General features: G+C 38.0%; 9 protein-coding genes across 68 annotated transcripts; 5 read left to right on the forward strand and 4 right to left on the reverse strand.

Moving 5' to 3' along the window:
- The first annotated feature begins 20014 nt into the window (after positions 1 to 20014).
- Positions 20015 to 66495, forward strand: LOC132331178 (hornerin-like). Of its 50 annotated transcripts, none has more exons than XM_059854323.1 (72): positions 20015 to 20155; positions 22864 to 23059; positions 23940 to 24076; positions 24369 to 24460; positions 25486 to 25594; positions 26230 to 26256; positions 26617 to 26652; positions 27425 to 27469; positions 28457 to 28498; positions 28658 to 28699; positions 29209 to 29247; positions 29912 to 29947; positions 30599 to 30637; positions 31278 to 31295; positions 31844 to 31879; positions 33277 to 33318; positions 34254 to 34283; positions 34513 to 34548; positions 34859 to 34900; positions 35203 to 35232; positions 35507 to 35542; positions 36747 to 36785; positions 37088 to 37117; positions 37396 to 37431; positions 37815 to 37859; positions 39115 to 39147; positions 40622 to 40642; positions 40926 to 40964; positions 41093 to 41131; positions 41312 to 41347; positions 41472 to 41507; positions 41832 to 41879; positions 42472 to 42501; positions 43709 to 43741; positions 44377 to 44418; positions 44624 to 44665; positions 45549 to 45587; positions 46094 to 46135; positions 46908 to 46949; positions 47052 to 47090; positions 47477 to 47506; positions 47608 to 47646; positions 47976 to 48017; positions 48120 to 48158; positions 48550 to 48579; positions 48681 to 48719; positions 48844 to 48888; positions 49371 to 49412; positions 50037 to 50075; positions 51085 to 51123; positions 51819 to 51857; positions 52106 to 52144; positions 52421 to 52459; positions 52736 to 52774; positions 53476 to 53505; positions 54896 to 54937; positions 55449 to 55484; positions 56253 to 56291; positions 56553 to 56591; positions 56959 to 56997; positions 57364 to 57402; positions 57968 to 58006; positions 58825 to 58860; positions 59589 to 59618; positions 60529 to 60564; positions 61033 to 61068; positions 62103 to 62141; positions 62562 to 62600; positions 63769 to 63807; positions 64346 to 64384; positions 64643 to 64672; positions 65030 to 66495. In XM_059854323.1, exons 1-72 carry the CDS (start codon positions 20126 to 20128, stop codon positions 65126 to 65128), a joined length of 3117 nt encoding a protein of 1038 aa, XP_059710306.1. In that variant the 5' UTR covers positions 20015 to 20125; the 3' UTR covers positions 65129 to 66495. The 50 variants fall into 50 exon arrangements, with proteins under 50 accessions (XP_059710306.1, XP_059710307.1, XP_059710314.1 ...); XM_059854324.1 differs by having other exon boundaries at positions 37818 to 37859; XM_059854331.1 differs by lacking the exon at positions 63769 to 63807.
- A 226-nt stretch (positions 66496 to 66721) lies between these two features.
- On the forward strand, positions 66722 to 90136 carry SLC35A3 (solute carrier family 35 member A3). 6 transcript variants are annotated; one of them, XR_009487504.1, is made up of 9 exons: positions 70424 to 70783; positions 76673 to 76877; positions 77727 to 77881; positions 77981 to 78103; positions 79225 to 79396; positions 82277 to 82395; positions 82901 to 83034; positions 85089 to 89336; positions 89948 to 90136. XR_009487504.1 is itself a non-coding variant. In XM_059854380.1 (8 exons), the coding sequence occupies exons 2-8, from the start codon at positions 76691 to 76693 to the stop codon at positions 85177 to 85179; spliced, it is 981 nt and encodes a 326-aa protein (XP_059710363.1). In that variant the 5' UTR covers positions 66722 to 66811; positions 76673 to 76690; the 3' UTR covers positions 85180 to 90136. The 6 variants fall into 6 exon arrangements, 5 of the variants coding, with proteins under 5 accessions (XP_059710363.1, XP_059710365.1, XP_059710360.1 ...); XM_059854380.1 differs by lacking the exon at positions 70424 to 70783 and adding an exon at positions 66722 to 66811 and having other exon boundaries at positions 85089 to 90136; XM_059854382.1 differs by lacking the exon at positions 70424 to 70783 and adding an exon at positions 66757 to 66775 and having other exon boundaries at positions 85089 to 90136.
- A 2542-nt stretch (positions 90137 to 92678) lies between these two features.
- Positions 92679 to 106840, forward strand: MFSD14A (major facilitator superfamily domain containing 14A). Its single transcript, XM_059854386.1, has 12 exons — positions 92679 to 92890; positions 98123 to 98218; positions 99245 to 99307; positions 99879 to 100006; positions 101069 to 101183; positions 102292 to 102510; positions 102805 to 102918; positions 103374 to 103445; positions 103900 to 104012; positions 104144 to 104241; positions 104764 to 104927; positions 105504 to 106840. The coding sequence occupies exons 1-12, from the start codon at positions 92804 to 92806 to the stop codon at positions 105708 to 105710; spliced, it is 1476 nt and encodes a 491-aa protein (XP_059710369.1). The 5' UTR covers positions 92679 to 92803; the 3' UTR covers positions 105711 to 106840.
- On the reverse strand, positions 106808 to 119808 carry SASS6 (SAS-6 centriolar assembly protein). 2 transcript variants are annotated; one of them, XM_059854384.1, is made up of 18 exons: positions 119711 to 119808; positions 118705 to 118765; positions 117032 to 117111; positions 115683 to 115787; positions 115211 to 115382; positions 114201 to 114278; positions 113109 to 113228; positions 112829 to 113020; positions 112433 to 112627; positions 111999 to 112088; positions 111728 to 111907; positions 111058 to 111139; positions 110581 to 110690; positions 109633 to 109755; positions 109199 to 109287; positions 108655 to 108746; positions 108463 to 108565; positions 106808 to 107276 (listed from the first exon to the last, which is right to left on the reverse strand). In XM_059854384.1, the coding sequence occupies exons 1-17, from the start codon at positions 119776 to 119778 to the stop codon at positions 108477 to 108479; spliced, it is 1926 nt and encodes a 641-aa protein (XP_059710367.1). In that variant the 5' UTR covers positions 119779 to 119808; the 3' UTR covers positions 106808 to 107276; positions 108463 to 108476. The 2 variants fall into 2 exon arrangements, with proteins under 2 accessions (XP_059710367.1, XP_059710366.1); XM_059854383.1 differs by lacking the exon at positions 106808 to 107276 and having other exon boundaries at positions 107390 to 108565.
- A 1-nt stretch (position 119809) lies between these two features.
- Positions 119810 to 125662, forward strand: TRMT13 (tRNA methyltransferase 13 homolog). 2 transcript variants are annotated; one of them, XM_059854387.1, is made up of 11 exons: positions 119810 to 119959; positions 120347 to 120393; positions 120472 to 120538; positions 121357 to 121419; positions 121543 to 121612; positions 122028 to 122134; positions 122433 to 122600; positions 122868 to 122940; positions 123581 to 123655; positions 124524 to 124938; positions 125251 to 125662. In XM_059854387.1, exons 1-11 carry the CDS (start codon positions 119810 to 119812, stop codon positions 125444 to 125446), a joined length of 1431 nt encoding a protein of 476 aa, XP_059710370.1. In that variant the 3' UTR covers positions 125447 to 125662. The 2 variants fall into 2 exon arrangements, with proteins under 2 accessions (XP_059710370.1, XP_059710371.1); XM_059854388.1 differs by lacking the exon at positions 123581 to 123655.
- LRRC39 (leucine rich repeat containing 39) lies at positions 125490 to 136626 on the reverse strand. Of its 3 annotated transcripts, none has more exons than XM_059854392.1 (11): positions 136489 to 136626; positions 135997 to 136053; positions 135390 to 135435; positions 133071 to 133257; positions 132124 to 132229; positions 130765 to 130921; positions 130056 to 130192; positions 128501 to 128646; positions 127977 to 128129; positions 126809 to 126948; positions 125490 to 125785 (listed from the first exon to the last, which is right to left on the reverse strand). In XM_059854392.1, exons 4-11 carry the CDS (start codon positions 133193 to 133195, stop codon positions 125730 to 125732), a joined length of 1020 nt encoding a protein of 339 aa, XP_059710375.1. In that variant the 5' UTR covers positions 133196 to 133257; positions 135390 to 135435; positions 135997 to 136053; positions 136489 to 136626; the 3' UTR covers positions 125490 to 125729. The 3 variants fall into 3 exon arrangements, with proteins under 3 accessions (XP_059710375.1, XP_059710376.1, XP_059710373.1); XM_059854393.1 differs by having other exon boundaries at positions 130765 to 130882; positions 135390 to 135545; XM_059854390.1 differs by having other exon boundaries at positions 135390 to 135545.
- A 4-nt stretch (positions 136627 to 136630) lies between these two features.
- DBT (dihydrolipoamide branched chain transacylase E2) lies at positions 136631 to 148254 on the reverse strand. The gene is made up of 11 exons (XM_059854385.1): positions 148123 to 148254; positions 143983 to 144106; positions 143731 to 143806; positions 142687 to 142868; positions 142212 to 142339; positions 141635 to 141878; positions 140702 to 140868; positions 140012 to 140089; positions 139383 to 139574; positions 139151 to 139222; positions 136631 to 138303 (listed from the first exon to the last, which is right to left on the reverse strand). Exons 1-11 carry the CDS (start codon positions 148171 to 148173, stop codon positions 138136 to 138138), a joined length of 1482 nt encoding a protein of 493 aa, XP_059710368.1. The 5' UTR covers positions 148174 to 148254; the 3' UTR covers positions 136631 to 138135.
- Positions 148255 to 149148: 894 nt separating this feature from the next.
- On the forward strand, positions 149149 to 156835 carry RTCA (RNA 3'-terminal phosphate cyclase). The gene is made up of 11 exons (XM_059854389.1): positions 149149 to 149341; positions 149448 to 149548; positions 150389 to 150532; positions 151303 to 151426; positions 151923 to 151981; positions 152494 to 152635; positions 153767 to 153891; positions 154020 to 154078; positions 154619 to 154713; positions 155788 to 155892; positions 156248 to 156835. The coding sequence occupies exons 1-11, from the start codon at positions 149297 to 149299 to the stop codon at positions 156350 to 156352; spliced, it is 1104 nt and encodes a 367-aa protein (XP_059710372.1). The 5' UTR covers positions 149149 to 149296; the 3' UTR covers positions 156353 to 156835.
- Positions 156836 to 176027: 19192 nt separating this feature from the next.
- VCAM1 (vascular cell adhesion molecule 1) lies at positions 176028 to 195000 on the reverse strand. 2 transcript variants are annotated; one of them, XM_059854395.1, is made up of 9 exons: positions 194889 to 195000; positions 190385 to 190530; positions 188688 to 188778; positions 182553 to 182831; positions 181576 to 181893; positions 181079 to 181351; positions 180195 to 180458; positions 179506 to 179769; positions 176028 to 177006 (listed from the first exon to the last, which is right to left on the reverse strand). In XM_059854395.1, the coding sequence occupies exons 4-9, from the start codon at positions 182815 to 182817 to the stop codon at positions 176846 to 176848; spliced, it is 1545 nt and encodes a 514-aa protein (XP_059710378.1). In that variant the 5' UTR covers positions 182818 to 182831; positions 188688 to 188778; positions 190385 to 190530; positions 194889 to 195000; the 3' UTR covers positions 176028 to 176845. The 2 variants fall into 2 exon arrangements, with proteins under 2 accessions (XP_059710378.1, XP_059710377.1); XM_059854394.1 differs by lacking the exons at positions 188688 to 188778; positions 190385 to 190530; positions 194889 to 195000 and adding an exon at positions 183534 to 183765.
- Between the last annotated feature and the right edge of the window lie 21537 nt (positions 195001 to 216537).

The following is a 216537-nucleotide window of genomic DNA, read 5'->3' on the forward strand; positions in this document are numbered from 1 at the left end:
ACACTCTTTCAACATGTATCTGTTTGATGTATATATATTTTCAAACATGGGGAAAGCAGTAGAAAGGATACTACATCTTTAGCGTTTTTCACTATGAATGCTTTGTTAAATACCATGTTACATTACATTTCTTTTCAGGAAACTGACATGAGGATGCTCTGAAATAGGATGCTAAATAGTTGTGACAGCGATTAGTACACACCACTCACACTTGTATGTTCCCAGTGCTAAAAATTTGAGGATTGCTCAGAATTAACTGAGGGGGCATTGGAGTAGTATGCAGGTGTCTCTGGCCCTTATCTTGCTTTCTTGGAAAATTGTGATTGCTGCACTCTGAGAACTTTTGGTCGCTTCAGAGCAAGTGGAAAGTGGATGGCAGGTAGTACTACCTGGTGGACATGCTTCTTTTTGGAAAGTTTTGATCTTTGCTTCTTGCTTGGTCATTTTCACTGCCCCTCACAATTAATCAGTAACTATTTTCTGCTAAAAATAAGAATACTGCTAACCCAAATCCTACTTAGCTTAACCTGTCTCCTAAGCTAAGAACCACTGATTTTGCTGCCACTGTTGCATGTGATTTCTAAATGCTGGTTCCATTGCTGGGGGTACTATTAAAAGAAAAAAGGCTCCAATCGTTAACAGATGGATGAGGAGTGACTGGTAATGGGTCATAATTTCAGACACTGGCAAGTTCAGCAGAACACAGACATTTAAACACAGGAATTCCAGAATTAATTTCCCACCTGTACAGTGTTAATCCTGCCTGCTTGGGTCACTCCCACAGAGCCCCAGTAACACTGATGTTTTGTCTGAGCACAGCCCTTCTCAGGAGCTGCTTCTGTCTGCCCTGTTGTCAGGATCCACCTGTACATTCTTGATCTGTAATCCCACTGTATGTGTGCCAGGGATTATGCAGCACTTCACACCATGCCAAATCTCATCATGCTCTGTAGCAGACCTGCAAGTCTGCTGGGGCATGTGCCTTTAAATTGCTCTACCTGTAGTTAAACATTTAGTTTATAAAAAATAAATACTAATCTCCTACAATTTACAGTTCCTTTGTTCTCACATGTGTCACATCACATGTTTAGCCTTCAGGAAACCTCACAGCCTATGCTGATGTCTGACCTAGCTGTACACAACAGCCTTCTGCGTTCTGTTTCAAGCACGGTCTGCAGATTGAGTGCTGAAATGTGTCACAAAAGTTTCTAGAACAGTTCTTTCTTTGGATCATATGATGATGGTTTTATACAATGGAACAGCTAAAATATTCATTGAATGCCTTTAGAGTTGTTATCCACCATGCCACATTCTGCAGAAAATTACATGGCATATAGGAACTAATTCATGAAGGTTGTGTCTATATTTTACTTCTCTGCGGGTTGATTTTTAAAAAAATATTCCATAATTTATATCTTTGGATGTGTAGACCACAGGTTTATCTACTACTCTAAAAAACCTCATTTCTATTACTGTTACTGGAAGCCACACACTCCTACCTTTGTTTTACCTCCACATCAACAGAGAAAGCATTGGAAATATTAAAAAAAAAAATTACCTAAAAAACCCCTCTTGTTTCTGTGAAGCTTATATTTGAAGTTGAAAGTATCTAGCTCCACTGCTTAATACTGTGGACTGATTATCTATGAGATGTATGTCCTTCCTCAGGTACTTCTGACTTGAGATGGGTTTCCATTTTCTTTTTACCCTTTTCCTATGCTGTTTTGCAGCCCCTTCTTCATTCTCAGTTGTATTACTTTGCTTGAAATAATGTTGAGAACTATTTCAAGCACCTTTGTGATGTGGACGTTTAACCCTTTTACAGCAGAGCTGTAAAGGCACATTTGTGCCCCAGCAGTGCACATGGCACTGTGGCTGTGGCTGTAGCACCTGGGATAATGTATTTTCTTGAGTGGCTGTGGAAATTCTCATTCAGGGCTTCGTGAATCACTACAGAGTGGTGAATCACTGCAAAGTGGTCCTTAGACAACTGACCTTGAGTTGACTCTCCCAAATATTTTCACTTACTAAACCTAATTAAAAGATGCATTAAGGATATTTATATTGCTGTATCTCTATAATTACAGTTGCTATAAGGATGCTATTCTTTTGTGAAAGGGTGATAAGATGTTAATAAATAGCCTGTCTTTCATACTGAGGATAGCATCATACTAAGCTTGAAGGTCTTTATAATAATGGATTATAGTAAATTAATACTTCTCTGTAAGGAAGATTATGTATCATAATTGTGTTCAGATGTATCACAACAAAATAATGCAATCTGTAAGGTATTTATTTAGTAGATGGAACATCAGATTGCAGGAATGCAAGAAAACTTATTCTCCAGTCCTCATGAGCAGAAGTCCCCTGATTGTAGTGATCTGATGGCCCTAAGAAGTCAGGGCAGTAGATTCTTATTGCAGAGCAAAAATTAGAGGACTTACAATTTAATCTGTGGGACATGTTACACAGTACCTGATTACCCTGGCTCTCTGTACGCCCAGTCACTAAAGGTCTAGCCCGGCAGGGAGGGACTCTGTACCCTATACAATAGCCTTGATGGTCAGCAGCTTCTCTGTGGAACCATTCTAACAAAAAAATCCCACCGAAGACCAGGAGTGGCCTAGACCTGCACCCTATAGAAACATAAAACATTAGATCAGAAACGTCAAGGAGCTGAATTTCTGGTTTTGTCCGAGTTATTTTATATCTAATGGGTATGACAGGCTTTCACAGTTCATATATTCCATATATTCCCTGTACTGTGAGTTTAACATCTAGTGCATCTTGCCCTTCTGGTAGAAAGCTCTGTGGCTCTGATTGTTCCCTCTGTGAGAGTCACCTCCTTCTCCTCCCTGACCTCTGGCTAAATGGAGGAGTGGTTTACTAGCAGAGGAATGTAACACTTCCAATTTGCCAGGTAGGCGGTAATTGCTGCGTTCCAAAGAGGTTACCACAGCAACCCCCTCAGAGACACACGTAGTGCACTCTGCTTCCTGGGTGCGTTAAAGTTGTAAATCATGTTTAGTGTATACTTGGCATACTTTAACTTAGCTATTTCAACTCCAAGGAAAGCCCAAATAAATAGATATCTGTTTTCTCAGGTGACCAGCTTCTCACATTAGTTTTCCCTACCAGTCCTAGTAGAAAGTAATTATTATGATCTCAGCCGTTTCCTTTTCCTCACCTTCCTATTTTCCATTACACAACTATAATTATTATTGATTATACCTAATTAGGATTCATTGTGCTTCAAAGATTTAATACGTGGTCTTTGCCTCTAAAAGGTGATAATCTTACATTTAGGCTTAACATCATGAGTAATACAAGAGACAAGGGGAAAATCAAGTGCAAGGACAAGAGCGACCACTTCAAAAACACATGATCTTTTCCTTGGTTAATGAGCTAGTTATCTGTAATTTAGTAAAGTGTAAATTCAAAGCATTTTCATGACTAGTGTATGGAAGGAAATAGTGCTAGTGTGATGCTTATTTATTTATTTCAGAAAAATGTGTTGTCTTGAGGGCAGCAGTATTTTTCTATATAGCACACGTGCACTTTACTGGTCTTATAAATTGCTTCGCTTGCTTGCATACCAGGGAGTCCATTTTTCCATTGCACAAAAAGGCACCCAATGAGTCATGTTCCCTGTAAACAGGCGTTTTTTAGATGCTCATCCCTCACCTGTTTGCAGCTCTTTGTTGTTAATTCAGTTAATTTCTGCATTTTCTTCTATGTTCTTGTCTCTGTGTGCACTTTATGTCCAGGGTTATGTGACACTGAAACAATTACAGGACTTTGTATGTTGCATTCCTGTTGTCCTCCAAAACAGATTCTCCTCTTCAAAATACAAGGACTTGAGTGTATTCTCGTGTTTATCTAGGAAGTCACATGTCATTGTTAACATTGTTAACATTTTGCCTTATCTTTAAAAAGGCACGCTAAACAGCCTGATTCTTGACTACCTGAGGGAAAAAAGGGTTTTTGTAGCCTAGTTAAAATTATGGTCTATAGGAATGAAAATTTTCTGGCTTGGTCTGTAGGAATGAAAATTTTGGACTGATAGATCAAGCTTCAGGACTGAATCTTGCCAGAAGAGTATGAAGGTTTACAAATTGACCTTGCCAATAGGAATTTGGTAGAAGCCACAGCTCACACAGGAAGACCATGTTCTGTCCAATGGAAGAGTCAGTGATGTTGTAGGAAACGCATTAGTAATGAATAAAATATATAGGTCAAAAAGCCTCTGTAGACATGCTTGGTCTTCAGCCTCTAGATCCATTGTCTCTTATTCTGCTAACTATAGTGAGCAGTGTTTGCAAACTAGAGTTACTTACACTACTAAAGATGTATTACATTAGTTACTCTGAGTCTTTGTCGGTTACAAATTCTATTACTGTTCTTCTATTAATACTGTCTATTACCATGCAATAGGAATCCCAAACAGAAGACAGGTTCTTTTGTTTTGATGATAATTTGTGGGGATTGTGTTGGGAAGCATTATTAAATTCTATCCCAGTCAAACAATTGCAGAATGGTGAGTAGAGAAGTGCCTGAAAATGTAGATGTTCTAAATATACTGCACTTCTTATTAAGTATTTCAGATATGATTTCAGGAATGTTTACTATTTTGAAATAAAAGGCAGACATGGTTCCACCTGCTAGGAACTATTTATAGAAAGTAAGTTGGCTTTTTTCTTGTAGAAGATTTCAAATTCACCATGAAAAAAATATTATAAATCCTGAACAAAATTTGTTACATTACTATTCCTTACAGTGTTAATTGCTGAAGAAATGGAAATTCACCTCCTTCTGCATTTGAAAGGGAAAACTCTGTGCAACCCAGGTGGCATGAGAACACATCCTGTGGTGACTTCTCACTGCTATGAAGAGTGAAAGGAAGGGCTTGGGAAACAGTCAGGGAATACCTCTGGAACTATCTAGACTCTGATTGACTGACAAGTCCTCAGTGCCAAGAAGCATGTCCCAGTTCTGACACAGCTAGAGGAGCCCTGTAAACACTTAACAATAAGCATCAACTCCTTCTACTGAGAAAGCCCACAGTTAAACAGTTTCTTAGTGGACTTCTCTTGGGCCTTCCAAGTGTCTATAAGAAAATTAATATATTTGTATTAAGGCTTTCTCTGGAAGCCCCAAGAAGGTATTCTTGTGTGGATTATGATGCCATAAGCAAACATAACCCTTGTTTCAGTAGGCTTACTAAATCTTCTTGTAAACATTTTTTTATTTATCTAATAAGTGTATTTTTATTTTTGCAAATTTAAAGAGACAAAGTGATGGAAATGATAATTGATTATCAAATGAAATAAATTAGTCAGTCAAGTAGGAATTTAATCCAATAGATACATGCAGCATCTCCATGTTGCCCACTCACTCTGGCTCATCAGTAGTTGCTGCAAAGAAACACAAGAGAAATCTTTCACTAAGTGTCTTTCTCTAAATCTTTGTGTTCAGGTCATGAAAGTAAGGTATTTTAGATGAATGAGTGAAGGAACTTCCAGACTCTAAAATATTTTAACAGTCATTTGCATTTAGACAAAATGTAAAAGTAGATTGCCACCAAGAATTTATTTAACTTACACATAGAAGAGTCCTTCCTGATACCATATGACAACTATCCCTCAATAGAAGAGTGTGAACAGCTAGTGAGAGATATTGACTTGGCATAATTAAGGACCTGGTGGATCAGGCAGAACTTGGCACAGTGTAGTTATTGCCAAGGCTAGATGCACTAGAACGGCATCTGCAAAGTACCTTAAAAAAAGGGGGAATTAGATAGATTTTGTGAAATTCATGAAGACAAGTGCTTCAGGAATGATGTGAAATGTACTCCTGGTCAGTACTATAGCATTTAGATAGGTGCAGATAGACCTTGCTTAGAATCAGGAGGGCTGCCTGAGATGGAGCTGCCCTAATCAGCCATCTACTCTGGATTACAGTTTAAATTCTCAGATTCCATACTGGATCATTAAAATCTCCTCACTGAATTTTTGTTAGAGGTATTAGTTGACAGTGACACATTTGTTTGGTTTGTTGGACAAAGCATTAAAAATATTTTTGCTCAGCCTTTCATATTTGGACTTTTAATCTACAGACAAATTTACAAAACACATTTCCTACACCCAGTCCAAGGTAGGGAGACTAGGCCATAAGGGACACTATTTCAATTTTAGGTAATTTCTTCACCTTTAGGAAGTTCTCAGGTAGAAGTTCTCATGTGATCGCATTCATGTTTTTCTATTTCAATTATCAATAGCTCTTTACTAAATTCTTATTTATTTAATTTTAAATTAAGATACTGATGCTTTTAGGAGTAGAATAGGTACATCTTTACCAATCTCCTTGATTTATAAGGCTAAATATTCTACTGGTTGGTTTTTATATTTTTTAACCAACAGCAAAGCTAGCATAAGTATTTTATGAGAAATAACCAGATAACAATGACAGTATATTTTCCAATATCTGTAATTGGGAGCAGACCTGTGCTGTCTTTCAAGAACTTATCTTTTCTAATTGTTATATGTTTCTATATTATTTTCTAAAAAGTCATTGTTATTGTGGCAAGAATTAAATGGTTCTCTGAGAAAGGAGGCCATAAAAAAAGAATTTTCTTCAGTTATTCTTTTCTCTGTGGTTCCAATTGCTGCACCTTTATGACAAGATTGGCATTTTGTAGAAAAGATCACTTAAGTGGTCATCTTTTAAAGGTGTTAAGTCAGAGGTTTTAGTCTTATACATAGTTTCAAGTATCAGAAGTTCTAGAAGTAATCCAGTAGTAATTACTATAAATTTTTTTTAAAAGGTTGTATATTTGAGTTATGTTTGGCTTATTTTCATAAGCCAAACATAACTTGCTCGCTGAAGATGCAGATAGAAATTTTAGTTCCTGAATAACCATTTTATACATCAGTTTTGAAAACATGCCAGGTTAGTGTTAGTACAGGATTTGTTGCATAATAATCTGTTGGATAGTCTAGAAGTAGCTCACAAGATGAAGATATAAGGAAATTATTGACCATCAGCTATAGTAAATTGAGCTGTGCTACACAGTGCTCATGTCTAATATATGCAAGTAGTTCACATCCAATAAAGGGCTCTTGTTCCAAGTCATTGAGAAATCTTTGTTTATATAAATTAGCTAGTTGAGCCACCTAAGCAAGTTTGGGTTTTTTTTTTTCTGATGCTTACAAAAAAAGATGAATAAATGGAGACAAAACAGTTATTGTTATTTTCAGTTACCAACTTAACCATGTTCAGATATTGGTATGCATCAGACTTCTCATATGTTATCATTAAAGAATAAGCCTACCAGGAGCAGTGTCACTGATCAGTGCCACCTGCCTCTTCCTGAGCAATTCATGTTCTCCCTTATCATTTTCTGAAAGCACATTTTCTCTCATCCTACTACTATCAAGTGCTTTGGGAATAATCTTTTGGAACTGCGAAAATGGTTTGGATACAAGTAGAAGATGGAGTTCTGATGCAATGCCACCTAATCAAGTCCTGAAATAATTATCACAGGACTGATTTCAGTGCAGTAAGCTATCTGCAGAAATGATAATAGGTGTTGCTCAAGCCTGGCACACCTAACTTGGTGTTTCCCAAGCCATGTAAATAAATAGTCTTCCTTGCGTATCCACACCTCTCCTGTCGCACCATTTCTGAGCAAAGAAGGGTCCTTCATCTAGATTAGCAAACAGATTGAAGCAGACACCCTCCTATTTTCATAACACTAAGTATAATTTTGATATGCTTGCAAGTGGAGAGTATAATTACCATTATCCTCTGGTACTATAAGTGACATTGCTGTTACTGGTTCCCAAGCTTCATTTTTAGGAACCTGTTTTCATCCAAGACTACAAAAAAAAAAGCTACTTTTAACTTCAGCTCAGATAATGATGCATTTTCTCTAACATTAAATTCAACTTTTCATTATTATATACTTTTATTGATTAACACTTTTGTTAGGAAAAATAGTGTAAGAAATAACTTCTGTGATTCTGTGCTTATTAATTTGCCTCTAGCCTTTCCAATACTCTGAACATGCTCTACAGATAGTTTTAGCCTTGTAAATGAAAATTACATTATATGAGTATATATTAGCATATACACTCATATAGTATATGCTATGCTTTTAATTTTCATTTTTCATTAGCACTTCAGTTTTGTATGAGCCACTGGATTTCTGCATGTCAAACAAAAAATTTTTGAAAAATTTGATTTTTTGTAATTCTAAACTATAAAATAATATCAATAAGTCATATTTGATCAAGTAGAAAGAAGATCAGATTACTAAGACGTGCTACAAACTCCCCAACATTTTGAGTCAAGACTTATGAGTCATCTAGAACTTTGGATTGCAGTAAATAATTTGCTTTTCAGACTGTTGATGAACTTGAAAATAGTTTATGGCTTAGAATTATCATCTGTTCAGTGTGAGATTCTGCAGCACAAAGCCAGGAAAGAGCAGATATCCTTAGGGTGCTGCAAGATCTGCTCCAAAAATTAATTGTAGGGTAAGTCTAATGAAACTGTTGAAAACAGGATGTGATGAAATATGAAGCACTCCTTTGGCTCCCTCACAAAACCCTCCCTCCTCTTTCTATATTCTCTCTCAAAATAAATAGCTGTGCTGGGTTGAAATCAGAGTGCACTAATGCTACACTTCCCATTTTATTTTCTGAGTTTCTGTGGTTGTTAAATACTGGAGACTGAACCATAAATAGAAGAAATTTTCAGTGATGTCCCATTTTTTTTCCTTTTATCCCGATTTTGGAGATTATCTCAGTTATCCACCATGTGTGTTTGTTTAGACAGAAATTCAGGGCCTTACTTGACCCCTATTTCTGTAGGACAGTGTGGATTAAACCTTCTCCCATGTTGCAGTAATAAACTCATGGTTGCACTGTTCCAAACTTCATCATAGTAAAAAGAGTCTAGTTTAGTAATGCTGCAGCCTGTGTTTCTCAGTCTTGTATTGCAAAAATTAAAGAAAAAATTTCACAAGGTTTCTAATATACAAGAGGATGGTCAAAATGGACTGACTAAAAGGAACACACCTAGAAGTTTGTGTCTTGATGGCATTTGAACACACATTTCCTGTTCTAGCAATAAGTCTGTGCTCTAATTTATTATTATTCACATTTTTAGAATTCATGAACAGTTCTAGTAAGTTGTTATTTAATGATGTGAAATGTCTCTCTCAACTGCTTACAGGAATTTCAGTTTTCCATTTCCACAAGTGGCATTGCAGATCAATAGCATCAGCTTGGCTGACATCCAAAGCCATGGGAATCCTGGGATTTTGGTCCAATCTCAATGTTGGTGTGAGGGAGTTCTAGAGCAGCAGTCTCCCCTTTAGCTAGAAAAGCAAAAGCACTGAGAATCCAGGATTGCAAATTCAACCATACTAGGAAAAAACATCCAATTTGTTTCAGAGGCTACCTAGGCCACTGATCATTTTTTTTGGTCATCTCTGCTTTGTTCTTGTAACTCTGTATGGGGATTTATGCGGGGAGAAAATGGAAAGCTTATGACTTTTAAAAGACCTCTAATTGCTCTTACAAAAAGTGAATGGGGAAAGAGCTGCATATGAGGGTAATTTCTGGTAGTGCTCTCAGTCCTTTAGAGCTACTTTAGGGTCACTCAGACCTGAAGTTTTGCCAGTGCTGAGGTGGAAATTGCATATGGTTTGCAACTCTTACTTTGGGAACTCAGTCCAGTCCAGTCAAATATTTGACTTTGCTGGCCCTTTTCTCCCCTTTTCCTTTTCTCATTTCAATGTTTATATGCTTCTGCCTTCTTAGCAAGGCACGAGAGTTTGTCCAATTTAAGAGCTCTGCAGTCTTGGTATGGCAGTTTCTGTAGCTGCATGGTAAGGTATGTCCTTCATAATTTCACACAGTTCAAAACAGATGGAAAGATAATCACCAGGGGAGTTTGAGAATGAGCTGGCTGGGCTCAATACACAGTATTATATCTTTCTCCACTCATCTAGCCAAACAGATTTCAAGAGCAAGATTCAGGTGAAAAATAAATAAACTGTAACTTCTTCCTTCAATGTTTTAAATGCTTACCCCCATTTTCTTGTATTTTTTAAAAAGCCTAATTTGCATGAAATTTACATACACCTTCTTCCTAAACTTTTTTTGAAGTGTGGTTTACTTCTGCTGTTTTTTACATATCAACTGTTTGGTAGCTTGTCCCTGTACAATCCTTCTGTGAGCATTTCATTAGAAGAAATAGGCCAAATTTTAATACTCTCGACCTTGCCCATTCCAGTTCATCCACTCCCAGCTGTACATCTTCTAATGCCTACTTTAGTCATGCCAAGCTCACATTTTTCTCCACTGAGTGTTAGGTCCTGCTGGCAGACACTGCTTCTCAGTTAAAAGTAGGGCTCATTCTCAGCTCTAAATCTCTGTGTTGTTCTAAGTGTAGACCTGTCCAGACCTGTCAGCGAGATCATCTTAGACAGAGTAGTTACTGCATTCCTTTTGCTGAAAGCAAATGTTTGGAACTTAGATGCCCTGATGTAATTTTAAAACTAGAGATTCTAGAATATAAACACATGCTAGAAAAGTCTCAGCTTTAGTGGATGATCAGTTTTAGGTGTAGGATAAGCCATGCCCCAGCTCATCTGTTTTTCGGTTATCTGCTAAACAGGTGAATTTTATTGTTTTAAAATTTAGAAGAAATTAACCTGAAAGTTTTCAGAGGTTTAATGCTGTCTCTTGTTGCCTATCTTCTGTCATTTGACTTGCAAGAGTCTGCATTGAGCAGACTTAGTAGAAATCGGTATTGAGATTTTTCTTGTTGCAAAGGGTTTACTGAACACAAACCCTTCCACCCCACAAAACCAGGTGGAAACAAGTAAGAGAAGTGGAGCAGTCTCTTCAGGTATTCCTGCATCTAATTTCTAATCTTAACATAATAGTTCATAATTTGTCATTGATTTAAAGTACTGATACTAACAGCATTAGCATTATTCAGACATTACCAAGCAGAAACATTCACTTTCAATATGTGCTACACATTCTTATTTCATCTCATTTATGATTGATTTTATGAAATTTACTATAGTAGATTATAATTTTTTCTTCCTTTAGGGATATTGACTAATTAGATCATGTGTGTTTCCTAATATACTAAGTGCAGAATGAATATTTTAAACTGCTCGCTCACTGTAAGAACTCTGGACACATATATACCATAATTAGCCTCTGTTTTGCTTGTATTGATGTGAATCAACTCACTTGGTGATAGAACTGAAAAATGCAACTAGCTACAAATCTATTTAAATTACACCTTTTGGCCCTACTCAGAGTTATTCACTTTCCAATGATACAGTAGTTCAGTAGACCCCAGTGCAAGGTTGTGGAATGTCCTGATCTTTAAGATATGACACCATGAAATGTGACAGGTATGAGAGGATCCTTATTCAGCTGTGTTGGTGTGGACAGATTTCAGTAGAACATTGCAAAATGGCGTGCTGAAATCCTAAATGCTGTTTATCTAGCTAGTTGCCCTGTGTTTGACTGAATATGTGAACATCACAATTGTTCTAAGAGCTCATATTTTTTTCTCAACTGTGGCTCTCCTGCTCACAGATAATGCTTCCTAGAGAAAATTCAGTTTGAATTCTAAAGCATTCTGATTTGAATGGACCAGTACTACCATTTGTAGTGCCACTATGATTGGACTTTATTTCTGCTATGATTGTAATACACACCTGTAATCCTGTGAATGCCCTGCTTTACCTTTGAGAATATCTTCTGCAGACAATGATACAAAAATTGCTTTCTCTGTCTCTCACATACTATGTTCTCAATTGTACAATGCTTCTGTTCTTGTTTGATAATTAGTAACACATTTGATGAAAGGGTATGCTTGATTAAGTTTATTTTCCAAGTAAAAAGGTGGCTTGTTATTTCCTGTACTCAAGGACCTTGCTATGGATATCAGCTATTTACAAACAGTGTGTATAAACAGATATATTTCCTTCAGGCAATGTTTTAATTTGAAGGGGGAAACAACATATGGTCACTGATGTTTTACTAACATTAAAACAGCACAGAGAATTTAGGTGACCAGCATAAACTCTTATCACAAATTAAATGAGGATTGCTGTGGTGGAAGTAGAAGCATTAGTTTCAAGTTGCTGCCCAAAAATCTGTTACCAATCATTTTGTCAGCATGAATTGTTTGAGGTTGTAGGAGATAGTCATCACAAATTTCATGGCCAAAAGCAATTTAGAAGCATATTTGATATCCCATCATTTTCTCAGTAAAAAGAATATAAATCTAAAAAATCCAAATCCCAACAAGAAGAGATGAGAAGAAGAGAGACTATGGGACACTGGGGAGAGGTGAAGCTTTGGGAAATTAGAACTGCTGAGTGTGTGTGTCTAACATTAGATACCTACGTCCATAGGGGTGCTCCAAAAAGGTTATGTGGGGCTTTTTAGAGATCCTCCACAGAGTGCTCCCATCTAAGAGTATGTGAATATCAGACACATTAGTTCAAGTTCCTTTGCTTTCTAGAATATCAGAGGGAAAATCAACAAAGAATCAATAGATGTGCTGCTGTCTATGACTGATCTGTCAAATGGTGGGTTGTACTAATCCATAGCAAATTTTAAAGCCCATGGGCATTTTTCTAAATCTTTTTTAGTCTGATACTTGCATTTAGATTCTAACAGTGGAGAAAAGATGTTTAATTTTCTAAAGACAGTATCTCTTTCCACAGACTTACAGAACATTAAAAATTCATCTTGATTTTGGGGTCCAGACAGCATGCACAGATACCACAAATGAAGGAAATCACAAATTTCTCGCTGACTCACTTGCTTAGCCAATCTTGTCTATGTAATGCAGAATTGTGATATTGTTACAAAGTGACTCTCCTATAACCTTCCCAGCAAACATCATCACGCTATTACTGTTTACTCTGACAGCAGCTTCTTTACATCCAAGGAGCTCAGCAAATTTCACAACCATTAAGCCTCCCAATGAAAGAGTTAAATGTCATTATCTCATTTTCTAGATGAGGCATATAGAAATTAATGACTTGTTAGAGTCATACAGGAAATTTGTGACAGAGCAAGGAAGAGATGGCAACTCCTCCAGTTCTCATGCCTATTTTTTCCTTTTCAAAATGAATTCTTTTTTTCTCAAATAATAGGCACTCCTGGTTTTGGAACAGTACTATAAATGAATGAACTGAAAGGCTCAGTTATTGAATAAGTAAAAGAAAAGTAGTAAGAGCAGCTCTGCTACTTTTCTAGCAATATAATGGAACAACTATGCTACTATTGGCATAGGATTGCTTTTAATTAGAAACACACTAGAATGCAAAAATACTAGATCTCAATTTGAAAAAAGTGAGAGAGGGGAAGGAAGACCTCATTGGTTTCATAGAGCACTAGAAACCTGGTATGAACAGCATAGAAGAAATGGTTCTGTTTGATCTGCTATCATGCCTTAAATGTGCTGATTCATCCCTGGGCTTCTTGATTTGGCTGTGGCTGAATCTCAGTATTTCTGTTTAAACTGAGCAAAAAGCACTGTTCACAGTATGGGCCACACATGAGGTTCATTTAAGTTTCTCACACCTAAAGAAATCCCCAATAACTCCACTAAGTGTTCTAATACACAAACACAAGGAAATAAGATGTGAAATTCATCACATTAATGCTTACATATAAAATACATCAAAGACTTTGTTTGGAAAGTTACTGTAAAAATGAAACACCTTAGGATGTGTATTTTATTTTTTTTAGATTATTCTTGCTATTTTTTACTAGATACTTACATATTTCCATCTATAGTGTTATACTGTCTATACAGGAGGCATTATGCTATCTGTATGTGTGTATATATATAGATATATAGCTATATATAGATATATATAGATATATATAGATATATATATAGATATATCCACATTGTATGGCACAAATTTATGAAACTTTGAGCTTATTTATACTGTATAGGAAAGAATGGTGGAAGGTTTTAAATGCAGGAGTAGAAATGGGAAATTTTGTGTCCTAAGAGAAATATATATGAATCTTTGAAAATTATTACTGCATGTATTTATTGTATGGATATTATCCAGCCCACCTACTTAGGTTTAAATTGGAGGAGTCCCTTAGGAGGAATTTTTGGCAGAGGTGAAAATAAAGTATAATCTCATAAAAATCAAGAACCCTAATCAAAGAGTAAGAAAGTCGGGATCATGCTCAGCCTGACTCTGACCTGGGCTGATGAATTTTCGTCTCCCAGTCAAGGTTAGGGTGGAAGATGATACTTATGAAATCTTAAAGATGCTGGCCTATGCAGAGAAAGGGGTTGAGTGAACTTTTCAGGGAGTGTCACTGAGTGCTGACAAGGACTGACGCATACCATGAGTGGCAGCAGACTTTCTATATGACCTTGGCCAAGTCACTTAATCCCTCTGTGACTTGGTTTCCTCATCTGCAGAATGGGGTGTAAACAGCAATAGTTCCCTGCCTCACAGGGAGCTGTGGGGATTACTTCGTTTGCGAGTCATGTTGAGACAAACAGGAAGAATGCAGTGGAAGTGTTACTATTAGTTGCTGGAAACCTGTACAGTATCAAATGCCTTGTTGGTCGTGTTCTGGAAAATATATTATTAACTGGCTGTTTCTTGGGAATTGGATATTATGGGAAACCACGTGAGCCCATCATACCTTCCCTCTTTGCTCTGCATCCTTTCTGCTCTCCAGTAATTGCGCACATGTAGTTAGGCAAAATTAAACAACCTCTCTTCCCATAAAAAGTATGGTTCTTTCTAGGATGACAGATTTTTGGCTTCTGTAAATGATGAAACTGGGACTACCCAAATCTCCAGTCACATTCTCTTACCTAAGAATGACCTGTGTAGATTGACACAAAGATAAGTAATCTACTTAACCTTTAGTCGCACTTTTGAAGGAGTTAATAGCAAAGTTTAAAGTTGATTTTGAACTCCAAAGGAATGTTCACTAGTAAAGACATCTCCCTCTTGGCCTGAGAGATTGAAAGAAACTCTTAGAAGCTGCAGCTCTGTGCTTATTAATACCAGAATCATTCTTTTTTTGATCACACAGTGGTGCAGGTCTCATGGGTATCTGTTACAGACATGCAATGGTGTGTCCCCCCAAATTAGCCAAAATTCAGTTAGCCTAAGCAGCCAACATTTTTCAAGGACTGGGCATACACCAGCAAAAGGAGTTTATACAATCCAGTTTTGTGTCCTATACCTATGCTGCTTTGGACCCAGTACTGTTGGATTGGCAGAAGCTCTAAAGCTGAACTTACATGTCTGAATCCTAGCTGCTCACTCACGAGTGGACCATACAGGCATAGATGTGCACTGCCTTAACCCCACTGTGCAGATTTCTCTAGGCCACAGGGACTTAGAAATAGCCTGTAAACATATTTCAGTGGTACTTGAAATATTCTGGATCTATAAATACAAATTACAGTTAAAGAGAATTTTTCAGTAATACCAGTAGGTAATGCATGTAAGAGAGACCATTTATCTTCTCCATGACTGGGTAAACAGTGAATTTTCATTGATAATATTAAGGCTCCAGTTTTCTCGTGGACTACATATCTTGGTAGCAGGATCCCCCGAGTATAATTTCTTCCATTCCATTAACATGTTTAGGTTTACTTAAATCTGAATGTAGAGTCTTTTAAATCACTAACAAATGGTAGTCACTGTGGCTTATATGAAGTATTGCCTATGTTTGCAGCCACACCCAGGCACTCACCTTAAAAGCACATAGGGACAATAGCACTTGTTAGCTTGCACAATGCATGAGATAACGTGATGCAATGTTCCTATGTCATTGCTTTTGTATGTGCTGTTCATGTCAGGTGCTTCTCCTGAGCAGCACTTAAGTGCACAGCACCCATTGGCCCTGCACAGTCTTGCTCACCCTCATCTCTACTGGGACACAAAAGGTTTGGTAGAAGTAATCCATTTGATCACTCCCATTCTACTCTAATGTCAAGTCAAGGCAAACTTGGTTTTTGCTCACTAATTCTCATGAAAGGCTCCCAGTGACTTCATCTATCTAGGACTTTGAGGCTGTGAACCGTTTTGTTATTTTAGAAAAACTTATTTTTTTACACAGATGTTGGCATGGTTTAAATCAGATAGGAAAAGTGCTAACATGATTGAAGACAAGAAATTAAAGATAACAAGGAGTTGAAATTTTTTAATATGTAGGAAAGGATAATTTTCATATCTTTTTTTCCCTAGAAAAATGTGGCTTTCTGAATTATCAGAGAGTAGAATGTTTATCAAGATATTTAACATATTTCCTTGGGAGAGTGAAATGTACTATGTAAATTTTAGTTGGTTTTACAATTTTTTTAACATAATTTTTTTCAGAAGAATAACACCATATTTATATCCAGAGTTATTTTGAGTAATATGTAATGTTACTGTATGATATATTGGTATCTTTTCAATATGGGAATCTATTTATTGAGCATAGGAAGCAAAACGTTCCTTTATAAATAAAAAATGTGGCAATACTTTAAGTCCTTGGAAACAGGATGTAAATATTGACATGGTAGTATAAGGCAGGAGACATGCTGGTTCTGAAGGAAGACTAAATAAAAGTGTCTTTTCATTTAATCATTATTCACATAGCTTTTAAGAATCCTTGCCACTAAATTTAGACTAGAATGTTTTTGAAAATAACTCCTGTTGAGTACTCTAGAGTTATACACAAAAGTGTACAATTATAACATCCTCTTATCACACTAACCCTGTAAACTGAGAAAGATGCTTTAATTTGGAGATAAAATGTGGAATATTACAGAAACTTCTCAAATGGTCAAAATAGATGTCAGGACAACAAACTTCATTTCTGTCATTTGAAGGGATAATTCTTGACCTTCCCTGTTTAAGCAAGGAGGAAACAAAGAAAAGGACAGGGAGACCTTGGGAAGGCACCTGGCACTTAAGAGGAGTCAAGGGTGTTCAGAAATAGTTGTGATTTTTTTCAGAACTATGAAAAATAGTGCTTGGAAGAAATTAAGTTTCTTCCCTCCCTTCCCACTTACTTTTTCTGTTCCATAGAGTCATTTTGGAGTACTTAACAAAAGACATAGGTTGGTATAAACTCAACTCTTCATATCTATAAGAGCACTTGTTATGTACACTTTCTGTGAAATCATTTTGGAGTGGCTACTGTTGCAAGAAAAATTCATTGTGTCCAGCACATGTGAGGCATCTGAGGAAAGAGTTTGCCAATTCTCCCGCCCAGGCCAAGACTCAGGATTGTATTTATTGCCTATGGGAAACATCAAAGCAGTTTGATAAGGATACCAGACCCTGATAAAAATAACATCACCTATTTCACCATGTTATTTATATAGGTATGTTGGCTTTAGCTGAAGGGTTTTTTAGGCTTTCTAAGATTTCCAGTTGCAACAAAACCGGCCAGATTAAAAATAATCTTTGGCTCAGTTGTGGCAGAGAAAAAGCAGAAAACTGTTGAGGGTCATGAAAGCAGCTGATGTCAGTGAGGAAGAAGGAAGTGGACTGCTTACTCTGATATGTTTTAAACAGCTTTTTGTAGAAACAAGGTAGTACTGGAAACTCTGACAGCCCTTTATTCAAGAAGACAGTCTTTTGCTTATGTGAGTAGCTGGCTTCCCCTGTGTCCATCATGTACCCTTTAAAAATTTCACCTGCTGCCCAGTAGGTATCCCCTTCCTTTCAGTGTTCTTGGCTCTGGCCTCTCTGCCATGGTCCCTGGCTTCTTCCTAAAATGAATTGGCCCACTGTCAGTGGGACAAACCTAAAGTGATTATTTGAAGGAGAGCTAACTCCATATGGGCTGCATACAATCAGAGATCTAAAAAAAGAAGCTAATATTCCCACGGGAATTTGCATTGAAGGCATTCCAAGCACCAGGGAATTCCATGGGCACACAGTGTAGTGTTGTTCTGCACAGGAGTTTCAGTACATAGCAAACTTTGTAATCATGGTTTCACTAGAGTCGGGAGTTTACCACTTGTTCAACTAGTATTTAAATTTTGATCTCCAAATTGTCCTTTCAAGTGTGTAGACCTGAAAAAGACTTTATTTTTTAAACTGGCATTTTAGAGTACAGGTAAATCAATACTGAATCAGTCTCCTGTGTTTGATTTAGAGGGAATAGTGCTCCTTTAAAATAAACTGCCAGCAGAGTGTTGTGTAAGAGGGACGCACGTTTACAACTCTCACATTGTAAACTAATGGCCTGAGTCTTTACCAGCTTATTCACAGTAGTATTTTATTAGTGCTAGAGCCAACAAAAGCATATTGCTTGTGTTATCTATGCTTCTTTATAACCATATTACCAAGATTACAGCAATTCGTTGCCTGACATTTATCTATCTGACTGTCAAATCAAATACTCATGGAGTGCTCACTGCTGCTCAAAGTAGCCTGGAGAAACAGTTCTAATCCTTCTGGTTACCTCTCAATATCTTCTAGCTGGTTGTGAGGGAGGTCTTGCATTATGCATTTGCAAGATCCCATCTCTTTGGTTTTGTGTTTCTGGTGTGAGCACTTGTCATTCCTTTGCTGTGTAATTTATTTGATGGTGTTACTTGGTATGCTATTGCATTTGTGGTGTGCAGCATGATTTTGTATTGCTATTATAACAGTGGTAATAATGGTAAGTTTGGTGGTATAGTAAGAGAAGAAAGATTATGATCTCCTTCCCAGTGGATACCAGGAGATAGGAAATAATGCATTTCATAATGGAGCAATATAAATAAAATACTACTCATTAATTAAAGGTAATTAACAGAAAGAGAATACAGTTAATTAAATGCACTGAATCTTAAAAATAGCAGATTTTCTTAAAATGCTGTGAGAATTTTGATTTCAAATACATTTTAAATGAATGAACATTAAGGAATTGAAGAAGGCTCTTATAAATAGTCTTTGGTTAAAGGATTTCCATTAACCAAAGACTCATAGATTCACAGAATTCCCTGGTTAAACAGGAATGTCTGTCATATTGCTAAGGTCCTTGAAAACATCTAGAGGAGGTCAACAAAGGGCTGAAAGTAATGTCCTGTTAGGAGCACCCAAGAATTTTAGGCTTGTCTAGTTTGGAAAAAAGGAGGCTGAGGGGTGACCTCATTGACCTCCACAACTTCCTGAGAAGGGGAAGTGGAGAGGGAGGTGCTGATGTCCAGTATAGGATGTGTGGGAATGGTTCAAAGCTGCTCTGGGGGAGGTTCAGAGTGGACATCAGGAAGCATTTCTTCACTGAGAGATTGGTCATGCACTGTAACAGGTTTCCTAGGGAGGTGGTCAAAGCCCCAGGTCTGTCAGTATTTTAGAAGCATTTGGACAGGCATGAATTAGACAAATAATTTTAGATCCCATCCAACTGAAAATATTCTATTCTATTTTATGTCATTCAGCTTTTGCACTTCTCCCAGTCTCTAGTAGAGACCTTGTGAAAATCTTCTGAAGAGTAAAATAATTGCTAGTTTTGAGTACAGGTCAGTTGCAATAACTTCAGGCTCTTCCTACAAGGTGCATGAGGAGAAGCAGCCTTATTAACTCTTTGCTCTGAGAAAATGCTTGGAAGTATGGCAATCGTTAGAATTTTCCAGGTCTTTTCCAGCTGTGAAAAAGGAGTAGAAGAATGAAAAAGCAGCAGCAGAATACTCTTTGGTAACAGATGAGTAAGACTAATATAGAACATTTTACTGGAATTGTTTATGAAATATTAGTAAGGGGTTTATGTATAGCATGATTCTTTTGATTTTAGTTGACACACTGGTTTAGGCTACCAGCCTTCAGAAGCCCTGCCTGTGCCAGATGCCTCGATAAAGGTCAGAGGGGCGTGACTCACCTGTGAGGAGGGTGTTGTCACCGCCAGCTCTGGGCAGGACAGTCCCACCTGTGGTGTCCCAATTTCCAGGTAGGATGCACAGCTGGCCCTGATTGGCCGCGCTGGCTCCCGCCTCGGCACGGATTGGCCGAGCCTTCCACCTCCTCTGTCTCATCTTCCTGGGGCACCGGCACTGCCCGGCTGCAGCTCCTCCGCACTGACCACAGAGGGACCGGAGGATGCCCACGCATCAGCACTTGGTCGATAAGGTGTGTTGGTGGGGATGTGGTGGACAGGGTGCACGCTAACTGGGGATGCTTATTCTCAAGGGCTAAGGAATAAATCTGTGGCTCATCAGGAGCATCTAGGAGAAGGAGGAAAATACTCATAAAGAATGGGAATAGAAAGGGGTATACAGGAGCTAGTCTTAAAACTGTTGGCAGGATGGACTTGCAAGTACTGTGGTTTTCAAATTATGGAGAGGTATTTATCATATTCATTAAACGCTCTATATTTAAAAGCTTTTAAAACAACTTTTGTCTCACTTCAGAAGTTTGCCCAAGGCTTTGAGGAGCAAACCACCAAAGTGCCTGCTCCCGAGTCCAGTAGACTTTGACACAGTAGCTAACTAGCAGGGATTTAATTGTTGGCCTGAAGACATATTAGACTAAATATGGAAGAGGACTCTTAAGGTAGCAGTTCAGGTGTTGGAAAGGTGAGGGCCACATAGACTCATAGGGAGAAAGGTCTGAATCTGTGATAAAAAAATAATTATAATTTCTCCATCAGATGAAGGAACTGAGGATATAATTAATTTTTCATCATTATATTCAATTAGAAGTTTGCAAATAACATTTATTAGCCAGAATTCTCTCTGCTTCTATTTTATAAGTATTTAATTTTTGTTTCTTTACATTTTTCATGGAGAAAATGTAAAATATGTAAGCTAGGTAACATGATTCCATGGATTATGTATTGGAACTCAGAGCCTGTGGAAGCTTTCTGCCTCAAGTCTGGACTTGGAATTTTTTAAGATACTAATATCTCTCTTTCTCATCTAAAAGCTAGTTCCAAAAGATGACATTATGAGACTCTCAGAATACCTCTTGAACTATTAAATCAGAGAGCTGATGCAAAGAGAAGGCATTTCTGCCATGTTTCAACTCGTTGTACTTGTGTTTCTGGCTCTTTTCTAACAAGAAAGAGAGGAAAGATTTCATGGCTGAGTGCAGCTCCAGACAATTTTCCAATCCTAGCTAAACTAGGACTTTGCGCTTTGAAATGGAACACCTAATTAGAAACAGACTATTTTTTTCCATCTCTCCATGAGTCAGACAGAGATTTCAACAACACACAGACTGGTTCATATTAAATCACTGTTTACCACATCTGTTGATATAATAGCACCCACATGCTGTATTTAAAACTTAATTAGAGGTGGGCCACGTCAAAATCGTCACAAGAGATTGGATAACCGCACCCAGCATGCTGATACCAAAACATGGTGCTCACCAGGATCCCATTAGAGTGACACTTTGATGAGGCTTTGGAGAGGTGCAGTCTTCATCTGCTTTAAAGACTCAATAACTTGCATCTATCACTTTCCTGGTTGGTGCTCTGAGTAGTTGTGACACCATGCAAACCTTCATCATCCTACTTGGGAATCTTTCAACATTTCACAGTCACCTGTTTTACTATTTGCTGACTCAGTGGCTTTTTAAAAAGTTGTTGAAGTTCAGAGTTAAGTACATGAATGTTCAGAGTTGTGTATTTTTCCCCTGCTTCCAGATGCTTCTGTCTCTTATTTCATTTGCACATACGAAAGCAAATGATCTTACACAGTTATGCATGAATTAAGATACACAGGTAGATGGTACAAATTGAATACATCTCTTACATTGTGTTTGAAATGCTTCAAAAAATCTCAAGTAAATATCTCCATTTTATCTGTTACTGTCTGTTGTGTCACATGAGGCAATCCAGTAGCAGACAGCATGTAAAATAGCATTATCAAATACTTCTAGAGACTGAACAGTTGTATCAGCAATTTTGTAGCTGGAAGAGTGAGTTGTTCATAAGGTGTAATGGCTTTTTAAGTATGTAGTGCTACAGATGAATATTTAGATTTTGAACATGGGCTGAAAAATCTCATATTAAACACCTGAGAATACTTTTGGGAAATGTTTCCTTTCTTTCTTGGAAACAATTTACCGTCATTGCAAGTGAGCTGTAAAGAAAATACATTCTTTCTTCATGGACAGTCCTGGAAAATTGGACTTAAGTCTGGTCTCTTAGTTATTTTTTTGAATTTCTGTACTGGTTATAGGTTCTTTACTGGTTATAGTTAGTCTTTACTAACAGGTAGCCTGCAGTAGTAATTTAGAATTTTTAAACTGTTTAGAAGTTCCAGAGGACTTTGCGGAAATCTTTTGTTAAGTCCTTCAGGAAACAAATACTTTGAAAATCTTAAAGAGTACTCCAGGACATTTAATTAGATTTTTTGACCATCCCTTGGAAGTGAGAGTAGGGAAAGCAGTCAAAGAAGAGCATGCTAATCATGGTTATATCTACAGTTTGAGAGAGCAAGGATTCCCTCTGAGTTCTTGCACAGCCAAGGAGCTGAGCTAAATCTGCCAGTGCAACAATGAGGAACTTTGCTTTAAGGACTTTTCTAGTTCAAAGGTGTAATACAGCAGACATGGCTGTTAATGCATTGCTGACATGTAACTCAAAAATTTAAACTCCCATTAATAATTCTGTATTTTTAAATTATAATATTTGTGTCTCTTATTGCACTTTTCAGCCAGTGTATATAAGTATTTTATTTTAATTTTTTTTCTTCAAAATATATGAATGCAAAGAAAGAGAAGCTTTCTAGGCTTGCTTTTTTCCTGTCCTGGAGAAAAGCAGATATTTGCCAAACATGGCAACTACTTAAAGAATTTACTATGACCTGTATTGTCTTTTTGTTCCACAGATGAAGAGACATTCCTGCTTTGTTTTTTTGTTCTGTGGGATATTTTTGCCTGGAATCCTTGGTTTTCCACAGACAAATACCTCAATTGATTGTGATTCTCTGTTACCAAACTATGAAGCTGAACCACAGACATCTGCACCACCGTATATTATTGCTGTATCTTTTGATAACTTTGAGCCAGGAAATGAAGTCCAAGGTAAACAATCTGAATGACATAAAATCTTTGTCTGTGTCTTCCAGAATTACCAATCTTCTTAACAATCCCCCTATTTCCTTCTCAGTCTAGATAATTTATTTTTTAACTTCAATATTGTTCATATATACCTGAGATATTATATTTTATGTTTTGTATCTGTATGGACATACTTATATAACTGAAAATGCATTCTTTCTTTCTTTTTTCTTTATCTAATAGATATCTCCTAATTTTATGCTAAATTTTTTGTGACAAAATTAAAACTGAGTGGGACAGATAGCCAAACTGGACTAATAATTAGTTGCTCATGAACTTTGAGTATTTGCTGTTGAATCAGGCCTCTGCGATACAAAGGGATCATTAGTTCTTCACATGCTGTCATCCTACAGGACAATAAAAATTCAGGACGCAGTATGAGACTACTTAAGAGTGATACAATTTGAGTCACCCTTCTAAAAGCTGCATCCCACATTTTATCACATTGCAGGAGGTGGAGCTATTGTGGCTTAAACCCCCTTTTATTTTCTTAATCCCAAATTGCTCTCTGGATGGAGCACCTTCACAGCAGGGCCACTGTTCATTTGGTAGAGCAGAATTCCTTTTGAAATTGTCAGTAAATCATAAATTCCATGTTACTTTACAGAGAAGAACCTTTCCAATTTTTTTCCCTTACCTTTATTGTCATTCCCCTTGTAATTAAGAAAGGTGTTTTAAATGTTTTTCTTTTAGAATTGTACAGGGCTTAAAGTAATTTCTGCACTGTGCTGAGTTCTGCACAACGCAATCTTATGCCTTGGAGTGAAGCAAATTGCATGGTGAACATTTAGGCAGTTTTAGTGGTATATGACATTTACATTTCTCAAAATGCCTCTTTTCACAGTAACTCTAGAAGCACTTGGAGATGCTGGATTTAAAGGATTTAATCTACAAGCTCGAGAAATAGATGGAGATGTTCCTGTTGGTACTTTTAAAATTACGGATCCAAACACTAAAGGCTTACAATGTCATAACATGACGGTATGTGTGTAGTCTTTGGAATACTTACTGAAGCTTGGGCTTCTTTAAAATAATGGAAGTAGGGATCATTTTTATACAGCAAAGCTATTTCATCAGTACTGTTTAAAAGGTTAGGTTTTATCAAGAACTTCATCTGTCCTCTGTACGTGATATGAACCTAATGTAGAAATTCCCTGGCTCTTCGTATCAGGACATCAGTGTTACCTGTTGTAGTAGAGACAGTTTCTGTAATAATATAGGTAAAGTCACTCCTACAACTTATATAATTATATGTATTTCTTTTTAATTGCAGAATTCAGCAGTAAGTAATGCCAATTCAGATGTGAAACAGAAGGTTACAACAACATGGATTGCTCCACATGATGTTAGAGAGCTTCAATTTATGTAAATAGTTGATTTTCTTTTTTTTTGCCTTGAAATTTTCTTTCTTTATTGTGATAGACCTGTGTTGCTGTTTGAGATATTCTTGTCCAACATAGTTTTTTTTCATAGTTTGCCATAACCTCACACTCCTTTCATTAAATGTTTTCAATTTCAAGACATAATTGTAAAAGTTAATGTCCTGAAGATCTTAATATATGCAAATTATTCCATTAAGTGTAATGTTAATAATGGATCTTTGAGTAGCCTTTTTTTACACTTTGAATTCTTTAATTACAACAGCAACAAAATACGAATGTAACTCCTTCCCTGAAAAAATGAAATTCAGACCTATTCAGTTATACCTTTCTTGATTTTGAACAGTGGAAGAATAGTAATTTGAAGTAAATTCTTCTAACATAAATTTTAAAATAAGTGCATGACCTATGAGCTAACTTCTGAAAACAGGAGAAGATATATTTACCCTACATTTTATGCTACATTTCTTGCAGATGTGAACCTTGTAAAAACACCACCTACTCTAACAAATACATGCTTGAAGTATATTGGAAAATACATAAATATTTGATAGCTTGTACTGTTTGAAGTGCAGATTTATGATAGGGCCATCTTTGCCTTGCTTCGTTAAATCTTGAGGAATACCAAGAGCAGGCAAAAGGATACAAAACCACAATTGCTTCCACTTGTTATTTCCATAAGAATCAGTTCACCATCATAGATGCAGATTGTCAGAGCATGTGGGACAATTCTTATCGACATTTGAGCCAATGCTCCTCACTGGTGTCAGAGTTTCTTCAAGTGTCTATCCCTCTTCTGCTTGTTCTCAGCATCTGTTTGAGTTATCTTCAAGGCTGTGCTGGATGATAATACAAGCCCCTACAAGAAAAAATATTCTGTGAAACTTGTACTGTATACACTTAAAACCAGAACACAGTGGATAATCTTGGCTGGGGGCAAAGGGGGGCAAGAGTTTGTATTTTATAATTAAATACACTGATAGAAAATAAATTATTTTGTTTTCTCTCTAGTGCAACTGTTGTTCAAAATCTAGAGAACTTTTGGGTTGGAATTCAAAGCAAAACTCTCACACCTACACATTCTCAGTCAGTTAATGCGACAGGAAAAAGTAAAAGGAAGGTATGTTTTAGTGTATTTGAATGATAAAAATTAATACAGTAATTAAAGAATCTTTGGCTTGATACAAGACATACACTTGTTGTCATTTATTCATTAACTAAGGCAAAATCATTAGATGTTTTCAATAATTTTAATTTAACTTCCTAATCCTCTTATAAAAAGGATGAAAAAATAAAGTTAATACTCTTTTTCTCCTACAGAATTAAGGAAAGTAATAATCTATTTATCAAAACAATCCATGTCTTAAAGCAAAAGAAAAAAAAAAGAAGAAAATAGAATTCATTATAGAACTCTACTGTACTTCTGATGTACAGTGCTGTTCTTAAATGCTGCCTCAGCACCTGGGAATTGTAACTGTAGCACCTTCTTGAAAGGAGTTGGTAACATTTTTATGCCAAGAATTATGCTTCTATGAAACATATTAAATGTTGGCAGCTCAAAGAAAATTTCCTCAAATCCATGTATTAGACTGCAGCAGCAGTGATTTATGTGAACTTGTGATGTAACCAAGAGTGAGCACCTGTCTTAAATCTCTCACTTCACAAAATGTATTTTGTTTCCTGTAATAAGTTGTCTTTTTCTTTCCGCAGTGAATAATTTGGTAATGCTTCCTCTTTTATTTTTTTCCCCCACAGATTATGATAGAATTAGAATGTAACAAGGTAAGAGCAATTTTTCTTCAATTTCCCAACTTTCAGCTGCCTCAGTTTAAGAGTTCTTCTCCTGCTGGTCTAGTTGTGTCATGCTGGTAGCTTGGAGATTCTATTGTACCATTCAAATTACTTTCCTAGCAAGATGTCATTTATGCTTTCATTTTTTATTCAGTTTTGAATTTTTTTTTTAATTAGTTAGCATCAGTTGGCAGATGAGATTATTAAAACGTGTAATATATTGTCAGCAATGAAACACTTGATTTCTTCACTCAGACCATTAATGTGAATTCAGCTGATTTACTGTTTAAAGTAATTTGATATTTTTACACCAGTCAATAAATAGTAACTGGAACCTGTATTCTCTTGCAGCGTGGAGGGACTTATTCAACAGGCCGGTGCATCATGGTAAGTATTCCTTCTCCAAAGACATTGACATGCTGCTAACTGCCCAAGATCTCAAGGCCTAGTCAAAAGTTGCTTCTAGACATGTCTTTAACCCCCTTGTAACTCAACTTAATGTTCTTTTTGTTAGTTTATCTTTTTTGATTAAAAATCCAAAACTGTCTAAAGGGTTGTTAGCCTCATTACCGTTTCCTTCTGCAGATTCTCTCTGCTAATCTGTAGTAGCTCTATAATAGAAGTTTTCTTTTTTCTCTTTTCATTCTTTATTCTTAGTGTTTTCTTGCTCTTCAAGATCACTTATTTACTTGCCTTCTGCAAATCAGTATCTAGATATAAAATGTAGCTATTTGATTTTTTTTCCTTCAAAAACTTTCTCTGGCAGCTCAGTGAAGAAACCTCTTTTCCTTCTTTGCTTTTTTACAGCATATATGTTAATGATTACATAGTCATATTAGTAAAAAGCATTCATCTGCTTTTTAATGATTGTGGTGGTATAGATCTCGTCCTCAATGATGGACATCAAGTGTATGAGGTCAAATACAAAAGGATGCAAGCAGCAGAATTATGTAATTTATAACAGCTGGATTGGCGCAGTATTGATTATTTGTCTTGAAAGATCTCTGAAATTATTTTATTAGTATTGGTGGAATGAAGTAATAAAAAACTACTTTGTGGGTTCTTCCTCTTCCGACCAAGTAGAACTTCTTTCCTGAAAATCACTTATTTAAAATAATTTTTCAGCAAGATAATAAATACCAGTCTGGTTTCTTTTCAGGTTGGACCTTCCAGTTCCTCTCAGAGCAGCTACTCAGGCAGTCAGGTATGAGTCCTAAATTCCAGCATTTGTAAGGTTTCTTTCAGTAACCTTGAATGACTAAAATTCTGTAACATGAGGTGATTTACTGTAGTGAAATATCTTCTTTGCTAGTTAACCCAGTATGGCAGAGGTGTTTATCCAGCAAACTGTGTGTTTGTACCTGGGCTAAGTTCAGCTACCTCCACTCTCTTGAACTCAATAGCTTGCTCCAGTTTAACATCTGTATTGCTTTTAATACTGGACTATAATTGCAGTGAAACACTTAGGCCTATCACTGTCTAGTTAGCCTTTTAAAACTTCTGGGGTATGCATGTCTGCTTTGTCACCACTTTCACTTCATTCATCACAGCAATGTATACTTGGTTTTTAGCTGACTATCTCCACTACCAATAATATGCCTATTTTCTCTATAACTCTTAGATACTTTCTGGTGAGTCTCCAGTTCTTTGAATTGAGATTATCAAGGACATATTTCTTACTACTTACTAGTGGTTATATTAATTAGTGAATTATCTGGTAATATTCCATTTCTTCAATATTCACTGCTTGTAATGAATTACCAGATACAGAGAAATACAAATTATGTTGATACATATGCTGAAACCTGGTTTTCTTCCTTGTATTTTTAAAATATATAATATATATTCTTTTCCAAGAGTTGAGTTTCTCATCTTGTCATATAACTACTTGAAGTTATTGATTTTTTTATAAAATACGAGCCATTCAGTAACATTTTGAAAGATTTCATGATCAGTGACAAAGCTGATGAAACTTATGTGAAATACAGATGATGTCTCACACTAAATTAGAATTATTATACAGGCAGTGCCAGTGAACTGGTAACCTCTTTACTTGCTTATCCCTCGGTTGCATATATACATTGTCAGCTGTACAGCTTTTCATGCCACAAACAGCATGGCATTGGGTTTTTTCTCTCTTGTTCATTTCAGTTTTTTATATGGAAATAATTGACTTCTGTTTTTATTTCAGGGTGGAGTAGTCTACACAGTAAGCAAGAGTGGATGTGCCCCTGTAAGCACTATTTTTACATTTTCTTTTTTATCCCCAGCATAACTATATTCATAGTAACTCCTAGCTTTCAATTGCATTATTTAATGAATGTTCATGTGGGAGCCTCTGCTACAAATTGAAAATACTGATGAGAAATACCTGGTTTGTGTTTTGTCTTAGGGAGGTGCTGCTGGTGCATATGGCCTACAAGCCTGCAGAGATGTAAGTTGGTTATATATGTTTTTGTCTCCTACTACATTTCTTAACTCATCTCCTTATTGAAAATTGCATTTGATTCTGTTCTCTAGAGCTATTGAAGTCTTCCTAAACATATTCAGGAAAATACTGTCAGCTTGAGGTGTTATTCTGAAATTAAACCCCCAAATTAAAAGGTGTTATACTGACAGTTCAAAGCCTAATAATTTATCTTTTAAGGTGTATATGTACATATAGGTGATACATAATATCACCAATTAGAATCTCTTAATTTGTTTTTCTGCTAAAATGTCAGAAATCTTACTGCATAATGCTTTTTATCAGGTAAAATTATTGTCTTTGGACAATCTTTTTGAATATTATTAGGGGTTCTTTAAAATCTTTGCATATTAATTCTTTAATTAGAAGAGAAATTTCTATTGTCCATCTCATTTATTTATTTTTTCACGTGAAAACAAATTAATAATTTGCAAATTATTGTATAAATAAATACCTGATTAATATTTTTATTTCAGAGTGCATCCTTATCCACCAGTGGTCTTACTTATGGCCAGGTAACTGTATTTTCCAAAATGTTTTTAGCTTCCTAAGGTATTCAAAAGCTAAGAAGTTATGCCCAAATTTATCAAACAATAATTAAATCTATGGAAGGGGATAAAGGAAAACGCTCTTCAAATGATTTAGTAATGATCATACCTGGAAATAACTTCATCAGATGAATTACATATTTGGTGTTTGTTGCTGTATTCCTACTTTTATTTTCCACCAAATGTCAGTTATACTTATTCGATAAATGGACACCAGTTACTTTTACTCTGCTTTTCCAAAAGTAAGTGTTTTGTTTGATGGTTACTAAGAATCAAAAGATTTTTTTTTTGGGTTAGTTTTTTGGGTGAAGGTAGAAGAGTTTATTTATTTTTTCTACCAATAGATTTTTTCCCTACAAAAAAACTTCCTATTTGATGAAACATTTGCAGCTTTTGTACAGTACTCTGTAAAATCAGCAAAATAATTGGGCTGTAAAAAAAAAAATTAAGCCAATTGATTTATTGCAGTTGTTAATTTATTAACTGCAAATACATTTATTTTCTTCAGACTCTTACTTTGTTTTGTACTTCACGGGTATCACATTAGATTAATATTCTTGTGGAGATTAGTGCTGTAGTTAATTTGCCATGCATTTACCTAAGCAACAAATGAATTCTGTATTTTTTACAGTCTGTCCCTTCAAGCAGTTCAGATTCCAGTAAGAAGGTAAGCATTCCTGTTCAAAGGGAAAAATTCTTACATTCATAACTTGGCAAGTCTCCTGTTATATCAGTCAAGAGTTTTCAAGGCTTTAACCCAGACTGGCTCATATGATTTGATTTGGTTTGGTTCTTAGAGGCTTGGAGAGCTTCTAATGAGAAAACATAAATGCAGAAGAAGATACAATTATTGCATTTGGCTTATTTCAGGTTTTGTTTTTTTTTTTAATGAACTCAATATATAGTATTTTTTATTTTTTTATCATAATACTGAATAAAGACAAAATAAATTGATGTTCTAGTTTAGGGTAAAAAGTTGAGGATTAAAAAAGGGCACACAGTACAGGCATGTAGATATGGTACAGGACAGGAAATCCTGCTTCTGCCTCTACAGCTGTGTCATTATGTGGTTTGGGGAAAATCTTTTATCTGCTTATTCTCTTGTGTAAACTATGTAGAAATAGATATAATTCTTTGTTTGGTGATGTGCATTAATTTTTTTTAATAAAAATGCCATTTTATAAAAGGGACCTTCCATGGCATTATTATCAGAGTTTGTAAATTTACAAATTTTAGCATTCTTCATTTTTCTGACATATTTAGCAATATATAAATAATCCTTATGGTAAGTAAATATCTTCCTCTGGTTTCTCCATAGGTAGTGGTCGTTGCCAACAGCAACCCTTTTCCACCTGTGGTAAGCTGTTTTTCTCTACAATACACATTTTTCCTACAAACAACTTTGACCCAAAAAGCTTTCAAATATCAATATTTTTAATTTTAAGAAATATTCCTGGAGACAATTTTTTGGCAGGCACGATTTACCCTATGTGTATAGCTATCTTCAGGGAAGGTGTGTTACAAGATAGATAGATACAAACCTCATGGTTCTGTGATTGCTGTTAATACTTGCACAGACAATGAATTAGCTGCAGACACCAGGTCTCTCCAAGTATGCAGTCTCCGTGTTCCCACATAGTTTTGATTTTCTGTTTCTATTGCAATTTTCTTCTGTGAGTTTACTTCCATTCTCATTTTCAAATTATTACATTTCCACTCTGCTTACTTGGAGCTAAAACTAAGCCTTCAGGTGCTTGAAGTGAGCTTTTATAATGTAATATTTTATATATATTGAATCTCTAACAGAACATGTTGTTCAAACTTGAATAAAGGTTAAGATGCATTTATTCTATGCCATCCTTTTTATACAGTTCTTTCACATTCCACTATGTATTGCATCTGAAATATAAGGGCCCTTACTCTCTTTCTCTGCTGCAATATTCTGTTTGGGCAAGCCCTTGTGCAAAATAATGAAAGATTTTTCTGCTTCTTTGCAGCGTCACACCTTCCCTCAGGTAAGAATACCTTTTCTTTTGATTCCTATAGGATCCTTATAGTTCTTATGGGATCAAACCAGGTTGATGGTGTGTGCTACTCTTTTATGTTTGTCCCTCATGCCTCAGAATTCAGCAAAAAAATGCCTGGATGAGGAAGTGGATCTGTATGTGTTGATGTATGTGCAGTGCAGGTGACAATGAAACAAGTTGGAGGGCTGATGGTGTCCAGCTTCCTTCCCCACATTTGGAAAACTCAAGCTGACTGCTAGTGCGAAAAGGTGGTGCACATGGCTTGTGCTCTGCTGCCCTCCACAGAAGTTGTAAGAGTAGAAAATGACTTAGTAGGGTCAGCCTTCCTCCCCAAAGCTTCAGAACTGAGAGTGGACTAGCTTAATGCTGGGTGTTAAAAACTGGTACACAGTACAACACACATACAACCTTTCCCTTTATTCTCACAAACTAAATAGTTCAACTTAGTATCTTCTGTTTAAGAGCATTGCAATAAACAAATCAATTAAATGTGCTATATTATGTTTCTTTGTTTCTGGATTTATTTTTTTTTTCAGAGTCTGGGAAGCTCTGCTACAAGGATCATAGTACAGGTAGACATTTTTTTCTCCATTATACTTGAGTTTTAAATTAAGAATTGCCTTAGTAAACTAAGTAATAATTCCTCTCTTAGGAAACAAGTAAGTGTGGATAACTTAGATGTCCACAAACTACAGTGGTGGAGTAGGGCATTTCTGTGACGACAGCAAAGGGGATATCTTAGCTGATTGCTGAATAAAGATTATTGCAGCTTTTTTCCACACATAAGAAATTTTAAAACCTCTGTATGCAAGTTCCATTGGGCTCTCAAAATTGGCAAAATTTGACCGTCTCAGTCTGCTCAGGAAGGAGGATGGAATTCCAGAACTAAAGCTTAAATGTTACTCAGTATCAAATCAAATATAAATTGCTACGTGCACAGTTCCATTTTCAATTAAACAGTCAATTTTTTAATGGAAACACCCAGTTCAGAATTACATTTTTAAAATCCTGCTGTTAATGCCTAGGTGAACTGTTGTATTTGTAATGTTGCTTCTTGATAACCAGGCACTTTGAAAATTGATTGCAGTCTAATCTCATTACGAGCATGACTATAAAGTATTATGAACATCATTCAGACATATTTTTCTGTGTTCTTTGTCATTTTAACATCCATCCCACTATTAATGGCTAGTCAGTCTATTAGATGCCAGTCCATCAGACTACAACAACAAATTCTCACTTTCATTGAAAGATTAGTAGCAGGTTACCCCAGCTGAAATTTGTCTTTCCAAAACCATTGCTTTCAAAATGTATGGAATTATTTTCTTCCATGACTTGTGGTGAATGTTGGCAAAGAAAGGAATAAGATTTCCTTGTTATTTTATTTCTGACTAAAATATACAGTGTTTTGATTACACAGGTTAACTGTTTTCAATGTGTAAATATCAAAAATATTTTATTCCTCTCATAATCTACACATTTTCTGGGAATCAAAATATTTTTTGCAGTGGCTTTTCCTTATGTTAAATTTTAACTGTGTACTTTTAAATTTTTGTTTTGGCAAAGCCTTTGTCAACAGTTTGTTGTGCTTATTAATTAAAAAAATCATTCATAATGTAATACAAATAGATATGGGTTTAAGGCAAACCCATCTGCCCATTTAAAAGGCAGAATTATTTAATTCACTTCAAATACCACAGTATGACACAAAGATGTATTATACAATTAATTTTCATTAAGAAAATCATATCAAGATATTTAAGTCCTTTAAACACTCTATTTGTGTAGGATTTTTATATACATTTTGTAGCACGTGGAGATGGCATAAAGTAAGAAAAAGTGTAATGAACTCTTCATAGCATTCAAACTGTCTAGTAGACAGAAGGACAGAGTTGATCCTTGAAATGGCTTAGTGCATAAGCAATTCTTCTTAAAAATAAATAACCCTTTTTTTTTTGTTCCTGTGTAGAGTGGACAAAAACAGCAAACCAGCAGCAGTACTTATTTTCAGGTAAGTAAACTTAAAAAGTGTTATAAATATTCCTGTAGACTTCCCTAAAACAGGGCCAGCACAACTTACGAATAAATCACTTTCTGCATTTAAAAATGGATTTCACAGGTGCAGGTATTTCTATTCTCCAGGCTTTTGTTCATGAAAATGCCACCTGATATTGGTATTCAAATGATTTTGTTTGTGATGCTCACAAATGCATTTCCATGTGTGATGGGCTGGCATGAAATGAGTGTATTCCACTCAGAGCATAAGGGTCAAGGCCCTGAGAGGAAGCGATTCTAGGCTCATTACCACCAACCCCATACTGATAGATTCCAAGCCCATGCATATTGGACCTCAAATTCCAAAAGTTATAAAGGGTAGTTGCTGAGCCATATCAAGAATGTAGAAAAATCATAATCGTGGAACTATGTGCAATGTCTTCCAGCATTGCTTAGAGCCATGAAGATAAAGCTGCTTGTGTGGGGAAAAAAAAGAAAAAAAGCAAGGGAATCCTAGAAAATACTTACACAATGGCATCATAAATTATTGCAAACTAAAACTTGAGAATATTCATAGTATGAACTCCAGTATGAAGGCTTTTTAAGTCTTCCTCCCCTTGGGGGCTGGGGGTAGGAGGGATGCAAAAGTCCATCAATATTCTCTGTAGCACTACATGCAACCAGAAAACTGTTTCAAAAGTGTAGGTATGAGATTTAGGGATCAGGGCCACAGGGAGGCCACTACTCAAGATCACGGGTATTCAATATGCACAAGATTCCCAGTCATGGCTTCTGATGAGAATAGGACAATTTATTGCAGGGTTGTTAGCATAATGCTCTGTCTTCTTTGTGCTTTTTGAGAAATCCCCACACAGCTGTGTTTCTATAAACATCATGGTCTTTAAAAAAGGCTCCTTTTCCAAGTGATAATTATTTTCTCTTTATTTAAAGGGTTCCCAAGGCAGCCAGTCTTATGCTCAGGTGAGCTGTTTTGCTGAAATGTGTTGAGCTTTTCTGTAGGACCCTCTCTTGTTTTTTTACCTTATTGATGTTTTTGAGTGGTCCATGAGTTTAGCTTGTACCACTGAAATACAATGAACGAAAAAAGAACATAATACAGAGGAGCTTTAAGAGGAAATGGACTTTTCTGTTGCTGCTGTATTAAGACAAAATAGCTTTGTTTACAAATGATTTCTTACCTTCTTTACAGGGCTACAGACCTCAAGGCAGCAGTTCCTATGGCCAGGTAAGCATCAGTCAGAACAGAGCATTTCAGAATTGGCACTATAAAGGCACCCACCAAACCCTCAGAATTTCAACTTTAAAGGACATTTTCTCTGAAAGTGTCTATTTACACTCAACATCTATGCAAGTGCTACTCATTGATCTGGAATCCCAGTGTGTAAAATCACCAAATTCAGCATCCTCAGGAGAGCCAGGAGATGCTTGGTTCTGCACTCTGCCCTGCATGGCTTTAGGATGTAGTTGCTTGCTGTTGCTAATGCAGCCTGGACCCTTACTGAAAGGGAAATAACCAAATGGTGTTCTTGTCTTAGGGTGGACCAAGTTTCTCAGGCAGCAGCAGTTCCTATGGCCAGGTAAGCAAACTAGCTGTCCTGTAGAAAATTCTTCACTGGTCTCTCTGTGACTGGCATGACTGGGAGACTTTTGAGAGTGATGTTTCCCTTGGCAAGTCTGTGCTTCAATTTGGGCCACGGCTTCTGCTGGGAATAAGACAATGTGCTGCACAGATGCACAGCTGTTAGCACACTGCTCTGTGTCCTCTGGCACAGGAAGAACCTTCTAGGGAATCCCACATGCAGCTGTTATTTCCATAGATATCATGCTCTAGAAAGAAGCCTCCTTGTCAAGCTGCTAATTTTCTTCTCTTTATTTAAAGGGTTACCAAGGCAGCCAGTCCTATGGCCAGGTGAGACTTTGTTGCTGAAATGTGTTGAGCTTTTCTGTAGGAGCCTGTCCTGTAAATGGGCTTGGGGGCATGGGTGGTTTTTTCCTTCCTGGTGTTTCTGCGTGCTCCTTGATTTGGTTTGTGCCACTGAAATACCATGAGGGGAAAAGTAACATAGTCGAGAGGAACCTTTAATGGAAATGGGCTTTTCTCTCTGGTATTCTGTGATTCTGCTTCTGCTGTGCTGGGACTACACTTACACAGCTCATTTTATGACTCCATGACTTTCTTACAGGGTTCTCAGCCTCAAGGTGGCAGCTCCTATGGACAGGTAAACGTTAGTTGGAATAGAACATTTGAGAAAGTGAAGTGCCATTGCCCTGAAAAGTTAACAAATTTTAAAATATTCTTTCTTCAATTCAATTCAACATTGAATTCTTAACCAATGTATCTCTGAATCCATTTAAAATGGGGTTTTTTTCGAACATGACTGTTGTGTTTTTTGTAGACATATACAGGAATCCTAGATTTCTGCTGCTATCTTATCTTTTCCACAGATGTGGAACTTTGTAAATTTATGGTAGAAATATTCTATTTGATGCTGTCCTCATTCCAATTGATGGTATAATACAAATTTATTGTCAGTTCTTTGCTGCCTGCTTTGCTGTCAGCAGAGAAGTAACATTGAGAAATTGAAGAACCTTGGGTCAGATTCTCAGATGAATTAAGAATTTATCTTGGAGCCTGCAACTAATGAATGTCTACCTCCCTTCACAGTTTTTACGTACATTAAAGCAGTCCCAAGATACCTATGAGTTTTGTCAGGATCTATATGTCAGATAGCAAAAATAGACGGCATACTTCAAATACTTTTTGGTAGTTCCTGTCTTCATAACCCTGCCAGGCAGCTGTGGCACAGGTCTGCATGTACATGAAACAACTGCACTTTTTTGAGATTATATTAAAGGCAGATTGCAATAGCAAATTATAACCACAGTAATTTTGTATTACTGAGACTTTTTTAAAAAATACAGTCATCCTTGGCTAATTCATTTGACCTGATACCTTGAATTGCATTGTTTTGTTTACATTTTATGAATCTACATTTTTTCTAAGATTGTCTTAATTTTTAGAAATTATTTTTCATCCTAATTTTCTCTCAGACAAAGGAGACAATGGAAAATACAAATATATGAAGTCAATATGCACCTAGTATTCAGCATTAGCCATCCAAGCCCAATGTCTGAAAAAAAGAAGGAAAAGTAAACATTATCAGAAAATGTTGTGCCCCTTCCTGAAAAACTCTCGTAAGATTGGAGTACTGTCTGAGACAGACGTAAATCTACTCTATGATTGTCATTAAATAAACACAGTGTGATCACCTATTTCTCCAGAATAAGAAATATCAAAATTAGTCTAGTTGAGCTGTAGAGTCTGTACATGCTCTTATTGTTTTCTTACCCCAAAAATTGACATTAGAGAGGCAACTGCTTCACAAGTAGACTAACTGTGAATCAATCGTTAATTTCACACAGGGGTACCAGCCTCAAGGTGGCAGCAGTTCCTATGGCCAGGTAAGCAAACTAGCTGTCCTGTAGAAAATTCTTCACTGGTCTCTCTGTGACTGGCATGACTGGGAGACTTTTGAGAGTGATGTTCCCCTTGGCAAGTCTGTGCTTCAATTTGGGCCACGGCTTCTGCTGGGAATAAGACAATGTGCTGCACAGATGCACAGCTGTTAGCACACTGCTCTGTGTCCTCTGGCACAGGAAGAACCTTCTAGGGAATCCCACATGCAGCTGTTATTTCCATAGATACCATGCTCTAGAAAGAAGCCTCCTTGTCAAGCTGCTAATTTTCTTCTCTTTATTTAAAGGGTTACCAAGGCAGCCAGTCCTATGGCCAGGTGAGACTTTGTTGCTGAAATGTGTTGAGCTTTTCTGTAGGAGCCTGTCCTGTAAATGGGCTTGGGGGCATGGGTGGTTTTTTCCTTCCTGGTGTTTCTGCGTGGTCCTTGATTTGGTTTGTGCCACTGAAATACCATGAGGGGAAAAGTAACATAGTCGAGAGGAACCTTTAATGGAAATGGGCTTTTCTCTCTGGTATTCTGTGATTCTGCTTCTGCTGTGCTGGGACTACACTTACACAGCTCAATTTACAACTGACTCCATGCCTTTCTTACAGGGTTCTCGGCCTCAAGGTGGCAGCTCCTATGGACAGGTAAGCATCAGTCAGTCATTAGTCATTATACAGCACGTATGTGATATTCCCATATATGTGTTGAGAATCCAGTGGTTTCTAACTTGAAATAATATAGTATCTCTTTAGAATTAAATCCTATGAGCTCTTTTTCATATGGCTCTGGCAACAACAGGTGGACTGAGTTGCATTTTTCCCTGTAGAAAGGAGTGCATTCAGCTCTCACCTTTCTGATGCACTTTAGTATTTAACATACTCAGTATTTTATCAAATAATTCACAGTTGGATATAGCTGATCTTCTACCTTTCAAGTAGCCTATCAGCTAAAGCCCTTGAAAATGTTTGAAATGAGAAGCGAGAATGAGAGTATTTGGATCATGAGCTGCTCTTTTTCTTTTCCCCAGCAGGGTGGATCTGCAGCTTATTTTGGCAGCAGTGGTTGTGGACAAGTAAGACTTTTTCTCCAAACTATTTGAAAACTAGATCCAGCTTTCTTTGCAATACTTACATGGTTTTAATAATTTTTATAATTTTTGTCATTTGAAATCTATTGTTTTCATTGTTGCATGAACTTATTTATCACAGAGGTCAAGAAGGGCTGATATTTTTGGGCATTGTAACCAATATGAAGTGGCTGCTCCCATTCAGAGTTACACATGGAAAACAAACAAGTGATTAATCTGTCTACTCATTAACTATATGGAGTCTTTGCTTGGGAATTTTTGGGTGTTGCTCCACTTATTTTCTATAGAAAAGAACAGCAATAGAGAGTGGCTTAAATGGAGCAATAATTACATTAGTAGTTTTCATCCTGGCTCCATTTCAACTTTTCTGGGTCTGCAATGGTGTAAAAACAATGTATTTAGTGATGAAATCCCAGGGGAAAGGATCATGCATGAGGCCAATAGTAAATCTAATTTAAATAAATATATTGAGCAAAGCAACCAGAATGAAAGATTATCATAGATACAGTCATTTTAAGCATTATTTAGCAGAAATATTAGGATTAAAGTAAGTTAGGCATGAGTGGAAGTGCCTCTGAAAGCATCATAAGGAGCAGTACAACAAGGACACAGCTACCAGCAATGAAAGTGATAAACACTGCAGAATGTGTTATTTCCACTAAGCTGTGTCACAGGTTGACTTATCAAGAGAAGACCTGTACGGTAATAATGGGAGGGTGACAACCAGGGTAGAACCCTTTCTGTGAACTGTTCCTCATCCTGTTATCACAAAATATACCCAAAACAGGCAAATGAATGGCTCTGAGCAGAAACATTGCCCAAAATCCATGGTGGTGAATCTAGCAAGAGACTGATGGCCACATTTAGATAGATGATCACTCAGCAGTAACAGTTGCTTCCAAAAAAACCCCACCAACAGTTCATCTTTACCAATCAAGGAATCACCCCAATCAAGGGATAATAGAGAGAGACATCAATTACCAACCTACTGCTTTCCATGTGGCTCACAAGTATTCCTTTGATCATCTCTTTGAAAGTGTCCTGATGCTTGTATAAGGGTATGAGAGTGGCAGAGGATAAAGCCACACACTTAAAAGGTTAAGTAAAATTCAACTCACCCTCTGTAAAGTTATATGTTGAATTTTGTTACACTAATTCTCACATAGAAAAATTTTAAGAAAACTAATTACTTTGCAAGAAAAATGGCATTTAATTTTTTTGTCTGGTTGGTTTTTGACAGGGTGTCTCCTATGATAGCAATCCCTGCCACCAGGTAAATGGGCTTTCTTCTCTTATTTTAAGATGCATCTGAAATTAGTTTTGCCACTAACTCAATTAGTCCCAAATTCAGATTCATATTGCACAAATCCATGTAATCTTACAAATTTTGAGATTAGAACTCACTGTCTTCCTATACACAGGAGTATCACAGGGACTTTGGAGCCTTTTCTGCTCCTTTTTTCCTAGCATTATATTTTAAAATGCCTAATTAAAAAGGACACTAAGGCCAGATTCTGGAAAGAAGTCTGCTTCAGAGTTGCTTAACTGACATGACTTAAATCAGGGCTGGAGCTCACCAGCCTCTCTTTTACTATCAAAAGCCAGAAAATATTTTAGGATTTCACTTGAAGTCCCTGAAAAAAAGGTTGTGCAGTGAACTATAGATGTGTATCTACATGTGTTTTTGTTGAAAGTTCGAGTGTTGGAGCTCTACAAACCATTAGCCTAAAAGATGTCCACTATGTTTAAAGAAGTCATCTCTGTGATGTTAAAAATTAGGCAGAAACCAGCAACAGATGATTTCCTTTTTATTCATAATTCTTTTGATTCTTACTGAGTTTTCACAAGAAATAGAAAAATTGGATAGATTGCTTCAACAAATACTGTGTTTTAGCAATATAAATATATACTATTTTTATAAATATGCAAAAAAAATAGATGTTGATATAATGTATTATTATGTGGTACAGGATATACAATGCATTGTAGGTAATATATTATTATTACTTTATAGAATTATATATTTAATAGGTATATATTTTATAATAGCTTTTTCTTAAAAGGACTTATTTCTTTTTAAGACTAAAGAAAATGGTTAAATTTTTTTCTAAAATCTTCTAGAATATTGAAAGATGATACTTTTAATTTCATTTTTCTCTGACTGTTCTGAATGAAGCCTCAGTCCCATTTTAGTGAATGGCAAATATCCCACTTACTTAAATAATTCAGTATTTCACTGTTCTTATTATGCACTTTTGACACTAATACTTCTACAAATGTCTCTTCTGATTTCACTGGAAGGAGTTACATTCTTCTTCTAAAGAGGGCACATTGAAGCATACTGAGTGTTTTATTTAAAACCATTTCCTCAAGGCCACTGTATCTCACAGGTCACAGCTTCCTATATAATAATGCTACTAGGAGAATTTATATAAATTCGTTCCATTTGTATAAATTAGGTTTTCTACAGGAGAAAAAAAAAGATACATTATCTAGAAAGTGTTCAAAATGGAGCTCATCTGTGCACTAGACATTACTTAAAGTTAAATGTTTGAGGTTCCTTGATGTATGTCTCATCTTGTATTTACCATTGCATTACTGGCAATCTGTTCTCATTACATTAGAAATTATATCCATATTGCATATCTGCCTCTGCTTCTTACTCTTCCTAAGCAAGTATCATAGCTTTCATCAAAAATATTCCATGGCCAAACTGAGTGTCTAAAGCCTTTTTATCTGATTTACAGGGTGGATCACAGGGTGGTCAGGTAGGTAGATCTTTATTATACATTGGTAAAAATGTTTAAAACAATTCTAATCCACTGTACAGTTTTCTTACACATGGGGGTATAGACTCTTGCAGAGTCTCTCCATGTCCAGTCTGTAACTCATTCTCTGCAAACATACTTTTTATCAGCCCTGATATTCCACTTACATAAAAGTGCAAGTGACATAGAATTTCCATAGAACTCAGCAACCTAGGACAGCTGTATTCACTCAGATAAAATTCAGCTCTCCAGCATTATGACTGCTGCTGTTTTGTTTTCACAGGATGATTCATACTCCTCACAAAACTATGGTGGTAGCCAAGTAAGTGTTGCCTCCCACCAAGGTTTTATGATGGTTTTAAATTCAATGACAACTGATTAATATCTGATCAGCAGTATGGTGATGTAAATTCTAATTATTTTGTTGGTTTTTTTTTTTTTTTTTTGCAGAGTGGATCATCATCCTCCCAAAATTATGGTGACAACCAGGTAGGCAGACCTTGATTTTCTCCTCGTAAAAATTTTTATAATATATAAAAATTTATCCAAATGTCTTGAAAATTGTATTTGTTCAAAGGAATTCTAGGCAATCGTTTATTCCAGCTTTAAAGCCTCAGAACCAAATCACAATTTCTTCTGAAGTAGAGTTTGTATTTGTTTGTTTTATAGGATGGATCCTACTCACAAAACTACGGTGGTGGCCAAGTAAGTAATACTCTATTTCACTACCTATACATCACTTCATATAAACTTTAGGCTCTGCTCAAAATGAGGTTTTCTATATTGCAGCTTTCCCCAATTTTGATTGAGTTTTTTGTTTGTTTTAAAGGGTGGATCATCCTCAGACACCTATTATGATAATCAAGTAAGTATTTCTTTCTCCTAGTTACATAATATTATAGTCCCTACATCAACTAAAAGATCTAATAAAACATAATTGTTTCTGTGCTCTCTGTGATTTGGATTTGTTTTGTTGGGGTTTTTTCCTTTACTGAGGGTTGGAACATTCCCTGTCAGCCACTACTGCAGCTATGGATTTGGCTCCTTTTTTCTTATAAAGATCCTAATTTAATTTAACTCAGCTTCTTCTTTGCATGAGCATCTCTTCTGTCTTGTAGAGTAAACATGAAAGTTTATTCTTAGCAATTCATTTTTGTGAGGAAATAACTGGTATCTGATGTCCCTCTAGGAGTCACAAGATTCCTCATATGATAGTAATCCCAACGCCTGTGATGATGTGAGTATGCTTTCTCTAATTTATTTTCATCAGAACATTTTTCATAGAGATGAGAAAATATTGCACTGCTAGATGCAGTCTTTGGAGGAGAATGATCCAGAAAGAATGCTGAGTTTCCACACTAACAGCTGTTTCAGCAACTGCCTCCTCTCTTGCTGAAAATTGTCTTATATATGTTTGCAGATACAGTTAATGCTTTTAAATGCATTTAACTGGATGAAATGAAATATTAATAAAAATACTTCAATGGCTTTGCTGTAACAAATATTTTCCTCAAAATCTAAGGGTACATTTTACATTAATTAAAAAAACCTGGAAGAAAATCTTTAAGTACATACAATGAATGCAAGAAGAAGGGACAGATATTCCACTGCTTTTCATGTTGCACTTGTACTAATCTAAAGTTGTTATTACAATGTTTTTCAGACTGCAATGGCAGAATTTCAAACTAGTTTAGACAAAGCTGTAGAGAATGGGAGCAATAAGTGATTTTTGTTATGTCTGTATGCAATACCTGAAACAATTAGTTTTATTTAAGCTTGCTTTATTTAAATAATTCTTTAAAAAAAAGAAATAATGTATTCTTTTCCAGAATGACACTACCTACAGTGCCAATAGTCAGGTAAGTACTTTGTTTGTTCTATAGTGTTCAAATCTTAATGATTAATGACAATGTGAGTAATCAAACACTTCTATATTAGACCTGTAGACCTCTGGTATATGATTGCTTTGTACTACCCTTCAAAAAGTTAATTATTTCTCTGTACTCAAGGCTGCTGCACATTTACTTCAAATGGCACAATACTTCTAAGAATATATACTAATACATGTTCTTCATAATATGTCCACTTTGGATAATTTGGGAATTATTCACCTGTGTACATGAGGCATGTCAAGCTTTTCTCACTCATTCAGATTTAATGTCACTTACATGCTGCTGCTGTTGTAAAGTAACACTTATGCCTGGTATTACCCAATATTACCGTCTATGTCAAGACTTTCCATCTGTCCTACAAGCAGAAACAGTGATTACCATGAATAGATTGTGACCAAGCAAATACACTGTTGTGTAAATAATTTATGTGTAAATAAATTACATTTTCTCTACTTGTTTCTGTTCATAGAAAAGCTTTTTCCATCTGTCGCAGCCTCCTTTTGTTTTACTGCCATCTAGAGTAACTTTCTGTCATCAGCTACTTGCCTCTTCAGTTCTCAGCCATTCACTATTCTGCTTCATTGTTTTCCCTATTTTTCCTCTCCATTCACTATTCTGCTTCATTGTTTTCCCTATTTTTCCTCTTGAATTCATTGCATTAGGTTTAATTCAAAATGTTCTGGAAAAAAAAATCCCTCATCAGCAAGCCCTGTTTAGGAGCCTCCTCACTTCCTCCTTTGTTCATAGAACATGTTAGTATTCCCTTGGTTATCTCTATCCAGTCTGTATGGCTGGACTGCTTTGGAAAAGAGCTGGCATCTAAAGTCTCTCACAAAGAAGGATGGGGAATGCAAAAAAAAAAAAAAAAAAAAAAAAAAAAAAAAAAAAAAAAAAGGAGAGAGAGAAAGAAAGGATCCTTATACAGATTGTGTACTAAACTACAGTGGTTCAGATGAGGGAGAGTCCCCTAAGCAGGAACTTCTGCTGAAAGAAAGAGATAAACTGAAAACAGACAAAGAACATGTTTTTTAAGAATTTAACTGCTAATAAAACAAAATCTCTGGACATCTTCCTTTTCCAAACATCACCCTGACAAGTAGTAGATTTTTGTTAAAGTATTTTGTGTAGGCAACTACAACTATAAACTACTAACAAGCTTGTGGCTCCTTTGCAGCGTTCTGGTTGTGCAAAGAAGAAAGTTGCCCGAGTAAGTAGCACATTTTTTCTTTTACTTTTTGCCTGCTTGTAGGATTTTAGTCTTAACTATACCTAATCTGTCTTAATTATATCTAACTTTTTCCTAATCATGTTTATAGAAGTTAATATCCTCCTACATAAGGGAAAAATAAAATAAAATTACTTGGGTATTTGTTCTTTGGATGAATCTCTTTAAAAAAAAGTATATATATGAAAAAAAAAAAAAGACATGAAAATCATGCTTTGAAGTATAGGGTAGCTCAAATTCCTGTTCTTCATTAAGCACATACAGAGCTGGTCCTAGCTAAAGTTAAAATTAAATAAGTATCATACAAACAAAGGACAGCTAACATTTTAGTTGAAGAAAAATAGAATAATAAGTAAGGAATAATAGCATTTCCTATTTTATAATGCTCATAATAGGAGATACAGATATCTGTACTGTATAGTTGTAAGTCAGACTCAGTAGTAGCCTTATAAATTATGTGCAAATAGCCTTTTATTTTATTAGAATGTATTCATACTCAATGTACACAATAATGGGTCTGGTGCTCTTATGAACAAATAATATGGAAAGAAAAAAAGACCTATCACTGATCAGAGAATTTCTATCTCCTCATTGTAAATGTTATTATTTTTTTACAGGACACAACACATGTTTTAAGCAGAAGGGCCTATGATGCACAGGTAAACCATTCCTGTCCCTTTTCTGAACAACTGCTGGTAGTAGAAAGCTTATAGCTCCTTGTGTATTACTTACAAAAAAAGAAGGATCTAATGTCCACAAAGACCAGCTAATTCTCATTAAGGTTAGGTATTTCTTCCCAAATAGAACTATGTATTTTATTTTATTACCCTTACAGATATGAGTCTTTTTTTTTTTTTTTCACAGAATGCCTCTTCTTCTTCAAATAGCAGCTACTCTGACATGCAGGTAATAATGTAGTGTCAACTGCATGATATCAAGGGGATTTCTGATAAATTAGATATAATTTTGAAAGTTAGGTTCCAATAATTTTCTTGCACTGAAGGATGCTATTTTGATTTGACAGCATTTTCCCAATAATGTTATAATTTTGCACAGTTGTAAATAGTGATATTAGGCTCAGAAAAAACAGTTTCTTCTGTTCCTTCACCCCACTAAGCTGATAAGAATTGCAGGTCTTTCTTTATATAACATTTTGTAAAATTAATTTGAAAAACACAAACTATATATTTTCATATTCTTATTTTAGAAACATTCTTGCATTCTTCATTGTAATGGCCATATCTATAATTTTTTTTGCATTTGGTAAGAAGGTACATTTTAGGGATTCTGTACTTCTGTTACAAAAGTAGGTCCAACTTTCATATTCTGTGGGATATAGAGAATATATGCTGCAGCAGTGTTTGTATTAGAGAATTATGTGAAATTTAACTGATCCAGAGTGGCACTTTGTTCTGTTTTTCTTAATATCTTGGATTGGTACCCATCCCAGGGGTCTGAAATCTTGCTACACCCAGCATTATGTACATTTACCAGTAGAATAGTTCTCTGTCTCAGAGAGTTTGGAGTTTAAGCCAAGGTTGCAGACAAATCTCTGAGCTCTGGAAGGTAAGAGTTTTCTTAATTAGTTTCCCTAATGCCCATTCCCTGTGAATTGTATCAAGTCACTTAATTAGGTTTCTTCCTAATTTATATTTTCGCAAAAAATCAACAGGTTATGTTAATTGGTGCAGGGAAGTAATAGAGTTTGTAGTAGTGTTTCACACTACACAATTTTGTACTTTAAATTCTAATAAAATGCTTTAATAAAATATAATTGTTTTCTTCACAGGGTGGATCATTTATTGCAACCAGTGGATCAAGTAACCAGGTCAGGATTTTCCTTATTTTTAACTAGTCTTGTTCCGATAGCTTCCTATTAATTAAATTAATTAAATTCAGAAATCAGAGTTTAAGTAGTTTTACACGGAAGATTGGTGATGTTATCCATTAATTTGTCAATGAAGTGGCCCTATTCATATCAAATTCATCAGAAATGGGTCTCTGAAATCACTTTTTAGCACTGTTTCAATATAACATGTGTTTTACTGGTGATAGCTCAATGGGATTCTCCTGACTACCCTATACTTCTCTCTTGCTGAAGCATCTGTCATTGGGACATCCCACTGAGAGATGCACTATCAGTCTGACTTCCAAAGCAAATGTTAACAGCACACATCTATGCTGTCCCCTCATTTGTTCTAGGTACAGCAAAGGTCATACCTTCTCTGTAGTACCTCAGACTTTATTGTCCTAAACAGTTTTGCATCTGAAATAAGATTTTATTTTAAATTTCAACAAAGAAATAATTGTTTCCTTTTTTTTTTTAATTTGTAGGGTGGTTGCATTTGTCCTGATGGAAGCAGTGGTCATAGACCGGTAATTATATTTCTGAGTTGATACTTCCTTCTACATAATGGAGTATTTTGAATTTATCTCCTTGTAAATATGGACATTTGGTTAACACTAAACATTAATGATGATTTCCTTAGTATGGTTGGAACTATATACAATTAAATGAAAGAATGAGTTCCACTTAACTGCATAATTACCCTTTGACCACTAATTTTCTGTAACTGTTCTTGGGTTTATGTATGTGGATCCCCGAATTCCTCACACTGCAATTATTCTGCTTTTTCTCCAAGTTTCATTTAAAGACAAGATCTTAGTCTACAAATAGTCTCAGAGGAAGCAGTCAACCATAGAATAATGCTTCCCCTGTTTTTTAAATAAGGGGGAAATGGCAGTTAGAGTGAATGTCAGGAACTCGTAAATAGTCTTTTTTAAGTGATGAGCTGAAAAACATGCTCCTAAACACTCTTTACACTTTGAAAGTCCAGTATTCTGGAAGTTTTTAAAAAGGCCATCAAGGTCATGATCATCTATAAAAACCTGGAGTCTGCAAGGTATGACATAGGATTCTGAGATTAGAAAAGTAAACTAAATGTTAGTACCACTTTAAAATCTTTTAACCTGAACAGGAAATGACAGAACCTGCTACAGGTTTCCTTATCTATAAAAAAAGTACAAACTAGAATTCTCTTTTAGTGGTTGCTGTAAAGTTTTATTTAAAAGAATTGAAATTCACAGTAGACTCATTTATGTAAATGTCCATTTGCAAGCAAATAGCTAGTCTGTGTTCTCATTTCAGGGAGCCCCAGGTTCTTCATACAGCACATATTCTGGTAACCAGGTAAACATTCAGATAAAAAGCCCTATTCAGATATTCCATCTGAAACCTTCCCTGAAAGAGTAGCCAGTTACAAACCAGTAACCCATTCTGTCTTCTGCACAGGGGGGGCCTTACTACTATCCTGGAGGATCCTATGGACAGGTAGTAGTTCTTCCTCCCTCATCAGGATAATACAGACTCCCATCACTCCCAGTATTGTGGGTGCTATGACATATTAAATTTCAGACAGGACTGTTATCCCTTAGAGCTGAAAAATTAAATCAACCCTGATGAAACCTGATGGTGTGAAGCTTGACAGAGAACAGTACAGAATGATCTCTGCAGTTTCTTTGCAGAACTCACTTTTCAGCAGGCCAAGAAAATTGCTGCCCGAAGATTTCTTCCACTTTAAAAACAATGGTCTTGATTTTAACTTAGGCACATAACAATTAGCTGAAAACTGAGAGAAAGGGTATATTGAGAACCAGATGTGCAGGTATTTAAACTGTCATCTGCAAGAAAATAGCTGCTCTGTGTTTTTCTTTCAGGGCGGCCCAGGTTCTTACTCTGGTAGCCAGGTAAATATTCTGGTCACTGTGCCTGCACAGGAGCAGCCTAAAAGTACTCTTTGAGAGAACATTCAACTACAAAGCATTGAATTTCTATGTTTTCTCTGCAGGGAGGGCCTTCCTACTATTCTGGTGGATCTTATGGACAGGTAGGTGTCTTCCTTCTTTGCAGAGATAACAGGCTTTTATCTTCATTCCTATATTTCCCACGTAGTGGCTGCTGTGAAATATAGCAGTTGAGTCTATCATAACTATAATAATTGTATCAGCTGTCTGTACCTTACAACATGAAATCAACCAGAGAAAAAGACTAAATTGTGCTTCCAACTTCCATGGAATGATCTTTCATCCAGCTAAAACATTAGTGATAAGAAGCCCCTTCTTGTTTAAGAATATTGCCCTGGGTTGAGATTTAGATACATTGGTATTTACACCATCCTGTTTGCAAGCAAATAGCTAGTCTGTGTTTTCCTTTCAGGGAGCCCCAGATTCTTCATACAGCACATATTCTGGTAACCAGGTAAACATTCAGATAAAAAGCCCTATTCAGAAATTCCATCTGAAACCTTCCCTGAAAGAGTAGCCAGTTACAAACCAGTAACCCATTCTGTCTTCTGCACAGGGAGGGCCTTACTACTATCCTGGAGGATCCTATGGACAGGTAGTAGTTCTTTCTTCCTCATCAGGATAATACAGACTCCCATCCTCCTGGTTCCTTCACTCCCAGTATTGTGGGTGCTATGACATATTAAATTTCAGACAGGACTGTTATCCCTTAGAGCTGAAAAATTAAATCAACCCTGATGAAACCTGATGGTGTGAAGCTTGACAGAACAGTACAGAATGGTCTCTGCAGTTTCTTTGCAGAATTCAACTTTCAGCAAGTTTTGCTACCAGAAGATTTCTTCCACTTTAAAAACAATGGTCTTGAGTTTTACTTAGGCACATAAAATTTAGCTGAAAACTGAGAGAAAGGGTATATTGAGAACCAGATGTGCAGGTATTTAAACTGTCATCTGCAAGAAAATAGCTGCTCTGTGTTTTTCTTTCAGGGCGGCCCAGGTTCTTACTCTGGTAGCCAGGTAAATATTCTGGTCACTGTGCCTGCACAGGAGCAGCCTAAAAGTATTCTTTGAGAGAACATTCAACTACAAAGCAGTGAATTTCTATGTTTTCTCTGCAGGGAGGGCCTTCCTACTATTCTGGTGGATCTTACGGACAGGTAGGTGTCTTCCTTCTTTTCAGAGATAACAGGCTTTTATTTTCCTCCTGTTCTGTCATGGAAAGATGAAAAACACTTTCTTGGGAGAATCAAATTAATCAGCTTTTTAAAATTTTCTTTGCAGGGAGGGTCTTCTGCTTATGATGGCGGCAGTGAATCCTATGGTCAGGTAAGTACTCTTTTTTTTCTACTTTGTGTAAATGTTGCTAAGGGCCAGTACCCTGGGTGAAGTAAATATACAGCTGTATCTGTATTTCAGCTCTCATTATACAAATGAAAGTGATCTTTTATTTGAGGAATGAGTAAATTTGTATATACTTTTACCTAAGTAGCCTGAAAGTTTACAGGGCAGTAAAAGGTGAGGTGCTTCCAACCTTTAAGGGTTATTCTTCTCAACAATGCTGTCTTTGAGTTACCTGCAAGATGAAGGCCTCTTTAAAAGTGGAATTAGAATTTGAGTTAAAAAGTATGTAACATTAGTATTTTACTGGCACATAACCCTGAGCTGCTTAACAGTTCTGATAACCACGTAAATAATCACATTTTTTTCAATCTGCCAGAAGAAGATCCCTACAGTAAGCAGGAAAAAAAAAAAACAAAAAACAAAAGGGCCTGTTTGCAATATCAAAATTATTTATGTTTTCTGAACAGGGTGGATCCTCTGTATATAGTGGTTCTGAGACTTATGGCCAGGTAAATGTTATTTGTTTCCTACATCAAAAACTTAAGCTTGCTGTGTTGGTTCTTATTTGTACTGGGTTCTATGCTTCAGATTTTTTTTAAGTGACCATGACCATGAAAAAGCCATTTTAACTTTTGTTTCTCTTTACCTTTGTAACAACTCAAAATGTTTCCCTAATGTAGAGAACATACTACACTATGTATGCTGTTTTTAACTGTGACTAGCCCGGTGACTATTCAGTGCTTTAACAATTTTATTGTTCATACATTAGCTCATTCAAAAGGAAAATGCTTCATGCATTTACTTTGCATACCTTACTTATGCAGAAGCTGTCAAAAGTATAAATAATGGAATTTTTTAATATTAAGAATTATAACTTTGCAATTTAACTTCATGGAAAAGTTTTTCCTTATAAAAATGCATGTTTGCAAGGAGGGCTTTTTCTCCAGCCTCTTCTGCTTAAGCAACAGGTAAAGTTAAATATTTTATCTTTTCTTGCACATTCCCTAGTTTTGGTAAAATTTGAGCTTCTAAGCACTTAGCTAGTTTTATTCTTCCATTTTACATTCCCCACAATTAAGAACATGTAAGAGACATTTTTACATGAAAATAAATGTTTTTCCATTATTTTACAGGATTCACCTGCCATGGGAGCCAGTGAAACTGAAGATAATGTAAGCATTTCTTCTCAAAAATATCATTATCTTCATTCACTACATTTTTAAGTATCTAGGTGCTTACATGGACCTTTACCTTGTCTGATTTCACATGATTGTGCTATACATGATAAGGGCTTCACAAATTAAAATTACAGTTACCACAGTTCCAACTTCTAACAATCAAACATTTTTTGAATTTGTTGTTAGAAGTAGCAATTACAAAGAAAGCCTTTTTTATTTCACAATTTCCATCAAAACTCAGTATTTTTATGACTACTTCCCTCTTTCCATCCCAAATTTGCACCACATTTTGTTTGTTTTTCCAATGCCAGACATATGATTCAAGTTCCTTCAATTACATACTGCATAGGAATGGTCTTTTTCATGTAGCGTGGTGAAAACTGCCTGCTTTTCTTAAAAAGATGCCTTTTCTCCTGACTAAAGTATATATTCTATTAACTCTGCTGAAGCCATTTCTAAAACTTTACCATTTTTAAGTCTTTTCCAGGGTCCTGGTTAGTAGGAAATTGCTCTGTGCAAATAATCACAGATTTGGCTGTGGCACTTTAGCCACAAGTGTACTGTGTCAATAGCTTCAATGCAGTTTCTGAACCAAATCTTCTTATGGATATTCAAGAAAGCTAAAATATGATACTACAGAGGGTCCAAGAAGCCCTCTGAAAGAAACAAAAGTGTAACAAGAGATGTGTACCACATCTTGGTCTTTGAAAAACAAGACATCTTTGCAAATGCTGATGTTTTTCCCTGAAACATTTTGGAGGACATAAAATAGATTGAGATGTGACCTCATTCCTTTACTTCACTATATCAGGATTCAGCTTTCAAAAGAAAGAAATGCCATTCTCCAAAAATTAGCAAAGAATTTGCAGACTGCTTATCCTACAGCCTACATCTTCAACCTTCCCACAAGCAGTACCTCCCTTTGCTTCCCACCCTTGCTTAGAAAGAAATAGTAATATAGTAATATTTGCCATGGCAATAACTAGATTCTGATCTTTTTTAGGATTCCTCCTCACCGTCTGGTAGCCGCCAGAGTGAACGGGTAAGCAATCCCTCCTTTATGTAGTGCCAGGTGCCAGCCCAGGGCTTGGCAACTGCAGCACCTAAATTACATCTCCTGTGGAAAGCCTGAGGCATCTCCAGTGTGGGACAGAAAGCCCTCAAGCACAGCAGGAATGAGGATATGGTTAAAGAGTTTAAGTACTGCTAGAAATCCCAGCTGATGCTGAGGTGTGCTCTTGAATCTTAAACTCGAGTTACAAATGTGGTAGCACAATTTAATTGTTCAGGTCCTTGCACTTTTTAAATAATTGATTGACTGCAAAAAGCTTCAATACCATGATTTTCCCAGCACTTATTCTAAATGCAACCCTTTGCTTGTTGTGCTGTATGACTTACTTATGAAGGCTTCCATTTTCCTATCATTTGTACATGGCACATATTGTATTTATTCTAATGACACTGACTGAGAAATTATTTTGTTGGAGATTTAACTCTTTCAACTGTTGTATCCTAGAGAATATCTTCCACCAAAAGAGCAATTATCAATAGTCATGAAGGGCATGTGCTGTTTTCTATACAAAGACAGTAGATTATTTTTGTTTTTCTTGAACAATCCATGACAGAAAATTAAGGCGTGTGGAGAAGCAAGGAGGAGTGTTTTTCTTCCACTCTGATCTTTCCAGTTTTTGGGGTTTCATTTTTCCATGTAATTTCATTTTAAATACATTTTTCCAGGATTTTTATTCCCCAGGAGGCAGCCAGTCAGGTGGACATGTAAGCATCTATTTTATTTATTATTTGCAGTTCTCTTTCAAAATGGCTGTACTATTTAAAAATTATCCCAATGAGTAAATGACACCAAACCATTAATTTCCTAGAATTTCTCATGACATCTGGCATCATGTCTTGTGAGATCAAATTGCAAACTATTTGAATAAAAAAATCAAAAATTGTGTGTGTACAATAGTCTTGTTCTCCAGAAGCCATTTCAAACAAAAATAAATTGGGTCTTCTTTTTGCAGGGGTCATCTTCTCAAAGTGGTAGCTACTCCAGTGGACAGGTAAACACTAAATCTTTGTATTTTTGACCTGAATATCACTCATACAAAAGTTTCAGGCCTCTTATTGTATTACAGCAATTTTAAATCTGTGAATGAAAAAGACTGGTTCATTCTTCCTTACATAGCTCTATGTAAAATTCCAAATGCAAGCAGAATAATCAAAATACAATTCATGTATTAACTGATGTTTTAACAACAGGAAAAATAAAAGTAATAAATATTTGGCATTAATTTATATCTTTTAAATATAAAGTGAGTGATTTTATTTTTTTTCAGGACTCATCCTCATCTGGAAGCAGCCAGTATGGTGGGCAGGTGGGAAATTTTTCTTCTTCATTGTTATTGCGAAGGCTTTTTTCCCCAGTCTACATATTTCAAGAAAATATTACCAGACTGGCAACTCCTAAGTTTCCAGACTGCTCTGTGGTTTATTTTATCCTTGATGGTCTTTCTATAGATAAAATTGTGTTCTCGACCAAATCGATCTTTTCACAGTTAAAAGAGTGAAAGACGATATTTGAAAGACAATATTTGTTTGTTTAAATGCACGTGTCAGAGAAAAATCTTAAAACAAGAATGTAACATTTACAGGGTTCACCTTCCTCAGGAGGCAGCCAGTCTGGTGGACAGGTATGAACTTTCTCCACAGTCTTCAGCTGGGCTAGTGTCAGGCATGCTAATTTATTTCTCTCATCTTTCCTTTACAAGAACTGTTTTCCTTCACCACTGTCCTTTTAGCCCAAAGCCTCAGCAACACATAGTTTTCTTTTGCCATTGGTCAATTGGACATCCTGCAAGCCAGAGTAGCCAGGAGTAACTGTTTGGCACGTGTATCTCAGCTTTTGTACCTGCTTTGGTACTCAACAAAGTTCATGCATACTGAAAGTGTAAAGTGAGACTGAATGGTGAACTCCTGGCCAACTCTCAGCTAATTTTATCAGAGTAAAAATCACCTGTCTTCTGTATCATTTGTAACATGAAACAGTACTGCATGTACTCCAGGTGCTCTGGCATTTTAGAGAAAAAAAAATTGCTTTCGTGGTATTACTCAGAATTTTGTATTCATCCTTTTGCTGAGTATTATTTTTAAGGTAAAAATTGTAGGTAAGAAAATTTGAAGATAAAAAAGTGAGCATTTTATTGTCCCATCTGAGCAATAAGTGCAGGAACAGTTGCATAGGATGAAACAGACTCAGTGCTAGAAGCTGGGCAGTTAAAATGCAGCTTTATGGTTTGCATGCCTGGGATGGTAGAAGTAATTTGAGTTTTAAATAGGACCCATTTCAGTCCTGTGCTCTTGACATCTTAAGCATTTTCTGCTTTCTTTACAGGGTGGATGTGATTGTTCTGAGGCAAATTCTGTGAGTGCTACTTGTTCATTATACATTTTCTTTTACTAAACTGTTTAACTGGAAAATTATGTGAGATTCTATTTGAGTGTACTCTTAATTTTACATTCATTGTTCCTTTGGTGACTTAGATGGTTCTGATATGGTGGGAGGTGTTCCTTATTATGCTAAGATTCAGTGTTACAGAATCATTGAATCATTTAGGTTGGAGAATGCCTCAGGTCCAACCATTAACCCAGCACTGCCAAGGTAACCACTTAGCCATGTCTCTAGGTGCCCCATGTACATGTCTTTTCAATACTTCTGGGGGTGGTGATTCAGCCCCTTCCCCAGCAACCTCTCCAGTGCTTGATAATCCTTTCAGTGAAGAAATTATTTCCTAAAATCCAATGTGAGCCTTCCCCTGGAGCAGCTTGAGGCCATTTCCTCTTGTTCTATTTCTTGTAACTTGAATGAAGGGACCAACCCCCACCTGGCTACAACCTCCTTTCAGGAAGTAATAGAGGGCAATAAGGACCCACCTGAGCCTCCTTTTGTCCAGGCTAAACAACCCCAGCACCTTCAGCTGCTCCTCACAAAGCTTGTGCTCCAGACCCTTCCCCAGCTCCTTTGCCATTTTTGGACACAATCCCACACCTCAAGGTTCTTCTTTTACTGAGGGGCCCAAAAATGAACAAGGATTCAAGATGGCAACTTCATCAGTGCCCAATCAGTGTAGGGGGACAATGACTTCCCTAGCACTGCTTCCTGACCACATTATTTCTGATAAAAGCCAGCAAGCTCCATAGCCAGCATTTCTGAGTAGTAATGTCAGTTGCCATGCAGTATTTAGAGAGATGTGTCTCTCTTCTCAAAAAACCCAAAAAGATTGCATTAAGTAGCAGAATTATTGAAAAAAGACCTATCATGAAAGAAACCTAAAATAATATCCAGTCTATAAAATTGCCAATCATAAAAATTTGTATCAAAAATCAATGTTTACAAAATTTAATACATAAACAAAACAAAAAATGGAGTGACTTCTCACTTGTGCTTTTAAGTCCATATGAAATTATTTAAAGACTATGAAATAGGGTAACCCCTGTTTTCAAAGCAAATCATATGTGGACAATCAACATGTAGCATGTAAAGGACATTCCTGCACCTTGGAAATACTCTTATTTCCTAGGCAATGAATTACAGGTAGATAGATTATGATACTTCATGATTTATGGTCTTCTGGGTCAAAAAAGGACTATTTTCTCTATTGGCAAATTGATAAAAGTAAGTGAAGTACAAGTGTAACTAATTTCAGGCTGTGATATTCTTCCTTTGAAATGCCATGGAATACACATTCTAAGGTGTTGTTTCATGTATAGTTTATGACCAAAGACAAAGGCTAATTTTTTTTTTTCCTTTATAGGGTGGATCCCCTACTTTAGTCAGAAGTGATTCCTCTGCAAATGTAAGAAATGTTCATCAGCTTTTAAGTGTGTCCTCTGTTTGCTTTATCAAAATAATGGCTAGAGAGGATAAAAAGAGTCAGTGCCTAATAGAAGTCATACACTTGTGAAAATAACCTACTTTGGTTACAATTAAAAATACACCCAGGACATTCTTTTTAATTGTAACTAAAAAATGCACACAGAACATTCATGCAGCACTCCCAGTTTCCCTTTCCATTTGAAATAGTTTTCATTCAAAGAGAAGTCTTACAATGAAAAATGCTGTTACAAAAACAGGTAGATAACAGTGCAAATATTTACTTTGGGAGTCAATTCCATTGGCTTCCTTGGAATTATATACAAATATCCCCCAAGGACATAGATTTATGTGATTTTATTGCTCTTAGATAATTTACTGCAAGAAAGTTTAGTATTAGTACTTATGTACTACTATCTTTCAAGAAGTTTTGCTACAAAAGACTTCTTCTAGAGCAAAATAATTGGTGGTTTTGTGTTTGCATTTTTCCCCAGGACTCATCTTCTGGAGGCAGCCGGTACAACAGCCAGGTAAGCATTCATTCCAAAAAGAGAAGCAGTGTGCCACTTCTGAAAATGATTGTTAATTCATTCAGTGAAATTAAATTTTTATATAGGAACTGGGTAGAAAGAACAAAAGCCCAGCAAGTGAAATTCATCAATGAGTTAGATATGTCCTAAAAATTATACCAATGTATTTTTTTAGCAAATAGTGCCCTGGCTTTGTGAAACTTGCAAATTGAAGCTTAAAAAATAAATAAATAAAATAAATAAAAACCCCGAAGTCACATGTGGGGAAAGAATGAATCAAACTGCATCATTCTGTATTCCTATTTGACCTAATTCCATTACGAAGAAAAAAAAAATCCAATCTCCCCTCTTTAAAGAGACCTTTTGTTGTATGAGGTTTCAGTAAATTTTCTTAGTTTGGTTTTCAGAGTCCTGTTAGGTAGCCAATATTTTACTGCTAGCTCTGGCCCAGTATTCAGCTTTCCAAGTAAAAAGAAGTCATTCTCCAGAAGTAAGCAAGGAAAGAACAGGAAAAGAATGTCACTTTAACCTTCTCAACATGTCACACAAGCAATGCACTATGTCTTTGCCTCCCACCCTAAGGATCTAAGGTAGTTTCCCAAATTTACTTGCTCAACTTAAATCCTAGTTATTAAAGCATTCTGAAGGTCCTGCTCACCTGTCTTCCCTCTTACCTTGCTCTCTTGCTCCTGTTGTCCTGGCAGAGTCCTGTTTTTTGCTTAAGGATATCCTACTGCAGGTAATTGACTACTCTGGTATTCTTTACAGGATTCATATTCCTCTGGAGCTAGCCAGTATGGAGGACATGTAAGTTCTTACTTTTAATATTTTATATTATGTTTTTTAATAAATATTTTACTCATATTAAGGACCTCAATTTATTATCTCAAGAAAATTGACAGTAGTCTATAATCTGTAGTAATATTGTGGATTCAAGGAAGACAAAAAAACAGAGTTTATTTTGGGATAATTACACACAAACACTCAAAGAACAAAATATAGGCATCTTTGCCATTTCTTTCCAAGAATTAGATATTCAGAAATAACTAATTATCAATTCTTTTCCAGGAGTCATCTTCTTATGGAGGGAGCCAGTATGGTGGACAAGTAAGCATTAATAGTCCCCATTTTTGTAGTTTATTTAGTGTCCACCTGACTGACTCTATCTTTGCTTTAATTTAATCTAAAATCTTTTCAGTAAATCTTTCTCTGTAGTGTTCTGATGCTACTGTAATTAAACAAAACAAATTCAGATGAAGATCATTATCTAAGACTAAGAAAAAATACAATATGAAATACCTGGTTGACTCAATTGACTCTTGAAATTTGCAGGACTAGATATCATGTCTCTCTGAAATAAATCAGCACTTTGTGAAGCTAACCAGAATTTTTAAAGCCTCATTAAATGATTCTATGAGTTTATGAAATAGGTGTAAAAAGGTTTCAGTTTCCTTTTTTTTTTGTTTATTTTTAGGGTTCAACTTACTCAGGAGGCAGCCAATATGGTGGACAGGTGAATATTCTTCCCTTGTAGCATTTACTACTTTATCAAAGAGATTTGGCAGTTCTCTGGGTAAAAGAACATTATAAGCAGATTGGGGTTTGGTGCGGGGGTGGGTTCTGTCCATTTTTTATCTAATTTGTGCTAAGTATATAATGGTTATAAATGTATGGGATACCAAGCCACAGAAGAGTTTTTAAGATGGAATTTCTGATGCATCATGGTAAATGCAGATGAGCCTCAGCCATTTTGGCAGAGTCTGGTTCAGTCCACTCACAGTTCTGGAGTGAAGGAAACTGGGTACTCCTTCATATGGAGCATGGTTTAAAGGAGTACAATGACATGGATATAGAAATTATTCCATTCTTTTTTGTTCAGGGTTCACCTTCTTCAGGAGGCAGCCACTATGGAGGACAGGTGAGAATCTCTTCCTGTTCTACACCAAAACTTGGTACTTTTAAATTAACTGAAAAAATATTTTGTGAAAACTCTGTTTATCTGATAACAGATAGGTATCTAAAGATATAGGATCTGAAGCAATACAAAAACTATGGAGATCTGCTGCCTCAGTTGTATTAAACGCCATTCTGGCCTTGTTCTACCCTCCAACCTGCCCTGTTGCTTTCAAGGTTTCTTAGCTCAAACAATAAGAAAGCAGATTCATCCCTCCTCTACCTCATTTCCTTCAAAAAAATGCAGGATCAGAGTTGATCTCTGAAAAGCAGTATGGTTTAAAATAGGAAGAGGGGAGAAGGTGAGGAGTTACTAAAACTCCTCATGCCCCTGTGAAATGAAAGATGACAGAGTTCCTAGTGCTGCCTGGAGGTATAGCCTCTAATATGGAGTGACACATAATGCAATAGGCTGAGTGTTTATCTTCCTGACATTTTTCACGGCGCAACAGAGGGAAAAAAGAGTGTTTCTTTAAAAAGCTCTTATAGAAGCTTCTTGATTTGAGAAATAATTGGCACCTTTGCTACAGGGTCCATCTTTCTCAGGGAGCAGACCTTATGGAGGACAGGTGAGAATTGTTTTTCTGTTTATGGGTTGTTTTCTCCATTGATTGCATTTTTGTCTTTTTTTTTTTTTTTGTGAAAATCAGAATATTTTTTAAAGGAGTGTCTTATAGCAAAACAGTGTTTAGGCAGAATAGAAGAATAACTGACTCTGCTGTGTCAGGCCACATAAGCAAAGTATGGAAGGCTACTGTGAGCACACAGTCCAGGGCAACAGCTCTACTCACACCTGCCTGAAGCTTTGATTCAAACTTCATTGTTCTGTTTAAACAGCAGCCACTGTAAAGGCTTTCAGTGGATTTCAGTATGGTTATAAAGTAAATGTTCATGTCTCTGTGGCACTTAAATCTAAGGAAGACAAAAATGTGGTTTTCTGTGACAGGTCATGAGCTAAAGAATGTGCCACAAATACAAATGCTTTTTCATTTCTTTAGGGTATAGCTTCTTTGGGAAGCAGCCAGTATAATGGACAGGTAAAACTTCTACTTTCGTGGTACTTGCAGTTTGAGTACACAGCTCATCAGGAAAACAGACTGGTATTTTTTTTCAAGAAAGGAACATTCTGAGATAGAATAGCTTTAAGCCAGAGTGAAGCAGGATTGCTAAGTATGAGTCTGCCTGGAATATCAGATCATGTTAAGAGCAAATGATACAGGGGCCTGTGACACTGCAGGGAAATGTTTCTTCAACACATCACAGTTTAAGAAGATAATTTTTTGTGTTACATTTAAGTGGAAGCAATTTGAAATTCTGGGAACCACAGAGAACAAGTGAGAATGTTACTCAGTGACACAGAAGTAATAAAGTTACTCATTTCTTCCAGGGCTTTTCTTCAGGGGTCAGGCAGTCTGGTGGACAGGTATGTTTTCTTTCTCTGCACTCTTCGGTTCTGCTAGTGTCATAAACTCACAAATTGCTTTGTGTAACTTTCCTTCACAAAAACTATTTCCAGTCACACATTTCATCCAGATTGAATGTGGAAAGTGAGACACTGAATAGTGAACTCCTGGCCACCTCTAAGTTTTATCAGAGTAGAAATTACCTATTAGGCCTCCACTGGAAGCCATCCAAAGTGCACTGCATGTATCCATAAGATCATAGAGTATGCTGAGTTGGAAGGATCCATTAGGATCATCCAGTCCTGGCCCTGTGCAGGACACCCCAAGAATGACACCATGTCCCTGAGAGCGTTGTCCAAATGCTTCTTGAATTCTAACAGGCTTGGTGCTTTGATCACTTCCTTGGGGAAATTCTAGTTGCTCTGGTATCCTCAAGGGAAAATAAAACATAAGCAGTACTACTATTCAGATTTTTTTACTTATCCTTTTGTGAGTAGGTCTTTACTGTAAATTTTTAATGAGAAGTTAGAAGACTCTATTTAAAAATTTCATCAGTAAGTGCACAACTAGCCTAAAAGGGCAGAGGAGAGATAAACAAACTGCCTTTTTAAATGGAGCTTGATAAGTTGATGAGCAGTGTTTTATAATCCATTTTCTTAGCATAGCAGAATATGAGTTTGATTTACTAATTCAGAGGTCTATTCCAACCACAGTCCCAGGAAAGTAAGTTTGGTTGTGTTTTGTACAGGGTGGGTGTGTGTGCCCCGGTGGAGGTTCAGTAAGTATTATTTGTCTTTATATATTTTTCATAGTATGTATACATAGTGGAAAATTCCCAAGGAACTACACTTCTTGAAATAATTCTGTCTGTTCTATGTATGATGAAATCTTTTTCCACTTTATACTAAAATGAGTAATTTTGACCCTGATAAAGGCAAAAATAATAAGTGACTTTCAACCATAGTATTGTATTCAAAACTAGCTACTCAGTTTGCAAGGGAGGCCTGGGACTCTTCTAAGAATCTGTTTCACAAATTTATCATAGTGTACCTGTTGGGTCTTGGACTTTGCTCCTATGATAGTTATTAACAATATGATTGAACTGGTGAAACTTAGATTAAAATCTTGGCTTCAAATGCTTTCCAAATGGGACAGAGAAACACATTTGGAAAACTTAAAGCTATTTCTATTTTTCTGTCTAATTAGTATATTTCCTATTTCTTTGTAAATTCCTGAAAAAAAGCCGAAAACCCCCAAATATACAAATCCCCCCCCGTTTTGCTGAGATCAAGTTAATTTACTTCTGAAGTAGGGCTCAGTTACCTGTTTTTGTTCAGTGCAGTCAAAAATTGCTTGGATTACTACTTCTCTTTATTCTTCTGTGTAATGAAGCAAAATGACATGCCCAAGTATATAACCCATGGTATATATGCCAATTTTGAGAATCAAAAGTGTTGAAAACAAAATATATATTAAATAGAAATTATGTAATAATAACAATACTCACTTATATACACATTATATATATACACTTATATTCCTTGACAAATAAATCAAGATGAATCAGAATAATAGTAAGCAGTGTAAATGATTTGATCACTGCAATAGGTCAGTTTGTTCTCTTGGATTTCCTCTGTGTGACACTGAAGTTTACACAGAGTAAACATTGCTGTTTCTGTTGAATGCAGGGCTCTTTCGCAGGAACCAACTACCATGGTGGACAGGTAGGCAGTTTGTCTCTAACATTTACACAGATTAGTTCCTCAGAAATAAACATGGCTCAGCTACCATATGGCCAGCAGCCATTAAATATTGAGCTCAGTTTAGTCACAGAGACAGGTACAATAATTCCAGAGAGTGCATGGGGCTTTTATTCAATCACACCTGACATTTCAGTTATATCCTTCTATATACAAGAGCCAAGGTTTTACTTTGTAATTATAGAAGTTTTCTTACCTTAAAAAATTACTGAAGAATCTTTCACAGGGTTCCTCTCACTGCATAAACCAGCAATATGATGTGTGCATAATTAGTCATTTGCCACAGCTTTAGTAACTGTGTAAAGTTCTTCCAGTTAATCAGTGTCATGAGTATTGTTTATATTATATTAGGTCCAGGATCTTTTTTTGCCATTTAAAATTTGTTGATATTAAAAAAAAAATGTTTATAAAAAATTTGCATTCTTTTTATAGGGTTCATATCCTGGAAGTAATCAGTATGGTGGACAGGCAAGCAAATTTTCTTTGTTTTCAAGATCTTACTTCTATTTTCAATTTATCAGCTGAAAAAATATGCAGTTTTTAGGGTCATTTTACTCCTAATAAATATTTGAAAACAGGGACTGTCAGTAGCTGGAGTCTGCTCAAAATGGAGTAGCATGAACAAATTTCCATGCAAAGAAATTCTACAGATCATAATTTTAGTTCTTTTAGCTCAGAATGCCTCTGATCTCAAGTGATTATTTTAATATTTACACTAAATACTTGGAAAATTTGGTACAGAATAAACCATTAGATACTGCTTTAAAAATATAAATTAAGGTGTGTTGCACACAATAGCACTGCTTTCCACTTCAGATCACCTCAGGACTTCCCCTTAAGCATGTACCTTATGCAGACTGTTTGCCACTGATTCAGAAATGTTACTAGTGCAAATAGGTGACAGATTAAATGCATGGCTAACTCAAAAGATGGAGCTTACTTTTCATTAGTATTACTGTGTTTGCAATGTCTCACTCTACCATAGTAAAAAAAATTAATTGCTTTTTCCTCCACTGGCAAGCATTGGTGTTCAGAACCACTCTATTAAAAAGATAATCTCACATAGAATGGAGAGGATTCTTAACACTGCAAATCATTTTTTTTTCCCCCAAACTACCTTTTATGGTAATATTAACAATGTTTCTACAATAATTCACATGGTGCTCTCTAAACATGCCTGACATAGCAGGAAATCACAAATAAAGTCTCTTTTTTTTTTCTCTTCAATAGAGCCATATGTAAGACATTTTTGATCCATTTATTTATGGAACAGAACAGTCTCAGCAGGTGTTTTGTGACTGTTTGCCCAATTTATTACTTTCAGCTGTCTAAGAACTTGGAGGCATTAGATCAGAAGTCTTTTACTGCATCTTTTTAGATTAATATACTTTCCATATTATGACTGAGATCTCCTGTAAGGAGTCCTGTGGTGTTTCATTTTGCGCAGAATAACAAAAAGTAATCACTGTTAATTTTCGACACTGGTTTTTTTTTTTTAATAGGGATCTTATCCCTCAAGAGGCAGCCAATATGGTGGGCAGGTGAGTATTCTCTTTCCATCCCATTACTTCAAACTCTTTCCTAACACACTTTCTAGATCAGGTCAGTTACTTGATGCTGATTGATACATTAATTTGGCCATTTTATTAAGTTTAAACAGTGGAGGTAATATGGATCAAAGTTGTATCAGTAGGCTGAATAAAAAATTTGGTTACAATGAGTTACTGCTCTGAGTAAAATATTCCTTTGAACATATTATAGTTGCCTGGCTGTATTTTATAGCACTGCTTTCTTGATTCTTGTGGTGCGTAGCACAGAGTGTATATCTTAAGCATCCCATTTACCTTTTTTTGTTCAAAGAACACCCAAATAAACTTGTCCTAAGTACTGCAGAAATTTTTTCAAGACAGTGATAGAAGATTTTACATTCAATTAATAGAAGTTTGATTGACTTGTTACAGGGCTCATATCCTTCTGGAGGCAAACAACATGGTAAACCAGTAAGTACAAAACATTCAAATTTACCTTTTTCTTTTCTTATACACCTGCTGGAAAAAAAAAATGTATCAAGTTAGTTATGGACTAGACAGTTAGGGAATTACTTTAATATGCAAAGAGTGGCATATGATTTACTTATCTGGGATACTCTCAAGAAATGCAAACAGGATATTTATTTTCACACAGTTTTGAGACAGCACCTTACTGTGTAGCTGAACTAGTAATCACAGAATGAGACCACTGGATTTTTGTGTTTGTGTGTAAGGAACTTCTGATGTGTTTAAATTCATAATAATAATACACTTTGTGCTCAGAGCTCAATTTTTCATTGATTTTGTATGCATTTGTCTTAAGCATTTCTGTCATGCTTTGAAGAAAACACTTTCTCTTTTCAAAGGAAATAATAGTTGCCTTTAACTATGCATATTTTCAAATTCATTTCAGACTACTCTTTTTACCGTGTAATTTGGACCTCACTCTTGCCATTCAATGGCAGTTGATATAAATGTTTTATCTTATCTCTTATAGAAAGGATGTACTTGTTATTAAAAAGTAATCATAAATGTTACATTTTCTAATACATGTATTCTAAAGGTGAGATACTTTCTGTATGTATTTGATGGCATTTCTTAAAGACTCAATGATTGTAACATTTCCTGTTGGCAATGCCATTCAAATAAGCAGAACCACTTCACCAGAAAACTGAATAAGATGCTTTCAGAACATCTAATTTTTCTGTACCTACTTTTATTTTCAACTACCCTTCTTATTAGAGTTTCCTTTAAGTAGGGGCTGGAGAGTAAAGGCCTCTTATAATTTGCCTTTTTTTGTTGGTGCTGTCTTTTTTTCCTGAAATGTAACCATAGACTGATACCAGGAGAATTATGCTTTAATTGGACATTATTATTTTTTTCTATTCCATATATTAAACACAACTATAAATCAGTTCTTTTTTCTTGAGAATTTTGCATTAAATTGTCCAATACAACATTTGAAAGAACACACATAACAGAAAATGTTAAATATATGTATTTGAGATAAGGTTTTGCCTGGGATTTTTGGATGACTGGATACAAAACAGTGTTCATTCTTCTCTGGTCTTTAATTACAGATAGCAAGACTATTTAAGCATAAATAGACTTAGAGTCAAAACCAGGTATCTTTTTTCAGGGTTCTTCTTCCTCAGGAGGCAGTCATCAAGGAAAGCCAGTAAGGATATTCTTCTTTTAGTATTCTGCAACCAAATTAGAAATGGGGTATTGGGTTTTAAGATAGGTAACAACAATGAGAGTAAAATTTTAAATTATGTTACAATAGTAAATGTACGAGAAAAATTACCAATGAAAATTGAAATATTTTGCTCAAGCTTGAACCTTAGGATGAGGCAGCATTTATTCCTCCCGTAGCAAAGTTTTTTACTCATAGGAACATGGTTGGGTCATTCTAATAAGAATGATGCATTTAAATATCAGGGTTATTGTTTCAGTTTCCAACTCTGTAGTTTGGACAAGACACACTGCTTTGACCCATTCCTCTGAAACTCTTCCTGCAATAAAAAGGACATAGCTGTGCTTATTTGAGACCATTCCATTAAAATAGGGGGAAAAGTGCAGTGAAAATGGTAAAACCAAAATCACTATCAGACCCACTAATATCCAGGGCATTTTCAAGATTGCAGCGTGCTCTTTGGACACTGTCCACTGCAGCCTTGTATGACAAAATTAAATGGTTCATAATTATTTCACAGGGTGGCTCTGGCTCAGGAAGCACTTACTCTGGGAAACCGGTAAGAATACTTTGATCACAGCACTTTAATCTTCATTTCTCAGTACACAAAGAACCTGGGTGGTGGGTAGAGAAATTTTGGGATGGCCTGGTCTGAAGAGAACATTCTCTGTCCATATTAGTTGAACCTTCCTCTTGAACAACTTAAAACCATGCTGTGGGTTAAGCTATTAGAATCTTGTTGATCATGGGAAAAAACTGTGTTCCAAACCATTGGCTGGGAACACCTCTGTAAATTTATCTGTTTGTTTTTTTCCAGCAATCACCTTACTCAGGCGGCAGTCAAGTGGTAAGAACTTTTCCTCTGTAGTTTCTACTGGTTTCTTCCTATAAATGTCATAGAAAATTGAAAGCTGTCAAATTTCCTACATCTGAATAAATGTTTGAGAACACATGTGCAACATAATAAAGGAAATAGTCTTAACAAAAATGAAGAAAAGTGGGACCACATAGGTGCTTTACACTGTCACTGAAAAATACGTGTTGATATAAATGTAGCACACGATCTTTTGACATCAGAAGTGTCTACATAGTAGATGGGGCTAACAGAAAAAGATTTCTCTTAAAATTTCTATGCTTTTATAATAGCAATAAAGAGAACTAATTAGGAATGAGGTTATAAAATTTCTCTCTTTTTTTTTTACAGAGCTCTGCTGGGAAACACTCAACTCCCCAACTCCTGATGTTATTCAGTGTTTTGAGTGCCTTTGCTCTCTCTGCTGCTGTATCCAAATGGTCTATATGAACTTCTGAAGTGTTACTTGACATCCTAAACACAGATTATAATCTGTATTTTTAGATTACTTAATGTAAGAAAAAGAAATACCATTAAGTCAAATTGGCAGATGCTACTTGGCTGTTCTGTTGCATGTCTAGCTGGTATGTCACGTCTCTCATTAGTTTACCTCTGGTTTTAGTCATTAGTAGTTATCATTAGTTGTGTCAGTGTTTTAGGCATTATTTTAAGAGAGCATATGGTACCCTACCTACAGGACATATTTTTATTTCCAATAGGGAATGCAATGAACACCTACATGAAATGATTGGTGTGACAAATGAATACTTAGGGAAATATTTGGTTATTAACCAAAGTGAACAAGGTGAAATAAATTGTTGTATATGCAAACTGAGCACTGTGCCTGGAAATCATGGCATAAGGTAACTTCTGATAAGCAGTTCTCCGTGGGACAGAAGAAAAGATACTGAAGTAGTATCAGAGTATTGGTTTTAGTCTTTTGTAATCAAATGCAAATTCAATATGGAGATTGCAAAGCAAAAAAAAAAAACAAAAAACCAAAAATTCCACAGGACTGAATTTTTTTGGGTTAATAAAAGTTTATTTGTTAGAAAAATGAAACAGATCAGAGAAAAGACATTACGAACTCCATTCAAACCAACTGCAAATACATAGAGCTCTGTAAAGAAGCCTATGAGGCACATGTACTCCAGACTGGGCTGATGAACTAAAACCTGCTGAAAAAGAAAGCCTTTTTCCTTGGAAGGAATAGAAAAATAATTCATAAAACTAATACCATCTTGGCTCCCTTTTTCAAGTATTTCGTTTAACCTGGGATACATCGTGTATCTGAAAGGTTAATTTCAGGAGTGCATGTACAAGCAGGAACATCAGTGTGCTTGCTGAAATACCAGGGCCCATGTTTGAGTTCAGCAGCCATTCCACACCTCGCAGCAAACTCTTCTGGAGCTCTCAGAGCCACCTTGTTTGGTGTTAACAAAGCACATTCACCTAAAGCATACTTCTAATGAATGTGCTATCTATTGAACGTGTGCCTGCTATTACAATTACCATTGTTAGTAGCGTGCTTTTCTGTCACGGTTTACAATTGCAAGTGGTGGGAAAGGTTTCCATTCAGGTTCTCCTACCAACTTCCGCGGGGCCAGGATTTCAGCTGGGTTTGATGTGCAGCACTACCCTTTGCCAACCATGGGTAAATCAACCTGCAATTGACGCACGGAGCTATGCGATCTTCAAAATTCGGTGGACAATTTATTTCTTCGGACAACACAGTAATGTTCTGTTTGAGAGGTCCGTACCTTAATTCGAACCAGCCCTACTATTCTCTAATAAATTTGTGATGGGTTTCATACAAACACTCGTGTCAGTGGCTGCGGAGTTCCCCGCTCACGGTTTGGGCGGATCGCGGCCCGGGCCGCAGGGACTGCGGGCTGCGGGAGCCGCCCGCGCCCCGCGCCGCTGCCCCTCACTCGGCCGGGCCCCGGCCCCGCGCCCGCCCGGCCGCTCCCGGCTCTCGCTGCAGCCGCGGCCCTGGGAACGGAGCGGGCGGGGCTCGGCTGCAGCCGGAGCCTTTGCGGGACGGGACCGCGGCTCCCGGAAGCACCGGGAGCCGGAGCGAGCCGAGCTGGGCCGGCGGTGAGCGGCGAGCGGGGCCGCCGGGCGGGCGCGCAGGTGGGAGCGGAGCCCGGCCGGGGCCGCCCTGCGCGGAGCGGTGCGGGGCTGTGCGTGAGGGGAGAGCCTGGGGAGGGGGGACGCGTTTGGGGTTAGTGGAGGGGGCGGGAAGCAGGGCTGTCGGAGCAAGCTGGGGAGGGAAAGGGTGGGATTGGAGAGACACCGAGAGAAATGTCTGGAAATGGAACGGTTTGGGCAAGAGGGAGGAGAGGGTGAAGTTGAAGTTGCAGTGGGGAAGCGGCCGTGTGTGAAGTTGGGAAGGGGCACGGATCTGCCCAGAGCTGTGTCAGTGCTGCTGAGGTTGTGACTCCCTTGCTCGTGCTCTGCTGAGGAGATGCTCACTATGCGTGATGTGGTGCTGCATGTAAAGTTCACGGAAATGCACATTTTACAAGTATTTGCATGGTTATCATAATTTTATACCAAGTTTTTGAGATGAGAAATGCTCTAGTGGTACAGCAGTTATGGATTAAGAAGAAACTCAGAGGATAGAGGGATAACAAATGTAATAATGGATATTATGGAATAAACTGAAAGATAAAAGATAAATATCAGAAGGTACTCGAAATTGTTTCATTTTATTAAATCCTATAAACTGTTTTAAACCAGAGGGAGGAAGACCTGGATTGCAGATAAAATATTTTAGCGTAATGATTGGGTGAAGAAGACTGACATAGCTTTGAGAATAAGAGGGGTGTGTTACTTGGGATATAAAGAACGTATGCAACAAACCTTTCTAAAACTCAGTGAGCGCCACAGTGGGAAGTTATATTTTTCATGGTGGTCTCTACACAGGAGGATTGGGATCTAAGACAACCTTTGCTTTTTAAAGACCATATGTGCAGAACAACAAAGTGGGTCTTGGAATTAATATTAGGTGATGGACTGCTTTTCTTGAAATCTCTCTCCATAGGCACTGCACTTGACTTACCAGTGTGCTCACCATGTTGAGCTGCAGGCTACAGGGTGAGCTTGAGGGAGGTGAGAGTTGCAGAGAAAGTGATTGACAATAATCTCTCCCTTTGGAAACTGTAGTTCATTATTCCCTTGTACATTGTTAGGCATTGTGAGAAGAACTTGTGGTTGAAAATCACAGTTCTGGGCGATAAGAATCTGTTGGTTTGGGATGCATGATCTTCTAGTTGGTAGAAGCAGTATGTGTAGCAAAACTACTGGTTTGGGGAAAGACTGGTTCTAGCAAGTATAAATTTGCTTTCTTTACAGCAATGTATTGTTAGGAGTAACTCTGCCTCCAACAATCCTACAGGCTGCCTACACAGCCTAATTCCTTATTCAGGTGATGCTGTTGTTTGCCACAACGAGAAAAAGGCAGGGATCATCTGTGCCAATTACCCGTGGAATTCAAGTCACATGTCCCCTTAAGCCAGTTCCAGATTGGGCAGTGTTAAGGGAGCACAACACATACTTATCTTTGGGACAGGCTTGCTAGACACAGGTATTCCTCCCATACTGTTCTGGAATTTCTCTCTGCCTGGGCTTATTCTTCACCGGTTACTTCAGTCCCCACTGTATTTAAGCTGCTTGTGCTGGCTACGTGCCTTTGCTGGAGCTCAGGAGGCTGCACAGCTGGATCACATCAATGGAGGGTGTCTCTGGAGGGGAGGAAAGATTCTTAACACCTCTCCTTCTCAGGATCCGGCGTGATAATGTCAGATGGTTCTGAGTTAGGAGTTCAGGATTTTGCCACTGGATTTCTGAACCTTGTCTTACATTTCTATCTCTTCAGTGCAGTTCAGTTGTCTCATTTTATATGTAATTACTAGCATACTGCAGTGCCTACAGATTGATTTTCCCTCGAGGATCTAGTTTGTGTTATTCTACTCCAAGTAGGTCACCTTGACTGAGGTGTTTGACACACTGTGTTGCCTGGAGCACCCAGACTTGATTTGTAATTCATAAATAGCATAAGTGTAAGCTGCAGCTGAACCCCAGCTGGATTCAATGTTCAGTCTTTCAGCACCTTAAATCAAGCTCCTTCACTGGCTTGATACATCTGCAGGAACTTCATTCCAGCAGTCCTTTGGTTCATGGCATTGCACTCCTGTGTGCTTGAGGAGGGGTGGGCATTTGAACTGAAACTGAGAGCTGAATGGCTCCTTGCTTGCAGAGTGTGAATGAGGCTGCTGGGATCTATCTGTACTGTGATCTATATAATGAGCACAGTGTATGTACTGTGTGATGCAGTTCAGGCAGTTTGTATCAAATTTCTGTGCTGGCAGGCACAGTTTGGCTTAATGACTGTTATGTCAATATAAAACTATTGCACTACTGGGCAGAGTTGAAGTCTTCATCTTACAAAAAATGCTGGTGTTAACATTTAGCTCAATGAGGGCCTGAATTTCCAGAATGCAGAATATTTGTACTCAATATGTGATTTGTGTAATATTCATCCAACCAAATTTTAATCAGTCAAAAAAATATGATCTCTGGATTCTTAGGTTTGGTGTAAAGGATAAGGGTGGTGGGCTTAAAGAGCACTTAGCCACAGATCCCACATTTTAAGATTCACAATGCTTTACTCTTCCTGCCTGATACATAGATTAGAATGCTATTTTTTTCCCTCACAAAAGAAAGAAACAAATGGAAAACCTTTGGGAGCTCATAAAACAACTCACCCACGTTCCCTTTCTGCTCAGTTTTCTGTCATGTAAGATAACCTTGCCTGAGTCCCAAGGAATTTATAGCATTCTCTGAAATGAGACTTTAGTTAATAGTTAATATGGAATTGCATTCCCTTTGTTAAACTTGGTAGTGATGGAATTTCCTGGTCGAGTAATATATATGGCCAGTGAATTACTGATACAGCCTCCACTATCTTTGGCAGAAGCCAAGGTTTTGGAGCAAAGTTGAGAAGAAATCACTGGTTGATCTTTAACAGTTACCATTTAATGTGTAACTGCTCTGAACCTAGGTGCACTTGCCAGTTTTGAAAACCATCTGTATGGTTTTAAAATGGGTTGTGGTTTGACCCCAGCTGGCACCTAGGCATCACATTGGCACTTGCTCACTCCCCCTGGTGCAATGGGGCAGACAATCAGAAAGGTAAAAGTGAGAAAACCTGTGAGTTGAGACATAGACAGTTTAGTAGGTAAAGCAAAAAGCTGCACATGCAAGGAAAGCAAACCAAAGAATTCTTTTACCACATTCCATGGGAAAGCAAGTGTTCAGCCATCTCCAGGAAAGCAGGGCTCCAGCATGTGGAACAGCGACATGGGAAGACAAACACCATATTCTGAACCGAACCCCTCCTTTCTTCTCCCAGCTTTATGTACTGAGCATGACTCCATATGGTCTGGGATATATCCCTGTGGTCTCTTGAGGTCAGCTTTCCTGGCTGTGCTCCTCCAAACTTCTTGTGCATTCCCAGCCTCCTCACTGGTGGGGTGGGAGGCAGAAAAGTGTAATTCCTGCTCAACAATAGTGAAAATGCCTCTGTGTTATCAGCACTGTTCAACACAAATCTCAAGCACATCTCCCTGCCAGCTACTGTGAAGAAAATGAACTCTACCCAGCCAAAATCAGCACACGAGATACGGTTGTGCCTAGGGAGCAAGATGACGTTGCAGGATCAAGGTCCTGCAGTGATCTGCTGTGTTCTGCTTGATCACCTTGTCTTTAAAATACCATTTGAATGGAGTTATGTTTTTAGTTCTTTTCACCAGTTAAGGTTTTTTTTTAATGTTAATTGAGAAATTGGAAATACTGCCTGAAGGAATCTTTCTATGAAAAAAAAAAATCTATATTAAAAAAAATCCTTGTTCCTCAGTTTCTGCTCAAAGAGTAAGGAACAGACTTTGCTAGAAGATTTGCTTTTAACCACACTTCTGAAGAATTGTACAAGCTCCAAGAGAAGTACAGTTTTGCATTTTTTTCATAGTGTACTTAGTCCACTTTATAATGTCTCCAGCAAGAAAAATGAGTAACAAACTGGAAAAGAAAAGAAAGAGCAAGGTAAGTTTTAAAATGATGAAGATATTTGCAGTGATTTAGTTGCAAAGTGCCAGGTATTCGGGGAGGAAGAGCTGACAGTTGTAGATAGCTTGTGGGAGGGAATAAATAAGAAACCTGTTCACAATATGAGGAAAATGGAAAACATAGTAGTGACATCTTAAAGTGAGAAATACAAAATATTTAGGACATGCATTACTACAATTACGGTGACGTGACATTTCATCTTGTGGTGGTGAGGGAAGAAATGTATTGTAAATTTTTAGCAGTCCAAATATGGCAGTTAAATTATTTGTGTGTCTGTAAAATCTACTTCAGAAGGCAGTTCAGCAGCACTTGACTAGATTTGGAGAGGTCTGTGTACCCTCTGTACCATGTGGGATATTTGTCATAAAATCACAGAATGGTTTGGGTTGGAAGGGACCTTAAAGATTATCTGTTTCTGACTCCCTGCCATGAGCAGGGACACCTTGCATAGACCAGGTTGCTCAAAGCCCATCCGACCTGGCCTTGAACACTTACAGTAATGGAGTTTCTCTGTTCTCTGGGCAGCCTGTTCCTGAATTAGCCCAGCCCATGCCCAGGCCCTTGCACTTGGCCTTGCTGAACTTCATGAGGTTCCTTCCTTCCTTCCATTTATTTCTATACTTTGGGTATATGTTGTATTGTATACTACTTCTGATAAATACAAAGCTATATTCACTCAAAAAAAAGGAGAATATTTATGGAATATAACTTTCTCTGAGGAATGTAGTTGTGTTGCAGAAAATGACTTTACTTGTGTGTTATCCGGCACAGGGAAGTGGGCAATGTGTGTAGAAAGTAAGTAAAGCATAGAAAGAAGTTTTATAAAGATAGGTTTTTCAGGTTGAGTTATTTCTTACTCCACCTTCCAGTTGGAGTGGAGCTTTTCCTTTGTTGACAGCTTATTGTATTTGTATAGGTGTGGCATCAGCACTAGGTTCATGTTTCACTGGAGAAATATGAGAACGCCATCCTGTTTCTTTAATCTCTTATCCTGACTTCAAAGCAAATGCTCAGGAAGTGTGTCCATACATGTACCACGGGAATGACACAGAGGCAGACTCAATCCGTGTTTATGTTCCAGCAGATCCCATATGGAGAATTTGGTGTAGTAGCACAGAAAATTTAAACTTTGGCAGTTTTGAGAGGCTGGTTGTCTAGTTCTGTGTTGGGCTTTGCATTTTAACTGATACACAAATGCCTTTTCTTGGTTGAGCTATGTTAAACTGATTAATCATAAAATGGAATAAGACCTAAGAAAAATAACTTCTGTAACTTGGCTTTTCTGCTCTAAAAAGCTGTCAGCAGTGAAAACGTTTCACAGCTAGGCTGGAAGGAATTTAATTCATCTAATGACATCACTGTGAAGATTTGGAGCATTATACTAGTTAGTTTATTTTTCTTTTTTTAAATTAAACTTTACTTGTGACAGAGTATGGAGGAGTAAAGGAATAGTTGCCAGTAGAGGTTATTTTTGTCAAATCTCTTGGTGAATTTAACTTACTTTTTTGTTGTGAGACTTGCTGGAATTTGCTGTTAATTTTTTTCTTGTCTTTCATCTACTTCGTCAGATAATGTCGGGTGCTTGGAGTTTTTCCTATAAGTTTCTCCGATACTCCCTGTAATTCTGATTTTGAGTCTTTCTACAAAGATTTTGAGTCCTTCTACAAAGTTAAGAATCAATTCATAAACTAATCCTTAATTTTGCATAGGATTTTGCAACAGTAGATACTTCTATAGCTGAAAACTTCAGAAGTTTATACCATCAGATCTTTAAAAGACAAAATCTTAAGGTTAAGAAAAGTCCCATAATCTTTTTGCTCTGTAATAAATACTGATTAGCATCAAGGAGTTTTGGTGTGCTGTTCATTAAGTCAAATTGATTATGGCCTAATTTCATCTGTAAATATTAGAATTTACCAGTATTTGAGGAGGGAAGTGTAGAGATGAAATAAAAATAAAATGTAAAGTATTAAGTTTTAGCCTGAGTTGGAAGCATTACAAAGGGAGATGAAAATCTGCAAGTCAGAAATGTATTAATTTTTGAATTAATATTATGAGCTGGAAATAGGTGATTTTCCACTTAAAAAAATCTGCTTCTTTTGAAGAGTTATTCTTCGGACTTTGGACAGTATGATACTTTGAGCTGAAAGTGTTACTTCCTGTATAGATTGCTTTGCTTTGGTTCGTGTTCTGAAAACCTTTCCAGGGTCCTTCTCCTTTTTACTTTCAAGTAGAACAGCTCTTCACATAGAATCCAAATTTTATGCATATGTGTGTACTGAATCCAAATGTTACGTGGCTATAAATGTGTATTAAGTGGCTTCCTGTGTACTGGCTCCTGTGTAGGGCTGCCTTCCTTGTGGCTGCAGGGTGTGTCCCTGGCACACCACAGAAATGACGCAGAAGGAACTGATTTTTTTTAACGAAGACTAACGGAAGAGAAAGTAACCAGCCCAGTCCCTGAGATGAGTTACTTAGTATTGTACTCAGGGAACTGCAGGTCCTTAGCACACCCCTGTGTAAGGGACAGTTCAAAAGACAGAGATCATGTCACCACTCAACTTCCAGTCTTTGAATCAGCAAACCTAAATCTGAGATTTCAAACAGATGAATCCTGCAGAGTACGGAGTAGTGCATCCCAAGCCCAGTAAGAAATCTGACTTGTAACTCTGTACAGGAAATGCAGTGGGAACTTTGATCTCATTGTTAGTTTAAGACAGTCCAGGTGTGGGCTGTTACTGAAGGCAGAGTACTTCATTTGTTCTGTGACTGCACAGGCTGTTGCTGTGAGGGTAGCAGGAGCTCATGGCTACAAGCTCTTAGATCTCTGATAGTCCTGTCAATCTAAAGGTGCTGTGAGACTGCAGTTGAACACAGCCCAACTCTTTAAAGTTCAATATTTTGCTCCTTTTGTGGATTGTTCCCGGTTTGCAGAAGAGGTCTGTGAGCTGATAAGGAGGTCTCTTAGAAGAGAAGGGACCAGGAGAGGTGATGAGGTGTTCTGTGTTCTTAGGAGAGAGTGGTTGTATTATTGGCTTGTGTACATTTCAGAGCTCTAGTTCCTGCTTGGTGCCCCAGCTTGTAAGTACAGCATGAAACTTCATGCACTTGCTGTCTACAAGCCTGTCTTGTTAACCACTGACAGGACAACTTTTAAAAAATACCCTTATTTCAGCTATCATGCTGGACACGTAGGTTCCATTCTGTGTGCACTTTTGGAACTCTGAAATGCATTAGCAGGAAATATTTCCTGCTGGTGGTGCCTTTTTGAGATACGTTGTTTGGGGAAACTTCCCTTTTTCTACCATGACTTCTGAGGAAGAGAAGACAGAAGTTAAAGATCATGATGTGGTATGGATTCTTTATGGCTTTGCTTATGGGCTTATCAAAGTGTTGTGCTTGTTGATTTATTTTCATGCTGATTACTTTGGTACTTGCTCACTATCATACTAGTGATTTATTTTTAAAATTACATTTTTAAGCTGCTTCATAAATAGATGGTTGTATTTTACAAAAAAAAAATAATGTGAACATTATTTTTAATATTATTGCCTGTTTTGAAGGTTACAGAATTGATATCTGATGATTTTTAACATTTGTAAAACCCTTTGTCATTTCACAGGCTGACAGAATGCAGAGATTTGGGTCCAAATCAGGAGGGATATGTGTATTCCCATTATCTCTATTTTGTTCAGAAGCATTTGGAAAACTAAAAACAAACAAACAAGCAAAAAACATAAGCAATTTTAAAAACCTACAACTTAAAATTCTAACGACTTATTTATCTGTAGGTGTGCTTTCATGAAATTCGGTGGGTTTTGTCTTAACAGTATGTTGCTCTTTATTTCCAGTTTTTCAGGTCTGAATACTAAAAATGAGGTAGATGGGAACAGTGAAAGAAATTGTTTGTTCAAGTTGGCTCACATAAGTGTCAGTTTTCTGTAGTATCATAGTCAAGCCTTTTAGTGACATTCAGTTCTGTGTCTTCTCTCAGTAGGTTTTTTTTTTCTTTACCTTTTCCCCCTCTGTCTTTGTCTTGCTGGTACTTCTCCAGAAAGCATGATCTCTGAATGTGCATGTCACTTCTTTATCCCTTTGCAGGAACTGTTCTTTTTCTCCTACTTGTTCTCAGCTGTAGCAAATTTATTCATCAAAGTTGTTGTTCTTCAACCTACAGATTGTCTCAGTTTTGTTATTTAGGATGCACAATTCCACAGTTAACACCCTCGTGTAATGGATTATTTCACCAGAACCAGTGGAAAACAGCAAATCTTGAGTATTGTTGGCAGCTTTCTTCTCCTTCATAGTTTATATTTCTGTCTGATTTGTGATGCTCCCATGCACTTGCATCTTTAGCATTTGTTTCTTCTGAAGTTAAATGAGATTATAGTTCATACAAAAGTATCTCCTATTAAGATTCCTTAATGAAACCTTGTGTGTTTCTTCCTTAGTTTTGGCATCCTGGCGTCTTTTTCTTCCTTATTTGCCAGTATGCTTTTACAAATATTTTTACCAAGGCATGATTTTTGAGATGAATTTATTGCGTAGGATACAAGTGTGTACTTCTTATCTTTGTGGCTGTTGATAATTCACTCCTGTTTGAAGGTTACTGCAATGTCTTTTAAGTGTCAGCGTCGTACAGGTAATAATTTGACTTTGAATATTTGACTGGTGAAAATCTATAAATGCTTAGAGACAAGATAAGGACAGATCAGAAATATGTGAAGAGTGTAGCTCTCCGAATGTCTACAAAACCAGCAGTGAAATGCATCTTGAGCTAGAGAAATGCATTTAGCAAGAAACTGCTTCAGTTCTAGCCACAAATACTTAGAGGTACCAGCACAGCCTTGAGCAGTGTGGACAAAGCTGCGTAGTTAATGAGTCAGAAGTTGTGTGCCTGCAGGTATAAAACACAAGGACAGCTCTGCCATATGCACCCAGCAAGTGGGCTGTGTCTTGACTTCTGAAATTGAGAACCACATGCATTGTCTTGGCTTGTTACTCTTCTTTTGCTTGTAAACATAATTGTAAACTTCTAGTTTTTGATTTGATTTAACTTAGACATAAAAAATAATTCTGTTTTTGAGTAAGTGGGCAATGAAGGGAGTAGAAGATAATCTTTTATAGAAAGCATTAGTTTCTGTGTATGAAAGTTCTTTATATGAAGCATAGCAAAAATTATGTGATAGTCTGAGTAGCAGCAAGCTTTTTTTAAATCTTCTTGTCGTATATTGTGCTTGCAAAATGAAAATTACTGTCTCTATTAGTCTTCTGCAATAAGTTAATCCTTTAAACTGGTGACAAATTGCAAAGGAAACTGCACCAACGTGGTGAAAGTTCCTGGTAGAGATGAGGGTGGCACAACTGTACTAATATGAAGTTTGTGGTAGTCAGTGCAGCCTGAGAAGGCGGTTGCAATCACCTAGTCATCTATATTCAATGAATTTTTTTTCTGGGCAGGATAATCAGCAGGACAGGTTTAGTGCTGCCTCCCCTAAAGCTTCCTTATCCCATATCTTCCTCTCCAACTCTGCTTTCCCACAACTCTCCTTTCCCTTCATTGCCAGGCATACCTCTCATTCTCATTTAAAGCAGCCCAACCCTCACCCTACTTTTACTGGCACGGTGCCACCTGGCAAGGCAGAGACTGCAACCTGACAGCCTTGGGAGAGGTGGAGGAGTGGGAAGATTTCTTCAGTCTGGGAACAGCTCACTGCAGCAGGAGTGCTGGGCATTCTGCTGTACCCCAGCAGAAAACACCTTCACCTTCAAAATACCTTCTGAGCCTTTACCTACATAAAGAAACCAGTGATTCCCAAAATCTGCAATATTACCTTTGGGTTTGTTTCTTTTTTTCTGTTTCAGAAAGGAAAAGGTCAAGAAATGTCTGCCAATTTAAAGTACCTTTCCTTGGGCATCCTGGTTTTTCAGACCACAAGTTTAGTGTTGACCATGCGCTATTCTCGGACACTGAAAGAAGAAGGACCTCGTTACTTATCCTCTACTGCAGTAGTTATTGCTGAACTTCTGAAGATTTTGGCCTGTGTTCTATTAGTCTACAAAGACAGCAGTATGTGTCAAATTTTGCACCAAGTAATTTTCCTAATCAATATGCTGTATTGTAGTGGCAACTGCAAGGCAGCCATGTGAGTACAGGCATACAACAAAGCGTTTCCCTTCTCCTTGTGTAAGAAATATTCTTGGAAAGAAATAATTATACTGCATATTTGCTTAGGAGAATGGATATTGAGGAGGGCAGAAATGAATTTTATGCTAACATCTCAAAGTTTGGGTTTGCTCAGGCATTTTAAGAAATCTGTGTGTAGAAGTAGGAAAAAAATGAAAATATTTAAGTGTGTCCAAAGGATGAATGATAATTTAGAAACTAGTGATAAACAGCAGATGCCGAAAGGAAGAAGCAATTTTGTTGTTACAGGAAGAATCATAGTGTAAAGCTCAAAGAAAAGAAAACTATATTCACATTTACTCTAGTTCTTATTTTGTATATTTAAAACTGAATTTATCTGGTTTCTGATTTTCAACAACTTAAAAATGTTATTGTCTATTCATAAATATTGATGACTCCGTAGGATTCTAAATATGCACTTTTTAGGTGGTATTCTTTGATATATTACCTTAAATTATTGATACGGTTTCAATAAGTTTAACGCAAAGTATTTTGAATAATTGTTTTCATTCTGATATTCCAGGCTGCAGGAAGACACTTGCAGCCATATTTCCAAAAGGAAATATCCAAGGCCTGTGAAAGTGAAACAAACATAGATGGTATTTCCAGGTCTTGGTGTAGTGATAGCTATAAAAAGGGGCAACAGTTTAAGAACAGAACATTGCTGTTTCTCTTTTTTCCACTCCTTTCCTTTTAGTCAATGTCTATTTCTTTTACTGTTTCTTTGGGTAGAGTGCAATTTACGGACTCTGAACAGAGTGCTACGTGATGAAATCATTAACAAACCCATGGAAACCCTTAAACTTGCTATTCCTTCAGGAATTTACACTCTTCAGAACAACTTGCTATATGTAGCATTGTCAAACCTAGATGCAGCCACATACCAGGTATTGCATATTTGGAATTCTCTGTAAGTTTCAAAAAAAAAAAAAAAAACAACCCATGAATTGTGGCATAGTAGTAGTAACTGTTCCTGGTTCTTCTAGGTTACATATCAACTGAAAATTCTCACCACAGCATTGTTTTCTGTGTCCATGTTGAGCAAGAAACTGGGTGTATACCAGTGGCTGTCACTAGTAATATTGATGACAGGAGTGGCATTTGTGCAGGTAAATATTAGCAGGTGATCTGTGGGGTTTTAATGTGTTTATTCAAGAAACATGGATTTTTATACTGATTATCCAGCTTTCTGATTCTACCAGCTGCACACGAGCTTCAGAGTATAGTCAGGAGCTACGAATCACAGCTGGCCAGGTCTGGAGGACACCAGAAATGGTTCAAAGGCAGAAGATAACACCTCTTTTGCAACACAGTGCTCTACTATAGAATGTGACAGGGCCTCTGGAGCAACCTGCAAGTAATAATGGTAGCAATTTTATTAGCACATTTCTTCAGGCATTAGGAATTCAGAGATCTTCTCTGCCAGTACAGGCTCTGTTCACTTTGTCATATGGATTCAGCATGGCAAATTTACTTTGGGCTAATTTCAAAATCCTAAATTGGCCTCAGTTCTCAATAGTGCAGTTATCAGAGTTATCAGAGGGCATGATCATAGGACAAGAGACTATTTGAAGAATTTTTAGCAGATTTTAGTAAACCTGGAAATCTTTATTTTAAAATTTAAGGATTTGGAAAAAGATATGGTGATTAAATTCAATAATGAAAAATGAGAACAAAATACTCTAACGGTATTTAACAGGCGCCTCAGAAAGTTTTTGTCCATGGCATTGCATTTTATTCAGTTAGCCTTAGACACATTGCAAGATTTAACTGTTCTGCACAATCACCAAAGAGGAGGACATGAAAGAGACAATTCATCCTACCTTAAAGACAGCTGGTGTAAGTAGTTTTCTAACTGTGCTTATGTTTGTAAGGTAAACAACTGTTGGGTGGCACCAGTTGGTGGCAGAGAATGACCATGATAAGTCACACTGGGATTTAAAAAACAGTCCTTGCTTTTAAAATATAAATCCTGCAGCTGTTTAAATTCATGAGTATTCTCTCAGTTCAGGCACGATTTTACTCCTTACAAATACATAGGAAAATTATTGCAGCCTTGTAGCTTTGCAGTCCTTTAAAAGTATTTATGGTGCAAAATACACAACTTTTCAAGTATGTGATTGTCTGTATTTAGTAACTGTTACTGTTGGTGGAAAAAAAAATTTGCATTTTGTAGATGCTCATGACTTGATTTCATCAGTGAATTTTGTGTAATTGTTTTTACATCCAGTGGCCTTCAGACTCTCAAGGAACACCTGCTAAGGAGCACTCAGCAGGATCACAGTTTGTAGGCCTGATTGCAGTTCTCATAGCGTGCTTTTCTAGTGGATTTGCTGGAGTTTATTTTGAGAAAATTTTAAAGGAAACTAAGCAGTCTGTGTGGATCAGAAACATTCAGCTAGGTAAGTTTAATTTTAATCATCTGTTAGAGATATTGCATTCTGGAGCATTAAGACAATTGTGCTAAATAAATGTATAAATAAAAAATAGCACCAACATTTTAGTATACTGCATATATGTTATTTTAAAACCAAAAGTCAAAGTCTGATAGAGGGACTTAAAGCAGTTACTTTCTGATTTCAGTCTAGTTCTTGATTTACTTTTTAAATAGAGTAACTGTACATTTGAGCAGAAGCTGTTAATTGAAATTTTTTTTAATCTATTGTAGAGAATATAGGAATATTAAAACAAAATTCATTTCCAAGTCAGTGTTTTGAGATGTTTTAAAATTAACGTATTTTTCTTCTCTTGTACCTGGTGAGGCAGCTTTTTCTATTAAAAGTGCAAGCTATAAAATCTGCTTTGTTTGTGAACAAAGAGGAGGTAATTATTTGCTGTTATTTCAATACCAAAGGTCAGTTTCTTTTGTGTGCATAATCACTGAGGAGAGTTCATCTTAGCTATTTGTACAGCTATACCTACAGTGCACCTATCAGTGTGCATCACTTTATATCAACATCACCTATATTAACATATATTAACTGATCTAGTCTTCACCTGTAGGCAAAAACTATTTATGGCATATTTGAATGAGTGCACTGAGCAGAATTTGACCTTCCCAGCACCTTGGATGGACTAGGGATGAAATCCATAGTGTAAAGTTAAGTCATGAAATGATTTAGTGGATCAGAGCTGTGTGGTGAGTCTGGTAGAATGTAGGGCAGTACTATAAGAACAGGAGATGGTGTGGCTTCTTTTGTAATTAGTTAGTTGGTCAATTAGCCATCTTTTTTTCCTTTATTTTTCTACTACTGTATTTTAATTATAAATGGTTTCAGTTAAAAAAGCAGAAGTTAATTTTTAATACATTAAAACATTTTTATGTGACCATAAGTGTTTTGAAACCTGAGTATAGTGGAAGGAATCAAAACCTCTCCTTACTATCTGCTTGTATTTATGGAAACTGTGTCTATTCAAAATAAGTTTCCTGAACAGAGTGTAGGGAATACATCAGGAAATGTTATATTAGGGAATTTTGGGGGCAGAGAAGGGTTGCTAGCTGAGGGTTGGTCCAGGATTTAAGGTAAGATCTGGTGTTTTGGGTGGAAGTGCAATGTATAATCCATTGCCAAGGAAAGCTGATTATTATTGTTATTCTAGTTTAGATGCTAGAAGTGCTTTCATGGGCAATGGATATCTGAAATAATTTCCAGTAAGAATTCATAATTGTTAAAAAATCAATAATCTCTTGTAAAACACTGTACATTTTTTTCCACAGCTCACAGAGGTATGTACACTTAGTTTGATAGTTGACCTGGTCATATATTGAATGTTCCAATAATTCTTTGTGAAACAAGGAGGTCACAACAGATTGTGTCTGAATGCTGACTTTTCAAGGTTATGAATGACTAGGACAGTGATATATGAAGACATAAATGGCTGATTGTAGTGAGAATCAGATCACCTGAGTTTTGTATTTACTTTTGTAGTGAGCTTAATATTCCTCAATAGGAAGTTCAGTAGAATATGTTTATTATTGAGGTTGTTCTGAGTACAAAAACAATGTTTCATATTTCATTAAGTTTTTAGAAACTATTTAAATACATAAATGCAGTTAAACAATACATATTAAATACATATAAAAATAAACACAGCTTTTACAGTACAGCTTTCACAAAATATGTAAAATGTGAAATCATATTTTCAAAAATGCATTGGTGGCTTCTTTCTGCAAGTGCAGGGTAGTGGGCCACTTCAGACACTGTATTATTCAGGAGCCAGGCATTCATAAGCAAGAGCTCTGAAATAGAGCTTTTCTTAAAACACAAACAAAAAACCTGTATGTCCAACTAGGTTTTCATTTTCATATCCATAGAGAATTATTAAAACTGTAGAAAATAATGGGAAAATAAATTAGAATTGTTTTAAAAAGCAGTTTTTAATGCATACCAATACCATAATAAGGGTGTATGAGTTGGTTATTGTATTTCTTTAACTTAGCAGATCATTGGAAAATACTAGTAAATGGTTTAATCTGAATGATAACTACATTTTTCATTCTGCCTACAAAAAGAATTATTTCTTGTCAAACAGAAGGTGTTATTTTGTTCAAAACAATTCTGGCTTTTTCATATGCTGAGAAATGTGATGAAAATCACCTTTTCACAGTGAAGGAATAGAAAAAAGTGTTGCCCCTTTTCTGCTCAGGACTAGAGCAGACATCAGTCACAGAGTAGCTGCTTACAAGCTTGAGAAAATAGGAAAAGCTTCTCATTTGATAGAAGAACAATGGACTCACCAAATTAAAAACTCCACAGTCTCACTTAAGATTCAGCTTTTGGCATTAAGTCTCTACTAGTAAAAATTCATTGTGTTTGAGACTGGCTCAGGAGAATCCCATTTCAAAGATCCTTGTCCGAATTGGCAAACTGCTTACTGCTGCTCCTGCTGTGCCAGAGACCTTCTCTTCCACTGAGTGTTTTCCCTGTTTTTCTCTCCAGGTTATAGGGTGACTTCAGCCTTCAGTCATGACTAGTTTCAGGAAAACTGAAATTGCATTTCATTGAATTTTGCTATATGCCATAAACAAAAATCACTCCATTCCAGTAGAAAGCAATGGAAGATAAGTATATAAGGATGTCTTAATGGAAACAATCAAAACTTGTTTCAAGTGTGGAGAATAGCTTTTAAAAGAGAACAGCAAACTGATTGCATTTGCATGTGATGGTATTGCAAGTGACAGTCCAGATTTAAAATCAGAAATGCATGAGCAGCCTTTAAGGACAAGGAACCCATTTGCATGTTTTCCACCTGAAGCTTTTAAACCAATCTTGTACTTTCAGGATTTTTTGGTAGCATATTTGGACTGATGGGTGTTTACATTTATGATGGAGAACAACTGTCAAAGAATGGATTTTTTCAAGGATACAATAAACTTACTTGGGTGGTGGTTGTTCTACAGGTGAGACCTTGTGTTGCATGTTTCTGTGAAGGCACTGAGATTTACTCTTCTATAAATAACTGGGGAAACTAATGGGTGTCATTGAAGGTGCTGAGAATTCTACAGTTGAAAGTCTGATCTATGATTATTATCATACTCTAAATGAAAATCTGGAAAATATACAGCAAGTATGTGATTAAGTATTATGCAAATTAAAAGCATGTAAGCATTATTTATTTTTTTATGTTTAAAATTATCTCTCTATATGCCCTTCCTCATGAGGCTAAGAATGTACAGTACGAGCATTTCCACTCATTTAATTGTGGTAATGTGATCAACAGTTTCTTTAATGGGGAAAGAACTACTCCTCCAATATTTATTTTCAACAGTATGTATTCCTAATATAACATAAATGTATTGCTCCTCAGCATAGACAAAAGCTTTTCCTAAAGTAGGTGCATGGTGTCAAAACAGATGCTCTCAGTCAAATTATCAGTTTTGAATCCAAACCTCGCTATTTTTCCAGGCACTTGGAGGGCTGGTGATTGCTGCTGTTATAAAATATGCGGACAACATTTTAAAGGGATTTGCAACTTCTCTCTCCATTATACTGTCAACATTAATCTCCTATTTCTGGCTGCAAGATTTTGTCCCTACAAGGTAAGAATTATTTTCCACGTATACTAAAAAAAAATAGTTGAAAACTTTCTGCTTACCAGATATAACTGCGAAAATAAATAAAAACTGAATCCCATCCAAGCCACACTTTGCGAACGTCTAGGTCCAGCTTGCACATCAAAGTTTAGCCTCATGCCGTAGCTAACAGCCTCGGGCGGCCGCGGAGCCGCTGGCTCGGGCGCTCCCTGCGGCTGCTGCCGCTGTCCGGGCCGGGCGCGCCCCCTGCGGCCCCGCGCGGGCACCGCACCCCTGGCGCTGCGGGGCCCGGGGCCAGGGGCTGCCGCTGCTCCGTGTCCCGCCCTGCGGGGCGGCACAGGGACATCGCCTCTGTGCTGCCTTTCATCGCCCGCACCACAGGCTCTAACACTGGTGACTGCAGTCACGCGGCCATGGGAGTGACGCTGCAGCGCTGAGTTGCCCAAGGGGCACTCAGAAGCCCAAAGGCAGAGCTGTTTCTAAAGGCAATGCCACATTTAGTAGTGAGAACAGCTGAGAAAGAAAAAGAAGTGCTAGCTCCGTTCTTCTAGGCCCTGTACAGTGTCCTGATGCTTTGGGGATCAGACTGAGGTGGCTCTGTGTGCCACGGGTTTTGTACATGGGTAGGTTGAGAGCGCTGCTTCTCTTGGTAGTGCATGTTCCTGTATGGAGTGTAGAATTAATAATCCTGCTTCCAGGTGATGGACTAGGATTTTACTTATGACTGACCAACACTCCTTGCATATGTTACATGTATTCATAACAAAAATATTTTGAATAATATTTACGAATTTTGTATCTGGTACAAAGAGACATCTTTTTATCTAAAAAGATACATTTGCAATACTGTGGTCCCTTCTGTCCCTACCTATTCTGTGATTCTGTATGATCAGGGTTTAAGCATTCAAAAAAGGAAATGGAATAGCTGTTTAGTCTTAAAAGTATAAGACATTGAACTTAAATTATAACTGGATTATATTTGTCCCATTAAAACAAATGTAGAAAGTGTTTTAAGAATTTCTGTGTGCTCAAATGGAAAATTAATAAGTAACTGAACAGCTTCTGCAAACATGATGAAAATTAAATACACCCACGTAGCAGTATGTAGAACTTGAAGTGATCCCATTTAATAAAACTTGACTAACTTGACTTAATCAAACTTAATCTTTAGTACCTTGCTTATGCTAACAATGCCTTTGGACTAAAACTGTGTAATTGTTTCTGTCACATCAACAAACAGTTTTGATAGGGGTAATAGATGTAAAGTACTTAAGTGCTTTAGTGTGTTGCAAGGGACCATGTCCCAAAATAGGCTAAATGTATTCTCTGAAGGATTATCATATCATGTGCCACAGTTTTTTTAGCATTTGGTTCAGAAGATGAAATTTTTGATGTTCTCATGTCTGTGAGGAGATTCTTTTCTAAAATGTGTACTGATTATTGGCTGGCTTCAGTTATTTTGTATCAGACTTTAACTATCAAAACAACTTGAAAGACCAAAATGTCACAATAGAAAAGATGCCCTTATTGTCTCGTCTGAGACAGATCTTTCTGTATCTGACAAAAAATAGATTATACTGACTTGCAAACTTGTTCTTGGACAGCAGTAATTTGTTTTGACATAAGCTTTGGACTTCAAAGCAAACACAGCTCCAACAACATGATGTATGTAGTATAAGAATGGGTGGGTAACCACTGAAGCTGCTTTTCTTCGGCTCCTGAGTCCATTTTGCACACATCTCACATCTTTAGGTAAAAGTTTAAGAAAAAAAGGATTGATCTGATTGCTTTTGGAAATTTCATGAAAGTGTAATTTTAATTTTCAGAATATGTTAGTATAATGATGCATTAATTTGTAGTTACAAGTTTCTTACCTCAACAACTTTCTGCATTCCTCTAAAATAAATACATACTAATTATTTTGCTTTTTATCAATTGGACAAATATAATTTATCTTTCTGTTTTCCTCATGGAAAAATGTCCTTTCTTTTGATTGTATTGCATAAATAAATTTGCATCAACTAAAACAAACTTTTTTTTCTCATCCCTATTCTATTCAGTGTCTTTTTCCTCGGAGCCATCCTTGTAATAGCAGCTACTTTTCTATATGGTTATGATCCCAAACCTGCAGGAAATCCCATTAAGGCATAGCAGACTTCCTCATCAACCTGCTTCTCGAGATCATGCACTAAGGGCCTTGCTAGCACTGGCATATGGGAAGTGTCACTGTGCACTGCAAGGGAAGGATGACTGCCCTGCATATATTGAAGAAATGCTGAAGAGTAGTTCTGAACAGCCAGAGGGCTTACAGGTGGAGGGTGATGCTGTCTGCAACCGATGGGGGGGAATGTCAGGGGAATGCCCAGTGCAACTTGCTAATAAAAACTTGAAAGGAACCAAAAGTTTCCAAGAAACTACAATTAGGAATGTTTACAGCTTTGACTGAGATTGCATCAAAATAATTACTGTATTGACTGCTGCAGAAATATGTCCTATGCACTCTTTGAAAGAGCACATGACAACATTGTCAGATTGTATGTTTTTTGCTATTCAATTCTATTTAATCTTAGTAAATATGTTTTTAACTGTTTGTCTATTTACGTAAAATGAGCAGAAAGTCATAGTTCTAAAGTGATGGTTCTAATTAGGTACTCCTTATTAAAACTGAAAATTGAAGTATGATTGAAAGACACTTTCACAATATCAAATATTTTTATATTTTTAGAAGGCTGATTTAATAACAGGAATCTGTTATTAAATGATAATATTATAATTCTGTTGCTTCTATAAAACTGTTGTAAGAATGTTAACATTCTCACTGAACTACAAAGGGAGGAATACTCCAGCCTTCATCAGCCTGTAGTGTTGGAGCAGATGGAATAACTCTGGGAACACGGGCTGGAGGTTACTGCGCTAACCTGGGAGCAGCAGAAGGCTTGTGATGGCTGCTTGCTCAGATCTGATGTTCAGTCTTTTTTTTTTTTTACTGATTAGAAATCACCTTTTTGGTAGAACCTTAAAAGTAGTTTTTGTGCTTTAAGTAGCCTCTGAAGATTTTTTTAAACCATGATTTCAAAAAACGAAGAGCTCCTAGTAAGCATTTTCAAGGCATTATCATTGTAACAGCTCCACCTGGAGATATTATGGTATGGCGTCTGTATACTGTACTGTACTTCATTACAGAAGTGTTTTTTAAACAAGTGTTGTTTACTCATGAACTCTTCAAGGCTTTTTCTGTATATTTCTATGTAATGGCTTAATTAGAATTTTGGTGGGGTTTTTTAAATTATTATTATTTTGTTCTGAGAGTCCTTGAGCCAACAGACCAAAATGGGTTCTCTGGACATATTTGCTCTAGTAGTGGAATTACTTTAATAGGAAATGTAATTAAAAAGCAATTAATTGTGCAATAGGTAAATATAATAGCATGCTGTTATTCTGTTTAAAACAAACAAAAAAAATTCACAAAGAAACCTTGCTGCAATTAGATCAATTGGACTGTTATGAACACTTCACTTGAAGTATTTGCATATAGTCAGAAACACTAAAAAAATCTGGAACTAATAAACAAAAGAAACTGTCTTAAAAATCATTGGTTTTCAGGTTCACAATGGATGTTAATGTTGGGTGACTCGTGTGACACCTGTGATGGTGCATTTATATAAAAGCATATTAGGAGTCCCTTACCAGTAGAATGGCAAGTGGTAAAAATGTCTTTATTCCTTTGTTCCCTGCCACCACCCCCTCCATGCTCTTTATCACATCTGTCTCGTACTAAAGAAAATGTGTAATAGAAAGGTGTTTTAAAATGTTTACCGAAGTACCTCATGTGATTGACAAGGAGATTCTGTAGGAGTGCTCTGAGATTTCTTAGTGAAGTATTGTAAATGGGAAAGGAAGAATTCCACTTATGTCAGTCAAGTAAAAACAGTTTCTTTCTTCTGTTGGCAATTACATGTTTTATCAACATTTTGTTTGTTTGTCTTATCAGAGCAAGACATTAAAGAAATATCAGAGCTCTGCCTAGGGCTTGTTAAGCTTTGTGAACTGTGAATCTGTCCCAGCTTGTTGTAACTGCAGTAGCTTTGCTACTTGGTGGTCAAGAGTATCTAAATGGGCATTCTATGTTAATATTAAATCTTTTACATGTAACATTCCATGTGGCACAATCTTTGAAAAGTCACATTGAGCCATTTCCCCTGCAGTGCAGCCTGAGGTAAGATGTGTGCGTAGAGCAGCGGCTGACGGCGGTGCCAGGTGCAGCATGGGACCTGCACGGCTCTGAAATGAGGTGGGAAGTGGTGGTAGTAGTCTCTCAACTGGAGTTTGGCCCTACACTGTAATACTTTTGATATCATGAATCACAGTAGTGGGAATGTTCAAGTGATATAATCAGTTACTTTCTTAAGAAAAGTCTCCAAAAAACATGAAAAGCAGATTGAGAACACTTTAAAGCTGGTTATACAGGCAGAGACCAAAAAAAACCAAAAAATTACCACGTGGCTGGAACTCTGTGACATGTAGCCTGGTTTTAATGTTTCAGGTGCACCTGTCAATATTTGCCAGGATGTTTAAAGGAAAGACCAGGTGTATGTCCTGATCTTTGCTTTGGAATAGGATGCCATGCAGCTTTGGAATAGGATGCCTGCTGCACTAAGGAGGAGTAGCTCCTTTCTGTAAAGGAACAGAAACTCCTGTCTGTATCAATGACTTCCATGCTTTCACTTGACAGCCCAATTCTGTTTTCCAGCAGAAGGATAGATCTCGTCACAGACTTGTTGCTGGAAAGGAAAAATGAATTTGCATTTTTAGCTGTGTTTCCTCACAGAGAGGAAAGGCTCTTCTCTGAGGTATGACTGGACAAGGGAAGGCAGCAGGTGTTTTGTGGGAACAGAAAGGATTTGAGAAGGGCTTACTGATTTCTGTAACCTTTGCATTGGGGAGCATGTGCACATTTTCTCACTGAGATACTTTTGTATTTGGGTTTTTATTTTTTTTTAAGTAGCTTTAAGTCTATAATTCATTAACTAACCAAAGAGGAATAGCTAGCACAGAGTTTTGGGAGGTGTTTTTTTTTTTTTTGAGTTTGCCCTAAAAGCAAATGCTGTAGGAGTCTAACTTCCCAAAAATAAACTTGTCTTTCTGAACTTGTCTTTACTGATTTTTAGACAATGGTTTTGTTAGTTTAGTTGTATATTTAGGAGGCTAACCTATACTTAGCAGAATTTTGTTTAAATATTTATAAAGTTATAGAGGTTATAGCTAGGTTTTTATTTTCAATAACTTAAATCATGTGATTTTTCTTTCTAGACATATATTGGGTGTATTAGTATTTATTGACTACTTGGATATTTGGTAGTTTTATTTGAGAATCTCTGGGATATGTGGTAAATGGTCAAATAACGATAAACTTAGGACTATTTTCAAAGCAAAATAGATCAGTGGTATAAAAACTTTGAGTCTAATAAAGTAAGATTAACTTTTATTTCAACATTGTATTTCTCAGCAATCCACAAGTGCCCAAAAATGTATTTTCTCAAAGAATTCAGATAATTGTAGTTTTATTCAACTTCATTGTTTTAGACATACTTTAAGACAACCTCCCTTTTTATTTGTTTCAGTAAAGGGTAGACTAATGTTCTAGATTAAACTTCTATAGTGTAAAACCTTTGGGTTTTTACTACAATGTTTTAGTAACTATTGTTTTATTTTTCCTCAAAATACAAAACAATCTCATTTTCCTCGTTTCATGCACATACAGGCCTCTCACAGACTCTTAGTAGTACATAACTCTTTTGTGTGTGTTTCTAACTTATTTTTGTGGCTGTAATTCAAAATACTGTAATAGATTTTGTTCTTTTTTTTTTAATTGATAAATGAAATATTGCATTTCTTCTGGTTTTTGTTGTCAGTAACTTTCATATTTGAATGTATTTCCTGATCAGCCCTGCATGTTCTGTTGTATTTAAGCAATTGTCATTTTCCAAATTTGAATTTGTTGCTCGTTTTCCTCCTGCTGACAGTGTTTCTTTCTGGAAGTTGTGTTGAGGAGGATTATTCATTCCTTTCATATCTGAAATCTATGTTTGTGAAAATGAGTTATTAAAAAATGGGGGGGTTGTGTGTATTAGAAAGGTAACAGTTATGTATAACATGGTATTATACCATATATGTGTAATGTGTCATTCCCTGAGATTGTGCATTACTGTGAGAAAGTCCAAATAGTGTTTCCTTGCCTTTGTTGTAATTGTTCTTTTCATTTTTAATGCTGATTATTTTCCACAGGAAGAGAGTCCTGCTCTTTCCAGGTAAGCTCATTGTATGTTTTTAGGTATCTAGAATTAAGACATTTTACTAAAGAAAAATTTGGGGCAAGATGCAACAAAATACATGGAATTGATTAGATCATATCTTCTGCTTCAGTTACTGTCCAAAGTTCTGTTCAGTTGAATTCTTAGCTTTTTATAAGTATTTCTCAGCTGAACTTATAACTCTCTAGAAGAAAAAATAGTGTCCTGACTTGCCATTCAGTGCTTGTTCTTGTTCTTGAATGTCTGCTGCACATTTGCATCCAAGAGCAGACATGGCACATTAACTTGTCTGCAATCTCCCGTCATCATTCTGACTGTAATTAGCCATATTCATTTAATTAGTGATTTATAGCTCAGTAAGAATTGCTTATACGCTAAGCATATGTTTGTATTTGCTGCCATCAGTATGATTTTTTTAGATTTTTTTAAACTTTGTCCTTATTGTCAATATATGAGCCCAAATATATTATTCAAACATTGTAGCAAAAATTTTAAAGTAGTCTTAGTTTTTTATATGTTGATATTTGTGTGTGATTACACTGAACACAAGTTCAAATATATGGTGTTTCCAGGCAGTTTGGAAAAGATTATTTTTTTTGGTCTAACAGTGCTGAACCCTGGAATGCATCTTACATGACCTAACCCAGTCCTTCTTTTAATCCATGTTGAGGTAAAATACTGTATTTTTTTTTCTTCTATATGAGTAGATAATGCCGCTGTAGTAATAAACTGGTTGAAATTAAGCATTGGCTTTATTAAGAATATGATTAAAAACTCTGAGAGCTTTGTTAAAAGGAGAGTCTTGCCTTATGCGTATTTTTGCAGAAATAAAACAACATTTTAGGTAATGCTTATTATTTCACAACATGATTTTAGCATAATTTTCTATAAATTCTAGAAGGCTATCAGATGTCTTTTTAATGGTATCTTTTAACATACATCTTACTGAATATTCCCAGCAATTTAATTTTGACTGAGACATGCTTCTTTTTTACTATTGTGTCATGACTTCTTACAGTGTTCTTGTGATGCTCTTCTGGTCTGAAACCCAGATGTGCCCTGAACCAGGGGTGGTAGGGAGCACCTGAGTATCTATACCAAGTTATAGTGTGGGGTGTGCCTGTAAAACACTGTAACACTGTAAGAGCTATGAATAGCTGTCATTTACAATATATCAAAGACCTGAACGGAGTTCACAAGCAATTTCTACAGATGATGGATAACATGTTTCTCTGCCCATTCTGCAGATTCATATAAAAAAACTGGGTCGTTTCACCAGCAGTTTTCAGGACACTTCATTTCTATCCGTTTCTGTTGTCAATTTTGCCCTGCTCTGAATGTTAACACGCAACATGATTTAAACTGAAAATTTTATGCTATTAGGTAACAAATTAATGATTCCTTATCTAGGAATATTGTTCTTCAAGACCGCTGTAAAGGCACTCCCTGAGGAATCTTACATGAAACTAGTGAAACCATCATCTGCCTGTGCCTTGGAATACCCCTAGGGAGATAACTACTCTGTCCTTTTTCATCCCTCTTCCAAAATGATGGTAATGTGTCTATGGCTAGCAGGTAGTAGTATTTACTTAGTATAGAGGGTTGAACACTGTGGGTGGTTAGATGTTACAGACAATTCTTGTTTCTCTTCCTCAGGAGTTTGTGTTAAATAATGTTAAATATTAATGTTAATGTTATGTTAATATGTTAAATTAAATAATGTTAACATTAAATTAATGTTAGAGCAGATTATGTCGGGACTTGTGTAAGTGAGTGGAGTTTAATATTTGAAAAGATGTAGCTGGCTGAATTTCATGACAGCAACAGCAAATTTATTCTACATTCTCATTTGAGTTTATTCTACATTCTCATTATTTGAATCATCTGCTCTGTCTACATGAGTAAACTTGATACTTAAATGCATTTTGAGATAATGTCATCAATAACAGGTGTTGGTCTAATATGAAGGTGTGGATAGAAAACCATCTTGTCAGCCTAGTTACCAAATGACTTTGCTGATGTTGTAGTTGTGTTGACTTTTTACGTGGATCCCTTACATGTCACCTACATGTCTGTGTATGACTTACCCACCAAAATCTAACAGCCTTCTGAGGAATAGACTGGAAACTATGCCAGCATTTTAGAACCCCTCTCCTTTTCAAGTAGAAGTGGGACAGAATTGTCAAATACTTCATGTGACACCCTGATACTTGTAACAAATGACTGATGATAGCAAACATCCCAGACCCGCTAGACGCACTCTTGGTTTCATGGGCTGGAATCGGCTTGTCTTTGTCTAGATCCATGGGTCTGAGCAGGGCTGTGCATCGGTAAGTTCTAAATTCCTTAAAAGGTGCATTATGGTGAGATAAGAGGTGCTTGATCTTAAGGCTAAGGGTTAAACCTAAGCCCACACGATCCTAAGTGGTGAGCGATTGACACCCGTTTGGGAACGCGGTGGGAGCTGCGGTGCCAGCCTGTACCGCAGGGATTAGTTCCACTGTTGGTAGAGGCAAAAAGCTGTTGCTGTCTAGCTGAGGTTTTGGGGGAAACGGGGATGTCACAGGAGCTGGAGATAAGCAGCAAGAGGGCTGAAAGACGGAGGACTAAGAGCATAGAGAACAGACTGATACATGGATACAGCCATGGAGACTTGTGTCTGTATCGTGAATGCAGTGGTATAGCATGGACAGTTGTTGCTCTTTAGTGATGCCAGACTTCAGCAGAGAATGAATTTATAAGCCACAGAAAATCTAATAATGCCAGCAAACATGTTTCTAAAAGATTTTCTCTGCCAATTGGCATGCAGAGGGGAAGCTGATCCCTGTTATCTTGTTACTTGCAGGCGCTGTGATAAATCAGAACCTGGGATGACCTGCCCCTTTGAAGGTGTTAGAGCTTTCATAAGCTAAGTTTAAAGCTTGATAGTAAGATAGAAGAATATCTGTCTCCAAGCTGAATCACTAGGGTGGATTATATCTGTTTGTGTACTCTGGCTCTAGAAATGTCGGGTATATGCCGTACTAACTGCCTTCCTTTGGTCCGTTTTCCCGGGCGCCTGAGGAGCCCCAGGATGGAGGAAGCGCGGCCGGGTGTTTCGATTCGGGAGGGACGGGTGATGCCTGGGGGGACCGGAGGAGAACCTGCTTTAGCCCGTGGCGTTGTCAGGCTGGGGGTGCCGAGCGGCGGAGGCTGTGGGGGCCGCCCAGCGGCGCCGCTGTCCGGCCTCGGCCCGCACTTCCCGGCCCGGGCAGGGCGGGGGGGCGCCCCGCACACGTGAGCGGCTCGCGGCCAATGGCGCGATCGCCTGATGCGCAGGGCCGGGTGCGCGCGCGGTGGAGCTGCGCAAGATGGCGGCGGGCGCGTGAGGGGTGGTGGCGGCCGCGCCGGAGGGACGGAGGGAGCCGAGGCCCGAAGGGAGCCGGGAGGGGCCGCTGGTGCCGCCCCCGGGGTGCGATGGTAAAATGACCCAGGCGGGGAAGAAGAAGAAGCGCGCCGTGAACCGCAGCATCATGCTGGCCAAGAAGATCATCATTAAGGACGGCGGGACGGTAAGGCCGGGGGCGCGGACGGCCCGGGGAACAGCTGGCGGCGGCGGCGGCGGGCCCCGGGCTGCGTGGCCGTACGGGGGCTGGCCCCGGACGGGCAGGGCCCGGTCCGGCGAGGGTGGGTGGGCCCGCGGGTCTTGGGCGGCCGCGGCTGTGTCGATCGCGGTGCCCTCACGGCCGCCGCAGCCCCGATGGCCGCGCTCGGCAGCCCGGGCCGGTGTCCGCGGGGCGGCTGCCCGAAAACACCTGTGAGGGTGTCAGGCTGCTTTGCTTCGCTCGTCAGCGCAGTTTGTTCCTCGTGTGGCCCGGGTTTTGGGTCGCGGGAGCGAGTGCGGCCTCAGACGCCGGGCCTGGGGCACGGCGGGTCGTTACGGCTGCCCCAGGTGAGCGGGGCATGTCCGAGCCCACCCTCGCCGAGCGTGGCTCCCGTGAGCGGCGCCTGCGGGGGCAGCGCAGGGTGCGGGGCTGCCGGCGGGGGCAGCGAGCGCTGTCCCCGCGGTGCCCGTGGTCAGACAGAATGGGCCCGAGAGGGGGACAGTCGCCAGCGCCTGAGCAGTTCCGCAAAGAACGCCTGCGAGAAAGGGTTTGCGGTTCTTCCCACTGTTTTGCTTCCTCGTAAATACATAAATTCGAAAAAGAAAGGAAGCTGTTAAGTGTTTTGGCTGCTGGAGCTTGGAGTTGGTTTGGGTGGGTTTTTTTGTGGTTTTTTTTTTTTTTTTTTTTATTGATGGGGTGCCATTACTTCCAATGTATCATTGCCCCTGGATTTTTTCCGCTGTGTAACACTATGTAGCTTCGATGTGCCCTGTTCTAAATACAGTGCCTTTTTTTCAAATAAGGAGACATCTTGACAGACTAAATTGCTGATGGCACTTCAGTTTGTCATTTTGGAGCAATAATGGAGAAGAGACAGGTGTGAGAGTCACTATACTTGTTCATCGAAGTGGCAACTGGCTGGATTACTGAAGCGTTAGGAAGCAAAATGAATTCTGGTATTGGTTGTTGGTGTTTTCCAGGATGTGTTTCTGCTGTTTTTAAAGAAATAAATATATGAGATTACCTTGTACAGATGTTAAATGCAAATATTTTAGATCGAGTAGTACAAGCAGAGTAAATGTTGTTACGCAGGGGACATGGTGCTCCATAATTACTCTCTGGAGTATCATTGATTAAGATACAGTGTGATTCCAAGCATCCCTAATCTCTCAACTTTAACTTCCTTCTGCCAAGAGAGGAGAAAGTATGTTACAATTAACTGCATTCTGTGATACTTTTAGTACATCATTCAGTGCCACCAGTTTCAAAAGTTGAGTGCCAACTCCCTTGAGTTTTGTATTAATCTAATTTTTGGAAATCACTTAAAAATGGAAATCATGTAAAAAGAAACATTAGTTGAAAATATGTAGATTGTTATTAGGCAACAAAAACTTCCACTTGTGGTACTTTCTGCCTTCAAATAAATGTTTGGGAAATTATTTGTTTTAAATACATCTTTTAAGTTATGAAGTTTGATGTAAGAATATTCTTTACAGCAACAGCAGAAACTTTGTGCATGGAATTTTTAATATTTGCTGGAATGTTAAGTTGGCCTTCAGTGCTCAGTGTCCTCAGCTGCTTCATTCATTACCCAGAGTGGTGTGTGACATGGTGGGAAACAGGTACCTGAAAATGGCCCCCATGGCTTCAGTGTTTCCCACTGGCAAGGCAGTAATTAATCAAGCATCTTTGCAAACTTTCCAGCCTGATAGGTTTATTTTGGAACTGTTTGACACCAGAAAAAATTGTGTGAGCCAGAATGGGTAATGTACATATGGTTAATGAGGCAATGGCACCAGCAGAAAGAGTTTCTGATTGAAAACCAAAAAAAACAAACAAACCCCAAACAAGCAAAAAGGAAAACCCACCCATTGTTTCTGCAAAGCCTCTCTTCCCACTGCAGTTTCTGCTGGGTCTCCGTGACAAGGCAGTGGGTGGTGCAGGAGCTTGGGTTGGTGCTTGGTGGTATTTTTGTGTTTTTCTATTTGCAGCTTTAGTAGCTGTATCACAGAAAGAATGTGTAATGGTGTGTTGTACTCAAGTGTGTGTTGTCAGATTTCACCAAAGGAGAGGCAGTTACACCAGTGATGTGGTTTCATAGAATCACAAATGGTTTGGGTTGGAAGAGACTTTAAAGATCATCTATTTCCAAACCCCCTGCCATGGACAAGGACTCCTTCCATAAACCAGGTTGCTCAAAATCCCATCTAGCCTGCTGCTGAGCACTTCCAGGGGTGGGGCAGCCACAACTTCTGTTTCAACACTTCTTTTTTCCCCAACAACTTTAATTTTTCCTTCCTTTATGTATTCATCTTATGTATGACGATGCATTTTTGAAGCGGTCAGGAAATGAACTAGAGATTAGAATTTCTTTTGGTACTTTTTTCCTTTCCAGCAGAGGAGCAGCAGCTGTGGTCTTACACACGATACCTTTATTGCTTTGATAGCTATTCTCTTGTTGTCAGATGTGTGTTCTTAGGCTTGCCTGACATGTACACTTTTTATCACTGGCATGACTGACAGTACAAAGTGTTTGATTAAAGGCATCTTCTCTATAACCAGAGGAAAAGGCATCCTTGGAGCCCTATTTGTGCAGTGGGTTTAGCCAGGCACAAATGCACTCTGCTCTGGCTGCTGGTAACAGAGGAGGGTTGCTGTTACTGTGATTGGAGCATCTCAGGTCTGAGGCCTTCTGCTTCAGTTGCACTTGGTCCATTGCATTACACTGTGTTGGCCCGTTAGGAAAGCACAGGGGACAGGTTTGTAGGGTACAGCAGGGCTGGACACCCAGCACCTGCACTGCACCTGTGGGCTCCGAGAGTGCGTCAGGCTGGCACTGAAACCTTGTGGACTGAATGCTTGTAATGTGTTTTGGTACACTGCAGTGTAACTGCTTATCCTCCCCTTGCTCTCTCACCTCAGAAGCATCCTTGCTACTTGATAGTTGCCACCACCTTTAAAAATTACTATAGAGGTGATGATCTAAATGTGAGTAAATAACTTCTTTTTTTTATAGGTAGGAAGAAATAACGGTACCCGTGATAAGCGAGCACTAGCAACACGAAAGCAGGGAAGTTGCACTGTAGTGATCTAAATGTCACTTCTGCTTGTTTTTGTCAGCGTGTTGGAAAGCTCTGGTGTTGCTTGCAGCTGGGTGACATGGCAGAGGGCAGCAGTGACCTGAGGCCTCTAAAGGCGGCAGCAGTTCCCCCGTGCAGAACAGCCACAGCTTTCATGCTGCTGTTTCGTTTTGTGCTGGTGATCTTGGAGATGCCCGGAGCTGGACGAAGGCAGCAGGGGCACAGATGGCCTTGATGGCACTCTGTTTGCTATGAATGGAGGTGGTCTTGACCCCCATGCTGGGAGGGGTGGGATGGTTTGTGACACCTCTCTCACTGTCTGTCAGGCCTTGGGGGGTTAAGAGCCAGCAACATGACAGGAATCTGGGGGCTGTCAGAGTGAACCTGACTTCATGAGACTGAGCCAAACCAGCTAACATTGATACTTGCAGTTTGTGCAGAGCTGGATAAATTTTTAACACAAAGCTAAAATAAGGATTGTGGGTGGAAAGGGAAAGGAATTGTGGGAAGAGAGGATAATTATAGCTACGCTCTGTACCTACAAAGACTGTTAATTTACATCTTTGGGAGAGTGGGCAGAAAAAATAGCAGAAATATCGGTATTTACTGAAGAGGACTTGGGAAAGAAAAATAGCACAGTGCTGAGGTACTTTGTATTTCACCTTTTACAGACTGTTAGGTTACTTTTGAAAATTATGATCTTATTTAGCAATAGGAGTGAGTAGGCAGTGAGGTTTTCTGTATTTATTTCCTGCATTTGTTCAGTAAGCTAGGTACGGCTTGCATAAATCTCCTACTAAAAGAATGGCTCCAGTATTACCTAACTGCAGCTTAAAATTGTGTCATATTTGAGGCTGGAAGGCACCTCCAACATCACTAATCCAACTACCCCAGTCTCTTACCCCAGAGAGGGTCAGCTGGAGCAGTTTGTTCAGGGCTGTGTCTAGTGGGGTTTGGAGGTTGGCAACTCCACGCTTCACTAAGCAGCCTTTTTCAGGAAGGGTTGCTTTTCTGAGGTTCAACTATAATTTCTTGTATTTCAGTATGTGTGCCTGCAGTCCTGTCACTGACACCTCTGAGAAGAGTCTGGCTCTTGTATTTACTCCTCCATCAGCTACTTACACACATTGATAAAATCCCAGTGAGCCTTCTTGGGAAGCAGCTGAGGTCCTTAGCTCAGTGCAAATGCCAGGTGTGATCACATCAGGGCCACTCTGTTAGTCACTCACCTTAGCACAAAACCAGCAAAATAGGTGTTAACGCAGCGCTTCTGAGTTGAAAGAGCACAGACGAAATTTCTGAGGAGTTATTCATACTGCTTTCATATGAGAATAATTAGTGAAGCCTATCCTTAATTTGCAAATGTTGAACTGTGGCATGTTGTTTGACAGCATTTACAGAGTCTACGAGATGAGCAGGTTTTCCCGCCCATTCTCTTTTTGTTCTCTTCAAAAGCTGCTCCTGATTCTACCAAATCACTGCGAATTTCAAGTTCTTTTTGTCAAATCTTTTATCTCCATCTCTTCCTGCATTTGAAGCACATATTGAACTGATAGGCCTGCACTCAGTATTTGGGAAGTGTTCGGTGCTGTTCCTGAGATTTGCTTCTGGTGTTCATTATTTTAGTTTCTTGCCTGGTTTAGAGCTATGTTTTCTATGCAGCAATGGTGCCTTTTAGTAACAGAAGAGCTGTTTGATAGGTTGGATAGTGAGACTTGGGGATAGCTGAGTGTGAGCACTGCGTGGAAACTTGATTGCATGTGGCTTTGTGTCCATGTGTACACTTCAGCACTTTTCTCAAGGAAAATGAACTAGTTTTCCTGAAGAAGAGTCTCTTTTCCTTGTAACAACCTTGTTTCCCAGACTGGCAGAGTAAGTGGTTTATATTTTTGAGATGGCAGTGAAGGATTCTGCAGAGTAAGAGTAGTACACTTCAGGACATTAGCATCAAAGGGTTAAAAAAAGGAGGTTCATTCCATACGAGTTAGTTGGGTAACTATTCCCAAGTTTTGAATCCTGTTTCATTGTCAGTTGTTCTGTTTATAGTGTTCAGATGCATTTCTCATGACCCTAATAGATGATCAGATGTTTTAATCACTTGTCTTTTCTCCTATTTCAGCCTCAAGGAATAGGTTCACCCAGTGTCTACCATGCTGTTATCGTGATCTTCTTGGAGTTTTTTGCTTGGGGACTCCTGACAGCTCCCACTTTAGTGGTAGGTGATCCTCAGGAGCTTTTGCTCGCTGTATGGGAGGTGGGACAATTACTGCAAAGGCACTGAGCATCTTCTAAAGTGCATGAAATGAAAATTACATATGACTGGGCTGCTCTGTTGTGCAAGTGAAAAGTTCTATATTTTTAGATGGTATCAGAAATTTCATTTATTTCATTATAGCAGTGTAATGGTGTAGCACAGCTGTTTACATGCAAGTCGACTAACACTCAAGCTTTCATGTAAATAGTTTCTGATTGAAACCAGTAAGGTGGTAATGAAATTACCTTTCCTTTCAAGATGCCATAAAACATTGGCATATTACAAATGTAAGGACAAAAATATACTTGAAATGTGGTAACCAGTTACACCACTCTGTTAGACCAGTCAAAGCATCCCCATGATTAGTGAAACAGCCATACCCATGTGTTTGTATCAAGGTGGCTTTCTCATGTAGTTGGTTGCTTTTAATTTGGATTTAATTTGTGAGTGATACATGATGACAAATTGAAAGGAGTGAAGGTTTAAAAGTCTCCCAAGCCAACTCCATTTCAAAGCAGTCTTGGTGCTGCTCTGAAAGCTGATGTTACCCATCAGCAGTGTCTTGGATGTGAACTGCACATCGTCACTGAGTGGAATCCCTCTCATCCAAACACAAATCAAACGGAGACAGCTGCATTTCTGGATTCTGCTCACCAAACTGAGAGCCACTTCAGCATGGTGACATCTCTCCTCTGTCTCTCCCCAGTCCCCAGCAGATGACACAGTAGTATTTGGAGAATCTGGTCAGAAATACTTTTCTAGGTTCTCTGTGGTTTATTTATACTTCAGGCACTGAAATCTCAAAATGCCTTCCATGCAAATTAAGACTAGTCACATTATTTGTGGTTTGCCCTTTTTTCTTCTATTTTTTTCTTCTGTATTCTATGAAAAATAAAAAAACTGCTGTGCATCCTAAAGTTGGATGTATCATGAGCAGTATTTGTAGTTCATATTGTGTAAATGACTGTATTCGTATTTCCTCTCCAGGTTTTGCATGAAACCTTCCCAAAACATACATTTCTAATGAATGGTCTAATCCAAGGAGTAAAGGTAAGTTGACAGAAGTTAATCATAAGTACAATTTAAAGTGAATGGTGGGAGGAATGTAGAAATAACTGCCAACTGAGAGAAACAGTCAAGAGGTTTTTCAATATGGCTTTCACAGTATGAATAAAATGGAAATAAATTACTGCTGAAAGTGCAAATGTGCCTCTTTTTACTTTTAGTAAGGTATTGCGTGGTCTATATCTACTGTTTGGGTTCAGCAAATTAAAAGGTAGTTCCTTAATCCCAAATGATGCATATGGTGCTGAAAGTGGATAATTTTTCACTTGGTGTTTGTTGCTCCAGTAGTCTACAAAGCACAGTTCATGACACTGCTTGTATGACTGAATCATCTGCATTTTGAATTTTGTGTAGCTCTCAGATCACAGATCTCAAGTTTTATGTAGTCAGACATGGGATAGAAGATCAGTGATGCTTAGCCTCGTTGCCTGTGGTGCATTGCACTGTAGCTGTTGGCTTGAATGGAACCAGAGCCCGGGGTGCTCTCAGACTGTGCTGTGGTCAGCTACCACGAGTCTGACCTCTTAGTTCTAACTCCCATGTTTTGTTTCATTAGGGCTTACTGTCGTTCCTCAGTGCCCCACTCATAGGTGCCCTGTCTGATGTGTGGGGACGAAAGTCCTTCTTGCTGCTAACAGTATTTTTCACCTGTGCACCAATACCACTAATGAAGATCAGCCCATGGTTAGTAAATTGTTTCATGCCACATTGGCTGTTGTTTTTCAAGGTTGCTAATGCTTGTGTGTGTAGCATTGTGATAAAATGTTCGTTTGTGCTTCTTGGAAAGTTGAGGCTTTTGTATTATTTCTGTGCTGGGGGTACAGTCAACCTGAAGCAGCTGCCATACGGCCAAAGGCCTTGGTCGGAATTTCAGTAGCTGCTGATTTTGATCTGTGTGCTGTAAGCCCTACGTCCAGCACATCTGCCAAAGGAGAACTGTCCAGTGAACTGTGGAGGTCTGGATCATGGCCACAGTTCTCACGCAGCTACCAGCCAGGGACACTAAAATCAAAACCTTACCTAATGTGGGTGCATGAGGTAACCGTTTGTAAGGTACAATGTTGCAGCACTTCTACACTTTTGTTTCTCAAGTTCTAAAATCGACCAGCTTTCATGCTGTGTGCACCCTACTGACCTGTGAACTGGCTGGAACATTGCCCAGGTAGGGCGGGAGTCAGAGCTCTGGGCTTGCTCCTGACCTATGCTGTTCCTGAGGGTGGAGAGGCAGTGGCACAGCCTGCACTGACACAGGCCAGTGCCAGCTGCTCAGGCACCTCCGTCAGCCTTTCCCGTTTCCTCTCTGGTCACACAGGCTGCTCATCTCTCTTCAGAAGGAACTTGTTTTCTCAGTGTACATTAAGGTTTCAAGTGCCAAGTGCTAGTGTCTATTGCATACAGATATGGCTAATGTGGAGGCCTTTTAATGACCAAGTTCTCAAAATACTGAGGTTCCTAATTTGCTTTGGGTCATAGACCAGTTAAGTTTATTAGCTGAGCACCTTGTTTCTCAGTAGTACTTAATCACAGCAGCTTTTTGTAGATGTTACAAAATCGTGCTGCTTGTACTTGGTGCACATATGTGTTACACAATTCTATCAAGACACAGTGACATTGGCTTTATCCAAGATTATCTCAATAAATTGTCAAGATAAGTTGGACAATGTGATTTACTGTTTAACTGCACTTGGATTGAATAGACTTTTTGTTTCTGTTTAGTTGTTCTAATCTTTTTTATCATGTTCTTAGGTGGTACTTTGCTGTAATCTCCGTGTCTGGAGTTTTTGCAGTGACATTTTCTGTAGTTTTTGCATATGTAGCAGACATAACCCAAGAACATGAGAGGAGCATGGCCTATGGTTTGGTAGGTATTGTTTGGGCTCTTTTCCTGTGGTATTCAGTACTAAGCCTTTCAGTTTGTAATGCTTTTAAAAGCTGTGGTTTTGTTTCTTTTGTGGCAAGTTGATTTTAATTTGGAGTCAGTTTTTTCTGTTTAGTTGTTCCTGTCATCCAGTCTTGTATCTCTTTGATATTCTGCTTCTAAATGAAACAAAACATGGCCTTGTTAAAAGCTGTCATGCCTGTCTTAAGGGCTGTTATCAGTCTTAAAAGTGTAATTTGAGGAGCTTTAGTTATTCCTGTATTGTTGCCCACACTGGTACTACTCTGTCATTGTTTCAGAAATCTCACCTTTTGTTCTGGAACTGCCACTGTGTGATACTTGACTGCCCCTGCCTGTGTCTCCAGTCACTTTTCTGAGCTGCAGTTCAGACAAACATAGCTGAGTTACTTGTCTGTTTGAAGTTCTTACAACTCACCTCTGTTTCTTTGTTGTCTCCTGATAACCTGCCGGCTCCCAGGAGCCTTGACATCCTCATGTTATTATGGATTAGCAAAATCATTTGTTATGTTTAAGTTACAGAATCCATTACCATTCATCAGGAAGAGCTGAAAGCAGTGGATATAGAACTAAATAATTTCTTTGTGCCTGTACACATCAGGGATATGTTGAGAAAGTTCTTTCAGTTTTTAAGTTAATATCTTTCACAAGGCCAGCTGATTAACTGACAACTACTGAGTTGGATTAACCAGCATATTACATTTAATATACTCTTTATACATGTGCCTTTTTTTTAACAGACATTGCCTATTTCACTAATATGAAGATTAAATACAGCTCATTGCTTCCCAGAGGTATCAGCAGAATCTACAGTTAATTAAACCTAATTATGTCAGTCTGTGCAAGAGTGCTATGAGCCTCACATTGCTGTCCAGTTATCAGAAAAAGAAAATCTTTCTTAAAAAATTGTGGTTGTCTAAAATACACAGCTGCTACCACATAGGCATAGGAGAAAGGTTACTTTTAATCATTGTGTGATTATAATGGTTAGGTTTCTGGAAAGGAGGAAATGTGGGTAATAGCACTACTGACTCGTCTCACTGAAAATCTTACCAGCTGTTATTTATTTCAGGTTTCAGCAACTTTTGCAGCAAGTTTGGTCACCAGCCCCGCTATCGGTGCCTACCTTGGCCGAGCGTACGGCGACAGCCTGGTGGTGGTGCTGGCTACAGCAATCGCCTTGTTGGACATTTGTTTTATCCTTGTTGCTGTACCGGAATCGCTGCCAGAGAAGATGAGGCCAGCGTCCTGGGGAGCACCCATTTCATGGGAACAGGCTGACCCCTTTGCAGTAAGCTACCTAAATTGGGAAGATTTTGTTATTTGTAGATTCTGAGCTTTGGACACAGGGAAGAGGCTGAATTTACAATAGTTCAGGCTTGCAAAACAAAGCCTTCAATTTCTTCAAGCTTGACCTTGCTTCACTGGTGATCCTTTTGGCGACAATCTTGCTAAACATACTGAGAATTCTTTAGTGGTGCTGCATAACAACTTTATTGATTGTCAGGCTTTTCAGAGCCCAGCTAGGGATGGGTTTTGGAAATGAAGGTGGAATGTTTTGTAATTCTTTTTTTTCTTGCCGTAGTCCCTGAAGAAAGTCGGCCAAGACTCCATTGTGCTGCTAATCTGCATAACAGTCTTTCTTTCCTACCTCCCAGAGGCAGGCCAATATTCCAGCTTCTTCCTATACCTCAGACAGGTAATGTGGTATTTTGGTATGAATTTGAACAAAAGTAAATTTACAGGGCTTAAGAAAGTTTTCAGTATTACTGAACTAATATGGAAAACAGATAACTCATGTAAGAAGCTCCCAACAACTGATGTAAGTTCCCTTGTTGTGTTTCTCTTTTAGACAGGCAAAAAGAGAGGAAAGTGATGAATGAGTTATAAAACAATTTCTTGTATTTTGTAACTATTTGCATTATTCTTGGACTAAGAGGTTCAATATGTTAAACTGCTGTTATTTTTTGAGGGAACAATTTAATTGTTTTTTATTTATGCCCCTTTATTTTCATTTATTTGTTTGATGTAATGCAAAAAAAGACAAGGAACTGAATAATACTGGTCTTCTGCATTGTGTGTTCTCACTGGGGTTTGTGACATCATGATACATGGTTTATGGTTAATAATCAAATTGCCTTTTTTTTAATATAGATAATGGGATTTTCATCTGAAAGTGTTGCAGCATTTATAGCAGTTCTTGGGATTCTTTCCATTATTGCACAGGTGAGTTATTACTCTGTGTGTCATTGATTTGGCAAGCTGAAAAGAAGAAAGCACTGTGGAGAATGGAAAGCACTGTGCTTCCATAAATGTAACTCAGCTTTTCCGTGTCTGTTTTTTTCTAGATCTCTAGAAATTGGTTAAGACTCTTAACTTAGATGAAAACACTTGACAACAAGTGCTTGGTTCATTAAGGGAAAACTAAATCCTTTGTGCATCAAAGAAGGGATGATGGTTTAATCACATAACTTGCTAAATGCTATTTTTATTTTAGTAGAGGCAAATACTGCTTTTGAAGAACACTACTTTAAAGTAATATTTTTGCATGTATTTGACTTTGAGAATTAAATATTTTCAGGTGTTGTTGTTTTTTTAATTCATTAACTCATCAGCTTACTTGTGTTTAACCTTTAAGAATGTTATTTTTCTGACATTTGACTTTTGCCCTCTCTGTTAGACAATAGTGTTGAGTTTACTGATGCGGTCCATTGGGAATAAGAACACCATCCTGCTGGGCCTGGGGTTCCAAATACTGCAGCTGGCCTGGTACGGCTTTGGGTCAGAGCCATGGTATGCACACTCACTTTGCTTTGACTGATGCGGGGTTGGTGTGCACTGTATCCCTTCTCCAAGGGTGCGAGTGCAGGAGAGCCAATCCTTTGTCCAGCCCCAGAGCAGTCACTGCAGGGTGTGTTTTGCAGGATGATGTGGGCAGCCGGCGCTGTGGCTGCCATGTCCAGCATCACTTTCCCAGCTGTCAGCGCCCTGGTCTCACGAACTGCTGACGCCGACCAGCAGGGTAGGTTTGCTCCTGGTTCTTGGAATTCTAGTTGAGCAATACTGTGCAAACAGGCATACTGGGATCTGGGCTTAGTGCTCATCAGTCAGGCTGAGTCTTGGCAGGGCAGCCCAGATACCTGAGCTTAGGGCACCACATGAAATCCAGCCTGCCTGGACGTTGCACTGTGTCTGTACCATGTACTTCTGCTGCAGAGGGAAAATTCAACAAGGCCTTACAGTTGCAAAACATTCAGCAGACTCAATGCACTGTTCCTCACTGTTGCATGCAGCGCTCTCTCCTCCGTGAGACAGTGTGCATATCCTGGCCTCTGAACTAGCTTTGCATGGCAGGCACTGCCTCTCAAATATATCATACTGACAGGCTCTTTGTGCCCTTGTTTACTGCTACCCATAGTGCAACACCATTTAGAGCTTTCCCGCTTGCCTTAGTTTCAAGTCAAATGAGGCATTAGAAATAGTTAATTATATATATATATATAAAACTATAGATAGAAGAGAACACGTATTTTACTTTTCCCAGGTGTTGTTCAAGGGATGATTACAGGAATTCGAGGACTGTGTAATGGTTTGGGACCAGCGCTTTATGGTTTTATATTCTATATATTTCACGTTGAATTGAATGAACTGCCCATGCCCGAATCATCGTCAGGAGGTAGTGTGGTTGCACAATACCATTTACAACAGGTACGTTTCTTTTGCACCTACTGCTTCCAAAAGAAGCAGTTAGAAAGGGCTCCTGTGCTCATCAGTTCTCCAGTTTGATGCTGTGGTACTTTTTGTTACACTGACTGTAAAGGTAGGGTGTAGAACAAGGTTTTTAAGTCCCTCTAGGGGAGGGTTGTTTAACTGATCTGTTTAATTGCATGCACTAGTTTAGTTTAATTTTCAAATAGCTACAGCTGACAAGTCATAGACAACTGTGACCCTTGTGAGGAAAATACCCTGAGGGAAGGATGGACAGATAGCAGTGGTGAATGTTTCTGTTTTGTTGTCCTCCTGCTGAGCTTTTTTTTTAATTAAGTTTTTGGGGAAACTCAGCAGGAAGAACTTGCACTAGAAAAGGAAGTTGGCAGGCATTAATAAGAAGCATGTGTTCCCTTGTCCTAAATCTTAGGATGTAATGTTCTTTCACCTTCCTTCTCAAAGTCTGCACTGCATTCACTACTGTGTCAGGCAACAGCTCTTGAAAGTAGGTAATTAGCAATTGTAAGCTGTTAAGGTGTGTTGAAAGGCTTGTTAACACTTCCTTGTTGTTTTCAGAACTCCATAATTCCTGGACCCCCATTCTTATTTGGAGCCTGCTCTGTGCTGTTGGCACTACTTGTTGCCTTGTTTATTCCTGAACATACAAATCTAAACGTAAGATCCAGCAACTGGAAGAAACACTGTGGCAGCCACGGCCATCCCCACAGCCCACAAGCTCCTGGTGAAGCTAAAGAACCATTACTGCAAGACACAAATGTATGACAAAAATCCAGGCAGACCGTTTGGACTCTTCCTTCATCAGCAGTCTGGGATACACATTCCAACTCCATCAAAATGTAATTTCTTAAGGTAATCTTAAGAAGCATCTCTCTGCATGAAATCTGTAGGAATTGAAACAGGAGCTTTCTCCAAAGATGTTGCCATTGAACTAAAAACTTACTTGCTTTTATAAACAAACTGTTACATACTTGTCTCTTGCCATGAAATACTGTTACTGCTAAACTTTACATTCTTAGTTCAGAGACAAACAATAGAGTCAAGGCATGAGCATGTGTCCTTCTGTTTCCTTACGGTGGTGAGCTTTAATTCGAGTCATGCTACGTCTCAATGAGACAGACTGGCATCCATGTGGACCCATTCGTTTTAATGTTGTAAAATCTTGGGTCAGCTGATTCAAAGCCTTAATGTAAATGTACTTAAGTAGGGAGGTGAATTGGTATCATTTCTTTTAAAAGTCACATGGCAGGTTTTTTTTAAGTTTGTACTAATATAAAAATCACAAGAGCACGCTTGCTGAACAGTAAAAGTTATTTTTATGTAAGTGCATTTACTCTTTCTATTTTTGAAGAAACGGTCGTATCAAACACTTGTTGAAATACAAAGTGGGTGTTTTGGGCCTACAAATTTTAATACTGGCTCCAAACCTCTGCTTTCCTCTGTACCGTTTATTAAACCACTCTATTTCTGATGTTTGCGTAATCATCAAGGACCTCAAAACTTGAATACACAGACTGAACTCTCTAAGCTGATAGCCTTGAATCTGTCGTGTGCTATTTAGTGGCCTTTGAGGACTGTCACAAGAACCCTTTTGCATTACAGAGCTAAAGTTTTAGTCCTAAATTTTCAGGACCCTTAGTACAGAAGAGAGCTTTATACAATTACTGATGTGAATTTCTCTAAAAGTGTATATTTTTGTGTCCAGTTGTATTATTTAAGTGTTCCTTTGTATAAATTTGTGTATAAAGTATTGTATAGGTTTAAAATGTTTTCATCTTGTGGTTATTGCTTAATGCTTTTTTACCTTTGAACATTCACCATGGTTGACCAAGAGCAGGAAAAAAATGTAAATATACTGTTAATAAAGTTGAATATTTTAATGAATTTTTAAAAAATTGCGAATGTCTCTTCAAACCTTAAGTGAAGTTCAGTAGTTGCATGTGTGTTATGCTTTAGCAGGTGGAAAAAGTCATCTGGAGTAGTGATCCAGCCTGGAGCTTTATGTATTAGCTAAAGCAGCCCTGAGCACAGTGGAAGGGTCCGGGCTGTCCAGCAGCACAGGCTGCCTGCAGCTGCTCCTTGTTTCCTGGGGATCCAGTGGAACAGGATGACCACAGATCCAGGCTCCAAGGAACGAGTCAGTTACACACAGCCAGCCTGCCCAGGGCTCCCTTTGGATTGCAGTGGCCTGGGAGGTGCTGCCACACTCCTGTGACAGCAGCTCCTCTGCACGGCGTGAGATGAACACAGGCCCAGGCACTGGCACCTAAGGACAGCAGGAGAGACGAGCTCTGCAGGGCTGGGCCTGGGGAACAACGAGCACACGGAAAACTGCAGGAAAAGGTAAATAAAATAGAGCTGTTCTGGTGCTTACCTCAGCTGGGAGTTCCAGTACAGTGGAGATGTTGGTTAGTACTACTCCTGAAACAGTTACTAATCAGAGCTTTTGATAAAAACCATTTAATATTTCTATTAAAATGTACATGTGACAAAACCAGACACTATACATTAAAACATGGTGCTAATTTATAAACAAATGTACACATTTCACACAGCAAAACAAACCACTGAAATGTACAGTTCTCTGGGTGCACCTGAGGTAAAAGGAATGAAGTATCTTTACCAAAAGTAAGGAATGGTCATTGTAAGGGTACTTTGCAGGGGACAGACACCAAGTTCCAAGGCTTATCCTAGCATTTGAACCCAGACAGTAGAACAAGCTGCACAGATGGAAGACTATCTAAAATTTCTGTATAGTCTTACAAGTTGTAAAGTATGATTTATAAGAACTAAGTAACTAAGATGTTGACACTTGTCAACAGTTAACTATTCAGCTACTTCACCTTTTAATGTTTTATGCATGGGGGCCTGTGGAATGTAATACTGAGAGATTAACAGGGGAACCAAAACTGAGAATTTTAGGTTTTAATTTCCTATCTTCAGTGAAATAATTTAGCATTTTTAGTATGAGATTTTTTGTAAGTCTGTAAGCCATTCAACTAAGCTGGTTCCAAAATTAAGCAAGTTCTAAAAACTAAACTGTAAGGGAGGGTTAGTGAGGCAGTCATGCCCCCATAAGAGCTTGACCATTACTAAAATGGACAGCATAGCACAGTTCTCCTGTGTTTTCCCCTCGCCTCATCTGTTCTCTGAAAGGAGTCAAGAAATAGATATTCAGGTAATTGTTCTCACTCAGGGAATGTACATTTCAGCTGTTTTTTTTATAAAAAAGTCACAGCACTTTGGTGAGTTTTTAGGAGGATTTACAGGGTCAACAATATAGGAAGAAAATTCTGCACAGCCCTGGTGATTTCAGTGTTGTTCCCACTCAGTCTCCTTAAGGCTCTATATTCTTCTCCTTAGGCTCTAGCACCCTGAAGCATCACCCAAGTCAGTCAAGATCCCTTCCTCAAAGAAAACTGGCTCATAAAATTATGTCAGTTCACACTGACACTTTACTAACACACTATTGCAGGACATTTGAAAATCCCCCCACTGGTTAAAAGAGGACTCTTACTGTAAGAACCCTGTCTATGATCCAGGAAAATAGGCCGAGGCTGGTGTCCCAGCAGCTTTTGGCGATGGCTGTGCTTTGGCTGGCAAGTACGGCCTCAGGTACTCTGTAAAACAGCACAGGACACTGCATTGAGCCATGGCTGTCACTGCCCTTCAGGTGCATTTCAAATAAAACCTTCTGTTTCGTACTTACCCGAGTTAAGTGTGTTTTGACTAAGCCCCCGTAAAGGAATGCTGTCATCTTTTTTCTTGAAATACTTTGATTCCAGCCCCAGCTGATCACCACTAGAAATAGAAAGGCAAATTAAAATTTAAAGCAAATGCAGTTTGCCATCAGTGCATTATAACGAGGGCAGCTACAGACTTGGTCAGGAAAACCTTCACTAGAAGCGCAACTAATGTGTTTCATGACCTTTACCATGTAAGGTTAAACCATCACTGAGTAGGTTAAGAACAGCCTAGAACTAATGTTTTTCACTGACCCAGCACCTGACAGCTTAGATCTGTCAGCAGGAGCAACACTGAACTGTTGTTCCCTGGGGTCCACTCCTGCAAGCAGAACTCTTCTTTGGTTTCAACAAACCAACACAAAATCAGTTAGCATGGTAATGAAGAAAGGCAGATCACAGAACCAGGCTAATACTAGAACCTTTAGTCAGTTCCAAACACGCCAAGCTGACAAAAGGCTTTATAAACTGAAATAACAAAAATACTAAAGTGCAGTAGCTGACACTCACTTCTCCTTGTTTGCTGCGTGACCAGCTGCAGGCACTGTGTGAGCATCCGCACACCGGCTGGGTTTCAAAAGCTGTGAGTTCAGCTGAACCTGCAGAGACAAAGAGCCGCAGGTTAAGAGTTACTCCAGATCTGAGAGTCCGCTCCCCCCAGGGCATTCACAGAGCCAAATTCCCAGAGATTCCTGTTTCTACACCTCTCTGGCCCTGCTGGGCAGCAAAGCCTGTGAGAAACAGCCTAAAGACAAGCATTAGCTATGAGTAACAGTCATAATGCTCAAGGCAGAGAGCCTAAGAGTAAATACAGTAAATACGCACTTTGAGAAACAGTCAAAATGTTGTGCTTTGCTGTTTTATACAATTCAAATAAAATTTTATACAATAAATAAATACAATTTTATACATTCTTAAGCAAACAAAAAAGTTGAAGTGCCTGCCTTTGATACTGGACATTGGGAATTTCCATTTTTGCTGTGTATCGGTTCCAGAAAGTTCTGGAAGGCATAGAGAGGCGAAATGGGATGACTGATTCCTGAGCTATGAAAGGATGGTCGGTCAGGCTGTAAAACAAATAGAAACTCATCCATAAAGGAGAAACATAATTTTACAAGTAACTGTAGAGATTAAAAATTCCAAAATTAACAAAATAACTGCCATTACAAAGCCAACACTTAGGTGAGTTTTCCTAATGGGAAGAAAACATTTTTCCAAGATTTGCACACTTAAGGGAAACTTAACTTTAAAAAAGTTAGATGAGGTGAGCACTGTCAGTTAGTAATAAGCTACACACCCTGCCATTGATTAAAGCAAGTAATGCATCCAGCTACAAATCCAGAGTCCTCTTTGTATGAACGGCCCTTCCACTGTGAGCAAGCAGCTCATCAATTCCTGCTGTCGCTGTGACAGCAGGGCTCTGTACAACACAAGGTGAGAAGCAGCAAGTCACACTATTCAACAGTGACTGCAGGCAGCATTCCTTAGCCCCTGACTCTGCTGTTTCTAAAAATCATTAGTTAGAGTATTGAAATAGTACACTTTGGGGTTTAACCTTTACAAAGAGAAGTAGTAAGTTAACTTCTCAACACAAAAAAGCCTTTTTTTGCCTTCACTCTGCACTTCATCTTTTCCAAACTAATTCTGTTATTGCTTAGTGTATTTTATGTAAACAAGAGCTTAGAAGATTCTCACCTACAAGGCCCAGGGCATCAAGCACCCAATAGTTTTATATTGTTGAAAAGCAAACAAACAAACAAAGCCAAACCACACCCACCCAAAACTGTAAGGCCAGAAGAAGATGAAAGCACTTTATTTTTCCTCTTTGAAGGCCCTGCATTTTAGCAACTGATGCCCACCTCACCAGCCTGTTATTTACAGCTCTGCCTTACCATGCTGAGAGGTGAAACAGCAGGTCTCCCACCAGCATGGGCACTGGCAGGACTGTCCAGCTTCTTCGCCATCTGAACTTCACTCAGCTGTCTGTTCAGCCACGTGATAACTGCAAAGAGGAAGAAAAATTCCATTTGCTCCCTCTAACAAGCTGTTGGAAATGGCCACTAGGCCTTCCTCACAAAAAGTGACAGCTCACTGGGTGTTTTTCCTCCCCAGTACCAAGCAAAGCCATTTGTTGAAGGTCCCCCTCCCCCTCCAGGCCCCTGAGCACGCACCCCACAGCCCCAAGCACAGGCTTCCCTACGTGCAGCTCTTGGCTACTGCATGCCCACAAAGCCAGAGGCTTGTTTTCCACACATGACAATAACGGCAGCTCTCCACAAAAACCCCAAAAACTGCTTCTATCAATTTCAATAGTACTGAGATCAGTGGGTCATTTTTACAGAGGGAGAAATCAAGCTGTACAAACCTACCATTTTCATTCGTTTTCAGTAACTGCTTACTTTCTTCAAGTTTTTGTATTGTACTTTCTAGCTGCTCTTGTAGCTTGCAAACCTGCAATTGCCATAATAATTGTAACACTATCAGGAGTGTTATACTACTAACTACAAACAACAACAAAAAAAGCATTGTGAAGTTATTCTAAAATTAAAGAAGTTTGAACTCAGTTTGTCACAAAAGCAACATAGTAATTCTTTTAACAGAAGCCCTACTTTCAGCTAGGATTTCGACAAGGTGACAGAATCCTTTTTGACCTTTATTTTTCTATGATTAAATAGTGCAAGGACGTTAGAATGTCCTGTTTAAGGGAATGGAAGAAAAAGGTTCACTCTGTTCTTGTTCTTATTCCCTTCACCAACTTACACATGAATGTGCCTTCTAAAGGGTGCTGGTTCATCCATTACATTGCTTTGTTCTCCTCAAACAGTTTTGGCTGCCTTCCGTGTAAATGGATGGCTTCTACAAATCAGCTTAACATTAAAAAATCTGAAAGTTGCTGACACATTTAAATAAATATATTAATAAGCAGAAGAGCATATTCTATTGCATGGAAAGATTTAAGACCTTATTTCTGTAACTAAGTTAAACCCAACAAAGTCCACACAATAGCATTTCCAGCACACAAGGTTAACCCATCAATACCTCCTGCTCTTTCATGCGAAGAGATTGTCCCATCTCCTGCGATTCCCTCTGCTCTTTTTGAAGTTTCTCTTCTTTTTCTGCCAATAGTTTTTCTTGCTGAATTGTTACTGTATTTTTCAATTTTAATTTACTCATTAGAGTTTTCAAATCTCCTTGTAACTTCTTGATAATTTCATTAGCCTATTAAAAAAAACCCAAGTCATATATTACAAAATAAGCACCTAAGAATAAGGGAGATGTTGTACAAGGGAAGTGCCATGTTCAAACAAACCTTAAGGAGTTCAGCTGACAGCGACTTAATTGTTGTCTCCAGTTTTTCAATATGCCTTTGTTTTTCCTCTGTACTCTCTTCCAGTATCACCTTGAAAAGAATGTTACAAAATATAAGGCTGTGATACATATTGTTTATGATTTCAAGTAGAATGTTCATAATTCTTAAAGTACTACCCTTACAAGGAACCAGCCAGTGCTTTTCAGTCAAAATTTATAGGGACTGGATTAATCCTTTTTTTTTCCTACCAAAAGTACCATAAACTATTACTCCAGTACCACAGGATTAAATCTGAACCCAGTATACTTATGATGCCATAATCTAGAATCTTAACTGCATTTGAAAGCTGACCGGCAGTATTCATAAAAACTAGTCAGCATCTACTCTATGGAAACCACAACTAGGAAGGTTAAAAAAAAAATTAACGAAGAAACCTTCTGCTCCTGTGTCGCATCTAAGACTTCTTTTGTTCTGGTGATGAGCTGATCTTTGTCTTTGATCTCTTGTTCCAAGACAGCAACTCGTGTCTGCAGCTGATTAACGAGTTTCTCTTTTTCATGACATTCAGCATCCAGAGTTGTGTTCTCCCGGCGCAGAGACAGCACCTCCTGCTTTGCTCTCTGACATTCCTAAATGTTGGGAAGGAAGTGAATTTTATTCTGCAAGAAAACCTGTAACAGTAATTTAAACAGACATATTTAAATAGTAAGCATATTATGGAATAAAGAGGAAATAAATGAACTTAATATGCTGTATTTCCTATGACGTGCCCAGGCAGGCACTGTTAATGCTCTAGCAGTAGTAAGCTTAATTTTGGATATTGCCCGTACATCTTCTAATCCAGAGAGCTTTGCTTTCAGTTCTCTGACTGTGGAGTCTCCTTTGTATCTCCTCTCTGTTAGGTCTTTATTGATGACCTCGAGTTCTGAGAGCCTGTTCTGCAACTGCTGAATACTTTTCTGATGCAAATTTTCCAGTTCTTTTTTCTGTTGTTCATGCTGTTGTTGGTACTGAGTTTGTGCCTGTGAGAAGCAAAGAAATGAAGCAGTTATTCAATGACTCTGACTATTCCCATCCAAGAATCTTGTTCATTCTTTCCAACCATTGCACCTGGAGAGCTCTTTCCTTCTCACTTGTCAGCTCCTGTGAGTGTTTGTTGCTCAGAGCTGTAGTATAGGATGTCCATTCATTCTTCAGTTTGTCAAGTTCCCGGCTCTTCTCTGACAAGCTCTGTATTAAGTTTGACAAAGCACATAAAGTTTAAAAATGTAAGCATTTCAGCCAATACTGAGTGACTCTTTACTGATACTTACTAAAAGGACATGGAATTATTAAAAGAAGTCTAAACTTCGGCACCAGATGCTGAAATATGTTAATTTTGTAATCAGAAAAAGTAAGGCACTGAGAAGCTGAAGAGCACTGTTCTAATGCTGTGGATAAAATAATCTTTAATTTCCAGTTGCGTTTTTTTCCCAACCACTATTAAAGAGTGAGAAAACTGCCTGCTGATGCTCTCTACCCTTGTAACACAGAATACTCTATTAGGAGAAAAAAATAAATAAAGTTCTTCAGCAGCATCTTTTTCTTTTTTTGATTTGTAATTCTGCACTCCAATTCAGCAAACACATTCCAGTAACTCAAATTGAAGCTGCAGACATGAGGCAAACAAATATTCCATTCCAAAAATAATTCTTAATGGTTTTAACAGAATTGTTCTGTTTCATTATGGTCAAAAAAGTCACCTTGATAATTGCAGAATCTGACCCAAATCATTCTCTTGGAATACAGAATTACTATGCTGACTGCAAAAACCAAAATGGAAGTAATTAAAGTCCAAGACTTCCAATTTATTTACCACAGTTTCACAATTTTTCCAAATAAAACAATTTTCAATGATTCATGGAATATATGAAGTATATTTTATCTTCACATGACCATATATTTAGTATTCAATTTGTGTGTGCACACACAGACCTCTGCACAAAATAAAGTAAAATTTTGCTTGAGTACTGCAAGAGCTCAATTTAATTCTCCAGCTGCTGGCTTTATTCACTCTAGAAAAGCTACAGTAGACTATTCCCTTCACTCAGTCTCAAGTCAATTATCTTGCCTAGGTAGTGGCTAACCAACCAGCTTACAAAAAGGGACATTTTTCATAAATCAAAAAAACTGCAACACACAAAAGTTAAAAATTTATGTTACCTGTTGAGTGTAGCTCAGTTGCCTGGTAAGATCCTCTTCAGTTTTTTTAAGCTTTTCTTCCAACATCATTTTATCCTCCTATGTACAAATTGACCTCAAGTCAAATCCTTGGCTCCCCACACACAAGTAGCATTTGGCTCCCATTTAATCAGCACAGCCTGCCCAAGCACCCATTTACTCACTGTATTTGTGAAAAGATCCCCTTGTTAAATAAGTGTCATACCGAATAAGATATAATTAGTAAATTCAAAAGAAAAGGTATTAGCCCACAATGTAAAAACCCCAAATTAACTTCTTACCAAATTTCTACCAGGAAAAGTTATCTTATTTACAAGATATGTTTACAAAAGAGTTACCTAAAGAAGAGACCAACTGAAATGCTGTAAATCTATGTTATTAAAATGACTTATTAGGTGCCTAGAAACATAACAGCACAATAGGAGAGACAAATCCCAGGCTGTGAAACTGAAGCAGACAACAGTCAAACTATGAGACCTTTAATTTCTCACAAAATCAAACCCAGCATGCTACCAAACTGCATCAACATTCCAATTTTAATTGCCTTTTTATAGCTGTTAGTCCTGTGAAGCCTCACAATTACCAGCAGCCTGTGCTCTCCTACAGCCAAGGGCAGAACAGAGACTGAAGGTTCCAGTAAGTGCTGCAGCTGCTCTGGCCACCAGCACAGGCTGTGAGCAGGGGAGTGCAGCCAGAGCATGCAGCAGCTGCACACATTGTGCCCTGCGTGTAAAACACCTCCCTTCCTGCCACTTCAAATGGCAGGAAGAAAATGCCTGAAAATGCATTTTCATTGCCAGGGGGATGGCAGCAATTCAGATTTCACAGCATGCACCCAAGCAGCTGCATGCAATTACATATTTGAGCTAAAAGGAAAAAGAAACCAGAGCATACAACTTGATACATCCTTCTGAATTACTCAGAATGAAAAAAATGCTTAAGTACATACAGCATTGAGGTTTAGTTGCAGTTACAATAAACTTTCATTTTACCTTAAGGCATTTCAAACAGTTGGCTAAAAACTTCTTTATTTCTGCATCAGTTCCTGGCAGGAATTTTAGAGAAAGATGGGTAAGGTGTTTGAAAGGGTTGGTCTCCACTACATTTAAAGAGACAGGTGTGTGATCTAGAGCAGGTGCTGAAGAAACTAACTGCAGCAAAAACCTAGGGAAAAAACAAGATAATCAAATGTTTAGCATTTTTCCCCTGAAACTACCTGTAGATCCTAATCTATTTCCCAATAAAATATATTTTTATATGTGCAGTAAAAGGCTACCCAGTTTTTGCTCAAGAAAGAATAGAATTCTCCAGAGACTCAGGTTTATCCACATCCACCAATATATTGAGGTCAGGGCAGGTCAGATTATCCTTTTCCACTGACTCTTCTCAGTCTGAGTGACTGACAAGCATTTTAAGAACTCAACAGGTACACACAGAGTAACGTGGCACACACTTGTGACCTACCTTGGGATATCTTTGTTCTGCTCCTGAATGCATTGCTGAAGCAGATCTATAAATTTTTGCGGGAAAGCAGAGAAGTCTACCAAGAGACCTTGCTGGGATTTCAAACTATATGAACAGACAGGGAAAAAAAAATGTTAATGATGTAGAGAACTGTAATTTATTTCCTATAAAATATTTTTGTTTTAGATCTTGGAAAGAACCAGCTCTGATCATTAAAGTTTACTAGCATGTTATTTTCAACCAGAAGTGTGTCCACATATCACAAAATCATGAAAGTGGTCAGGCTGGAAGGGACCAAGACCACAGTGGGTCAGCTGGTCCAACCTCCCTGCTTGAGCAAGGTCGTCCTAGAGCACATCTTGGATAATAATCCCCAGAGGATACTTCTGATCACAAGAGTTCTTGCAAATGGGCTGCACTAATTAAAAACCAGGAGCTGCTGTGGTGTAACAAACGTGTTCCTTTGAGTAGGCATCACCCTCACAGCACGGCATGGAGCAGTGATGGGACAGGCACAGGACACAGGCACAGGACACGGAGGGGAGCCTCAGCCATCACCTCGATCCCCCACTCGCCCATCTCTGCCCCCCTTCTGCACAGACACAGCAAACTCAGACAAACATCCTGCAGTGCACACACACAGCTGTGCCCCCGTGCAACAAAACACTCCTGCACATCTCTCCTGCAAACACTACTCTGCTTTTGCCTTTTAACCCACACACTGATCACACCTCCCTTTTTGAAAACAACACCAAAGCCACCCCGCCGGCCAAAACCTCTAACAAACAAAAAAAAAAAAAAAAAACCACACCAAAAAACACACCAAAAAAACCAAAATAAATAAATACCCAAAGAAAGCAGAAAACTGAACTGTTCATCGTGCCTGGAATCCAAATTTGATGATTTGCTCAAATTCTGAGCAAGTAAATGAGACCCAACAGTAAATTATGCAAGAAACCCCTAAGATACAGGCACAGGTCTGTAAAACCACATCCATGCAAACAGACTTTCTTCTCATAATCATTTCCTGAACTAGTTCACACACACACACACACACACACACACACACACACACACACACACACATATACAATAGTCTGTAAGAAGCAGTTAGGATAAACAGAAGATACCAGGAAGTATTCTCTGTGTAACCTGAGCTGGTCACCCTCCTGAGCCTGGCTGTTTCACCCACTGGTCAGAGAACATTGAAAAAACACTGACAAAACCCCACAAGTGAAAACTGCCAAAACCTGAACTCTAACACAGACCACTATAAGCTAAAAACATTCCCTTTTTCTTTTTTGCCATTTAGAAATGTTTCACAGAGAAAATACTGTGACTTCACTTACCTTTGAAAATCTTCCTCTGATATGACAAGGTTATAAAGGAAAAAAGGATCAGTATCATCAGTCAATCGAACAGCTAAGTCCTGAAAAGATGTACATTTAAATAAGATTAAAATACTATAAATATTTTAAACCAGCAGTGCAAACAGTATTGAATGCTTTCATTGTTTAGTCAAAAATACAAGAGAATTGCGGCAACTGATTCAGAACGTGTAAAACACTACCATTTAACACAACTTAAATATTACAGCAGGAAAACAAGGAAAACTCTTTCACAAAAACAAACCAAGTCAAAACCTTAAATTCTGAGCAGTAAAGGTTTTGAAATTCAGTGTGTATCCATACTTTTTCAGAGAAAAAGCCATTTGCTCCTTTTTTCCCCTCATGAAATAAGTGTAGCTCTAGCAGTCCGCTGTCATGGTTTACTAATACATCACTCCCATAACTGGAAGCCTTTCAGAGCACACTGCTCCTGAAGTTTATGAAACCACCAGCTGCTTTTATACACTAGAATCCAGAGCTCTGCAGATTGGATACAGGTGAATCCAGGAATCCCATATGGCAAACTGCAGAATTATGCTGCTTAGCTTTGAAACAGACACTCATTTGTTCACTGGAGGCCTACACAGTGTTTTGGAAAACCTGCCCTCTCCATAAGCATTAAGCCTTGAATTCCAGGGATGGGGGATGCAGTACATGAGGCTCAGGCAGCTGCTCCCTAGAACAAGGCTCACCCCTGTGGCAAGGATATTCCCTGGCAGAGGTACTAAAGTAAAGCAGAAATGTGTCAGCTGCTCCAACATAATGAAGTGTGACACAGCAATGTACATACACATAAATGAAACTTCTTGCAGTAATTCTTTCAGTAACACCAACAAAACTCTCAGCTGGAGATGCATAAACAAACTCAGGGATTTACACACACAGACAATTAAAATTAATGCTACCCCAAGCCAGCTGGGGTGGATTGATGGGTGGGATAAAATGCCTGCTTGGTCTGATGCCCCATTAGCTGATTAGGCATTGGAAGTTCCCCTTAAGACTGATCACTCCCTGATGGACTCCAATGCATTTCCAGTTTCCAGGCTGCAGCTCAGCACACACTCCTAACTGAACTGCTTCTGCTCAGAGGGAAGCACCATTATCACAGCCACCAGCAGCAGAAACTGACCAAAACCTGCTGTACTCCTATACAAACAAATCTTCACCCAACAACACCAATGTTAACATCATGCTGGGGGGATGAACCCTTTGGTGACAAATCAGACCTACAACAGAAGAGATGACAAAGTCTCCAGTAGTGGTCTCATTGTGATTTTCCCTGAGAAAGATTATTTTTTTTACTCTCAATTTAGAACCCTAAACTAAAGGTACTCCTAAGCTCTAACTCATGTTCCCCTGAGCATCTCCAAATACTTTTAATATGCAAGCTTGCTAAGACCCATCAACAGCCAACTAAAATAGAAGGCTAAAAAGGCTGGGGGGATGGGGGGAAAGGGTGGAAAAACACAGTAACAAACCGACTAAGTTACTCAAGAAAATGATAAAAAAATAAAGTAAGATCAAATGGCAAACACTAAAATCCCATTTTGATTTTCCTTTTTCTAATTATACTTCCATAAAATGAAATTCAGATAATACCTAATGAATGACAGGAATATGATTCAATTACAAACCTTTTTATGAACAGGATTAGAAATTGACAGTAGTTCAATATTCACTCGAACATTTAATCTCCTGTGTACAAAAAGATGAAACTCAGTCATAAATCAAGAAAACATTCTCCAAATAACATGTGTTCACAGCTGCATTACAGGATATCTCAAAAATAAAACTCTAGAAAGAAAGTTCGCACCGATGACTACACTTAAAATATAAGAGTTTCAGTCACTGCAACTCCTCAGTCAGAGCTGTTTTATTTTGCTGCTTGCAACAGACTTGAAATAGCAATACAGAAGTTTTAAAACTTTGTCCAGAAACGAGAACTTTTGTAAAAGTCTCTGTTGAAATTTATTAACGATGACTCAAACTCCTGATAATCATTTATACAGTGCTACCTTCAATGATTTCTTATCGAGTACTAAGTCACTTATATTACAACGCGCACCACAGACATCAGCCTTTCCGCACCTTCTCGCACTGTCTAACCCAAACAGGACCCATAGTGCCGAAATTCCTCCTATTTTGAAGAGACGCTTCACGTACGGAATGTCTGGGCTTTCCCGGGCACCACCGCCGTGCGCACCTCGCACAGGAGGCTCAAAGCCGCGGGTCCCAGGGCTGCGGGCGCTGAGGAGGAGCCGCGCCTCAGGAGGCCGCGGCGGGGGAGAGGCGGGAGGGCCCGCGGGCAACGCTGAGCCCCGGGAGACGCCAACGGCCCCGGCCCTCGGGTCTCCTCAGCCCCGGGCACAGCGGCGCTTCCGCCGAGCCACTGAGACTTCGCTCCGCTGCAGGCGCCCCGCCGGCTTCACTCCCTTGGCGAGGCACCCACGGCGACCGACCGGCCCTTGCCGGCTGCCCCAGGCCTCGCCAGAGCGGTCCCGCCCTCACCCGGACGGTGCCCGCAGCAACCCCAAAGCGCAGCACCGCAGAGCGCGGCCCAGCGGCGCTCAGAGCAGGCAGGAGAAAAGCGCCTGTGGCTCGCAGCCCCTCTGAGGAGCACAGAGAGGTTCCCGCACTCACCGCTCCTCGCAGCCGCAGCCCCGCACTCGCATCGACACTGCCCGGTCGAAGATCCGCTCCGCCGCCATCTTGCTCCCGCCCGAGGGGAGGGGCCGCAAGATGGCGGCGCGGGGGCCGCCGGGAGCGGCGATGGCGGCGCCGGAGCCGGAGCCGGGGCGCTGCGCTCACTTCGTGCTGAGGAAGAAGCGCTTCTGCAGGATGATCCCGGCGCCCGGCAGGCGCTTCTGTGGGGAGCACGGGCACGAGGAGGTGCAGGGACCCTTCTCGGGCCGGGAGGGCGGGCGGGCTCGGGGTGGCCCCGCTCTCGTGGCACGGCTGGCAGAGGCAGCGCCTTCCCTTAAGCCTCTGTGTGCCGGGCACTCGCTTCAGCCCGGCAGTAGCCCTCACCTTGCATTAGGGGTTTATTCTTTTAGGATCCAGTCAAGTATTAAGTTCTCGTCTCCGTTTCTCCCTTCCGGTTAACTCACTTATTCTAAATAGATGTTTTATGAAACTGATGTCCCTCAACAGCTTCTTTAAAACACAACACTCACTTATTCTAAATAGATGTTTTATGAAACTGATGTCCCTCAACAGCTTCTTTAAAACACAGCACTGAATGCATGCTGAAGTGTTTTCTAAAACTTTTCTAACTAGGAGCAAAATGACAGAAAAAGAATTCCGTGCCCTCTTGATCCGAAACAGTGAGTATATGTAAATGCTTTTCCCGTTCTTTGTCAGTATTCGCATGATACTTACTTTTCTCTCCATTTGGCTTTTAGCACTGTATACGAAGACCAACTACAAAAGCATTTAAAAAAATGTAACTCCAGAGAGAAGCCAAAGCCTGTAAGTGCAGTGTAATTTCAGCACTTCCTACCGGATTTAAGAGCCTTAAACATTACAGTTCTGCAGAGAATTTTCTGTGCTGACAGCAGCTGTGAGCTGCAGGGCAGCCGGTCTAGCAAAGCATTACTGTGAGGCAGGATGGAAGGTCTATAAGCACTTGCTGAAATGCAACTCACATTCCAGTCCCCTCATATTCTCTGCCCCTTCTCACTGTAATTTGGTACACTTTTTCAGATCTTGGTTACAAATAAAAATGTTGAATTCATTTTACTCAGAAACGCACGCAGGGAAGAGGCTCTCACAATGCCATTCATTTCAGAGGCTGGGTGAGAGGTTGTCCTGGGAAAGTAGAACCTGCAGAGAAGCTCTGGGTATCCCAGCCAGCTGCCCACTCCAGCCAGGCTGGCAGTGAGCCACGCAAAGCTTGGCTGACAGCTGCTGAGGGAAGCAACAGGGCATGTTTTAAACAGCTCTTTCAAGAAAGCAGAGGATGGCTTCTTTATTGCCTGCCTTCTGCCTTATTAGAATTGCACCTTTAGTATTCCCTCGGAAACCTGAAAATGGTTTCTGGAATCTGTCTAGTAAGCCCTGACTGCTTAACTTGTATGAACATGTTCAATCTTGTGAAACTGTGTCAGAAGAGTCACTTCTGGCTGGGATTCAGGATCAGACTATAGGAAAGAAATTTACTTGGAAAATCTTACTTTGCAGTGGGTTTCTATTGCTGCATACCTTACCATAAGAACACTGAAAAATTTAGCTATTTGCTTCCTGGTAATTAACTGAATCAAATTTCTTTTCTTTTTTTTTTTTTAAAGGTCTACTTTGTTCAAGATATTAATGCTGGTTTAAAAGATGTAGCAGAAATACCAGAAAAACAGGTGACTACATTATTTGGTTTTAGGTTCAGTCCTTACATTACATGTTGCAATTTATGACTACAAAGATAGAGAAAATTTCAAAGGTTTCATATTTATTGATGTCACTTTTTTTTCCCTAAAAAGGTTCCTCTATCTTCTCTATCTATCGAAGAGCTGCAGAATTTAATTACCAGGTTGAAAAAAGCAACTAATGGTGAGCTTAATACTAAATATAAGACATTTTAAATTGAATTGATTAAATATTTCATTGTTATTTTTGTTGTTGGATACCTGTAAAAATATGAGATAGCTGCCATAAAACGCATCAGAAATAATTATCAGGCAGACCTCCAATAGCTAAGTTTTACTCCAAAAAGTAAACTAGATTAAAAGAATTATAAAACTCCAATCCTATGTTCCCTTCCTTTTGTTGTTTTTTTTTTCTCACTCAGATGTCACTACATAAAACAATACAGCTTTGTTATATGACAGATTTACAGTCCCAGCAGACTGTTTTAGTACTACAAACTGAGTTCATGTCACAATTGTCATAATGTGTGTTACAAACTAGGAACCCTTGTTCCTAGTAACCCAAAAGCTATAACTAAAAGTTTTTCATTTGCCTCCAGGCCTGGAACTTCATCTTAAGGAACAAATACTGTCCCACCAGGCTTTACAAGAAGCCTTAAGCGACCCAAAGAATGGGGAATCTGCTTTCAAACACCTGAAACAACAGGTTTGGTCTGATTTACTAATAACTGTAGAGGAGTTTGGACATGGAATTGTGCTGCTGTAAATTTGAGTGACTGGGTGCATAATTCCAGTTGCTTCCCACAGAGGAAATGTGATATGGTAAAACAGAAGATATAATCCCTTTCCTCCATACACACATCATCTTTTCCCTTATCCCTTACTGAAAGCAAGGCTTAAAAAAGTCTTCTGCAGTTTGGTAAAGGAATAATTTTTCTATAAGGCATTACAAAACACAGGGTATATATTTTCTTGGTTCACAAATAATCTTTTGATGTTTGTAGGCTTCTATTTTAGGTAACATGGAAAAATTGCATTTACTTGGTCCAGGAAGGTGTTTTGTTGAGTTTGGAGCTGGGCGAGGAAAGCTGTCTCATTGGGTTGATATTGCCTTAGAGAACGTTGAGGGTGTTCAGTTTTTGCTTGTGGAAAGAGCAACCACAAGATTCAAGGTAAGAGGATATTGTTACATTAGTAAAGTATAATTTTTAAACCATTGCTATTGAAACTGTTAGTATTTCTTTTTTTATCCTCAATACATTTAAATTTTACAAGTTATACATTCCATACTTCATCAATAGTAAATTGGTAAAAAATCCTGATGTTTAATGTTGGAAATTCATAGATGTCAACTTGAAAAAAGTCTGACATTAATACCTGGAGCAAAATTATAGTTGTTAGTGGCCAGCCCTATGCAATCTCTTGTTCTGTTTAAACAGGTGGATGGAAAACACAAAAGGAGAGATTCTATATTTGAGAGGCTTCAAGTAGACATTCAGCACTTATGTTTAAGTAAGTTCCTTCTTGGCCTGTGTCATTCTGAAGTAGAGGCTTATTTTTAAATTTTGAATTGGGGTTCCAGTCAGTTTGTGTGTAACATGCTTAAATGTTGGTTCTGAAGATTATTCTCAGTGGTTGCTTGAACATGTTGATGCTGAATATACATGTTATGTATATTCACACATGCTCGTATATATATATATATATATATATATATATATATATATATATACGTAATGAATACACATATACACATATTTTAAATGGAGATTTAAATATGTTTTGAAGGTTTTTTAGTACTTGCAGAATTAAATATGTTTTCATTGGTTGTTTTATGTGTAGAATTAAGCAAGTGATGCACTATCAATGCTACAGAATTTGCAGGAGCACCTGTCAGCAGGAGACGCATTAATGTCATATTTACCTTTCATAGGCAGTATAGAAAGGCTGAAATGGTTAAATGTGCTTCCCAGCCACTGCATCCTATTCTTTTAATTTGTCTTAACAAAATGTGCCAATCAATGTATTTTTAGTAGTGGCAGACATTTATTTCTAAGTGTGCTGAAATTATATTGTTCAGGAAAACCAGAGGTGCTGGGGTAGTTGTGGATTGGATGGGGGTTTGTTGGTTGTTTTTATTTTTTCCCTCCAGATAAGGTACCTATTTTGGAGAAGAAAAAACTACCAGTGGTAGGAATTGGGAAGCATTTGTGTGGTGCTGCGACAGGTATGAATTACAGATGTGTGAACTGCAGAAAGTCAGGATATAAGCCTTACACTCTGAATAGACTGATCTTCCAAATTGTTCTTGCCCTCTAAACCTTTTCTGGTTTAGACAGTAATTATATTCTAAATATCTCTTGACTCCAGTGGAATAGTAAAAGGATAATAGATGTAAGGATGCTTTAGGCAGAAGTGAAGCCCTTCTTGGCTTTAATAGATTACAACAGAGAACAGTGTGTGGTGGCATGGGTAATGTCTTTGAGAGTACTTTTTTAGCACAGTTGCCTCTTCTTTGAAACAATTTTCTTTCTAAAATTTTATTGACGGTCTGAATATGTATCCCAAACAGAAATAAGATTGTGTTTCTCTCCTGATAACTTTAACCTAATACAGTTTTTCTAATGTTATATGGCTACTATATAGTGAAAGACATCTCAAATATGACACCTTTATAGGTAGCATGATAAAGATGACACAGTTAAGCATTTAAGAAGTAGATGTGCATATTTAATAGACTGTGTCCTAGATATCAAACTTTTAGAGCAAATACTCATGTGTTTTACAGGGAGGAGATTCTCCTACAATATGCCAATTTTTTAACCAAACTATTTTAAATTCACTTTTGCAGAACAAATATTTCAGAGGATAAGCTCTTAGATGCTCCAGAGAAACCACATTTAGGGTTTTCATGTTTTCAAAGCATGTTTGTAATTTTTAGTTATTATTGAACTTGCTTTTTGACTTAGTTTGTGATGTGTAATTTTATTTTTCTTTGTGGAAAGCACATTCCTGACCACGATACAGCCTGTATAAATAATGACATGGTGTTTATGGATATTTTTTGCTGGGGGGATATATTTGTTCATTCTCAGATCTTGCTTTGAGATGCTTGGTTGAAAGTTACACCACTTGCTGTGATGGAAAAGATGAAGAGCCTGCACCAAAACGCTACAGGGCTGCTCAGACAGAGGTGGCTCCTCACAAATCTGCTGGCAATGAAAGCACCACAGAAGACCATAAGCCTGTAGCTGGAATTGTTATTGCTCTGTGTTGCCATCACAAGTGTGACTGGACACATTATGTAGGCAGAGAGTTCTTCAAATCAGTAGGACTTGGACCAGTAGAATTCCATTATTTTCAGAGAATGAGTAGTTGGGCCACTTGTGGCATGCAAGAAACCACAAGCAAAGCTTCTACAAGTGAAGACAGTGGAGATCAAACTAATGACACAAAAGAACATGAGCACACGCTCAGCAGGACAGCAAGTGGTTCTGATACTTTACAAGGGTATGTACTTTTTTTTTCCTAGCAAATGGATACCAGCAGAAAAGCTATGTATAGTGGCACATTAAATTGTTTTGGGTCCTCAAAAGGACTGATTTTGCAGAAACATGTAATTACTAAACTTATAGACATATCTTACTTGAAAAATATTATTTTCATGGAGGGACATTTCAAAATATTTCAACAGTCATGCTTACCTGACCAAAATGAACTTACAATGATTTCAGTAGTTTTTCTAAGCTTAACTACTAATGTTAATTACCAAAGCTATTTTCTGACAGCTGTTGATTCCTTCCTTCCTCTATCTGCAAGCAGGATACTGAGTGTTGAGGAGCGGAAGGAGATCGGTTGCCTCTGCAAACGGCTGATTGATCACGGGCGGATTGAGTATTTACAACAGCAAGGATACAAGGCTGCACTGCAGTATTATACAGAGTCTGCTGTGTCCTTGGAGAATGTCCTGTTGACAGCTGTCCCAAGTCCTTCTGTGATACCAGAGCCAACTATATAACAGGAGATAGATTTGGAATTGGTAGGGAAAAAAAACCAAACCCTTTTAAAGTCATCTAGGTTTTTATAAAAACTACTTCATTTCTTCCAAAAAAAAACCCTTTCTCATCTTTGCTGTACCCAAGAAAAGGTCTTATATTTTCCAGTTTCACTGGAATTACAAATATGCAAACCAATTCTCATCAGTGGAAAAATAAAATCCCTAGGAATACTTGAACCCTGTTGTAGCCTCTTTGCTGTGAAGAAGTGTACTTGATCTTTTCTTCCATTCACAGTTACATTCTTTATTCATTAGGATTCATGACAGGAGGAGAACCAGAAGTACAACTTTCCACATTTCCTGAAAGACAATTGATTAAAATAAGATAAGTTGACATACTTTATTCTCACTTTGAAGTTCAGAACAGCTTTGTATTTCCTCTTAAAATATTTAAGTAGGCCTAAGTACTTTGATCAGCCTGTGCTGCTAGAGAATCTATTCAGAAAGAAAATTAATGTCTAAAGTGTCATCTTGGTATATTTTTGCTAATTTGATAACCCATTCATGAAATATTGATAAGAAAAAAGCTGGCTTAGTTTTCTAAAACAAGAGCATTACATTCATTTTTTAAGCCTTCACAGAACACAGAATGAAGATCAGAGAGATCATTTTATATCTGCAGTGAAGTGTCTGCTGCAAGTAACAGCTGCAAACTGAACATCTGTTCCAAAGTGGTTATTTGGGTCTCTAACTGCAACATTAAAGCTGTTACCCCCGAGACAATGAACAGCACATTTTAATCATGTTTTAGAAATGGGATGAAACTGGGGGTGTTTTGTTTAAGTGACTGTATTTTGTGTCAGGGAAAGCAAGTTGTGAGAAACATCTGTTTATCAGGTGTTGATAGTTCATTGCTAAAAGATGTATCTTGGGAATATACTCATTTCTCATCTTCTTCTGGAAGTACCATCTGGACAACATCCAAAAGTAGGAAAAGTTGAGCTTCATGAATCAAAGGATGCTAGAAGACCTTCACTATGTAACCTGATTAAATTGCAGATATGAAAGACAGTCATCAGCTCCTTTTTATCCATGGTGTAGGTAACTCAGGCACTTTTATTACAGTGCTCCATGGTTCCAGTATGTTCCTGCCAGAATCTGTGCTGTATGTTGGAGACCTACTGTGCCAACTCCTGTTAAAAGTGCCCCTGTCCTCAGTAAAAGCCTGTTTACAGATTGGGGTTTTTTTTAAATGTTACTAATTTATTAAGGTTATTCATGTTTCATTTTTATACATATCCTAGGTTTTATTTATCCAGTTTATCCCTCTCTTCCTCACTGTATGGTGGAGAGATCAGAATTAATAAAAAAGCCATGCCATACCTGTTTTCTTGAGTGATTCCTGGATATACAAGTGCATGAAGTCAATGCCAAACATTTCCTGCTGCTCCTCCTCGTCTGTGTTCTCACATGGAGGGAGTGTTACCTCTAGCTCCAGTGGGTTGTCTCTGAAGTTGACAAATCTAGGAATTCACCAGAATAGGTTAATCTTGCAGTAAGTTTTGTCCAGAGAAAATATTTCTTTTGAAACTGAATTAAGATTTCTCAAACACTATTTTAAGCAAAAGGAAATTAGGTCCTTGTTATACTACACTCACCACTCTATCAGCAGTATTAAGTAAGCTAAGAAGATGCTTTATAACAGTAACTGATTGTGGGGGGAAAAAACATTGTGGTCCTCAGCATTTTGTCTTCAGTTTCTGACCCCACTGTCAGATGTATTGAGCTTTCACAAACAGGTGAGTGAATGAGAACAGTGCAAGTGGCTCCTCCCAGCTTTGCAATGCATGAGCCAGTCCTGTCTCTTTATTCTTGTTCCATCCTTGGGCCTATGCTTGTATATATTTAGTTAAGGAGGTTCTTCCAAAAGAGCTGAGAACAGGAATTGTCTTCCTGAGTTAGGCATGGTTTATGCAGGCCAGCATTCTTTCTCTAAAACAGCCAGCATCCAATAATCCAACTGAAAATGCTAATAACAGGACAGGAGTAGTTCAAATTCTACCAATTAAGAATTTATATTATTTTTAATTTTTCATATCAAGTACATGGAAGTTTCATCCATGTCCTTAAACCTAATAAATTTTGTTTAATTCTGAATGCTTGAATTCTCAATGGCAAAGTTCTACTTTTTGTCACTTTAATGCCTGCCACATTTTTCTGCAAGCTCTTGCTTTTAAAGAGTAATATCAAAGGGCAATTATAGTGGGAGGGCTATGAAATGAGAAAATGTATTATAGTCTACTTTTCATGTGAGACTGTAACTATCAGAATTTACTTCTTTAACTAAGTACTTCACTACACAAAGCTTACTTCACCAGATCCTTAATTGTTGTGAATCTGTGTAATTATGCTGATTTCTTGTATCCATCTGTACAACTGTGGTAATGCCTTTTCCTCTCCCTTAGTATCACTCTATGATCTACAACTCAAGGAGGGCTTTAAAAAATATTTTCTAATTATTTTCATTTATATTACTGGTGCTTTTTCTTACCTCAGATTTGTCATGTCCTTCATACAAGCTGGAATATCTTTAAGTTTGTTGTTGCTAAGAACAAGAGTACTAAGATTTTTCATATTACCAATGGTTTCTGGCAAAGAGTTTATTTCATTCCTTTGGAGCCATAAAGTGTGGAGGTTCTCCATTCTGAAAAATAGGTATTTGGGCAATAAATCAAGATTCATAGAATTAATCCTCTCAGTCATTACTATAAAATTATTTTTTCAGCCACATAAAGGACTCATAATGCAACAAGTCTCAAAGGAAAACCCATATCCAAGATAATCACCTCTGTTAAGAAATGTGATTGACAATAATTATTTAACCTTTTAGTTGATACTGAATTTATTGTTAATTGAATGGATTATCCCAGCTTATCCAAAACATCACATTAGGGCTGATAAAATCTTGACTTTGGAGTGAGGTTAACATAAAAATTATCTTTTGAAGTAGTGTTTATTAATTAGAATTTCAGTACAGTGGAATTGAGACTAAGATGAGCTTTGAGCTGTATTTACCTGTCAATTGCATCAGGAAGCTCCTGGAGTTTGTTTCCCCCCATATCTAACCATTCTAGATTTGGCATGTTGAGGAGAGCTGAAGGGATGGCAGTAAACTGATTCATGCACAAATCTATGTGTGACAGCTTCTTTAAATCACTGAGCTGAAAAGAAGGGGAGATTTAATGGAACTTGATGTAGCTGCTGCAGTTGTACAGCAGTAATCTGGTAATGTTAAGAAACATAACAACACAGAATGGTTTTGAGTTCCAATAGCTGATAGAACCTGACAATAACAGTTTGGCCTGGAAGGTAGACAGGTTGGGAACTGATAAGGCAGCAGAACTTTACCTCCCGCCCAGTAGTGAGTGCCATAATTGCTGACTACAATGCAGTTAAGCCTCAAGGAAGAGAATATTAAAGACAGCACCATCCTTAGAATTTCATACTCCATGCAATATGCCATTTTTCAGTAGTCAAATATTTAGATTTTTATGTATCAAAATGCATGGACTGTATTTTAGAGTGAACCATGACACTTTCCATGCTGTGAAGTCTACTACCCTGGCAAGACACTCTAAAAATGCAACATAGTATCACAGCACCTAATCCTTTGGGGACTGATGCCTTCAGGTGCTTTTGCAACGTTCAAGTGGTACAAAGATGTTTTCTGGCAGACCTGGTGCAATTGCCTCAACACTGAATGCCTCTCAAGTGTACATAACCAAAGCTTCCCAGTGCTCACATCGCTGCAGTCTCCATCAGAGCTATGGATTTTCTACATCACACCCTACCACCTGTATCCACATAGATTTTGTAAATTCTGGATTTTGGTTAATAGTGTATATTTCCATTTGAAGATTCTATGCTATTGCTATTTGGACTCACTCAATTTTGCAAGGCACTGACTGCTGTCAACTACTGGCATGACTGGTTTTTTAAAATAAATTAAAACAAGTAAATATGGTTACATACTTGTCATCTCTATCTAAGAGACTAATAGTTACAAATGCAGGTCTCTCACATTTTGGTCTGTTCAAATTAAAGTTCAATAGTAGGTGAGTAGATGTTTTCATTCTCTCATAATTGTTTTCAACGTTTGAGAACAAAAATTGTTCACCTCTGCACAGGCAGCTGGAAAAATCACACAACCCCTTTTCAGATCTAGCTGTCCTGGTAAAGATGCTTACAGCTGTCTCCTGGCACGTGGTATGAATTTGTACTCCAAACCATACAAGAGAAGTTCACTGTGCTAAGACATCAGATTCTTAGTGGGGTAAATCAGTGACAATATCCAACCTAAACAAATTGATACGTAGTGTGTCACTGCTCTCTCTGCACTGCCAAGTCATTTATCTGGCCAAAATAAAAACTGGCTCCTTCAGCTGCTCAGGTGTTTGTATGTGCTTCTCATGGGGCTTCAGTTTCACCAGTCATGGAAAGGTTGTTCACATCAGTGTGGAGTACTGTGAAATCACAGCAAATCCAAAAACAGAAATGCAACACATAATGATAATTGGTTTTGGATAAATTCAAATTATGCATCAAACAAAACTAAACAGTCTGTCAAAACCTGAGGAGGAAGATCACAGATACTTCTGTTGACAGCCAGTTCCAGTCTTTCCAGACTGATGCAGTTACTTATTTCCTTAGGAACAGATTTTATTCTGTTGTAACTGAGAAGCAGCTCTTGGAGGCTGGTCAGCTGGCCTGCATAGAGTACAAATGAGAAATGTTAATCTTTATTCTATTTGAAGCACAATTATCATTTGTTTTGCCTTATCCTTTTACTGTTGTAAAAATGCTCTGTGTTCTCATGAAACAAAACAAACAAACAAACAAACAAAAAAAATCACCCAACTGCAAATAGCAGCACCTCAGGACTCTTTAGTACAGGACCGCAATCTAGTGGAGTGCTTCAAGGAAAAGCCCAAAACCAAATAAATGTGACTAGGCTATTCCTGCCATGTACTCAGAGCATGAAGTCTGTTTTTCAGTATCACTTTGCTAGCTGCATTCTGATGTCTAGTCCCTGCTGTGCAAACAGGTCCTTTTTTTGTCATGGGGAGCTTTCATAGTGATATGTCTCTTTCATCCAGCCCCATTTTTAGTTTATAGGGAATTTATGGTTTGGAGATCTCTATCTCACTGTCAGATTTAAATAATGTGTTTTCTTGCTACGCAATAGGATTATTAGACAAGCAAAGGCATAAAAATGGTACATTTGTGTGAGACCAAATTTCTTAGAAGAGCAGCTTAAAATAAAAGAAAGCACAGCTCACCAATTTCTTTAGGTACACTTTCAATTGAGTTCCGGGATAGATCCAGAACAACAAGGCTGTGAAATCTTCCAATAAACTGAGGAATTTTCTGCAAACTAGTTCTGTGAAGCTGCCATTCCTGGAGATGGATTAATTTCAATAAGCACGAAGGTAATGTCTACAACATGAAATACAAACCAGAAGAAATTCAGCTTAGCATATAAGCTTGAGGCAGAAGTTTTATTTGAAACACTAACAGCCTGTCCTTTTTCTTAAGCTATACTGTAACATGTAGGTTACAAAATGAATCCTGATAACTGTTTTCTAAAATATGCTAGAAATAGCAAGCATAACCCATATGATTTTACTATCATACATATTAGGAAAAGGTTTACATTTTATAAAGGTTTACATCAATAGATTAGGAAAGGGTTCTTCCCCCAGGGAGTGGTTGGGAACTGGAACAAGATCTCCAGGGCAGTGGTCACAGCACCTGACAGAATTCAAGAACTGTTTGGACAATGCTCTCGGGCACATGGTGTGACTCTTGGAGATGGTGCTGTGTGGGGCCAGGAGTTCAACTCAATGAACTCAGCATATTCCATGATCCCATGATCCTGAAGTGAACACCAATTTGGGTTGACATTCTGATCATTGATTGAACCTGCCCTCTTTTGGTTTCCAGGATTTACATACCTGCACTACTGTCATTGACAAGTTTCAGGCTTGTTATAGTTTCTTTCTTTTTTTTTTTTTTTTTTAATCAATATAACTGAAGATGAAACTGCTCTAAATAGATTTTTGCACAGAACGCTGGGTCTGGCTGTCGTGTTCTCACTGGCCTCAACACAAACTAATTCTCATTACTTTCTAGGAGCTGGTCAGTGCATTTCTGCATGCCTCAGAGCACTGATGGCCAGCATTAACAGCAGATTAGCTCAGCACATGAGAAACACCAGTAATAGTTCTGGGAATCTACGGGCTCAGTTTCACTCTTAGAAAGAGAAAATAAACAATAATAAATATCTTCATGCACCCAAACACAGAGGGTTTTCATCTTGATACAGTTCAGTAGTTCTGGTGAGTGAACATTAAATTAGAATTTACATAATAAAAATCATACTCTGCAGTGAAAATATTATCTAATGCAGAAAATTGTTTGGGGCTTTGTTTTTGCTGAGTAATGCTTAATATTCAGGACTAAAAGCCACCCAGGTCTCTTTTACACTCACAATAATGTGTCCTAATTCACTGTTAGCAAAGCACGGTCAGCAGTTAATGGAACACAAATAGTAGCTCTGTAAGTGTAAAGTTGTAAATAGAAGTTTTCTAATACATCAGTCATTCAACATAAGCAGCATTCATTCCTATCAACCCTACCTTCCATTCTTCTTCCTCTATCCTTAAAATTGCTCTTCCACCTTCATTAATAACTTTTTCTTTAAGCTTTGCTAAAGCAGCTCTCTCCTCCCAGACAAGCAGTAGCCTATAAGGGAAAAAAGTGGTGCCACAATGAATACAGCCAATAATTACTATATCCTATCTATTTTCTGGAAAAAGACACAAAGACCTTGTTATCAAATAACATTAATTTTATCTGGATGTATATATACTCTCAGTTGGAGAGAAGAAAATCCCTTAATGTTTGACTGAGGTAATTTATAGGAATTCTATTTTACAGTTCTTTAAATTTGCATTCAGAAGGAGGACATAATTCACTTTCAACATGTTGCAGCAGGGCCACAGAATATAAAGTCATGTGGAATTAAGTTCTAAAGCACATTCTGAAGCAGACTCCTAAAATGAAAGCCTTCCAGTCCACCATATATAAGTGAAAGAAAATAGGTCAATCAGCTTCTTTTAGCTTGATTTCCAAAGGGTACTTAAACAAGAGTTATGACAAGGTCTTTCTTTGTCTTTCTGCTTGTATTCTGCATGTCTAATTTTTGAATTTGTTGTTCCACTTCAAACACAACTGATAAATTAGGATTACCAAAAATAGTATCCTAAATCTCTTAATTTCATAAAATTTCTGGCCAGACAGAAGACCAAGCAACCCTGTAAATAGCTCAGTGGAGAAGAAAGCATAACAAATCTTCACTGGTTAGAATATTTACAGAGCAGAGGATTTCAGTATCTGAGTTCAGGGAATTTAATCTATATACTAATATTTTTATCACAGACACTAGATAAATTCTAATCACTGGGAATCCTGCTGGAGTAACAACTAAGGAAATAGAGTCTGCATGAGTTTGAAGAAACCAATTACAGTCTTCTGAAATGTAACATATGCTTTTCACATACTTTAAGAGTTACAATTTACCTACCTTCCTGCAGACCTCTGCCTGAATTCCTTTTCTCTCTGTAATTCTTCATTTATCTTGTGTATTCTCACTTCCCAGAGTGTCTTCACAGCAGAGAATGTTCCCAGGCAAACTGCGGTTTCAGCCATGATCCTTTACATGTTCAGATTTGCTTGCAGGAATCTGACTGAATTTCAGGCTCAATGCACCACTTCAGGAATGGGTTACCAGATAGGGACAGAGACATGAAAACAAAAATACTGCAATACCCACTTCACTATGTTGTCAAATGAGTTAATATAAAGAACTGACAGGATTTTATCAACTGTTTTTTTTTTTCTGTATAAAAATAGAGATAATTGCACCTAGTTAAATTTTATTATAAGAAATGGTATTTTTTGCAATCTCTGCATTCTTATTCAGTGAACAACTGCTTCTCTCAGTTCCTTCAGTGGAAGGCTAAGTGTTGACCATAATTATTAAATGCAGATTTGAGCATTCATTCCCATCCCAGGAAGACATTAAGCTGTTACCTGGAATCTCAGGCAGTTCCATTCTGATCGCTGCATTCTGACACCTACCTGATATAGATACTTGTCACTAAAGGAGTTTGGCATTAACAGAAACAGAACTGTTCCTGGAAATTAATTAGCATACTGTATTTGCATTCATTTTCTTCATAGTTTAACTCAGTACAATGCATTTTACAGTTAGCAATGCATTACCTTTAGGAAAATGCATTTAAATCCTTCTGATTTCTCTTTCAATGTTTGTGTATCCCTGAGTGTCAGAATTCACATTTAAAATTAAATTCAGTCTAAAGTTTTGAAATTATGTATTCATTAGTGAGATAATTAATACATATTGTCCCAAAGAGCAGCAAAATAGGATACTCACTCATCCTAATCACTGCATCTCTCTAAAAACCATTCTTATTGTCAAGATACTGATATTCAGATAAGCTTGCAGGGCTAAGCTTCATGCCAGCAGCAGTGTGCTCTGAACACTGATGATCTGAATGCTCCCTTTCTAACTTTTTACTGATACTTGTAGTGGCAAGTAAGAAAAATGTCCTATATATGCTTTAAACTAAAAAAAGTAAGAATAACTTTCTTCCAAACAAGCAGGTAGGTAACAACAAAAGAGGAATTTAATGTATTTTCATACATATGTTTCCCTACAATAATTGCTGCAGGTCTGTCCTTTAGAACCAATCTTTTTTTTCATATTTGTTTCTGTTACATTTTTGTGTAGCCTGGATAAACCACAATTGCTTAGTGACCATTTTTGTGTTCAAACTGGCAGTCATTCTATTTTATGTTTACTACGTCTTTAGCTAACCTACTTATTTTTAAAGTCTGAAATTAAGTTCAAATGTGTAGGCAAATAAAATGTAAAATGTCACGATTGCTTCCTGTTGTAAAGACAACACAAAATCAAATTATAAAGCTTGAATACAGAAGAATCTGGTCTAATACATTAATATTTATTATTTTTATGTGTTCTCTGTTTGTTAAGAAAAAATGGCAGGATTTGACAAGTGACACAAATGGCAACCCCAGCATGGCAGTGCAGTCTGGCCTTAGGGTTCCTACAGAGGGACTGAATTTTTTCCTGTAAAGAGAGGACTGTATACTTTTCCTTTCCCCCACATAAATGTGATCACATTTACTAGTTTGAAGGATTAGCTTCTCTTTCAGTGGTCATCAGAGTAACTACCCTTCCCAGTCCCCATCTCAACATGCAATAGAAATGCTATGTATGCATGAAGTTTTTTGCTCCAGTCAGTGGTTACAATTCAAATTGCCTGATCTTTTCAAGATTAAATTTCTACTGAGATCGTGATTAACTAATTTATCATTTCTTGTTATTTGAGACATTTTTTGAACAACAAGCTCTTTTAGGTAGAAAACTAGAAATCTTTTTATATAAATTTTGCAGAAAAGAGATATTTGTTAATAGTTGTACTACCAAACCCAGTATCATACTACAAAGTCAAATCAATACCTATTTCTAGTAAAACTTACTCTGGGCAACTCTCTTTTGCATATCATTCAACAAATACTGCCTTAGAACCATGAAATATCAAAGGACCTAAGTATATGACTATTTTCAGGATGATTTCATTATACAACAGGATTCCATCAAAAAAGTCTTGTTCTTAGATTTTATTATTCATCAAGAAAATAAAAACCATAATAATCCTGCCATCACAGCCAACAATTCAGAAGTGAATTCCCAAGTATGTAATTGCAGTAAAACAACTGCAATTTCACTCCCAAGTAATCAGATCTCCCAACAACTTCACCTCCAAGCATCAGAAAGAGTTTGACAACAACTTACCTTAATTATTTGGTGTTTTCAAGGATTTTCTGTAACTCATTGCTTTCTGGACAAGAGCAGAGATAAATTATGAATCTTGTCTGCATTACCAAAGCCATTTAAAACTCTCACTCAGACTCCAATGCAATGTCAGTCTAGTTCTAATTTTAACCTATGCTGAGAATAGAAGGCATCACATGAGGCACTTTTGCAAACCCCCCAAGCATTTACCACTGTTGAAGTCTTCCCCATTTGCTGAGTGTGATTGGGCTCCCCTAAACTGGACTGCCATTAAAATTGTGAACCAAGAAGAACAAAGGAATATTGTTATGCTACACAATAAGTTTGTTTTAAATTAAAAATGACAGTTAGAAATTAAAAAAGCCAGTATTGAATTGAAAATTACTGCTTTCTTTAGTAATGTTTCTCTGCAAGGTAACTCTCCTTCAAAGTACTATTAAACAGCAACACTGACTAAACAGAGAAAAGGTGTTACACCACTACATATTTTACTGATTACTTTTGCCAATGCTGAAGAATTCTCTTGCTGAAGAATTTTCCTGCAAATTTTCAAAGTCCAGACAGAAAAGTAATCTTTACCAGGATGTGCAGAGGGGTTATTACTCACCCCTTTTCATGGTTCCAATAATGAAAAATATTTAACATTCTATTTCTTCAAATAGCCCTTGGAGAAGATAAAAGGAGAACAAATCTGTCAGAATCTTTTTCTTCAATCAAATGGGAAGAGAGACAACAATAACTACAAGGTCACTATTTGAGGCAGAAGCCATAAAACTGGATAGTTCTAACCAATTGAGCTGGAGTATAAAATGTGAAGATGAAATTTTAGAAGTATCATTAATTTGGTTATAACTCTATCACACAAAACTTTGTAACAAAAAACCCAACCCTCTCCAGTCCACAAACTAAATACTTGAATACCATTACCTACTTAAAAAGACACTAAGTACTTTAGCTTTCAATCTTCTTCTTAAGTAAAATTATCCTAAGTATTTCAAAGTAATTTTATTGCTTTCTTTCATACACTTCTACTTCCTCAATTTATTTTCAGTGATCATCAGATTAAATAATATCCTAAGCCTTCAGACTAAGCCCTTACCACAACAATATACTTGTAGGAAAGTAGACATTAGGCTGTGTTCTTCTGGTAGTCTTGAGCACAGTATGTTCTTTAAGGTAAGACAAGAGTTTGAGTCACCCATACAGGATTGCCTGCATAAAATTCACAAATAAAAACAATATTTTTTGGCTTTACATTTTTTATTAGGAATAAATAAATCTGATAAAAATGAAATGGGTTATAAGCATGATATAACAGTCAAACTTTGCAAGAAATGACTTTTATATAAAAGACCCTTATACCACAATAGAAATATTAATAGCACCTTACATGGATGCGCCACACTCCATACATTACCAGCTTTTCTCTTATTCAGTCTCAGCATCATGGATAGCAGGGATTCTACCTCTGGTAGCCTGTCTCACATCTTCACAGCTAAATGCAATAGAGAGCTTTGGTCTACAATTTTGAAGAATGCTCCTGTTTTTGATATATCTAAAAAAAGGAGAAAATGTCCATTTTGTGCATTACAAATTCATTTTTAAGGCGATGTAACTGTCTTTTCTCATGTCTGTGTGAAACTTATGTGTTTAGAAGGTATTTATATCCAACAGTTTTCTTCATATCTCCCATTACATCAGCAGTGCAATCCTCATGATCTGTTTATTCTACCTTAAAGCCACATAAGTTTTCTGTTCTAAAGCCATTAACTTGAACCTATTCATTATGTGCCTCATGTCTGAGTTTAAGAAGTCCTTATCTCACAGTATTTTTTGATATTCATTCTTTGTTGAATCAGATTAATCTATCAGATTCTAGTATCTGAATATCAATAACAGAATGCAAGATCATGATCAGCTTACTGTCTGGCTTACCTAATGACAGAATAATAAAACAAGATCCTTCTTTTTTTATTTTGCTTCCTCTTTCTTTCCCATTTTGTTTTAACAGACAGATGCTTTGTATAAGAATCAAAAATAACTAGAAAGCATTAAGGGCTGAAACTACTTTCAGCCTTTAAAAATATAGGATATTCTAGAGAGTATTAAGGCCTTGATATTTACCAATCAGTGTTGTCAGTAAGCATTTGAATAAATATGGCCTCTTCATTTATAGTTTGATAAAGAGTACCTGTGCAAGTAATTGCCAGAAAAAGTGGAGCAAAAGACTTAAGAGGTTAACTCAGTTAAACAACAAAAAGCTCTCTGGACATCTCACAGCAGAAGCATTAAAGGCATTTTATTTGTATATGATTTTTGCATAATTCCTTTTAGGAATTCAGATATTATTTGTTAAAATAAATTTATGTGTCCAAAATAGAACTATGAGTATTCCCCTCCAAAATTTCCCTTCAGATTATAAATACTGCAGGTGTAGAGCAGTGGCACTCAGTCACACCAGCCTGACAATCATCCTTATTATAAAAGGCAAAATAAAGACATTCCACCACCATATTCAGAAGCTGTGACCTACTCAGTTTGACAGTCTGCTGTAGATGAAATTACAGCAATACAAAATGAAAGAAGCAACAACTAATTGAGACTGATATCAGCTGTTGAGAACTTTCAACCACATAACATTATTATATAATGCACGTAGCAAAGGGCACATGTTAGCAGAGGCAGCTTGTATAACTATTCAGTCTAATCCACAGAGTTTAAAGGCATATTCTAGCCATGGTTTCCTTTATTTAAGGTCCAGCAGCATTGAAGCAGGGTTCTCCAAGTAAGATTTCCACAGGTTAGAAAACCGGGCCATTGTAGCTCCATCAATGATGCGGTGATCAGCTGACCAACTGACATTCATTATTTGTGCTTTAAAAACTTCACCTTTGCTATTAAACCGAGGAAGAACCTAAAAAGAAGAAATCCAGAGTTATTGAATTAAATACTTTTGTCAGTAAATCTGCCTTTTCTTGTTCTTGCTAATTTGTTGATCTAAATTAAAACATTTTGCTGAATTAGACAGACAGCAGTAGCACCATGCTAAAAACCAAGACCTCTCCATTATTGTTTGTGCTGTGGATTAGAATATTTTGCAAGCCTGCATAATCAACAGTCATAGCCTTTTTCCACCATCATGGAAATACTGAAGTAGTAAAAGCTTTTCCTGACTCCAAAGTTTCTTCCTGAATAGTTTATTGCACTGTCAGTTTCTCAAAGTGGCAGTTTCCTTAAAGCACCTCTAAAAAATGCTCAGAGGAAGAACATAGAAGAAATTTCAGTTAATACTAATTTCATTTCCAGCACTGAGCTCAAATGTCTATATTAAAGAACTAAAGCCTGAGATTCAGAACACATAAAACTGCCTTCACATCCAAAATTCTGTATGGACTCAGCCACCTGGCTTATGGAATTGAACCTCATTTTCAGAATACTTCTCAAGTTTTCTCCCTGCTGATAGCAAAACTGCAGTCACCATGTTGCAAAACTTGCAAAACTGTATTTATATTGTTTCTTACTAACCCGAAGGCTAAACATAGATGTGAGAGAAATATAACAGGATTCTGGAAAATAAATACAAACTTTTGGTGTAAAAGACTTCTAATTAAACATTTGGTGTGTGCATAACCTTTTAAAACCACCACTAACTTTTCAGTCATGAGCTATGCATTTTCTCTGCAACAAAGACAGACTCCATGTTCCATTTTCATTAAAATTACTTAGCTAACACTATCATCACTGAGATAAAGTTAATATACCTGTATCTTTCCAAGTGCTCCAATAGCTACTTCAGGAGGTAGTATCACTGGTTTGGCATATGTGCCACCAATCTTGAAAAGAAAAAGTTGGGGATATTATTTAACAACTTTTTTTAAGCAGATTGCCTCTTGAATTAATTGCTACAGATTTTGTTCTTCACTCATTAAACTTCAGTAAAGCTGCATTTCAGAAGCAGATTTCAGAAGCAGCTCTCATTTTCCCTGTACTTACTGTGCCAATATTTGAAAGGGTGAATGTTCCCCCAGTGAGGTCACTTGTTCCCAGCTGGCCTGCAGAGCCCAAGGACTGGAGGCGATTTAATTCCACAGCTATGTCAAACACACTGCAGACTTGAACATTTTTCACGTTTGGGACAATTAAACCTTGCTCTGTGTCCATTGCAACTCCAATGTTGTGTGAAGCCTGCAGCAAGTGCCATTAACCAGACATTAATATAAGCTGCCAACATAAAATGTATTTTTCGTAAAAAAAGCCACTTCAATCACATTTTCCTTATTCATCTTTTTAACCTGGAAAGTGCTGTATTTAGTAAGCAACTCCTGTTGTATTATATTTGAAATGTTTTCATTTTAAAAGCTTGGCCCATATTCAGGTGAAAAAATAGGAAACTAATATATTAATATGCATTTGTAAGGCAAGTCTGAATAAAGTGACTCTTATCTAACAAACTACTGAAATAAGGCCAACAGTACATCAAATCTAGATCTCAGAATCTGAACACACAAATTATTTTCCTGCACAACACCACAATTTTGGTTCTTGTAATTATCTCAGACACTCTGAAAGGCCCCTGTTAGACATTACTTTCTGCTTACAACATTTATCCATAGTTTACAAACCTTATATGTGACATTTTGACAGTTCTCATCCAAAGAAGCATTAAGAATGGGATACTGCAGCAATCCCAGAGAGGCTGCCTGTTCAATATAACAGAAGAAAACAAAATAGGTTTTTATATTTTATAAGCAGAGAGCTCCATGGAAAAGAAGTAACAGTAGAAGAAAATTAAGATTAATAACAATATGGATGAGTGTTTTGGTAGCACTCTGAGTGCAATAGCATTACCAGACTAATCTGTACATTCACTGCACATGAGTGCAACTGCCTGCTTTTCTGAACAACAGAAGGGACAACAGCCTGTAACCTAAGGGATTCATTAGCAATACAAAGATTATAATAATAACACCAAGAAGAACAATGATGCATTTCATATGAGCTCAAAAAATAGTGACAATTTCAAAAACTTGTCTTCTGTGATTCAAACACCTGGTGATGCTTACCTCCATATTAAATTATACTGAAGGCACTCTATCCTTTCCCATTAATGTTTCAAAAAATTTCAATGACACTACATAACTCTAGCTGCAATTCCAACTCTAAATTGATAAGTGGCTCAATAGACAGAAATCCAGTTTTCCTGTGATCTGCCATAACTCAGGTGATAGAGATACATCTACAACAATCATTGAACAGATTTTGGCAAAACCTGTGTATAAGTACTCCATACAGGGCTCTGCTGCAGGCCTCACCTTTATGAAGAAAGGCATAAAGGAAAGCTTAACTCCACGGATTTCAGCTAGAGGTTTCAGCTCTTCTCGCAGCTGAACAAGCTGAGTCAAATCAATCTCATCAGAATAACCGAAGTGGGGGATCTTCAAGGCTGCACTCATAGTCTTTACCATGGCCTTCTGAAAACCTGGAAAATATTCACTGTCTTCTTAAACCTACAAAATGAGCTTCTGTGAAGTTATGGTGAAATTTCATCTGTTTCCATTGACCAAATTAAACAACTTACAAAAACCAAACCAAAGCCAAAGTATAACCAAAGAACAGCATAAAGAGCATTTACTGAGTTATTCAGTTCATAGAACTCCATTTTTATGACTGTAATTCTTCAGATTATATTACTGCATCTCTCTCCTATGTATGTATACATTTGAAATCATAACATGATAATCTGCATTATGCTTTCCAGGCTTATAATAAACACTGCTTGAAAGGTAAAGAAAAAGTTTTAATCTTCCCCTTTTAATGCGATTTTTTGGTATCTTAGTGTCTTTTATGGCACTGTTCTCCAGAACAGGTGTGAATGCTACTCACATAATAGTGCAGAACGCTTTTACTAAACTGATAATCACTTAAATCACTGCACTTTGCCACTAATTGCATAATGATTTCTACCATGACAAATCCATGTTTAGAATTCCTACCTGTTTCAACATACACTTGAAGAATGAGCAAGTACAATTTGCAGCCCAACTCCATCCAACCAGAACATGAACAAATAATTAATAAAATCATTTCAGCAGTGAGGCTTCTTACAGAGAATGTTTTCCTAAATGCTCACTTGTATAACAACCACAAGAAACACACTCCCATCAAAAGGAATCAGCTACTCACAGAGCAACAGGTACTAGCAGTCTACCGTGACCATGGTCTCAAGACTATATTTCATGATTTACCTGTTACAGGTTCAGTTTTATCTTTTCCTGCAAATGCAATGGGTCTGGAAACAGGTACAGGGATTTTGCGTGCTTTGTCCTTTGGAGCAGCTGGCACAGCCTCTGCTTTCCGCTGAGGTGGGACAATTTCAGCCTTCGGCGATGGAGGCAAAATAGCTCCTGTTTGTTTGGCCAAGTAGTTGAGTATATCTTCTTTAAGGATTCTGTTATCCTTTCCTGTCCCAACAACTTCACTCAATTTAATCTGAAAAGTACATAACAAGCAGTGACACTTTAGTTTCACAGCAACATAAAAATATTGTGAGCTACGGTTAAAAATTATTCCCATTTCTGATTCGACCTATTTGCAGTTTTCTGTTCCTTTCTATAGTTTACTAGGTATTCAACATAGTTCAAATCATCCAAAAGTCCCACTAGGTATTTGACTGCATACTTCAAGCCCAATCCTCTTCATTTCTACAACATGTAAAATGTATTTGAAAACAAGTGTTTCCTCTAGATCAGTGCTCTTCTAGTCAGTCAAACTGCCATAGAAAAGCTGGGTAAAATGCAGCAGGACCCTATTCAGCAAACCTACATTGTTCTCCATGGCCAGGCGACGAACTGCAGGGGTTGCTAATGTTTTGTGACCTTTTATCTCTTGGTGAGTGTGCTCTTCATGAGACATAGGAGGTGTTTCAACAACATCTTCTTCTGAGGCAACACCTGCAAACAAAAAGAAAAAAATTAACTTTCCTACATTATAAGCATTTGTTAAATTCCAACCTCAACCATTCTGTGACAGCTGAAGTTTTTACAATTTACTTTGAGTTAATGTGGAGGGAACACAGCTTGCTAAAGGCTGCTGCTTAAGCGAAATATTCAAGAGGAAATGTCTAGGAGATTTTAAACTTTAATAAATATCACAACTTTCTCTACTCGAATTTCTTGACTTTATAAAGGGAAAAAAAATCTTTGAAGATTTTCAGGAGGAAAAAGTAAGCTTCTCTGCCACTTATTGTTTTATGACAACAAACATAAAATATGCATGAGAAAAAAATGGCTTACAATACCTTTTGAAGCATCAATTTCAATGTCCACTAGTGGTTTTCCAACAAAAGCAATATCATCTATGCTGTAATGGAGTTTTCTGATGATGCCATCGTAACGACTGGTGATAGTAACAGAGGCTTTATCACTCTGCACCTCACAGATGCTGTCAAACTGAGACACAGTGTCACCTTCCTTTATGTACCTGGGAGGAAAGACAGGCTACTGGGAAACACAGAGTAAAAACCTGCTCTGTGTATTCCTTTGGTAAGTTCAGTAATATACATCCCACAACATGGAAGTGCATTCCGCATGAGAAAAAAAATTCTACATACTGGATGTGTTTGCTACATGCATTTTGTCTGACTGTCACAGAACTCTTTGTTGGGTGAAATTACAAAATTATTATTAACATCATTACCCACATATTACATTTACTTTAGTAAAGCAGAATTTTCCTGTCAGATTATAAAGCATCCAAAAGTAAGAATGAGCCCAGTTTAATCTGAATGCAAGGAAGCTGTTGCTTCCAACTAGTCAATATACAATCAATTTCAGAAAGGAAATGGTTAGTTCTTCCATGCAAAGAACAAAGCCTTTCAACACTGCCTTCCTTCACTGTACACTTTGATTTTGTTTAATACATTCATCACTGGATTTTTACAAACAATTTAGAAGTTCAAATCTTTTACTAAAAGCAATAGAGGAGGGGTACAGGATAAAATTATGTTCATTTTTTAGACTAGCCACTTGTTTCTAAAGCTAAGTCTAAGTAAACATAACAAAAGACAGGCCTCCTGAACACAAAAAACATCAATCACTGAAGGAAAAGCCTATATACAGTTGCATCCCATTCCTTCTAATTTTTCCACTCACAAATATATGAGACTGCAAACAAACAAAATAAAAAGCTCAGTATGTACAAGGTTTTAAAATGTGCAAGATGAAACCCAAAAAACTTCACTAGTAACCCAAAAAATATTCCCAGATAACTCATTGATCACACAGCTAAAGGCACTAAACTACCTGCTGATTTCTTTGTATATTTCCTGGAAAGCAGAGCTTACCATTCTTTTACAGTCACCTCTGTAATTCCTTCTCCAATGTCAGAAAGCTTAAACTGGACAATTTGGCCACATGAAACTTGAAACAGAGAATAAGAGAAAACAGCATGTTTAATATTAAATACAAGCTACAGGACAGAAAAATCTGAATGCATCAGAAATAATCTACATACCAGCCATATGCAAACCTCTAACACAACACTCATAGAATAGCAAAAAAAAAAAAAGAAATTATTTTATTATGAAAAAGATTACCAGCAGATGTTCTGAATAATCGCTGTTGATGACTAAACTTGAGGGCAGATTTGTCAAACACGCACACATATTTTGATTTTATAAAGCGAATGCTGCTGCACGATCTAACGCGATGAATGCAAACCTGGGGAGAAAATCTCAAGGGTTAATACAATGGAGGTAGAGCCCATTTCATATTCCCCATCTAACAGTCACACTAAAATAGTTTCATTCTAGTCTAGGTAAGAGAAGTTCTTACAGAACCCAATTGCACTGAATACACTTGAACATACAGTAACCTTTACATTAGCAAGAGCTTTGCCAGGTTTCAGGTTCTTTCACTAACACAGCATGGGGAGATCAAAGCCACAATGACATAACCAATTAACAAAAATCATGACAGCATCTGGTGAGTGATTCATTGCTATTGTTTCTTTCAGGAATTAGCCTAATCAGGACAGACACACAAAAAGCACACACACTATCAACCACATCAGGTATCTGAAATACTCCTATCCAGGATGAATGCTGGAAGGTTTCCCTAGACTGCACAGAAAACCAGCATATTTGTTCCATCAGAGGTTGATCAGAAGTACTAATTAGAAAGGAAATTCTCACCAGAGGGCCCAGAGAGTTGCCCTTTCATTTTTGTTCCTATATAGGAGGCAATCATCTTCAAGAAAACATAATCTTAAATCAGCTTCAATGATATTTTGTAAGAACTGGTCATGAGATGGTTTTCTTTTATGGTTATAATTATACTTATCAGAAATTAACTTTAAAGGGTCTACAGAATTTTCTGAAAGATTCTTCAGACAAAACTTTATGTTTTAAAGCCTCTTGTAATCAGTCATGATTGTGATCATAAAGAAAGTTGGTAGTGCTTGCATTGACATAAACAGGTATTTTATTAATCTCAACACAAGTTAGTTCAGACACATTCTTATCCAGTAAAATTTATTAATATTCATGTAATTCTGGTGTTATGTTGTCTTAAGAGTGCTGTAAAATTTATAAAAATAACAATTTCTCTGTAGATACTATCTCTAACAAATTTAGAGATATGAAAAAAATTCAGGTGCTACAATGTACCTCAAGTAGCTCAAAACTGTAAAATTTAGAAATTATCTTCTTAGAGGAGCCAGAAAACAGCACACCTGCATGGGAAAGTTCATTTTAACTTCTTGTTTTAAAAATCCTTTCAGTAATTACAGAGTATATGAAACTACTTGTTTCCCTCCCCACATCCCAAACTGTTCAACTATTTGCTATCACTTTTCACTATTTAAAAAGTACATTATTTAGCAGGCCATACAATTCTGAACTGACAATGTACTCATTTTCTGCATTATTTAACCCAGCACTGCAAGTTATATTTAATATTCCCTTTCTTTAAGGAACAAACATTTATACAACACAGTCTATCAGGATGGACACAACAAAGTTATATCATTTGAGTTACCTTTCAGTTGCCTGCCACTAAGATGGTACCTACTGATCTAGAATGAGTATTTTTCTAATTCCTATAACAAGCAAATAGAAAATCCTTTCATTAGTCCTCCAAACAACTTTCCACATTCAACAATCAGATAACATGGCAATTTCAAGCTATGAAAAATCGTACTCTAGGAATACATTCAAAGTCTACATTAAATTACAAAACTGGTATACAATGTACATCTTCACAATCCTATTTTTCTGCTGTCTTTAATTCTAGGTTTCTTCCCACTTGAAGGTTACATGTTTACATATAAATGTTACTAAAAAAATTGTTCAACTAGATCTTTTTGTCACAAACTTGCAAAACCTCTCTTTTCATGACCCTAAATGAAAAACATTCAGTATTTACCTGTGAAGATGATCACAAGGAGCACATCAAATCTCTGAACTATTTCTAAATGGGAAGTTTCACAATTATTTCCATGTGATTTTTAACCTTTGGTTACCAATGCAGGTAGTGAATTAGTAATGTCACTGCCAAAGAAAGAGACTGGTGTTGTTATTGAAGAGTTACCATGCTGTTTCATACTATATCTGCAGGAAAAATTCAAAACTATTGCATTTTTAAAACTGAAATCTTTCTGGTTTTCAGTTTTGCACATTCTCTACCAAAAAGTTGCTGTGCTAGTATGTTAAAGTAATAACACAGGACACAATCTCTTCATAGAGCAGTGTTCCTTACTAACAAGTAAAAAATTAAAATCCATTGAACAGAGACTGTGCTTACAATTTCAGCATTTAATCACCATAATACTGGTGTAATGCCAAACAAGGAAATAAAAACGGCACATAAAAAACAAAATTAGCTCTAACATCCATAGCATACCCATCTACATATTTTGATGTCTGGAAAAATCTATCAGTTAACCCAAAGATAACTGCTAGTCTAAGCTTGCTAATGTGGCTCCTATTACACTAAACAGGAACTGAAAGGCAATACTGCCACAGCAAGGTAAGACCTTTCCTGTGCAAGTCTGGGATGTGCAGAGTGACTCTGGCAAAAAGGAGCTGAGGGCCCACTCGAGTCCCTCGCTGGGAATGAGGCCACACCAGCCTGGCTGACAGAGCGTGGCCTGGCCCCAGCCAAGGGGGCAGCTGAGTGCACTCAGGGGAACTGCCTTGCCTCTCAGGTTCAGCTTTGCCTGTTTCCTTAAAGACAAGCCAACTCCAGTTTTATAAACTACCACTGATCCTGAAAATGTATGCTGGCCTCAGACCAAAATATTTTTAAGCAGCCTGCAGGGAACTGATTACCTGATGGAGTAACACTAAATTTCCAAGTCAAATTGAACAGGTCATGCTCACAGGCAATGACTTTGCATTAAAGGATATTGCCCTGCTGAACTCTCTTGACTTCTGTCCCACTGAGTCATTTTAATAAACATTTCCTCACATTGGATGTGTTTTGCACACATATTCTATATTTCCAAGTATATAGTTACCTATATACTAAAGCAACATCCCTGGTAATGCGTTTTAATCAGATGCCATCCCTTATCTAAATACCTGGCACATGTCCCAGTGTCCAGGTAACTGCCATTTCCCTACAACTTCACACAAAGGCCCCCTGGCTCAGATTCAAAATGTGCTTGCAGGAAACACACACTATAAACCAGCCAATTCTATAGCTCAGCATGCACATAGATAAGATGAGCGTTTTCATCTTATCAGAAGAAAGATAAGATTAAGAGTAGAAGGATAGAAATACAACTTAAAAGAAAGTGCTATTTTCAATGCTCTTAATTAGTAAAATTATTTATAAATACTTATAAGTCTCTGGCTGAAAACGGGATTACAAATGTATCATTAAAAATTCCTCATCATTATGCTTTAAAATTACAATATGAATTATTAAGAGAAAAAACATACTAGAAACTGGAATGGTTCCTTAATTTTGTTTCTAAATTTCAAAAATTATTTCTTCTCTGACATCCCACAAAATAGGGGTGACATAATAGGAAACCAACGCTCTTCACAAAAGCAAGAAGACTATAATACAAGAAGACAGAAGAAAGCAAGAACTAAGTCTATGTTCACGAAATTTTAAGTATCTCAAAAAGGCAACCAAGTAGATTCACTTCTTATGGTAAGGTATCTCAACTACTTTTCAAGTATCAAGGCTCCTGGGATTCGAAGAAATACGTTTCCCATTTTTGCACGTGTATCCACACCGTCTCCGTGCAGACGCGGTATGCAAAGGGAGCTGATGCGTAGGCGGAGAAGCGGTGATGGCAGAGTAACGCATAGGCAAAGCAATAATGGGATGACTTAGAAATAACAGAAGAGCATGTCACTGTCTTCTTACAGAAAGGCACACGCTCCTCTCACAGGGAGCATGGGCACGGGCAGCGCGGGGGGAGAGGGTGCCAGTTCTGGGGGTCCCTGTGCAGCGCGGGGCGGGCGGTCCCAGGCACTGCCGGGGTCTCGGACACCTGCACGGAGCAGGGGGAGCGCACAGCGGGGAGTGAGCTGAGGCACCGCCCGGCCCCGGACACCGCCGAGGCGGCAGCTCCGCGAGCGCGTCGTGTTTGCAGAGACGCGGTGCGCGCTGTGCGCCCGCCGGACGGGCGGAACAGGACCTGGGCTCGGGGATGCCACGAGTTATCTCTCCCCCCGGCCGGCCGGGAGCGCCGCCGCCCGCGGGGTCCCCGCTCCCCTTACCAGGCGCCCCGCGGCTCGGCAGCTGCTCCTCAGCGCGGTCACGGCCGCCATCTTACCGCGGGCAGAACGGCCCCGCACACACCCCCGGCACAGCCAACCGGCGGCGGCCGCGCCGCCACAGCCAACCAGGAGCGGCGGGGGCCGCGGGCCGGGCCGGGCCGGGCCGGGCCGGGCGGCGGGGCACGGGCGGCGCTCGGGGTCCGCACACGCCCGCGGGAGGGACCGCGAGAGAGTGTTCCCGTGTGGGGGCTCCGGGCCGGAGCTGCGGGTGGCGGTGTACGGCATGCGGCTTCCCCGGGTCGCAGTAGCGGGGAGGGCAGCGCGAAGAGCCCGGCCGTTCCCCGTACACGTGTAATAAAGTCCCGAGTGCGCCTGCCAGAGCAACACGCTCGTGTCTGTGGTTCTGCGTGGAGGGTGATTGTAACCAGGTGGGGATCGACCTCTTCTCCCAGGTGACGAGCGACAGGGCATAGTCTTAGGATGCGCCAGGGGAGGTTTACGTTGAACCTTAGGAAAAATCTCTTCGCAGAAAGGGTGATTAGACATTGGAACGGGCTGCCCAAGAAGGTGGTGGATATACCAACCCTCGAGGTGTTTAAGGAACAGACCAGACGTGGTACTTAGTGCCATGGTCTGGTTGACATCGTGGTATTCGCTTATAGGCTGGACTTGATAATCTCAGAGGTCTTTTACAATCTAATTCATTCTGTGACTTTGAGGAAAAGTAGCTTGTAACGAGGAGGGCAACAGTCCGGCCGCTCTCCTCCGGCGGCAGGGCTGTACCCATGGCTCTGATCTCCCAGGAGCCGCTGTTGTTACCATCCGGCCCTCAGGACAGGGGAAAGGCATTGTCTCCTGCAGGACGCGGTAGGTATCGCGGAGGACAACGGAGCTACGCCGGGCCCCTGCCTGAGCGCCGGGCCCGCCGGCTGCTCCTCCCCGCGGCGGAGCCGCCCCGACCAACCCCCGGCAGGCGGTCAGGGAGGCGCCTCCGCTCTGCGCCTGCCCGGCACCGCCGCCCGCCCCCCGCCCCGGTACCGCAGCATCCCGGGCGCGCCGCCGCCGTCAAGCACTCCTGGCCCCGGGGCTGCTTCGCCGAGGGCTCGCCGTGTTTAGGGCCCCACCGAGATCCCATCGGCGCGGCCTCTGCGAGAGACAACTCTCATCGCCAGCCATGGACGGGGACAGGGTGGAGATAGATGGCGGGATCATGGAGGGGGTGAGCGCCAGCGGGCCGCGTCTTACCTGGTCCCGGGCAGCGGTACGGGCCGGCCGGGTGTGCGGGAAGTGCCGTAGCGCCTGACGAGCGCCGTTTCTCCGTGCAGGGCGGGCAGATCCTGCGGGTGTCCACGGCGCTGAGCTGCCTGCTGGGGCTGCCGCTGAGGGTGCGCCGGATCCGCGCCGGGCGGAGCCAGCCCGGCCTCAGGTGAGACCCTCCTGGGGCGCTCAGCCGCTCACTTTCAGCGTGTGGGGCCCTCTCGGGCTGGGGCACGGCCGCGCAAGGCCTCGGCTGCTCTCGTCTGAAACGTTCGCGTTTGCATTGCTTTAAAAGAGCCTTTTTGCTAGAAAATCCCGTCTGTAGCTCGCAAGGAGTGAGGGGGAACGCTGCGGCATGAAGCGCGCTCGGTTCTCTTGCCGGCGCCCTCAGCGCGGGTCCCGCCCCGGGCCGCAGGCGGGGCAGGTAAGGGCGCGGCCCGGCCGCTGCCTCGGAAATGGTTCCACAGGTGCTCAGCGGAACACGCTTTGAAACAGGGAACATACTGATGTAATGTCTGAGCAAAACACAGCTTACCGAGCGTACAATGCTAAGAGCAGATAGTGCATATCCTAGTGTTGCTACAGTTAGTGTATTTCCTATTTAGATTACCCTGACAGATGGAAACTCAAGGCGAGTACCTAGCAAACCTGTTATCTGTCTCGTAGCCCTGCAACTGGTTCTGGCTCAGCCAGTATTGCCATCATTATCCCACTGCATTTCTGTCCAAGCATTTATGACATTAGGACAAGTAGCTGCTCTTGCATCTCATCTGTCTGTCTTGGGCCCATTCTAGAGGAAAAGCTACCAGAATCCTGCATATCCCAGTATGGCCTGAATGCTGCTCCTGTGAACTCAGAAGTACTGTAGCAACCAGAGTGAATTTCTGATCCTTGTCTGAACTGAAATTTGCAGTTGTAGTTTTTAAGTTGGTGTTTAGTGGTTGTTTTAATATAACATAAGCACGTAGTCTACTTGTATGTGTCTTTAACTGTGTATTGTCACTCTAAGACCTCAGCATCTGTCTGGATTGGAGATGATTCGAGATTTATGTGATGGGAAGCTGAATGGTGGAGAAATTGGCTCAACAGAAATAACCTTCACTCCTGGGAAGATCAAAGGTGGAACCCACATAGCAGACACAAAAACAGCAGGGTATGCCTTTGTACACTAGCTTCTGATAACTTTAAAATTATCACAATAGATGGGGTGGGGGAAAAAAGAACATTTATGCTTTGGTAATGACCCAGGATATGCGCTGCCTGAGCCAGATTTAGTGACCAAAGAACCTGTAGTATAGGTAGGATATGCAGGAAGTACATGTGAAGTTTAAAAGTATGACTGATATAAAAACTGAATGCTTGGTTCATGTCATGAAAAAAGCAGCTGCCCATGTCTTTAAAACTTCAGGTGTAATTTCCTCACATTACTGTGTTACATACCAGACCAAATGCATTAAATTAGATAAGTATCTCACATCCATGAGGTCTGAAGTAATCACCATATAATAAGGTAAATTTTGACATTTTACTTACGCTCATAGTATCACAGTATGTCATATTGCTCTTTTGGAAATGGGAACATATTCCATCCATGTATTACAATGTTACTGCTGCCTAAGCCTTTTCTACTCCCTAAACCCACAGTTTTCATGGTCCCATCACTATACTAAAGAAGATACATAACTTTATTTCAAACAGAACTATTAAAGATGCAATTATTGTGAAATGAAAACTTTCATATTTAGGCTTGCTAAGGACATGAAGTTTTAAAGCAGTATCTTTTAAGACTAATAAGTTTATAGATAATTAAAAAAATAGAATACAAAGTAAAAGTTCTAATAAAATGTTCTTTGATATATAATGGTTCTATGGAATTGTATGAATTATGAGGGTATGACATGAGTATGTTATCATTGCTTTTAGGAGTGTGTGTCTACTGATGCAGGTAGCAATGCCCTGTGTGCTGTTTGCTGCTTCCCCATCAGAGCTTCATTTAAAAGGTGGGACTAATGCGGAGATGGCTCCTCAGATAGACTACACAGTCATGGTAGGGAGAAATTCCTTTGCCTTGGTGCATCTTCCCTGAATACATATGTAATGTGACTGCTGTTCCTCTGTTGCTCTTGCTGCAAGTCTGTTTGTGATTATGGAATTAGGCATGGGACATAACACTATTAGTGTACTGGCTGTAGAGAGCAACCAGTGTTTCATGGAATTTCCTGAAATGGCAAATAGTCTTTTTGGTTTTAATTATTACAGAAAATTTCACTTAAAATGTATTCTTTTTTCTAGAAGTGCTGTGAATTACTCTTTTTTTTTTCCATAAGAAAATCGTTTTACACAGAGTGACATTGAGAATGAAGTATGAGGAATGCCAAATAAGCTACATGGATGAGACTGGCTATCTTTTTTTTTTTTTTTTTTAATAACACAACTGAAATTTTTGTGTTGAGCTTTTTTTTTCTTTTAAGATTGCATAACATAGTGGGAAATTATCAATGCAAAATAAATTCACTCTGTGTTTTTATATGTTTCTTTTTCAGGTTTTCAAGCCAATAATCGAAAAGTTCAATTTCACATTTAATTGTGACATAAAAAGGAGGTGAGTTGTGGAGCAGTGCTGGGCCTTACGGAACCCATGTGTGAGCAGAGGCACAACACAAGGGGCTCTCAGTCAAACTGAGGGGTGAATTTATAATACATGACCTAATCTGCATTAGCTGCCCCTATGTGTACTGTCACCACATGATGAATGGGGTAGGGTTCTTGGCTGTCTTTTCTTTTTGTTGCTGAGTCTACAGCTGCTGTGTAATGTTTCCTGTTGGCTCCCCTGAAGGGAGCACATGCTGAACAGGCAGTGCATTACTGAGCTTTTTCCAAGGAGCCAGTTAGGTTGGTGTTAGGAAGTTAATAAGATGTACATTACAGAGGATTACTGTTAGAGAGCCTATTTCCATTATAAGGGTTTCTAAGGCACACATCAAGAAGATTTGTATGTACAGTAACAGGGAACATAAAAATCAATAGTGAAATACATGAAGAGCCTCCTGGCCCTTTTCTTGGTTTCCTTGTGATCATTGCATTTAATTATATCCAATTACTGTTTCTAAATAGGGGCTACTATCCTCAAGGAGGTGGTGAAGTTGTAGTCCAGATGTCTCCAGTCAAAGAGCTGAGCCCAATAAACTTAACAGAACGTGGCACAGTGACAAAGATTTATGGAAGGGCATTTGTTGCTGGAGCACTGCCTATCAAAGTAAGTGCTATCATGGCTCTGGTAGCATCCAACTTTATATAGCTATATTAAATTGCATTCAATCTGCTCAGCATTCCTCTGCTCTCCTGTCTTTTGCAGTCTTACACAAGCTAAGCAACCTTATAAAATGGTTTCAATTGTTCAGGCTGTAGAGTATTATATTGGACATACCTAAAATTCATTCATTGCACAGCAGTGTAAAGCTAAAACAGGAAATGAGAACGGTATCCTCATCCTTCTTAAGACTTATCAAAAGTCTTTGGCATATATTGAGTGATATCTTATATATATATATATATTTTTCATACTCGTGCATTATTTTAAATCTGAAATTAGGGCCCTTGTTCATAAATTTTTGAGCACTGTAATAGGTGGAGGCCAGTCTACAATAAGTTTTTCAACCACTGCTAAGGGTATTAGAACAAGTTAAGGGTAGGTTTAGCCAAAAATAAAAGGACAAAAATTTGCTCCTTTATATCTCCTCCTTTCTATTCTTCCTCTCCTGAGTGCTGGGATCTCCTTGAGGTTCCTTCTCACATACAGGTTAGGAATTGATAGAGGAAGGAAGAGAAGCTGAGTTACTTTTTGAAAAGCTATGGGCTGTTGGTTTTGGTCTAAAAATCTCCAAGCTTGTGAATATAGCTGTGATTAAATCACAGGAATGGGCTGAGCTTCGTATGTCCCCATTTGCTTGTAATGTAAAATTGTTAATCTATGTATTCTCCCTTACAGAGTATGTTCTGTACATAATAATTGTGGGGTATGGGTTTTGCACTTGGTTTTGGAGTGAGTTATTTTTAGAATCTAAAGTTTTGCGAGAAGACTAAAATAATTTTTTTTTCTCTATGAATGGAGAAGAGTTCTTGAATTTCTAGTGATATTGAAGTTTCTACATACATTTCTATAATGGTCATTTGTGTAGGATTTAGTGTTATCTTAATTTTGTAGAAAAAATTTCAGAAAAAAATCACATTCAGTTCTTGCTTGTAGGGGTTTATAACAATCCTTTGTTTTTCTAGTTAATAAAGTAGCCCCTTTATTTGGGGATTAACTGTAATAATTTAATTTATGAGGAAAAAGTATTGCTATATTACATAATTTTATTACTGGGTTTATGTCTTGTCTTGTTAGCTGGCGAAAGACATGTCAGCAGCAGCAGTGAGATGCATCAGAAGAGAAATCAGAGATCTTTACATTAGCATTCAGCCTGTCAGAGAACCTGATGATCAAGCTGTTGGGACTGGAAGTGGAATAATGTGAGTCCAAGCTTTCTATTTTTACCTCTAATCTTGTTGGTTAATTAGCTAGAACATGATAACACATCTGATAAATAAACTGTAATATGAGTGATTTTGATTTTAATTATTTTTGTTTTTCTGCTTAGTATTGTTGCAGAGACCTCAACAGGTTGTTTGTTAGCTGGGTCATCACTTGGCAAGAGAGGTAATATTCAATGAATTCTCTGATACTCAATATACCAATAACAAATAGGAATCTGAAGTATCATCTGTGTAAAGATCTGATGCTCTGAATGTTTCGTTGTTAAATATATTCTTCTAGAAATAAAGGACAACAGAAATTAGCATATTTAAAACATAGTAAAATGAAATTTACAAAAATTACAGAACTGTTAAATTTACCTTGTATCAGAATGGAAATCACTGGAAATATTTCTGAACTTTAGGAGCATAGACTTTGTGTTTTAACATTTGAAGTTTTTGCTCAAGAGTGAATCTAGATTAAAATGAATGGAAGTGATCTTGGTTTCAAATTATTTGAATCGAATGTTTTTCTGACTAAATGAGGCTACTTTCTTTCCACAGCAGACATTTGAGGCAAGAGCATTAGGTTTAAGGAAAATAAGATCTAAAAAGTTGATAATTTCTTGGGTTGTTTTCTGGGTGTTTTGTTTTGGTTTGGTTTTTTTTTTTGTACTTTTAAAACTTGAAATAGTAATTTTCAGCTTTCTGATTTCCCTCTTAGGAAAGAATGCTGACAAGGTTGGCATTGAAGCAGCAGAGATGCTGCTTCAGAATCTTAAACATGGTGGAACTGTGGATGATTCTCTGCAAGACCAAGTAAGGTTCCTACATGTGTTTACATGAAGTTGAAGTAGCAGGAACATGCGTGCACTACTTGTAAACAATATAGATGTGACTAGGGAAGGAACAAGAAGTTAGTAGTCTCAGAGATACGTAGTCACAACATCACTAGAATTAGCAAATTACATCCAGTTTTTAGGAGCCACAAATGCTTTTAGCATTGTACCAACACCCTCAAATTTTGCCTTTCTGTAACCCTCAGTAAGTATGGAAGAAAGAGGCAGGAATTTGCTTGTATTTAGCATTCCATGTAGTGCAGTGATAGTAGCTCCCTCCTTACATATATAGAATGATACTAAGGGAAGGTACTAGAGAATATCTAGGACATGCTCCCAGTTATCTTGCTCCCCTAATTTCATTTGAGAATTAAGGCCCTCCACTGCCTTATCTTAGCCTGATAAGAATCTTGGGCTGGTTTAGCTAGGATGATGCTAGCTCTTAGCTGTAAACACCTGGGCACACATTAATATTATGTAGTATAGTAAGTATTAGGACTCAGCCTACTTTTTTCAAAACATGCAAGTACCATTGATGGGAACAAGCCACAGCCAGAGTCACTGTTTATGGGACCTGCACAGAGTTAATCACACCTTGCAGTATTCTTGTCATGGTGATGTTTTTAAGTCAAATCAAAGGTTTTTAGGTGAATATGTGATCAGGAAGTGTTAGAATTAAAGTACCTCTTCCTGAGTTTCTCTCCATGTAGATAAACTGCTAATCTGGAGTCTGACATGACTTTGGGGAATTTTGGGGCAATACAGTGGGGGAGAGCAAAGTTAAATGTAGTAACAGGAATTCAATAACAGGAATTTAGGGGCAAACTCCACTGTGGAAAAGTAGCCCTTCAGTAACAGGCATTACAGTAGCAATCTCCAAACTTCTGGAGCCATGGATCACTCTTCACACTCAACTTCATGAACTTTTATGAAACTTGGAAGACAAAATTTTTATATTTACAGAAATTTTGCATGTTTTAGTTGAAGTTTTTTAAATCAATAATTTCCTAGAATCTGAAGAATGACTTAATTGTTACCTTTCCCTCCATTTCAGCTGATCATTTTTATGGCATTAGCAAAGGGAGTGTCTAGAGTGAAAAGTGGACCAATTACACTTCATACTCAAACAGCTATACACTTTGCAGAGCAGCTAACAAAGGTGAGTCCAAACATTCAGGAAGTTTTACCTTTCAGTTTTCTTCCAGTAACTTGGCAATGTACAGTTGGTCAGGCAGTCTGAACTGAACTTGGTTATGGAGGACAAGCATTGATAAAGCAATTGCTATAGTACTTACCTGTGAGTTTTCCTGTAGAAAGTAAGCCTACTCTAGAGTTAAAGGCTTTTAGAATGGTTAGATACACATTTATAGAAATGGGTTTTTTTTAAATTAAATCTGTCAAAGCTGTAATATACATAAACATGTGGCAATACAATTATTGGACATTAGATACTCAATATTTAAACCACTGTATGTGATAACTTAATTTGTGATGTATTTCTAATCCTCTTCTAGGCCAAATTTACTGTGACAAAATCAGAAGAGGAAGACCCTGGTAATGATACCTACATCATTGAGTGCCAAGGAATGGGGATGATAAACTCAAACTTACAGTGTTAAAAAAAAAAAAAAAAGAAAAGGCAGCAAGCTGCCAAAAGCAACACTCAACATACCTCAGTGATGTATTGCACTACACTTCATTGGATGTATGATCTGCCTGAAGAGGAGGAGCCTTCTGTCACATCAGAGTGATTTAACCTGAGGGTTGATGTCAAGCTTTTCCTTGGTATGGTGAAAATCTGTCATGTGAAAATGAAAACTTTACTTTGTTTTTTTTACTATTAGCAGCAAAATGAGTAGCAACACAGGACAGCAAATAGCATATACTGTATGTATGCAAGAGCTTCAGTTAGAAGCTTTGAACTTTACCTGAGTAGAAAATAACTATTTTAGTTCAGTATTTCTTTCACTTTTAAAAACTGTAAGTTCTGTTCTCTGGAAACCTTTTTGTTATGAGGTACATGGAATGAAATGCACCTTTAAATCTGTATTGCTGTTCTTCCTTAGCCATTTGCTAAATAATAAAGCAGTATCACCCCATAACAGGCTGGTATTTATATTTGCTGGTATCTCAGCAGGTTGTGCTTGGGAAAGGTGGATACAAACTAACTTTTCAGCAGCATAGTTTCTTTTTCTCCCTACGTAAAGAAGACTCAATGCATAAGATAATCTTTTAAATCTTCTTTTTTCATCTGTTTTATGATAGGTGCTCAGACAAGCTAGATCAATGTACCACATTACAACCCAGACTGTATTGACTCCATGATATGATTTTATTTCCTAGCTACAGTTGTCCTTGTCTCTTAGCATGCTAACTGAGGTTACATTTTCACTGAGGTGGTGTTCTTTTTGAAGGGAGTTCTTAATTTCAGCTGAGATTAGGGTGCTGTTGAACACCTATATAGATACAGTACCTATGTGTATGGACATGGAGCACTGTAAATACACACAATTTGTGTAGGCATATAAAATCCAGGTGTGCTATCCCCTACCTGGGCATTAAGTAAAGAAGAGCTTCTACCAGGCTGGTGTTGATCATGCCATAAAAACTTTCTCTGAAGTTGAAGGAAGGTGAAAGGAGAAATAGGGCACAATTGGTTTTGCATATCAAGACCCCAGTTACAGAGTTGGAATCACTCAACCAAAACTGTATAAATGCACTCTGGAAGCTTGAATTGATTTCCAAGTTGCCCAGCCCATCCTGCAGCCATTGTTCTAAGACTTTTTTTCTTCAGTTGTGACTGTTGAATCTAACTGCTAAAGATGCAACTTGAGGTATTGTTTGCTGTACTAATTAAGATAATTACTTACTTAATGCCTTACTGTACATTTCTAATACCAGGGAAAAACCTTTGCTAATGTCCAAAAAAGTTCACCAACTATCTACTTAACAGTATCTTTCTTCTTCGGGTTTTTTCCCATAGTGCAAAGGAATGCTATTAATTTCCAACTAATTGTTTTTCTCTAGTACTGGGAATAGTCTGAAGGGGGCAATAGTCACCCACTGAAGTAATTTTGGGACACAGACTTGACGTCCTTTGAAGAACATCTCTCTGAGTTATTCAGCCATGCTGTTAATGATTATCTGTGTTTCCTTTTTTGAAGAAGTCTGAATGTATTTAAAAAAAAAAAAACTTGAAAGAAAATCCCAAGGAAGTTGCTGTCTGTGCTTAAGAAAACAAGCTCTTAAAACCACATTTGAATGGATCTTCACCCATTTTCAGTATTCAAAAGATTAATATACTTGACTTGGTTTTTGACTGTGCAGATTTTGGTACCGATGAAAGTTTTTAAAATTTTTTTAAAAATCACTAAATAACACAAAATTCAGTTGAACAAAAAAATCCCATTGAAAAATTGAAGTGCAATTTTTGTCTTCCAGACATAGAAAAACATGTAAATGCTCAGCCAACACATTTAACAAAGATTAACAAACCCAGGTTACCAGTGATGCCTTGAGAGGATACCTAGGACAAAGGCTAGAGACAAAGTTTAGAGTTATATACTAATGCAGTACAGAATGTGGAGAATAGGAAAGCTAAATATGAAAGTATTCCAAAGAGCAGCTGTCATTACTAACTGGCAGTCCTTGCTGGTTTCCTGGCAGGCCTGGTCAAGCACCCAGCCCTTGCTCCTTGTGACCTGACCTCAGGGCCAGCAGTGGGCAGGGGAGAGACTGCAGAGCTGCCCCTTCTTTGCTTGCCTTGTCATTGTGAGGGCTGTCCCCTAATGCCATCCCTCCTGGACTTCCTGCACTGGAGGAAGCTGGAGCTGATTTGACAAGGATTTACATGCACAACAGGTTTTACTCCTCAATGGGATTAAATTCCCCAAATAATTGTTATCCCCTGCTACAGACACACACACACACACAGAGAATTTTGTTACCCAGGCCCAATTCACATCCTATCACCTCTTGGTAACCTCTTAGCAGGAAATGTTTATTGTAATTCCTCTTCTTTTTCTACATATCATAATGACTCTTCATTACATATATACTTAAATTTGAACTGAGATGATAAAAACCATAAAATGAATTTGGTATTACTGCTATCATTCATATTCTACCAGGTTCCTACCTTCCCTTTTCAATGGGGTTCTGCACCATAAAACTTAAATCCTCCAGGCTTACATTTACTTTCAATTCACTTGATTTTAAATCTACAAGTCAAAACATGAGCTGCAGACCTTGTTACTTCACACTCCTACATTGCACATGCTGTATGTATTTGAGCTTCAATTTTACAGTACAAATAATTCTTAAAATTAATGCAGTATGTGCAAATTAGTTGTTAGTAGTTAGTGGTGTAACTTCTTTATTTTAAACACCCTGTCCTCTTTGAATATTAACTGATATTTACCGGGCATTACTGGAAGCTTTTTAACTTTCATTTTTATCCATTTACAATCACAAATCTTTTAACTATAAGGTTGGATTAAATCACTTGTGAGAATGTATTAACCTTTTGTTCAGGAAGAGATGAGACATTGCTTGCACCTGCTCCACAAATATGCACTGGGTTTTCTTATGTTAATCAGGCACATTTGAATCTTATATAAAAACTTCAGTGTGGGTGTACAGATACAACTAAGATGCTTACATTTAGTACTGCTCAAACAAGTAGTGGCAATGACTCAGAAGTTCTATGTACCAAGGAAATGGGATAAATCCTCTCCAACTGTGTGTCTCTGGTGCAATTGCATGAAAGAGAATTGTTTTTGGATGAATGCAATGATCAGAGGCACTGCACTAAGGTGTGTGGGGACTGGAGTTGCAAGACAAATTAAATGGGCATTATATGCAGCCAGTTACAAAACTTTCTCCAGGAAATACTGCACTCTGGTTCTCTCTGAATTATGTTCCTCTCAAAAAGGATATTTTTGAACTTTTCTCCTTTCATGCCCTTAGATCGTCTGGTGACTGTTCCTCTTCTAAGCCTGAATGTTTCATTCTGGTCACTGAAATGTTAGAGACACATCCACTATTTTCCAGCACATCTTGGGACCACTGCATCCAGTTTTGGGCCCCTCCATCCAAGGAGAACACCAGTGGTGAAGTTGGTCTGGGGCTGGGGCTCTGTGAGGAGTGGCTGAGGGAAGGGGACTCACTCAGCCTGGGGAGGGAACAGGTTCAGACCTACCAGCAAACAGCCAGTGCCTGCACAGGGGTGAGGGAGGAGATGGAGTCAGGCCCATGGAGCATGGCAGAGGGTAAGAAACAGGAATGAGAGATGCTCAGGCTGGCCAGAGCCCTGACTGACCCACCTTGAGCTCAGGGCTCACCCTGCATTGTGCAGCAGTTTTGACCAGAGCCCACCTGGGATCCCTTCCCACCTCCTCCTATGATCCTGAAATCCCTATCCAGCAAGTAATGATTATCCAAACAGTGTGGAAGAATTCTCTAAAATATTCCAGCACAGGTTATCTAGAAGTGACAATGCTGAAATCAACCAGAGGTTAAATAAAACACTACACTTAACAAAGGTGCATATAGGAAAAAAATGCCAACACAAATTCTTTAGAGTGGGAGCAATGAAGAAATTTTAGAATTAGAGCTACATCTTTTAATTCAAAAGAAGTGACTGCAAACACAGGCATCAAATCTGCTGGTGATTGGAGAGAATAGGAAGTAATATCAATGTCTAATAATCAAGTAAAATAGGTCAGCTGAGAAGTGCTTCCCTAATATTTGACCGCAGAAAGGTCAGTAAGAGCAGGTAAAACAAGTGAAAACACAGTCCTGCGTAAACTTGGGCAGAACCAGATTTTTACTCTTAATCCCAGATTTTCTGTTGCCTTGAAGACCCAAGTTCAAGGCTTAGGAAGCCTACTGATAAGTGCACTTAAAAGCTAAAAGCTCTTGTGGAGTGTGCATATGGAGAATGTCTCAGTGCAAGCCATGTGACTGAATTTTTGTCCCACCCAACTGCCTCTCTTCTGCCCAGGAGGATTTCTGGGAGAGCTTTCCAAATCCAAGTATTTGGAATCCCATACTGATGGGACATCTGCTAGAACAAGGAACTCTTCTTTGAAAATCACACTTTCAAATAATAATTGAATATTTTCTTCACATAAAACATTTTTAGGATTAAATTTTAGACATTTTATGTCACACCATGCAAGTTTTCAAAGATCCATCAAAAGAACAAATATTAGCTCAGAAAACATCTAATGCTATTTTTCTTTCCTTCCAGAGATATTTTTCTAGCTACTTTAGACTTTCATTACCAAATAAATGATTCCTATATAAAAAGACAATTTGTGACAGGGTTTAATGATTTTTTTTTCATATGGAAACCACTCTGTAAACAGAATTTTACATGCATTGCACTCTTCTAGTTTATACAACGCCAACTGACTTGAAGTTTATCCAACTCCTGTAATCCAGAAATGCTCTAGTAGATCATATGTTTTCTCAGCTATTAACATTAGTAGCATCAGAACAAAGTCAGGCTTCTGTTACTTCTTTCTTATATTGGTATTGCATTCCATTAAAAAAAACTGATGAATAAAGCATTCACTTTTTAACAGAATGGGTCTTACAGAAAATGTCTGTGCAGACTAAGACAAATTCCAGTATCCTGTGTTTTACAAACAGCAGTCAAGGCTTCATTGCAACAAAATAGCAAATATTTGCTTTTAATATGATGAAACCATGACTGGGAATTTACATTTTTTAAACTGAAGATTGAGCTTGGGCTATAGACATAAATTAAAATGGTTATTAGATTATATCATTTGGAAAGAAAGGAAGGGAGAATAAGTAGTGAGTCTAAACTTCATTTCCATCATATCCCCCAAATTCTCCACACACAACTATGATTTTGAATTCTACTTTGCTGAAATGACTTGCTAGGAAATACTTTACAGCAGATGTTCCATGCTCACTCAATATACCTTTCAGCCATGAAAATCTACCAACTTTTTACAAAAGTTAGTCCTTTCTTCCCCTGCTCCATTTCTCAAGATTCCTTAGATTTTTCTTTTCTCCCTGATCAAAAATCGATTAAAAGTTAGATTCTCTATCAGTACCTCTCTATTCTAAGCTGCAAGCACAAAGAAAGAGTCTCAATTCACAGCAATTAAATTCACAGAATATCCAAGTAAGTCAAAGTTGTTGCTCTAAAGAGGCACTGGAAAGCACTGACCCTGACTGAACAGGGAATATCAACAAGTGCTGACAAATCTTAGATAGCTACAGAGAACTCGTCATCAGAAATGAGGATAAGCACATGGCCCCCTTATGTTAAAGTGATTTGGTGGTGCTGTATAAATATCTCTTATCAGAACAGGATTGCTAGCATTCTCTGCTATGTGGGAGAGTTCATTTTCATAATCAAATTATCAGATGTACAACTATAAAGAAAGATTCTGTAAACTAAGCTGAACTGTATGAACTCAAAATAGGACTTAAAAATTAATTACATTTCGTAAAGACTGGCAAATCTTGGGCCTTCTATCTATTGAAACCTTTCATATTTTTATCCCCACATATTCCCCACATCATAGCTCTGGGCTTTGAACTAAAGCTCCTCAGTTTTACCAGTGATCTTGCTACACACTGTTGAGTTTTCAGCTGAAACATTCTTTATATTACCTCTGCTGGGGCTTTTTTCCTCTTTCCATTCCAAAATGTAGAATTCTTTGCTCTCAAAAAGATTTGAAAATTTGAAAATACCTCTTAATTCTGTTGGGTTTTTTTCCTTTATCTCTTTTTCAGTTCTTAAATGAAATTATTTCAAAAAATAGTTACAAAAAATCCACCTAAGCTGCTGATTTTCTTGAAGGGAAGGGAAAATATCTATGCAGCCATCTCATGGAAACATGAAATTAATAAGGTAAAAGAAATCAGCTCATTTACAATCTCATGGATTGTAAATGTGCTGGTTTCTTTTACTTTATTAATTACAACTGGAAAAATATTTTCAAACTTGATGGACTTCTGGGCAAAACCAGTTAACTGGTTTAAAAGTTTATCTCTTTCAATAGGACAGAGCCTGCTGCCAGGTAAAGTTGAGAAAATTTACATACCTGTATGAAGTCTTGATTCCAGAAGTTTGAAATTGTTGCAGTGAGCTCAGCTCCTCTGAAATTGAGGATATATTTAAGTTTTCTTGCCTTTTTTTTTTTTATCAGTTGTAAAACCTGCACAGATGAAGACAGCTTTAATTAGTAAAAATGAAATAGACTGTTTAGAATGGGTTAAGATAGTACAAATGCCATATACTAAACTAAAATATTTTCTATATTAACCCTTAGTGCTTGCAGTGAGAAATTAATGTAAGAGAATCATTGATAGACACCTTCACAGAGGAAAAGGTCAATATGATGGTGAACTAAGTTCCTTTTAACACAGTTTGGTCAGTCAGCAAAAAAGAGTTTTTAAACTGTGCTTTTAGATAGATTTGTTTGCTTCCGTCTCATAGGATGGTGACCTCCAGGACAAGATTTATGTCCTCTGACTGCAAGCCAGATTCCTGTATCCTGTTTATTATTTAATACATGCTCTGTAGAAAAAGCACAATTCAAATGCTTTTTTTCAGTCAAGAGTCAAGCCCAAGCCCATATTTAGACAGAAAGTAGGTGTTTTATCCAATGATTATTTAATGATCCTGAAACAGAACCAATGAAACTTTCTCCCATTTGAACACCACAGTGATCCTGGTTATCATGCATGACAAAAGGAGAGGCTCTGTCCCACAGCAAATTGGACAGCTAGTGATTGTTGCAGTTTGGAGGGAAAGGTAGTTAAATCCATTCTGGCACAGGAAGAAGTTAACACGTGGGTCTTTGACTTCCTGGGAGATGCTTTAATGCACATATTTTAAAAAGAAGGAAACTCTACCACTTCTTGTTCGGACTGTTAAATGACTACTGTGGCGTTCTGCCCAAAAGCCTGTTGGTCCCCAACAATACAAGATCACAAATGAAAGGAAAGACATTCCTGCAGGGTGAACTGAGGTTTGAACTTGCCCACATACCACTTAGGCTCAGTGGCAACCACCAAGGGTTTAGATGGTTCCCTGCTCCACTACTTATGGGCTGCACAGAGAGCCTGGGAGCACAAACTAAGGCTCCCACTGTCCAGGAATTTGTACCAGAGCCAGCCACCACAATTTAACAATTTTTACTTAAAGCTTCTTCTCCCACATGTGAATGCATGAAATTCAAGTTTCCAGTAAATCATAAGCAAGCTGTTTCTGAGATCCACTACTTCCCTGGATGTGTTGCATGGGTAAGAGATATAATGACAAAATTCAGCAGAAGAAAGTAAGAAAGCCTCAGTAAAAAGTGCAGGATTTTCCATAGGATCTCATATTACAAAATTTCTGACACCTAGCAGGTTTAAATTACCCTATTTATCTAAGCTTCTCTTTCTTTTTTTTGTTCATCTGTTGGAGCATGGGAGTCTGTGAAGAAGAGAGCAATGCCCATTTCCTGCACTGCAGGCTATCAGTGTCTCCATCTTGCTGACTCAGTTGCAGCTGAGCCAAGTACTTATGACAAATAGAATAATGGGGTTTTTTAATTGTCTTTTTTGCTTCTTCTTTTTTTTTAAATTTCCCTTTCTGCTTCTATTTTTATTTTCCATGTTCTGCTTTCAAGTTCATTTCTTTCCTGTTTCATGTGCATTTCTCACCTTCTCTCCAGCTTTCCACTTCCCTCATTTCCCTTTTCCCCTTTCTTCTCACATTCACATCTAGTTAGAGAAGCATTACAATATTAAAGTATTGCTGAACTACAGAATCAGAATCACAGTTTGGCTCCAGCTCACCTTGGTCCTTGTAAAACCACTTTACTTCCTGAGAACCACAACTGGAGATGCAGAAAACATCCAAGGACATCTGTGGAAGCCCCTCCTACAGTGTAAATGAGCAGAGGCTCAGTTCCTGTAAATGCAGCACCAGCCTCTGCCTGCAGACACAGCTGTAGAAATGGCAGTTCATGACATCTTATGAAATAGAAGGATTACTGGATTATGGGATTCACGGTTTTTCTGCATAAATAGAAGAGAGACACATCCTCCTACAGAGCTGGGTTGGGGTTTTCTGCATCAAACAATTTGTTATTTAAACCACATGAAACTGAGGCAAATTAAGCTCGTGCATATAGTGCTGTAGCTGAGCCTATGTTTATGGTCAGGTTCCTGGAGCCAGCTGCACCCACAGAGCCTAGAGGGATAGACTTTCATGGGAACCAGGCTATCCCCATGTCTGAGTCACTCCTCCTGGCAAGTTCTTGGCTCACCCAACTTAGACAAAGGGAGATTTAGTGTGTAGGCAGCATGAATTATCTGGGAGTTCTGGCTCAAGGAAGCTATAAAGTAAAGTCAGTCAAATACCACAATGGATCCCCACTGTATACACGGACATTTGTGAGGGTTTGCAATTACCTTTCAGTCCTTAGCAAAATAATTATCGGCCCATAGACAACAGACATCTTTGAAATAAGGGTGTTTTTCTTTTAGTACACCTTGTTAAGGGGCACAATTTTCTTCAGAGTATGACTAAAACTGCATCTAAACTGCTGGGAAGTTGGGACGGAAATTTCACAAGATTACTTGCATGAGATTCCTGAGGTTTCCCAACTTCATCCAGGAAAAGAACAAGACTGATTTTTCTCACATAAATGCAAGACTGACCTTCAGTTAAACCAAGATACACAATATCCACAAAAAGCCCATAAATAAGAGATTAAAGAACATGTGTTCAAATTTCAGAATTGTCTCTTTCCCAGCATTTTACTTCCATGTATGCTTTATCTAGCCTGCACTAAAATTACCACCATATGAGGAAGAGCACTCTTCTACCTCAGCAGAAGTAATAAACAGAGCAAAACCTACTCTGGCACAGCTTTACAACTGCATGCAGATAGAGACATTATCTCCCCCTTTAATCTTAGAAGGAAATAGTAGTAGTGTTCGTGGTGGTGACGAACACCCAAATTTAGGTCAGGGGATGAAATAGCTGCAAGGATGGCTGGTAGATCACACTGTAGTTATGCTCCTCTAAAAAGGCACTGCTGCTGGTTGACACGAAATTCAATGTTACATAGATATGTGTGCAAAGCAGCTGACTCTAGATTATCATGGAAAGTTATTTCCTAAGCAATTTCTTTATGACAAGAGAGTAGGAAGACAAACAGCAACTATTTGCAGATTTATGTGCTCAACTCATGAATTTTGACATAAAGTTTTGGGGGTTCTGGCATTTTTTGTTGTTGAGCAAGTGAGTGATAATACAAGTCAACAGGAACAAAATGTATTCTTAACCAGCTTGCTGTTTCAAAACAATGCTGGGAAGATGCTGACATACCAATATATGTACCACTTGTACAGAAAAACTGCTGAAAGCAACTCAGAGCACCCATTCATCTACAGTACTGTATCTGCTCCCTGGGTTCCTTAGCAAAAGGCCCTGGTTCCAGACTGCAGCTTTCTCCAGGGGCAGTGGACACTGAACCACCATGATGGGTAGTTCACAAGCCCTGGGTTTGTGCTGGTGTCCTGTTGTTTCACCCAGCTGGGCTCTTGGCTAAAACAGTTGATGAGGTAGAAGCCACTGAAGAGGTGTTACACCAATAACACAGGGAAGCACTGGAGTTATGGGATGTGACTGAAATGGTCACACAACTGCAATCCAGAGCAGATGCACAAGTGAAAATTTTCAAACAGGGAAGGAGCAGAAAAGGTGTTTTCTGTAACTAACACTGAACAAGAAGTGAAAACTTCTCTTTTACTCAATGCTTATTTATTAAAACCAGAACATTCTGACCTTTGCTTTACAGCAAAGCTTCTTAGAACTTTTCATGGTGAGCAAATCTATGTTTTCATGGGCTTTTGATGATATTGGTGATTTATGGATAGCTGATCCTAATTTGCCATTTGCAACAAGCTGGAAAAGGATCTGGCTGCAAAGCATTGCAAGGCAATTGTGATGATGGACTATATCTCTCCTACATCTTCCTTTGTAGGGGCTGAATTCTGTATTCTGTGTGATCTCTGACTGTCTCACTATTCTTTAGCACAGGTCTTTGCACTTAAAAGAATGTTAAGGCAATCTGAAACTATTTCTGGGAATATAGATTTACTTGCATATGCTTTTCAATCAAGGATACTCTAAAGGAAGTCCTAAATGTGGTTATCAAATACACTGAAACTCCTCTTGGAAATGGAAAATATTTTTCAGGCAACTTATTTGGAAAATCCAGGTCATGCTTTATAAATACCAAAGACTTCCAGAGAGCAGCCAACTGTTTTCCACTTCCTTTCAACAGGAAATTTTTACTGACATGCTGAACAATGACCATTTAAATGAAGTTATTAATAAATAGACAAATAAAAATCACTGTTCAAGGTGCAGTAAAAGTCTCTGCTGAGTGTGCTTCTATGGTTAAAAAAGTCAGCTAGCAGGAGTAACTGGTCACAGACACTTTCAACTGATGCAAGAGCAGAAGAGATGGCTCTGTCTTCATCCTGATAGTCACCACCTCTGCCTTGGCTGCACCAGCCTAAATAAACACAAGATCATATAGCAATTTCAATTCAGGATCTGATCCAATCAAAACTGACCCAAAAGAAAAGAAAAAAGGGAGGGCTGGATAAGAAATTTGTTTTCTGTAAGGAGTAGACCTTCTTTTTGGCTTACTGTGGGTGATTGGGAGTGGAAACTATGGATATCAGCCAGACTATGTCAGCTTAAGACAACAATATCCCAAAAATATTGCAATGTGAGGAATGAGAAGCAGAAAAATCCAAGAAACATCATAGCGCCTTTAAGGTAAGTAAATGATGAAGCTTTGTTTGGAATAGAAAGTATCACACTGACATGTGCTTATGAAAGGTGACACTGCACTAGAGGTTTTAGAGAGGGTGACAGATTATTCAGAAACAAGAGGACAAAAAGGAGAAGCATTTTAAACCTATCAAAGGAAATACCCTTCACAAAGTGTCTTATTAAACTGTGCAACTCTTTTCCACAGGAAGCAATTGGGAGAGCACTTAAAAAGGAGTCATGAAATGACTGGACTTTTAGACTTATGACTATGCCGTGATTTGGAAGACAGACTGAGTTTTATGCCTGCATTTAGGCAATATATATCAGATGAAAAAAACCCCCATGTTAATACTATAGAAGCAGCTGGTCCTAAATCTGTCTTCAGGGATGTTTCTTACATCCTCCTGTGAAACTTTGGTTGCTGTTTATTGCCAAAGATCAGTGTCTGAATATCTTTCATCTGATCTTGTATGGGAATTATATTGCTCCTAATCAAAAAAACAATGCTATCTCATGGAAGCCTCTGTCATGCATAGTTACAGAAAAATTTAGGCAGGGATGATCACAGGAGATCATCAAGTCCAGCGGTTCACTGAAAGCAGGGCAAACTTTACAGTTAGATTAGAGTGCTCATGGTCTTTTCCAGCTGAATTACAAAAACCCCCAAGGGCAGAGGTCCTACAGGTGCCGAGGTCCTGATTTGGCTGCTGAACCACCCTCACCATGCATTTGTTGCTCACATGCAACTGGAACTTCTCTTGTCACATGTTTTGGCCATATCCCCTTGTCTTTTTACTGTTCACCTCTGGAAGGGACTGGCTCTGTGTTCTCTCTAATCTCTGATGACTGGAGGGATACTGAATGGCTTCAGTCAGTCCAGAAACACACTTCTCCCTTCTAAGGTGCATTTTTTTTACCTAGCATCAGTATGTAGGCATATCTGCATCTTAAAAACTTCAAATTGCAAAACAGATTAAATGGCACAGAAAAGTAGGACTGCATTTGCCACAAAATTTCTCATGCTTTGCCTTTTAAACTTGCTATCAGAGTATTTTTGAAAAAGTCTTGCTTTAACTCAGTCTATTTGTGACCTCTTGAATATTTGGAAATCAAATTATCAAGAATTAGGTTGGCCAAGCAGATTAAATAAAATTTAAGATACTTCTTTGTACAATTTGTGTTTGGGCCATAATCTCAGGGTGACCTAGAAGGTGCACTGCACTACATTCCTTTAGACTGCAGACTTCTGTCTCTTTCCATCCCCAGCATGGCTCTTTTAAGACACTCAAAAACATGCTTTCAAGATGTCTGTTCTTGACAGTTCAACTGCAGGAAAGATAACTGAAAAGAGGTATTCATCTTTTAAGTACAGGCAAGGATGTTAATCTGGTGGTTCAGAACTGACAGTTTTTCTTTTCAAGTGTCATAGACTTGAGCTCTGATTACACACTCTTCAGAGGCTCCAACAAAAGAATCTCTTGTTTCATCTTTGCTTCATGCTATTGGCCTATTGTTTCACATATTCATTTTGATAAATCGTACAAAATGCTACCTTGAAATTAAATTTTTGTCATTAACAGTGGAAACAATACCTGTGTAAACAATCTTTTACAAAATTCTAGAAGTTTTAAAAAATGTTCTACCAATTCACTAAGATTCCAAATATTTCTCTCTTACTTGTTTTATAGTCTTTACCATGTTTTATTATTGCTCTTATTAAAATAAGAGTAGGAAATTTAACAATGCATCAGCAATTCATTAATACTCTCTGGTCCAGATTTCTGCATACCAAAAACATTAGTCTCTCCTATAACCCCAGTAACCTACCTCAAAATCTTTCCCAGGGTTTTTGTGGAAAAGATTGGAAAGGCTTTCATTTTGTTTGCAAAGAACAAGGGCAGGTGTGGTGGCTGGTCTTGCTCCTGCTAGTCCTGAATATAACTGGCACAGCCATCCTCTGCTTCATTGTATTTGAATATTAAATATCTACGTGCGAGTTCTTCAAATATGAAAGTAATTGATTACTCACCTGTACCATGTTAAATACAGTAACTGGCAATATAAATTGTAAGTACAATTACCTCTTAATAGGTCTTGAACATTCAGCTCTCCAGCTAGGTTGTGGGATCACTGCCAAATCCCTCTCCCCTACTGTTGACAGCTTGTGGCAATGCTGTGCAGAGTTCTTCACACTACATTCTCTGGTGTCCCAGACATTATCTAGAAATCTAGATAGCTCAGTGTTGAAAGATGGCTCAAACCTTCTCCCACTTTCTTCCATTTTGAAAAGAACACAAACCAAAACAGTGTAAGGCAGAAATTTCAAAAGCTCCCAAACATACCACCATAAGATCTCAAACTCAGCAAAGCAGTGCTTCTTCTCTTGAAAAGCAGGATGTTGTGCATGCTATGGATTTACATAATTTCAAGTGAAAAAATGAACAGAAAACAACCCCTTTGCAAGTTACTAAATGCAGTGAAGAAAACTCTGACTCAGGAAACTCCTGAGCTTCAAAGGAGCTGGGGGCTGGGAGTGCATTTAGAGAGCATATTACCATGCTTGTTGATTTTACAGCATTTTTAGGCATTCAGTTTTGCCTGCTGCTGGTTAAAAACCTCAGCTTGACATAATGTGGTCATTCTCATGCTCTACCTCATAATGAACATCATTTCCCTTTCACTGAGTCTTTCTGCAATTATCTTGTTACCTTCTTAATTTGGTCTCATTCAAAAATTATGCATATGCATCCATAAAAGACTGCAGAAACCTTGTGGGTGATTCAGCAGTAATCTCACACAGAATTTATCTGCTCTTCCCTATTAAATCAAGCCCAAGGCTGTACAGGTGCCTTGATCATAACTCACATCTTCTCACCTGTCTCTCATTTTTGCAGCAAGAGGACTCTGCTAATTAAAAAGCACAACAGCTTTTATAAAGTAGATTTTCATGTTTGAAGAAGAGAATATTGGAGGTTTATAGCTTCTCATTTTATTGAACAAAGAGTGAGCTAGAGACAGGGAGGAAAATGGGAATAATCATACATAAAATCTACAGGTAAAGTGTGATCTTCAACTGCTTGCTGCCACAGACAATACTAAACAGGAAAGAAGAGAGGGAAGAATTAAGTTCTGACAAAAATTTTATACATACAATAAAATATATGGGATATTTCAGTACATTTGTATTTTGAACACAGAATTTTAGCCTAGGAAATAATCTTTAGATGTGGAAATACATTCTCCTGCATTTTTTAAATTTCTTTATCTGCTTCTATAGATATACCACTCTTCTGGCTGTCAGACAAAGCAAGCAGAGCCTGATTCTGCCCTGTTCTTGCTTTTTGCTTCCCTTCAGGCAACTTGGGAAAAGTGACGTATGCCAACATGGTCACAATTTCCCAAAAGAAGTGATCTTTAATCAATACAAACAAAATCTTGCTATCTTCTCCATCCCTGCTCTGTTATCAGCACCAAGACCATTGTGATTACGAACTAGAACAAAAGCCTCAACAACAACGTGGTGTGGAACTTAATTTTGTTTGTAAGAAGGAAATTTTTTTTTCCTTTTTCCCAGAGCTTATCTACAAAACCTAAATTAGCTCAGTAAAATATTTATTTCTGCATGGTTTTGAGACATGAGTGCCTAAATGATTATTCAACAGTGAAGAATCATGCTGTCTTACCTCAGTCAACTGTTTTGATGCTTGGATATAAATGAAGGGACAAAATATTCCATTTTAGTTGAACAGGAAATCAACAGAAAAAATAGTTGATATATTTTCAATGTCATTTTAAAACCTGAATGCAGTTGTGTTTTAACTCTATTTTATTTGTATTCCACGTATCAAAAAAAGCAAATGAATGCACCTTTTGTGGTAAAATTTTGTTGTTTGAGCACATTAGTTGAAAGTCAAGTAAATATCACAGCCCTATGCTCTGAAGTTCTCTATTCAGCTACATGTTAACAGTGGTGCCAAAGGGTTGAGTGCTGTTTTCTGCCCTGTACACCAAGTGCCTGGGAATGTAAAAAACTAGTTTAATCCACCAGGTTTGACTAGCAAAGAGGCTCTGAGGCTCAACTGGTAACAGTGTCTCAAAGTTACATCACTGTAAAACTGATAGTCTCCCTCACTGAAATCTCCAATAAATACGAAAGAACAACATGAAATATAACAGTTGGAAATATGTGGGAGTGTTCAAGACATGACATCTGTGTTGGAACATCACATGCCACCATTTCTTTCAGCTGCTGAGAGCAGATGTCCCATATCTGCCTCTCATTCAAAAGGAAAGGAAAAATATTTAAGAAAAAAAACTAGCAACATTAGGACAGAACATTTTAGTTTTAACAACCACGCACAGCAAAGAGGATTACAGTAAAATGATCTTACTTTCTGACTTTCCTCATATGCTCCTGTCTCTTTCAACACATATGGATATAGCATTTATTACTGCAATTAAAAAAAAAAGTAATTGTTGTCCTCCTTCAAGTCGCATAAGCACTGAGTCTCAGATACTCATCACATCTAGTTATAACATATATTTTTTATTTTGAAAAAATAAATCTTCAGATTTAAATGTTCCGATGTCTTTGCATTGCAAAAGGTTATAGGTGACCTCAAAGGGTAAATTTTCAACCTGTCAAAAAACTGTTTCTCTTGTTTCATTTGCAATGAACCTTAGACATAGCAGAACGACTGAGAGGAACCAAGGATCTCATAAACAAGGGGAACTTCCCAGCCCTGTATCTCACAGTCACATGTTTGGCCATTCTGTGTACTTCAGCAGCACCAGAAGGACTTCTCAGGTGAGAAGAGCAGAGGGACAGGCAGGAGATCCCCTCCTTTTGTACCTGGCAGGTACCCAGGTGCTTGGAACAAAACACTACTAAGATGCCTGGCAGCTAACAGCAAAGCACATTACTCGTTTCACAAGAATTTCCTTATTTCTGGGAACATAACTTGCACCACTTTGGAGGCAGGATATGTAGCATGTGGATCCCAAAAGGTTGTGAGGCTTAAAGACAGTTGAGCTTCACAACAGACAATGGAACAAGAGAGTCCCAGATATAACCACTTCTCTCACTTCTTTCTTAAATGTGAAGTGACCTTCAGACTGAATACAATGTCAAAAATTCTGTCAGGTTTGGATTGCTAAGCTGCCTGGTCTAGGTAAAATTTAGACTGGTTGGTTTGACCAAGTTTTTTTGCCTCATGTTAAAAGGTATGTGTAGTGCTGGGAGGGATTTAGGAGAAACTACAAGGATTATTTACTGCTGTAGGAAAGGGCCTGATAAATGTAGGCTTCCAGCAGCCCTATGTCTTTATTTTATCAAAGAAATAAGAGATTAATTGATTACAGCATGCAATTATCATTTGGGGAGAATGGTGCAAAAGGACAGAAAAATTGGATTAAGAAGTAGGCCATGTATATATCACAGGCAGGACACCACTGATAACCAAGGACAATTGCAAACTCTCTGTGAGGAATTTCCAGATCAGATCCCTTACAGGGGAACACATCTTCTTAAAGAAGTTATGTGGTCCAGCACAGCAGCAAGTCCATGGAGCTGAATGGCCTGCCCTGTTCAGAGATACCAGATCACCATTTGGCCTTTAATATCCTGATGAGGCCCTGCTAGTCCCTGAAAACAGGAGGAGCCTGCCCCTTCAAATACAAGGCCACCACTGTTGTCTCCAGCAGATAACAGCACCTCTCTCATGGGATATATTAACTGTCCCCTTCAGTATACGTAAAAAATTATTTGACAGCATTCTTAGAGACATTTAAAATATGCATCTTTTCCTGTTTAAGCTTTTCATGAAAGAATACATCCTGAACTGACTTCAGAGAGTGAGAATTTGCAATCATCCTTTAAAATCAAGCGTCATACAAGCATTGCCCAGTGGTATTTTTAGGCTAAACTCCTGGAGAGGAAAAGACAAAGCTAAGCTGGAGCAAAGATCAGACAGGGGAAAATGCAAATCTATAACTTGTGAAGTGACTTTATAGGGAAAACCTGGGAGGACCTGTCAGCTCTTTGCTTTACAGACCACTTTCTTGATCATAAAGGCAGGCCCTGTGGCAGGGATTCTTACCTAGACCTCCAGGCAGCTCTGAAACCACTTGCTGGGCTGGAGCTGCTGTCCGTGACTTTTTGCCAGGGCAGAGGCTCTGCAAGTTGCTTGATGGGAAACTGTGTAAGGAGAAGCAATATTCCTTCTGTAGTTTTAAGTAAAAAGAGAAGTTATTTGACTGTGAACTTTAAACTTTCATAAGACAAGCTTGTACTGATATCATTAAGTTCCCTGGAAAATACCGAGACAGTAGGGCAGGAAATCCCCTGGCAAGAGCTTCTTTGTGATTTCACTGCTAGGAAGCTCTCTGCCAACACAAGAGCAACCTCTCCTAAAATGGACACTAGAAATTCTTTCTATCCACTTAACATTTATGGGGGGAAAGCTGGCCCTGTTGAAATCAAGGGGCAATTCCTATTGACTTAAGTCACTTAGTACCTTAATGGAGGTGCTGAGAGGGCAGACAAGCCATGAGGACATTAACATCTGTATCAGAAATACTGACAAAACCAACAGATGAAAGAATACTGGAAACTTGGGGAGGAATTTCCAGTAAAGACTACTCAAGCACCAAAGCACTGCTGCAAGATGGCTCCTATTTCTCTCCCACCCATCTTCATCTTTTCCGTCCACAGGAGGGGGAAAACAGTACAGGAACTTTTATGCTCCCTCTGCAAGGTCCAGCCCAAGGCTGCTCAGAGGAGTAGTAAGAATGCAAGGCATACCTTGGTGGGTCTCCCCAGTAACCCACCAACCCCAGGATCTCTGCAGCAGTGAAAGACACTATTTCAGGATGTCATACACTGGCAACTTTCTCTGGTATATATCCTGAGGATTGCTCAGCATCAATGGCCATTGAATAAGGGATGTTGTACAGTACATTTCTGTCTGCTCCCTTTTGGGCTTTTTTATGGACCTTTAGCCCATTATTTTTTCCATTTTGCTTTTGAACCAATTGATACTGTTATCCCCCTGACCCTTCTGCAGCAGCTTCCAGTAGATGAACATTCACCCTGGGAAAAAGTACTGTTCTATTATTTTTGTTAAAACACTTTCTCCTTAGTTTGCATATCCTGTAGTTCCGGAATTGCGTGATTTAGCAAACAGTTTTGCATCTGTTGTTTGCTATCAACTGCTTTCACAATTTGGAAAACATCAATCAGAACCCCTCCTCCTTCAGCATTCTCTCTCCAAACTGGAAAGTCCCAGGCATTTTCATTTGCCCTGTTTTCCAGTCCTCTTTCTCTGTCTCTTTCCTAGCTATCTTTCCCGCAATAGACACCAGAACGTTACTGATTAGGCAAAATGTGTGTGCACCAAAGTTTTGCACAGTGGAAAAAATCATGCTTTCTGGTTTATTCACAAGACAGCACTGAGACAGGCCTGACATTATTCTGAACAAATATGCCTGGCACCACCTCCAAGAAATTTATGTCATGGGCCTGTCAAACCTCTCCTCCTCCTCTGTCTTCAATCTTTTCTTCACCCTCCTACTGCATGCTCACATTCCTCCAAGCCAAGTCCACACTGCTCTCCCATTTTTCTGCTACACCCCCACTTTCCAAGCCTCCCTTTCCAATCTAGATAGACATCCTGCATGAACTGATTTAATGTGCATAAAGCACTGCTGAACACACAATGAAAAAACATGAGAGATGTGCACCACTGCCTTATCCTAGAGCTAGCACCCGCATTTGCATTGCTGTTGGCAGCAGTTGTCACCATGTGTATAATGTAAAGACTTATTATTTTCACATATCTCTGCTTGAGCTTCTTGTGTGCAAGTTTGGAGTGGCTGGGCCCCCAAATGTTTCTTGCCTAGCACAGTGGATCAGGCCATAGTGCATCAGGATCCATCTCAGCATCTCAGCCACAGCGCCCGCATCTCCCACAATTTTGCCTTCGGTGTTGAACAACAGCACCCAGACCAGTTAAAGCACCACTCCTAGTCAGGAGAAGGGAGGTAAGGAGGAATACTGTCAAATTCCACCTCTCTTTCCCTCCATCTTTGCTTCTGCACTGGAGGTTCACTATTTTCACAGCCATTTTGCCAGCTCTGGAAAGTGTGTGGTGAAAGAAGTGCCAAGCAGAGTGAAGCATGCAGACACTGGTTCACACTGGTTCTCTGTTAGAAGGGAAATTGTCAAGCATGTGGTTTAGATTTGCACAGTGGGGAGCTTGGGAAGAGCACTTCTTCAGGCAACGACTCACCCACCATCCCCGAGGTGCACAGATTTTGCCTATGCCCCCTGCCTATGCCTTGAAGCTGCCGGCCTTGTTTGTGTCTTTCCCATGGCACCCACAACTGCTGCTGCCAAGGACAATTTCCTTCCACAGTAATGTGTATTTTGGCATCATCTTAAACAAGCATCACTAGGGGGATTTAGTCAAAGAAATCTACTGGTAGTTTTATTTTGAAGGGGAAATCTGTAAAGCATATTTACAATGCCCTTATATTTTACAAGAAAGGTGTGATTTGGCTCATCACAAAATAACGGAATTCTGACATTCATCTGAGAATGATTGAAGCCAGCAAGAATACCTTAGCAATGCTAGAATTTACAGGATTATAACCTCAGACATTTTTTGAATAATTTTTAAAATAAAATGTTTTGCAAATGAGTCTCAAAGGCTTAAATTAGTTTAAATTTGTTAGAAATGCATAGCCCAGTGATTGTGTAACTTCATTGAAGGTATAGAGTTTATGACAATATGAGTGAAAAGAGAATATTTTCCAAACATTACCACAACCAAACAAATTATATTAAAAAAACGTTCATGCTGCAGCGTAATACAAAATAAAAATCACTTGATCAGCTCAAGGAATATTGATTTATATCTTTGAATTAACAAAATTTCTCTGTACAATTGCAATAAGACTTCAGTTTTACAAACTGATATTTAGTTGAACATATTTATAACACAAATTATACACTATGTACAAACCTAGTTCTTCACAGAACTCTTTGTTCAGAATGCTTCAACACAGAAATTGTTTACCAATTTCTTGGTCAGGACTCTAGCTCTTCCTTTAATTTAAATACCAAAACACTGATCAGAGCATGAAAATAAGCCCATTTGCTATCACATGGTGCTGTTCTTAAGTCACTTGTTTGTCACCATATGTTACAGAAGGGTAGAACCAGTCACAGCAATAAATATATGTGCTTATTATCAACTAAAGACTTATATTCACATGATCAAACTTTCAACCTGAGTGCTTTTACAAGACTGTAGGATCCATTGATCTTTGCTTGTCTTGACACGTAGATCAAAATTGCAACTGCAGGTACTGCTACTGCTGCTACAGATGAGAATGCAATAATCAATGGTATCATCTGATCTGGTCCTTCCAATCTTGCTGAATATGGAGACAAAAGGAGAGAAAAAAGTTTAAGTATTGTTTGAAACAGACACATGTGCATCACTGTAAAAGCAGTATTATTAATGACCTTCATTTGGAACATATTTCTGTTTTCATGCACAAAGCATACTTTTTGAGTTTTCCTTACATTTTTTTCTTTAGAACTTCATATTACATACTTTAATTCCTAGTCACTATCTTGGTCTTGAATTTGCTATGCAAGTTCAAACCTATCTGATATCATCTAAAATGAAGAATACCATGACATTCACAAAGAATACAAGAGGAATACTACATATTATACCCAAGAAACATTTGGATACATTTCAACCTCCTGAAATTCATCCTTCAAGGGGAAGACCATGTCTTAAAAGCTCAATTTTAGATTTTTTGAGAAACACAACCTTCTCTGGATTAGTCTCATAGTCCAAGCATGTGGACAGATAAGCAGCCGGGAGTCACCTTTTTGTGGCCCCATCCTTAAGGCTACCACACCAACTCAGCTAAGAGAGACAGTGACAGCCACACTGAAAGAAGGTTAAAATACAGCTTATTCTGGCTGTTTGGTTTGATTTTGGGTGAGGGGTTTTTTTCAGGTTAACCACAGTACTGCCATGCAAGGATCAGCTACGAACTAGTTGTGCTCACTTTGACACAAATTTCACTAAAATGTACAAAAAAAAAAATAGGCTTAAGGCAACAGACCCAGCGACCTACAACAGCTATCTCAATCTCTGTAATGCTGTTCCAACCTTACTGAGAATATGAAGGACATATATGCTTGTATAATTTTTGGTGACACTGCAGAGTATAAAGTTTCCAGTCACTGATGGCAGAATAATTTCTCCTGACGGGCTTTTTTTCAGGACCATCTCCAAGGGTGTATGTGTTACATGTAACAGTGATATTTTCTACTTCAACATTTTCTGATGGATATACTAACACATTAATGTTTTGGAGACAAACTGAAAAGAAATTCAAGGTAGGATTTAGCAACAAACAGAAGCAAAACTCATGAGACATCAGCAGCTTTTACATGCAAAATATGAATCCAGTTAATGGGACCACTGTAGGAGTTGAGCCCACAGCTTTAGACACTGCTCTGTCACCAGCTACCAGAAGTCAACAGCAACTGGCAAAAAGAACATTTTATTAACTGAGAGAGTGTGTTGCATAACTTTTACATTATATGGAGCTTCTTCTTCTTTTCTTTAATTTCAAATTCATAGTTCATTTGTTTGAGTTCATTAAAGGGCACAGACCAACAAACCCAGAGGGTGATGCCATCTTTCAACAGAAGAGAAATAGAAAAGGCAAAGGAAGGAGTCCTAGAACTGGTTTTTTGGTTTTTTTTTCACAAGGTTCCTCAATTTTATATCCTGTTTTCAAAAGATGAAGTGGAAATATGAAAAAATTTGAAGCAGCAATTATTTTATGCATCTGCCATTTTGGACAGAAGTTTTCATTAGCATTAAGACCCTATCACTTATGACAAGAACCTGTGCAACTTATGTCAGATTTTTTAAAGACAATTCATTCTTAATGAAACTGAAGATGTCACTCTGTGTAAAACAAATCCTAGTATGAACTCTGCACAGCAGTTATATTAACTAACCTTTGACATAAGTAATATGTGCTGAGATTGCTCCCCCAGTTCATTAACAGTATGCATGTGTATTTTCCTGCATCCCTTAGCTGAGCCTCGTCTGTGGTATATTTGCTATCTACTGTTTCAAGGGTTGTGAACCCATCACCAACTTTCTTTTACAGAATAGTCCTAAGAGATGTAACATCTGCAGATATGCAAGGAATAATAACACTTTGTCCTTGTTTCGCTTTGCTTGAAGGGGAAATCAAAAGTGTATTTTTTGGTGCAGCTATAAAAATAGTAAAGAACAGGGAAGAGAGCTGAATTGGTGGCAGAAGTGATCCCTAAGCAAGACACTGTTGCTATGCAATAGGCAGAAGCAGCAGAGCTAAAGCAGAGAAATCTGATTACTATTGAAAATGAAACTTCGCTATCATTCCAACTAAGTTGAGGAATCAGCATTTCTTGTAGCTTAAATGCAGCCTGTAAGATCAGGAAACAGAGCTGAAGCTTAGGGAAGAAGCAAGGAGCTGTAATACAATGCTTCCATAGAGCAGCTTCAGCATGTATTGTCTCCTTGAATCTTTCCTATGCAAATATCCACTGATAGGCCTGCTTGGAAGGATATTTCCTTCCAGGCACTGCATATCCTCTTTACTTCATGCTTACACTTGGCAGTTGGAAGGAGTGATGGAAGCCCCACAGATTTAAGAACTTTTCATATTCTATCTGTATTGAGGCAGACTTCACACTTCATTGTTTAAAGCTTCCTAAATCACTTAGTGATATTAGGGCCACCTTTTAACTCCACTGGCATCAAGGACACAATTACCTCTTTCTTCAAGAAGAAGATCTGGATCTAAAATACATAAACCAAAAAAACTTGCTTTCTGTCTTGTTCTACAAACCTGGAACATATAATTCCACAGCTTTTTCTTCCTTGCCAAATTGATTGTAAGCTTCACATTCATAAAGCCCCAGATCTTGACTTTTCAAGTTCTGTATAGTTATAGTTGCATTTTCAGAAATTTTCTCAGATACCCCAGTGGCCTTCTTTTTCTTCCAGGAGATGACAGGAGCTGGATTACCAGAACTAGTACATTTAATTGTAACAGTTTCTCCTTCTTTAAGAGCAGCAGGGAAAACAGTGATCACTGTGTTCTTTGGTCCATCTGAAAGGAAGAGTCCTTTAGTTAATCATCACTAGATTTTTTAGAGATGGATCCAACATGTCCTATTGGATACTAGATTGTCACCCTCCCAAAGCTAATTTATTTTTCATTCTCAAAACAAAAGTAAAGCACCCAGTATCACAGTTTCTGTACAAACCCACCATAGCCCAGACATTCTAACCAAATACTTCTAACCATGTAGATCAGTTTCTCACTCATTCAGATCTCTACTAAAGACTATCACAATAAAGATTTTGTGACTTTGTTTTGTTCATCAGCACTGCTCCTTTCTGTCCTCTGAGAAAAGCAGAGAACTATGATGGTTCTTTTTTCTCACAGGGTTTCATGTAATTTATGGTTATATTTATTACTGAATAACTAACTAATTATTTTTAAATGACTGGGAGAACTTTACACATACTTACATTTCACATTAAGTGTGATTTCACTTTTACTGTTCCCGAACTTATTTTCTGCTACACATTCATAATCTCCTCCATTTTGGAACATCACAGATGGAAGAAGAATACTCCTGGCACTGTAAGTCCCTATGTCTGCATTGTCAGATTTTCTCCTTAAAATAATATTGGGAGGAGGGTTGCTTTCAGCAGAACATTGTATGGAGACATTTTCTCCTTCCTGAACTGTTGTAGAGGGTTCAATGGAGAATTTTGTAATGACTGGAGCACCTGCATGAAAATAGAAAAGGCTGTTAAGAGTAATGCAAAGGTTTTAAAGATGGAGAAAATTTTAAGAAAGCATGCTCAAGAATCTGTTTATTTTGGTTTTTATCCCAGACTCAATCTAAGACTTTTAGCTCTGTCAAAGCAGTAGCAGTCAATCAATCAACCAATCACAAAATATTACAACAACAATAATATTATTATGTCCAAAACAGTTTTACCATTAAATGCCTATTAAATTTAATGCCAATGACTAAAACTGCTAGTTCAAAGAAGGAGACTGTGATGTCCCTGTGAAACTGGTATGCACATTACATTTCACAGAAATAACAGTGTGTGTCCCCACCACTTTCTCAGACTCTTTTGTGACTTTTAGTGTTGCATTGTGGGAAATGTATTGAAATGTGCACGCACAACAGCAGTACTGAGAGAATTAGTTGAAAATTAAATAGAGAAAGAAAAACTACAGCACATGAGGAACAGCCTTAAAATGAAGCTGAGTCCTGAATATGTAAAAAGGAAAGCCCCGTATTTCCTAATTTTCAATATTTCAGCATCCTCCAACCTAACAGAGGTCAGCCAGTTAGGTACTGCATAATACAAGTGAAACTCAAACAGACTTGTACCTTGTATAATAATGTCCACAGTTGCTTCCTCTGTTTTAGCAGTTACCAGATTAATTACTTCACAGATGTACCGTCCTGAATCATTGAAATGGACACGGGGAATAAAAAGAACATTGTTTTTTATCAGATGCTGAATGCTTTCTTCAGCCAAATATTTCCTCCAAACTATTTGTGCTGGTGGGTTACTCTGAGTGACACAAGTGAGGTTCAGAGAGTCTCCTTCCATTGGTGAGTTGCCTGGAGATGCAGTAATGACAGTATTTTGTGGACCAACTGTAAGAAAACAAAAGGAAGACAAGATCAGTATGTAAATGAAGAATGACATGCACATCTCTAACACTAGCTTTTCTAGAGGTACATGTCACAGAATACCAAGGAAAAAAAGAAAAATACATATCCCAGTAGCACAGTGGAACCATTTTTCCAGAATTAGTAAGATGTTTTACTTGCAGCTTTGAAAGCTGAACTAGCCAAAGCCCTTGTATAAAAATACTTACAATTTACATTAAGTTTCTGAGAAGATGTTCTTTCTTTGGGTTCAAAATCCATATCAACAATTGGTAACTTGGCCACACAGGTAATCTCTTTCCCAGCATCTTCAGCCATGGGATGATATGTATATGTCACAATTTTGGTCTCTGTATTTGTGCTCTCATCTTCAAAAAAATTTTTCTCACGAAGAACATGTTCATCTTTCTTTAGGAGAACTTCCAGGTGATCAGAAGGATACACATCAGGAATTTTACAGATGACAGTGGCTGGTTCTCCAGCAACTAAGGATGGGCTGATCTCAATGATAGGATCACTGGGGAAAGCTAGAAGAATAAAATCAATTTCTTTAGACTAGCAGAGAAGAACAGTAGGGTCAACATAAGAGCAAGATCCAGACACCAAATATCTTGAGTTTAGAGGTGTTCAGAACATGACATTCTACCAACTTTATTACAAGACATAACCTGATCTGAAGACCTACAGGTCCTTTATCAGCAGTACATATACTAACCGGAAGTTTATTTGTACAATTGTTGAAACATGATCACAAAAGATTAGTAAGATTCAGCATGGCACCTAGGCAGTGATACAGCTGCTTAACTATAGGCATTCAGAGCAATCCATACACCAGTGCTATCCTGTTTTCTGTGCTGGTAGGTTTGGACACCTGAATTATTCTCCTGCAAAGTACAAAGGCTTTGATTTTTATTTCCCCAGCTCTTGGAATGCATTCAGGCAGTGCACGTTTTGGCTTTTAAGAATTACCAAAAACAAGAATAAATAATACTGGTAATGCAGAAAGCAGAAAAGGGCTAAGTGTCCTGAACAGACATATAAAGGAATCTCAGAAGGAAGTAAATGTTGAGCTATAACATTCATTATCCTAGAATTAAAAGTTAACTGGTAACCACAATACCTAAAACAAATTTTGAGTTTTCTATCAACATGTACTATTTAAAGATAATTTCACATTTTTACTTACAGTAAAGTTCAACTTTGACACTCTTCTCCTTTTTCCCTCTCTCATCACATGTGACAGTACAAAGATAAGAATGAGAATTCACAATGCTAACTGGATTCATAGTCAATGTAGAATATGTCCCATGCCTGCTGACTTCTCCTCCAAGGGGGCTGTCCATCTGTGTCCTCCAGGAAAAACTTGGTGATGCACAGCCAGTAGTATTGCATGTGAGTATGAGTGTGCCTCCTATCTGTGCCACAATTCTCTCAGCAGGTATAATTTCCATTTCAAAAGCTTTAACTACAAAAGGGAAAACACACATCAATTCAGCAGCTTTCTCAACTTTTATTTTCTCTCTTCTCATGTTCTACTGTGACATGAGGTCTTTATGCTTCATTTCTTTACTTTATGGTTGTGTTGAAGTTAAACTAACAAAGGTCATACAGTGGTTTACATATTCAAAACACCCCATAAACATTGCTATTTTACAGACTCAGATGACTGACAGTTTTCATGTATAAAATGGCATCAACCAAATTTAAATAAATGCATTGGCACAATATAACATTTTTTGTCAGGTGGACCTGATTCTAAAACATTGTAACATTTGAGGGGAGAGGTAGCAGGTAGATAGCAAAGACAACAGCAGAAAGACTTTCAACAGGACATTTAGTACCAAACTTGCTTGCTACTGTCAGGAATGACAGTAAAAAATCAAGCATTCAGTGATATACTGCAGTTGTCTCCTAGACTGTCTTTTAGCAAACTCAATAGGAAAATGACTGAGTCATTGCAGAGCACAGAAAAGCTCAAAGTAAATGTCAAAAAAAGCTTCCTGACATTTTGACAGGACTACTTAATTGACAGTTGTATTCACTGAAATGAAAAGGTAACTGGAGAAAAGAGAAATAAAGATCAAACAGTAAATTTTAGGTCAGTTGACACTTAACAAATTTTAAAAAATAAAACCAGCACCACCAACCCTCACCTTCCCCAACTTACCAGTCCTTAACACACACAAAATTACTAGCACAGCCTGGCTTGTTCTTCCCATCTCCTTAAATATTTGTAATTGCTGTTACTGGATAAAGAAAGTAAATTCAAAAGTTTACTTTCTATTTTCTGTGAAGAAGCACTGTGAGATCTTGCTGCTCTGCAACGGTTTATTACAAGAGCTCCAGCTTGCTCTTTATAAAGGCTCTCCTTGGCGCAGAGTGGGAAATCCCTGGACGGGAAAATCCAGAGCAGGGAGGAAGAGACCCATATCGGGCGGTGTCCGTTGGCTCAGCGCCCTCTGCTGCTTTTGCGGCAGCCCAGGGAAATAAATAGTAAAGCTTATAAATACGGTGCCTACTACATTTGGAAAAATCTGTTTCAGATCTGATCCTGTAAAAAATTGATAAAATGAAAGCATGTGCATAAGTCCAAGTAATTGAATGCAACTGTGTCTCAGATAAAAAGTTATTCAAATCTGTTTTTAATGAAAATATTTGTGTGGGATTGAGTCTTCAGAACAGTTCTAACAATGCTCAGCTCTGTAAACAACATTACATGACTCAGTATTCCCTTGAAAACTGTGCTACCAGTTTCAGAAGTGTTGTTACTCATGTTCCTAAGTATTTTGATCTCTAAAAATGAAGAGATACATCATATAACAGAAGTCGGGAGATCTGACTTAATCAGCTTGAATCAGGCTCATACTCTTCAAATTAATGGAATTAATTAATATACCCAATGCCACTTTGCAGTGGATATGCAAATCCAGTTTGGAATACTTCTGAGGACAACGCTGGCTAATATGGCAGCAATGTTCTGAAAAAAAGTAAAATAATGCTTTTAGTGTTTAATTTTCAGTTGGAAAATGCTGTGAATGCAAAGAATGGATAAAGGTTTCTAAATCTCAGTTGTTTATTTATTCAACTACCTAAGTAATTCAGGTCCTACAGAGGAATCTGGACAGGCTGGATAAATTGGCTGAGGCCAATATGATGAGGTTCAATACAGTGAAGAGCCGGGTCCTGCTCTTAGCTCACAACAACCCCATACAGCACTACAGGCTTGGGGAAGAGAGGCTGGAAAGCTACCCAGGGCAAAAGGACCTGGGGATGCTGATTGACAGCAGCTGAACATGAGCCAGGTGGCCAAGGCAGCCAGGGGCATCCTGGCCTGTATCAGGAATAGTGACCAGCAGGAGCAGGGCAGTGATTGTGCCCTGTACTCGTCACCAGTGAGGGCACACCTGGAGAGCTGTGCCCAGCTGTGGGCCCATCACCTCAGGGGAGACACTGAGGGGCTGGAGCCAACCTGGAGAAGGGCAGCGGAGCTAGGGAAGGGGCTGGAGCACAGATCTGAGAGGAACAGCTGAGGGAGCTGGGAATAGTAATAATAACAACAACAACAACAACTAAAAAATCCACTCCAAGACAATCCAAGAATTACCCAGAAGTCAATAAAACAGGGAAATCTGAAGCATCTAGAAATGCCTAACCAAAATTCACTAAAGCTAAAATTCAATGAAATTACTACAATGGATTCTACCATAATATTTTATTTTTATTATCACCATCATAATTTTTTTGTTAGAGGAGGAGAAAAAGGAGGAGAAGGAGGAGGAGGAGGATGAGGAAAAGGCAGACAAGAGGGTGGAGAAGGAGGAGGAGGAAGAATAAGACACTCGTAAGTGTCACAAAATGCAAGCAGTGTACTGTTCTGGAAGTACTGCTATCAAATCCAAAAATCCAAGAGCTATCCAGGATAGGAAATAACACTTCTACACAATGTGATTTTACTGCAGAGAAAGGGATCTTGTTGAAGGAGAGTGTACTCTCTCAGTTAAGTTGCAAATAATTACTTTTAAATCATAGTCAGAGAAAAGCAAGAAATGAAACTGTTCTGCTTGGACTGCTTAAATAATCATCAGAAGCTAAGATGAAAGAGAAAGGGCAATATTTCCTTGTTTCTGGGAAATCAGTTTCTAGGTGGAAAAAGAAATTAAACATAGGAAGCCATATCTGCATACTGGAAAAGTTTTAATCAAGTCCTTCATCAGACAACACGAAATAGGAAATAACTCTGATCCTGGTCTCAGTAAATTAAACTGTACAGCTGCCATTAACTTTACTGGAGCTGGATCCTTACCAGAGGGACTACTATACTGAGTGATCAGACAAATTCAACTCAGACAGTTTAGGTAACAGCAGAGTTAGCCAACAAATATTACTAAAGGAAGTACAAATCTGCCAAAAATTTAAAAAGTTTTTTAAAAAAACTTTCTCTTTACGCAACTTCAAATGTATTTAAAATAAAATATGTACATTACTGTTGCTCCTATTACCCTCAGCATCAACCTCAAAATAGGAAGATGGGCACCAAGTAGGGTTATTTTCAGAACTGTCCTGGCTGTAAACAAACAGACATCAGCTGATAAGTTTTAGCACTTGACCTCTAGAGTTCAGATAATCTAGTTTTTTATTCAAACAGCGCAGAGGAGGATGCTGGGGGTAAAATAGAGGATGCATCTACATCCACAGTGAGATAGGGATCATAGTACCCACTGGAAGAGTGACACATGCAGAGTGTACTGAGGAGTGGAATGAAAAAAGCATAACAAGAATATTACTAAAGGCATAAAAGATGAAAAGAATTAAGCACTGGGATGTAACTACATGTTTTTCAATACATCTAGTAATCAAAAGAGGCTTCTAAGTCTTTGATGGACAAACAAAGGTAAAACAATTATGTGTTGCAAAACAGAGTTTGGAAATATTGAGCACAATTTTTGGCCTGGCATAAGAAAACACAAGTGTCCTTCATGAAACTAAAATTTACATCAGATTTATCTGGAATTTAAGAAAAATAAATCTTTCCAGAACTGTGCTAATCATTTGTTTGAAGTCCTGCTTCTGCAATCCTATTAAATACCTATATGATGTGCTTATTAGCTTCCTCTAAGCAAAAGAGATAACAAGTTCTTGAAATCTTAATGAATTATTTGAACAAAATGCACATTATCCAACATGTTAGTTATCCAATGTTTATACACCTTTTCCTGCATTTTTTCCTCCTGTCTCAAGGAGGTTATTAGGGGAAAACTGAAAAGCTAACCTTTTGCAAAATGTGGACTCTTGAAATCTTCACCACTGGTTTTGAGATTTATGGCCAAGGACCTATGGAGGAGAGAAATTTCCTCTGTCCTTTTGACAGAGGAAATTTAAGAAAAAAGAAGGTAGAAGGAAACTCATCTGATCTGACATTCCGGCGATCGGATGCAGCAAAGTCTGACTCAACAGTTCTTTAGCCTCATATCAAAGAGGTGTTACAGCAAGTCCATACTTGGGTCCCCTATTCAAACTGCAGCACTCACATATCTCAGGAAATATTCTTGGGATGTGCACTGAAGGTCTGAGTAAACAAAGCCTCAGAGTTATGGATGCTTTACAGAAGCAGCTGGGATGAAAACTTCTACCCCACGCCAAGAGTGTCTGATACCTCTGCAGGATGATTGTGCCTAAAGAAAAAGAGCCAGAGGACTGTGCTGTAACTCAAATGAGAACTAACCTCAGAGAGAAAACCCACATCAGCAAAGAAGGAATGCCCTTCAGGCACCACATGCAAGGTAGTACCTTTAATATGGTCATATCTTGGTAAAGTACCTGAAGAAACATGAAGCTGGAGGACATGTATGAAGACTGCTGATTACATGGCTAATACAGCAGGAAATTATCTGCCAGCCTCAACATTTTCAGATCTCAGTAACTTCAATAGCCTGCTCTATGGGTTAGACACTGGCTCCTTCCTCAGAGCACCTGGACTTTTGGTTTCCAAAGCTGCCCCAAACTTTGCTTCTCCTGACTCCCTCCACCTGCTTCCTCACCACCTGACAATAATACAATCTCTGTATGGCCCCAAGAGGGGGAGGAGAGCATCACTGACTCCCTATAATTTTCATCTCCAGATGGGAAGGATGAGATCTACATGCATATCTATTTAAAGGGTTGTGTCTGTTTCAGGAATTGTGACTTTGTACCTAACTACAAAAAGAACACCAACGCATTACCCTGTAACCCACATCACACCTCACAATTGTACTCCACATCTAACTTGTCATCTATTGCAAGAAGAAAAAGAAAAAGAAACATCTTAAGAAAGTTTTATCATCTGCTTCTTTCCCTTTTCTGGAATTTCTTAAATACCGTATGTAAAAATAAATGCATCTACTTCCTCCATTATCTTTCTCAGGCATCAGCTTCTCAGTTAGGACACTTCCTGTCTGGTTAGTCTGAAGGCAACCAGAATCCACAAAGGTGCCAGATAAAATAATACAGAAGTGTGATAACATGCACAGACTACAGAATAGCTAATTTCTTATTTTCTTCTATTCAGAGGCATTGTCCACTTCACAGAAAGAGCAAAAATTTCATCTAATAATAAATAAAAGCCACTAGAGAAAAAAGTCCCTATTTTTTATCTTAGTCTTCTGTTACTGGAAAAAAAAACATGCTGTGGAAATTCCAAACTTTATTTCTAAAAAACCAAAAGTATGATGTCAGTGATGCTGGATATAAAAATGAAACTGTTGGATAGTGTTGAAATCCACATATTTTAAGTGCCAAATGCTGTAATCCAAGCCAACCTTTATAAGTTTGGATAGCTCTGCTCCTGTTCTCTTCATAGTGACACAGGTAAAAATAAGTTTCTCTCCTGAAATATTATCTAGGGTATAACAAGAGTCAAATTCAAATGTGAGCCTCGGAGTATTCAAAATCTCTTTGGGAATTCTGAAGTAAAACTTCAGATTCACTTTTATTTTGATCTGAATATACCAAGGCATATCAAAATAATTTGTTTTCACTGGAGAAAACAACAAAAAACCCCCGACAAAACTCATTCAAAATAGACAGAGTGAAAAAAATAGAGTAGGCTTTGGGTCAACATGCAGATGATAGCTAGAACTTAGGATATGGCAAGGTAAAATCAGATGAAAACATTTAAGAAGGAATATGAGCAAGTTACTTAATTCCCCCAACATTCCACAGGAAATTCTAATACCATTAAATCTTGTTGTGTACTTTATTAAGGCCAGTATTTCCTATGGTCAGAAGAAGTTTATCAAGACAGTGGTGGAGAACTTTTTGACCAAGCTTCCTCCTTACTCACCAGCAGCAACTCTGCAAAACCCTTGTTCATCAGTCACTTCCCTGTTTGCCACATCCTCCCTGCTCTTCAGTCATGAGGTGCATGGATGTCCCTGTGGACCAAGAAAGAAAAAGGGGAATGATGAAAGCAAGATCTATAACAGAACATTCTACCTGCAAGAAATGCAGAACTTGGATTCTCCTACACAGGTTACTGAAAACCACACTGCTACTAGTGGATTATCCCTCAACTTATCTTCCAGAATATATTCTTTTTTTATTATCTTACAATGGTTCATATTCTGAAATACTGTGCTTGGCTGGGTATTTTTGCTGCCTTGTGTTACAGAAATGTTATCTTAGTTGTCCCACAGTGGACTGGTTCAGTAACAGGTAGAAATATTACACAGATGTTAGAAAGTAATGGAATGACTAACTTTGCAGGATTCAAGAGTCATAATTTTTAAATCTTCCATATAGGTAAGAATTACAGAGGTTGCTTGGTTTATTTTATTTATTTATTTATTTTAAAGATAGACACAAATGAAATTTCTCTTTTCCCTAGATTTTGTTACCTTCCCCTCTCTGGGAGTGGACTGGAAGTCCTGAAGAAACTGACATTCCCACTAGAAGCAACTGAGAATGAACCAATTTTTACTTCCATCAAGCCAAAATGGCAAGTATTCCAGAGAAAGCACTTTGCAGAAGAAAAATATGTATGTTTGTGTGTCTGTACAGATACTGATATATCAAGTAATGCTTGAAAACAACTGCAACTATATTAAGGGACTGGCACCCTGTTTCTGTCTCTGGAATGTGCTCTACCCTAAATAAAAACGTGCTGTTTTGTCACTTGGACTATTTCTCTCTCTCCTTTCTTTCCCCCAAACAGTTAGGTATCATCTTAACTGCTTTGTTTGTTAACACTTCCACAAAAGGAATATAGCAAAGTAGGAGTGGCTAAGTGATAAAAACCATAAGCAGCTGAATTTTTCTCAACAGGCAAGGGTAAGAAAGATGAGTTAATGGAATTTATTTCCCCTTCCCAGACAATTACTTGGCTAGGCATCAAAGCCCCAGCCCTTGTAGTCTGATATAGACAACTGAGCAAGAATGACTTTCATAGTTGTGTCACCTTTTATCACAGACCACGTTACACTCTAGTGATAAGAGAGGCAACTTGAGAAATGTGTCACATGTTTGAAATTGCTCTCAGGCAGGATGAAACTCTGTACTGAATTAGTATGAGAAATACCTGACTTCCAACATTCTGATACTTCTTAGCCAAGGATCTCTTCTGAAATTTCCCAAGAACTGTATGTGAATATCAAATAATAAGTAACAGATGGTTTAATGACCTTTGTGGTTGGAAAAACTTTTCATTGCTTGACTTAATTTCTTACTATAGTTAGTTCCACACAATGAGGAATAGATATTGGCAGCCCTCTTTCAACAGCTCAGCTCCAGGTAAACCTACATGGTTCACTTGCAGCTGAATGAAATAACCATTGACTAAGTGAGATGACCACGCACCTACTGCCAGGGCCTTCACTTAGAAGCTGGAGCATCCAAATGGGAAAGGGAACAATTCTGTGCAACCCACAGTTTTCAACAGATAAAGAAGACATAAATGTTTCATTAGCAGTGTTGAATCCTTTTGTGGATCAAGGATCAACCAGTTAAGTTCTCATAGGCTCATGAGCTCGAGATGAATCTTACCTCTGAAGTGCCTTTCAGTACCCAGGATATCAGCAGCAGGGTGACTTGGATCTGGAAGACCATCAGGCTCCAGGCACAGGAACTTCCCAAGATGTATGAGGGTGAATTCATTAAGATTTTGAGAAAATCATCCTACACTGAGTCTCCTAGATTATTTGAATGAATGCAATACAAACATCTCACATTGAAAAGAAATGCACTCTAGGAATTCTCTATTAGTGATTTAAAGTGTTTGATATAAACCCATCAATCTAGAGGTGATTTATTATTACATTCTATGACACTGATTCACCTGCTATGGCACCAAGATCCAGCTGCTGGCTTTGCTTTTCCTGCACTCTTGGGTGTCTTGTGCCATGACTATTGAATTTTTGTGGCATGAAGAGATTTTCATTCTACCTCTAAGGTCAGTAAATGGATCCTACTGTAGCTCATGGTTTCACAAAATGTGCTGTTACAAAGCAAATATAGTCTATCAACAATTTAGGATCTCACACAATTTAAGAAAAATTGTTTCACTTTATCCTGCATTTTTTATTTATTAATGGGAATATTTATTTTAAATTTATTTTTCTAATTCATTAATTGGAAAATTAATAAATAAGAATGCTATTTAAAGATTACTACAAGATTTGCACATTTAACTTAAAGGAGGACAAATTTTCAGGTCAAGTCTATAGTACAGAATGATTACAAGAATGTGGAGAAATTTATCACAAGATTGAAAAGTAAGCAGTGTATATGTTCAAAACTCCATAACTACCCAGGAAGAAAGCAATTACTAAATTAATCTGCACTCTTTACTAGTTCCTACTAGCTCACCATATTTTTTTTTAATAAAAGAAACAACGCTTTCTAAGTTTTTTAAGGGATTGTACAGTTGATAAATGCTACTAATTTAGACTAAAGCTGCAGATGGTTATAAAGATGAATAAATGAAGAGACGACAATCCTGCACAACGTTGTGAAGTTAGTTTTGGTTTTGTGAATCACCGGTAAACTTACCTTGATCTTTTATTTTCTTACTCTTCCTAACAAAATCTAATGTTTCAATTAATGCATTTCATATCACAGCACTAAGCCATTTTCATAAGGATTTCTATAATGTGCCATTCAAGATTCAGTTTATCCTTCCAAGGCTGTTTTAGACAGAAAATTAAAGCAAAAACTCAGACAACCACATTAGTGTTTTGACTGGCAAATGCAGTTACCGATGGGACTTGAGTACAAATAGCATTTTTCTGGCACATAGCTGTAAAGCAAACCATTGTGAATAACTGGAAATCCTGTCAGGATCTAATTAGAAGAAATAGGGAGGAAAAACAAGTGAGGAGTCGTCTGTGACTTTTTGGTAATCTCATGATTACAGAGAGACATCAGTTGCAACAATTTCATAGTAACTCCTTAAAGTCACTGAGGGTTAAACACAGTGCAAGCCTAACTTGATATATGATTGGAACTTCAGTTTCACCTTGGCTGTGATTGCTGGCTGTGTCTCAAAAGCAAGGCCTCTGCATTATTCAGAGTTTTCTGGAGCTCATGGAATGTGAAGAGCCTGAAGGGAAAGCGAGTGTGGCCTGGATTGTCAAGTCTGGGTTTACAACACACAGAAGTGTTCAGTAACAGTGAGAGCATCTTGATGCTTCCCATATGAATATGCAGGAACTACCCAGGAGTCCAAGGCAGCTTTAAAATCTTGCTGTTAAAGAGAAATGAAATCTGCCATTCCTGCCAGTGTAACAGTGCTTTACACAGAGATAAATTTCAGAGGCTCTTCTCTGAGAACTTACTAGTCAAGATATGCATGAATGTCAGACTCTGTCACAAATTCATTTGTAAAATTTCCAGGGCCCACATATTAGGAGGCTATTTGAAAGAGTGTTAAAACAATTTCTTTTAAATATCGTAAGTTCTTTCTGTGCTAAAACTTAAAATCTTTCTTGAAAAACCAGGAATCACTAACAATTGCTCCACAAAACACAAATGATAATGCAAATAGATAAAAGAACAAAAACCGTAAAAAATGGTAAATGGGAAGTAAGCATTGAAAATTCTGAAAACAATTTTGAATAGCCTTGTTTCAGTATCTCATGTATTTCAGGAAAATTGTTTTCTTATGAAGTAGCTCAAATGAAAGGATTAATGGTGCTAGCACATAGAGTTAAGATAAAAAATATTACAGACAATATTCCTATTCTCTTATTATTATTTCCACATATTACAAAACACATTACACGTTTTGCATTGGAGGTTATACTTTCTAACTTCTTTTGACAAAAGGAAACTTGTTCACAATTAAGTGCTGCTGCTGTTTCTCCCTCACATTTAGAACTATTTGTTTATTATATTTTCTAGCATATATTAAAAGAAACACAACTGTACACCAAAGTATTTGACAGGTCTGCTTTTGCAGAAGAAAGACTGTTTTTCTATTTAATTCAATATTGCTCTAAACCTTGGTAATAATCATGGAAAGTAGTCCAGAAGCTGGCTAGTACCTGAGATCTAACTCCTGTTTCCCCATTTCCAGTCTTTTGGGACTGAAATCCAGTTTGGATATGCTCATGAACATAGTTGTTACAAGGAGATGGAGATGGTCAGAATATACCTACAGTGCATGAGTCAGAATTTTTTCAAGGCAGAATCTCATCCCTGACACAGGCCAAAAGCAGATTAAAAGAGACTGGTAGAAGCACAAATGATACAGTTACTTACATATGGACTCAGAGAGAATTGGTCTCTGCACTGAGTCTGTGGTTTTGGGAGCAAAATTCAATACAAGAAAAATCCTATGAGCAAATGAAATTTGAGAAATATCTAAGAGATTTGGTAATACAAGTTTACAGATCTATTTCTAAAGTTTGCAGCCTTTTAAAACCTATCCTAAACATCATAGAAAAATAAAAATTATTAGTATTAACTAACACTATTGCAGTTAGAACAAGGAATCACCTGCTCTGTTCTGCCCCTCTTAAACCAGCTCTGCTGTTTTACTCTCCTCTTGCACTACTACTGCAAAACCATTTTCTCCTGCAACTTCAAAATAATCTCTGACATTTCTGAATCTAGAATGCCACTGAACTTTATCAGCTGAGCCCTTCTTAGCATCCCAGCATTTCACAGAGCCTCTGTCAAAGTTTTGAGCTGTCCCACAGCTGTTGCTGCCTGCCAGTGCACTGCTCTGAGGCTATCTCAGTCCTGTACCACAGTTTGGCTGTGTCACCATCTGCTGACCTTGCACTACAAGTGTCACAGAGCTGCCTGCTGGCACTCATCTGTAAATATAAGATTTTCTCAAATTAACCATATCACCTTCTTACTTAGGTTTGCATTCTGGCCTGGTCTAAGGCCCAAGGGACTCAAACAGAGAATCTTCAAGATACACTTTAAGACTTTGCATTGTCCTCTTCAGCTGTGTAATGACTTACTAAATGATTTTTTAACCCTGAAAGCACCATATTTACTAACACTGCCAACTGGAATGACTGAAAGGCCAGGGAGCTGCTTTGCTTTCTTCTCTGCAAGCACAAATTGGTGTAACTGAAGTCACAAGGAACATGACAATTTATAGAGCTCCTGCTATGCTGGGCCAGTCAGCCCAGGGCTCAAGGGCAAAGCATGGATGTAGCTCAGAAGGCTGTCTTTGCCACAGCACAAAAATTTGCAAATTTTTTCATAAGAATACATATCTTTACTTGAAGAGTGGAAGTTGGCTTTGTTCAACAGCTTGAAAATAAAGTCAAAACTGATCTCAAAATGCAAAGTTGTTTCAAATGAAATATATTAAATAGTAAATCTCTAATACATATAATCAAAATCACTTTTCTTTCTGTGGTATTTCTTTCCATTCTCCTCTTGGGAGGAAGTTGGCAGTTTTCATTATAGTAGTAGCATCTATTGTCTCTCTTTAAACCTTTCCCAATTTTAGCAGAGAAGACTCCCCCTTCTCCCTATACACAATAAACAAAACCTTTCGAAGGCTTCAGCTCTTTTCAAAATCCCAAAGTAACACATAGGATAAAGAAAGAAACAGGATGTTAAAGTAAATTACACAGAAATAGGAAGAAGGTTGTTTATGAAATGGCAACCAGAGTCCTGACATATACAGTATTCTCACTGTTTTTTCCTTTGCCATAAGATAACTGACCCTTCTGTTGTTTTGTTTTGGTTTGGTTTTTTTTTCTTCTTGCTGATTTATTCATCAGCTTTTTCTACCACTATGGCAAAGGCAAATATCCTCTGGAAGGAAGACATTTTCCCTCCTCCACGCTTCCTCTGGTACACAGAAGAAAGAACATCGATTTATTATGTTGCCAAAGCTGGCCACCTGGAAAGACACTCATCATTCTCAGAACAGAAATGCAAGAATGCTAGAATGTGCTCTGGCAAAATCTGCCTGAGGAACAGATCATTTCCCACATTTGCCTTTACTGTAGGTCCAATGTCTAACTTACAGCAATAGTCAACAGCAGTGGCTTCAGCAGATGATGAAGACTGCTCATACCTGGCAAAGTTCACTGCAGAGTTCTTTAAATAATGTCCTTATTTGCTGAGATCATGTCTCCTTATTTGAGTTGGGACTTCCTTCTTTAGCTTGTCGCTCTTTACTGCGATTCTTCCTTCAACAGCAAAAAAGCACGAAATTGTCTTAAAAGTCAAAACCCATTCAGAATGAGCAATGCATACAAACACTAGTAAATACTGGTGCATATAAATTTGTCTAATTTGAACATTTTATCTCTGAAGACAGGAAGAAACTTCCCAAAAGTTTCCCACCTACAAATTATTGTATAATCAGATCATATCAGTTTCAGGAATCACAACATACTTAAATCAAGGAAACACAAAACATTGACTGGAAATGAGAAGAAGTCTCACTTTTTAAATCACAGTTGATGCTAATCTTCAGATTAAATAAGTAATCTTCCTCATTTCATCCATGCTGTAATATTTATAACATTCAAACTGCCTATATTTAGTCTGTGACCTTTACATTTGACCTTTAACTGAAATAAGTTATAAAAAGGCAGATAAAAAAACATTTTTTAAAAAAAGGAATTTAAGGTTTATTTAGCAATTTATCTATATACTGCAGATTACTCATGAAAATGTCTTCCGTACACTACCTTTATTAAAGGTACATAAACACAAATTTGTTTTCTGATGCCACAAAAATGCTACATCTGCATCTATTTTGTCAGGATTAAGACTCATTTTAACAATTATTTTATTAGTCCTATTCTGCACACAACGGGGAATTTATAGTTTAAATAATCTCAGATATATTTAAATCTCAGTTAATTTAAAAATGTTTTTCTCAATTTGCGGGTGAATGCCAATATCACCAAGTTGTTTGCATGCATACAAGTAGAGGGCAAGGACTACTCTTTCTGGTGGAAACTGTCATTTGACTTGTCTAATAAGCTCAAAGAAAATGGAAAACACTGTGAATGACCTACACAGGAAAGTTTAAGACTTATCTGTAGTAGCAAAAGGAGAGAAAATGCCTCTGTATTCCAAGTTCTATTGGAATCCTTCTAGGCAACTCAAATGTTCAACCAATGTATCTATATGCTGAATTACATCAATCTTCAAAAGTACTGTATTCCCTATAGGGCACACAAAATCCAAATACAAGCAATTAGGGAAGTCATTCTCCATTTCAGTTCTCTTTAAAAAATGGTTGGAAAATATTTTCAATTGAAAACCAATAAATATTCACCCATCTCTTCTTTTGATTTTGACATAACTGTCATGTGTGTTCTTCAACAGAATACAGAATATCCTGGCTGATTTTTTTCCTTATGTAAACCATTATATTTTTTATAATATTTTTATAGTTGGGGTCTTTTAGTTTATATTCTAGTCATATTTTTATAAATGTCTATCACCATTGTCATGTAGTAAAGCATCAGAAATATTATTATTATTATTATTATTATTATTAATAATAATAATAATAATAATTGTTGTTGTTGTAGTAGTAGTAGTAGTAGCAGTATTTTGGGGAAAAATCAAGGCAGTTGAGAGGCACTAAAATTTCTTATTTGCTTCTCTATGGAGAAATATGTGACCTGAATGATTTGGCCATACAAACATCCATGAGTCTTTCCTAATGAGGGCCCTGTAAATTGTGCCACCAATCAGGTATTGAAAGTTCATAATTTGCAATGACTTCAGAAAAGTATTGGCAAAGATTAGCACTAGCCATTGAATTTTGATTTTTTTGGACCAATTCAAAGAGCCTTGTGTTCCTTTGGAAGGACTTCAAAATTATGAATGACTGCCGAGAAAAGCAGCCTTTGCTAGGAAGAAACAATACAATGCAATAGGTCAGTGGAAGTTCCCCTCTAATTTTTTTTACATGCAGCCTTTTAGGGAGCAAAGGGAGGGAGGGAGGGCCTTCCATCTGAAATAATAAACCCCAACTATGTTACAGAAACCTATGGTTACAGAAACACAGGCATTCACACAATTATGTTAAAGAACATTAGGTGCTTCTGCAGTCTCCACCCTGAAGTAGTTTCCTGTTTTTTAAAACCTAGCTACTGATGTTAAATGCTAAAAGATTTTCTTTAATGCAGCTCATCTCATTACAGCCCCTACATCCTGTCACTGAAATAAGCTTTCATTCTGCTGTGAAGTCTGTCCAAACTGACCACTGTTACATGACAAACTAGAACTTGGTGTCAACTTTCTTGAGATAAGAACCTGTCTTCTCATTTTCACTGTGGGATACCTCATGTCTCTGAGATCCTACAGGAATAATTAAAAGCCTTAAAAGTACACACAAAAAAAAAGGAAAATTGAACCACTGAACTAAACCCATCTTCTAGTTCTTGAAGAATTTTTTCGTACAGCTATAGGGTTAGTTATAGATTAAAAACACTCATTAAAACCATAAAGATACATTTACAGAAACAGCTTCACAGGATAAAAGCAATTAGTCACGGATCAAATACTGTTAATAAAATGGAAGTGCTTTGTACTTCCAAACTTGTTCTAGTGAAGATGACTATTGATCAAAACACTTTCTTAGAAACTCCCACATCAATAGCTATATGTAGAAACAAAAAAAAATTACATAGTCAAATCTGTATTGACATCATTTGATTAAACAAAATTCTTCTCAGGGTCCCTTCCAAGGCACATCTCTGTTCTAGCCCATTTTATCTCTTGGATAAAAAGAGACTGAATCGGGTTTCTAACAAACCTGGAGAATGGAGGTTTAGGAAGTACTGCCCTTCCAGGTCATGCCAAAGATCTTAGAGGACTTTCAAATCACCTCAGATTTTTTTTTCTTGTAAAATATGAATTCTCTAAATAAAGATGTAAAATAAGAATTTCTCAAGAATCTCATAATTTGCTTAGCGTATTGTTTTTCCCTGACATCTTTAGCAATAGTTTTCAAAGTCCAGGCTGCAACAACATGAAATCCACTTAGACCTGCACTCCTGTAATACTGCACTGATCTGATTTTCAGACTTTTATGAAACCTCCACACTTCCTGAAAAAAAAAGAAAAATCAAAAAATTGATCAGAAAATACAAAGCCTCACCAGTCCTCACTCATTATCTTTACAGTTCATGAGATAAAACACATTGATGGGAATTACTGTATTTTTCCTATAAAGGCTTTTTGGCTTTGAGAAAACTTCTGGCAATTTAGGTTATTTTGAAATTGTCTGCACTCTTAACTCTACTTGATTGTGTAAATTTTCCGTACTACCAACATCCTTAAAAAATCACTACAGAATCATGTCCTAGATAAAATCTGAAAATACTTGATGTCCCTTTTGATATGTTTAATTTTTTTTTTTCAATCTATTAAGCTTTGAATCATGATCATTTACTACACACATTAATACCTATGTACATCCATATTTTACAAATACAGCAGAAAATGTGTTTTACAGTTCTTGCTCATTCAACCATATTGGAGTTTAAAATTATTTCACCAGTATTTTAGCAAATCTCATGAAAAACAGACTGGTCATAGTAAAGTCCCCAGTAGATGTCATGGTATAAATGCTACCCTTAGAAAATAATTTTTAATATCCTGCATCCAAAAACATGTAGTTGACATTCCTTATTTTAAGATGGTCCTTAAAGCACTCACAACTCTGTGAATTTTTACTTTTAATTTCTTTTTTACCAAAAACTTCAATTATTTCCAAATGGAATTATTATCCAAGTATGGTATGTATACCATACACACCCCCCATGAATCCTTCAGAGCAAATAAACCTGCCTCGGCTCTCCAGGTGCCCAGGATCATCCTAAGTGCACCTGCATTGCAGCTCAGCAGCACAGCTGGTCTGCTGGAGCTGCATTCCTACGGGCTCTGGCAGCATGACATACAAAGAGGGAATTTTTGCAATGAGTTATTTTATTTAAAATTGCTATTAAGGTTGCAAATCCACATGTTACAAAATGAGAAAGAAGATAGTTGAAGTTTGTAATTTTGTATGTTTCCACATATTTTTTTTTCCCCCAAGAAACCTGTTTCTATACTAGAAGAGATAAATTGATTGTGGTAACAAGTGAGGGGTTGGACTATAAAGGAGACTCTTTGTACCTGCACTTTGTCCATTTAGCCACAATTAAAGTCACTGAACACTGTCATTTGCCTAATTAAAGTAGTAAGGAATGTTCATTACTCTGAAAATTCAGGTGCTTAACTTAGACAATCAAAGTTAATAGAGCTGAGGTGCTCCAGAGAAGTGGGTAGAAAACATCAATAAATTAATCAGTGACAGTTGTCTTTCATGTTTTGGTGATCTACATCAAGTAAATTGGCCTAGGTACAATATAAACACACACATTGAATTCAGTACATCTATTATCTTCTGAATAAACTGCAAGGGAGGAGAAGGTTTTTAAATCCTGTTACTAATAGGAATTGCTGTAATATCCTCATGATTGTGAGGAAATGCTTTGAGATTACAGACTAAAAAAAGAAGACATAATAACAGAGCTACAGAAAAAAAACAGCTTTAGGCCATATCCAGCTCCTCAACATTTTTACATGAGAAGTAACACCCATTTTGTCCCATTTCCTACATCCACAACCACTTCTACAAGGGAAGAACACCAAGCAAGACCAAGATCCTCACAGCAATTTCCCTTGACAGCAGTTCCCATGTTTTGTTATACTAAGCGAACCTAAATTCCAGACAGCTCAAGGGAAATGAAACCCCTGAGCAGAGACTGTGACTGGAACAGCTCCTGTGCAGTCCTTCAGTTACACAAAGAAAGTACTTATTTTTTAGAAATGGGCCTGATAAAGAACTCTTCAGTAACAGGCCATCTTATAAAACAGTAAATCTGAGATTAATGAAGACTGGATGAGGAGGGACTCACAGATAACAGCCCAGCACCTGCGGAGAACCCAGATGCCTGAACCCAAGCAGCCAGCAGTGCCTGCTGTGAGCCCCTCCATAGCACAGGCTCCTCTGGGCTCCAACAACTGGACTGTGGAGAGAAAAACCTTGTGCAAAATTCAGATTTAACAGTGATTCCTAGCTGTGGGGGATTTGGTGTAATGTAACACTTGTAGTATGGAGTTTCAACAGGGAAAAAGTACTGAAATTTGGCATGTTTAATATCAGATAACTTTATATTTTTTACCATAAAAGGATTACAATAAATACACAAAAGTATATGCTCTGGAGGTTTCAAAAGCTTCAGAATATTCAAAGGTTAGATTTCATCTTGGAGATATTTTCCAACCTTAATGATTCTGTGATTACTATTATCTCCATGTTCAAACTCAGATGAACCTATGCTATAAGGCAAAACTTTACTCACATTAGACTCTTCTGCTGCAACTAGTTGTGGTACCAGTGATTGCCAGCTAGACATCCCATGAATAATAGGCTATGTTATACAGTGACAAAAATAAGAACCTGCCTTTTAACATGTTTACAACATACACAATTTTATGTACAATAATTTCCCTTTGTTCTTCTCCTTTTGGACAGTCTGATGTTATGCAAATGCCTTCCAAGTATGGCAGTGGTCTCCACTGATGCAGTGGAGAATAGGAAGTCACAGTATAAATCTCTAATGAGCACAAACATGTAAAAATCCTGTACCTTATGAGAAGATAGCTACAAAGAGAAATGCACACTTGGGAAGCTCCCCCTCTGCCAAGAAGTTTTACAGTACTGCAGCAGCAAATGCCCCAAGTTACTTTGGTGAGGTCAAAACTGGGGAAGCACAGCTGTGCAAACACTGAAACAATTTGCATGCTACTCTCTGAAAAGTATCTGCACAATCGTCTAGGTCTCCAGATAGAAAAAATTTTTCTCAGACTTAAAGGAACTTAAAATATTTCCTCCTTCACTATCACATGTCTATACTTCCTTCTTGGTTATTATGGGTCCAGCATGCTCTGGTTCTCTGCAACTGTTGGGCACTTTTGTCCATGCAAACAACAATAACCTAGAACAGTGAAGACAACGTGCTGAACAGGGTAACTTGTTCTGACATTCTGTCTTTGCAAATATGTAAAATACAAAACACTGACTGTTCTCCCATGGTAGAACAATTACAAGTGCTAGCTTTTAAAGTCACAGCAGGTATGTAAAACTTCTGAACCTTTCTTGCAGTATCATCTCTTAAGTACCTGCATTCTCCTCTTTCCACTTCTTTTCAGCTATCAGTAAATTAGGAGTTATTTTGAAATTCTTCTTTCTGGTAATTAGTTTTTCATCTTATTTTCAGTAGTTCAGTTTGACTATCTTTCTTCTTAATATGAAATCACCTGCACCTTTATATACTAGTTTCAGCACACCCAATTTTCCTTTGCATATTTATTTTGTCTTCCCAGTCAGTCAGAGGGCAACTTTAAAACTGCTTTTATTTTCTATAAAGACTCTCTTCTACACTGACAGGTCTCACATTTCCTATTACCATAACTGCTCTTGGGACTTTTTCCAGACCTCTCAAAATCACATGATAAATGTTCTCATTTCCTTTCCAATGTGCCTTTCCAAAAGTCAGTTTCTTATACTTTGAATTATAGCCAACCTCTCATTCAGTATGCTGAACACCTCTCTTATGTCTTTGCAAATATTTCTTCCCCAGCACCTGGAAATAGTTAGCAAGATCACTCAGGTGACTACATTTTCACAAGCCATTAATGCTTCCAGGCACTACTGAATGTAGTCTGCAGTTGCCCTGATAATTAAAACTAGCAGAACGGTAAGATGTTTTATAGCAGGCATATTTGCAGGCATTTAACCTCTTTGCATGTCCTATGACTTCCAATACTAGCTAAATTCTCAAACTCCTTGCTTCCAAATACTTCGTATTGTGTGCTCACACTATTGTTCTTTTCCCATCTAGTTCCTGCTGTGTCAGTCAGTTACTTCATTTGTACAAAATCAGTACAATTAATTAAGATTTCCTACTATTCTTTCTTTCAGTTTTCTGTTGGAATGCCCCCACCTACTTAGTACTCAGAAAAAATGCTCTTATATATTGAAACTGAAACCTACTCCAGGAGAATAAAGGAAAAAAAAAAAAAAAAAAAAAGAAAAAATGGACAAAACATAGTATTTGTGAAACGAAACAAAACAAGATAGGATTTAATACTCTTGATAGTAAGTTCAGTGCAGGCTCTCAGAACATCACACAATCTCAAAACTGAAAAAAAATTAGATTTAGATGTTACTTCATAGGTATGTATTTCTGATTATTAGTTGTGCAAAATTCTGAAATATATACATAACATCAGTAGAGGGTATTAGTTCCAGTTAACTATGTAATAGAAGCCTCATATATGCTTTGCTAAAAGAATCCTTACTGTCATTAAATAAGAATTGCAGATGAAGGTATAAAAATGCAATAAACCATCCTTGTGGTTGGCAGATCATTCAGCAATGAACCCAGAGGCTCACAGGTTTTGTGTAAACAAACTTTTACTGCAGCAATCACATCTGTTCAGCAATCACATCTGAACATGTACTGTACATATGTACTAGAGCAGGCACTGTTTAATGAGGGTTTGAAATCTGTGGAAATACCCTTGTAAAAAGGAGGAAATGGAAATCCCCTTCACATCCATTATCACTTCAAAATATTTTATATAAAATTAATATCATAGTCATGGATGGAGTTCAATGTTTATGAACATGGAAAAATCTTCTTGCATTCTGGATATTTTGTGAGGATCTGTAGGGGCCCTTATGGTTCCAGAATTTCCTGCTTACAACTATTCTTTCTCAGCAAAAACCTTAATCTCTGTTAGATATTAGCCGCTTCTTTACTTTATGTTGGAATAACTCTTGTATTTTGCAAGACTAGACTAGAACTGGAAGAAAAAGAAAAGGAATGTATGTGGTCAAACTAACTCCTGCTTCAAGCAAATGCTTCAGCCAGACCAGGCACAGGGAGGTGAGGCTCTTTCCTCTGGCTTGTTACACCGGTTATGAACATTCTCATCTTCTTTAGTTCTCACCTGTGCTGGAGTGTAGCCACATTTCTCTTCACAGAGAAAAGCAAGGCATGACTTCCCAAGAACATTTCTGAGATTCACATTCTCTGAACCTCAGAGAAAGGAAAAACAATTCTTATCTCATTTGCTGTGCCTGTGTTGTGCCAAAGTAGAATGCAATATGGAGATTGTTTACCCAAAGTGATGGTATTCCTTGGCCTATCAGGGCCAAGCGTATGTGTGTGTTGGGACTGTCGGCTGACAGTCGCGAGATTCTGTGCAGTTCGGTGCAGTTGAGTGCTTGGTAGACTTAGTTTAGATGAAATGGAATGTAGTGTAATATAGTATAGAATAATATAGTATAATGAAGTAATTAATTAGCCCTCTGATAAGATGGAGTCCTCCTCATCATTCCTCTCCTTTGTTGGGAGCAAAAATATCTACTATACTGGAGCAAGTGGCTCTCAGACATTCCTGCTGCTAACAAAAATACTACAGCTTAGAACTTCAGTACTGGTCAAACCTTACACTCAGAGAGAAAACGGAGAGAAGGAAAGCAAAAGAAAGAGTGAGGGGCGAGTGGGAACCTCTGTCCTTCCCCCACCCCGTGGGTCCCAGAAGGAAGGCTGTGGCTCGTGGGTGAGGAACTTTGGGAAAGCTGCATTCAGTCCTTGGGCAGGCAGATGGGGTCACCCCACACAAACTATTACAGCAATATTAACAGTTGCAACAGGAGATGAAAAGGAGGATGTGTGTCTTTCCACAAGCTGTCCCTCAACTGCAAATGCAGTCACAGGTTTGGGTTTGAATCCCAAACTGAGGGAAGCAGAAAAATGGTCTTCCAGGCTCAGCTCTTACTCTGTGCTCCAGCTGCCTTCCTCAGCAGGCAGCCTGATACACCGTGTACCTGAATCAGGGCAACTAACTTCGGGCATCTCTGGAAACACTGAGCCAGCACTGGGAATATCTCATGTAATTTGCAATGCAATACAGCAGCATATATTTGCAGATGATTGAAATAAACATAACTAATTTGACACCTTCCAAAGATGTTAAACAAATTAATTTATCAGAAACTAATTTTTATGGCAGAAGAGTGATTTTCAAGTGACTACTGCAGTATAAATGTATTCATACTAATCATCTGAAATTCTGATCTGTTCTTCAAATCAGAATTGTAAAATGCCATTTAAATGAAGAGCCTATTCAACATCCCATTAGAATGCTGTATATTTCTAATGCACTCCTGATATTTACAAGAAATTATCTTTATTGTAACAAATAATTGTTGATTTATTCAGAGCAAATAACAACCTCAAGAAATGTTAATGCTTTCTTGTACTGTCTTCTGCTAGAAGACTCACAAGGCTCTAGGCTTATTTCATAGACCCTGCTTGGACTTCCTGTGAACAGTCACAAGCCAAAATTTAACTATCCAGGTACTTTTAGTATTTTATAAACATATGGCCCTTAAAATACACTGCTTTGGTGAACCATCTTGTGAATTAATTCATGCAAGGATAGTGAAGTAAAATAAGCAGTTTCAATGTGTGATAAGCAGCTTAAAAATATTAATGTTTAGAACATCTTTTAAAACACGTTCACAGATTCAGAGTACATTAAATTTATCAACTCATGCTATCTTCAGTTAACCTATGACACTAAATTCAAAACCAGTCATGCTGGATTTCTTGCTGAGTGTGCCTATTTAATGGCTGTTGCTGCAATCCAAAATTAGCACTTTATTTAGTATCAGCATTTTCTGGAAAACAAATACAAAGTTGACAGTTATTTTTAAGAATGTGCTGTATCACACATTTAGAAAACACAAATAATGCCAGCAAACATGAAGGAGATGTACCTTATAGAGTGTCACAGGAAACAGAAATCTCTCAGAACAAAAAGATCTTCCTATCACCAATAACTAGAATTGGACCTGCTATTGTTTATTTAAAACATAGGGAAAACTCTGCTTCCTGTCACTATAGATGTATTTTGCTCCATATACAACATGACCCTTGACTTATAATAGACATCAGAGAACTCCTTGGCTTCCATTCAGTTTAGTCACTATAGAGTGAACCTGCAGAAGGTTCAGCCAACATCCACACTACTTTAAAAGGATTTGACACATCATCAGAAAACACAAAATATGAGTTTCCTTGAATTCTAGGGGGAAAGCACTTGAATGGCAAAAAGAAAAAAAAAAAGAAAAGGACAGAAACATTGCCAGGTCAGACAGTCCTGCTTCTTGTTGCTGAAGCAGCACAAAGCAAAACTCCCAGCTGTACAAGTACTATATCAGCCCTCCTGTATTTCTCAGGTTTTTTGAATGTTGAGACCTGAGTCAGTTCTCCAAAGTCCAGAACCAAGTGGCAAACTGCATGGTACAGTCCCCACTAAGGAAAAAAAGTGTGATTCCTAAAGACATTATAAATTAAGGCCAGTTTAAATGAAACAGCAGAAATCTATGGTTAACTAAGAACAAGGCTCATGATCTGCCATGTCTGAATACAAGTTGGAACTCACTGGATGGTGCTCCCTTTCCTAGGTAATCTACAGCATCTCTTTTCAATGCAAATGGACAGAGCAGCAAGTAGGTGTTGTCTTTAAAAGGTGTTAACAAAAATAAGAATTTTTCACATGTTGTTGATAGAAGGGAAAGACTTGAATTTTATTCTTAAATCCCACCTCTTTACCATTTTGTTGATGGAGGCCCTTTATGTTTTCCATCTCTTGGGAAGCATCATTTTTCCCATTTAAACTTCAAATATGCCCTTCCAGTATACTGATACTAACTACAGGAGTTAAAAAGGACTCTGGAATCACCAAATACACAATAAAGCAGAAGCTATCAAATTCAGTGTATCTTGAAATGGGAAGAAGATGTAAAAAAAATTGCTGTGAAATGAATTTCTTTTGTTTCTTATTTTTAAACAGATTGCCATGTTTAAAGTAACTGATTTTTAGCTATTTGCTAACCTAAAGGACATTTGTTTTGCTACTATGAGTTGTTAAAATAGCCTTCTACTAGGTTCTTCAAATTTGCAATCCCACTTCCCAAATTAATACGGTCTTACCTCTCTGCACACTTCCTACAAACTTTTGAACTCCCTCCACTGTGCCATCTGTCCACAGATGATTCCTTCTCTTCTAGCCTCTCCTGAAATTTCTTCAATAAACTTCCTGTTTTCTTGACAGTGTTGACTACATCCATTATCTCATTTTCACTTCCAAGGAGGTGTCTTGCTCTCCCATTCCTTCCGATCCCATTTTCTCCTCTTTTTCCAAGTTCTTTTCTCTGTTTGTTTTCCTGCTTGCTCCTTAACACTGTCCTTGTAGGCCTGCAGTTCTCTGAATTTGCTTCCCTGACCTTCACATGCTGTCTGGCAAATTCGTGAGCATTAAAATTCTGGAATTATATTAAGCTTTTAAAGTCATCTTGCTCATCCTTTTTTGCTGGATTTGCAGAAGTTCTGCAAGTGTTTTCCTAGCAACTACTAACCTTGAAGCTTTCCTAGCATTTCCAAATTATTTTCATGCTCATCCATACCTCTTCCTGTCACATTAATGATATATTGAACTCTGAAGGAACAATATGGTATTTTTTGCTACCTTCTGCCATGAAAAAATCCTACTAAATCAGTTATTTTTTGCATCTCTTTCGTGACAGATGCACATTTGTGCAATTTGTACATCACTACCTCACCTAAACTATTGAACTCCTCTTAAAAAAGGGGACTATTTCTTTTGCTAAAGATCTTGGTTCAAACATGGCATGCTGCAGTGCAGACCCCTTCACTGCACAAGCAAAAGATACAAATGAAAAAGCCTAGAGGCTGGCTTTACTGCAAATGCAAAGTTGTTTCTCTGACAGGGTTCTATTTACTTTCAAATGTTGAGACTTTAATGTAATTACAAATTAAGACCTCCCCAGACTTCCAAAGGTCCCAGATGTTTTTGTTCATTTGTTTTGTGTTTTAATGACTTTGACATTCTCCTAAGCAATTCTTGAGCTTAAACTGTCTACTTGCGCAGACTTCCAGAGCTTCCAGATGTTTTTGTTTATTTGTTTTGTGCTTTAATAACTTTGACATTTTTCTAAGAAGTTCTTCAGCTTAAACTGCCTACTTGTGCTCTTAAATAGTAATTACTGGTTAGGTAAAGGCTTTAGTTTGCCTTGCAATTTTAATAAAAACTATATTAATATATTCTTGTCTGACTTCCATTTCAAATGGCTGAATTACATATATTTTTTAACTAAAAAATAGTAAAAAGTAGAGATTATAGAAACTGACATATCATAGTGAAAATAAATGTATATAAAGACAACTTAATGAGTGTCTTACAACAACTACCCCAGATTTTTGCTTGAATTAAATGAATACTTTGGTAGCGTAGGCCCCTCAGACCAAATCATATGAGTGTGTTGATTTTCTGTAATTGCACACGTGGTACATAGCTTATCTACTTCCATAAACAATAATGTACATAAACAGAAATATCTGAGCATATGTTTAAAAATCACAAATATGTTTAAGTTATGCTAAGGCAATGATACATAAACTATTTCTCACAGTTTTATCTGTGTAGGCAATCTTAAAGCCATCTTACATCTGCTTTCTTTTTCATGTTTATGCTTAAGTCTGTTTGTGTTATAAAACACAAAAGGTAAGTAATTGTATGAGCCTGTTCTCTTCCTAATTCCTCTCCAAAAATTCTGACCCTGTTTTTGCTGATATTTATTGAATTCTAGAGGCTTTTTAAACCAGATAACTCACACAGCTTCACCCTGCTCACCAGCAGCACATGATCCCTTTGGACCATAGTGCCATCTAGCTTCTCTTTTCCTGACCTCAGTAATTTCATGTGTGGAACACAGTTGAGAGATGAAGCAAAAGAAGGGCCAGGGAGAAATCATTAATAGAATTGTCAAGTTAGTTGGCTATTTGTCTAGACATACAGCTGAATTATGGGAACCTGACAATAAATCCCTCTTGTTAATCCAAAAGTGAGACAAAAGTATGTGTTTTCCTTTGGAATAGGTCTTATTGCTTCCCTTCAAAATGGGAAAATCAAGATCCTTACTGATGCTCTAGGCAAGCTACCAATGCCTTTGGAAAAGCTCTGGCACCATACCAATATTAATGCACACTTCACAGGACAGCAAAAGACAATGTGGCTAAATCCTCACACATTGCTGAAGGCATTTGTTTCTTACAGAAAAATCTCAGCTTTCAAAGGAGCAAAATTTGAAGAGATTTGGAACATTCCTTGAGATGCCTAGAAAGGAAAAAGGCTAGAAAAAGTATCTTTCCCTTCACATGATGTGGTGGGAGGATAATGGATTTCCTTGCATACACATGGAATCTGAGATCCACTCAAAGATGCCAGGGTTTCATTTGCCTTTAAAATATATGTAGGACCTAACTCTATGCAAGCATAAAACAAATCCAGTCCCTTTAACGAGAGTATAACTTCAGAACAAGAGCTGCAGTGGTAGAACAGAAAAAGTCTCTTCTAGGTCTGGGTCTGACTCATATCCTTGGCAGTTTCTGCTGGACTACACAAGATCCAATCTAGTTTGCTTGATCTTTCTTTCTAATTCACTGCTGTGCTCATTACTATGAGGAGGGGTAGATATTTCCTGCTCTGTCCCATGAGCATGGTTTGCTCCTCCAGTGGCACCATTACATGAACTTCTTACTACTGCAATGCCCAGTGTTTAATGCTGTTAATACCTAACTGGATAACAGCTGAATCTTCAAACATTAATTTCAGAATGAATGTCAAGATAAAGATTTTCCATGAAATCCTACTAATCAACTAAACTTCTTAAATTATCAGGGTATATTAAGGACTTAATCCCGAAATAATTAACAAATTAATTGAGATTCCATTGGTCTTATCCCTTTCCACATAAACCACCTCAAGTCTGCAGAGAGATGAGGATAAATGAGCTACTGAGTGTAAAGGTGGCATAAATGTGCAGCTCTTAGAGAGATGCAGGAGTTGGGGCCTTTTGCAATGGCCTTGTATGAGGGAGAACAACTCAGATTGTTGGCTGGCCCCTGTAAAAGAGCAGCTGTAGCTCAGCTGCCTTCTTGTTCCCAAAGAGCTGACAGACACAGCTGTCTGCACTGTGACAGCTCCCACCAGCATCAGACACCCTTGGTTAACAGCTACAGACAACCCTGGCATCCCTGAATGTTTTTATGGGCATTCTTGCCAAAAGCCTGTCCATAGACGATCTGAATAAAACTATTTATACAATAGGTACCTATGCCAGCCCAAGAAGGGCTGGCACACAAACAGCTTTGTACACTTCTGTTTGAAATCAAATATTGATGTAAAAATATTACCAAATATTTATATATTTATATAACCTTGTTCCTAAAATCAATTAATAGAAAACATTATTTCAATATAGTACTGTGTAAGTGATGAAAATAAGAATAAAAGAAACCTTCAGTATTTCTATAGGTATCTCATTTACAGATATAAACTTTTATGGGCCATTCAACCCTGATTAAGCTGATCACAATTGATTTCAGATTATTGATAAGGATATAATATAATCAGCTATTTTATTCATTAGGTTAACATCATATTTATAGTGTTAGATGGCACTAAATGAGATAATGGCTACAATACTCTTAGTTTTACATGTTGTGGGCTTTTATTCTGAATTATGTGCTCTACAAGTTGCGTTTGCACAGATTCCTCAATATGTTTTTCCTAGAACCTGTTACTACATTTGGGAAGAGATTGTTGAGACATTTGTATACTTATGAGACAATACTTTTTCTTTATAATTAAATGAAAATTGCCTCTGAAATCTAAAAGAAAATAGGCAAACTGAATTAATAAAATTTGCATAAGCTACCAGATAATGACTTAATTTTTTTTTCTCAGAGTTGTGCCCTACATTCTACAGAAATCAGACCTATTTTATCCTCTGGGAAGCCACACTCTCTCTGCCACCCACAACCTTGTGGAGTCTTGTGAGCACGTGTTTCCCAGGAGTCCTGATCTCCAGATCAGCTTCTGGGCATTAGGGCTCACCAGCTCCTGGCATGACAGAGGCCTTGGGAGGAGCAGCCAGAACACTGGGGCATCACTTGCTCTACTACAAAAGGGTATGGGCTCATCTACCCCTCTGACACATGCTGCCAAACAAAGGAGACTTCTCTGAGCAATAACTCAATTTTTAAAATATTCCTAAATTACCAAACTCAGCCAAAGGGATGCTCAACAAGGGATATGAAGTTCTGACAAGCTTTGTCTATCTCAAATGAAATAAAGCCACAGTACAAAAGCCTACATATTTTGTAATGAAATACACATGTATGTACATGTAAGTACATGAGTCTTGCATGTTAATAACTTAGTAACAAAATATCTTCCCTTAACAGTCCCAAAATGTGTTTGGGCTGATACCAAGCATGGGACACTATCATCTCTAGGATTTTTTTAGCATAGTATGACTACATTGCAGAAGGGACTATAATTATAATCTTGACATTACCATAACGACCGTGGTTGCTATCAGGTGACAGGTATTATATAGATAATCAGTAGACAGCAATATTTAATGATGCATGAGATAAAAGAAAATTAATTCATGCCTTTAATTCAGTTCAGAGCCATCATTTGTTAAATCTGCATGTGACTGTCCTAATCCTATTCATATGTACATAAGTTACATTAAAAACCAAAGAGACGAGCAAGGTATCTGCTGTGAAATTCAGAGAGCTTATATTTACTATTTCTATACAATGAATAATTTTTAATATTTCTGTTTATCTCTATTTTTAACACAAAAGAGTTCTACTGCCTTGATTTAATTAGCATACCAAAAAAAAGAAAAAGCTAGTAGCCAATAGCTACCAGTGAAGGGTATAAAAATGTCTTTGTTGAAATCAGATACAAGCAGTAGTGAGGCTGGCTATTTTTTTCCCATGTTGCAACCTACCAACTCTTTCATTTAATCTGTCCTAAAGAAATAATGCCACAAACTGAGAAAAACTAATCTAGAGTAAGAGGAGATGCTCCGTTGAATGAAAGAGGGACAATTATGCTCACTGGAGGAGCTAATATGGCTGAACATTTCAAATCCTGCAAGATTTTATCACTACCTTTATAAAAGAGGATTAATTGAAAGAGATATTTTTGTGGAAAAGGACACTCCTGAAATGAAGCTATTCCAGTATGTGCACATGGCCATGTGTGAAATGCAACAGAAGACAAAGGAGTACTACTCAAACATAGATATGAAGCAGCACTACTCACATATCTTCACAATATTTCTGGTTACTAACTGTGTTCAAACCTTGGTGCTCCTGTCTCCACAGCGACAACACTGCTAGAGCCATCTCACTGAACCTTAGAATGGAAGATGCAAAGTTTATAGAGAATCACAGGAGCAGTGTTTAATGAAATTACATCAAACTCAGTGTCAGAGGTTCCAGGCTGAGAAGAAATTGGCTATCTCAGCACCATGGTGCACAGAGGCAAGGCAGACAAAGGGGTCAGAAGAAAACATAGAGGATATGGAACACGCATGAAGCAAAGTTTGCACAACATTTTATAAAACAATTTTTCAATTCATCATCTTTATCTCTCAAGCTCTCCCTTTCACAGTTTTCCTCTGTTGCTAATGCTCACTTTGTTGCTTTGCGATTAACATTACACCTCCATCACATCATCAGCTTCAGAAGAGATCAGGAGGGATGCAGCTCTTGCCTGAAGCATAGCTGTGTTTTTAATTCTGCCCTCAGAGTGCCACACAGAAGGTGAAGGCAGCCTGAACACAAAGCATCTTTGGTCTTAAGTGAAGCTTTTCAATAACAGCAGCTCCACTCTTGTTCTGTATGCCTTGGCTCTTGAACAACCAGAGCTGATTCTGTCCAGTAAGGATGAGATTTATTTTTCCTTCCTTTGTGTTCCTTTAGTAATTAACACTAATTATGCTTTTCATCAGCTTTCAATTCTAGAGCAGCAAGAAAACTTTGGAAGCAGGAATGAATCTCACAGAAGTACAGAAAAAAGAGACATTTAATGGATGCTGAAAAATTTTGGCAGAGGCACATTTTTATTATTCATTATTTCAACCCATTGTCCTACAAGAGGAAAGGTTCAGCACGGTGAAGTCTAAGGTGCTGCACAGCTCCCTTGATTGGCTTGAGCTCCCTTTCCTTTCCTGACAGTTTGCTTTTCTTCTGAACAACTCAAAAGCTTGGCTCTAAACTGATGACAAGCCTGATGTCTGGGGTTGCAGGTTAGACATGCTAGAGTTTTCATTGAACTCAAACAGCTAACCTTCCTGGAGTGGTTATTATGCCTCTTCAGAGACCCAAAGCTTCAGGCAAGAAAGCAGCCACAAATGTTTTTTTCTCAGGATTGTTTCCAGTTCTTTATTTTCATTAATATCCATCCAGACTGGTTGTAGGGCAGACAGCACAGGGACCCTTACCATATTGAACTTCTTGACAACAAAAAGGCAAGGTGGCCCACGCTCTTCAAGCAGAGCTATTTTCCTCTAAGGTCGTGTTTTCCACCCCAGAAGAGATCATTAGATCACCATGTACGGTAGCAGATTGGTTTGAATACCTGCATAAATGTGCTTATTCTGTCATGATGTCACTTTTAAGTTACTATGATTAAACTCTTCAGCCAAAAAGGTTTTTCTCCAGCCTTTAAACTATTTTTAAATTTTGCTTTCATATTATCTTTTTGGTACACAACCTTACTCAAATGCAAATATTTGTAAATATAGACAAAAAATTTGTCCACTGCTTTGCACAGCAAAAGCCCAACTTCAACATCTACTCACTCTAAATAGAAATTTAAGTATATGGGATTTTTCCATCACTTCTTTAGTCTTAGTTTACAACTGTCTCCCAACACTTACCCAGCTCAAGGAGTTGTGCCCTAATCAGCTGAATCAAGAACTTTTCCATAGTGAAGAAAATTACAGAAGATACTGAAGAAAGGGAAAGAGAAGGAAAGAAAATAGACTATTACCCTGGTAAAATGATGACAGTGCATGGGAAGGATTGACATAAAAGAGCAAAAAAAAGTAGCTTTCTTAGAAGTTAAACAGTCACGAGAAAAGCTATTTTCGCTGCCATTTGAGAAAGGGACTTCTGAATTTAAAGAATATTGCAATAATCTAGTTATGTGATTTAAGATTAAATAGAAAGCTAAAGTATATGTTGTCACTTTTTTCTTTAATGAAATGCTACACTTAAATGTCTTCATTTGAAAATAATCTGTATGTGGGTTTTTTTAAAAATAGCATCAACTTGGTAGTTAGGAAAAAAAGGTTCACATTGTGCTTATGGCTGACTGAATCTGGAGGTTAGCTAAGATGTTATCTCTGCTTGTCAGTCCAGCACTGCTGTTGAATGCAGTCTCCACAAGACTGCTGATGCAACTCATACCTTTTTTGATTTCAGAGCTTAAAGAAAATTTGCTGGTGTATGGAATGCTTTGTTAAAGGAATAAATTGAGAATACAAGTGCATGTTTTTATTTATTAAGAAAGCATAGAATTTTATTTCCTCACATACAAAGAATCAAAGAATCTGAGATGGTTACTTTTATCATAATCCCAGGCCTCTTCTGGCTTTCAGATTTTTTTTGGTGCTGTTTCTCAGGATCAAAATGTTAGTGCCCCTGTCCTGCCTTCTTCATCTTCCCTTGTCATAATTTCCCAGCTTCACCTTGCTGCCTGTACTTTTTTACACACCTATTTTGAGGACAATGATTGCCCAGTTTTGGTGGAGACTCATATTGCTGTAGGTACCTAATTCCACAAAGCAGCTCTACGGCTTTTTATAACTATTTTGAATTAAGGGTGGCATCAAAAGATTGAATCCAAACTCTGACTTCAGGAACACCCTCTGCAAGCAATTTTCACAAATAACCCATGCCTCAGGGCATTATTTTGAGGCATCACAATTTTCAAAAAGCATGTATTTCTGCGTGGGCAATTCACAAACTGAGAGGCAGATTTAATTGGTTTAGAATACACCAAATGGCACTTTTCAAGCACGTCAGTGCAACTGACCACAATTCATCCAGGCTGTTACTAACTCCTACCTGCTCTTGTTTCCAGAAGCCCTGAGAAAAGAGCAAAGGAATAGGCAACTATTGCATGTGAACATCGTGGCTGATCAGCACTACTGTATCACTACTGCATCATAAATTCAATGCTTTAACGAGCTCTCACCTCCCATCTAAAGCACATGAAGCCAGCTAATACATGTCAATGCCAGCCAGTCTAGGAAGGGCAGCTTCAGGCCGTGCTCAGACAACTTGCTTGGCACAACACCAGAGGAAAGGAGCAACTCAGTTCAAGGCAACCTCATTTGAATTACTGACAGGATTTTCCATCATCTTCATTTACACCTCTTGAAAGAGTGTTTGGTTGAGACATTTTAAAGGACAATTGGCAACATATCCCTTGTGTCTGTAAATTAGTTGTTTGAGCATGACAGAAATTCACATTGAAGAAAAGTCACCGTTAAACTAGCAGAGGACACATATAAATCATCTGTAAATTAAAGCATAGAATGACAGAAACTGAGAATGAAATAAATTTCCTTAACCAAGAAGCAGTGCCACAGAGCCAGGAGAACTTGAGCCAAGCCGAGCTTCCATTGCTATTTACCATGGAGTATTTACAAGGTGGAAATACAAAGATTATGGCTGTAGAACAAGATATAAAGGACTTTCCAGAGCAGTAATTTCTCAGAGAAACTGATCTTGAGACAAATACTCTTTCTTAATTACTTTAAATTATTTTTTTTTTTTTTTCTGTGTAATGTTATTTAGGTCACCTGAGTATATTAAAACAGTCAAAGATTTACAGTCAGATGTAATTACATCAAACTTTCCAAGGGATTTCCAGGTGTTTTCTGGAACTGATGCATAGCATAAGGACAGCTGTCTAGAGTTGTGTACATCATAGCATTTTTATACATGTTTGCATTTTAAAGGTTGTCTATATAAAATACAGGCATTTCAGATTTAACTTGCATGCTATTTTACAAGGGAAGAAGCCCAAAGTTCCAGTTATCTGATGGTTTGGACATTGAATTTGGAAAAATGTTATTGCTTTCATTCCAGACTAATGTGTTCCATAGCCAAAAACAGGGGAGAGGCATTGTCTAATTTTTTATTTTAGAGTTTGATTTTTTTTTTTTTTTGCTTACGGGCCCAGGAATGAGCTTTACCAAGTGTCTTGAGTTCCTTTAGCATGGCGGGAGATGCAATACGCATTCTTCTGTGCGTTCCACCTGAGGATTATTTTGTAGTTAGTTGAACAGGGTCTTACCCTCGGGTGGCCCTCGGATGAACTTTATTTTGGAAGTGAACCAGCATATTTTCCAGTATTGGGATAGATGAGGTCGAAGCAGTTCTCCTTCTCAATTTGCCACACAAAGACAGCTAAAGCACAGCCACTGTGATTAGGATGAGCTATTACAACAAGGATATAGTGGCTCCTTTACTCTCCAAGATATGTGCATGGTGTAAATAAAATCAATCTTGCATATCTTATACGTTCAATAGTTCCTTTCTGGCCCTCTTCATCTTTCTGGTGCCATCAGTCAGAGGAACACTGTCTCCAATATGAAGGAAGAAGCTTTCTGTAAAACTCAGACTCAAGCAAACTTATTTTACTTTCCCACAGGTGCTTGCAAGTGGCTAAAGCTGTTTTCAACACGTTCATACATTTTCTGGATGTCAATGTAAAAAAAAAAAAGCATCCTTTTGAGGCCTTAATTCTTTATGTTTTTCAAATCCTGACCTTAACAAGTATCTCTTCTGTGATTATGGAGATTTTTTATGCCAGGAAACAAAATATTGGTATGGGTTTTTCAGATACATCATTGTATCACAGATACCTAACAGGTCTTAGTCTTGGGAAAAAAAAAATTAAATTATTCCCTTTCTCTTAAAGCATTTTCTGTGGAAACTCAAACTCAGCAGGTAAAGCAAGCAAAGTGTGTGGGGCATTATAAAATATGGCTAAAGGGCCTTTTATATTATTATCTATCATGAGTGTCTTTTCCTTGTTATTATCCCATCATTAAACTACCCTCATGAGAGCTCTAAGTTTGTGTCACCCAATGCAACAAACTCTTGTGACAAAGTTTCCTAGCTTCCCATGGGTCCATTCTTCTCCAGATGGCACAGCCTAGGTGATACAGCTTGTGGATGCCCACGGATTCAGAAGAAAACTACCTTCTTGCAGACATTTGTGCCAGAAGGCAAACACAGCACTAACTATCATCACCATGAGAACAACAGCAACTGCGTTGGAAAAGAGGAAGGAGGAAGTCAAGCAACAGAGAAAGAAATACAAGGATTTTAAGACCATTTCTGGGAGGAATGGGCCTGCAGCACTCACCACCACAGTTTCCGTGCGAGGAGCTGTCTCCTTTCCAAGAGCTACGCAGAATCTGTTATTTTGTATCTGGCAGAGGCTGTGAAATCATACTTCTGCAATAATATATTTAAGAGAAATACAACAAACTTGTAGCTGAACAGGTGACAAGGTTAGACTGACACCACCAGCCTTCATATTGCATTGTATTTTATCGAGTGCCCACAGGCAGGGACCTTTGTTAAAACAGGCCTTAAAAACCTTTCAAAACAAAATATCCCAAACAGATCACCACAAAGGTGCATATGTTTTTGTTT

Source organism: Haemorhous mexicanus, chromosome 9, assembly GCF_027477595.1.
Source record: "Haemorhous mexicanus isolate bHaeMex1 chromosome 9, bHaeMex1.pri, whole genome shotgun sequence".
Lineage (NCBI taxonomy): Eukaryota > Metazoa > Chordata > Aves > Passeriformes > Fringillidae > Haemorhous > Haemorhous mexicanus.

Excerpts from the sequence above, each read along its gene's own strand:
- LOC132331178 (XM_059854323.1), top strand. The coding sequence starts at position 20,126 with ATGCCCACGCATCAGCACTTGGTCGATAAG. Across the intron at positions 41,132-41,311 it reads AAAATTATGGTGACAACCAG|GATGGATCCTACTCACAAAA; the intron begins GTAGGCAGACCT and ends TTTGTTTTATAG. Across the intron at positions 55,485-56,252 it reads GCAGCCGGTACAACAGCCAG|GATTCATATTCCTCTGGAGC; the intron begins GTAAGCATTCAT and ends TATTCTTTACAG.
- SLC35A3 (XM_059854377.1), top strand. The coding sequence starts at position 70,730 with ATGTCTCCAGCAAGAAAAATGAGTAACAAACTGGAAAAGAAAAGAAAG. Across the intron at positions 78,104-79,224 it reads CAGGAGTGGCATTTGTGCAG|TGGCCTTCAGACTCTCAAGG; the intron begins GTAAATATTAGC and ends TTTTACATCCAG. Across the intron at positions 79,397-82,276 it reads GATCAGAAACATTCAGCTAG|GATTTTTTGGTAGCATATTT; the intron begins GTAAGTTTAATT and ends TTGTACTTTCAG.
- MFSD14A (XM_059854386.1), top strand. The coding sequence starts at position 92,804 with ATGACCCAGGCGGGGAAGAAGAAGAAGCGCGCCGTGAACCGCAGCATC. Across the intron at positions 102,511-102,804 it reads AACAGGCTGACCCCTTTGCA|TCCCTGAAGAAAGTCGGCCA; the intron begins GTAAGCTACCTA and ends TTCTTGCCGTAG. Across the intron at positions 103,446-103,899 it reads TTCTTTCCATTATTGCACAG|ACAATAGTGTTGAGTTTACT; the intron begins GTGAGTTATTAC and ends CCTCTCTGTTAG.
- SASS6 (XM_059854384.1), bottom strand. The coding sequence starts at position 119,778 with ATGGCGGCGGAGCGGATCTTCGACCGGGCAGTGTCGATGCGAGTGCGG. Across the intron at positions 113,229-114,200 it reads AACTGAGCTACACTCAACAG|AGCTTGTCAGAGAAGAGCCG; the intron begins GTAACATAAATT and ends AACTTAATACAG. Across the intron at positions 113,021-113,108 it reads AGAAGGAAAGAGCTCTCCAG|GCACAAACTCAGTACCAACA; the intron begins GTGCAATGGTTG and ends TGCTTCTCACAG.
- TRMT13 (XM_059854387.1), top strand. The coding sequence starts at position 119,810 with ATGGCGGCGCGGGGGCCGCCGGGAGCGGCGATGGCGGCGCCGGAGCCG. Across the intron at positions 120,394-120,471 it reads TGCCCTCTTGATCCGAAACA|CACTGTATACGAAGACCAAC; the intron begins GTGAGTATATGT and ends TTTGGCTTTTAG. Across the intron at positions 120,539-121,356 it reads CCAGAGAGAAGCCAAAGCCT|GTCTACTTTGTTCAAGATAT; the intron begins GTAAGTGCAGTG and ends TTTTTTTTAAAG.
- LRRC39 (XM_059854392.1), bottom strand. The coding sequence starts at position 133,195 with ATGGCTGAAACCGCAGTTTGCCTGGGAACATTCTCTGCTGTGAAGACA. Across the intron at positions 130,922-132,123 it reads TAGAGGAAGAAGAATGGAAG|ACATTACCTTCGTGCTTATT; the intron begins GTAGGGTTGATA and ends TTCATGTTGTAG. Across the intron at positions 128,130-128,500 it reads CTTCCTGATGCAATTGACAG|AATGGAGAACCTCCACACTT; the intron begins GTAAATACAGCT and ends CCTATTTTTCAG.
- DBT (XM_059854385.1), bottom strand. The coding sequence starts at position 148,173 with ATGGCGGCCGTGACCGCGCTGAGGAGCAGCTGCCGAGCCGCGGGGCGC. Across the intron at positions 144,107-148,122 it reads GCCGAGCCGCGGGGCGCCTG|GTTTGCATTCATCGCGTTAG; the intron begins GTAAGGGGAGCG and ends TTTTCTCCCCAG. Across the intron at positions 139,575-140,011 it reads GTCAAAATGTCACATATAAG|GCTTCACACAACATTGGAGT; the intron begins GTTTGTAAACTA and ends CACTTGCTGCAG.
- RTCA (XM_059854389.1), top strand. The coding sequence starts at position 149,297 with ATGGACGGGGACAGGGTGGAGATAGATGGCGGGATCATGGAGGGG. Across the intron at positions 153,892-154,019 it reads GGGACTGGAAGTGGAATAAT|TATTGTTGCAGAGACCTCAA; the intron begins GTGAGTCCAAGC and ends TTTTCTGCTTAG. Across the intron at positions 154,079-154,618 it reads GTCATCACTTGGCAAGAGAG|GAAAGAATGCTGACAAGGTT; the intron begins GTAATATTCAAT and ends TTTCCCTCTTAG.
- VCAM1 (XM_059854394.1), bottom strand. The coding sequence starts at position 183,585 with ATGGGAAGAACAAGCCAGGCTGTGCTAGTAATTTTGTGTGTGTTAAGG. Across the intron at positions 181,352-181,575 it reads TCAGAAACTTAATGTAAATT|TTGGTCCACAAAATACTGTC; the intron begins GTAAGTATTTTT and ends GTTTTCTTACAG. Across the intron at positions 179,770-180,194 it reads AATCACACTTAATGTGAAAT|ATGGACCAAAGAACACAGTG; the intron begins GTAAGTATGTGT and ends TCTTCCTTTCAG.